The sequence below is a fragment of the Neofelis nebulosa genome, chromosome 8, assembly GCF_028018385.1.
Source record: "Neofelis nebulosa isolate mNeoNeb1 chromosome 8, mNeoNeb1.pri, whole genome shotgun sequence".
Classification (NCBI taxonomy): Eukaryota; Metazoa; Chordata; class Mammalia; order Carnivora; family Felidae; genus Neofelis; species Neofelis nebulosa.
In genome coordinates, this window is record NC_080789.1 from 19,548,585 (window position 1) to 19,792,377 (window position 243,793).

Here is a 243,793-nt window from a genome sequence, read left to right on the forward strand (position 1 = left end):
GAAGAAAATGTTAACAACAACAACAACAAAAAAAAAAATGCACACACATAAAGAAGTCAGTAGTTTGCTGGAAAAAGGAAGTGTGGAGCTGAGCAAGGTTGAGTACAAGGTAGTGGACATTGTGAAGAGGGAAACCAGAAGTTGAGAAAGGGCTGAAGAAATAAAGCTGGCACAGACTGAGTGGGTGGAAAAATAAATCAGAACAAAAGAAAAGGTCAGTCCTGTCTCTCCCAAACTACAACAATGTAAAGTTGTGATTCTGGTCATGCTTCAAACTCTGAGAAATGAGGGGAATATGAGGGTGTCATTATCAGAGTTAGTCAAACTGCAAAGTCTCAGGGCACAGTCTCTCAGACTTCACTCATGTCTGACACTAAATGCAAGTTCAGGGATTCCCACCACCTCAGTTTTGATCACTCACTAGAAAGATTCACAGAACTCACTGAAGTTATTATATACACAGTCATAATTTGTTACAGAGATTAAAAAAAACTATATAGGGTAGAGTTTAGGAGGGTTCCAAGTGCAAAGCTTGTGTCATCCTCAGGACACATTACCCTCCCAGCATCAATGTGCAACCATACAGACATGTTATTGCCAACTTGGGAAACCCAGCTTCAGTGTCCAGAGTTTTTACTGGAGTTTTATTGCATAGGTATAATGGATGGAAGGATGGATGGGTGGATGGATGGATGGATTACCCACATTGTTGAACTTGGTCTCCAGTAGCACTTCCACTTCCCCAGAGGCTGGGCTAGAAGAGGCCTGAGGGTGACAGGATGCTTGGTCTTTGCCAAACTTGAAATGGGAGTTAATGCTTGAAGAACTAAAACTGGACTTTCTGTGGAGCTGTGTGACCCCCATCTACAATACATAGTCAGGTCATCAATCCAAGAACAGCTTTGCTGAAAGTCTGGAATAAAAGTAAAGGTATTCAAATGTGTGTGTGTGTGTGTGTGTGTGTGTGTGTGTATCATGATTCACCTAAATTTCAGTAAAACCCTTAATTAGTAATCAATCAAGAAATCTATCAATCAATCAATTGCTTTTTGTTGAAAGAGTACTTGCAATATGCCCAGCACTATCCCATATGTTAAGCCACTATTTGGAGAAACACTATAGAAACATGAGATACAGTCAAGGATCCCAGAAGTTACAAGTTGAGAAAGATAATTGAGACAAATTAAATCAGCAGAGGCTTTCAAATAGAATGCAATTGGGGCATGTCAAATTCTCCACTATTGATGATTACTGAGAGAGATGTTGCTGATGAGAAAGTGGGAAATGGTAACTACCTAGAGAAAGAAAAGAGTTTGAATCCCCCAATGAAATAGAATGCCTAATAGTATGTAAGCAAGGGCTTCAATGTGAGGTAGAAACTATATATGTAAAATGAGCTCAAAGGAAAAAGAAATGAGGCATGGAAAAGCGGCAGACATTTCTGGACCAATCTTGAAGAAGCAGGATAGTGTAGACAGAACAAATGGAAAAATAAGGCCACCTTGACTGCCCTGATGGGCCAGTAAAGAGTTAACTCCATACTATATTTCACTAAAGCCAACCCTCTGAGTAGCAGTGTGGACGTTCTGATAATGAAAGCAAAAGCTTCAGATAGCTTCAAAAGCTGATATGCAGAAGCAAACGGGGACATTAATCAGGATGCTGGGTGATAACAAAGATATAAGGCCCTTTCCCACCATCTTTATGAAACAGCTGCTCAATAATCAAGATATATCACCTAGAGAAGAAAATGTTAAAAAAAAATGCACACACACACACAGAAGTCAGTAGTTTTCTGGAAAAAGGAATTGAGGATGCTCAGAAGGGAGATTTGGAGGTGGTTTGGGAAGAATAGAGATAAACTTAAAAGCATTTTCAGAGTAGAATAAGCCTTAGTAGAATTCTGAATGGCTAAAGAGCTTGGAAGATAGCAAAGGACTCTGAGAAATTTCAAAAAGTCCCTAAAACATCTTTTATGTTATGCTTATTAAACTATCTGAACTTTGAGAGATACAAACATCTCATCTGATTCCCAAGTCTTTCCATGGTCTGGTAAATACATTTTATTTATGGCATTAATTAATCAACTAATTAATTAAATCATTTATTCAATGAATATTTGAACACCTCCACTATTCTAGGCCCTATGGATATAACAATAAACAAAATGACTCTGTCCCCATGGAGATTATATTCCACTGGAGAGGAACAGATAATAAACATATATATGCCTATTATCTAATATGCAATATAGTCATTAGTTCTGTAATGGGAACTAAAGCATGGTTAAGGAGGTAGAGAGAGAAAATGGGACAGTACAATTCATATAGTGTGGCCAAGGAAGGCTTCACTGATGAGGGGCATTTGAGCAGAGATCCAAATAAAGTGAGAAATGAGACCATTTGGATATCTAGAAGGAGGGCATTCCAGGTTGGAGGAACAGGTAGTACAGATCCTTGAGGTTAGAATGAACCTCCCTGGTAAGCTTTAACATGGCAGACAATGGGTGAAATGAAATGAAGTAAGAGGGATGCCCATCTCACATGGGCTTTCTTTGGCTTTTATTCTTGTTGCAAAAGAAAACCTTTGGAGGGTTTCCTTTATGTTCCTGAAAATGCAGATTGTCTCCTATTCTTTTCATGTGTACTCTCAAACTATGATTCCCCTGGTAAGGAGACCATAGCAAATATTTATTATTTCAACCCTCCACTATTCATCCCTTTACTTTCTTTTCAGATGGCCAGTGTTCCTACTGTGAAGTGACTCAAAACTTTGTTCCTGAAGGATCTGAGCTCTCAGTGGTTCCTGCTTAGACAGAATTGAAATAGCTTCCCTTAATTTATGACTGAACAGGGAAGTCCTGGGAGTTTCACCTGGATTTCATTCATATTCTTCTCTGATCCCACTGTATAGCAGAATGTATATCAGAAAACTTTGATAACCAGGATCACTCACATCAGGCACCCCAGCCAATACTATGGCCTATATTTTCCTGGTCCAGTGGTAAAAGGAGCCTGGAAAGGCAGAATGGCAGTCTCTGTTGTTTCTTCTGGTGGATGCATGTCTTCTCCAAGTACTAAAGCTTTTATACAATTGTTGCATAGAGTCACAGTATAATGACCATAATATTAAATATAATTGTGAGAAGCAGCACTTACATTTCTTCACCTTGGTCCTTGGATCCATGTTTTCTGCAAGGACCTACAGTATATATCAAACACAAGTTGTTGATCTCACCTCTAAGATGGCACCCCAACATTTCAAGATGTTGACTTTATGTTGGCATAACAACTGAGTCTTCTTTCAGTCATTCTACTGTAAAAAGCCAGGTGCTTCTAAGACAGAATTTATGATAAGACTATGAATTTCCATGGGCACCAGCCCATTGGCTTCCTTTCCTAAACTATGAGTTTCTTTGTGAGAAACAACACTGGGTGAGATACTGTGATAGTGAACAAGGTGTTCAGAGTATCTGCAGATGATGGCTTTGGCAGAAGCATGGAAAGAAGGGAAGTAAATCCAAATAGTGTGTATTTTAGCAAGGACATACTACTTCTCCCTCCACAAAATAAGTCAAATACGATGAACCTTCCACCATTTGAATGACAGGAATGGTATCAGTCATTCAGGTTAAGGTTGGTCACTAGAGCTGGCAAGTTGGTGATTCTGGGAAATCTTTAGTGAAGGGAATTCCACATAAATAAACTAGTAGGTTAGTTCCTGCTGCCATGGCCACTTAACTAATGAGCCCAATGGGCACCATTGGCATAGCTGAGGTCAAAGACCTACTGGCATTCAAAGGACAGATCATGTTAATCATCTAATTATCACAGGCACTTTTAGTGAAATATTTATATGGAACTCAGATATTATGGATCTAATCTGAAAGCACATAAGATTAGAGGGCACCTGGGCACACCTGAACGTATGGTTCTTATGGATCAGAAAATACTGTGCATGTTTCCAATTTCTGTATCTATTATTAATTTATAAATATCAGAAACAAATTTTGTATGATTTACCAAAAAAACGATATAGAGTAGCTCACCAGATCTCTAGGAAAGTCGGAAAGCCAGACTCAGATGCTACACATTCAAGGATCAAATTCAAAATCATGCTACAGAATCTGGCTGGTGAAGACACCATTGCCACTACCACTACCGCTACCACTACCGCTACCACTGGATGTCCCATACCCCTATCACGGTACACTGCTGATAGCCCTGTGGCCATTGCTCTCCCTGGAAATCAGATGTAGCTGCTGATCATTTTAATGGATCTGTGTGGTCTTCAATGCTCTGCATCCCTGGCTTGCTTTTGCCTTTGTGCTTATTTGTTTTATTTAAAGGTTTATCTCCAGCTGCAAAGTCCAGAGAAATAACAAAGAGTGTATATCATAAACCAAAGAAAAAGGGAAAATGGGTGTTGAACTAAGAGCAGTTTATTTACCTCAAAAGAAATTAATGTAACCAATAGGAAGGAGCACAAGGACAATCTCAAAAAGCTTAACTAGTGTTTATAGAAAGTAGGTCACTAAGAAACGACAAACACCCTGTCTCCCTCACAGGGTCATGAAAGGGTACATGAAACCCACAGTATGTTCAGGGAAACCTAACTGTTGAAAGGAAACATTGCCTATATTCCAGTGCATGGCCCAGGAGACTACAAACCTCGCCTGAGAGCCTTAGGTCCACCATGATGATAAAATAGCACTGACTCAAGGAGGTATAGCAGTTCAGTGTCTAGTGAGGAACACAGACCTGCCAGAAGCATTTCAAACAGGAACAATGGAACTGGTTCAAACAAGGAACTGGTTACACAGGTGATGGAAGAGTGTGGCTGAGAAGCCAAGGAAGGATGGTTAGGCAACTAATATATTAGCAAGAACAGAAAGCCACCACTACATCTAGGGTCGAAGGGACACAGGGAAGATGTGGCATTACCACAGCCAGGAACTGAAGCCAGTGGGTGAGATTTAGAACTGTGATAGGGAACACTCCACAGTAGCTGGGAACACAGAGGATGGGATTGACCAGTAAGAGCTGAAACTGCATAAATAAACAAGCAAACAAAAGCAGCTAGTGCTGGAGGCCTCATCTGAAGCAAAATGGAGGAGAAATACTCTGGTACATCCTGCCTTCCAGTCTTCCACCGGTACCTCGCACTGGCCAAACTTACCTGAAAACCAATTGGCGAGGGACCCTGGTATATGTCGCTCCCTGCATGAACATGGTATGAACTCTTTGAGGCACACCAAAAGGTATGGGGCTCCACACTATGCACACTGCTGACTTGAATCACATCACCCTGCACAAATACTGGAGGCATGGGGAGGTCACAGCAAGGCTGGAAGTACTCAGTCCCTTCCAGGCCTCGGCCTAAAAGATAGTCATCATTAAGGTCACATTTGTGTGACATCTAATAAATTATTTTATAGCCTGTGGCTAAGACAGGAATGCAATGCCAGTGTAACCATGAGGTCACCACACTGGGCTCTGGGGTGTCCTGGATAAAGGTTGAAGAAGTACCTAAATGGATCCCCTGTTAGGATCTGCGGGTTCCTGAAAAGCCACACTCAGCAAATGCCCCTATTTGATATCATCCCCAGTCTTGCTAAAACCTATTTCCTTTAAGTTTACCCTAGGAAAGTATAACTCACATAAAACATACATGTATGGGTGCCCATTTTCACCAATTCTATCCCCAGTTCTCCATTGTACTCCTGGTGAGGAGGAAGGGGTTAGTGGCTGACCGCTTCAGGCAGCCAGAGCTCTAAGAAGAAGTCTACTACTGGGGTTGAAAGCAACAATGAGACTGTCCATTACTTATGCCTGTTCAGCTATTAGGACAAAGCTTGTGTCTTTGGAGCAATCTTTGAGAACATCACACAATGCTGGCTTGCTTTTTTCTGGGGCAAAATCCCCCAGGCTACTGGGGCAAAGGTGACATGCTACATGTCTGGCCTTCTGAGAGAAGAAGGGGCATAGTTACTGAAGAAGGACTTCTGTGTGCCACATGCCTTGGCACTTTTCAAATACATCATGTAATCAGTTCACAGAATTTCCTTATATGGTAGTAGTGGTGAACTATTTTATAGACAAGAAAACTGAAGTTCAGAGAAGTAAGGTACTCTCCTAAGGATATAACTAATATGTAGAAAACCAGAGTTCGAGGAACAGCACCCAAAGCTATCCCCCCAGAAAATGTTTGAGAAGGCCCCTCAGAGGGAAAGATGCAAGTCAAGGATCTAGTTATCCAAACTGGGGCGATTGAAGTCCCTTAAGATTAAATTAGATCTGATTCAACCTGGATCCATAAACAATGCAAAGGAAGAATAGCTAAGGATTCGTGACATTGAATTGACAGAGGATTCTGGAAATTCATCTAGTACTGGTTGTTTTCCAAACTGCTCCTGTATTTGCTTTGGATTTTCAGCGACTCCCTCCCCCCAATACAGCCTAGATGGTGGAAATGTTACATCAAATTACAAAATGCCATCATGTGAAAGTAACCCGACTGTGATGATTTCCCAGTCTGAGTTCCCCATTACCTACCCAATCTGAGAGCTGGGGGAGAGAAAAGAGGGAATTGTCATAATGCACTTGCTTTCCAACACGGGGTGCTTCTTCTCCTCTTTCTTTCCACCCCCAGTTAACATCTGACTCAGCTTCTGGGGTCCTCTCCCTCACACAGTATCGGTTGGGCAACAACTCCAGACAAAAAACTTTCCCACCTGTGAGGTAATTTTACAGTCTCAGCTTCTAGAGTTGAAATAGAACGCCATGTTTCTAGTAAGCTCAGCTCAAGTTCAATGCTTCCCACTCCACATACTCACTTATTCAATAAAGGAATGCTTTCAAAGTATGAGACAAGCCCTTCCTGGCCTGAGACTGCAGTCTCCATTAGTATGGTGGCCTTTCTGCCAGGCTTTCCCTGACAGTCTCCTGGCTTCAGGGATCAGGTTCTCTCTCCTGTCAGACTGTTTGTTCCATTTCTACCTTCTAGACTCAAGTTAAGCTATTGTCTTATGAGAAAGGTTAGGGCAGGAATAAAGGGAGGGTGGGATGGTGGGACAGGCTTTGCTCTTTGGGTCCCTAGAGAAGCTGGGTTCTTTCCTGTTATCTATCTTCTCCCTCCAGCCCTTAACCTAGGTCCCTTTAGAGGATGTCCTTTTTCCTGTCTCTGGACTAAACAAACTGGGATTCTCTCTGGCTTTTGGTCCTGAGGGCTTTGTCTGCTGCCCTGCCTTTATTCTGCATCCTCTCTGATCTCCCTCTTCCTGCCCAGTATTTCTCACCACCCCCATCCCCAGGGTCACTTTTCCTGCCCTCTACTCTTTCCACTTCCCTGAGCTCTCAGGCTATTGTCCCAGGAACTCAACCATTCTCCTCCCTCATCACCTTTTCTGCAAATAACGTTGGCATTACCCACTCACATCTGACACAGGTCCTGCCCTTTTCCTTCTTCCTTGTGCAATCCTGTTCACAGCTTCACAATCCACATCGGCATTTCAAAGCAACAGTCACTGATACCAACCACACTAATGAGATACTTAAGACTGAACTTTTTAATTTTAACAAAACATTTTTAGCCAATGATGACTACGTTTTCAGGGGACAATGCACTCTTTCCCAAAGAGAGCACTGGCAAATACACACAGCAAATCAGAAATAATTCTACAAGTATGTGCATATGAAATGTTTCGGTATAATATTAAAGTTACTATGTGTCTAACAACAAGAGTTTCTCCTCTCCCCTCTGCAGTCTCTAGATCTTAGTACACTTACCATCTAAAACCTCCATAATCTCTTGGGGAAATTTCCTTGACATAGTCCTGGTCTTATTTACTATAGGCATGAGCAAGTCTATTAAAAGGAAAATTTATGTTGTCCAGTGTCAAAGGCCAAAAATAAAAATATATTTCAGAATGAGAAACAATCAAGCACTACAAAGTCAAGTAGAATTCTGGAACAACTTTAAGAAATGATGGAGTGGACAACCAGGAGAAATTTGAAGCAGAATAAATTGATTTTTTGGTAGATGATTTCTTGCTAAGCCAAAGAAACTCTGCTGGCATCTGTTCCTTCATGTACCACAAAACTCAAACCATAGCGAAAGCCACTCTAAGGAAAGTTAGGGACCAGAAAGCAAGGTATTTCATGGAAGCGTAGAATTTTAGAGCTGGAAGCAACTTTAAGGATCAGTTACCCAAAAAAATCCTGTAAGAAGACAGGATCCATAAAGCCAGTCTCAAATGGTACCAGATAACAGAATGATAGCTAACGTTTATTTTTAATTATTGTAGAAGGAACACTTAAAGTGAGATTCACTCTCAACAAATGCTTGAGTGTGTGATATGTGATTATTAACTTTAGATACAATGCTGTACAGCAGATCCTAGAGCTAACTTACCTTGCTTGACAGAAACTTCATGTCCATTTTTAGTAACTCCCCATTTCCCTTTTTCCCCAAGACTTTAAAAGGGTTATCCTCCAAGCTAAGTGTTTCTAATATATTATTTTACCTCACTTCACAATAGCCTTGTATGGTAGGAACTTTAATTGTCCTAATTTTCCAAATATGGAAATTGAGATTCAGAGATTAAGTGACTCATTCAAGTCTTTACAGGTAGAAAATAGCAGGGCTACTACTCAAACGGAGGCAGCCTGAGTGCGCAGACCTCTTAACTTCTAGATTATCCAATCATCACAAGGGGCTGGTCTGTTCAAACCTCTGCTTAAACCACTCATATAAGGAAAGCAGATACATTTAGGAAGGGCTTTTGGGGGTTTCTACTTTCTGGATGGATGGAGCCTACATTATTAGGTAGAATGATCTAGGTTGTGGTTCAATAACAAACAATACCCAAATCTCAATGTCTTAGAATGAGTTTATTTCTCACTCATGTAATATTGGGTCAGTAGTGAACTTGGCTTCGTGTTATCCTCTCTCGGGATTTGGCCGGCAGAGCCTCTCCCTCTGGAATGCTGTTGGTCATGATGGCTAAAGGATAAAAAGACAATTTGTACACTGGCTTTAAATGCTTCTACTTAAAGGTGATACTCATCAATCCGCTCATATTTCATTGGCCAAAGTAAGTTACATGGCCACATCTAATTTTAAGGATGTGGGAAAATAGAGTCTGACTCTGAGTATTACTTAGTAACATGTTATATGGCACAGGGTATTGCTGAAGGGGGATGTCTGGAAATATTGATGAATGGTCTCAATAAGTACCAGAGTACCAAATTCTGGGAATTACCCTGATTGTTGTGTTGACTGATCCTAAGTCTGTAATTTAAATGTATGTGTGCATTTTGAATTTATATACTTCATGAACAGGTCTAATTCTGAATTATTTACTACCACCACTGCTCTTTTAGAGTATCAAATTCACTTTCCCTCAAGTACAAAATGACATAGGTAACATTTCAGACAAAATTAATAAAAACAAGACTTAAATAAAACCAAATAAAATCTATATTCTAACTAATATGCACAAAAATAATTGAAACTTTATGACATAACACATGCAGAAATTCCTAGCATATCGCCTGGCACAAAGTAAGTACCCGATAATTGTTAGCTTCCTTAAACATATCACACTCCAGTTAGTCTTTCTCCAAGAGACACATCTATCTCAATATCTGCCAAAGACTGTTGAAGGCTAGCAACACTTCTGGCTCTATACTCAGTACTGGACACATGGCATACTAAAAAATTAAAAGACAACAATGAATGACCTTGAGAGATGTTGTCCCAAAGCTCTTCCCCCGGGAGAAAATACACAAGTTAGTTGTCTGGGCCACAGTTACTTTCACGTGAACTAAACCTCCACCACCACATCTCTTCTCCTTAATGAACCACAACAGTTTGGTGACGTGTGCCGATCCCCATCACCGCCTCCCTGACAAGCAATTACACATTAGTACAGAATACAGGAGGTAAAGGCAGGTGGAGGACAACAGAAGTTGTTTTCTCAGGGGAAAAAGAAAAAAAAAAGCAAAACCACAATTGGCACAATGGAATTTTCCTACTAACTGCTGGAATAAAGATAGATATGGGTGTCCAAAGGCAAAATGCAGAAAACTCCACACAAAAGTGAACCATAGTAATCAGAACTGCAGATCTTGAGGGAAACCCATGGTATGAGAGCAATTCTCTTTGAGAATTTAGAAAACAAACAAAGGCCGTGCCAATTGCATAATTCTGCTCATCCCTTTTCTGATTAAACCGGGGTCAAAGGAATGCCAGTCTGCTAGAAAAAATAATGTTGTTTTTTTTTTTACTGGTTTCACCCATGATTGAAGACATTTTGATGATAGAAGATCTCCCCGATTTTACTCTACCTTACTTGACCCCAAATATGAATACCTCCAACTGAAACCTTGCTTCTTCATTTTGTAATATGAAGAAATGCTTGCTGGGGGAGCTTTCTAGCCGGATACCCTTGAATGCACTTCCTGATGAAGTGGGAGATGCGCCAGCTGCCACTACAGATGCTGAAAGAACTAGGAACAAGTGAAGCTGATTGTAATAATATGCTGCACAAGGCTGAAGGAGCAATGGTAGTGGAGAGCCCCAGTTCAGTGGGTAGGCACCTTCCAGCTAAACAAAGGCCAAGGCAAAATTTGGTCCATTGCTCTAACAAAACTATGAGGATTGCTTGCTGACATTATTATATAGTCCTGGAGGCTACTGAATATCTCTTAAAAAGAAAAAGAAATAGTGGCACCAAGGGGAAACTGAAAGTTTCTTATTCCTAGAGATTATGATTGCCAATTTAAGTGAGCTGTATAGGCTGTGATTTCAGAGACATGGAGAAGGCTCTCAGCCAAGAAATACATCATTTTACTCCTTGCAAATGCTTTACCTTCCATCATTATAGATGTATTACTTTGATCTAAGTCTTTTTCTGTTAAAATAAAAATTCAGGCCATAGTAACCCAACATCAAATAATTTACACCTTACTATGAACTAATTAATAAATTAGAATCCCAGAAATTTCTCAACATCCTGTAGTAACAAAATGGGGAGAAAGAAAGATAATAGGGTGTTCCATGTCTGAGGGAGATCTTATAGGAACAGATTATTTTAAACTTAAAAATCAGAGGTTGAGAGTTAGGTTTCTGGAAATATAACAGGAAGAGGAAAACAGATGGGGAAGGCAAAGATAAAGTTAAATTTTATTCCTTCATGTAAGTGTTTTTGTTTCAGGAAATTGATTAATGGAGCGATTTGCAGAAATGAGGTTTTTGAAGGCTAAGATATACTAATCTTTTAGGCCAAAAATGAAGTCCTGAAAATTAGCATTGTCTTATTCTTTTTATTGCTTATAACTGCCTTTTCACTGCTTAGAAAACCACCTGGCATGTGGCAGATAACACATTTTTTTTATGAATGAATAAGTGAATGAATGACTAAAATTGAAGCTTCAAACACAAATAAACGGAATTTGCTTCAAATTAGCACATGGAAGGTGATACTTATCCCAATCACTCCTTTATTGCTCAAAACATATCCAGATGCTCTTCTGAGACTCTCCAAAGCAAGTGACAAATTCATTTTAAAATCATCCATGACGCAACTCATCTCTCTATGGTGAAATATTTGGTTTTATGAAACAACAACAACAACAAAATTTTGTTACAAAATTTTCAATCCAGTTCTACTTTTTAAATAAAAATGAGATAAAGTTTTATGAGAAAGTTAGGCTGACTTTCTCATGTCTCATAAGCAAATCTAAAAAGTGAGTCCCAATCATTCCAAGAAAGTTCTAAGCAAGGGAAGCATTGTTAGGCCAATTGACTGCCCTACAAAGTGGCTCCTTTGAAGGATAAGATTTATTTGAATATCTAAATTTTGCTCTGTTTGCCATTAAACACACAAATAAACAGATAAATTGCATTAAAGTCATACTCTGTTACTTCCTATTATTCATTACCTGCATCATAAAAAAGCATAACATAACGTATACACTTGTTGAATCTTTATGTCGCACACCCAAAGCTAATATAACATTGTGTGTCAACTATACTAAAGAAAAAAAAAAAAGAAGAGAAAAGATAAAATTAAAAAAAAACACCCTCATTTAGGATAGGGCAATGATGTATATATTTCCTTTGCTGATTCACCTCATTTCCCCACTCACCCTAGATCCAGCTTAAGTAATAAATACCATATATAAAGACTAAGAACATCCACATATATGTCTCCCACTTGGACCTACCTCTTGAGCTCCAGACTGATATTAGATTCCTCACTTGGATGTGTAACACCTATCTCAAACTCAAATGTCTAAAAAAAAGTCTTATATTCTTTAGTCTTTCCCATCTCAATTCTTGCTCATAAGTCTAATCTCCTCAGCCAGAGTGATCTTTCAAAAATGTAAATCAGGTAATATAAACCCTCTAAGACCTACCATCACTTTAAAGTCCAATCTTATAGCTGTGGGGCACAGCCCTCTGACCTGGTCCCTGTTTCTGTGCCAGCCCAGTATTTCTCCCCTTTACTCATTCTGCTCCAGCCCGTCTACTCTGCCTGCTGTTCCCAGAGCCACTAAGCTCAAAATAGGTTCAGCCCCTTACACTTTCTCTTCCTTCTGCTGAGAATTCCCTTTTCCCTAAATTTCACATGTTCAATTCCTTCTCATCCTCAGGACTCTGTTCAGATGTTATCTTCTTTAAAAGATATTTCCTAATCTATGTAAAATTGCCCCATTCTAGGAACTTTCTATTCTCTAATCCTGATTTATTTTACTTATAAGACTAATAATATCTGAAGTCATTATTTTGTTGTTTGTTTACTGTCAGCTCCCCTACATCTGGAATGTCCCCTACATCAGTGTCATGAGGGTAGGAATTTTGCTTAACATGTTTACTGTTAGAGTTTAGAATAGCATTTGACACATAGTATGCATACTACTGTAAATGAATGAATGAATAAATAAATATTCAATAAGCCATATAGAAAGATCTATGATCAGATGCACTCTTCTGAAAATAAAGAACTGCTTATGAAGACAGCAACCATCAGTTATGTAAACAAAACATTGGATTTAGAACTAATGCATCTACATGAGCTTATGTAAGTTGCTAGATATATAGACTGTATTAAATATTAGCTGGCAAACAGGTTATGCATCATTTCACACTATCTTCAGAATCTTCAAGCACTAGATAAAATGCTACCTTGGGCAGGTGGAAGATAACCTGGAAGAAATGAATAATCGTCCCCTGGCCAGCCCTGACAAGGTGCAGACAAATGCTGGCATCAACTATTTTTCTTTGTTCTCTCTTATTTTAGAGTGTGGAGCCCATTGGAAAAGAAGCATCAGATGAATTCAAAGTATTATCTTATCAAATCCCCATAATTATTTTAACTATGTGGCATAATCTGTGCACAGCCAATGATTAAGCTGTGCCACAATTAAAACAGTATCATGAAACTAATTACATGAGCTAGACAGACTGTGCTATCTCTCTGCTTAGTGTCCGAATGCTACATTACAGAAGAATATAATTCTCCTCTGCAGACACTATTAAAATCTTCCAACATATTTTTAAATCCCTGGCTGTCTGAGGGATGAGTGGGGTCAGGGAAGGATGGGTGATGACAATGAATGGGGAAGAATCCTGAATGAAGTTTGGGCTTTTAGATAAGCCTTTCATCATGAAAGGGGAAAATAACTAAAAATGATTCTTGGGGAAACATTTTTTCCTCTTTATAAAAAATGCTTAATCAGAAAGCCAGATAGTTTGGCTGGACTACAGGAACTATCTAGAAGACAGAAAGACCTGGCTGATATTTCCCCATTTAGACTGAAGCTACAATTATTTTCCTAGTCAGAGCAGATGAGGGAAAGAAGTACGAAATCCAAGAGCTAATGTTAAATTCATCGTTTCAGGTAGTTATTCACACAAGGCCAATGGCGTAAGTAAAACACTTAACATGTATACATGTCTTTGTTAACAGTAGGCTTATGTGTTGTTTTCATTGATATTATCATTGTTTTTATCTCCAACTAAATGGCAGGAGAGGCAGCTCATAAGTACATAGGCTAAATGGCAAAAGGAAAACATCTGACATTAAAAAAAAAAAAAACAAACAAACTTGCCCTAGATCACTAAGAAATGGCTACAAAATAATTCAAACTGATTTTCTTTTACCCCAGGCCAAGACTACCCTGACAAAACCATAAAAATAGAATCACCCTATGGGTTATAAAGAGAATGGCAGAACAAGACTTGGTAGAAGGTAAGTATTGAGCTTACCTCAGATCAGCTGGTCTGCCTGCCTGCACTGTGTCAGTGTCACCTGCACTGCCTGGGACCTTTTCAGAAATACAACTGCTGGAATCCTAACCCAGAACCACTGAATGAGGAATCCTGGAGGTGGCACCCAGCAATCTGTGTCTTAATAAGGCCTCCTGGTGATTCTGATGCTTGCCCAAGCCTGAGAGCCACTGTCTTTTAGTTCTTATTGTTGAACTCTTTTTTCCCAGTTTCACTGTGACGTAATTGACATATGTAAATTGACATCATACAAATGGAAGGTGTACAAATGATATCTCTCCATGATTTTTCCTAGAGAACTGTAAGAATCCAGACATGCCATCCCATGGGTGTTCTAGGCCTCCCTTCCTGCTCTAATCCTGACCTTCTCATATGCTAGATGGATGAATAGCAACACAAATAAACTGCCAGTTAAACTTCCCCCTACAACTGAGGAGAGGAATGTCGGCAGACCCACCTATAAAACCAAATCAGAGAAGGAGAGCTAGAATTTCATGTCTTTTTTCTGGAGAGAGTTATGCTATTGGAAAAAAGTAATTTATGATAACATTATACACTGGATATTAGAACAAAAGATTAATATATTATAAACTCTTTGATTTCTAGTTACCTTGAATTTTCTTCAGTAGCTGGCACAAGTGCTTTAGCTATGTTGGCAATCTATACATATTTGTTCAAATTGATGAAGTAATATTTTTAATAGACTTCAGTTATCCTACCTATGGGAGGCAGCTGTTCTCAGTTCTGTTTTTTTTTTTTCCACTGTCTTCCAAAACACTGCCTCACCTAGCCAAGCATATCATCTTGAAAACAGAAAGAAATGGTCATTTACCAGACTCCCTGACTTCAAAGTCAGACCTTACTGGAAAGGCATGAACTTAATTTATTCATACTTCTGTTCATTCAACAAATGTTAACTATACATCTGTCACATGTCAGACGCTGGGCTAGAAACTAGAGGAACAAAATCAGATATGACATCACCCTACACCTGGGAGGACACAGCGTTGTAGACAGCAACATATGTGAATAATTAAGCACAAAAGAGCTGATAGTTGTTATGATGGAAGTGAGCACAGGAGATGATACAAGGTAAGAGGATACATTCGAGTCTACCTCTAAGAGTGTGGCAAGATGTCTGGTAGTATTATGTCTGAACATACTCTATACATACTTCTAACCCAGCAACTCAAACTAAGTCAACTCTGGGGATAAAAACACATCCTACAATCTAAGAGTGGTAAGGACTAGTATTAGTCAGTTTAGAATTGGCCAAGGACATGAGGATTTGAAAAAATAAAACCTTTCCTTAGACGGAATTGTCTGAATACTCTTACTGCGAACTACTTCTCCTGGACTGTATACTGAATCTGCGTGTCGGTTCATTTGTGCCTCCTTGACGACTGAAGTCAGGGCCTAATGCTTGGCGAAAATAATTTCAGCAGCATGCCACCCACTCCCCTCTCTGCTGCCACAGTGATTCTAGACTTTGTGCAAATCTACCCTAAGCAACTAGGGGCTATAACTAGGGAAATGGATTTCCTTAAAAAGCAAAGGGAATGGAGTTGCCAAAAGAGTTTCTAGGAGGATATGCCTGGAATTTGGGATTTTTGATTTGTGTTTCTACAAAGCCTGGGCAAGCTGCCCTACTAAAATTACCACTAAGTTGAATTTATGACCAAGTAATGGTACATTTCTCTCATTAAAGACAGATCTTCTCTATCTGTCTGGGCTTGAGGGTGACCTGTGTGGGAAAACAATAAATCACTAGCCCTGCATTGCTTTTTTGTGCGCCTTGGGAGTAGAGGGGGATGCCAAAGTGGTTAAGGTCAGCTTTGTGATTTGTGTCCCAGGAGGGCAGAAAAATCAGTTTGAGGATTTGCTAAAGGATCAACAAAATAATTGATAACCAGTGCACTGGCATGATTTTGCCGTTGGAATGCCTTTGAAACCATTCCCAAATGGCACCAGGGATTAGGGAAGATTCTTGAACGGAGAATGAGTTATGCGACCTGGGGCATACTTTAACTCCGCCTTCAACCTGGGTGTCTGCTGTGAAGAACACTTAACCTCAGGGACCTCCTCATCTGTCAAGTATGTAAAATAATGGCTGCAACCCAGATGGAGCCCACAAGCATCGAAGGACACCCTCAAAAAACGGTCAGTTATTTCTGGGGACTTCCTCAAGTTTTTTAAATTAAAACCAAAGAAACAAAAACAGATGAAAATAAAACCTGATCTCAATCCTCAATCACAAATTATGGGACTGATAGCTGATGTTCTTTGCTTGAATTTTCCAGTGCTTCTTCACTTTCAGATTTCTGCCTAGAAGAAACAATAATGATAATTGTAATATTTAATATTTATTGAGTGTTGGAAACCTTGGGCCAGGTACTGTACCAAGTCCTATACCTGCATTCCATGTCATCTTCACCATTATCCCATGAGGTGGGGTTTCTAGTTCCATTTTGCAGATGAGAAACCTAGAGTTTGGAAAAAAACAAAAACAAAAACAAAAACCCAGCGATCACACTGTAACCTAAACACAGTTTGGGCTGTTTCTAAAGTTACGTTGTTAAGCACTAAAAAGCTCTAACAGAGGAAATAAAATTCCTTCCTTCAGACCTACCTGTTCTTAAATTTCTAGATCAAATATTTCAAATGTTAGATAAAATTTTAATTTCATGAGTCTTAATAACTGGTTGCGTGGGAATATCCCTTTTCAATTACTGCCAGAAATCCATTCAGTAACTATTAGTTTCTTCCCTTCCAATTAACTGTATCTTTCTATTCTGTACTTAGAATATTTAAAGTGGAAGAATTTTCAAGATAAACTCTACCTTAACTTCATTCAGCTTTCTGACTCCATTCTCCTGTAAGTCTTACATTTTCATAGCCTCAGATTCTTTCATTACATAAATTCTTTTATATTATCAAGGATTTAATTATGTGCTTTTCAAAACTTTATTCCTTTTAAGAAGTTATAATTTATTTCAACCATTTCTGAAATAAATTATTATAAGTTTTTGATGACTCAAGGTGCTCTGGAGAATTCATGCTTATAAGGCTTTCTGTAACTATATAAAATAAATCCAGACTTCTGTGCATTGTAGTTGTTGGATCTGTATTTTATCTCTCTCTCCTCCCACCATTGTAAACTGTTATTCCACATGCTGTCAGTATGGCCTCACTGGTTATAATCTATCTTACTTTATAAATAATTGTCTGGATAAAGGCCTGAGAGAAGATCCATGTTTTCACTATGGACTAAAGTACATGGTTTTTGTGACACGTACTATATTATCATTTAGTTTACTTCTGAGTTCATAACAGTGTTCCCAATGGTTATGTCTGACCAAAGACATGAGCAGAATGTGAATGCAAGTTAGATTTTTTTTTTGCAAGTCATACACACATATATAGAAATAAAAATAGTTACAGATGCAGATGACGACATAGGTGTAGAAATACAGATAGCATGCATGGGGTTTTAGCATAGACTATTCACAGATCAGACATAATACAGTGACAACCAAGAGAATAGGTCTTCTCTAAACTGGAGACTGTTTTCAAAAGTTTTCTTTGGGCCCAGAATTCAAGTTTAAACATTACTTACCAAAATGCTTATTTATATTACAATGGTTTATAAAGAAAAGTAGGGGCGCCTCGGTGGCTCAGTCAGTTAAGCGTCCAACTTCGGCTCAGGTCATTATGTCGCGGTCTGTGAGTCCGAGCCCTGCATCAGGCTCTGTGCTGACAGCTCAGAGCCTGGAGCCTGCTTCAGATTCTGTGTCTCCCTCTCTCTCTGTCCCTTCCCCGTTCATGCTCTATCTCTCTCTGTCTCAATAATAAATAAACATTAAAAAAAATTAAAAACAATGGTTTATAAAGAAAAGTCACTTAACAAATGCTAACTAAAGAAAACCATACAAAAAGACACTCAATACCAAACCACTGAATTGTTTGCTATTACTTTTGTCATCCCAGATCCATCTATGCTCCTCTTTGAGCATAAAACAGTTTGTAAAATAAGTCACCTGTGTTAAAACTCTCTCTTTAAGAACATACTAAACATTAAGAGAATGAAAATATAAGCCACAGACTGAGAAAAAAATATTTAAAATTATATATCCAATGAAGAAATTTTAACAAGTATATTAAAAAAAACCTTCATAAAACTCAACAATAAAAAAAAATGGACAAGAAATTTGGACAGATATTCACCAAAGAAAATATACAGATGGCTGATCAGCACATGAAAAGATTTTCAACACCATTAGTTATTAGAAAAACACAAATTTAAACCACAAAAAGATACAACTACATACTTCTTAGAATGGCTAAAAATTTTTTAAATAACCATTCAAAATGTTGGTAAGGATTTAGAGGAACTGGAACTCTCCCAGACTATAGGTGGGAATGTAAAATGGTACAAGCACTTTGGAAAAGCTTCTTGAAGTGTTAAACATATAACTACCATTTGATTCAGTCATTCCATCCTTGATGTTTATTCAAGAAAAAAGAAATCATATGTTCCTACAAGGATTCATATGTGAACGTTCATAGCAGATTTATTTATAACAGCCACAAACTAAAAACAATCTAAATGTCCATCAATAAGTGAATGGATAAACATAACTATAGAATGGTATACTCTTTAGCAACTAAAAGAAATGAACTATTAATACATGCAACAACATAGCTGTATCTCAACATAATTATGCTGAGTGAAAGAAGCCAGAAAAAAAAATACATACTCTATGATCCCATTTAAATAAAATCCTGGAAAATGCACACTAATCAGTAGTAACAGAAAATAGCTAGCTCAGTAGTTGTCTGGTGACTGGGGTGGATAAGGGTGAAAGGGAAGGCTTCCCAAAGACAACAGGAGATTTATAGCAAAGATGGACATGTTTACTATTTGGATTATGGCAATGGTTTCATGGGTGTATAAGTGTGTCAAAAATTCTCAAATGGTACATTTTAAATTTGTGCAGTTTATTTTTTGTCAATTATACTCCAATAAAGTTATAGCAAAGGGCAAAGCAAATAGCAATAAAATGAAAGGAAATAAAAGCACTTTCAGGATCAAATATTTAGATCTGAAAATATTTAACAGATCAACTCATCTACTTATTCATCTTACAGATGAGACAATTGAGAGTTAGAAGATTGTTGCCCAATTAGCTAGACTAATAAGTGGTACCAAAAGAACAACAACGACAAAAAAAAAAATAGCAAATTTGACAGGCGGTAATTCAAAAAAAAAGCATCAAGTGGTCATCTTGGGGAAAATCAGAAGTTTTTTGTATTTGCTTACAGTTAGATCTGGGATCAAGGGGCCATGATATACTCAATGCCTAGTGCTTCTAAATGTCTTAGTCCTCCATGGACCCAGAAACGTTAAATGACTTGACCAAGTTCATAATCACTGGCCAAGCAACAACTCACATCTTTAAATTCTCATCCCAGGGTGCTATCCCTTAGAAGAAATTCACAGAGCTGTAAGATAAGTCCACACCTGAAGAATTAGCAGAGGACTGATGATACCTTACCAAAAAGAAAAAGGAATTATGCAATTTAACATATTTGAAAAGTACCCATGCAGAAACTACAGATCTGACAGATTGTGCAAACTTCCACTGGTGCAAAAGGTATTCATACCCAATCCCTGCCTCAGCTTGAGTTTTGTATGATGCAGATTCCCATCAGAAAGGGCCAGGCAGAAGACAAGGAAACTTTCCAGAAGGGAGAAAACACAAGAGAAATCTATGTACTACCTCCACGTGAACTATTCACCAGGTAACAGTAAAGAGAGATGGCTAGGTGCTGAGAAAAATCTATTAGCTTCTTCTCACAGCTGCAGAAATTTCCAGGTGTTTCAGATTTCTATTGCCACATAACAAGTCACCCCAAAACTTAGTGGCTTAAACAACAAGCATTTATTTGGCATATGAATCTACATTTTGAGGGTGGCACTTGGGTGGCTCAGTTGGTTGAGCATCTGACTCTTCATTTTGGCTCAGGTCATGATCCCAGGATCCCAGGTCCATGGGATCAAGCCCTGTGTTGGGCTCAGTGCTGACAGTGAAGCCTGCTTAAGATACTCTCTCTCTCTCTTTCTCTCTCTCCCTATTCCCCTCTCCCCAACTTGTATTCTCTCTCTCTCTCTCTCTCTCTCTCTCTCTCTCTCTCTCTCTCCCCCTCTCAAATAAAAATTAAAACAAAAATTGGGGCCAGTTTTAGCGGGGGCAGCTCTTCTCTGTTCCCTGTTGCCTGAAGCTGAGTGATCCACCTCCCAAAAGTCTCATTTAGATGACTGGTAGGTTGGTGTTACCTAATGGTTCCTCTCTATGCAGTCCTCTTCAAGAGGTGGTTCAAGCTTCTTTGTAGCACGGAGACTGGTTCCTAAGAGCAAGCATCCCAAGAGATAGGAGTGAAAGCAGTCAATTTCTTAAAATCTGGTTGTGGACTTACCAGAGTTCCCAAATTCATATTTTAAGAAACTGACACAGCAATACTTCTGTCATGTTGTATTGATCAGGCAATCATAACCCATAATGATTCAAGGAAAATGGACATAGACCTCCCACATCTAGAGGAAGGAGAGTCAGAAATTTGGAAGCCATATTTTAAACCCATTACACCAAGGTGCCACACAATCAGTACTGTTAAATATTACCTGCACACTTTAAGATCTTGTTATCTGATAAGAGAGTGAAGGGATTTGTATATTTATCTTGACTACAACACCAGTATTATGAATAAACCATTTTCTGCTGGTATGTGTGATCTTGGCATCCAGATTGTTTTCACTCTTTACAAATACAAATGGTAACACTGCATTTTGAAATCACTCATGGTACAATCAACCTAAAAGTTCTGTGTAGACAGAGACTTTATTGTGCTACAATGCCCCAAGCATAGTATGCATTTAGTGATATTGAAAATTGATATATGCCAAGTTGTCCCTACACAATTGTCACATTCTTTTGGTAAATATTGATTGCCTCCACATTTGGTAATATAAGATAAGTAGAAGCTATGACTTCTTCCCCATGACCTCACCACTAGGTGATAAGTGTAGTGAAAGTAAACATCTGACCAAATTCTGCCTCATAGGAATATTTATTAGCAGGCAAGCTTCAAAATAGTCATACAAGCTATTCCCATGGGCTTGAGGAAGTCCCTGCTCTCTACCTTTTAGGCACACCAACAAGCTTTATAATAATAGTTGAATAAAAAATTTAGCAAAACTTCTCATTAAATCAGACAGAGTCTTGAGTAAATAGGGAGACACAGGACCAAAATTCTAGACTGAGAACATACTCTAAAGATGTTAGTCTTCTGGGTTTTGTTGGATCCTTCATTTTGTTCCTTCAAGGACAGAGATGCCTGTGTAATCTTTTAGCCAGGTATATCCCTTGCACACTATCATTTGCTTACTCTCCAGAAATTATGTCAACATCCCTTGCACTTATCACCAAACCTTCTGGTGAAGACTTAAATAGCAACATTTGAAGTGTTCTGGATCTGGATCCCTAAGTAAAGAACTGTAAGGTCACAGTGTTGTGCTAGAGCTGGCTTGTACTGGCTATGGGTCAACTGTGCACATCTCTTCCCAACGCTGCACTCCATGACCTCACACTGGTAACTTGAAACTGGCCTGGTGAGTGGGAATAGTTACACAATGGAAATCAGCAAATACTACAAATCAGGACTCTGCCCCTCTGAGAGCTGGTTGCTAAACATTTGCCAGCACATTATTCTAACTGACCACCCCTATGGTATGAATTAAATTTAATTGACATCATACTTATACAGGAATATTTGAAAGTAGCTTACTAATAACATAATAAGCAAATATTAATTGCTTAAATTAATTACTGCATATAGTTCTTATATTTAATTAAATGCCTACGAGTGTGTGTGTGTGTGTGTGTGTGTGTGTGTGTGTTTTGAGTGAGTTGTTTGTCCAATCTCACAAGCTCATCAAATTCCAGAAGTTTTCAGTGACATCATATTTAATAGAATATAAAAATTAAGTAGAATAGAAATTGATCAGCAGGGGTAAATTAAATGACAATATAAGGGCTTTTGTAAGATTATCTACTCATAAATTTAAGACTGATGTAAAATATAATGACACATATTTATTGAATTTTAATTTTATTTTCATTGACAATTTTGATCTCCTAATCTGAGGTATGGCCCATTTATGTGCAGTATGATGGAAAAGACCAGAGTTCAAGTCTCTACTTTAACATATACCAGTTGTATGAACTTGACAAGCTATTTCTGAGATTCAGTTTCCTCATCTGTAAAATGGGAACAAAGATGTGAAAGCATTTTCGACCTGTACAATGCTACAAAACATTGGTTATTATTACTAAAGTGCCTCATAAAGAGCTAGCTGTTAATAAGTTAAGATTAGGTCTGGAACATACTGTTATTTCCTTAATGAGAAATAATAAATAAAGCAGTGAAATATTTAAAAAAAAAAACTTTTCTCTCAAAACTAAAGACTACTAATAAGATTAAGCTTTCCAGGTTCTCTGAGGTCGCAAACAGAGACTGATTATAAAACTGTCATCAGACACACACCCTTGGACACAGTGAATGTCATTCTTTTGGGTGCATACAAGATGCACTAGCTGAAGCTCACTGCCTTCAGAAAACCTGCTCAGGCCACACAGTTCATTGTCTGTCACAGTTCATTGTAGTGCTCCCTAGATCTTCACATTTTTCTTCCCTTCTGCTTCTTTATTATAATTGTTTAAATGTTTATTCATTATTTTTGAGAGAAAGAGAGAGACAGAGCGTGAGCAAGGGAGGGGCAGGGAGAGAGGAAGACACAGAATTCCAAGCAGGCTCCAGGCTTTGAGCTGTCAGCACAGAGCCCAATGCGGGGCTTGAATTCACGGACCATGAGATCATGAGCTGAGCTGAAGTTGGGCGCTTAGCCGACTGAGCCACCCAGGCACCCCTCTGCTTCTTTATTATAAAACATCCTCCCTGGCCCATCCCCCCAACAGACACATTGAGAGAGTGAGAGAGAAAAAGAGACCCGTTAGTATCTGTGCTTAAATCCAACCTCCAATTTCACTAAACATACCTCTACTCTACCATACCTAATAGGTGCTGGGATTTCATACATTATCCCATTTAGCCCTCTTCAAAATATACCCTTTTTAGAGACTAAAAATAAAACCAAAAAAAAAAAAAAAAAAAAGCAAAAACCTAATTGAGCTTCAGAAAGGTTAGGGACTTGTCCAAGACTCACAAAGCTCAAAGGTGGTATAGTCAGACTGCTAATCCAAGTTTGTCTGGATTTGAAGACTATTCTCATTTGTCTTTTTAAATAACCCCTCTAGAAGGCTTTCAGGTTTTTAGACTCCAAGAAATCAGTCAATATTTTTAAACGTCTTCTAGGCCATATAAGAGTTTAAAAGTTGAATTCCCCATTTTCCATTAGAATAATTAGCACTTGATTTAAAGCTGTATGTCTGACACCAAACAAGGGCCCTTGTTATGAGTATGAATTTCCACCTTTGAACTCCTAGTGAGTACCCCAGTGCCTGGCAAAGAAGGTGTTTTAATAAATATTTGTTCTTGAATGAAAGAATGGTTCCAAATGGTTGTGCACCTATGCCCAACTAAATAAACACTTCCAGTGACAGGGAAGTCACCATTGCCAGAGGAAACCATTGCCTTCAAGATCTCCTCATGTCAAACTACTTACATGATGTAATTTAAAAAAAAAAGGAAAAAATAAAACATAAAGAAGGAGAGGTTCCCCAGGAATTGATTTAACTACTTGAAGCAGACTACTTCCAAATAAGATGCGATGGCTAGAAAACTGAGCGAAGACAGACGTCCTGCCTTCTTCATGTCTACCCTGAGAAAACCTCATTGCACTCTATACCAAAGGGACATTCTATCAACAAGGGTTAAAAGAGATTCATAAGGATCCACTGTCATCAGTAAATGCAGTGCTTTGAGTCAATGGTCTGCTTGCAAAAATAAACCAAAGTTAACTATGAAAAACATGAGTCAGTTTTGAAAGAGATGAAAATAGTGCATATATGCCCCAAAATAAGCAAAGCTGGAATAAATAAAGATGATTTAAAGTTTAGAATTCTTTTTTGAATAATATTTTATATTTTAAAGTTTACAGAGTTCAAGGGTATGTTCATGGGATGCTGTACTTCTTCAAACACGCATAAGTTGGGAATGCCTCTCAACAGGTGTTCCTATAAAGTATTGTATAGATAAAATCTTTATAATAAAGTATTTTAAACACATTTAATGACATAAGTTATTTATAGTATCTTGTTATAAATCATTTTAAAAACCAGGTACCCCATGATACATCTACTTTTCTTTTATGGTCTTTTGTAAACTATGGTAAGAACCATTTCTCTCTCCTCTAGCAAAATTACCAAGCCAATAATTTAGACATAAATTCCAGGTAATGTATTATTATTTTATTAAACTCACTTTGCATTAAGATAAATTTCTAAACACTACTTTGTATTCTGATACTTCATTGTGTGATTATATTTAATCTGTTTAATTTCCGGCCTCCTTTAGTAGATTTAAATATATTATTGTGCAAATGAAATAACAGAATTCCGGAGAAGGCTAGTGGCTTTTGCAGCATCTCACAGCTGGACCACCATGGAGTCAAGGGTAGCGGGGACTTCTTCAGGTTACACTGATTCTCTCCTGACTTAACAGACGGAACTCTGCTTTTCATCATTTAAATGTCACACATTTAAATTCTTAGTCCACAAATATAAATTTGAGAAAGGGCACTTTTGTCTTTGATATATGTCAAAATGAAGAGAAACTGATGTGGAAAAGAACCTTATTCTATTTCCTTTCCTAGCTTCCCCTAAAATTCTGAAGAAACATTTCAACTTAATCTTTTCAGTTAGGGCAGATGGCCTCTTTGTGCCTTTTGTACAAGACAATATGTGTCCTGAGAATGTATAAGAGGCACTGAGTGAGGCAACAGCTCAACTGTGAACCCCTAAGACCAAAAGCACCAAGAGCAGGGGCCAAAGAAAACTTTTTTGAATGTAGCACAAAAACCTTCTGGGACTGCTTCTGTCTAAAGAAAAACAACAACAACAACCACCCACTCTTCTTCCTTCCTCATGTCCTTTATTTATGCTATTCTTTTTCTAAGACTGTTTTTCCCTAGCCCTTTTCACTTGTTTCTTCCCACCAGGTCTTGGAAAATACCTCAGACATCACTTCCTAGGGGCAATTTAAAGTCAATTTCTCCTGTTTGTGATCCCTCCATAGCTCCAATCACAACTATAGTTAAATTGTTGATTTTGTGACTGTTAATATCTGTTTCCTTCACTAAGTATTGACCTATAGAAGATTAAGAACTACTCTCGCTTGTTTGCTACTGTATTCCCATCACTTAGCCTAAGACTTGACATATAGATGGTGCTAAATTAGTTCATCTGTTTAACAAATTTTATTGATTACTGACTATGTTCTAGCTATTATGTTGAACACTGGAGATACAGTACTAAATTAACTCTCATGAAGCTCACATACTAATAAGGGAGAAACTAAAAAAACAAACTAAAAAAAAACCCTCAAATAAACAAACATCTATTTAGGGAATGCTATGAAAGAAACACATAGGATGCCAATAAAGGAAATCTGAGGGCTTGAGGAGGTGGAGATAAAGCTATCTTGGACATGGCATCATGAGACCATAAAAGGCACATGTAGAGACAATATTAAAGCTGAGATCTGCAATGATAAGAAGTCAGTATTGTAAAGTTCTAAAAATGAGTCTCCAGGCAAAGGGAACAGCAAGGAAAAAGATCATGTGGAAGATAACTTGATGTATTCAAGAAACAGAAAGAGTGAGTAAGGAAGAAAATGGCCCAACATGAAGTTGCAGAAGTAAGCAAGGCTGGATCATCCAGAGCCTTGCAAGCCACAGTAAGGAATTAGGATTTTATTCTGAGGGCAATGTGAAGACATTGAATGATTATAAGCAGAGATGTGGCATGTTCTGATTTAACTTCTGCTTTTAGAATGTGATTAGACTTAGATTTTGACTTTGGTACCTGGGTGGATAATGTAGTCTAAAGGGACAAAAGTAAAACCTGTAAGACCAGTTTGCTAGTTTTCAAATAAATTCAGCAAGAGACAATGACAGCCTGGATTACATTAGTGATAACCATAATGGAAATAAGTGAATGTATTTTATATCTATTTTAGAGATAGAATCAGTTATCACAGTGATTACTGTTGGATTGAATGTGTGGTGTGAAAGAAAGAAAATAAGGATAACTCTTGGGTTTCTGGCTTGACCAACTAGGTGGACAGTAGTATAATTTATCAAAATAGATTTAGGATGGAACAGGAAGAAGTTGGGGAAACTCAAAAGTTTCATTATGTATACATTCAAGTTCGAGACATCAATTAGTCTATTCAGGTGTACATTTGTTGATATAAATATTTGTTAAATCAATACATGCAGTTCTCCTTTCACTTTGGATGTAGAAGCTACAAAAGAACATCACTATCACCCAAACAGATAAAGTTGATAATCTGTACTTTTTGTTTTTCAATCCAAATACCTATAGTGTTTGAATTCCAGGTACTGATAGGCTAATAGGAAAAGATTTCTTGGACAGAGTATGACCTGAACAATTCTAGCCTTCATGAGTCTAAGAGTTCTTTTCCTATTAAATTTTTATTTGAAGTTAATGTGATTTTCAAAAGGGACACATTCTACTTTCTTAAATTTGTTTTAAAAAAATCAGTGAGTGAGTGTGTGTGTGTGTGTGTGTGTGTGTGTGTGTGTGTGTGTAAACTTATATCATTATCATTGCTTTATTTAACAAAATCTTTACTGAGGACTTACTACGTGCTGTTCCCCTCAGTCAAAGCTACCGTCATTCTCCATAGGAGTAGACCATAGGAGTAGTTTCTCTGCTTACATAGTTTCATACCTTCTTAATTCATTCTCCTCACATATGCTAGGTAATCTTTTTAAATTCTAAGATTACCAAGATTTTAATTCAAATCTCAGATACCATCACTTTGCATCTATATATTTTATTATGTATTTCTAAAAATGCATTTTAACATAATTATAATATTATTATCTCTCATACACAATTAGCAATAATTCCATGGTATCACCTAGTTAACTAGTCCATATTCAAAATTTCCCAATTAAGAAATATCTCATCACCGTTTGTTTGAAACAAGAGACAAACGCAGTCTACAAATTACCTTGTATTGTTATATTTCTTAGGTTTCTAACTATTGAGTACTTTCTCCTTTTATTTATTTTTCCATACCATTGACTTGTTGTAGAAGCTGGGTCAGTTGTCTTACAGAATGTCCTGAAACAATGTGGTTTTCTGGATTTGTCTGTTTGCTTTCAATAATCCATACTCTTAAGTAATCCACACTGCCTTAGAGAAGAGCAAATAATCTACAGAATAATCATTCTTGATTTCATCAGTGAGATGAGGTTCAGTGTAATCGGGTGAACTAAATTCCAAAGGGTAAAAGGCTGCGCAAAAGAAACATGGGACACCCAATGATTTACCCTGTAGGGAACATAGGAGAAAAGAAGATATGAGCGGCTAAGAAGAACACAAGCGAATTTTTGTCACATTCTTAAAGGACAAGTGTGGACTAGTGTGAAAGTGTAGAACCCCTACAGGTCACAAACACAAGGGTGTCTGCACCCACACACAAGTTACTCTCAATAGGCCTCCACTGCATATTCACATGAAAGAATGGGTACAGGTTGGAAACTGGAAAGCTCCTCTTGGTAGCAGAGATGTGCAGGGCCTGCTAAGGTTTGAAAGTAGAACAAGAATATCTACAGAATTTCCTCTCACATTGGGCTCTGCATGAGTATAGGATGTTGAGATGCTGCTACTGCCCACAGCTCAGAATCTCCTTGATAAGAAGCAAAATTTGTCTTCTCTTGGTGGTAGTGGAAAGAACCTGCTCATATCCCAAATATCACCATGTTTTTACATGAAATAAAATGCATCTGGTATAGTGAGAGACCAGGAAACCCTGTCATATCTCTATTCCCAGGCAAAAGTTGGCTGCTTCTGAGGAAGAAGTGCCTAAGAACTTGCTTGCACCCAAGATCCTATCCTCCTAACAAAGCAGAAGACTGTTACTGCTCAAGGAGGAGCAGTAAACTCATTAAAAGGCAGAGGAGAGAGGAAAGTGCAGGGAACCTACTTGCACTGAGAGGAAGGCAAAGATAGCTTGTCTGGCAGAGAGTTAGGAATGATCAAACAGCCTGACAAGTGAGGCTCAGGGGCATAAGGTCTGCCAAAGACTGAAGCCAAAGCAGGAGAAGTGAAAACCCTTAGCCTAATCATGAGCCCTGCACAGAGTAACAAGCAATAGAAGTCTAAGGCTAGAGGAAAAACAAGAAGGTAGAGAGAAATCCTCTTTGTGGCAAAGGCACTTAGGGAATGCTAAAAGTTGAGGATGGAGGAGGAACATTTAGAAAATTTCTCTAGTATTCCAGGCCTCACACCAACAACAAGGTAGTAGCAGTCCACCCCTGGAGAAATTTGAAGCCGAGAGTTCACTACAGCCTAGATTTCACACATCAACAATGACAGCAAATCCAAACTCAGATCATCTACTGTGTAGCCTCAGTTGCTCAAAGATTAATGACCTAACAGAAAAAGAGGCAGATCCAGTTTCTGGGCTCTAGTCTCTAATGTTATTTTATATATATTATCTGCTATGTGAAAAAAAAATTGTAATGAACATAAAAATCAAGAACAAAATGACCTGCTGTCAAGAGATAAAACACACGCAAGATTTGGCTCAGATACTGAAACTAACAGACAGGAACCTTAAAATCACTATAATGCATGTTAAAGGTCCTAGTGGAGAAAGTATAATACATGAATGAATAGATGGGGAAATTAAACAAAGAGATGTACTCATTTCCTAGTGGTGCTGTAAAAAATTACCACACATTGGGTGATTCAAAATAAGAGAAAATTATTCTTTCACAGTTCCAGAGGCTTAAAATCTGAAGTGAAGGTATCAGTAGGGCAATACTACCTTTGGAAGCTCTAGAAGATAATTCTTCCTTGCTTCTTTTTCTAGCTTCTGGGAGCCATCAACATTCTTTCGCTTCCTTCACTTGCAGCCACATCACTCCAATCTCTGTCTCCATCTCCACATTGTCTTCTTCTCTGTGTATGTGTGTCTTCTTCTGTCTCTTATAAAGATACTTAACATTGGATTTAAGAACCACTGATGTAGTCTAGGATAATCTCATCTCAAGAACCTCAATTTAACTACATCCCAAATAGGATAATATTCACAGGTTCCAGGGATTTGGACATGGGCATGTCATTTGGGGACCACCATTCAACCCACTAAATATAAAAACCATTAAAAAAATGCCCTGGTTAGCAGAATAATGACAATAATATTCACAGTTTCCAGGGATTTGGACATGGGCATGTCATTTGGGGACCACCATTTAACCCACTAAATATAAAAACCATTAAAAAAAATGCTCTGGTTAGCAAAATAATGACGCCTCTCCAAAGATGTCTACATCCTCATCCCCTAAACCTGTGAATATGTTACCTTACATGCCCAAGGGGCTTTACAGATGTGATTAAGTTAAGGGTCATGAGATGGGGTTATTATCCTGGATTACCTAGAGATGTCCAATGTAATGACAAGAGTTCTAAGTGAAAGAGGGGGTCAGGGAATTTAGAGATTTGAAGATGCTATGCTGCTAACTCTGAAGATGGAGGAAGATGCCATGAGTCAAGGAATACAAACAATTTCTAGAATCTGGAAAAGGCAAAGAAAAACACTCTCCTCTAGAGACTCTACAAGGAAAACAGCCTACTGACACCTCGATTTTAGCCAAGTGAGACCCATTTCAGGCTTCTGACTTTCAGAGCTTTAATATAATAAAGTTGTATAGTTCTAAGCCATAGTGTTAATTTGTTACAGCAGAAATAGGAAACTAATGCAGGTGGAAATATTAAACACTATTTTTTTTTCCTTTGCAAGTTTATCTGCAGACTGGACACAGCAAGGAAATAATCAATGAACTTGATAGATAGATAGAAAGATAGATAGATGATAGATAGAAACTATCCAAAATGAAAAGCAAGGGGGAAAGTGGGAGAAAAAAAAAGAATAGATTATCTAAATTTTGGAAGAAAACCACAGTCTAACATGTAATTCCATACATAATTCCCAGAATAAGAAGAGAGAAAAAAAAAAAACAGATTAAATAGAGGTAATGGTTGAGAATTTTCTGAAATTAAGGCAAAAAAAAACAAAATAAAAACAAAAACAAAAACAAAAAAAGAAACAAAATCAAAGAATCCCAGAAAACTTCAACAAGATAAATACAAATAAAAAACTACAGCTATGAAAACAGTAGTCAAACTACTGAAATTCAGGGGGCACCTGGCTGGCTCAGTCAGAAGAGTGTGTGACTCTTGATCTCAGGGTCATGAATGCGAGCCCCACATTGAGTGTACGGATTACTTAAATAAATAAAAACTTTTTTAAAAAAAGAAAGATAACCAAACTGCTGAAATTCAAATATAAAGAGAAAAATATTGAATTAGAGAAAGAGAAAAGAAACGTTTCTTATAAAAGAAGAAGAGATTATAGCAGACTTTTCATCAAGCTATACAATCCAGGAGATGATGGGACATCTTTAAAATAATGAAAGAAACAAAACAGTTAACAGGATTATATACTCAGCAAAAATATATTTCAAAATAAAGAAGAAATCATAGGTGAGGACAGTTCCCAAGGAGGGACTCACTCAGCTATGAGCAGTCAACAGCCAATATTCCCAGCATCTAGCAAAATGAATGACTTGATCCCAAAGGGGAGCTGGATCTCTGGATGGTACCACACAAGCATTCTCTATAAGATATAACAAACTAATGGGGACATTGACATGTAGTAGTTAGACTCTGAAGAATAATGAGATTAAGGCTTTAATAGCAGCAACAGAGAGTGTATTGTAGGAGTCTGAGAACTCATAGCCTGGTTCCAGCCAGGGGCAATGGGATCTAATGATGTGTCATTGGGACAACTTTATTATTATATATTATTATATAAATTATCACATACACTGGTATTGGGGGCTTGGAAGAAACCTAAGGGCTGATCTCTTACAGAATTTGTCATCAGGGCTCCCTTGTCCTCTGGCTGCCATCGATTTGGCCATTTTCAAAGGGTAGAGGAAGCTGAATTTGAGGTATTCATTCCCTGCTCCCTCCTTGCCTCTCAATCATTTTGACGGAAGCTGTGTTTCTCCACAGCAACTGGTCTTGAATCCCTGTGTCTCCTCCTTCATGGCTTTAGCTTTCACTGGGCTGCAATAACACCATTTCCTCCCCTTGCCCTTTCAGGCCCCAAAGTAGTAACAGCTTCCTGCTGTTGCTAGTCACTATCTACTATCTCACTATCTTTTGTTGGTTCCCTGAACTTGGACCTGAAATAGTCCCCTTATAAGTCTGTTCAACTCTTCCAAGTATGCCAGGTTTTTTGTCAGGACTCCCTAACTCCTACTTTTGCCCATTTGTGTTCTAATTTAAAGTCTGTTTCTCCTTTCTCATCCCTCTTCTTTAACTTTTGGGACCTATCAGCCAATTAATTTGAAGATCTCTCTGATGGGGCACCTGGGCGGCTCAGTCAGTTAAGCATCCCACTCCTGATTTCAGCTTAGGTCATGATCTCGCAGTTCATGGGTTGGAGCCCTGCATGGCGCTCTGTGCTGACAGCATGGAGTCTGCTTGAGATTCTCTCTCTCTCCCTTTCTCTCTGCCCCTACCCTGCTCACTTTCTCCCCTCCCTCTCTCTCCCTCAAAAGTAAATAAACATTTTTTAGAACACTTTTTTGAAATGAACATTTTTTAGAAATGAAGATGGCTTGGATGATATTTCTGCCTCATTTAGAATCGGTTTATTTATCCTACAGGAATTAAAAGAAGTGAGGGCTAGGGTATTTAATAATCTAACTTCCATCATTCTCCTCCAACCCATACCCATGGGCCCATACTCTTCCCTTTGCCTTCAGAACTTGCCTGCCCCTACTCATCCTACAAGACCTACTATAGGGTTAGCTCTTCTACAGAGACTTCTGTGACCTGTCCCTCCAAACATCAGCAGATTTAAATGCTTTCTCCTCTTTGCTAACATAGCTCACTATAAATTCCTTTACATAACACTTATCACATTGCTCTATAACTATTTACACACACTTCTCTCCATTAGACTATTAATTCCCACAAGATGGTATCCTGTTAATTTTTCTATCCCTATCATTTAACACACAGCTGGTACACAGAAGTTGCTCAATAATTATGACGAATGAGTGAGAGAAAGAAGCTACATTTTTCTATAACAGTTCTAAGTATAATCCTGTAGATTTAAGGCCACCATTAGTCAACAAATCCATGGCTAGTAGGGGTCAGAAACCAGGAAGAGTAGTCACTAATCCCACGTGGAAACATGCATTTCCAGTTTTCCAGTTTCATTGGCTCATTCACACTCCTTAATGTTAGCTTCTATGTTGGGCCACAGAAACTCAAGTTTACAGAGCTGAAGTCCAAGAATCTCCTATACACACATGGTCATGGTCATAGCCCCTAGCCAAGGCAGAATTACAGCAAATCAAAGGAAGGCATTCTTTTTTCTAGATTCTCCAAAGTGGAAACTTCAGCAAAGGCAATGAAATTGCATACCTTGTAGCATTTATCCTCTCTCAATCTTTTTCCATAAACTAACTTTGGAATCTTAAGGTTTCAAGATAGATCTTGAAAATTAGACACCTCTATGAGGATGCTATTTAAAAGTTTTCCAAGGTTATCCTCCGGGAGGCTTAAGTTTATATACTCTCTGTTTCTACTAAAACCTCAGTCAATCTGCTGTTTTCTACTCCATATGGTCTGGCAAGTAATTCCTCTCTTTTCCACTGCAGGGAGTTAACCCCACAGCAGAAACAGTGAGTCACAAGGACAAGAACCAAATTATGTAGACGACCCCATCACAACCACTCAAGCTGGTGTAAACATTCTAATATGGCATGGAGATTAGACATAGTACAGTGCTTCTTCTTCCCAGACTTGAGTCATCTTCCTGTATGGATCAAATGTAACAGCAGTCAGTTTTAAATTAAATTCCTTAGAGCAGTGGCATATATTTTGCTTATTGTTTACACCGAAATTTATGTCATGGAAGATGTTAATTTAACTACAAAAAGAAAAGAATGCTTTCTTATCTCCAACTACTCCCTTTTAGCTTGCTATGCTCTAGCCACCCTACACTAGTTAGTGATGAATTGTTTATTCAAACCTCTTAAATGTGACATTGGTATCCTTTCACATACAGATGGCTTATGCCAAGAAAATTCTCCTAAACCAGAAAATGACTAGAAACTGGTCTAAAGAAACGTAATAATAGTAGAATTAAAATGATCTATAAGAGGGAGTAAGAGATTTCTTTATGGTATAATGGCACTGGAATTAAGCTGAACTCAAGGACCTGAGTGAAGAGGGATGATACAGTGTGAGAAACCCAACTTAGTACCTTCCTTTTAGTTTTCTATCTCATTTAAGCCTTATAGCATCCATGGCTGTTCAGTATGATTAACTCCATTTTACAAATAAGGAAACTGATTCAAATTTAGAAGGGTAAGGAACCAGACTTTACTCTACTTCAACTCAATGAACCCTTCAATTAATAGGATTAGTGGTGGGGGTGGGATGGTTTCTGCTCCAAACGAATTGGCCTGTTCATTCAATGCTGCCCTGACCCACTCAAACATGTATTATACTTTTTCATCTCAATGTCTTTTTTTCTTCCCTCCCTGAAAACTTTCTCCCCACTGTCCATTCCACTAATCCAGACTTCAAATCTCAACTCTAATTCCATTTCTTCCAAGAAGCTTCCTCAGATCATGCTGTGCATAGGGACTATATACCCTTACTGAACTCCTATAGCCTTTTCTTTCTGCTTGACTCTCATAGCATTTGTCATATTTTGCCAGGTATTGGTAACTATTTTCCCAACTGCATGTCTTCTTTCCTTCTAGTTTATAAGCAAGTTCAGGCACTTGATCTTAACGTTCCCTAGCCTTTGTAAAAATAACCCAATTGAAGGGCACCTGGGTGGATCAGTCGGTTAAGCGTCCGACTTCAGCTCAGGTCATGATCTCACAGTTTGGGAGTTCAAGCCCCGCATCAGGCTCTGTGCTGACAGCTCAGGACCTAGAGACTGCTTCAGATTCTGTGTCTCATTCTCTCTGCCCACCACCACTTGTTCTCTGTCTCTCAAAAATAAATAAATGTGAAAAAAAAAATTTTAATAATCAATTAAATACCAATATATAAGAAGCATTTAGGAATAAAGAAATTAATAGTTTATGGAAGAGACATCTAAAAATTGTATTGTGTATGTCCTATCACTCTTTATTGCCTACGGTTTACATATTTACATTGCAACACAAGCATAATTATCATTTGCCATAGAAAACACCAATCTATTTACTAAAGTAGGAAAATAACTAAATTCTTCTATAAGAGCTTTCAACAGCAACAGTTGAAACAAACAAACAACAAAGCATGAATCACCATGACTTGAGTTAACTGGGTTGGCCTACATTGTACACAGGCTATCCTTATATAATGTCATTTTCCCTTGTTAGAGAATTTACCTTTCTAAAAAGGAGTCGAGAGGCAAAAGGCACTTGTTGGAGGTCACACAAGCCCCCTTGGATATCCCTGTATTCAGAGCACAAGCTCTAGAAAGAGTGACAGGTTGAGGAAGGAAGTCAAAAATACTCAAGGTATCAACTGAACCCCAAAGTTAGGAGAACAATAAACTCAGAGAAAACCCAGACCAAACAAACAGCTTCCATGAACAATCTACCCCTTCAAAGGAACTGCCCACTCTTGGGAATTGTGAATCTTTTCTGTCTTTCTTTTGTCATGGTACATGATTAAGTCCGCTAGTTAATGAGAAAAACATTTAACTTACTTATGTTCAATAAATTCCCATGAAAAAGATGGAAATTGGAAACAATTTCCAAGCTGAGAAACATTAAAAAAATTTTCAAAAGCATCCATCAAGCCACCCTGCAACAAATGGAGGTATTTAGCACTATCCTGGCAACCTGAGCCATAAACCCTTCCTTTCCACTCAGCAAGAAGCATCTAGAAAACCACAGGAAGCTCATCTTAGGCTCCTCCAGCAACATTCCTCCTTCTCAGACTGGGTCCAACCCAGGCTGGAATGGAGCCTTAAAACCAGCAGATGTCCCAGATGCAGAATTCAGAATGTTACCCACATATTTTCTTTGGTCATTAAATTATTTTTACTATTAAAGCATTCTTTAAAAAGACCAGGGTGCCTGGGTAGCCCAATAGGTTAAGGGTCCGACTCTTGATCTTGGCTCAGGTCATGATCTCATGGTTCCTGAGATCAAGCCCCATGTCAGGCTCTGTGCTGACAGTGTGGAGACTGCTTAGGATTCTCTCTCCCCCTCTCTTTCTTCCTCTCCCCCACCAAAATAAATAAACTTAAAAAAAAATTCTCCAGACTAAAAAAAAAGGATAAAAAAATAACTACCCATAATTGTACCTTCTTCAGCCAAAATGTATTAACAGAACTCTTGGCTTTCTCTCTCAAATCCTTACGTATCTCTCAGCCACGCTCATTTCATTGAATGGTATTACCATCCACCAACTGGCTAGATATGCCACAACTCCAGCAATCAGCCTTTATTTCTCTCTATATCCAATTAATCAGCATTTTTTCTAAAAATTTTCATATTTATATTTATAAAATTTCAGCCTTGTTCAAATTTAGTGGAGTTGCTATTTTGCAAATATTAAACCAGTGTTCTTTTTTGTTGTTTTTCTATTACTCTTGTTGCTTGACAGTCATTTAACTATTATATGCCCAGAGAATTCCACCCTCCCCCTCACTGCATCAAGGAGATTATTGTGACTCAAAGGAAGTACCAACAAGACAGGAAAACATAGAAAGCCTACTCCTCCACCCCTAATGGATTGTGAAGGAGGGGGGACAGAGGCCAGGGAAAGCATTTTGTATAAGAAAAAAAATATATCTTTGAGGTTGTAAGTCATCAAGATTTGGTAGTGCTTTGTTACAGCAACATTACCCAGCCTATCCTGACTGATATACTAAGTTATACCAAACCCACAAAGCTCTGATAAGCACACTCATGCTATCTCTAGAGTCACCCAGAACCACTCAGAGCTAAAAACTCTCTGCCTTTTCTCTTCTTTGTACAGAGGTAGCACAATACTTAGACTATTCATGAGAATTTATAGAATAGGTATGGCTCCATGCTCCAATATCCAGAGCATATTTCTCAAGGCTCATGTGGATGGATGTTAGATAATAACTCCAGGTCCAAGTCTTACCACTGCCTAGATATATTCTATATACTCTATTCCCCATGGGTTTGCATTTTGCTGTCTCCGATCCCTTCTCAACTACAACTAATCATTGGTAGGAGATGTACTCATGTAAATCAAGTATAAAAAGAAATAACTTCTTTTTATCTGTCCTCATTTCCTCTCCTTTTTTTTTTCTTTTTTCCCATTAAAAACCTAAATTTAGGGGCACCTGGCTCAGTTGATTAAGTGTCTAACTTTGGCTCAGGTCATGATCTCAAGGTTCATGAGTTCAGCCCCGTGTGGGACTTTGCATTGCTTGGGATTCTCTCTTCCTCTCTCTCTTTGTCCTCCCCCTACTCATGCTCTTTCTTTCTCTCAAAATAAATAAAAATAAAAATAAAAACTTAAAAAAAAACCCTAAATGTAGTAATTGTCACTTCGTGTTTCTTCTATTACCACACTATTTTAGAAAACCTGAATCTAGTAATTGCCTTCTATGTATGACCAGAAAACATACTATGGCCTCCAGAATATCAGCTTAACATCCCTTTTCCTGAAAGTTACTCTTTCAAAGGCAGGACATGGCATCTAAAATTTAAGCTTCCAATGTAAACAGGTACTTTTTGATTGAGATAGATTAGCCCCTTCCACTACTGCATATAAACTGCAAAAGACAGACTCCTAGCTCACCATCATTAAGTTTTAATAGTCTACCTCCTAATAGTTATGACTGGATGAGCCATATAATAGCGGGACAGATGTTGCAGCAATACCTTGAAGACCAGGTCACTTGACAGACAAGGTACCTAAGTCCAAGAGTAAGAAAAGGGGATAGATTATCCTCTTAAGGTTCTTTCTGGATTACACAGGTGCTAATTGGCAAAGCCAGGATTCAACCAGAAATCTGGTTCCAGAGTCTGTGCTCTTAGTCACTAAGCTATGATGCCACTCAAGTAGGAGACACTGAATATCAACTATAGGTTGACTAGAGACTTCTGGAAACCTTCTAAGAATCTTAGAGTCCGGAGGGATTTTGAGGGCCACCTCCTGATAATATTTCATCAGCAAGTCATCCAATCTGTGCCAGAACACCTCCACCAGTGGGAAACTCACTATTTCTCAAGGCAACTCATTGGATAAATATAATTATTAGAAAATTCTTGGTTGTATTAAGACAAAACCTATTTCTTAATATTATCCACCTATTAATTTTAATTCTATGCTTTGAAGTATGTAGTATGAAGTTCACATTCTCATGCCTTCCTTTCAAGTATATGGACATGTCCCAATAGATCATTTTTTTCTCTTCTTCCATTGTGCTCTTCTTGGTTCTTTATTCAATTATCACACATGTGGCAGAGTTAAGAATCATCACCAGCCTCATCACTGTTCACTGGAGACACTCTAATTCATCTATATCGCTCTTAAAATGTGATGCATAGAATTGAACAACATACTAAAGAATCTGATGATCAGGACTAGATAAAGCAATAGCCTCAATTTTGTCAATTCCAAACTTCTCATAATACCATGTACAAGAACAACTAACTTTTTTGAGTAAATCATATCAATTCATATTAAACTCACTGTCACTTTTATTTTGTGGTTAAAATATAGCATAGTTCCAAAAGAGTGGAGAAAACATATGTAAAAATTTAAAAACTAGAATGAAAATGAGCATCCATGTATCCGCCACTCAACTTTAGAAATATGGAATTAAAAGTGGTATACAAGCCTTCATACACATCTAACTGCAGCCCTCTTGCCACTTACCCAAAGTAACCACTAGTTTATATTTTGTGTTCATCATTTCCGTGTTTTTCTCATCATTCTTTTACCAACCATGTATCACTAAACGATATATTGTCCAATTTTGTTTCAAAAAATATTTTATAGGGGCGCCTGGGTGGCTCAGTCAGTTAAGCACCAGACTTCGGCTCAGGTCATGAACTTACAGTTTGTGGGTTTTAGCCCCGCATGGCTCTGTGCTGACAGCTCAGAGCCTGGAGCCTGCTTCAGTTTTTGTGTCTTCCTCCCTCTCTGCCCCTCCTCTGCTCACACTCTGTCTCTCTCTCTCTCAAAAATAAATAAGCATTAAAAGTAATAATAATAAAAATATTTTATAAATGGAACCATAATCTCTATATTCCTGTTTCATTCAATATTATGCTATTGAGAGTCATCCATTCAAGTTCTTTTTTTTTTCATTGAATTCATTTTATACCTTTCACAGATAAACTTTTTCCATAGACTTTTTAAAGATAAATGAATAAAATTTTATATTCACCTTTATTACATGGAATCTTCCATCTTCCATCTCAGAAAACATGTCTCACTGAATAAGAAAAATCCTGAATTAGTATAGGGATACTGTCTATACCATAATCCCTGGATTGACCTCTAGAATCCCTTTAAATACAGAAGCCCCAAGTTTTGAAGGAATTGCTGAGAAACAGCTATGCTTCCATCATTTAAACCACATACTGAAAAGAATGAATTTTTATTTAAAAAAAAAGGGGGCAGGTGCCTAATATATTTAAAGTTGATTATAACTAAGTTCAAAAGAAAAAAGTAATTGTATTTTATTTGCCACAGGTGTAAACTTACACATTTAATTTGTCTTAGAAAAGATATTCCTCTAGCAACATTTTCAAGTTGTCTCAAATTAGCACAGAAAGTCAATATGCCACTTGAAAATAAAGAATTTTCTGTTAATATGCAGGAAATTTTCAGTCAGTAAAGGACCACAACTCTGATGCATATACAGGCAACCCTAAATTTCTAGAATCAGAGAATTTGGATACCTTTAAAACTAACATTTAATCCATTCTCTCTCTCTCTCTCTCTCTTTCTCTCTCTCTCTCTCTCTCTCTCTCTCTCTCTCACACACACACACACACACACACAAACACATATTCCTGAAAGTCATAAATATATGAAACAACACCCTGAGGTACCCTTTAAAAATCAGAACTATTAGTCTATTAGTATATAGGAAAAGAGTTTAATTTCCTCTCTTTTCTCTTCCAGTCTTCTGGTTGAGGTGCTAAAAGCAGAATAAACACCAAAAGGTAAATGAAAAAAAAAAATGGAGAGACAAGCAAAAAGATTTTGGTTAATACCTGTGATTATCCATGCAATCTCTCATTACACACTGACTAGACATAATAGGGAGATGTCAATAAATAACCACTAGACAGTAAAGCTAAAGGAATAACTCAAACATTTTCAAGTAAAAGAATCCTATGATTTTAAGCCAAGACGCCCTTGTATACTTGGAGAATAAACTCTGATAAACATACTTACCTCACTACTATTTAACTATTTGTTAAAAAAGAAGGCTAGCATACAGCAGGGATCATGTTTAGAAACCACTATCCTGTCCCATTAAGAATAAACTGTCTGCCATCTCCATTCATTTCTTCAATTAATAAAGACATCCAACATATTTAATTTTGAATGTAAAGTCACCAGGCCATCTGGATTTTTATTTTGCCATCAACTTCTTGATGGAAACTAAGTTTTTAAATGAAGACATTTTACTCAGAAAAAGTTACTGCAGTAACACACTACCCCAAAAGTCTCATTGGCTTGTACAAAAACAAAAACACTTTATTATGACCCACACTACATGAAAGGGAGCTCCCATCACTTGGGTCAAAGGGGCCTTTGTTCCAGGAATCCATTATATAATGGAGACTCTATCATATGGCCTTCTTGCTCAACAGGGAAAAGATAAGCGAGTTGGAGATTTTCACGAGGCCTCTTCTGACATTCATTTCTCAGAAGTGACACATGTCATTTCTACCCATAATTAGCCACATGACTCAACCCAACTATAAGACTCCTGAGGGGCACCTGGGTGGCTCAGTCAGTTAAGTATCCCACTTCAGCTCAGGTCATGATCTCATGGTCCGTGAGTTCGAGCCCCACGTCAGGCTCTGTGCTGACAGCTCAGAGCCAGGAGCCTGCTTCAGATTCTGTCTCCCCCTCTCTCTGTCCCTCCCCTGCTCACTCTCTCTGTCTCTCTCTGTCTCTCTCTCTCTCTGTCTCTGTCTCTCTCTCTCTCTCTCTCTCTCTCCCTCTCTCAAACATAAATAAACAGTAAAAACTTAACAAAAAATACTCCTGAGAATTTGGGGGGAATATTATCATCTCTGCCTTAAAAGAGTAACCAAATATAGACTGTATAGTCATTATGGTAGAAAACTAGCAATCTCTAATTTTTTTCACACCCTTCCCCTACCATAGACACACTAATGGAAATCCAATGAGGAATGCAAAATTTCAATAGCCCTAGAAACAAGCACTATTCATCTCTGATCTGAATTGTATGAAAAATTCTACCAACCAAATGGCAAGTAAAATCTATAAACAATTACGGAAGCATGTGAACAAAAATATACTAAAACAAACCCATCTACCCAGCCAGGTTTTTACCCTCTGAAGCTCAAGTTGGAGAGTCTTGGTTGACTCAGAGTTGCTTTCCAAGGCGACCTGGCATGTTTTACTCCCTCCCCAATTAGTACTGCTACCGTTTTCTGCAGTGTTATTCAATAGGGACTAGGGATAGATGGGAAGAGCTCTATGGGATGGCAGTTCTGAACTCCACATCTTTTAATGAGACAACCTAATAGGACAAGGAATTTCATTTTAACACAATCAGAATCCGCATGAAATAAAAGATAGGAATAAACTAGAAAATAGGTAAGGAGATACGCATATCAGCCAGTCTTCCAGCTTAAGATACAAGGGTGCTAGTAGTAAGCAGGTAGGAAATTATGAAAATCAAGAGGATAGAGCAACCTTTTACAACTGGCATTGCCCTTCCAAGTTTGGGATGTGAACAATAATCTACTTGTGATTATTAAAAGAGAGGTACCTATTGGAGGAAGAGAGTGGGATAGTCTTGGTCATCCTAGATAGAAGCTCCAGTGTAACACTAAGACACAGTTACCCAGATTAGCAGAAAGTTTAGTACCTGTCCTCTAGAGATCCCACTTCCTGAGTCTAAGAACCCCCCCCCGCCCCCAGAGAGCTTATTCACTTTATAGACCAGTCCTGCCTACTCTACCTTGATTCTGAGGCCAGAAAATAGATATGTCTCCTTGAAGATAAAAGATCTGCCACCTTTTCCAAACTCTGATTAAGAGCTGGGGTCTCCCTTCTTCTGTCCAGGCCCCATTCATGACATGGAGGTTTTTACCTCAAGACCACTGAGAATACTGGGACCCCAGTTGCCCTTTCCCTAGCTTTTAATGTGGAGGTCCCACACTAGAAGAGGAAAGTCAAGGAGACCTGGGGCTGCAGCCCCTCCCCACTAAGTGCTTAGCTCCTAAAGTGGGAGTGTCACTCAGAGAAGCGTGCCATTGTTCCTGGCCACAGGTCTAAACCTGTGTCTCTGAGATTTTGCCCAAAGGGAGAAGCAGACTATAAGACAGCAGACTCATAATCTCTCCCCAGAGGAACTGACTTCATTTTCAACAGAGGATGAAGAAGTTCAAGCCTAAAGATACTCAAAAACAATCAAAGTGTAGTGAAAGACAACTGGGATGAAATTGATATTCACTGAAGATACAGGTTAAATTATAAGCGGGATGGGTTTGCTGAAGAGAAACAGGAAAAGAGACAACTGGGAGGGTCCTTCGTGGTGTCAGGAGATATATCAAACACTGACCTCAGAAACTATTCTTTCAAAAAAGACCAAATTTTATTGGATCAGTTTGTAAGGCAATTTGTGTCCCAAGGCATTGTCAAAAGCAATAGAGCAATCAGGTAGCAATTAGTAGAGCTTAACAGCTGGCTGTGACCAGAGAAATTTACAAAGACAAAGAAAGCCCTGCCACATCTGTTGTCTTTCCAAGGAAGTGTGGGCATACCCAAGTTTCCCCCATGAGGAGCAACATCAGAGGCTTCAAACTGCAAGGGAAGAAACAGACTTCACTAAAATAATACAGTCAGTCAATAAACAAATAAGCAAATAATAATAAGCTCTAGAGGGTGGGAACTAGTACTCAGAATTGTTACAATAAATTATCTAAAATGTTCAGTTTACACACACACACACACACACACACACACACACAAATGAGATAAGCAAAGAAACAGGAATGACTCATACCCTGAAAAAAAAAAAGAACCCAAATAACCATTATAAATATTTTCAAAATGCTAATTACTATGATTACAAAGTAAAGGAAGGCATGGTAACATTGTCATAACAAAGAGAAACTATCAATAAGGAGATACAAGTTATTTTTAAATGAAAATTCTGGTCTTGAAAAGCACAATAAATAAAATAAAAATTTCATCAAAGGGGCTTAATAGAGGATTTGAATTGGAAGAAAGAATCAGTAAATGTAAAGGAAGATTAATAGTGATTTTGCAATTCAAAGAACATAGAGAGAGGATGGAAAAAACAAACACAGCCTCAGAGAAATATGGAACACCATTGAACAAACCAAAACAAATGTAACAGAAGAATCCAAAAAACAAAAGAGAAAGAAAAGCAGAAAAAAATATTGAAAAAAATAGTAGCTGAAAAAGTCCCAAGTTTATTGAAAACATTGATCTACACGTTCAAGAAGTTCAATGAACTCCAAGTGGGATAAATACAAAAAGATCCACAAACATATACATACTGGTAGAAATGCTGAAAGTCAAAAATTAAGAGAAAATTTTGAAAGCAGCAAATGAAAAATAACTCATCACTTGCAAGGGAACTACAGTAAGATTCATACCTAACTTCTCAGCAGAATCTATTGAGGCTAGAAAGCAGTGGGATAACATATTCAAAGTGCACATGGAAAACAAACTATCAACAAAGTATCATATTAAACAAAAATAAGGCAAAATAAAGACATTTCTCAATAAATAAAAACAGAATTTTGTATTTGTTATTTGCTAGCAGACCCACCTTATAAGAAGTACTAAAAGAAATGCAGGCTGTAAGCAAGTGGCTCCTGACAATTATCCCAATCTATATGAAAAAAACAAAAAGCACCAGTAAAGCTAACTCTGTAATTATAAAAGACAGCATATTTCTTCTCCATTCTTCTCTTAACTGGTTTTAAAAACAACATGTGTACAATGTATTGTTGAGCCTATAACACATGGAAATGTAATAGATTTCCCAATAACAGAACAAAGGAGATGAGTGAGAGTACAGTGGTATTTGGCTAAGGAAATGATGCCCATTGGTAACTCAGATCCATGGAAACAAATGAAGAGAACCAGAAATGATCAATAAAAAGGCTACACAAGATATATATACATATACATATATATATACATATATATATATTTATATATATATACATATATATTTATATATATACATATATATTTATATATACATATATATGTATATATATACATATTTATATATATACATATATATATCTTTTGTTATAGTAGCCTTTTTATTGATCTATAAAATTGATATGTAAAATATATTGAGATATATATATATATAAACTTTATATATATATATATATATACTACACAAAAATGTACTTGTTCTCTCTTACATGAGAGTATATATACTTGCTGTTGTTTCTTTTCTCAGCTTCTTTAAAAAACATAAAAGTATATAGAGCAATAATTATAACAATGTGTTGCTGGGTTTGTAACATTTATAGATGTAATATGCATAACAATAATGCCACATAAAAGGAAGGCAGGAAATAGAGGTATAGAGAAATAACATTTCTATATTTCACTGTAATTAAGTTAGTATAAATCTCAAGCTGATTCTGATAAATTATAACATATATAGTAATCCCTAGAGCAATCACTAAGGAAATAACTCAAAAAGTACAGTGAAAAAAATCATTAAAGAAAATAAAATGCTACATTGGAAAATATTCACTTAATACCAAAGAAAGCAGTAAAAGAGGGATAGAAGAACAAAAAAGACATGAGACATATAGAAAACAAAAAGTAAAATGGCAGACATAATTCCAACTTTATCAATGATAACATTACATTTGAATGGTTTAAATAATCTGATTAAAAGGCAGAGATTGTCAGACTAGATAAAAAATGAGATCTGATATATGCTGTCTAGAGGACATATACTTCAAACTCAAAATACGAACAAACTCAAAGTAAAAATATGGATAAAGAAATAATGCAAAAAGCAACCACAAGAAAGTTAAAGTAGCAATACAAATAGATCTTAAAATAAAAAATGTTACCAGAAATGAATGAAAACATTTTATAATAAATCAATCAATAAGGAAAAAACATCCATTATAAACATATATGTACCTAACAACAGAGCACCAAAATACATGAAACAAAAACTGACAGAAGTGAGGGCAAAAGTAGACAATTCAACAATAATAGTTGAAAACTTCAATACTCAACTTTCAATTGTGGATAGAGCAACTAGACAGAAAAGCCACAAGGATATAGGAGACTTGAACAACACTGTAAACCAGCTACATAATAGGCATATAGACCACACTACGCACCAGCAGCAAAATACACAATCTTCTCAAATGCACAAAGAACATTCTCCAGGAGGTCATATACCAGGCCATAAAACAAAACTCAGTACATTTAAGATGACAGAAATAATGCAAAATATGTTCTCTGATCACAATAAAATAAAATGAGAAATCAATAACAGTAGAAAATTTGGAAACACAAACTTCAGAAATACATGGACATTAAACACCAACCTATGGATCAAAGATGGAATCTGATAAATTACAAATGTATATAGTAATCCCCAACATTATAAAATATCTTGAGAATGAAGACACAACATACAAAAACTTATAAGAGGCAGCTAAAGCAGTGCTCAGAGGGAAGTTTGTAGTTGTTGTTTTTTTAACGTTTTATTTTATTTTTGAGGGAGAAAATTATAAATATATATCTTAAATATATATATTTATGCATTAAATATATAAATGATTAAATATAAATATATTTAAATATAAAGAAGGATCTTTAAAAAACTAAAATCAGAACATGACACTCTCCTCTTATGTCTGTTTGATGACTTACGTGATTCGATGACCTGTATTCAGAATTAAGTGACTTTGTGCACCACCCCCACCCCAAACTGTATAGTATATTTAACTAAGCCTCCTTAAGGCCTTAGAAGTGCCATGCTCTTTTTCCCTTGTGTGACTTTCTCATAATGGGTCCTCTGGATAATCTGTCCACTTGAAACTCTATTCCTCTAACCCATTCACTATCACATGGCAGCTCCTACCCATCCTTCAGCTCTCTGGCTTAGACATAATTTGGTCCAAAAAAACTTTACTGATTTTTTTAGTCTGGGTAAGGTGTCTTCCATTAAGCAACTGCAGCACCCTACACAATTCCATCATAGTAGTTTTTGTACTGTATTATGATGACCTGTGTATTACCTGAGTAATAAATATGCCTGTCTGGTTCATTGTGGTACCTACAGCATTTATAGCACAATATTGGTGTAATAGGTGCTTGATAAATTCTTGTTAAAAATAATAGCTAACACTTATTAAAAATTTACTATGTGCCAGTCACTATTTTAAGTGCTTTATGTGTGTTATTTCACTTAATGCACAAACATTTAATGTAACTCCTGTTTATAGATGAAAAAACTGAGGTATGGGAGCTTTGAGTGAATTGCAAAGGTAACAGCTGAAGGTTGCAGAACAAGATTTGAACCCAGGAAGTCTAGCTACAGAACCCAAGTTTTTAACCACTAAGCTATATTCGTAAGTATATGCAAGCATGCAAAAATGCTGTCCTAGATATTTTGAGGAACACAAAAATGAGAGGGGGAATGGAATAAAAAAGTACACAGATATATGAAATACCCAATGGAGTACTGTGTCATACAAGGCTTTCTTGCTTTTAAAATACACAAACAGTAACAAAATCTCTCTGTTTGGTGAGATGGGACTTGTTCACAAAGAAATATTTTAGTATAAAAATTCCTGAATTCAAATGTGTTTGTGACTCAATTACACACTGGCGGTTGATATTTATGTTAAAAATGAAAAAAAAAAAAAACCCGACAAGTTATTCTGGGCACTAAACCATGTTTAAAACTGCCGCATTTATGTTTTTGAAATATTTTTCTATAACTACTAACCTTTTCAACAGGACTCAGCTCTTTGACATTTCTTAAGAGTTTCCATGCAAGGCCTATGTTTTTCTGCTTTAAAAGAAACAGACATATTATGACTGTTGGGTGCTTGGGTCTGTAAATAATTAAAGGAGACTTTACTCACCATCCCCAAAATTAAATTAAAATTTAGGGAAAAAACGTAAAAGTACTTAATAACAAAAGTTGTAATCACTTAAATATTACTTTCTGTTTCATAAAGGAGTTACTTCCCCATTATAAGAATATTTAATAATGTTTTGACTAGTTCTATTATAAGACTGTTCAAGGTAGATAATCAAACACAGCAAGAATAAAAACCCACTTTGCATATTCATCTGAAAGAAATGCTGCTGTTTTATAATGTGTGATTTTCCAAATGTAGGTTAATGAGTTGTGGTGTTTTAACCACAATTAAAAAATTAAAAAATAATAAAAACTGTATTAAAACAATACTCTTTTTAGTGACCAGGAACAGCTTCCCAAAAAAAAACAAAACAAGAAAAAACAAAACAAAACAAAAAAAACCAATGGCCATTTGCTGATGATAATCCAAAATGCTGTTGGATCTTTCAAATCTATAGAAATTTTCTAACAAGTGTAAAATAATATTGCTATATGTTTATGCTAATGGAAAATATTAAAATAACAGTCTGTGTTCTTATTCATGATAAATGAAATATGAGCAAGCTTGAATTCTTCTCTGAAAATTGTGAGAGGTAAGTGGATCTAATGATGCTTGAATAATATTCATAGGACAGTAAATGTTAGAATAGTCTGCAGAGAAAATATATATAATCTCATTCTCTAAGAAGTATTTAAAATTTGTCCAACAACTGAAGGCAGGCTTACCTTTGGAACTGAATTGGATGCCCATCTTTGTAGCTATAATGAATATAGTAAATCATTAAAAACAAACTTACTAGAGTAAACTTCCAATTTGGACCTATTTAGGGAAAGGTCAGTTGGAAACAGTTAAAAGGCTAGACTTGAGAACAATTCAAAATTAAGTATTATTTTTTAAAAAAACATTAGTAATTTGAATGCATACATTTAACAAAACTTTGGTGAATTTTGAGAATTGAGATTTAATAAAGAATGAGAGCAAAGACCCATAATTTTTTTTTTCCATTTTGGAAAAGAGTTTATTCTCAGGTTTAAAATGCCCCATGTATTTTTAATAACTATTTCCTTAGGAAGCCCTTTGTTTATATGTAGCCCAAAGTCAAACTTTTATTCTATCTTATACAAATGGTTACAAATTCTTAATAGCATTTCTATGCATCATAAAATTATTGCGGGACCATTTCAACATCTATAATTGTAATATCTGCAAAGTAACAAATTACTTTGTGAATATGTGATTGGTTTCAAACAGTTCAAGAGTATTACTCTCTAAATCACAGCTGCAAATTTTCAGTAAAAATTAAAACTTTTTCCTAGGGAAAAAAGCAATGGCTAAAGCAAAAACCAAATGATCAGGAATAAAAATAAAAATTGTAAATGCTCCTGTCTATAAGTGTTACAGCTGGATAATTTATTCATTAACTTTGTTAGTTGAAGAGAAAGTAATTTTGAGTAGTTACTGTAAAAGGTCAGATGGAAAACAAATTTCCTCTGTGTCAATAGGTTAACAAAATGTTATGCTTGCTGACTCTGTATAAAGAGGGCAACTCAGAGAGCACTTGACCTGATTAGATCATCAACAGCCCATTAGGAGGTTTTTCTTGGAAAAGAAATGGGGAACCTATTTGCACCATTTTTATCACCTTCCAGATTTTTGTATGCTATTGTATAGCAGACGCTTAGCTACTAGTGGGCATTTGATATGCAATTATTGGCATATCTGAGTTCAGGTTTAAAATTTCAGGAATCCAATGGCTTCTGGGTTCCAGAGGAAACTAAAAGGGTAAAATATTTCACACAAATGTTATCTTTGTTGCCAACTTCGGTTTGTATACACAGATGCTTCATTTTCCCTGTATATCCCAAGGTATATGATATATACAAATAAATTATATATACAAGTATATAATTATCATATTATACTATTATAATTATATGTATCATTTGTATAAATCATTTTTACATCTACTGGTTGGGGAGGGGAAAAGAGAGAGAGAATATCACATTGTAAATATTTATTTAATGTTTGTACCAATCAGTCCCCAACTAGACTCTGAGCTTCTCCAGAATAGAAACTTTGCACTTGAGTTCTAAAATGGTTTTCTGAATGTATTTTTCTATTGACTGGACAAGGACTTTCAGAATAAATTTACCTTTTGTTTTGTTTTTTGAGAAAGAGAGAGAGCACACGCAAGCAGGGCAGAGGGACAGGGGGAGAGAGACAGAATCTTAAGCAGGCTCCACAACCAGCATAGAGCCTGACTCAGAGCCCAATCCTACGATCCTGGAATCATGACCTGAGCAAAAACCCAGTGTCGGACATTCAACAAATTGAACCAACCAGGCGTCCCCAGAACAAATATTTCTTACAAGTGTTGTCAACAGGTATATCCACAAGTTGTCTCAATGCTCATTTATACTCATTTCTCTACTTCTTTTAATAAATAAGAAGGAATTAGAGGAACAGAAAACATCTAAGCATTCACATTCCTAAGGTTTACCTTAGATTTTTCCACTTCTATCTTCTTTTGAAACCCAGATGATTTCTCACATTTATATATTACTAAAAATGCCTGTGTATAAATAAGACTTAAGTATCTTCTTCCTTACCTTTATGTTAAAAAAATAATTGTTTGCATGTTTAAATTTTTTGATGTTTATTTATTTGGGGGGTGGGTGGAGAGCATGAGCAGGGGAGGGGCAGAGAAAGAGGTTGAGAGAAGGAATCCCAAGCAGGTTCCATGCTGCCAACACAGAGCCTGACACCGTGCTCCATCCCAAAAACCATGAGATCATGACCTGAGCCAAGGTCAAGAGTCTGACGCTTAACCAACGGAGCCAACTACCCAGGTGCCCCTGTTTACATGATTAAATGTTACAGTTCAACTGTTTTACCTTTTATTGTATGGTAGATGCTTACATTTCATTTCCTTGGTTAACTCTTTTCAATGGAATTCACCATTTAAATGTCATTGTTATCTCAGTTTTTTAAAATGATGATAAAAACTTTTGAAAATGAATAAATAAAATCACAATAGACTGAAACAAAGATTCTTCAACAAGGAAAGATACAAATACTGTGATTAATAATCAAGATAAAACTGGGGCTCCTGGGTGACTCAGTCAGTTAAGTGTCTGACTCTTGATTTCAGCTCAGGTCATGATCTCACAGTTGTTAAGACTGAGCCCCACATAGGACTCTGGGCTGACAGTGTGGAGTCTGCTTGGGTTGCTCTCTCTCCCTCTCTTTCTACCCCTCCCCTGTTCTCTCTCCCTCTCAAAACAAATAAATAAACATAAAAAAAATAAAGATAAAACTATTTTCATAAAAGATTTATACTAGGACATAATACCCAATAAAGTTACAAAAATCATCATTTATGTAAAGAAACATGACTCAAAAATAACTAAATATTAAGGCAAAAGAAAAGTGCAAAAAAAATTTAAAGCTATAAAGAAGTAAATAATGTCATAAATATCTTATACATGACTAGAAGTAGAAATTAAAATAGTAACAACACTACAGGGAGGAAAATCACTTATGTGGTAGACAAGCTTGAGAAACTGTCCTACAATATAAAGGAACCAAAAAATGAAAATGATAGACATGAGGGACTCAGTTTCTAAAGCAATGATTGGAAGAAATGAAACAACAGTGATAAATAAAGATACAGTAAAATGAAGATTTTATTTCCCTGGGGAAAAAAAAAACCCTGAAAATCAGTAAAACAAAATGAGTTACTTTGTACCAGGAAGAATTAACTTTCAGAAGTTGTCACCTTAAAACATCCTGGTGATATTTTTAAATTTTAAGGAAAAAGAGAGAATTCTGTGAGCAATTAGGTAAATTTAAAAGATTTCCTACAACGTCCAATTTCAGAAATGGAAGGTAGTTTATTCATACCAATTCTAATTGCTAAAATCATTTTCTTAAAACCATCAAACAATTCAAAGGATAGGATGAAATGCCAAGGCAAACTCTAGAAGAAAGTAAATATCTAGAAAATAAATAGCCACAAAGCTACTTTTTCCCTCCCGAGGACATCTGCTGATCCAGATAAGATGGGCTGCAATTTAGATAACACAAAGAGGCATGGAGTACATGAGTCAAAGTCCAGACATCACCAGCTGTGAGGAACCATAGATGAGATAAGCACATTAAATAAAACTCTGAAGTAAGTAAATGCACCTTCCTAACCACAACCCACATGCAGGGAACTTGAGGAGGGTGGGATTTCATGCTGAGCAAAACAGAGGGGGGGAAAATAGAATAAGAAAAACCTGCTTCTTAAAAATGGTAACCACAAACGATCTCTTGCATAGATTTTCAGCCCTAACTTACATCAATGGGGTGGTCCAGGAAACCACAAGCTGTAAATTTAGTTTAAAGTGGTTCTGCACTGTTTATGCCTCTGGGAATCTGACAGGCATAAATGCAAATCTTAACTAGAGGAGAAAACATTACCCTATGCCCTAGGGAGTCCTCACAAATAATTTTTCAAGGACAATTGGTAGTATATAATCAAAAATAAGCAAGCCCACAAGGCAACACGATACCATGAGTGAGAACAGAAACACAAACAGCCAGCAAAAAGAGATCCACAAAAATGTCACATATTGGAATAATCAGACACAGATTATATAACAAACAAGCTTGCAAAGGTTAAAGAAATAAGGTCAAGATTAAAAATATCTGAAAGGAAGTAGAAATTATATAATGCAACCTACAAGATATGAAAAAAAATGAAATAGACTAATTTTAAAAACTGAATTAGATGTTTTTAGCAACAGACTGAACAAAGCAAAAGAGAGAATTACTAAACTGGAAAACAGACCATAATAAGTCACCCAAAAGGTAGCATAGAGAGAAAGAAAAATAGAGCAAATAAAAAAAATATGAGTGAAAAAACAAAAGAAGATAGAGAAGGTCAAAGATTAATTTGATAGGAAAAGTAGAAAAGAGTTGTGTAACAAAGACAATATTTGAAGAGATAAATGATAATTTTCCAGAGATGATGAAAGATACCAATCCACATATTCAAAAGAAACTGCAATAATCAATAGGCATGGATAAAATAGTTTGCAACCTAAATAATGTAAAATTAATAACTGGAAAAATATAAAGAATTCTAACAATCCTATAAGAATTTGAAAATTTACACTGAAAAGCAGCCCAGGGGAGCCTGGGTGGCTCAGTAGGTTAAGCATCCGACTTTGGCTCAGGTCGTGATCTCAAGTTTCTTGAGTGTGAGCCCCACATAGGGTTCTGTGCTGAAAGCCCAGAGCCTGGAGCCTGCTTTGGATTCTGTGTGTCCCTCTCTCTCTGCCCCTCTTCCACTTGCACTTTGTTTCTCTCTCTCAAAATTAAACAATAAAACATTAAAAAATTTTTAAACGATTAAAAAAAAAGAAGAAGAAGAAAGAAAAAAGACAAAAGAAATGCAGGGCAAAAGAAAAATGAGCAAAGGAGATGAACAGGTAATTCACAGAGGAAGAAACTTGAATGGTCAATGTATATATGAAAAGATAATCAACTCAGTAGTAATCAGTGAAATACAAATTAAAATAATGAGATACTAGTTCACATTCACCAAATTAGCAATAATTTTAAATGTTTGACAAAATCAAGTGTTGAAAAGATTTGGGGGCAATCAATCAGTATTCTTATACACTACTGGTAGAAGCAGGAATGAATACAGCCACTTTGGAGGATAATTTGACAGTATATTAACTCAAAATGCTCATACCTCATAACCCCAAAAATCCTATGTTAGAAATTTTTCCTTAAAAAAATCATCACTGGAACATAAGGAGACATTTACAAGCATATTAATTGCAATGTCATTCATAATAATGAAAAACTGAAAGAAAAATACATGTTCATCAATAGAGTAATGTGAATAAATATGCAATATTCCACTTGATGGAATATTGTGTAACAATGGAAAGAAACTAACAAGATCTAAATGTTTCAATGTGAATAGATCTAAAAAGTATATCACTCAATAACAAAGTAACACAACTGCAGACATAAGCACCAAACTCATAACAGTCTGAGGCTGGGATTTTTTGGAAGAGAAGAAAACAGGTAAAGGAGTCTCTACAAAAAGGATTTTAGCTTTATCTATTATATTTAAAGTTTTCAAAACTGAATGCATTCATTTTGTTGTGTAATTAAAAATTAAATTTTTTAAAGTTTAAGAATAATAAATATCAGTAAGCCTGAAAACAGGATATTATTGCAACATAGTTTTCAGCTGAGTTAAATTCAAAGTGCAATCTTTTGCGACATCATACAGCTTAAGTCTAGTATTCATATAAGTTAAAGGATATTATTCTGTGCCCAAGGTCTTTGACTCAGCCTTGGTTAGAGGAAGAGTTGTAATGATAACAATGCATTTCAACATTATTTAATGTGAAACTTTTAGTTGGGACATGAGTGCTTTTAAAAATGCGAAGCATTGGGCTAGCCATTACTCTTTGTTCTAGCTAGATAATGAAGGAGTTCACATAATATTTATATATCAGTTACCATAAAATTTAAATTAAAACTATACTTATTCTGTATCATGTTATCTTAAAGTCAAATTTCTACCTAAGTTTACAGAATAAGACAGTTTTCCTATAATATTCAAAGGTTTGTCTTAATAATTTCAAGGACTGTTGACTTAGAATGTTGAGAATATAAATTCTTGTTTTAGAATGTTGGCCCTGGAGAATTGTCTTTGTTCACATCAAACTGTAAACCAGGTTTGTCATGGTTTGAATTTGCTCTCTAAGTTTACAATAGTTAGACACTCCCCCTGACCTTCTCTCCACTCCAATCTTGTTACAATTAATTCACCCAGAGTGGATGGCTTTTTTAGGAGTCTTGAAAAGTATATTGAAGACTTTTTTTCTTGCAGAACTTATTTTTGCAAGTAAATTAAACAAGCAATTTAAACATGATTTTGAAGGTACAAAGTAGAATCTTATTCCATTCACATGAGTCATCAGGAACTTAATTTAAAGTCAAAGTTATAAATGGAATCTCATAAACACGGCAATTAACATTCTGGTTTTTTCCCTTTACAATAAGTTCCTCAATGAGAAAGATTTAAACAGAAAAAGAAAAAAAGAAAAAGGTACTGAAAGAAAGCATGAGGTTTAAAAAGAAAATCTCTTGAGTGGGAAGAGTCTGACTAAAACCATAAAAGATTGATGAATTAAACTATATATGAATAAAAAGTCTAAATCAACTAAAGAAATAAACAAAATCAAAGTACAAACAATAAACTGGAAGAAAACATTCACAAAACATATTATAAAGGGCTAACTTCATAAGATGTATAATGTATTTTATGAACACATAAAACATAAAAATCAACAAGAAAAGTGAGCAAAGGGCTTGAGCAGATAAAAGAAAAAGAGTACAGAAGAAAATACAAATTAATTTTTAAAATAAAATAATAAAATAATAAACTACAATGAGATACTAATTTTCACTTGTCAAGCGAGAAAAAAAATTTAAGTTTGATAAAAGGAGAGACAGGCACTTATATATTAGGTGGGATTTCATGGGATTACCATGGGACTTCACACGGTATAATTCCAATGAGAACCACCAAACAGTGTCTAACAAAATTTTTATTTTATTTTATTTTATTTTATTTTGTTTATTGTCTGTTAAAATTTTAAATGCACATATTGTCATTCCTATGTCCTACTTCTAGTATTCAAATAAGATGCAAAGAAGTATGTACAAACAAATGCCTCATACCACTATTCTTAACAGCAAAAATCTGGAAACAACCTAAATTCCCACCAATTGCTCAGATAAATCATGATGCATCTCTAGAATGGAATGCCAAATACAACTGTGGAATAATATCCAAGACATCTTGTTACATGGAAAAGGCAAGGTACAGAGCAGTGTGTAAAATATGATTGTGGCCTGTTTTTAGACTGTATAAACATATGATAACAGGTGACAATAACACATGACATCCTAAGAAACATGAAAAACTGACAGCAGTGGTAGGACTGAGGAGTAAGGGTAGGAGGGAGACTTACGTCCCATTGTACACTAGCTGATACCTTTTGAATTTTTTACCAAGTACACATATCACCTGCTTTGAAGTTAATTAAAATTTGGGGGAGGGAAGAATATGTAAGTACATGTAAGTGCTTGATAAATTGGGCAATTTGAGTAAAATATAATTTTAGAGGATCAGCTAAAGAATTAGCCACAAAAACAAAACAAAGGAAAACGTTAGAGACTAAGCAGTATAGTATCTGGGGATCTTAAAGTACGAACCCGGATAAATACAAGCACATAAATGTTATTGGGATAGCAATTGAATTTTATTAGTCTGGAACTGCAGCTACTTTTCTCTTCTGTGGAGTTGTGTCTAAGTTCTGGGGAGCTGATGTTGATTGTGAGGGAGGGAATAGAGCAGATCTAGGGCTGAGATCGCCTCTTTACACAGATGTCCACTGAGACATCCACTATCCCAATAGCTCTTCAGTCATCAGTCCACAGAGCTTAACGAGAAGCTGTCCTCTTTCCTGTCTAAATGGCTGCTTCAGAATCTACAGTTCTCTTTGCTTCTTCCATACCATGCTGAGAATAGAACAGGATTCTTTTTCTTCCTGTTTCCATGCCATGTTAAGGAATATGACCCTCTGTGAGGCTGGCACGGCTTTATCTTCTTGGATATGAAGGACATGGTATCTAAGTCAGCTCCCATCCCATCCCCAACTTCACTAAGGTCTGGCACCTCCCCAGATGTCCAGGGAGCAGGAACCCTTTCTCTGGAACCCCTAAGCCCCCTGCTTTCATCAATACCTCTCCATAGAACCTCTCTCCTGTCAGCCCTGAGGAATCCTTTCCTTGTCTGGTAAAACAAGAAGCATCCACATTCTTTCTCATATTGTTTCTCAGAAACATTTTGTCTATATTCTGAATCTTCTTAACTTTACCTAAGTCTTAGGCTTTTAGAACACATGCCTTTTTCTACCATGTTACATCACTTACCTGGGGAAAGGATCTCAGGACCAACTCTCTTCTTAACAGCAGCAATTCTAAGAGGAAAAAAAAGCATAAGTTACTAGTTTAACACTGAATATTAACCCACACTAAAAACAATGGGAGACATCTAAATTGGTAGGACAGGGATTGGAACCAAGCACTCTGGCTGCAAGCCACATGCTCTTTACACTAGGTTTGTTTTTGTTTTGTTTTGTTTTAAGTGATAACAGACTGAAATATCCAGTGCCTTTAGTATTCTTATTGATCTGGGGAAATCCAAATATGTAACACTGCTCTAACTTAATCTGCTCTCATAACCATTCTGGTTTCTGCCCTTTCTTTCTGCAGGGAGCCAGCAAGACAGTGGTTATGCTATGGACCCTGAAATCAAATACCTAGGTTCAAATTCTGACCTCCTGCCTATTGGCTATGTGTCTATGGGCAAGTCACTAAACCTGTCTGTGTTATCAGTCTCCTCATTAGTAAGATGGAAATAATAACAGCAACCTATCTCATAGGGTTGTTGTAAAGACCTGGTAAGTTCCTTAGTGAGTGCCTACTGTATAGTATGTGTTTAATGCTAGCCACTATTGTTATCAGTTATAAGAGTAGTATTGTTATATATAATCATTATTCTTACATTCTTCACATGTCTACTCACAAAACACCTCTGATTGTCCATTGCACAACAGAATGCATTAGAGCAAATTTTCACCTCCAAATGAACTTTGAAAATACTATTTGAGAGAGAGAGAGATTACAGGGAGTTCAAGATAAAAAGAGCTAATGCCTTGGGTGGTTTTGGAAAAGATATAAAGACAGAATACACAAGATACTCTTTTACTCACTTTTACCCCCCTGGTCAGTGAAAGCTCCCTGTCTCCAAGGTAGAGGACATCATGGAAATGGGTAGACGTATTCCAGCATTTACCAGCTCAATCCCAGTTTCCTTCCTCAGAGCCTTTCCACAATTTGATTATTAGAAATTCCTTCTGGTATAGGCCAAATCTTTGGCTGATAAGCCAGGGTGTTAGTATTACCTTAACTTCTTATTTCTTCAAGTGTCTTCATTAATTAATATTTAAAAGGGGAATTGGGAAATGAGTGCCCCTCTACCCAGTTAGGTGGATGTATAGGGCAATGATATTTATAACCTGAAATTCTTCACTGAAGAACTAGCCACCTATAAAATTTGTTACCACTCAACATCCCTTCCCATGTAATAAATACACTAACATCTACCCTCATGGAAATTCAGACTCCTTAACATTTGACAGCACAAAGCAAATATATCAAAAAGGGAAATTCAGGTCTTGCAAAATGAAAAAACAAAGTAGGTTCCTAAAAGAGAATAATTTGAATATAAAAGTAAGAAATAAAGTTGTTGGGAAAAGTAGGGAAGCTCTTGAAAATTTTTGCAAAAAAAAAAAAAAAGACTATGTGATTACACTAAAAAAAATAGAAGATAAAAATGTCATATCCTACTATCATGCCATTTTTCAGAAAATGCATGCCAAATTACAACATTTGATTCATTTCTTATTTTAAATCAATGCATAGACAAAAGCTAAATAAAATAAATTTGTTTTAGGGACTATATTTCTTTTTCAAACTAATGCTCTTCTAAAGCTTTTTCACTACTTATCTTAAATTTTTTGCCACCGTTTAAAATGATTCCTCTTAAAAGCAGTCTTTTTTCTAGTACCCATTTTGCACTGTCTATGAGGACTTATCTGTGTAACAAAAGTGGAACTGGAGAACTTTCAAACTCAAACCTTAAATCCCTATTCCCTGTTCTCCATTGAGAATCCGACACAAAATAAGAGTCGTTGTTATTTTTCCAAACCCCAGGAAGAGTGCACATAGAGAATTAGGTACAATGTGTTCACTTGTGGACAATGTGCTCAATTTTATAATTTTAAATTAGAAGAATGGCTTCAAAGCCATAGTATCTGGGAGAAATACTAGATCTAACATAGTAAAACTATTTTCCATTAACATGGTTGATACTATACATAGCTCAAATATACATACCTTAAATTTATACATTTGGAAAACTCAGTATAGGTTACAGGATTAGGGTTCACTACAGCTTTCTGACTGGATCTAAACCTAGAGCAGAAATAAAGATTCTTTTTCCCCATACACACTATCTCTATTAATACACACACACACACACACACACACACACACACACACACACGTAAACAAATCCAGACTCATTGCTTTGATTAAAACCATAAATTCAGGCTATGCTTTGCAAGATAGCTCTGTTGGTTTAACTATACCTCTGGGGGCCAGACATCACACCACATGTCTCTGATTCAGATCTCTTCCTGTGGTTGACAAAGAAAAAGGTTCAACATGAAAACAAAAATGGGCTCAACCTTTCTCAAGTCCTAAAGAAAAGCAGGGCAAGTTTGTTCTTAGAGCAAGTCATTTTTTAGATCTGAAAACAAACAGGCTCCATGGTTTGTGGCCTAGTTCACTCTTCTCAGATTTCACCATCTAGAATCAAACACTTTTGCCAAAAACACCTTCAAGATTCAATACCAATTAAACTAAAGCACTATGGCAGAGAAAGAATGAAGATCGGCTCCAATGTTACTGTCTAAAAATCCATGACTAATATAGTTTAGGGTCATGAGTGAGACTAGGATAAAGAATCTAAGGCAAACATGCTTAACCTTGGATTCAAGGGTAGAATTTGAGAGTTTCATGACCATGGGTGGGTGAAAAAATTATATCTTTTCTTCCTCACTAGACTCTGACTTGGCTTTTCCCTTGAGTATAAATATAGGCAACAAATCACAGCAGTATCAGCAGCATCTATAGCCTTGTCACCAAAACAAATCACAAACATTTTTATATATCATTATAGTTACTACAGATACCTAAAAACAGCGTTTACGTGTATCACTACTTCAAAATTATGGTGATAGCTAACTTGTTGCCATCTTCCTGCCTAAGTAATACTCAGGATGCAACATGGATAACCACCTATTGAATAACTATTGTGCATACCATAGTCACTTGTCCACTGTATCCTCAAATGTTCCCACTTGAAAGGTGCGTGTTCTCGGGGCGCCTGCGTGGCTCAGTCGGTTGAGCGACCGACTTCGGCTCAGGTCATGATCTCAGTTTGGGAGTTCGAGCCCCACATCAGGTTCTGTGCTGACAGCTCAGAGCCTGGAGCCTGCTTCTGATTCTGTGTCTCCCTCTCTCTCTGCCCCTCCCCCACTCATGCTCTGACTCTCTCTGTCTCAGAAATAAATAAACATTAAAAAAATAAATAAATAAAGGTGCATGTTCTCACATAGGGGACACAGACCCATATTGCTTTCCAGGACTCCCTACCTATAATTATCGGTTGATCATTGAAAGAGGTAAGTCAGAGTCTGCCCTAGAACTTAATGTTCTCATATAAGTTAAGCAGCAAACTCTTTATAATGTCTTTAATAAATAAAACTAACTTAGCTATATTTTAAATGACTTGTTTTATAATTTAATGTATTAATAAAGAAGTACATATATGACTATTCTATAAATTTAATATTTTGATAACTGTACAGAATGTTATCTTTATAATTCAATGTATCTTATTATAATCTTTATCAGATGGCCAAAAGGGCCCATGGAACTAAAAAGGTCAAGAGATGCTAACAGACCAAGGCAAAAACTACAGAGTTAAGGCAAAACACACTTTTCTTAGGCAAATTTGGGTCTATCAATATAGTCAATACATATGACTTAGACAAAAAATACTGTTTCTGTGAAACTGGATACATAATTATCCTCTCCTATACATCAAATATAAGCACTATAAAAGAATTTGACAGTCAGAGGAGGAATACAAGACAAAACTTTTAAATCTGGTAGGTAATTGTTAATAAGCTTTATTATTATTATTATTATTATTATTATCATGGTAAGCACTATGAGCCAAGGTAGAAATCCTAGAGAAACTCCCTTCCCTGACCACCGCCCAACATATTACATAAAACAGTCACTAAATTCTTTTTTTTTTTTTTTTTTTTTTTTTAGAGTATCTGACAGTTGTATTTTTATTAATAAATTGCTTTCTAGTATTTTTTTTTTAATTTTATTTTTTAATATATGAAATTTACTGTCAAATTGGTTTCCATACAACACCCAGTGCTCATCCCAAAAGGTGCCCTCCTCAATACCCATCACCCACCCTGCCCTCCCTCCCACCCCCCATCAACCCTCAGTTTGTTCTCAGTTTTTAACAGTCTCTTATGCTTTGGCTCTCTCCCACTCTAACCTCTTTTTTTTTTTTTTTCCCTTCCCCTCCCCCATGGGTTTCTGTTACGTTTCTCAGGATCCACATAAGAGTGAAACCATATGGTATCTGTCTTTCTCTGTATGGCTTATTTCACTTAGCATCACACTCTCCAGTTCCATCCACGTTGCTACAAAAGGCCATATTTCATTCTTTCTCATTGCCACGTAGTATTCCATTGTGTATATAAACCACAATTTCTTTATCCATTCATCAGTTGATGGACATTTAGGCTCTTTCCATAATTTGGCGATTGTTGAGAGTGCTGCTATAAACATTGGGGTACAAGTGCCCCTATGCATCAGTACTCCTGTATCCCTTGGATAAATTCCTAGCAGTGCTATTGCTGGGTCATAGGGTAGGTCTATTTTTAATTTTTTGAGGAACCTCCACACTGCTTTCCAGAGCGGCTGCACCAATTTGCATTCCCACCAACAGTGCAAGAGGGTTCCCGACTCTCCACATCCTCTCCAGCATCTATAGTCTCCTGATTTCTTCATTTTGGCCACTCTGACTGGCGTGAGGTGGTATCTGAGTGTGGTTTTGATTTGTATTTCCCTGATGAGGAGCGACGTTGAACATCTTTTCATGTGCCTGTTGGCCATCCGGATGTCTTCTTTAGAGAAGTGTCTATTCATGTTTTCTGCCCATTTCTTCACTGGGTTATTTGTTTTTCGGGTGTGGAGTTTGATGAGCTCTTTATAGATTTTGGATACTAGCCCTTTGTCCGATGTGTCATTTGCAAATATCTTTTCCCATTCCGTTGGTTGCCTTTTAGTTTTGTTGGTTGTTTCCTTTGCTGTGCAGAAGCTTTTTATCTTCATAAGGTCCCAGTAATTCACTTTTGCTTTTAATTCCCTTGCCTTTGGGGATGTGCCGAGTAAGAGATTGCTACGGCTGAGGTCAGAGAGGTCTTTTCCTGCTTTCTCCTCTAAGGTTTTGATGGTTTCCTGTCTCACATTCAGGTCCTTTATCCATTTTGAGTTTATTTTTGTGAATGGTGTGAGAAAGTGGTCTAGTTTCAACCTTCTGCATGTTGCTGTCCAGTTCTCCCAGCACCATTTGTTAAAGAGACTGTCTTTTTTCCATTGGATGTTCTTTCCTGCTTTGTCAAAAATGAGTTGGCCATACGTTTGTGGGTCTAGTTCTGGGGTTTCTATTCGATTCCATTGGTCTATGTGTCTGTTTTTATGCCAATACCATGCTGTCTTGATGATGACAGCTTTGTAGTAGAGGCTAAAGTCTGGGATTGTGATGCCTCCTGCTTTGGTCTTCTTCTTCAAAATTACTTTGGCTATTCGGGGCCTTTTGTGGTTCCATATGAATAAATTCTTTTATCAATACAGAAACACACAAAATCCCCATCCATCCATCCTCAATTGTGCCCAATACCCAATAACTTCATTCAATGCTACCCAAACTAACAGGTCTCAGGTTAAACCATGTCCCACCCCCCCGCCCCCCGCCGTCTTAAAAGAGGCAGTAAGCAGCAGGAAGGATTTTGAGGCTCAGTTTAAAATGGAATGATTCAAAAAATTCATTGGTATTCAGTTTACAGGACTGCTTTCTCATCTAATGTCATTTACTGGTTTTTCCTCACAACACAATGCACATGTCCTTTTTACTCAGTTAATGCCTTCCACTCATTGACCACTGATAAATGCTTCTGAATCCTCTTTTTCATGCCTCTTCCTGCCCTCCCTCTCAATAAACCTTAGATTGTGACTTAGAAAGTCCTCAACTTGCTGTAACAAATTTTCCCATTTTCATGATTTTTTTTAAATTTCTTTTTTTTTTACTCTAAAAACAGTACATATTTTTTTTATTAAAACACTGGATAATATAAAAAAAAAAAAACCACCCTTATTTTTACTACCTGAAGACAACCAGTATATTTTTCTGTGTATAGGTTTTTTTTTTAACATACAACATATAAAATTTTGTATTTTGCTTTTTAATTTTTTTATGTTTTATTTATTTTTGAGAGAGAGAGAGAGAGCACTCACAAGCAATCATGAGTGGGTAAGGGGCAGAGAGAGAGGGAGACACTGAATCTGAAGCAGGCTCCAGGCTCTGAGCTGTCAGCACAGAGCCTGACAAGGGGCTCCAACTCATGAACTGTGAGATCACGACCTGAGCCAAAGTCAGACACTTAACCAACTGAGCCACCCAGGCGCCCCTGTATTTTGCTTTTTAAACTTAACACTCTATCACATAACTTTTTGTGTGAATTCTTCTAAATTTTCTTTTATTGTAACAAAGATAATCACCAAAAGAATATATTATGGTGTTCTTAACATTCCCTCATTGATGTTCACCATTTCTTATCATGATAAGCAAGGCTGTAATGAACATTTCTATGCAACGCTAGATCTCTGGATCTTGGTTTATATTATAGCTTAGTCTAATAATTCTATATCTGAAAACCGATTTTCATTTCTTGTCTGTGCCTCTTCACCTTATCAGAAACCCCTCTAGGTCACACTGTTTCACATGCTCATTACCCTGACATATACTGACTGCATAAAATATGCCTCAAGGAATTTACAGTCAGAGGAGGAATACAAAAAAAAAAAAACTTACTTGACAAAACACTGTGATGAGTGCTATGACAGAAGATTATTCAAAGTGCTACAGAAATACAGAGAATGAAGAGATTGGCTCTGCTTGGGGAGGTCAGATCTGATTTACATAGAGGATAATCCCAGGGTTAGATCTTAAAGAAAGTGGCTACAAAAAACAAAATGCAGGAGTGCCTGGGTGGCTCAGTTAAGTATCTGACTTCGCTCAGATCATGATCTGGTGGCCCGTGAGTTTGAGCCCAGTGTCAGGTTCTGTGCTGACAGCTCAGAGCCTGGAGCCTGATTCAGATTCTGTGTCTCCCTCTCTCTCTGCCGCACCCCCCCCCCCCCATGCTCTGTCTCTCTTCTGTCTCAAACATAAATTAACACTAAAAAATAAAATAAAATAAAATAAAATAAAAGCACTACAATCAATGATATAATAAGAAAAACATTTTCTGTGCTGAAAAAGATATGCCAAGGGTTGAAAGAGCTCTGAATTAAGAGAGAGAGAAAGAGATATTAAAACAGAAATTGAGACAAAAGGGAAGAGAGTGAGGGAGGAAAAGGCAGAGAGAGAGAGAGAGAGAGGGAAAGAGAGAGAGGCTAGTCAATTTATAATTAAAGAGAGAAAATAGAAGTTAGTGTTAATATTAACTCAACCTCTCCTGAAACCTCACTAAAATAACTTAAAAGGAATTTAAGATAGGAACTCATAGGTATAAAGAAAATAGCAAAGGATATGAAAGCCACACAAATTTGGAAACAAGAAAGCAGATGCACAAGTAGAACTGACTAGCAGCCCAGAGAAAGCTGAAAGCAAATTGGCCACGAAGGAAACCCAGAACCAAAGTGATTCGAGCTGCAGCATCCAAAACAACCTCAGTAATTTGAATCCTCAGGTATCCCAGAAAGAGAGTGTATAGGTGGACTTAAATATGGGCAACTGACTGAAAAGTCCAAAGAAGCAGCAGTAGGATTCCTGGACCACCAGCTCATGCTATCAGGTGGGTGACTACTCTTCCCCAACCTTGGCAGAATGTTGAAGGCTTTCTTCTCTTGCATACTAAACCAAATCCAGGATTTGATCCTGGCTCATTGAGAATTGGGGTAAGATTCATATTTTTTAAAAAAAGAGGGGGTAATATTGGAGAGAACATACCAAATGATGATATTTGATATTGGGAGCCCCCACTTTTAACTTGCTTCTCAGAATACTGGTAGTCAGGATTTTACAACTCTTAGGTAATGGATTAAAGAACTTTGCTCTGGAGAAATTGACTCACTGAAAAAATATGTGCATGTGTGTTTAATATATGCATATATAAATGTGCATCTTTCTTCCAAAGAAATGGCCCACTTCTATCTCCCAACCATGAAGCACATCATTTAAAACCCATGGACACACAGAAACAGAGCCTCTTAACTCTTAAATAAGATGGAATCACCAAGATCAAGAGACAATTGAGGAAAGCCTATTACCCTAAACAGAAAAACAGAAGCAAACCAAAAAGCAGAAGGAGAAACTTGGAGGAAAGGACTTCCAAGGACCTTATCCATTCAAGGGCCTTATCCATGAATTGCAAATTCATGCATTCAATAGTCTACCATACTTTGCTATCTGGCTACCTAATAGAAATCTCAAATTCGACGTGTCTAGATATATAATTTTTGCTATAATGAAGTAAGTGGTATGCTTCTGCCTGGAAGCATCTTACAAATAGCAGCACAGACAGTGGATCACAAATAGGGAGCAGAAACCTTGCTGAGTAGAGAAATCAAAGTGAAATTTGTGAGGAAAGGCACCACAGTTGTATAGAATAATAGCTCCATATATCTGCATAGAGATCCCTTTTAGTCTCTGGATAAACACTAAGTTATGCATGCACAGAGCAAGATTCCAAGAGGTCTTATAGGGAACTATTCAAGGGCCATGAGACTAATGCAGATTCCAAAGCTATCACAATACTGAGAGATGTTTGTGTTTTGATAAGCCCAATGAAGAGACTTGGCTGAATACCCAAGCATTCAGGTGGGACCCTAGAAAGGACACATTTGAAAATTTTCTCAATTCATTGTATGAGACTAAGATAATCCTAATACCAAAACTAGACAAAAATCTTGCAAAAACAAGATTATAAACCCATATCCCTCATGAATACTCTCAAAATTCTTTAACAAAATATTAACATATCAAATCTGAACATATAAAAAAATTGTCAAGAGTTAGCTAAACTACCTCATGGTATTGATGCCTCAGCTTCCATTTTGTTTACTTAAACAGACACTAGTCCCCTCACTGCAAGCACATGCCCCAGATAATAGCCCACAAACAAATATAAGTTCCTCATTTGAGTTTTCCAACAGCCCTTGCAATTAATAGTCTCCTCGGCCTGTCAGGGTCTTCCTCACATGCTCCTTAGATAAGACCTTCATAGAGCTTACCCAAACCCCATTCTTTTTGGTTTGAATTGAGCAAAACAGCCTTAGCCTGGGAACCCCAAAGCATTCCTGCTATGGACCCTAATAAATGCCTGTGCCACAGGTCCTGTCTCATTCTCTGCCTATACCCTGTCTTGATGTCCCTATGTGACACCTTGAGACCTACTGTATACTTGCTTCAGGACCTATGAGTAATAATCCTCTATTTCAATTTCTCTTGTGGTCATTTGTAGAACCATAGCTCACCAACCAGCACCTGTATCCCACTTAGCAAATGTTACATTAACAAAGTCATAACAAGAATAATACCTCATGACCAAGTAGGGTATATTCCAGAAATGCAAAGTTGATTTAGCACTGAAAAATAAATCCATAGGGGTGCCAGGTGGCTCAGTCGGTTGAGCATCCGACTTAGGCTCAGGTCATGATCTCGCAGTCTGTGACTTCGAGCCCCGTGTCGGGCTCTGTGCTGACAGCTCAGAGCCTGGAGCCTGCTTCAGATTTTGTGTCTCTCTCTCTGCTCCTTGCCTGCTCATGCTCTGTCTCTCTCTCTGTCAAAAAGAAAATAAACATTGGAAAAAAAAATTTTTTTAAAAGAGAAAAATAAATCCATAAAATTCACCACATTAACAGAATAAAATGATTACTTCAATAATTACTTTGGTAGAAGCAGAAAAAAACATTTGACAAAATTAACATTTTTTTCTTGATAAAATCCCTCAGCAAAATAGTAATAGAAGGAAACTCCTTATATTTTTTCCTTATACTTGTAATAGTCTTCCTACTTTAGCCTTTGTACCCTTAGAGTCTTTTCTCAACAGAGCAACAAAGTTATCTTGTTAAAATACAATTAGATTAATTTCACTTTTTGTCCAAAACACTCTATAGCTCCAAATTTTGCTTCTGCATTTTGTTTGAATTGGAAAGATATTAACTTAGCTGTATATATATATACATATATATATGTATATATATGTGTGTGTGTGTGTATATATATATATATGTGTGTGTGTGTATATAGATATATGTGTGTGTGTATATATATATATATATATCATAACCTCTAAAGCAAGCACTAAAAAAAAAAATACAAAGATATATAGAAAACAAGCCAATAAATTAAGTGAGCTACCAAAAAAGAAAAGAAAAAGAAGATAAGAAAAGGAAATAAAGGAATAAAACCAGAGGAGACAAGCAAAAAAAGAAAAGAAAAAAAAGAGTAAAATAAAAATAGACTTACATGCAATCATCAATAGTTACATTAATGGCAAATGATCCACATATCAATTAAAAGACAGTGATCATTAGATGGAAAAATAAAAATATTTTTAATAGAGTCAACTATACATGGTCTAGAAAAAGCCACTCTAACAGTAAAACAGTAGATGTGTTCCTATTATAATCAAGAACAAGTATGCCTGCTACTTCTATTACTAATTAACATTATTCTGGAAAAATTTGTCAATGCAATTGGGTAAGAAAGCAAATTAATAAATACAAATTTCATACAAATAAAATACAAATATTGAAAAAGAAGAAGAAAAACTAATATTGTTTGTAGATGGCATCATTGTCTATGTATAAAATTCAAAAGAATAATCTGCAAAGCAACTAGGATTTATAAGAAAGATTAGTAGAGTAGTATTACAGAATAAAGCTCAATATTTTCTTATTTTAAAGCAATTACAAATTAGAAAATAAATACATTCTTAATAGCAAAACAATATAGAACACCTAAGAGTTAAACTCATGAGAAATGTGCAGACTCTCTGTGAAGAAAACCACAATATTGTTGTTGAAGGACATAAAGAAAACATGTCTAAATGGAGAACTATATCATGTTACCAACTAAGAAGACTTAATATTATCAAGATGTCAATTCTTCCCAAATAAATAAATAAATTCAGTGCAATCCCAGTGGGTTTGAGGATATATTTTTGGAAACTCAACAAATGATTCCAAAGTTCATCTGGAAGAATAATACATGAAACTAAATAAGAGATTTTGAAAATTATAGTAATGGTAGAATTTTTGACCTGTTAGAAAATAAATTATAATAGTATGTAAAATGATAATTAAAATATTACAGTACTGCCATAAAAACAAGCAACCAATGGAATAAAATTTAGAGTTTATTTTATTTATTTATTTTCTTAATGTTTATTTATGTACTTTTGAGAGAGAGAGAGAGAGAGAGAGGGAGAGAGAGAGACAGAGAGACAGAGAGAGATGGTGAACAGGAAAGCGGCAAAGATAGAGGGGGACAGAGAATCCCAAGCAGGCTATGCACTGTCAGCGCAAAGCCCGATGTGGGGCTCAAAAATCACAAACTGCGAGATCATGATCTAAGCTGAAAACAAGAGTCAGACGCTTAACCAACTGAGCCCAGGCACCCCAAAATTTAGAGCTTAGAACTATTTCTGTATGAGCATATGATTAATGTGTAAATAGTGGTATCTTACATCAGTGGGAAAAAATAATTTAATCTGCAAACAGTGAAGGAGTGCATGACTAACAATTATGGGGAAAATCAGCTAGGTTAATACTTTTGACCACATTTAAAACAAATTCCAGGCTTATTAGAGATGTAAATTAAAAAATAAAATCTATAACACTAAAGGAATATATTTCTCAATATATAATCTTAAAGTGGTAAAGAAAATGTCACCTAAGGTATATAGGAAAATATTAAACTTGCTATAAAAATATATTTTATTTGGTAAAAGATTATATTAAAAATGAAACTAAAACAGGCAAATGACTAAGAAAAAGATATGCAACATACCTTTCAGGGAAAGCTTATATCAATCCATAGAAGGTTAACAAAGTCATCAGAAGAAAACAAAAAATCACTAATAGACAATAAGGGAAAATTCTCAAAAAAAAGATAAAATTATTTGCCACCTAATAATTAAAAGTGGAATTTAAGGGGCATATCATATTAGAGTATCAAATAGACAAAGCTCTATCTACATAAGAATAGGAGGGGTGCCTGGGTGGCTCAGGCAGTTGAGTATTCGATTCTTGGTTTTGGCTCAGATCATGATCTCACAGTTGGTAGGATCAAGCCCCATGTTGCACTTCACACTGACAGCATGGAGCCTGCTTGGGACTCTCTCTCCCCCTCTCTCTGTCCCTCCCCGGCTTATGTGTTCCCTCTCTCCCTCTTTCTCTCCCTCCCTTAAAAATAAATAAATAAATAAATAAATAAATAAATAAATAAATAAATACTTTAAAAAATAGGAAAATAGAAACACTCATATGCTAATGGAGTATACAAACAAAAAATGTTTGTATAACATTTTGTTAAAGATTTTTTTTTCAGTGTTTATTTACTTTTAAGAGGGAGACACACACACACACACACACACACACACAGAGCATGAGCAGGGAGGGCAGAGAGAGATGGAGACACAGAAACCCAAGCAGGCTCCAGGCTCTGAGCTATCAGTGCAGAGCCCTATGCAAGGATCCAACTCATGAACTGCGAGATCATCACCTGAGCTCAACTGGCTAAGCCACCCAGGTGCCCCAAGATACACTTTCTTTAAAGAGAAAACCAGGGGAAAGCACGAACACAGTCCCCCACTACCACCAATTATGTAGTTGAGCTTCCCACATTTGAGGAAATTGCAAAGGTCAGCACATCCAGAGTGAAATAGATAAGCCTCACCTTGGGAAAATCACCTTCATGATCATGGTATCGCCCCTGCCAGGTAAGTATTAAGATTTTTTTTTAAGTAATCTACACCCAAAGTAGGGCTTGAACTTACAACCTGGAGATCAAGAGTCACATGCTCTACTGACTGAGCCAGCCAGTCATCCCTGTATAACTTTTCTGAAAAACATATTGGAATTCTTGTAATTTTGTTAATATACCACTTAAAGAAATTAATCCTAAAAAATAATGGATTTCCCTAAATGGACTATGCATAGACCTGCTTATAAAGTTCCAGACAAAAGATACCTCTATCCAGTTTTCTCTAAGAAATAAAATCACAGTAACAATGAAAAGAGAGAGAAAAATGATCTTTGATAAAGCTAGAAGACACATGTAACCCTGTACTGTAATATCTGAGGAAGAGCCACCTGATGCCGGGAAATGCCTAAAAAGACATATGTGGCTAAAGATCTCAAACAAATCAGACAGAGCACAGCTATTCAAAGTATGTGGCAGGACCACAAGTGTTGCTTGAAACAATGGGAACAGGATGCATGGGCCTTTAGTGGGAGCTTCCCTGGACCCCAGAGAATAGGCAAAGGAGGTCGGACTAAACAAGGAAACATGCATTTTTGAGAGAATCAATGTGTCTTGTAGAAGGGTGAAGGAAATGGATCTTGAATTATGAAAAGTCCAGAAACTGTTGATTTCTTTGAACTAGGGAGAATGGAAGGTTAAAAGAATTCACACACACACACACACACACACACACACACACACACCACTGAGTCATAAAGAGCTTTGCTGTGAACCAAAGAAACTTACTGCTTGCCTGGAACATTGCTCTAGTCTCTCCCCTGAAGGAACCTCCCACAAGTAACTGGAAGAATTCACGTCATTCACAAAAGTAATAAGCAAAAAAGAACCAGCCAAGTATGTATGCAAAGTTACTTTCAGGAAAAGGAAGAAAAATGTGGGAAAAACAAGTGGCAGGTGATGAATACACACTAGAAATATATGGCCACTGCTCAGATAAAAATCATGACCAAATATATGGTCATGAATAAAGACACCTAATGAATCAAAGAGCTCAAAGCAGAGAACTGGAGGAGATGAAACATGAGCTGGCAGACTTAAGAAATAAACAGAAGAAAAAAATAAATCCATCCAAGAAATCAAGGCCACATTGAGCAGCACAAACAGCCATCACTGAAATTACACCAAGGAACAGAAAAGGACTGAGAAAAGAAGGCAAAATGAAAGATATGAATTACAGACTACAATAATAACAAAAAAACAACACAAAAATAATTTAAAGATGTAATTTTGAAAAACCGAGACTTAAACCTATAACTTAATATAGCAGCTCATTAAAAAAAAAAACTATTTCAATAAGATTACCAAACTGAAACATACCCTAGTGATAGTACTGGACTTCAAAGATGAAAAAACAACAACAAAAGCAAAGAACTCTGGGCATCAGACAAAATGAGTAAGTCACCAACAAGTCTGAGGTAGATTCCTTGTTTCCTCTAAATTTCCTCTTTTTTCTGGCCACCCAGTAGACAATACACTTCCTAGCTTTCTTTGTAATTACTTAGTATGGACACATGAGTATGTTCTGGACAACTGGATATGCACTACAGTGAAGTGTGAGAAGTCATCTACAATTTAAAAAAATGCTGTCTCTGAATTTTGGCTCTTTTTCTCTTTTGCAAGCTAGAATGTAGATGTGCCCAGGGTCCCACCTCCAATCTTGGGGATGAAAACAATGCACTAAGGGGGTGGTAGAGCAACAAGACAGAAGAAATTGCTCCCTGGATGAATTTATGCAGCAGTTATCTGATAAACCAGACCAGCCAGACTGATATGTGAGAGAGATATAAAGTTCAATTTTATTAAAATCGTTGTATCTTATACTTTGGTACAGTATCACATTCTTTCTTGTACCTAATGCAAAGGGAAAAAAATGAGACTGGCCTCATACGTCACAACGATATTCGATGCTTAAAGACAGATATGGTCCTCACTGTCTCAATTCAGGCTCCTATAACAGAATAACATACCCTGGGTGGCTAATAAACAACAAGGATTTATTTCTCACAGTTGCAGCTCTGGATGCTAGGAAGTCCAAGATCAAGGTGCCAGTAGAGAGTCCACTTCCAGGTTCACAGACAGCCATTTTCTCACTGTGTCTTCATATGTCAGAAGAGGTGAAGGAGCTCCCTGGGGTCTCTATATATTAGGGCAATAATCCCATCCATGAAAGCTCCATCCTCATGAAATAACCACCTCTCCAAATCCCCACCTTTAAATCCAATCACACTGGGTATTAGGTTTCAACATATTAAATTTGGACCTTGAGACAAACAAGATCCAATCAAAAAGATATTACAAAGAACAATTTAATTTAATGAAATGCCTAGGTTCAAAATTAATATAAAAATAATTTCACTAACAGTTTGATAGACACGCTTGTATCAAACCAAATCTCCCTACAAAAACACAAAAACAAAACTAGAAAAGTTGGATAAAATAGAAACAAATGATTGAAAGCATTAGAAACTCTCTAGGCAGCCAGAACTTGAGAGGTAAGGCTCTCCAAGAGTCATGAAGTACTGAAATAAGCTCAACATTCTGCTCCACTTTTCTTCTGAATGCATTTGCTGGTTTGCAAGGGTCTACCATCTGAGAATTGAGTAGAAAAAGTTGCCATGAGGGTGAGAAGCTGAGCAGAAGCTGAGCTGAGTAGCCTCGCAGGACTAGAGAGAAAAACCTGGAATTCAACAAGACAGCTAAGCCTTGAGAATTTCACAGGGAATGGAAATGTATTAAGATGAACCCAACATTCAACTATGTAATTAACCTTTAGGCGTTAGCTAATTCATAAATAACATGGAGCTAAGAACATAAGAAGGTAAGCAGAAAGTTGCAGCTAGGATCCTATATCAGTTTGCTAGGGCTGCTATAACAAAGTACCTCAGATTGGGTGGTTTAAACAACAGGAACTTATTTTCTCACAATTCTGGTGGCTAGAAGTCTAGGGTCAAAGTATTGGCAGGATTGGTTTCCTCTGAAGCCTCTCTGTTTGGTTTGTAGATGTCCATCTTTTCCCTGTGTCTTACCTGGTCTGCCTTCTGTGTGTGTCTGTGTCCTAGTCTCTCTTCTTAAAGTACACTAGTCACATTGGATTAGGGCCCACCATAATGACCTCACTTTAATATAATTAACTTTTTAAAGATTTCATCTCCAAATACAGTCACATTCTGAAGTACTGCAGATTAAGACATAGGAATTTGGGAAGGACACAATTCAGCCTATAACAGACACTAAGAAGTAGAGCAAAACTTTAGGCAGTTTACTGGAGCTAGAGAGACAAACTTGTACTTCAGGTCCCATCAAGGAGGGGAAACTCTAGTAAACATGCTAAGGATTTAGTTAGTGCCCCCAAAAAGATTACTTCTTATAGCCACAGTGGAAGTGGATTAGCCTTCACGTACACTGGAATCCATCTTTGAACCAGCTCAACCCCAGACTAGACTGAAGTGAACTCCCTGTCAGAAGCAACTACAAAATCATCTCTGAAGAAAAGGACAGTATTCAGACTCAAATTCTAAAACTTTCTCATTTTTAATATTTTTCATTTGATCAAAAATTACAAAGTACAAAAAGAAATAGAAAAAAAATAGCTGAAAACCAAGAGGAAAGGATTTGGATTTACCATTTGAATATTGGAGATCCAGAGTTCTAATCTAGATGCACTGCACCAGTTTTCAAAAGGGCTTCATATGTAAGTGATGAATCACTGGGTTCTACTCCTGAAGCCATACAACACTATATGTTAACTAACTTGAATTTAAATTTAAAAAATTTTAATTTAATTTTTAAAAAAGGGCCTCAAAGATATACAATAGATTTGAAAGTAAACTAACCACCTGTTGAAACAAAGCTTAACCATCATTAAAGGAAGACCACAAAATAAAGACACTCAACAATGCAAACCACATAATGACCAGTATTTAATATAAAATTACTCAGCATGCCATAAAGCAGAAAAATGTGATTCATAAAACAAAAGAAAAAGTACTAAAAACTGCATAATCAGAAATGACAATGATGATGAAACTAGCAAACAAGAGTGTTAAAATATGTAACTGTGTAAGTATTTAAGCAAAACACACACAGTAAGAAAGAAATTGTATGAGGTCTAGAGATAATGTCAAAGATAGAAGCAAACTTATAAAAAAAACTGCTAAAAACTGATGGCAAAGAAAAAATCTTAAAAGAAATCTTTTAAAAAATTAACATGATAAACAGAACAAAAGTAAAAGTAACTGAAGACTTCTCATCATAAACTATTCAAACTAGAAGAGGATGAAACAAAATTTTAAATGACTAAAGAACAAAACAGAAAACTTGTCAATCTAGAATTCTACATTCAGTAAAGGTATCTTCCAGAATAAAGATGAAATAAACATATTTTAATTAAAGATATCTTCCAAATGTTGAATTTATCATGAGGATATCTATATTAAAAGAATATGGAATTTTTTCAGAGAGAAGAAAAATAATACCAGATGGCAAGTTGGATCTACACAAAAGAATAAAAAGCACAAAAGTGGTAAAGATGTGGGTAAATGTAAAAGCTTTACCTCATTTTTAAAATTTCTTTAAAAGATAACTGTCTGATTAAGACAAAAACTATAATAATGTATTGTGAAATTATAACATGCATAAGTAAAGGGTATGACAACAATAACATAAAGGTAGAGGTGAATGGAAGTATACTGTTCTTACATTACATGTGAAGTGATGTAACATTATTCGAAAGTAGACTGTTATAACTTAAAGATGCATGTTTCAAAACCTGGAGCAACCACTAAGAAATAAAGAGGTTTAGCTAAAACTAATAAGGGAGACATAATAGAATTCAAAAAATATTCAATCCAAAAATGTAGGAAAAGAGAAAAAAAACAAAGGGAATAGATGGAACACATCCAATACAAAAAGCAGGATAATAGATTCAAGTGCAATAATTTCAATATTACATTCAATATATATTGTCTAAACATCCCAGATAAAGACGAAAAATTCCAGATTGAAAAATACATTAACCTTACTCATAATAAAATACATACAGATTTGAACTGCAATCAGAGGTAATTTTTAAATTTTCAGACTGGCAAAAAAAGTTTGCTAACACTATTACCATGCATTTGTGAAGAAACAACCACTCTCATACATGTTAGTAGGTAAGTAAATTGGTACAATTTTATAAAGATCAATTAGCAACACTTACAAGGATTAAAGATGCACATAAAATTTGACCCAGGAATGTTAATTACAGGTATTCGTGCTACAAGTATCCTTGCTTGTGTATGAAATGATACATATACAAAAATATTAATTGCAGAACTGTTCATAATAGAAAATGATTGGAAGCAATCTAAATGGTCATCAAGGAGAATGCTAAATAGAAGTAAAATTATGACCAAACATATAAATAGAATACTATATAGTCATTAGCAAAAATGAGGCTGCTCTATTTAAGTGGCTCCACAGAATATCTCCCTAGTTAATATGTTCCTTATAAAACATCTTGGATTTTAATAACCAAGATTGTGAATCTCCCAATACAAAATTTTCTAGCCAAAGCCTATAGAAGGACATTTAATAGTTGCTTCATAAAGCCTTAATACATTTTTACCAAAATGATAAGCAGGGAAAGTCTTGATTTGTATTCCAAATACAATTAAAGATTGTCAGAGTAGGATTAGTTTAAAAATCTCAAGGTGGGTTAAAAAATGAAATGTGAATCTCTGAATATTGGTGCTAAGAGAGACATCACACGATACAAAACCATAAAAATTATCTGATATTCAGAATGTGATATTTTAATCACTTTACATCCTAACATGATAGTTTGTTACTTATACATTGGTATTTTACTAGAGGAGAGATGGTTCCAACCTGGTGGTTCTCTAAGCTCAAAATATGAGGCATTTGGTAGTTTCTATTCTTAACTGTGAGGAAACAAAAGGCTGCCAAGAGTGTCCTGTTAGTTTCAGTGTACAGGAGAAAGGAGTAGAGACGAGGGAAGCAGATCATAAGAAAAACATATGAAGATATTTTACAAAACAAAACAAAGTATAAAGCCCAAGAATGATTTTTACGATCAAGACAAACTAAGCAAAGGATTATGCTGAGGTGAAAATCTCAGTCAAGAGTAAGAGTTACAAATCAGGGATAAAGAAAAGGCATTTGATGGAGTAAGCTGCCTGAAGAGGTAGAAAAGGTAGGATAGAACACAATAGCAAAGGACAAAGTTGAACAAGAGGCAGGATATTGAAACAAAAAGGAAAATAGAACAAATGGGTACAAATGGAAAGAATGTTGTAGAAGTTAAAGATGAAAGTTATGGAATTACTTACTGGATCATTTTTTGCATAGCAGAATTTTTTAAAAACAAGGTTATGCTTTCCAAAGATTCTTAAGCTTATATGGCGTATCCATGAATGGAAGAGAGAGAGAACCCATGGATGATTCCTCAGCAGTGTTGAGAACACAGTGGGATTAGATACCACGAAGCTGTAGGGACTCTGTGTGGCTTCCTCCACAAGCACTTAACGTGCTACAGGTCAGAGGAGGACTGGAATGACTGGATATACTTTGGTACTGGCCTTTTTTAGGATCAGTAGGACAAAAGAATAGGAGGTATCACTATTGAGGATAATAGAGAGAGAGACAAACTGAAGGAGTGGATTGCAGGGTATAGGATAAATACAGGGGGGAAAAATGGTGTGGGAGCCAAAAATGAACTAACATATTGGGACGAACTTAATTGGACAGGGACTAAAAGAACTGATACAGTCAAAAGAGCATCGAGAGTTGGAGACACAGGGAACACGGCCTCCTCTAATATCTGTAGGGAATTGGCAAGCATACAAATAGATCTACTTCTAAAATTAAGGGTAATATGAATTGCCCAATATTGAAAACATTCTTAGTTCTCCATGAGCAACCATTGTGAATATTGTGCTAATTTGTGAGTATCTCCAGAACCACAAATTGGAATGTGAAAGAAAAGGTGGCATTAGCTTAGGAACCCCTCTAACATTTGGTAAAACTGTTGCTTGTGATAACTTGGAAGATGGATTGTGCATTAAATGAACTTGTAGCCCTAGGAAAAAAGATTGGAAAATGGAACGTGAGTAGCATGATTTAGTTGCCCTTGGTGTGCCTGGCAAGCATTGTGGGTTAAATTGTGTCCCGCTTCCCACCACCAAAAAAGATATATTGGAGTTCTAACCCCACTACCTCACAATGTGACTTTATATTGGAAATACAGATAATCAAGTTAAAATTAGGCCATTGGGGTGAACCTTAATACAATATAATTGCATCAAAATTAAAAAGGGATATTTGGGCACAAAGACACACAACAGGGAAAACACCATATGAAGATGAAGGCGGAGTTTAGGTGATGTATCTAAAAGCCAAGGACATCAGAGATTGCCAGCTGATCACCAGAAGCTAGGAAAGAGGAACGGAACCATCGTCCCTCACAGCCCTCAGAAGAGACCGATGCTGCTGACACCTTGATCTGGGACTTCTGACCTCCAGATGTGGGAGACAATACATTTTTGTTGTTTATTTAAGTCATCCGGCTTGTGGTAATTTGTTACATCAGCCCTAACAAACTAGTACAGCAAGGTATGGCAAGAAAAAGATGAACTCAGAAAAGAATTCACCAATGTGCAAACAGGAATCATGGGGAATAAATTCAGGAACTTGGGGACTTGATTACAGAAAGCAACTGATTTTCCATCCCAAAATAATAAAATATACAATTGAGCAATGAATGCTGATAAAAACTCAGTCTTAAGGCAAAGATCAAATCAAGGGTATGGCCATCCCATTCATTGTTAACTTTTTCTGAATAGGTTAAGATGTCCCAAAGCAAGGTCTTGATACCAGTAAATCTTTTCAGTCATATGAAATGGCTTACAAAAAATAAATTTAGAGCATGGATCTCCATCATTTGAAAAATGGAGGGAGTTCCGGAAGATGGCGGCGTAGGAGGACGCTGGGCTCACCGCGCGTCCTGCTGATCACTTAGATTCCACCTACACCTGCCTAAAGAACCCAGAAAACCGCCAGAGGATTAGCAGAACGGAGTCTCCGGAGCCAAGCGCAGACGAGAGGCCCACGGAAGAGGGTAGGAAGGGCGGCGAGGCGGTGCGCGCTCCACGGACTGGCGGGAGGGAGCCGGGGCGGAGGGGCGGCTCGCCGGCCAAGCAGAGCCCCCGAGTCGGGCTGGCAAAAGCGGAGGGGCCGGACGGACTGTGTTCCAACAGCAAGCGCGACTTAGCGTCTGGGAGGTCATAAGTTAACAGCTCTGCTCAGAAAGCGGGAAGGCTGGAGGACAAAGGGAGGGAGAGCTGCTGAGCCCCCGGACGGCAGAGCTCAGCTTGGCGGGGAACAAAGGCGCTCGCCAGCGCCATCTCCCCCGCCCATCCCCCAGCCAAAATCCCAAAGAGAACCAGTTCCTGCCAGGGAACTTGCTCGCTCCGCGCAAACACCCAACTCTGTGCTTCTGCGGAGCCAAACCTCCGGCAGCGGATCTGACTCCCTCCCGCTGCCACAGGGCCCCTCCTGAAGTGGATCACCTAAGGAGAAGCGAGCTAAGCCTGCCCCTCCCGCCCCCGTGCACCTTGCCTACCCACCCCAGCTAATACGCCAGCTCCCCAGCACCACAAGCCTGGCAGTGTGCAAGTAGACCAGACGGGCCACACCACCCCACAGTGAATCCCGCCCCTAGGAGAGGGGAAGAGAAGGCACACACCAGTCTGACTGTGGCCCCAGCGGTGGGCTGGGGGCAGACATCAGGTTGGACTGCGGCCCCGCCCACCAACTCCAGTTATACACCACAGCACGGGGGAAGTGCCCTGCGGGTCCTCACCACTCCAGGGACTGTCCAAAATGACCAAACGGAAGAATTCCCCTCAGAACAATCTCCAGGAAATAACAACAGCTAATGAACTGATCAAAAAGGATTTAAATAATATAACAGAAAGTGAATTTAGAATAATAGTCATAAAATTAATCGCTGGGCTTGAAAACAGTATACAGGACAGCAGAGAATCTCTTGCTACAGAGATCAAGGGACTAAGGAACAGTCACGAGGAGCTGAAAAACGCTTTAAACGAAATGCAAAACAAAATGGAAACCACGACGGCTCGGATTGAAGAGGCAGAGGAGAGAATAGGTGAACTAGAAGATAAAGTTATGGAGAAAGAGGAAGCTGAAAGAAAGAGAGATAAAAAAATCCAGGAGTATGAGGGGAAAATTAGAGAACTAAGTGATACACTAAAAAGAAATAATATACGCATAATTGGTATCCCAGAGGAGGAAGAGAGAGGGAAAGGTGCTGAAGGGGTACTTGAAGAAATTATAGCTGAGAACTTCCCTGAACTGGGGAAGGAAAAAGGCATTGAAATCCAAGAGGCACAGAGAACTCCCTTCAGACGTAACTTGAATCGATCTTCTGCACGACATATCATAGTGAAACTGGCAAAATACAAGGATAAAGAGAAAATTCTAAAAGCAGCAAGGGATAAACGTGCCCTCACATATAAAGGGAGACCTATAAGACTCGTGACTGATCTCTCCTTTGAAACTTGGCAGGCCAGAAAGGCTTGGCACGATATCTTCAGTGTGCTAAACAGAAAAAATATGCAGCCGAGAATCCTTTATCCAGCAAGTCTGTCATTTAGAATAGAAGGAGAGATAAAGGTCTTCCCAAACAAACAAAAACTGAAGGAATTTGTCACCACGAAACCAGCCCTACAAGAGATCCTAAGGGGGATCCTGTGAGACAAAGTACCAGAGACATCACTACAAGCATAAAACATACAGACATCACAATGACTCTAAACCCGTATCTTTCTATAATAACACTGAATGTAAATGGACTAAATGCGCCAACCAAAAGACATAGGGTATCAGAATGGATAAAAAAACAAGATCCATCTATTTGCTGTCTACAAGAGACTCATTTTAGATCTGAGGACACCTTTAGATTGAGAGTGAGGGGATGGAGAACTATTTATCATGCTACTGGAAGCCAAAAGAAAGCTGGAGTAGCCATACTTATATCAGACAAACTAGACTTTAAATTAAAGGCTGTAAAAAGAGATGAAGAAGGGCATTATATAATAATTACAGGGTCTATCCATCAGGAGGAGCTAACAATTATAAATGTCTATGCGCCAAATACCGGAGCCCCCAGATATATAAAACAGTTACTCATAAACATAAGCAACCTTATTGATAAGAATGTGGTCATTGCAGGGGACTTTAACACACCACTTACAGAAATGGATAGATCATCTAGACACACAGTCAATAAAGAAACAAGGGCCCTGAATGATACATTGGATCAGATGGACTTGACAGATATATTTAGAACTCTGCATCCCAAAGCAACAGAATATACTTTCTTCTCGAGTGCACATGGAACATTCTCCAAGATAGATCATATACTGGGTCACAAAACAGCCCTTCATAAGTTTACAAGAATTGAAATTATACCATGCATACTTTCAGACCACAATGCTATGAAGCTTGAAATCAACCACAGGAAAAAGTCTGGAAAACCTCCAAAAGCGTGGAGGTTAAAGAACACCCTACTAACGAATGAGTGGGTCAACCAGGCAATTAGAGAAGAAATTAAAAAATATATGGAAACAAACGAAAATGAAAATACAACAATCCAAACGCTTTGGGACGCAGCGAAGGCAGTCCTGAGAGGAAAATACATTGCAATCCAGGCCTATCTCAAGAAACAAGAAAAATCCCAAATACAAAATCTAACAGCACACCTAAAGGAAATAGAAGCAGAACAGCAAAGGCAGCCTAAACCCAGCAGAAGAAGAGAAATCATAAAGATCAGAGCAGAAATAAACAATATAGAATCTAAAAAAACTGTAGAGCAGATCAACGAAACCAAGAGTTGGTTTTTTGAAAAAATAAACAAAATTGACAAACCTCTAGCCAGGCTTCTCAAAAAGAAAAGGGAGATGACCCAAATAGATAAAATCATGAATGAAAATGGAATGATTACAACCAATCCCTCAGAGATACAAACAATTATCAGGGAATACTATGAAAAATTATATGCCAACAAATTGGACAACCTGGAAGAAATGGACAAATTCCTAAACACCCACAATCTTCCAAAACTCAGTCAGGAGGAAATAGAAAGCTTGAACAGACCCATAACCAGCGAAGAAATTGAATCGGTTATCAAAAATCTCCCAACAAATAAGAGTCCAGGACCAGATGGCTTCCCAGGGGAGTTCTACCAGACGTTTAAAGCAGAGATAATACCTATCCTTCTCAAGCTATTCCAAGAAATAGAAAGGGAAGGAAAACTTCCAGACTCATTCTATGAAGCCAGTATTACTTTGATTCCTAAACCAGACAGAGACCCAGTAAAAAAAGAGAACTACAGGCCAATATCCCTGATGAATATGGATGCAAAAATTCTCAATAAGATACTAGCAAATCGAATTCAACAGCATATAAAAAGAATTATTCACCATGATCAAGTGGGATTCATTCCCGGGATGCAGGGCTGGTTCAACATTCGCAAATCGATCAACGTGATACATCACATTAACAAAAAAAAAGAAAAGAACCATATGATCCTGTCAATCGATGCAGAAAAGGCCTTTGACAAAATCCAGCACCCTTTCTTAATAAAAACCCTTGAGAAAGTCGGGATAGAAGGAACATACTTAAAGATCATAAAAGCCATTTATGAAAAGCCCACAGCTAACATCATCCTCAATGGGGAAAAACTGAGAGCTTTTTCCCTGAGATCAGGAACACGACAGGGATGCCCACTCTCACCGCTGCTGTTTAATATAGTGCTGGAAGTTCTAGCATCAGCAATCAGACAACAAAAGGAAATCAAAGGCATCCAAATTGGCAAAGATGAAGTCAAGCTTTCGCTTTTTGCAGATGACATGATATTATACATGGAAAATCCGATAGACTCCACCAAAAGTCTGCTAGAACTGATACATGAATTCAGCAAAGTTGCCGGATACAAAATCAATGTACAGAAATCAGTTGCATTCTTATACACTAACAATGAAGCAACAGAAAGACAAATAAAGAAACTGATCCCATTCACAATTGCACCAAGAAGCATAAAATACCTAGGAATAAATCTAACCAAAGATGTAAAAGATCTGTATGCTGAAAACTATAGAAAGCTTATGCAGGTAATTGAAGAAGATATAAAGAAATGGAAAGACATTCCCTGCTCATGGATTGGAAGAATAAATATTGTCAAAATGTCAATACTACCCAAAGCTATCTACACATTCAATGCAATCCCAATCAAAATTGCACCAGCATTCTTCTCGAAACTAGAACAAGCAATCCTAAAATTCATATGGAACCACAAAAGGCCCCGAATAGCCAAAGTAATTTTGAAGAAGAAGACCAAAGCAGGAGGCATCACAATCCCAGACTTTAGCCTCTACTACAAAGCTGTCATCATCAAGACAGCATGGTATTGGCATAAAAACAGACACATAGACCAATGGAATCGAATAGAAACCCCAGAACTAGACCCACAAACGTATGGCCAACTCATTTTTGACAAAGCAGGAAAGAACATCCAATGGAAAAAAGACAGTCTCTTTAACAAATGGTGCTGGGAGAACTGGACAGCAACATGCAGAAGGTTGAAACTAGACCACTTTCTCACACCATTCACAAAAATAAACTCAAAATGGATAAAGGACCTGAATGTGAGACAGGAAACCATCAAAACCTTAGAGGAGAAAGCAGGAAAAGACCTCTCTGACCTCAGCCGTAGCAATCTCTTACTCGGCACATCCCCAAAGGCAAGGGAATTAAAAGCAAAAGTGAATTACTGGGACCTTATGAAGATAAAAAGCTTCTGCACAGCAAAGGAAACAACCAACAAAACTAAAAGGCAACCAACGGAATGGGAAAAGATATTTGCAAATGACACATCGGACAAAGGGCTAGTATCCAAAATCTATAAAGAGCTCATCAAACTCCACACCCGAAAAACAAATAACCCAGTGAAGAAATGGGCAGAAAACATGAATAGACACTTCTCTAAAGAAGACATCCGGATGGCCAACAGGCACATGAAAAGATGTTCAACGTCGCTCCTTATCAGGGAAATACAAATCAAAACCACACTCAGATACCACCTCACGCCAGTCAGAGTGGCCAAAATGAAGAAATCAGGAGACTATAGATGCTGGAGAGGATGTGGAGAGACGGGAACCCTCTTGCACTGTTGGTGGGAATGCAAATTGGTGCAGCCGCTCTGGAAAGCAGTGTGGAGGTTCCTCAGAAAATTAAAAATAGACCTACCCTATGACCCAGCAATAGCACTGCTAGGAATTTATCCAAGGGATACAGGAGTACTGATGCATAGGGGCACTTGTACCCCAATGTTTATAGCAGCACTCTCAACAATCGCCAAATTATGGAAAGAGCCTAAATGTCCATCAACTGATGAATGGATAAAGAAATTGTGGTTTATATACACAATGGAATACTACGTGGCAATGAGAAAGAATGAAATATGGCCTTTTGTAGCAACGTGGATGGAACTGGAGAGTGTGATGCTAAGTGAAATAAGCCATACAGAGAAAGACAGATACCATATGGTTTCACTCTTATGTGGATCCTGAGAAACGTAACAGAAACCCATGGGGGAGGGGAAGGGAAAAAAAAAAAAAAAAGAGGTTAGAGTGGGAGAGAGCCAAAGCATAAGAGACTGTTAAAAACTGAGAACAAACTGAGGGTTGATGGGGGGTGGGAGGGAGGGCAGGGTGGGTGATGGGTATTGAGGAGGGCACCTTTTGGGATGAGCACTGGGTGTTGTATGGAAACCAATTTGACAGTAAATTTCATATATTAAAAAATAAATAAATAAATAAATAAAAAAAAAAAAAAAAAATGGAGACACCGCTCAAAGAATGCTCAGCTCTCCTCATACCCATAACCTAGATTTGAAGGACAGGCAGCCAAAGCTTCAACATATGGGTAATTTGGTAAATGAGAGCAACAAGAAAGGGTAGTATTTCTATATACAGTGTAAGTTTCAAAGGAGGTATTATTATCCAAGGAATTAAAATGATTACAAAATAAATTCCATATACAGTCTGTTTTGTTCACAGTTACATTCTCAGCACCTAACCCAGAGCACCTAGACTACTAGCTGCTCAACAAATATTTGCTGATTGCAAGAATAAATAATAAAAGGGAAGCCAGAAGAATGTTGGGCTTTTCTCTGCTTGCTCTTCCTGGTCCCTGATGCTGAAAGAAGGGGAAAATGAAAAACCCACTTAAGCAGAATTCTCAAAGGGAATTGAATTTTGCTGACAGTAAGGGGATAAAGGGAACCTTTATTTAAGAAATTTGTATAAGACTGTATAGGGGTTCTTTGGCCCTAGTCACTCATAGGCAGTCTTGCCATTGATTGAACTACCTAGCTTAATACTTCCAGAACTAGTACAGATCTCTCTTGTAAATCCCACAATTTTCTATAATCCCAACTTTTATTTTTCAGCAGATGATGCTATTTCCCTTTCTTTACCCAGAGGACTGAAACCATTCAACATAAGCATTCTCATCAAATCTTGTCATCTCAGCCTCTAAGTTGTGGAGAAGATTGGGACTTTCTAGTATCCAAATCACAGATGAGGACATAGCTTCATCTTTAAGGCTGCATATCTGGGCTCCTACTTCTTTGCGAAGAGGACATTTTTGCTCCTTACATTCATATAGAATATCTGTTCTTTTCTGAATTGGAAACCAATGCCTTGGTTCTATTGCCCTATGCCTTGTGCCTCCCCAACATCTGCTCTTTCAGACCAACAACTCTTCCTGAAAATCTTGAAACAAATATTTCCAGGTGAAGAAAACTCCCATTTTTTTTTTTTTTTTGGCTCTGGATTCTAAATTAAAAGCATCAACAGTCCATGTGTACTACATTTATGTAATGCATAGGAAAAGGAACAAAGGCACTAGAACTCAGTTAAATTCATTCCATAAACTAGGCCCATGCTGGAACTACACCTCAAAGTTTTTTATCTTTCAACCTCCCTATTTGTAAACATCATTGTTCATATTCACTTTTTTGATATGCACCTTTCTTATGACACCTCTAATCACATTCTTGTTCCTCTAAGGCCATGAGAATATTTCAGAAATAGTATTTTCTACATGTTCCTTCTCTCATATATTCACCCAAATGTCCCCTGGTTACATCTATCCCATGAATAACTAGGTGAAATGGGTTTAAGCCTCCAATTCTAGTCTGTAGAAATCCTCAGTTCTCTCTAAGATTTCCTCAAATTCCCAAGACTTATGTTCTTATGATCTCTTCTGATCAGTTCTACATTATATTAATCCAGAATTAAATCCAGCCTCTTCACTGATTGCCATAAAAAAAGCCTCTATTCACACAAAATATATATTTTCCTAAATATACAGGGACCACAGGGAAGGACCACAGAGCAAACACCTTGGAACTCCGTATCAACCATTCTGCTTCTCCAGAGTCCTTTCTGGACATCTCACCACGGGAGATTCCTCTGTTGGCCTTTAACATACTCAGCACCTAACTTCATGTCTTTCCATAAACTCCCCTCTATTCTTACTCCCTGCCCTGTCCAGAAAACCCAGACCCCGGAGGTTTTCCTGTCTACCTCCAAAGTGTTTTTCCAGACAAGTACTGTTTCTTCCTTAAGAGGAATTCTGATGCAAGCTGTTAAGGTTGGGATCTATGTTAGTTTCTGGAAATAGTTTACTAATTCTAGTCTTGCTTCCTTTTGTGTTTTGAATGAGGAAACTGAGGCTCAGGGATCTTAAGTGGCTTGCTTACTGTAGCTCTTAGAACAGTGCTTACACAGACTACCTGATTCAGAATCACTGGGTGGTTGGTTTTTTATTTTTGTGTTTTTTAATGCTGAATTTGGGTCTACACTTTTGATCTACTGAACAAGACTCCCAAATAATTTTTAGCACACAAAACAACTGCCTTAGACTTATAACTTAAGGACCAAGGTGGAAAAAAAAGCCACGAAAAGTTGTTACAAATTTAATTTAAATCTAAGCTGTAAGAATGATAGCTTGGATTCATGCAGCACCCGAAAAGACTTTAGACAACTTTGACACAAAACAAAGTAAATACTAGTGTCATTTTGGTGGAAAGAACACCAGACTAGGAGTCAAGGCTAATTGTGTGACCTTGAGCAAGTTACTTAACATCTCTGTACCTCAGGTTCCTAGGGGAAAATACTGCTTTCTCTATTTAACTCCAAGGACTATGTGAAGGATAAAATGAGATCATGTATGAGAAAACATTTGTGGGAGGAGGGGAAAATAAATAGTTCTCTACAACTGCTAGGTATTATTTCAAAGTCCTGCTTGGGCCTGGAAAATATCAATCTTCTGCATGTTACCAATATGCTAGTAAGGCAGCCTGTGGAGTTTTTCAAGAAGCTAGTAGGATCCAAGTTAGGCAGCTCATTGCTCAGGCTGAGTAGCCAGAGAGGGGAATTCTTGATTCAGAGCAGCATCTGTTAGTGATTACGGTTTCAGAGGCATGTGCCTGAACTGAAGGCAATGCTACAGAACTGGCCATAGCAGCAGTCCCAGTGGTAAAACAGATTGCATCTTTAAAGTGGATATGAAAGGTAAACATGAAAGCATGATGCTACAATCGCATGGAGTAAAATGGTGCTTGTTTAACATCCCCCACAAGACACTCACAAGCACATACAAAGGAAAACAACAACAGGCAAAGGGTTATGTGAAAAAAGAGAACCCCAAGAAACAATTGCCGCCATCAAACTCAGAAGAGCTCACTTGCACTCTGTTAATTGCACAATATATTTGCAGAGTGGGCCTCTTTGGCATCCATTCCCCGACATGTTCTCCCTTCAAAACTCGAGTTTGTTCAATTTGGATCCCTGGCAGAAAAAAAATCCCTCATCCAAAAATCACTATGAAGTCTATCAGAGATCCGACTATAGTTAAAGTAAGTAAGTTTATTATAAATCAGAAGATATGATGGACTTGGAACAAAGACCAAAGATCTAGGCCCAGTGGGGAGAAAATAATCCTGGGACTTTCAGGTGGGTCAGGTGAGTTAGAAGTTCTGAGCACGACTGGGGTGGAAGAAGTCTAGAGGCAGATTGAGACCCCAGGGATTTCATTAGAGTGATTTTGTAAAAGTGTGCATTTTCTACCTATGAAAGGGGATGTACGTGTGTGCTCAGGTTGAACTTAAAAAGCCTGGAGCAGGATCTGTTTAAAATGTTAAAGAAAAAGTCAAGACTAGAAGTTTAAGGTAGGTCAGAATTTACTGATGAAGCTGTAATTTCAGTTGAAGGTACATGAAGGTACAAAAACATGATGTCCCACACCAGGGGAGAATCCTGGTTTTTATGAGGAATACCTAGAAGATACTCAGAAAATCAGCAATTCAAATGGCCTGGCTGGTTTAAGTCCATCTTTCTAGAAGTACATGAAGAGAAAGCAAGGAATGATGTGCCTTTGCCCAAAGTAAGTGACCAGTAAGAGAAAAGAGAGGCAAAAGCTGACTATATGATACATGTATCCAAGGACTATTTTAGTACAAGAAAGCTGCTCCAGTAAAGCAGAGCCCTGGGCCTGTGGGCTACATTCACTAAGGCCAGAGGAAGAACAGAGGAGACGAACTACAGCCACTTCTATTTAGTTAGAGGTTTGTTTCTTTGACGGCTTGTTATCCACATGGAAATGAATGGTCACCTCATAAACTAAATCTAGCCACAACTCACTTAAACCCATCCTACAGAAACTACTTTTTTAGGCCATGAAACAGACTAAGAAAATAAAATTGTGGGAGGCAGTAGAAAGGTCATTTAACTAGGCGTGAAGAAACCTGCCTGGGTTTTAGTCCCAGTTTTCTCAATTACTGGCCGAGGTGGCATTTCCGGGGACGCGGGGAGGGGGCGGGGGGGGGGGCATTTAGCCTTTCTGTATCTACTGGAAGCCTGCAGTGAGTGGACAGTGGAGGGTGGGGGAGATGGAAAGATGATCTTTAAGTTCCCTTCCAGTGAAAACAGTCTATGATTCCAGTTAGCATATAAAATAATTGAGGAAGTCTGAAAGGCTATATAACAAAACATTACCAGAGGAGACCTCAGGGGAATGGGATTAGGGCAGGGGTAGAGAGACAAAAGAAAACAATTGGAGAACACTTTCAGTAGGGAAAAAATGCAAAGGCAGAAGGGATTTGTAAGTGAAATATTAAACAAGAAAAGTTTCAGTTAGCATATAAAATAATAGAGAAAGTCTGGAAGGCCATATATCAAAACATTACGAGTAGTCAGAGTCTAAGCACGAAGCAGAAATAGTGAAGGGACTTGGGAGAGCCAACGGTGTGAATATTATTTGCCATCTCTCTCTCCTGACCTTGTTGGAAAAACCCATGGTAGAGCCACTAGACATCTCTCACTTCCATCTAACTGCTCTCTGACCTTGGGTCCCAGCCCTCCATGCCCAGTGACAGAAGGAAAGACATACAGGAGGGAGTTTCCTGCTCTGCAGTCTCTTGTACAAACCACCATCTGATTTTGTGGCACAATTTGAAGAAAGCTGAGCTTGTCTTTCATCTTATGCTGACAGTGCTATTTTCCCTGAAGATTTTAGCCTTGTGACTATGGCCTCTTATGTCATCCTGCTTCTTCTCTTTGCTCCCATAAGCTTCAGGGTCTACAAGTCTATCATGTAAGCTGTACAGAAGTCAAAAGGCCATGAAATCAAACTGTTTTCAGAAGTTTTCCATAGTTATGAGTGACCCCGTCACTAGGATTCCAAACCTCATCATGTGTGTGTTTCTGGTGGAAGATCTGGCTGTCTTCATGTGGCTAATGACCTATGTTGGTGTGGTTGCAATGGAACTACCCTCCTGATCTTAGCCAAACTGTAAATTTTCAGGGTTCCAATGAAATGTACGAACCCTGGATTATTATGTTGTGTCATGGGGATCAAGCCAAGTCAGTTATTGAAGGACTCAAACAAAACTCTATGGCATTCCAAAGAGAAAAGCAGAATAAGCCCATAGAAATAAATAAATAAATAAATAAATAAACAAACAAACAAACAAACAAACAAACTGCTGTGGGTGTCTGGGTGGTTCAGTCACTTAAGTGTCTGACTCTTGATTTCGGCTCATGCTATGATCTCACAGTTTGTGAGTTCAAACCCCACATCAGGCTCTGCGCTGACAGCACAGAGCCTATTTGGAATTCTCGCTCTCCCTCTCTCTCTGCCCCTCTCCCACTCATGTTTTCTTTCTCTCAAAATAAATAAACATTAAAGAAATTAAACTGTTGCTAAATCACCACCAAAGACGTTTTTAACATTATGCTTATACTACAAAGGACATGTCCAGTGTCTACTTCCAAACTTAAAATTTGATGTTTTCTTACCTATTTTTTTTTCTTTACTCTCAGTACCAAGCTCCAGAATATATTAGGTTGAAAAGTAATGGACAGCTTCAAAACTAAAAGATAAGAAAAGACTCAAGTGACTGGGTTAGCCAGAACTTCTAAAGGTGGTAGAGCTGTTTCCTGTGACTTGAAAAGGCAAAGGGTAAAGATAAACACGGGAATGAAAGAAAAAAACACACCTCTCCAGTTCTTCTAATACCCAATTATTGGTTTTCAACTAGTTTCTCACCACAGTTTTGCCCCTATTCCAGGAATTGTGATTATAAAAAAAATTATGGAGGGTAGGGATGGAATGATGTTGATATAGTTAACTTTTATGTAACCCTTGTTTTTGTTTTCTTGTGATTTCATCTCCCTATCCCACAATATGAGCAGTTTACTCCTATTATCATCTCTCTTCTTATATCTCATCAGTCAAAGTAACTTTCAGTGCTATTAATAACTTATAGGTGATACTGAAATCCCTGCATCCTCAAATACCATCTGATAATTAAGATGGGAGCAGACAGTTAGCTCACTGAGGTCACTACTCCTCCTTTCACCGCTTCCCCTTAGGAAATGAAAAGCTTCACCATGGGAAGGTGGTTTCTGTTTTATTTGCTCTGGATATGAGTTCTGAACTTTGTATGAGAAAGGTGCTTCTCACCTTCTTCCCCACCTACCTCAAGCTTAACAGATAAGGCTGTGATTTTATCATGAAATTAAATGTTTGTAATTTCTATGAAAATAGCATTAGTAATTGCCTCTGGGTAAATGGACACACAAACAGGTCACAGAAAGTTATTTCAGTGAGTATATATTAGTAAATAACTATAGTAAGATGATTCATAATTTGGAAAAAGGACTAAATATGATAATAGATAAGAATTTCTGGATGCTACATCCTTAATAAAGGAAAAATACCTACAAAGTGAGATTCATGTTCTGCTACATTTTTAAAACCACTTAAAAGTTGGTTTAAATGCTATTGCTGTGAAATTCAAGGAAAGAAGTCTTATTATATTTGGCCTAATACCTCCTGGTTACCAAAACTCACTGAACAGGGTCAATGCCTCAGTTAGTTTGCACTGTAACTGATTTTCCCAATGACACAAGTCTCTGATATTTTTATGGAATGAAAAAAATACCATGAAAATATGTACAAAAATGGAGGAGTAAGTGGAGTATGTAACAAAATAAGAAAATATCTTACTCATAGCCTCTTAGATAGGATGATGCTCTTAGGGCTCACTTAAAACTTCATTACCTTGGAAGCTCAAAGGGTGAGAATAAAAATTTTTTTTAAAAAAACATAAAATGAATTTTTCTGGGCCACACCAGTGCTGATTCTGAGTCTAATGTATCAAACGTGGTTGGTTAAAAGGAAAAGTAATTTAAAAATATTAATCCATAAGCTTATCAAGTCCAGAATAGCAATGAAATAAATGTTCTGATAACACTAAAAGGAAGAATATCATGAAGCCCATGTAGCTGAGTGCTTTGCTTATCTAACTTCGCTTTCCTTTTTACAAGGAAACTACCCACAGAGGCAGAAACTAATGGTCATCTTCTGGAGTCTAATTATTTGTTCTCAGAAACTCAAACCACTTCGTTCTACCCAAACAGCCCAGAAAGTTTGCAGGTAGAGCTGAGCCAGACTCTGGTTTGGTTACATGAGCCAAAACATGAATCGACCCATTTGAGCTGACTAGACACAGGCAAAGGAAAATACAAAACTTTATATACGTGTGTGTGTACGTGTTAGTCTGTGTCGTGTTTGTGCAAATGGTCACTGGGGCTGACAGTCATGACAGAGTATTTTCACTGGCTTGTCTTTTCCTTGGCTCATCTTTACCACTGGAGGCAAAGCAGCAGTGTTAGATCTTGGCTCACTTTAATTCACCTACCTCATCCCTTGACAAGCAGGAATAGAAAGTGCAGTGGTATTTGTTATTTCTGCAACTGATAAAATTCTTTTCAAGAGGCTCCCCACCCCCACTAAAGCATCTTTCTTCTAAACCCGAATATGCTTCCAAGATTCTGTGTAGCATTGAAGAGAGAAAGTTATTATTCATTTATTTAAAAAGTGTTTGACCTTCCACTTACATGGAACTGTGCTAGTCACTAGAAAAAATAAAATAAATTTAAAAAACAAAGCATAGGGGCGCCTGGGTGGCTTGGTCGGTTAAGCGTCTGACTTCGGCTCAGGTCATGATCTCACGGTCCGTGGGTTCGAGCCCCACGTCGGGCTCTGTGCTGACAGCTCAGAGCCTGGAGCCTGTTTCAGATTCTGTGTCTCCCTCTCTCTCTGCCCCTCCCCTGTTCATGCTCTGTCTCTCTCTGTCTCAAAAATAAATAAAAGTTAAAAAAAATTTTTTTTTAAACAAAGCATAACACAAAGTTTTAAAATCTAACGGTAGGGTAAGAAAATGTTTGTTAATAATGTAGAATTCTTTTTTTAATGTTTATTTATTTATTTTGAGACACAGAGAGAGAGAGAGGCATAGAGAGAGGGAGAGAGAGAACCCCAAGTGGAGAATCTCCACTCAGTGTGGAGCCTGATGCGGTGCTCGATCTCATGACCATGAGATCATGACCTGAGCTGAACTCAAGAGTCAGACACTTATGCCTGGGAGGCTCAGTTGGTTAAGCCTCGGCCTTCAGCTCAGGTCATGATCTCACAGTTTGTGGGTTCGAGCCCTGCATCAGGATCTGCACTGACAGCTCAGAGCCTGGAACCTGCTTCAGACTCTGTGTCTCCCATTCTCTCCCCCTGCCCCTCCCCTGCTTGTGTTCTTTCTCTCTCTCAAAAATAAAATAAATTAACATTTTTTAAAAAGAAATCATGTGGGGCGCCTGGGTGGCGCAGTCGGTTAAGCGTCCGACTTCAGCCAGGTCACGATCTCGCGGTCTGTGAGTTCGAGCCCCGCGTCAGGCTCTGGGCTGATGGCTCGGAGCCTGGAGCCTGTTTCCGATTCTGTGTCTCCCTCTCTCTCTGCCCCTCCCCCGTTCATGCTCTGTCTCTTTCTGTCCCAAAAATAAATAAAAAACGTTGAAAAAAAAATTAAAAATAAATAAATAAATAAAAAGAAATCATGATACGGGGGCACTGGGTGGCTCAGTCGATTAAGCGACCGACTTCAGCTCATTTCATGATCTAGCGTTCCATGAGTTCGAGCCCCACATTGGGCTCTGGGCTGACAGCTCAGAGCCTGGAGCCTGCTTTGGAATCTGTGACTCCCTCTCTCTCTACCCCTCCCCATTCACGCTCTGTCTCTCTCTGTCTCTCAAAAACTAAATAAGCATTTAAAAAAATTTTAAGCATGATACAAATCTCTCTTTCAATATAGATTGATCTACATGTATCATTATAGGTATACAGATAAACAGATGACAGCTATAGTAAATAAATCTCCCTGCTACATAAGCTACATAAGGATTTTCTTTCTGAATCCCATTTAGAAGTTTCTACACATGCAGATCTGGCCCTGGACAAAACAGTGAGTGGGGCCTTCACCTTCAATGCTTCCCGACATTCCTGTAGCTTTTCTCTCCTTTCAGGGTCCATTTCGCTCATGATTACTCTAGTTTCCAAGAGTCCTCTACTATGCCCCTTCACTAAACAGTCCTCTACGGTTCTTATAAATTCTTTCTCCCCAACTCCACTTTCCCAAATGTGGAGCCCTCTGAGGATGACTATTCAGATATATCAATTTTGCTAGATTGCCAGCAGGCAGCATGGTGTGCAAGTTATAAGGATTGGTCCTGGATTGAGTGAGACAATTCTGTGGAATCCTGGCTCAAATATTTACCAGTTCTGTGATCTAGAATAGCACACTTAACCTCATATCTCAGTTTCCTTTTAGGTAAGATTGGATAAAGGAGGATGGTGGCTAATAGCATATTTCATCTAATCTATGATGCCTTCTATTTTCAGTTTCACCATGATTTTACAACCCTTGGATAGAAAAGAATGTTCTAAATTATACATGTAAGATGCGGTTGGTTGTAAGACACATCCCAATTTCAGTGTTAGAATGTGTGTGTGTGTGTGGGGGGGGGAAGTACATCTTAAAAGTGATTACATACGATAGTATCCACTTGGTAGGTTTATTCTCAGTATTAACTAAGATAACTGATATAGGGTACTTAGCACAATGCCAGGCACAAATTAAGCACCTGAGTGTTAGCTAATATTACTAATGAGTTTCTCCTGCCAGATATACATTATCTTAACAAGTGTTCTTTAAATACATTGCCTTAACATACAGAGTCACTGGGGGCAGGGTATGAGGGCTTAGAGCCCAATGGAAACATACCTTATGGGTGGTTTAGACTTTTCGATGTTCTCATTCAGGTTACATATCTTGAAAGTTATTTGTAGGATTGCTCCTAGTCAAAACCTAGTGACACAAATCTGGGATCAGAACTTCTATCACAGTTTAGACAGATTTGTCCCTACATTAAACAATCAAGCCTGTCAAAGGCTTTCATAATTAGCTGAAGTTTAAAACCAACCCCACTCCCCACAAAAATCACTTTCCTGGCTTACTAGCTTTCTCATGTTCTTTAAACCTGAAAGTTTATTCAAAGCACCAAAGATCACTTATTTTTGGTGTTCTAATTTTTGTCATTTGATGTGTTAAGTTGAAAAAAATGTTCAAAGACAAAACAGGAAAGAACACCTTTTCACCACCAGAAGACAGTTATCATTAAGATGAGTGACATTATAGAACATTTTAGCAAGCACTTTGAATGACATAAATGCCTAAATTTAGGAATCTAATTCTGTCACCTTTATGTTAAATTTAACACATAAAATCGAAGGATGGCACTCATCCAGAAGTCAGATCTGATGTACATAACAAATGTAATACCCATAGAATGTACAGTAAAGCATCATTATTTTATAGGTCTTCAGTTTAGTCTGTAGCTTGATAACTTGTTTATGCTAGCATGCCTGTCTATCAAGTAGTATACTAACTCTGTTGATGTGATTTTCTAAAGATTTGACTACTAGTGTAACAGTTGACAATATGTTGCCACAATTACATAACTTCATGAAAGCTTTCACCTCAATCTTGCCAAAAACTTAGTGTCTATTTATAACCAATCAACCATTTTCAGCGAGTCAGTCCTTTTTAATCTCTTGCATGAATGCTATGCTATGATCTAAATTGGTTCATGAAATTGACTAAAACCCTTTGTATACATTTGCCAAAGATAGGTAGATCAACTTCTTTAGACCTAAGACCCGAGTGACACTAACAGCTGTCTTCTGAGGCAGAACTTTGGAACAGCAAACACCAGAAGACAGTTATTCCAGTTTGCAACCCTGAGGACAGAATTGTAGTCATCCTACACCTGTCACTTCCCTCTGCTGACTACCCTTTTCATGCACTCACATGGAGTGGCTGTTTATACTCCAGGCTCTCCTATTAAACAATATAGTTCCTTGAAGACATAAATTGGACCTTATTCATCTTAGGACATTCCTTTACCTATTCTTCTTCCTCTCTACAATGTTCCATACCTAATGGAAGCTTAAAATTTATTAAATTAAATTATATGTCTCAACCTTTGCGATTTGATTGCACTTAAAAAAATACACTTATTAGTCTACACAAGTTCTTGAAATTAAAAGTCTAGAAAGACCTGACAATGAATCTTTGTTTAAGCTTCTCCTGGTGGAGGGAACCTTGGGTAGAGAACAGACCAAGTAGAACTATAATTCATCACGACCAATTTTTATTAACCCGCATTTTTTTTCTTGATACTCAGCTATGGGAAATTTGAAAAACCCTCTACAAAGACTGTAAATATAATGGATTTTCCACGATAAGGTGGGTCTAGGAATGCTACTCAGAACCCCCTAGACCATCAGATCTCTAAAAAGAGAGTTACATCCTTAAGAAACTATGGAGCAGTATGTTCCCTGCTGGTAAGACTCAAGTCAATCAAGTAAATTAGAGAACTATCCTAGAAATTGACACTGGGATCAAGAAACTTGAAGGAACCTTAGATTCCTTCTAATGATTCTAGTCAACACCCTCATTTTACAAATGAGGAATTTAAGCCCCAGACTAAGCTATGTGACTTGACTAAGTTCAGAAACCTTATCAGAGGAAAACTCATGGGGAACCCAGGTATTGAATTTCTAAAAATATTTTTATTGGGCTGAATTTTTAATCCAGATTTGACCAGGACAGAAACTAATTGTTAAATTTATCTCCGGGACATTTTATATATGGCAAAAATAATCCACTCTGCAGAGTTTGATGTCACAGAATAATATATCAATCCAGGGTCAAAATATAGGCTGTGCACATGAATCTACTCATAATACCACAGTCCAACAGAGACATTCTCAAATGCTGCACTACTTGTGTTCATCCTACTCTAAGATACGTCTCTACCCCTTTTTCTCTCTGGTGCCACAGACTTTGTTGAGGCCTCTATCACCTTTCCTGGGTCAGAGCAACGGGCTCTGAACTGCTCTCCCTGTTCTCAGCTTCTCAAGCCTTCCCTCTGCTACAAAGTTATCCAACAAAAAGCCTGGCTCTTTACATCACCCCTTGCTTTAAAACCTTAATAAAATCCAAGCACAAAAAGGTTTGCACAATCTGGCTTCAATAGCTACTTCTCACCCCTTGGCATCTGAGAATAGCCACTCTGAATTTATCACACTTTTATGATCACCTGACTTCCTGCCTTGGCACATGACACTTCCTAAACTGGAACGATCTGCCACCCTCACCCCCTTGTCCACTCTAACACTATTGTTCACCTGCAAACTCTTATGATCCGTTCATATGCCAACTTCTTAGTGAAGCTTTCCTTAATTCCTCCATATGGTTACTCCATTCTAACAAACTTGCTTGGCTTAAAGAAAACAAGAGGCCATGGAAACATGTTAAACAAGAGGATGATAGTGATCAGATTTGCAAATTTAAAGGATCATTCTGGCTGTTATGGGAGCAAGAGCAGATACAGAGAAACCACTTGGAAAAGTGGTCCAGGTGGTGATACCAGAGGTGATAGTGGCCTCAACTAGGGTGGATAATGGATATGGAGAGAAGTATGTCCATAAGATCTGGTGATGGATTAGATGGGATGAATGAAGAGGAATAACATAAATGATCCCAAAGTTTCTAGCATGTGCAAATGAGCAGTATGCCATGTCATTTATTAAAATAAGGATCTGATTGTTTATTTTACTTGTATTTTGGTTTGTTTTTGTAGTTGGTGAAGGTGGGGTAGATCATGAGTCTAGTTTTAGATGTTTAAGTGAAATGCTTATTTAATACCCAAGTAGAGTTATTGATATATGAGAGTTAGGGACCAGGCTTAAATTTGAGATATAATTCTGGAAGCTACTGACATATAAATGGCAATTCTACATGGGACAGACTGAATCTGCTTGGGGAGAGTACATCGAGTGAGAAAAGGAGAGGGCCTGGGACTTGTCTTGTTTTTTCTCCTTTCTTCCCGAGTCAAATTATTTAGAGGGGTTATATAAACATACTGACTCTGTTTTTTTAATTTTTTAATTTAAGTATAGTTGACACACAATGTTACATTAGTTTCAGGAGTACAACATAGTGATTTACCATCTCTACACATTCTTCTATGCTCACCATAAGCATAGCTACCATCTGTCACCATGCAACACTATTATAATATCACTGACTATATTCCCTATGCTGTGTCTTTTATTCCTGAAAACTATTCATTCCATAACTGGAAGCCTTTATCTCCAACTCCCCCTCACCAATTTTGTCCATCCACCCCACCCCTGCCTTTTCTTTAATACTACAAGTCCCTCTTTATTACTCATACATTTTGGCTCTGTTCTTCTTGCTCTATGATTATTATTCTTAATTGGCTCCAAAGTCTCCCAGTTGTCAAAATCAATGGATTTTTCCATTCTCTGTTCTACAGAACCTCTTTGAGGCATGAGATACTGTCAATCACTACCATTTTTTTTTAATCTTCTAGTTGTGATTCAAAAATTTTTAATTCCAGTATAGTTAAAACACAGCGTTATATTAGTTTCAAGTGTACAATATAGTGATTCAACAATTCTACACATTACTCAGTGCTCATCATGGTAGGTATACTCTTTAATCCCCATCACTTTTTCATCCATCCTTCCTCCCACTTCCCCTCTGGTAAGCATCAGTTTATTCTCTATAGTTATGGGTCTGCTTTTTGGTTTGTCTCTCCTTTTCATTTTGTTTGGTTTCTCAAATTCCACATATGAATGAAGTCTTACGGTATTTGCCTTTCTCTGACTTATTTCACTTAGTATTATACCTCTGGATCCATCTATGTTGTTCCAAATGGCAAGATTTCATTCTTTTTTTATGACTGGGTAATATTCCACTAGATAGATGATAGATAGATGATTGATAGATAGATAGATAGATAGATAGATAGATAGATAGATAGATAGATAGACAGACAACACATCTTCTTTATTCATCTATAGATGGACACTTGGGCTGCTTCCATAATTTGGCTATTGCAAATAATGCTGTAATCAACATAGGTGTGCAAGTATCTTTTCAAATTAGTGTTTTTGTATTCTTTAGGTAAATACCCAGTAGTGGCATTACTGGATAATACAGGAATTCTATTTTTAATTTTTTGAAGAACTTTCACACTGTTTTCCACAGCAGCAGCACCAGTTTGGATTCCCACCAGCAGTGTACAAGGGTTCCTTTTTCTCTATATCTTTGCCAACACTTGTTGATTCTTGTGTTTTTTATTTTAGCCATTCTGACAGGTGTGAAGTGACATCTCATTGTGGTTTTGATTTGTATTTCGCTGATGATGAGTGATGTTGAGCATCTTCTCATGTGTCTGTTGACCACCTGTATGTCTTCTTTGGAGAAATATTTGTTCATGTCTTCTGTCCATTTTTTAATTGTATTACTGGTTTTTTTGTGTGTTGAGTTGTATAAGTTCTTTATATATTTTGACTACTAACCCTTTATTAGATGTGTCATTTGCAAATACCTTTTCCCTTTCAGTAGGTTGACTTTCACTTCTGTTTATTGTTTCCTTTGCTGTGCAAAGCTTTTTATTTTGATGTAGTCTCAATAGTTTATTTTTGCTTTTGTTTCCCTTGCCTCAGACCTATCTAGAAAAATGTCATTATGGCTGATGTTAGAGAAATTACTGTCTGTGATCTCTTCTAGGATTTTTGATTTCAGGTCTTATATTTAGGTTTTTAATCCATTTTGAGTTTATTTTTGTGTATGGTGTGAGAAAGTGGTCCAGTTTCATTCTTTTGCATGTAGCTGTCCAATTTTCTCAACACCATTTATGAGGAGACTTTCACCCATTGCATTTTCTTGACTCTTTTGTCAATGATTAATTGACCATATAATCATGGGTTTATTTATGGGCTCTCTACTCTGTTCCATTGAGCTCTGGGTCTATTTTTGTGCCAGGACCATACTGTTTTGATTACTACAGCTTTGTAGTATATCTTGACATCTGGGATTGATACCTCCAGGTTTTATTCTTCTTTTTCAAGATTGCTTTGGCTATTTGGGGTCTTTTGTGGTTCCATACAAATTTTAAGATTATTTGTTTTAGTTCTGTGAAAAATACTGTTTTTATTTTGATAGATCTGTTCATCGCTTTGGGTAGTATGGACATTTTAACAATATTTGTTCTTCCAATCCATGAACATGGAATATATCTCCATATGTCTGTGTCATCTTCAATTTCTTTCATCAGTGTTTTATAGTTTTTATAGTACAGGTCTTTCACCTCCTTGGTTAAGTTTATTCCCAGGTGTTTTATTACTTTGGGTGGAGTTGCAAATAGGACTCTTCTTAATTTCTTTCTGCTACTTATGATTGGATAGAAATGCAATAGATTTCTGTATATTGATTTTGTATCCTGTGAGCTTACTGAATTCATTTATTAGTTCTAGTAGTTTTTTGATGGAGTCTTTAGGGTTTTCTATATATACTATCATGTCATCTGCAAATAGTGAAAAGTTTTACTTCTTCCTTACCAATTTAGATGCCTTTTATTTTTTCTTGTCTGATTGCTGTGGCTAGGACTGCCAGTGCTATGTTAAATAAAAGTGGTGAGAGTGGACATCTTATCTTGTGCCTGACCTTAGGGGAAAAGCTCTCCGTTTTTCACCACTGGTTTGGATATTAGCTGCGGTTTTGTCATATATGGCCTTTATTATGTTGAGGTGTGTTCCTAAACCTACTTTGTTGAGGAATTTTACCATGAATGGCTGCTATACTTTGTCAAAAGCTTTATCTGCATATTTTGAAATTATCATATGGTTTTATCCTTTCTTTTGTTGAGGTGATGTATCACAGTGATTTATTTGAATATACTGAACCACCCCTGCATTCTCGGAATAAATGATTGCAGTGAATGGTTTTTTAAAATATATTGTTGGATTCTGTTTGCTAATACTTTGTTGAGGATTTTTGCATCTATGATCATCAGACATACTGGTCTGAAGTTCCTTTTTTTGTTGCAGCTTTGTCTGGTTTTATTATCAGGGTACTAACCATTACCATTCTTAAAAGTCTTTCCTTTTTTTTTTTTTTTTTTGACTTGTCATTCTACCATATTCTGATTCTCTTTGCCTTATGTCTCCTCCACTGTCTTCTCTCCAACTTTCATCACCTAAGTATGGATGTATCCTACAGCTCGTATACCAAGATAGTTGTTCTTCTATTCCTAAGCCCTTTGGTGATCTTTCAGGGATGAGAGAAGCAAAAAAAACCTTCCATGCTGCTCCACCATCTTGGCCCCTCCCTAGCCCTTTGGTGATCTTATCTACTTTCCCAAGATCAATTCTTCAACAATTACTAACATAGATAATGCCCAAATCATTATTACTAGTCTTGCCTTTTACTTTCTCTAATAAAATTGAGTCCTGCATTTCCAACTGCTTTTAAAGGACATGTTATCACCTCAAGAGCAATTCACCTACAAGCAACCCTATATTCTCCCCTAATTCCAAGCTAATTAATTATATAGATTTTTCATTTATAATAATGCTCTGCAACCATTCTCCCTGATACACAGGTCCCAAATCATACATTAAACCAAAAGATGCTTCAAGTTGTTCCTCACTTCCCACATCTAACAACCTCAAAGTATATTGATTCTCCATTCTCTTCCTACTTATTTTCTTTCCATTACTGTAGCCACTACTCTACACTAGACTTATTATTTTTTAGGTTAGTGAAAAAGTTTTCTAATTGGTTGTTCTGTTGTCAAACACTCCCCTTTCCATCTGTCTATCCTACCAGTTACTACCAGTGTTATCATCCTAAACTATCACTTGACCACTTCATTCCTCATCTCAGAAACTTAGAACAGCTATTTATAACTATAGGATAAAGCTCAGACCCCTTGGCTCAGTCTTCCAAAATGTGGTTTGATCCTACCTTTCAACTCTAATTCCCACTACTCTCCTACATTAACTCTCCATCCCCCACACAATTTGTGCATTTACCAGTCTGATGCATTGATCTCTCACATCTCAAACAACTTGCTTATTCTTCTTCAAATCCATATACCCTTCAATGGTGAACACAAATATCACATCTTCCATGAATCCTCTGACCATCTCTATCTGGAAATTATTATTTTCTTGTTTGGAACTGACTGTCCCTGCCACTTAGTAGACATTTAACACTCAAGTTTATTTCATTTCCTCAACCATTAGTTCACTCCCTAAATACAGGACTTTACAAAGATTATTAATTGGTTGTCCACTAATAGCTTTGATAAATATTCCAAGAATCGAATTTTAAATTCCAAGTTATTGAAGAATGTTATACTCCTATATTTCCACTGTTAACTATAATCATTATGACATGAGTATTAGTTCAGAAAATAGTTCTAAGAGTCTCCAAATTTTGGAAAGTTAACTATATATATTTACATTCTAAGAAACAAACTTGCTTCCTGTAGTTCTAAAGTACAAAGATAAAGAAGGAAAGGAGTTAGATATTGATGTCACCAAGACATAATATTAAACAATATTTTAATAGAAATGCAAAAAAAAATCTCAGGTTGCAACAAACATCATTAAACAGTTCATTGGCTTGTGATTCATTTGAGATTTCATGTGAATTCGTTCAGATTTCATAGCAACATGATTCCATGTAATAGCAGAAATAATCACTTAAAAGAATGGTGAACGTTTACTATAATCCAACTTAAATCACTAACTTCATATATTCTCAAGTAAGAAAAGCAGCCAGTTTGATAAAAATATGGATTCTCTGGGGGAATACTTATGCTTTTTGCTCACCAGAACCTTGTCAGTTAATCACTTCTATTATATCTCTACCTAAATAAGAAAATGCGTACTTTATTAAATTCTCAGTATCTCTGAGGCCCCAAATCTTTCCCAAATCCTTTGAGACTGTGTGTTTCAGAACTTCAGCAAGCCTCTATGACTCTTTGCCCCTTCAGGCTGTCTACCACATCTGCAGAGCCTGAGGCTTGACCTCATTTTGCTCTGCAGTATTTGATAAGTGAACAATTGTAAATTAGGTGAGATAATCTATTGGGTATGTTTAGAAATCAACTCAAGTTTTTTCTTAATTATTTCACAATGAATCCTTTTTGTATTTGTTTGGTTCTAATATGTTTCCATTGTTGATCATAGACTGGTCCGTAAGATCTTTGAGGAAAAAAAATTTTTTTTCTATGTTGTATACCCCTGCCTGGAATATATTCTCCTGTGCCAGATAAAATGAAGCCCATGAAGCCACTCAAGAAATAGTCATTAAATGGAATTCTTATCCCTGGAACAAATAAATAGTATCCAAGGAGGATAGGGTCTAAATTATTGGGCTCTCTTTGAAGTGGAAAATTTGTTTCAGAAGTCAACTAGGTAAAGAACTACAGTGGTTCTCCTGGGATGACTTTTGAAATGAAAGCTGACCATGAGGGAGATCACTATGACAGGCCTTAACCCTGTTGGATTTAATCACCTATGAAAGATCTTTCCCTGTTGTGCACATCAGGAGGCTTATAAATTGGATGCAGACAACTCAATTGCTTTCAAAAGTCAGCTCTCTCTGAAGGAATTGGAAAGAACAGTTTCATAATTCCTATAGTAAGAGGAGTTGCCACAGTAAAATAGCAGCAATTGGGGTTAGGTAGGCCCCCTTTCCCATGCAGATTCCCCAGTAAGTGTTTTTGTTTCTTGGTTTTGTTAAAATAAGATCCAAGTTATGGTTTCATAATTTCCCCGTCACTAGCCCTGAAATGAAGTTACTACAGCCCTTAAGCTGGAATGGCTCCACTAGCTGCATAGCAAACTTTTGTCCAAGATTCAAACCAAACTGAATGTTTGAGGGTTTGGGTTGTTTTGAGTTTTCTAAACTTCAAGCTTAAATTTTCATGAACCTTATTGCACTTCCTGATCTTTTCTGGGAGAGAGAGTGGAAAAACTGAACTCTTTGGTGCCAGTGTTAGAAGCAGCCCTCCAACTGTTGTAACTAACTGCATGGAGAAAAGATAGGCCTGGATAGGAATATTGTAAGATGGTCAACTCTGGAACTATTTTCTTCTTAATTCTCTCTGAAAACTTCTCTTAAATTCCATTCTCCTAATACCTACCATTTAATTAAAACATTCAGTGGCAAAACTGGAGTGCAATGTCCCTAAAAACCATAGCACAATGATAAAAGCAAGCCAGCAATTTTAGTTCAGAAGTGAAATAAAATAGAAATTACATATTATAACAATAATAACTAAGTATTAAACAAACATACAACATACTACCTCAATGCCATCTTAGAAAAGGAACTGATTGGAAGAAAAAGGAATGTCCAGATATAAGTCTTTAGGCTTGGAAGATTCATTGAATCCTACAGACCCATGGGAACAGAGTAGAATTGTAGGAGGAAAAGAATTTCAAGAAATAAAGGAACTAAGAGAAACAAACCTTCATAGCAGAGCTATTTGGTGCAGTAAGACAATGTAAGCCATGGATCAGACTTAAAATCAAGAACTGTGTCGTTCTCAATTAGTGTACTGCAGTCTATTCCTGGCTTAGGTGGATGCCAGTTCAGAAAACAACTCCATAAATGAGAGCTTCAGAGTTCCATATTGATGGTCCATGTCAAAGAACCCTGATCTTCAAAATCAAGGATGAAAAGGGCAACTATAACCACTGCATCACCAGCACTGTCTCATTTTTTCATCACTGTGAGGGATAATTTGCTCATACAGAAATCCACAGTGGCTAAATATGAAGTGGCATCTGAAGTTGTTTGGCATGAACTTCTGCTTAATAAACAAACACCATATTGACCCAGCCGGAGCTTCTCTCTTAAGAAACATAAAGGGAATCATTTGTAAGCAAGCCAAATTCTGAATGAAATTCTTTACAAGCCCTGCTAAACATCCTTCTTGGAAGTACTAGGACATAGGCCTCCTCACTTCTGATAGAACCCCATAACCAAACATATTTGGACATTTCCCTAAAGAGCTTAACTAAGGCAAGGTTGGTATATACATTTCAGATTCTTAATCTCTCTCTCACCACCAATTTCTAGAGATAAAAAACACTTTTATTCAAATATTTATAAATATTATCCTCAGTATTCACAACTATCCATAAATAGTCTCTGAAAGAAAGCATGTTCAAACAAAACTGACCACAGGGCAATCATCAGGTGTGGGGAGTTCTAGGGTCATGACAAAGGGAAACTGCTTGCTAGTCACAGACAAAACAGGAATGTTAAAAAATCAAGGAAGTAGATCAAATTATGCATCGGTACAGGGTGGGGTGGGGGGATGGTCTCAATCTGGAGCTATGAAATCAATAAGAATTAGTAACAGGATGGCCAGAAAAAAATTTAACTATGTGAGTTGCAAACCTTTTCTTTTAAAGCTACTCCTCCATCAAAATATATTCCCCATATGAATCCTGATATAATTAAAGCAGGTAGGGTGATTTGTTTTGTTTTTAGTTCACTATTTTTCCATAACAAAGTTTAATATGGAAAATTCAGAACACAGATAAACACAAAAGTGAATATGTGTATTTTTAACTACCTATAATCCTCCTACCCAGAAATAACTATTGATACTTCAGTGTATAATCTTTCACACACACACACACACACACACACACACACACACACACACACAGTATTTTTAAAAGGTAACTAAAAATAGCTGTATAACCTTTCAAAAATAATATATTAATAACATCTTTGCATATACACAAACACATACCTACATCATCATTCTTAGTGACTACATAGTATAGCTGTATTGTAATTTGTTTAGCCAATTCCCTATTTACGGTCACTTAAACAGTTTCTAATTTTTTTAAAAATATTTTTGCATATACTTCTGGGCATTTCCTGATTATTCCCTTAAAAGGACTTCTAGATGTGGAATTGCTTGGTAAAAGATACATATTTTGACATAGATTTCCAAATTACCACCCAGAAATATTGTATCAATATATTCTTTTACCAGCAGCATATGAGAGTCTTCATTTATGTATCTCTTCACCAATCCAATCTTTTATCATTACTCTAAATCATTGCTAATCTAATAGGAAAACTGTAGGAACTTATTGGAGTTTAACTTGCATTTCTTTATTAGTGGAATGACTTGTGCTTGTTTTTGTTTTGTTTTTGTAGTTTTGCTGGTTTACCATACAGAAATCAGATTTAAATATTTACAAAGTTTAGATATATTCTCTAACAGTATACCTTTGGAATTACATACAGGCCTTTTCCTACCATAATATTATCTAACCATTCTCTTATGTTTTCTTCTAGTCCTTTTACAGTTCGGTTTTTCACAATTTAAATATATACTTACACCTGAAATGTGTTTTTCTTTAAGGACTATTAGAGTTCCAACTTTAGTTTTCTCCAAATGGTTAGCCCATTTTCTCAACACGACTCTTTGAGTAAACAACTTTTCCTCATTGATTTGAAGGCAGTCTTTATTCTAAATTCTAATAAATATTTGGGTATATTTGTTTCCATTAAATTAATTTACCTATCTATTCCTGGTTTTGTATATACCACACTATTTAGTTAATTCTTATAACTTAAAAAAATTAATTTTTTTTATGTTTATTTAAAGAGAGAGAGCACTAGCGGCGGCGGGGGGGGGGGGGGAGGGGCAGGAGAGGGCAGAGTGGGAGAGAGAATCCCAAGGAGGCTCCATGCTGTCAGCACAGAGCCAGTGCAGGGCTCAATCCCATGAACAGAGATCATGACCTGAGCCTAAATCAAGAGTTGGACACTTAACAATCAACCATCCAGGCGCCCTTTGAAAATAAATTTTATTATCTGAAGGTAAGGCCCTATTCAGAATTCTTTTCCTCAAAATGTACAGGCTATTTTCTTAGGTGATCATGTTTTTTAAAAACTTATGATTTTAATTAGAACTATGTTAAAATTTTTAATAATCTAGGGAAAGTTGATATTTTTATAAGCCCTCTCTCTCCATTTGTTCAAGTCTTTCCTTGAATTTCACAGTGAAATTTATCTTTTGTTTAAGTCTTTTCAAAATTGATTAGTCTTTACTTTTAAGCCTTCTTAAAGTTTGAGTATTCTATAGGTAAAGTATATATTCTAAATATTCTATTTTATTACTCTGATAAATAGGGTCTTATTTTTTATAAAGATATTCACAGTATATAGATGTGTCAAGGGTCCCCAAGACCACCCTCAAGCCCCTTTATTTACTTTAGGACTCCTACATAGGACTCAGAAGTTGTTACACTCATGGTTATGGTTTATTACAGTAAAATAATAAAAAGGAGTAAAAGGAAAAACATAGAGGGCACAACCCAGAGGAAACCCAACTCAAGATTTCAATGTTCCCTCCCAGAGGAATCACATGGGACATACTTAACTCCTCTAGTGGCAATGTGTGACAACATATGCAAAGTGTTGCCAGCCTGGTAAGTTCTCCCAAGCTTGAATGCCCTGGGTTTTTTAATTTGGGTGGGGGGGGGGGGGTCCATTCATATAGATATATAGCACTTGCACGATAAACATCAGTTACCCAAGCTCCAGATCCAAGAAACAAACCTTAAATCACATTGTTAGCATAAACTATTTGGACAAACTGGTACAGCATGGCTCAAGGCCTCAGGCATGAAAAAAAAAAAAAAAAAAAAAAAAAAAAAAGAACACTCTTAATAGAAAGAACATTCCAAGAGCTCAGCTCCCAGGGGCCAGCCAAAGGCCGGCAGTCTTCAAAATGGGCATTTCTTGGGAATGTGCAGGGTTTGAACAACCCAAGCCTGCTGAGTTAATCCTTTCCTGCATAATAGGAGAGCTAATGATTTTGTTTATGGACATTGACTCTAGCTATCATAGTGAATATATTTGTTTCCAATTCTGTTTTGTTGATTTTTGTAGTCTTTGTAGCTAGATGCTCATATCATCTGTGAACAAAGGCAATTTTGTCTCCTCTACTCTGGTAAATACCAGAATATATTCTGTTTCTTGTTATTAATGCATTTGCTGGAATTTCCAGAACAATGATGAATAACAATGATAACAGTGAGCATTAGCTTTTGTTCCTGACAATAGTGGAAATGTTTTAAGGCTAATTATTTTATTGGTGTTAGTAAGTGACATATATTCTTTTTTATGTTATTTCTGATTTATTAAGAATTTTTTTTTTTCATGAACAGCTGTGGAATTGAATCAATGTTTTTGGGCATTAGTCAAAGCAACCATATCTAAGATACTCAAGAAAACAAATTGTGAGCTAAAAATTTTATATCCAGCAAAATGTTCTTCACTGAGAAAGGGTACAAATGATTTCACAACATGCAAAACCTCAGGAAATATTGTTCCTATGAGGCCTACTAAGGGGCATACCAGAGAATTAGCTTCATACAACCAAAATGACTATAGACATCAACCTAAGTCTAGTAATGAGCATTAAATATAAATGTATATTCATAAAATTAATACTAAAGGAGTGTTAAAAAAACAGAAAACAGTATGTAATACTTATATGCTCATACAATGGTAAACTGTTGCACAACTTCAAAAATGGAGCGGACACATGCAAAAACCAAAAAAAAAAAAACAAAACAAAACCCACCTTTTTAAAAACTTTCTTCAAGATATTGGTAGTGGAAGTATTAACAGATTAATATTTTGAGATTATTTAATTTAGGACAAAATACATGAGTAATTATGAGATATTCTAATATCCTCTGTGTCCTTGAGAACTAGGATTTTCAGTGGGAGAGAAAAAGCAGATACAAATACAACACAAAGAGACTGAGTTACAAATTATTATAGTTGAATTTGAACTGGAAGCATTAATATGAGTTCATCAAACTATTTAACATAATGTGTTTATTTGCTCTATCCACTGGAGAGGCTTAGAAAAAAATGACGAACCCAATAGCAATGAGAGCTCTGTTACCCAGATTGTAGCACTGAAATTCCAACCCTCACTTCAAGACTTTTGAAGAAATGACAAATTCAGGTCTAGCAAAAGAAATGTATAAGATGAACCGGGAACAATGGACCATACTAGATGGCAAGAAAGCTATCACAGACTCAGGAGCCCATGTAAAGAGGCTCCCCCTGGCCAAAGATGGCACAATTTGAGCTCTAAGTCGTGTAATAATCTCAGTGAATGAAACACAAAAAGTATGTTTAAATTCATGAGTTCATATTAATACTTAGAAAAACAAAAGATCACCTTTTGAGAATGAGAGGGATGCCAATTCATTATCGTGAACACTGAAAATAAGGGGGAAAAACCAAGCATTTATCCTTCATTTCTTATATACAGTGTACCACCAAGAAACAAAATATTAGACAAGAGGAAACATCTCTTATAAAAGTATTTCAAATAATAAATGAAAAAAATGATAAATTAGAATTTCACCACTTTTAAACCCCCAATTGAGCATCAATACTTGATAATAACATGAATAATTATGTGCTTCTTGATTAAACAAAACAAAAACCTCACTTATACCCTTACTGAAGGGTCAAACGTGAGTTTTATTAAGTCTCTGGATCCTACTACCAACTTGCATGAAATAAGGAGGTCAAATAAGTAGGTTGAACTTCACCATAAGTACATAATTAGTAAAATCCTGACTGTAGGAAATTCTACAGGTCAAATATCTTGGGCTAATCAACAGATAAATTGTGTAAAAAAGAAAAAGATGGAGGGGAAACCTATTTTCAAAAACAGACTTCTAAGACAAGTTTTGGGGTTTTTTTTAATGAGTAAGACTAAATTATGGTGTCTAGGTATGCACACTTGAGTATTCAAAGTACACAGAAATCCAAAGAATCCATTACTATAAAAATAATAATAATAATGGTTATTTTTGAGGTGTTAACTAGGAGGTTGAAAGATTGGGCACACAGAGGTTTGTGGAGTGTACAGAAAAGTTTCATTTCTTGAGTGGTTATTTTCTCTTGTAATAACCTATTAAGCTATACATTTGTGTGAAGTTTCCTTCTGTATTTTTGTGTGATTTTATAACAAAATGGCAAAAAATTCCACTAAATATTTGTTAAATGGTCAAATAGCCTTATTAAAATAAGTCCTTAGCAAATGTTGCTGCTGTATTTATTTAAGTTCTAGTTATTTATGTAAATTCTAGTGAGTTAACATATAGTGTAATATTGGTTTCAGGAGTAGAATTTAGTGATTCGTCATTTACATATAATACCCAGTGCTTACCACAAGTGCCCTCTATAACACCCAACACTTATTCCCCCACCCACCCCCCCTCCAGCAACTTTCTCTGTAGTTGAGTCTCTTACAGTTTGCCTCCCTCTTTTTCTCCCCCTACTCCTATGTACATCTGTTTTGTTTCTTAAATTCCTACATGAGTGAAATAATATGGTATTTGTCTTTCTCTGACTTACTTCACTTAGCATAATACCCTCTAGCTCCATCCACATCATTGCAAGTGGCAAGATTTCATTCTTTTTCATGGCTGAATAATATTCCATTGTGTATATACACCACATCTTTATCCACTCATCAGTCAATGGACATTTGGGCTTTCTCCATAGTTGGGCTATTGTTGATAATGCCGCTACCTACATTCAGGGGCATGTGCCTCTTTGAATCTGTATTTTTGTATCCTTTAGGTAAATACCTAATAGTGCAATTGCTGACTTTTTAAGGAACTTCTGCACTGTTTTCCAGAGTGGCTGCACCAGTTTGTATTCCCACCAACAGTGTAAGAGGTTTCCCCTTTCTCCATATCCTCACCAACATCTGTTGTTTTCTGTGTTAATTTTAGCCATTCCGACAGGTGTGAGGTTGTATCTCATCGTGGTTTCTATTTTTATTTCCCTGATGATGAGTGATGTTGATCATCTTTGCAAATGTCTGTTAGCCATCTGGATGTCATCTTTGGAAAAATGTCTATTCATGTCTTCTGCCCATTTCTTAACTGGATTATTTGTTTTTGGGTGTTGAGCTTGATAAGTTCTTTATAAATTTTGGATACTAACCCTTTATCAGATACATCATTTGCAAATATCTTCTCCCATTCCATAGGTTGCCTTTGATTTTTGTGGATTGTTTTCTTTGTTGTGCAGGTTTTTATCTTAACAAAATCCCAATAGTCATGTTTGCTTTTGTTTCCCTTGTCTCCAGCAACTTGTCTAGTAAGAAGTTGCTACGGCCAAGGTCAAAGAGGTTGCTGCCTATGTTCTTCTCTAGGATTTTGATGGTTTCCTGTATCACATTTAGGTCTTTCATCCATTTTGAATTTATTTTTGTGTTGGTGTAAGAAAGTGGCCCAGTTTCATTCTGCATGTCACTGCCCAGTTTTCCCAACACCATTTGTTGAAAAGGCTATTTTCCATTGGATATTCTTTCCTGCTTTGTTGAAGATTAGTTGACCATATAGGTGTGGGTCCATTTCTGGGTTTTCTATTCTGTTCCATTGATCTATGTGTCTGTTATTGTGCCAGTAACATACTGTCTTAATGACTACAGCTTTGTAATATATCTTTAAGTCCAGAATTGTGATGCCTCCAGCTTTGCTTTGCTTTTTCAAGATTGCTCTGGCTATTCAGAGTCTTTTGTGGTTCCATACAAATTTTAGGATTGTTTGTTCCAGCTCTGTGAAAAATGCTGGTAGAATTTTGATAGGGATTGCACTAAATCTGTAGATTGCTTTGAGTAGTATAAATATTTTAACAATATTTGTTCTTCCAATCCATGAGCATGGAATATTTTTCCATTTCTTTGTGTCATCTTCCATTTCTTTCATAAGTGTTCTTTAGTTTTCAGAGTACAGATCTTTTACCTCTTTGGTTAGCTTTATTCCTAGGCATCATGGTTTTTGGTATTGCTGTCATATTCTAAAATGAGAAAACTGAACAAATGAAATAATTCGAGTTTTCATGATGTCATCCTTCATCAAGTGGCATTAATCATTCATGCTAGTGTAACATTACCCTGTATTAATAAGGAAACCACATAATGAACTTCTACCAAAGATAGATAAATGTGATTAATTCCAGTAAGATTTATTGGGTGCCTACTATGTGCTTGATTTTTCTTTCCTGAGTGAACAATACTTCAGGTCATGGGAAATACTTGACTAGCCAGGGTCAAACAAAATGTACCAAAAATATTTCATTACCTCAACCAGTTTTTCCTTTATAAAAGTAGAAAGTGTATTTTTCTTGCTTTCCATATAGCTACATTTAAGTCATATTCATAAAAGTGGACTCATGAGCAATTTCACACTCTTAATAACAGTAGTTTTTCCACCTGCCCACAGTTTACCAACAATATGTGTTAGACAGTGAGCAAGACTGTAAGCTATCAACATCATATCTATACTCTTAATTTTCTTTACTTTTAATACTATTTGGGGTGCCAACTAGATCTACCTAAAAATTACTTCCTGGCTTCCCTTGCAATAAGGAATGATTTTGTGAGAGGTAGATAGACATACCTTGTGTGGCTTCAACTGATGTGTGCTATATTTTGCCTTCCCCCCCCCCCCACCTCTTTTCAGCCAGAAATACAGATATGATGACTAGAGTTGCAACAACTACCATAGTGATGTTGGAGATGGAAGCCAGTACTAAGTATGGCCAAGAACAAAGAGAGAACCTAGTTTCTGGTGACATCGTGGAGCCACCACACTGGCTGTGCTCTGATTATTCCCAAACTCCTCTTTGCATAGGAAAACTAATCTCCCAATTTATTTGCCTCTATTGTGAATCTGTTACTCCACTAATTATTAACCAATGCAATAATTCCTTTGATTATTATGGGTACTGGCAGTGTCAGTGTCTAACAATAAAAAGCACACACAGACATACCACCTAGAGAAGTCTAAAGGAGGTTACAAAACTCAACAACAAAAAGAAAATTCTCAGAGGTGTGAATTACACTTCATACCCCCTTCCATATTAAAGGAGAATTTCTATGACTTAACAGCACAAGCAAGACTTGCTGATTTGAAGGGAAAAATGAAATTAAAATAATAAACAATGATAAAGTGCCAGTCTCCATGGCACTTCTAGAACTTTCTATGGAATGTTATTGGCAACAGCAGCGGCGGCAGCAGTATTGAACACATTTATGAGGCATCTGTATAACTGCAAATCACACAGAGGTAAGCAGTGTTTGAATCAATTTGACTGCTTCCTAAGGAACAGTCATATATGTACATCACAAAGTATGAAGAGCTTCGAAGACACAATGATTGCCATTAACAAGAAAAATATACTTCTTGGCAACTACCAGGACACATCATTTCTTTCCATCATTGGCAAGATCTTGGCTGGAATTCTTTTGGATCAGCTACTGTTCAATGATGGCAACTGTGTACTCTCAGAATAACTGTGGCTTTAAACCACAGGGCAACTGACATAATCTTTGCTCTATGTCCGAAATAAAAAAAATACAAAAGGCAGTCTGCATATTACTAAATTTATTAGCTGCACAGAAACTTTTGACACTACATGTATACCTGAAGTATAGGTATACATACTTGGGGATATAGTAACTATACATTACTATGTAACTTTTTGTGCCTATTTTTTTTTTTTAATTTTTTTTTAACGTTTATTTATTTTTGAGACAGAGACAGAGCATGAATGGGGGAGGGTCAGAGAGAGGGAGACACAGAATCCGAAACAGGCTCCAGGCTCTGAGCTGTCAGCACAGAGCCCGACGCGGGGCTCGAACTCACGGACCGTGAGATCATGACCCGAGCCGAAGTCGGCCGCTTAACCGACTAAGCCACCCAGGCGCCCCTGTGCCTATTTTATAAGGATCTAAGAAGTTGGTGAGACTGTACATATTTGTTAATTAACCAGTGGTTGTTTAAACAGCTACTTTATATCCAGCATTATGTAGATTATAGCTATTTGTATGATTGACTATTTAATGAGTATCTCTCCCATTAGAATATAAGCTTCATACGGAAGGGCCTGAGGCTATCCTGCCAACTACTGAATTCCTAATGGCTAGCACAGTGCCTGGCATGTATTATCAGATACACAGTAACCATCTGTTGAATGAATAAAAGCACAAGAGAACTACAAAACACAATCCTTATACTTTCCCTGGGGAGACAAAACATAAAATAACTGTTACCTTATTATCTAGATCAATCTTCACAGTCCCCACTGTGTAGGGCAGTGCTGTCCAGTAGAATTGTTTGCAATGATGAAACGTTCTATAACTGCACTGTTCAAAATGATAGTGACTAGCCATGTGTGACAACTAAGCACTTAAAATGTGGCTAGTGCAACTACACTATAGTACCCTTTATTCATCTTATGCTACATAGCCTCATTTGCTTTTTATCAAAATTTCAGTTAAGAATTTTTTTGGAGTTTTAGGGTCACCCGGGTGGCTCAGTGGGTTGAGCATCCGACTCTTGATTTCGGATCAGGTCACGATCTCAGGGTCATGGGATTGAGCTCCATATCAGGCTACATGCCGAGTGTGGAGCCTGCTTAAGATCCTCTCTCTCTCCTTCTGCTCCTCTCCCCCACTCACATGCTCTCTCTAAAACTAAAAGTTAAAACATATATATATTTTTTTAATTTGAAAAAAGAACTTATTGGAGTTTTAAGTAGAGAATGGGGAATCCTAACTTATGGTTTTCCATTAAAGTGTCTCTTTGCCACCACTATCACTGCCCCCAAAATATACACAACTAAAAGAAATCTAACAAGACGTTTAACAGGTTGTTTACCTGGGAATTCCACTCCACAAAGTTGTAAAGAAAGGGATTAGAGAGTTTAGCCATTTTTGACTACATGGAGAATTAACAGCATTTCAAGTACACAGTACTAAATACTAAAATCAATCAGTCTAAACCAAGCATTTAGAATACAGAAAAATCCACAGAAATATTATCTCCACATAGTGTTAGATAGGCAGACCATATCTCAGCAATCTGGGTGGCTCACTGGACTGTCACATTGCAGAACATTCATTGAATTATTCAATATACATTTATTGAGTGCTTACTATGTGCCAAACACTATTTAAAGCCTTGGGGATATAGCAATGAACAAACTGATAATATCCCTGTCCTCATGGAATTTACATTTTGCTGGACAGAGAAAGCCAGTCAGCAAAGAAATAAGTAAAATACTAAGTTCTAGGAGAAAATGAAAGTGAGGAAGAGGGGCAGGGCATAACAGGAAAGGGTTGTGTAGGGAAGACCTTACTAAAAAGATGACCTCTGAGACCGAACTTAGAGGGTAAAGGGGCAAGCTGGCAGATACCTGGGGAAAGAGAGTTTCAGGCATGGAAACCACAAGTTTAAGAGACAGCAAATAGGCCAATGTGCCTGGAGCTGAGAGAGCAAGTTTAGAAGCACAAAAGAGGACATCAGAAAATCAGAGAGACCATCAGATCAAGGAGAGGTTTGGACACCACTATGCAGCCTGAAGTTTTTGGACGTTTTTGAATTGACAAGTGAAGTGATTTGACTTGCATTTTCAAAGGTTTTGAAAAGACTGCTGGTGGGGGCAGGGGGAAAAATGAAACAAAACAAATTCCCCTGTCCTCAGTTAGCTTACATTCTAATGACCAGAAGCAGGTATTTCTCAATCGCAGAAATAACTTTTCTTAACTCAGTTATTTATATAACTGAATTTTGGAAGAAGAGGAAATAGCACAGTGAGCTTACATAACATGGTCACGTGTATGTAATACCTTATTTGGAAAAAAGGGTCTGTGCAGATGTGACTAAATTCAGGATCCTGAGATGAATAGATATTCCTATATTATCCAGGTGGGCCCCAAATGCCATCACATGAACCCTTAGAGGTAAGGAGCAGAGGGATATTATGGACAGATACACAGAGGAAAGACACAGAGAAGACCTTATGAAGACAGAGACAGATGCAGCCAGCCAAAATGGCAACAGCCACCAGAAGCTAGAAGAGGCAATGAAAGATCTTCCCTAGAGCCTCTGGAGGGACTGTGGCCCTACATACAGCTTGATTTCAGATATCTGGCCTCCAGAACTGTGAGAAATAAATTTCTGTAGTTTCAAACCATCAAATTTATGGTAATTTGTTACAGCAGCCCGAGGAACCTATCATACTTTGTATTGTCTGTCATCTTGATTAACAAAAATGTATTCATACATTTACCTCTTATTTAATGAAAGTCTACTATATGCCAGATTCTGTTCTTAATACCAGGGTTAAGAAGGTAAATAAAACAAAGTCCTTACCCTCCTGGACACTGGGGAAAATGGGCAATAAACATATACACAAATAAGATAATTTTAGAAAAAACAAGCACAGTAAAGAAAATGAAAAGATGAGATAGAATACAGAATGACTTAGAAGAGGGCTCGTTCAGGCAATGGAATCAAGGAAGCATTCTCAGAAATCATGCCACGTGAGCTGAGCCTCAGGATGATGAGGGATAAATGCCCATACAAATAATAGGAGGAAGATGCTCCTGACAGAGGGAACAGAGTAGGGCAAAGATCTAGAGCCAAAAATGTTATCTTGGCATATCAGAGGAACAGAAAGAAGGCCAATATGGCTACACAGTCATCAAAGACTGAGGGAGAGAATAGTAAAAAAACTTAGCAAGCAAGACAAAGGCCAGGCGACACAGAACATTTGTATCAATTATCTACTGCTATAATAATGCTGTGTAACAAACACACACAAAACTTTATGTTTATATAGCTTGTGCTTCTAGAATCAGCTGAAAGTCTGTTAGGCAGCTCTACTGACCTCAACTGAACTTGCTTTAACGTCTGATGTTTGAATGGGTATCTGCTGATCTAGGAAGGCCTCAGCTGTAGCAAGGCTCTGTTCCATGTGGAACTCTCTCCAGTGGGCTAGCAGAGGAATGTTCTCCCGGTGATGGCAGAGGTTCAACAGAGAATCCTCAATGTGCAAGACTAGTTAAAGTCTCTTCTTGTGTAATATCTGCTAACTTCTCATTAGTTAAAGCAAGTCACCTGACTGAGGTCAAAGTCAAGGAGTGGGCAGGTCACCCTGCCCACAGTGGGAAGACAAAGTTACATGGTAGGGACACAGGGAATGATAAACAATTGAAGTCATCAAGACAAGTTTCTGCAGATACATAAGGCCTTGGTAAACTAATGAATGTAAGAAACAATTATTTTCTAAATAATAATGTAATACAAATGTTGTAGGAGTTCAGAAAAAGGTATTTGACTATAATACTCAGAGAAAGCTACAAAAGAAGAGTCTTGAAAGGTATTTTAGTTTTAGATGGGCAAAGGGACAAGATGAGGGAATTTTAAGAGCAGAGAATAACATGAACAAAGTCATGATGGTAGAAAAGAGCACTGTATTTACACAGAATGAAGACTAGCATGCATACCAATATCAAGATGTTTCCATCTGATCCCATCTCTATCACAAACAGAAGAAAATGAAGTAGAACAAACGAATCTCATATGCATCCTACATAATAGAAACCAAAATGTTTTGAGAGTCTAGAGTTCTCAATGTGATAATCAAGAATGTCTGAGGGCTGAAGACAGCCATGAGAGTACAAACATAAGATTCCAAACATGTGCAACAATGAAGTCTCAATGCAGTATTTACCATAATGGTGAAGAAACCTGAAATTATGAATCAATGTATACAATACAACAATCCTTTTTGGTAACCCAATGTTGAAAGCTATCATCACATTGTTATTTTGGAAGCATGCTATCAGATGACTCCAAAATTGCCAAGAATCAAAACAATATCCAAGAATTTTCTTTGCAAGGCAACTGAAAAATTTGGCCACAAACATAATCTCAAGCATGTTCATGTAACTCTTGATGTTACTTATATCTTGATTCACGGCATTAAGGTTTTAAGGCAATTCTCAAGAATTTTCTAAGCTCTAAAAACTGGTAATGTGTAATTCACTAGAACAGGCTCTTCATTTGACTCTTTAAACAATTTTATTAATTCTGCTTATATGACACTAATAGCAACATCATCATCCAGTAATGAGATCCTGGGAAACAGCCAGTCCACCAGTGTTCATAGACAGAGATGAATTAAAATCTTCATACATAAATAAAAAAGAGGAAACCTTATGCAAGGCAGCCCCATAATTCAAATACATATTATAGAGATATAAATATTTAAGTCAATTAGCAGCCATGACAGAACAAAGCTTGAGGATACCAATGTTTCTACTCACTTGGTCTCATATTCACTGGGCTAATTTCAGTAGAGCATCACCAACTCTCCCATCTTCCACCTACCATCCCACAAATCCATTACATTGAGCATGGTGACAAGATACCCTACCCACCCACACTGTATCTGCAAAACTGAAAAGCTTTATAGCCTCTACAACCCTCAGCTGGGCCCCATATCATGAAGAATCTCTAGGCCTGAGAATCTCTATGAGCCTGAGCCTGTGTGCTGGGAGCCTTGTATCTCTCCCAAACCCTCAAATTACAGACAGACTTAAGTTGATTCTTGAAAAGCTTTATAGCCTTCACAGCCCTCAGCTGGGCCCCATATCATGAAGATCTCTAAGCCTAAGAATCTCTATGAGCCTGAGCCTGTGTGCTGGGAGCCTTGCATCTCTCCCAAGCCTTCAAATTACAGACTCAAGTTTATTCTTCACAGAAAAACTAGAATCAACTCATCAACTAAATTCAAACTCTTAGAGGTATAACCTCTCAATTCCACTGCTGCATTCTGAGTGGCCTAAATGCCCACCAGGAGCTACCCTTTCCTGTCTACTACGTAAACACCACACACAGAAACACCATCCTCTTCTAAGAAGTGCTAGGACTAAATCTCTTGCCAGCCAAATCCACCTTGCCATATACCCTGCTGTCCTTGTTCTGCACCCAAATGTGAGCCCTCCAGTCATCCATCTTTCCCACACTGTCATCTCCAAACAGCTCTGTGCTTTCTCTTCTCTCCCCCTCCAATTTGTACTACACTTTCTGGGTAATAACATACCTATACCCTCCTCCATTTCACTGATATTTTAACACCATACATACTTAAGGGTTGGAAGGGGAATGAATGTCCTTTTTATTTCACACTGTCAATAACATGTGAAACCTTCTGTTATTTGAGTCCCACAGATTCAGCAATGACACTTCTTTCTCTTCATTATCATCATGATATAATATCTTCCACCTTTAAATAGAAATATTCCCCTGGTGCCACATCCTCTTCTATCCACAGCCCAATTTTTCTGCATTCCTCAGCATAAATTGTTGGCATTTTGTTTATATTTAACATCTCCACTTACTCTCTTCCAGTTCTTTCTTAAATCCTCTCCTACCGGGGTTTGGTCTCTACCAGCATCATTGAAACTTCACGTAGGTCACCAAGGACTATCCACACGGCCAAATCAAAGATGAATTCTCAGTTCTTATCTTACTCACCCAGTTGCATTTGGCACAGCTGATCACTGTGCTTGTCTGCATTTATTGAGATGATCATGTTTTTACTCCTTTATTAATTTAATGTGGTAAATCTGATTTATTTTTGAAAGTTAAACCAGTCTACTTTCCTGAAGTAAACCTCATCTGGTCAAGAATTATGATTCTTTCCACATAACTAGTTTCTACTAGATAATATTTTGTTTAGAATTTTTACATTAAAAAAAAAATTTTTTTTTTACATTTATTTATTTTTGAGAAACAGAGTGAGACAAAGCATGAGCGGGGGGGGGGGGGGGGGGGCAGAGAGAGAAGGAGACATAGATTCCAAAGCAGGCTCCAGGCTCTGAACTGTCAGCACAGAGCCCGACGCGGGGCTCGAACCCACGAACCGTGAGATCATGACCTGAACTGAAGTCGAACACTCAACCGACTGAGCCACCCAGGCACCCTTAGAATTTTTACATTTTTGTTTATGAGAAGGATTGGCCTACAATTTTTCTTATTGTAATATCTTTGTCAGGTTTTAGTGCCAAGTTTATGCTAGACTCAAAGTAAGAGCTGGGGAAATAGCAGGATTCAGAGAAACAGAACCAAACATGTATACATACATACATACATATACACACACATATATAGGATTTGTTATAGGGATTTGGTCTCCTGCAATTGTGGAATCTAACTGGGCATTCTCCATAAGAGTGTAGCATCCAATACTGGAGTCCCCAGGGCAGACAGTTGGGAGGGAAGATAGATGTAAGGAAGAACAGGAGAAGCTGGAACCCATACGCATGAGTTGAAAACAGTGAAACAGACTGAAACTCATATCTGATCTTGCTGCATCTGATATGTCCTGTAGGAAAGCTAGTGCCCTTTATCACAGAACTACACACACACACACACACACACACACACACACGCGCGCGCACACGCTGCCTAAGCCAACCAGATGAGCCAGCAGGTAAGCAGCATAATGTGTAAGCTAAATGAATGCTGATTCACACTTCTGTCCTCTAAATCTCTTACAAAATGTCTCTTGTGGCCAACTCCAACTAGAAACATACAGATAAAGGGAAGGAAATTTTGGAAAATATAGTTCAGCCTAGGTAAGGTGATAGATTACAAAGCTACCACAGAAACTGTTTCCTCTTTTTCTATTGTCTGATAGAATTTTTGTAAGATTGCTATTATTGCTTGGAAGAATATACCAATGAAGCCATTTGGGCCTGGAGTTTTCTTTGAGACAAAGGGTTTTAATTTATGGATTCAATTTATTTAGTAGATACAGAAATGTTTAGATTTCCTATTTCTTGTGGCAGTCTTAACGTCTTTTTTTCGTACAGCATTTGTCTGTCTCAGGAGTCAGCAAACTATGTCCCTCAGGCTATCTGTATTTGTACATAAAGTTTTATTGGGACACAGCCATACCCAGTTTTGAATGATTATGCACAGCTGCTTTCATGCTGCAAAGGCAGAGCTGAATAGATGTGACTATACAGTCCCCAAAGCCTAAACTATTTACTATCTGGCCTTTTGCAGAAGGAGTTTGCCAATCCCTCATTCATCTCACCTAAATTTATTGGCAAAAAGTTGTTTATAATATTCACTTATTATCTTTTGTAATATCTGTAAGATCTATAGCAATGTTCTCTTTTTACATTCCTGGTATTAGTAACTTGTGTTTTTTGTCTTTCTTAAATGGTCTTGCCAACAAGTCATTAGTTATTATTCTTTTAACTTTGTAAAATTTTTCTATTCTATGACTGCCTTCTATTTTATTGATCCCTATTTTATATTTAGTAACATCTCCCTTTTATTTTCTTTGAGTCTACTTTGCTGTTCTTTTATTAATTCCTTAAGACATAAGCTTAGATAATTAATTTTTCAATTATTTTTATTTTCTAAAATACGCATTTACAGCTATATATTTTCTATAAGCACTACATAACTAAACCCCATCTTTTGCCATATTTTCGTTATCCTCAGTTCAAAGTATCTTCTAACTTCTATTGCATTTGCCTTCTTGAACCATACATTATTCAAAAGTGTGTTGCATAATATGTAAATATCTGTAGATAGCCTTAACTATTTTTCTATTAATAACTTCTGGTTTAATTCCAGAGCGATAAAAGAATGTACACTACAATTTTATAATTATAAACATGAAATAAAATATCCAAAGCAGTTTTGAAAGTGAACCAATTTGCGCCACTTATACTCTTGACTCCAATATTACTATAAAGCTATAGTAATCAAGATAATATGGTACTGCAAAAAGAATAAACAATTGGATCAATGAACAAATTAGAGGATCCCAAGATAGGTATGTACTTTTGGTCACTTAGTTTTTAAAAACAGCACCAAAGCATCACAATGAGGGTAAGAAAATCTTTTCAACAAATGGTACCTAAACAGCTGTATATCCATATATAAAAAGGAAAATAAAACCCTACTTCATACTCACATCACACACAAAAACTAATTTGAGGTGGACCATAGACCTAAATGTAAAAGCTAAAACCATAAAGTTTTTAGAGGAAGTATAGGGGAATATCTTTGTGTCTTGAGGTAAGCAAAGGTTTCTTAGGACACAGAAAGTAATGATAAAGGAAAGAACTGATAAATTTTATCAAAATTAGAAACTTCTGTTCATCTAAACACCCAACTAAGAAAATGAATAGTCAAGAGAGAAAAAAAATACATACACACACACACACACACACACACACACACACACACACACACAAACACAGAGCAAAAGATTCGAATTTAGGATATTTAAAAACTTGTTACAACTCAACAATTAAAAAAAAATCCCGGGGCGCCTGGGTGGCTCAGTCAGTTGAGTGTCCGACTTCGGCTCAGGTCACGATCTGGCGGTTCGTGAGTTCGAGCCCCGCGTCGGGCTCTGGGCTGATGGCTCAGAGCCTGGAGCCTGCTTCCGATTCTGTGTCTCCCTCTCTCTCTGCCCCTCCCCTGTTCATGCTCGGTCTCTCTCTGTCCCAAAAATAAATAAACGTTAAAAAAAAAAATTAAAAAAAAAATCCCTCTCACAAAAAAAGAGCAAAAGATTTAAACAGACACCTCACAAAACAAGTATGTGAATAGCTAATAAGCACATGAAAAGTGCTCAGCATCATTAACAGAGAAATGCACATTAAAACCACAATGAGATATCATGTTCATCTATTGAAATGACTAGAATTAAGAAGACTGACAACATCAAATGTTGGTGAGGATGTGGAGCAATTGAAGCTCTAATAAATTCTTGGTTGAAGTGTAATATGGTAGAATTACTTTAAAAAAACAATCTGATAATTTCTTATAATATCAAATATACATACCCTATGACCCAGCAATTCCATTCCTAGGTATTTACACAAGAAAATAAAAACATGTCCACAAATAGACTTGTACAAAAATGTTCATAGAAGCCTTATTTATAACAGCAAAAACTAAAAACCAAACAACTCAAAAGTCTATCAAAAGGAGAATGGATAAACCAGCTGTGATTTATTCAAACAATGGTAATAAAATGGAAGGAACGATTAATTCACACATCATAGATGAATGTCAAACATGCTAAGTGAAAGAGGACTTACACAAAAGACTACATACTGTGTGATTCCAGAACAGGCAAAACTGATTCACAGTGCAAAAAATCAGAACAAAGATGGCCTCAGAGCACAGAATTGGGGTAAGGCATGGAGATGGGAGAGTGGTGGCAGTTAATGATGAAGAGGCAAGAGATAACTTTCCAGGGTAATGGCAATATCTTACCTTGAAAGGAGTTTGGGTTATATAGATATATAGATTTGTCAAAACTTACCAAATGCACAAATTGTACATTTTTTGTAAAATTTTACCTTAAAAATTTGTAAACAAATATTAAATTGTACTTAATGATATGCATACTGAAGTATTTAGTAGAAAATATATTGATACATGTATTTTGAAATGCATTAGAAGAATAAGATGATTAGAGTGCCTAGATGGCTCAGTCAGGTTAAGCATTTAACTCTTGATTTCCACTCAGGTCATGATCTCAAGGTTTATGAGTTGAAGCCACACTAGCATCATGGAGCCTGCTTAGGATTCTCTCTGTCTCTCTCTCTCTCTCTGTCTCTCTCTCTCTCTGTCTCTCTGCCCCTCACCTGCTCATGCTCACTTGCTCACTCTCTCACTTTCTCTCAAAAATAAATAAATAAACCTAAAAAAAAAAAAAAGAATAAGATGATTAATGGAGAGATAGAAAGATGGGTAGATAATAAAACAGGTATAGTAAAATATTAGTGGTAGAATCTAGGTAGAGGTATATGGGTTATTCACTGTATAAATTTGAGGAGGAATTTAAGTTTTCTTATATCTTTTGGTAATTGAGCAATCTTGGCTGTTAGACTCATAAAATTAGCCATTAAATTCAGGGTTCTCAATAAAACAATAACCAATCCCTTCGATTTGCACTGCACTTAACTGGCATCGTATGGGAAAGATCTTAACTGGAGAAAAGAAAAATTTGATAAAGCAACTTACAAATACATGGTGTTAGTAGTTCTTCAGAAAATGAAGATCACATTTGATATAAACCCTTTGCCTTTCCAAGGTTTACTGAACCACCCAAGTCCCTCTGGCAAGAGTTTTTCTTCTTCAAAGTTCCTTTCTACCACTTGGGGATACTTCATTTTCAGCATCAATGGAAAAGAAATCTACTATGCTCCACTGCACATCAGAGTAACCAATGTTTCAAAAAAAAGTTATCATTTAAGAAAATTGGAAACTATCTCCATAATTAAATGATTGTGGGAAAACCCCATACTGTTCAGAGTCTAAGACAATTTAAACAAAATAAAGGAAAACATTAACTAACTTTTCTAAACTGTTAAAATGGTTTGAATTTGGTCCCAATTTTGGGTGAAGATCAGCCAAACCAATTCATGCAGTGAAAATTTAACACAAAATACATAATTATAAATATTTATTATACTTCTAGAATAGCAGCTAAAAAAAAAAAATTACCATTAACAAGGACTTTTGTAGATTAAATAGCACCTCCAAAGCAGGTTCAAACCCTGGGGAAAATCAAGGCATGACTAACATTAAAAAGATAAAGAAAGCTCTAAGAAAAAAGTCAGAGGAGTTCAGAGTCTTTTATTATAAATGCTCTCAGAAAACATATCCCTAATAAGATTTAAGTAGTCCCCAAAAGAATTAGCAGCTCTTTCCGTCTCTAACAAAACATACTTACAGAAATCAGAATATTAAACAGTACCATTGAAGAACGTGAAATATAGCCCTATAACACAAAAGTTAAAAAGGATATAATTTAGCATGCATTATATATACATTTTGCACAAAGATTCCCTTGCAGAGAGAATTTTATACTAAAGTATGAAGTGATATGTCCAACTCCAGTGATATGGCAGACTACTTATGTAGAGACCACCTCTCAGTAAAAAACATCTTGACAAAATGCTTGACAAAAACATCTTTTATAAAGTATGGCTGGACGGGTGGTAAAATAAAGGAAACCATACGAAGCTAGAAAAGAAAAAAAATTCCACAGGACTTAACAAGGGTTACAGACAACATTTGCTCTGAGAGATTCTGTGAATTCCTGGTGGCCTAGCACCTGGTTTTAATGACCCACATATGCTGGGACAGAAGACAAACCTTAGGACCCAAGTAAAATGAGAGCTCAGATCAGAAAATCCCACATAAAGCTGGGAACCCCATAAGGAAGTAAACGACAAAAAAAAATCCAGCCTGTAGAAGGAAACAAGTCTACGTTGGGAAAGGCTCTAAGAAAACAAGGGAGGGAGATGGGGCGGGTGGAGAAAAAATATATACTGTCCTGAGAATTCCTAATGACAAAGGCATACTGACTTAGTTTGGTATTTGTACTGATGCTGTGGCCTGAAAAGCCTCAAGCAGAAATTTTAAAGTGGCCCTGGGTTGCTAGTGCTCCAGGGGCCTGGCAGAAGCCAACACAGGAATTTCAAGAACTCCTTTGGATACAGTTCAATGAATATATACAAAAAATGAAAATTCACTAAACACATGAAGAAGACACCATGAACTAGGGATAAGCGGAAATAAGAAACTATAGAATCAAACAGACAAAGATAGCAGATACTAGAATAATTAGATACAAATATAAAATCAATGTTTAAGAATAGATTTAAAGCAATAAAAGATTTCAAATTTTTAAAAATGGAAAGCCATTTTTAAACTGACCAGGCAGATATGAAAAGGAACCAAAAAGAATTTTTAAAAATAAAAAATATAAGAAATTAAATTAAAAGTTCAATACACAGATTAAACAGCAGATTAGATATAAGTGAAAATGCACTGGTAAGCTGGAATATAACTCTGAATAATTATTTAAAATGCACAGAGGCAGAAAGAAAAACTAGGAAAGAGAGGGTTACAAGAAATAGAGGACAGAGTAAGCACAGAAGCCCAATATTATATTGGGAATTCCAGAAAAGGGAAAGGCAATATTCAAAGGAATAATAACTAATAATTTTCCAGAATTCATAAGAAACACTCAACCTCAGATTCAAGAATCTAAGCATAAATTAAAGGAAATCCAAACCCAGACACATCATGTGAAACTGCAGAACATCAAAGCCAAAGAGAAGATTTTAAAAGCAGACAGACAGAAAATAGAGATTACCTATAAAGACATCATGATTAAAACCAACAGCATTGATAGCTCACTAGTAACAATGAAAACCAGAAACTGAAATAATAATGTACTAAGAGAAAATGATAGTCAAATAAATGACTGTATAGACACTGACACCATTTTTTAAGAACAGCAAAATACATTTAACTAAAACAAAACAAAACTTAGTTCGTAACTAACAGACCCTCAGTAAGTTAGCATCTAACTCAGTATACTTCAGAAACTTGTATTTCAGAAGGAAGACAATTACCAAAGATCTCAGATGTAAAAAGGAATGGTGAGGAAAAAAAAGTAAGCTTGCAGGTAAATCTAAACAAGAGTTAACTGTATAAAACAACAGAATAGTCTCTATTTCATTAAAAAAAATCAAGACAGAACTTAAATCTTAGAAAATAATAGCATTGGGGGGACTGGGTGGCTCAGATAGTTAAGCATCTGACTTCAGCCCAGGACATGATCTCACAGTTGGTGAGTTCGAGCCCCACATCAGACTCTCTGTGCTAACAGGTCAGAGCCTCAAGCCTACTTCAGATTCTGTGTGTCTCTCTCTGCCCCCTCCTCCATGCTACTCTGTCTCTCCCTCAAAAATAAATAAACATTAAAAAAATACCATAATAGCATATAAATTAGGAATAATGGTAACTGGAGCTAAGGATTTGAAGGTGTTTACCTTATTTGGGAGAAACGCAGAAATACACATTAACTAAAACATAAATAACTAAAGATGATATTAAAATCTCTAGGGTTGCCTCTAAACGAACAAAAAATAGATTAAATTTAACCAGAAGGCAAGAAAGGGAGGGTGGGGTGAGGGAAACATATTAGAACAAATAAAAATCACAAAATAAGACAGTGGTAATGAATCTCAGTAATTCAGTAAACAGAATAAATATAAAGACTAAAGTCTCTAAGTAAAAGACAAAATTGTCAGACTAAAAATTCCAAACTTAGCTACATGGTATTTACAATAGGTATATCTAAAACATAAAGATACAGGAAAAATAACAGTAATAGACACATTATTAATGCTGCAGAGGGTCATGATACATGATTTGGCTTATAAGCAAGATGAAACAATTTCTAATTTGAGTGTCCTAATAACATAAGCTCAAAATAAATAAAGCAAAAATTGCAAACTACAGAAAGAATTAAGTAAGTCCATTGTAGTGATTTGTGAATATCTCTTTCTATAATAGTTCATGTGGACAAAAAATGAATAAAACATCTAAGATTTAAACAACATATTATCATGTTTCATCTTATGGACACTTATAGAACCCTGATCTCAACAATAATGTATACATAGTCTTTTCAAGAATAGACAGAACTTTTATGTAAAGTGAAGATATTATAGGCCATAAGGCAAGTTTCTCTATGTTGAACTATATGAAATTTGTATTTGTATGCCAAAAACAGTTGAAAATCATTACATATTGTTGAATCTAGATTTCAAATACTCTATAATTTATAGACCAAGACTTCTGACACAACTTTGTTGAAAATTGGTAGCCCCTGCCCCCAAATTTCAATTCCCATATATTTGGAATGTTAAAAGTACCTAAGTAACTGAGGGGTCAAAGAAGAAATAATGAAAATAATAAAAACTTAGAATTAAACACTGAATATTCACTTATCAAAATTGTAGGAATTAGCAAAAATGATACATAAAAGGAAACCTATAGCTTATTTTCTTAAAGTCTAAATATTAATGATTTATTCTTCTAATGTAAGAAGTTATAAAAATTAAAAAATATCCCCCCAAAATAATAAACAGCAGAAATTAATAAAATAGAAAAATATAATAAAGAGCAACAAACCAAAAGTTTGTTTTTAAAAAGGCTAACAAAACTGATAAACTTCTAGGAAGCCTGATCAAAACAGAGGGATGAAAGAGAGACAGGCAGAGACTGTAAGACTACAAGTAAACATAATTAGAATAAAATATAACTACAGATGAAGCAAGAATTAAAATATTTAGAAGAAAATATTATTAATAACTTTATACTAGCAAATTTGAAAACTTTAGTGAAATGGACAAATTCTATAATAATACACATTCCTGAAACAAACTAAAAAAGAAACAGAGAAGCTGAATACTCCTACAGTCACTGAACAAAGTGAACTCATCGTTATAAAAAAAAAAAAATCCCAGCAAGAAAACACCATACTCAAATAGTTTTTACAGGAGAGAAAAGAAATGCAATAAACATATTCCCCAGTTCATTTTATGAAGCTAGCATAACCTTAAAGCCAGACAAAGGCAACATAAGAAAGAGAAAGTACGTATCAATCTCACTCATGATAATAAACGTAAAATGTACCAAATCAAATACTACCATATTGACTCCAATTATATTTTTAAAAGGTTTGTTTCATGTACACATGGTTGATTTAACATGAGAAAAATCTGTTCATTTCATTTACTAAAGATCGAAGGAGAAAAATGATATGATCATCAGCAAAACATTAAAAGCATTCTCTCTAAAATCAGTCATACTGCAAAGATGTCTGTTATCTCTATTCCCAACATTTACTGGAGGTTTTGGTCAATATTAGTGTGCATGCTTACACAGACAGACACACAGAAGAAAGACACACACACACATACAAATATAGAAGGGCTTGGAAGGAGGTAATAAAATGCCATTCTTTTATTTTTTACATCAATTGTCTTCATGGAGAACCCCAAAGAATTAATACATTTATAAACTATTTGGAATTAAAAAGAATTTAGAAAGTATTTTGTTTATAAGAGCACTACACAAAAGCCAACTGCATGTCTATAACCAACAATAACATTAGAAAAGGTAAATCTCTTAAAAATACCATTTATAATAACTAAAATAGTTTAAGTATAATTATAAAGAATTATAATCCTTTCGACAAAAACATGTAAGAACTTTATGAAGAAAATAGTAAATGTTATTAAAAGATTAAAGAAGATCTAAATAAATATGGAAAAGTACCATGTCCATGGATAAGAAAATGAATTATCCTAAAAGTGTCAATTACCCTCTAAAATTAATCCACAGAACTAATACTATTCCCTTCAAAATCCTACCAGTTTCTCACAGAACTTGAAAAGATGATGTTAAGATTTATATGAAAAAGAAATGGACAATAGCCAAGGAACTGCTGTAGAAGAAAAACTGGTGGGTGAGCAGGCAGCTAGGAAACTTGACCTACCAGATATCAAAAATTATTTTAGAATTATAATAATTAAGATTGTTGATTTGGCAGTGAAAGAAGAGTTCAGAAAGAGACACACATGTATACAGAAAGTTGATATACTGCAGAGACAGCAGTACAGATTAGTAGACACAGGACAAATTATTCAAGAAATAAGTAAAAACATTTGGAAAAAGTAAAATTTATCTCTATTCTAAATCATACACAAAATTTCAGATGAATTAAGAATCTAAATGTCAATGTCAAAACATTTCAGCTTTAGAATGTATAGAAATATGATAATGATCTCAGGGTTGGGAAAGATTTCTAAATAAAAACATGTTGAAAGTACTAATCATATTATGAGGGAAAAATTTTTAAACAATAAAATTTAGCAGTTTGGTGCACCAAAAGAACCATAAAGGGGTTGAGAAGACAGGTCACAAAATGGAGAAAAAATATATAAAACACATGTAACTAACAATAACATCTAGGATATAAAGAACTCCCATAAATCAATATGAAAAAGACAACCCAAAGAAAAATGGACAAAGATTTTTTTTAAGGGGCATTTTACATAAGAGGAATGACAAATGGCTCATAAATATATGAAAAGACATTCAACTTCTTTGGTAATTAGAGAAATACAAATTAAAAGGACAATAAGATACCCAAGTATTGGTTAGGACATGGAGCAATGGGAATTGTCAAACCCCTGCTGGTGGGCAGGTAATTGGCTACCACTATTCTGTAAACATTTTGGCATTAGTAAAGCTGAACACGTGTATTCCATGACTAATTCCACACCTAGGAATATACCCTAGAAAATTTTTGCACATATGTACCAAAAGACAAATAGGAGAATGTATTCTCCTACTTGGAGGGGTCAAAATGAGAACTTAATTGCAAAATGTTTAATTAACCATTATACAACATATTCACCCAAAATTAATATTTATAGAACACATAAATACTCTTTTCACGGACTTCTTATTCACTGTCAAATTCATAATTAATATCCTCTTGTAAATGCAGAGATAAAACACAATGACAAGCCAATTTTTGATAAGGCATGAATGACTTTTTGTTCACACTGACAGGCATATATACTTTAATTACCAAAAACTAAACTGAGCATTTATGAAAGAAAATCCTTTTGGAAGGCTACTTCAATTTAATCAGGATTAAAAGTAAATAAAACCTTTATCATCCTTAAATAAAATAACTTTAGCTTTAATACCATGCCTAATCAGAAAATATAGAGAAGAAAACAGTAAGAGTATGGAGAGCCTGGTGTCCCATGGTCTTCCTTAATAACAATCCACTTTCAAGAGACTGTAATCTATTCAACAGAAAGCATTCTACCAAGGATCTTAATCAGATTCTGAGAAAATACACACTCAAAATAAACAATATGCCACTAAAACCGAAACAATGTAGGTATTAGCAGCTATACAAGAGGTTAGCCTCTATCTGATGAGTCATTTCTAGAATGATGACAGTCTACGTCTTTGAAGTGCTTTCTATTCAAACTGGAAAATATATAAAGGTAGGAATCACCTTCAAAGCAGGTTGACTTGAGAAATTTTCCTTCACTTTACATACTTTTATTTGACTCTATGCAAACATCAAACTAAGAATGGCAAAAATGAGTCTCTCTTCCTACATATTAATACTAACTTTTTCTCTGTTTTCTCAAGGCATTTTACTTTCAGCATCCAAGTCCATAAGAAATTTAGAAGATGACATGGTATTTAATACATTCAGGCTGGGGAAAGCTTTTCAGAAGGATGATACTCCTCAAAAATCAGTCGTCGTTCCTTCTCTGGAACAATATAAAAATGATGAGAGCAGTTTCATGAACGATGAGGAAAACAAAAATTCAAAGGTAAGTGGCAATGGGACTTATCCTTTTTTCAGTAGAAATCTGAATGATGTTTACAATGCTTTTGAAAGTAAAATTTTATAAAAATATATGCAAGCAGTCACATTACGCTTTAGGACAACTGACGAAATTTCGTACATAGCAGGTGGTTTTTCCATTCTGGACAACACCTCCTATCCAAAAGGTTTTTCCCAAAAACCTATATCTAATGTATTTTTAAAGACTCAAAACAGTACACAGCCATCTTTGAAATGATCAGTGAGAATACTATACAACTATATTATAGTTCTATTCCCAATAAGACAACTAAAACACAAATCAACCTTTTCTTTACAGAACACAGGCTCCAAACATAATTTCTTAAATCATGGTCTGCCACTGAATCTGGCTATAAAACCTTATCTGGCACTAAAAGGATCTGTAGCTTTTCCAGCTGAGAATGGAGTTCAAAATACTGAATCAACACAAGAAAAGAGAGAAATTGGGGATGAAGAAAACTCAGCTAAATTTCCTATAGGAAGGAGAGATTTTGACAGTGAGTAGTCTTTTTAAAATTCAATTCTTACATCTTAATACTATAAAAGAGAATTCTGACTTTAAGTGGATCTGGATCCAATCTTAACAAAATCAAGTAAGACCATGGTTCAATTACACTTGACATTAAGTGCTCCCTGCCACAGATGTGGGATTAAAAAGAATTTAAGAGTTATTGTAATTCTGACTTACTCAGAATTAGCTGTATAAGATCCATTCTCTTATTTCTAATAAATTTTGTGTGATAATAATAGTCCTTTAGACAATTTAAACTATTTTATTCCTTCAGTGCTCAGGTGCATGCTGGGAAGAGTCTATCGACCTTGTTGGCAAGTCTGAAACCTGCTGGACCACATCTTTCCTGAAGAAAACAAAATCACTTAATTGTCTGTCCAGGAAAAAGCCCTTAATGTTACTATGACTTGTATTATTTAAAATGTCTGTTTTAAAATAAAGTAAATAAATCTGTAACTTAAATGATATCCTTTATCTGTGCATTAAACTTTGTGAATATTCTGCATAATTATGATTTATGAGTATTTTTTAAAGCTTAACATACTAACCTTATATACACTTCAGACCAATATAATAAAGAATCATAACTTATACCTTGATCTCTTTTTTAATTTTTTTTTAAGGTTTATTTATTTTTGAGAGAGAGAGAGACAGAGACAGAGCATGAGTGGTGGAGGATAGAAAGAAAGGGAGACACAGAATCCGAAGCAGGCTCCAGGCTCTGAGCTGTCAGCACAGAGCCCGTTGTGGGGCTCAAACCCATGGACCACGAGATCATGACCTGAGCTGAAGTCGGACACTTAACCGACTGTGCCACCCACACGCCCCTATATCTTGATCTCTTAAAAATTAAGTAGATGCCTTTGGTGAATGGTTTAATATATTCAGAAATCTAAAGCAAATAAAAAACAAATTCATAGTCTAAAAAATTGAGTTAACTTTGTCTGGCCAGTAATCAATTTGTCCTTGCCTGTACAGTTGTTGCTTTTTGCTACTCTAGCTATTTTGCCACACAATTTATTCTGGAAATTGTTTGATGTCTTAGGTATTTTAAAATTTTTATGTTGAGATGGTTCATTTCCACTATCACAAAGATTATTTTCATCATCTAAATCCACCTGTTTCCTCTTTGAGCTTTTATTTCCTGCCTGACTACTTGATTTCCTTGCAACTTTTTCACTTTTACTTCTGTCCAGATGAACATTTCCAGAACTCGTTCCAACTGTTGGTCTTCTAACAGATGAATTTACACCTTCTGTTATGCAAGATGAAAAGAGGAAAGAGATTACATAATATTTAGTATTATTACCTATGAAAATTTTACAATAAAGTTTAAAATTCACTAAAGAATATTCAAAAATTTGATTTGCAATCACATAACACCATAAATTACATGATTAGCAAATACAGCCATATTACTATCACATTAATTTTCATTTTCCCCATATCACTTTTTACCTCTACAAACAAATATTTGCTTTGTTTGAATGCATGACACTTAACCCTTAAATACTACAAGTGATTTCTTAAATACATTTAGTTGAATCAAACTGTGTCCTATTCCTCCTAGATTTGTACATAGATATAACTTTTTAAATAAACTCAGGTCTTATAAATATAAACCTTTACATTTCACATTTCATACTTTGCAAAACAAAATCTAGTTTTATTTAAGTTAAAACTAATTAATACACTAGAATTAAATTGTTATTTAATTACTCAAATAAGGTCAATTACCAGAAAGGTCATTTTCCATGTGAAGTACATACAAAGGCTCTGATGCTGAATTAACATCATTCCATTTATCCTTGCTTATTATCCAGTCCTCTTTATAAGTACAAGCAAACTGGGATCTAATTAAGGTTTGCTTCATCTAGTAACAGAAAGAAGAAAGTGTACAATTTATTTTGATTTATTTTTTCATCTAAATAGAAATATACTCTATATTAATCAAGAGATCATAAAAATTTCCCTTGGGGCACCTGAGTGGCTCAGTCAGTTGAGTGTCCTACTCCTGATTTTGGATCAGGTCATGATCCCAGAGTTGTGAGTTCGAGCCCCATGTCAGGCTCCGTGCTGAGTGCAGAGACTGCTTAAGATTCACTCTCTCCCTCTGCCCCTCTCCCCTGCTCACTCTCTTGCTAAAATATTTTTTTAGTTGCCCTTAAAAATTCCATTATTCACTGGGAACTTTTAACGCTTGATGTTTCATAATCTGCAAACTCATTCTTTGCTACAACTGGCATTTTTGTTCTTTTCAGTAATACCACCTTTATGCACATTTAAAAAATTTTTGTAACAGTTTAGAAAAATCAATTTGAGACTCCAGAATATGCGAATACTTAAATATTTAGGAAAATAAGAAAGATGATTCAAATATATCATTCTAGGAAGATGTGACCAAGAGATTTAATGGTCCAATATTCAAAATAAACGCTCACATTTATCTTCAAAGATCATAAGTAGGAGAAAATCAGAAAGCGAAATTTAATTCTCAACCACTAAAAAGGACGTCAAGGAAGTAGTTTTGGAAATGTACTCTGCAAACATAAAACCAGTGGCTGTTTTAGGGAAAGAAATTAATTTCAGAACAAAGTAATCTATATGGACAATGCAAATTTCAGTAATTACGGTTGATATATAATGACATTTAGTTATAACTTGCAGATATCTCCAAATTGAGATGTCAAATCCCTTTCAGAAAAAGGTGTTTACATTTAAGATAAATGAAGGGCACTTGGGTGGCTCAGTCAGTTAAGCGGCCAACTTTAGCTCAGGTCATGATCTCACGGTTTGTGGGTTCGAGCCCCACATCAGGCTCTGTTTTGACAGCTCAGAGCCTGGAGCCTGCTTCGGATTCTATGTCTCACTTTTTTCTGTCCCTCCCTTCCTTGTGCTCTGTCTCTCTCTCTCTCTCTCTCTCTCAAAAATAAACATTAAAAAAAAATTTTAAGAAATTTCAGATGAGTAAATATTAAAGAGGACTTCAACAATTCAAAAATTTAATACTTCAAAAACTACATTATGTGGAACATTACTTACAAAATATTGATTGATACAGTTCATAGTCTAAAACAGCACAACTTTTTATTTCATATTCAGCAATTAAGTATTATGTTATACATTCAGAGAGATCACTGCATTAACTCAGTTAGATGTTTGCAAAGATAATGGCAGTGAAATACAGACTATGATTTAAAAGGAATTAGATTAATCCAGTTGCTTCATAAAAGCAAGTGTTCCTGTCGTAGACTCTAAGTCTGAAGTTCTTTCTTGGCCAGCAAGAAAGCGGGATGCAGGATTAAAAGCGAGAGATGGCTAATGTCCGGGAAAAGACAAGAGCCCCAAATAAGGGTCCTTGCTCCGTATTTATTAAAATCAGACGGCTTACAAATGTGATGGGCATGCACAAAGACACAATGAATCTGTGAACATTAACTCACGGGCATGAGAGAAAAGGGGGTATTGAAGATATATGGTATTTGGGGTTTGGGTCAATATAAAACAAAATCCTGGCGCCTGGTAGATGGGCAGATGGTTAGATGGTTAGATGGTTGTTAACGGCAGGACAGGAGGCATCATGTCTGTTTATCTTAGCTAGCCTAAGAGATGAGACAGATGGGGCAAATAACTTCAGGGTTAACAAGGCACCTTTTCTTTTGCTAATCAGCTCTGCTCTGGGTAGCTTCAGCCCTGGAATCTATAGCCCTATATACCTATTTACCTAATTTGGTCCTTCCTTCCTGTGAAAGCAGCTCTCTGCTATACTACTAAGTTGGGGGATGTTTTCACCCTAAATGCCTAATCTTGATTACCTCATATACCTTTATATTGGGGGCCTTTGCCCCCCTCTCTATTCTGGGGCCTTTGCCCCTCCCTCTGTATCCTGGGGGCCTTGGCCCCTCCCAACTTTAATCTGGGGTCCTTTGCCCCTCCCTACTCTATTCTAGGGTTCTTATTCAGTTTACCCAAGCTTGGGTGAGAGCAACCTAAGGCTTTGTAATTGGTGTAAGCCCAGGGAATTTCTAAGCTTATTCCCCACATGTTCCCAGAGTGACATGTTTATGTCCTTCTAATGGTGTCTATGAGAGCTCCAGTTCCCATACCACTAAAAATTATGTTTAATTTGTTTAAAAAATTAAACAACTGGAGTTTGATATCTTCCATTTTAAGCATAAAAACTCACAAAATTGAAAAAGAAATGTGAAAATGTAAAAGATCAAACACTATTTGAAATAGTGTAAGAAAGTGGCTCTTGATTATGGATGATGGAACTATAATCCACTATCCTCCTGAATCCACATTAATACAACTACTATTATACATTTTCCATCATGAGATCCACTAAAATATAACTAGCCCTTTCTGGACTTTATTAATTCTATACATATAGAATTAAAGCAAATGATAAAGCCATTAAAATACATTTTGTTAATAAAATGAACTTCGTAAAGTTTATATTGCACCACATCATTACTCTAGTAACATTATCAAAAACTTTTATTTCTATCTGCAAAACCAGTACTAACAATTGACATTATCTCTTTATACAACATTTCTTTCATTTCACCAGAGTTATTGCTTATAAAGAATTAAAAACTAATTGCCCATAATGAGTTGTAAAGAGTACAGCAAGACCATGAAGGCAAATGAATGCTAAGTGGCTGGCTAGGATCATTTCCATGGTACCCAGATAGTGATAGCCCCTGTGGGTGGCTTAGACCACTTTAGCGTCCCACACTCTGAAAAAATATACAATAATTATTTACTACAGACAACTGATGTTTTCTCAGTCTCACATTTAGCAAAAATAAACATTTCTTTAGAAAGCAGTGTCATTTTTAAAAATATTTATTTATTTTTGAGAGATAGAGTCAGAGCTTGAGCAGGAGAGGGGCAGAGAGAGAGGGAGACACAGAATCTGAAGCAGGCTCCAGGCTCCGAGCTGTCAGCACAGAGACCAACACAGGGCTCAAACTCACAAACTGCAAGATCATGACCTGAGCCAAAGTTGGACGCTTAACCAACTGAGCCACCCAGGGGCCCCAGAAAGCAGCGTCATTTTTATTGTTGACATACAACTAAGTAAAAACCTTTCCTTGTTATGTAAATACAGTTACAGAATAAGTGTCATAGCCCTTGTCACAACTACATTTCCTTTCTTTAGGCCCCCTATAGAGAAATTCTTGAGGCTTAGTGACAGTAGGGTAATTTCAGAAGCCAGAATTATAAGGCAATGGATTCCTAAAATACTGAGAATAGATTCAGATGTGAAAGGAAATAGTTAACCACTTTATTCACCATAAAAAATATTATTTATAAAAATATAAAAACATGAGAACCACAACTGTTCTACAGTAATCTTGGAATACTTATGTCCAAAAGAAATAACTGAGTAGTTACAATGAAGGTATTTTTTTTTCTTTCTGTAAAAGATTACACGTGGGTTTTCTTTCCCCACCCTGTACAAAAATCTCTTTTTTTAAATCAATTATGACTTATTAAGTTCCAACTATGTAATAAACAGGCACACAGAATACTAAAGGGATTACTTAGATGGCTTCTATAATCACAAAGGTATTCTACTTATAAAACCTGCTGTTGACACACAGCTGGAAGAAATAATAAATAAATTGGATATCAGACTCAAGATTGAAAAGATGTCAGAACACTAGAAGCATAAATAGAAAATAATAAGATGAAAATGAATGAGGATAAACAAAGTCCTGTATTTAAGTTCAAAATATCAGTTACAGATGAGGATGACGAAAACCTGACTTAAATGCAATATATGAAAAAGACCTGGAGATTTTCATTGATCGTGAACTTGACTAGAGCCAACAATGTGATGTCCAGCTAAAAAAAAAAAAAAAAAAAGCAAAACCAGCACAAAAAGACAGTGATGTGATTGGAAAGGCTCCAGATTTGCAGTTAAAAGACGTGCCTTCTAAAACTGGCCCTATCACTTATAAACTGGATATTTTGGGTAAACCTCTGAACCTCTCACTTATCCACACATAAATGGGAATAATATTAATCTTACAGAACTGTCAGAATTACGTAAAGTTAAAAATAGGAAAGGACCATATAAGCTCTAGAGATCCATGTAGATGCCATGCAATTAATTAACGTAGTAACATATATGAAGACAGTTTCCTATACAGTAAGAAATCAGTTAGAGTTCTCACGACCAGGACAACTCTAAAATTATTCTAGGAATGCAACTCAAAAACTGAACTTACAATCAACATCTTCATTTCAGTTATCAAAACAATACAAGCTGCATTGGCTTGTATTTGTAACTTAAAAGAGATTGCTTTTGTTCATAAAAGTTGAATTTTTCTGCACAAGATTAGTGGCTACATAGAACTGAGATTACTTCCTGTTGCAAATCTTCCAAATCTCTCTGTGTATTTGATTTGGAATCACAAACAAGCAAAACAATTCCCTCTTGAAACTGCTTTTGAAATACTAAACAACTAAGAATAATGTCCAGATTCATACATGGCTGTTAAAATCATTTTATGTTCAAGTCACATGAGAGAAAAGGATTGAACATTTTCCTTTGTAGAGTGATTTCCCCCCTTTGGAAAGATTTCTATCCACAGTAAAATTGCAATGAACTTCAAACTTGCCAAGAATTGGAAAAGTCCTTTTGCCACAAGCTCTTTTTAAATTGGAATTATTAGTAAGTTCCCAGTTTGAGGAAAATAGTACTTCACATAGGAAAGCCTGACTCTAGCTAAATTAAGACAAATGAGTCAAAATACTGTAAAGTTGCAGTCACTCTCTGAGTTAGGTGTATTAATAAGATAATGAAAGCGCTAAGCCCCATTATGTTGATAAATAAATCAACAAGTTTGAAAGAGGAATTTATTCTCAACATACTCATTAAATATGCAACTGAAAATAAATATCCTAAATTTATCTTTTCATTCTTACATTACTGCCTTTTCAAAAAGACCAGATTTGTTATCGTTAATGGCATATGAATGTAAAATACATCAAATAATTCATTGCTTCATCAGTGAAATTCAATTTATTTCATTAAATAGCAGAAAGATATTTTTGACCTAAGTAGTAGCATTACTTTTTTTTATGACTCTTGACTATAATTACTATGCCTTTATCTACTCTTTGGAAAGAGCATAAAGTCTTTGAAGTCTTATACCTGACTACAAACCCTTACTCTGTTACTTACTAACTGTAAGGTCTAGAAAATGATGTCTTCTAGAATTGAACAAGGATTAACTGGGATGAAAGATATAAAATGTCTAATATAACACTTGACACTTAGTAGGTATGCAATAAATCCCAACCTCATTACTTCAGCCCAACGAATTCAACTTTAGTTCAGTCTAATACAAACATCCCATTTTCATTCTAATGAAAAATGCTGCTCTCTCTCTTAAATAAAGTCTGCTTAATGTCACCTTCTCAAAGAGATTTCTACTGGTCATCCTATTTAAAATCAAAACACACACAAAGGAACACACTCTCCTTATTCCCCTCCCTAGCTTTATTTCACTCCAGAGCACTAATAAACTTCTAATGTTCCACATAATTCACTTGTTTTGTTGTTTGCCTCTTCCAACTAAAATGTAAGCTCTGTGAACAAAACCCTTAATTTGGCAACTGGTGGCCAAACCCTTAGTTTGGTTCTGGCCTTCCTGTGGCCTCCCCAACCCCACAGGGTGAGGAGTCTATAGGGCCCACTTGGAGACTATCACTCCCTTTTTGATCCTATTCCAAGTACCTGGGACCCCAGAATTCCCTGCTCAAACTATCTTAGGTACTGGGCTGGTGCTGGCCTCTTTCTCTAGGTTCAAGGGCAGACTGTTTATGGCAAGGGTGATGGGGAGGAGAGTGCGTACACCTCTTGAAGGAATGTCCCTAAGAGTACAGAACAGAACAAAGATTGAAAGGGGCTCTGGAGGTGGGCCATGTATGGGCTTCCATTTATATTCTTGTACTCCAGCCCCACAAATATTTGGGGAAGACCTGTCCATGAGGGCAGGGGCTTTTGTCTGTTTTGTTCACTGAGGTATCTCCAGTGCCTAGGACATAGCCTGGTACCCAGGAGGCATATAAAACATGTTTGTTGAACGAATCAAGTAAGTAAAATTATAAGACTATAATAACAGATATATGCAAGAGGAAGGTATGAGGGAACAGAAACATGAGTAAGAAAAGGCTTGGAGGTAGAAAAAAGATCTACAGAATGGATTCTACTCTTTAATACAGACAAAGGAAACCATGTGATACAGAAATGAGAGAAGTAGACTGGCAAAGAACAGCTAAATCACCGTAAGAACACAAGCTTTGAGATAGAAACACGTAAGACAAAGTAAGCCCCACTCTGTTCGGCAGAGTAATGAAACCGTTCGATAAAGAAACAAGAGAAAGGTATACATGCAGAGAAAACCTAAGTCAACATTTAAATACTGAAAACCATGCAGCTGAGTCCTTAAGCCCCATTATATCCACTGTTCCTTTAAAGTTCTTAAATAGTCCACCTTTTTCAGGCTCTCATGCACATATCCTCACAGTAAGCCCTACAAAAAATAACCATTCCTTGAAACCACAAAAGCCACACACACTTTCCTTAACCTTGCCCTACACTATTTACTCACTTATTTTGTACAGCTACCCAGTACACAGTCTATACTAGTGAGATAATCTCATACTTTCATCAGGTTATTTGCTCAGCTTAGAAGTCTCTCTTGCATTCTCTCTGCCTTTTTAAATCTTACTCTCATTTCTCAAGGTCAGGGCACCATTTTCTCTACTTATTGGTCTCTAGTTCTTCCTTTTGTGGGTATCTCTAATCCATCAGAACTACAACTCCTCTAATATGCTAGCCACATGTAGCTAATTAATGAAAACTAAATAAAACCAAAAATCCAGCGCCTCAGTTGCAGTGGCCACATTCCAAGCGCTTGACAGCAACATGTGTTAGCATAGTTACAGAACATTTCCACAGAAAGTTCCACTGGAGAGCATTGTTCCAGAGCAACGCGTTATCATCTACACCCTGTAGCACTTTCATGTGCTGCAAATGGATTCTCAAAGGAGTCTGGGACATGTTTTGTTTGCTGGGTGCATAATATTGAAACCCATATGCAACTTTATATTACTAAAGGAGAACTCGCATCTGTTCCCCACGTCTTCTAACTACTACCTGATGTAAAAGGATCAATTAAGCTTTGGAAAAAAATTGTAATCATTTTGTCTTCTAAAAATACTATTTCTTTCCTATTTTCTCCACTCATTCTGGGACTCATTAGGCACATGTTAGATTTTTCTCTGTGTCCTGCGCTTTTCTATAGATTTTTAAATTCTTTACTCTCTCTTTGCTTTAGTTTGGATATTTTTCTAATGACCTATCTCCAAGTCTACTTTTGCCACCTAATGCTATGTCTGGTCTACTATTAAACTCATCTAATGAGTTCTTAATTTCAGATGATGTTTTTACAGTCCTGGAATGCCTCTTTGGTTCTGTTTTATAGATTTTAATTCTCTGCTGGAATTCCCCAATCATCATCCATTTTGCCCATCTTTTCCTATAATTACTTTTACATGTTGAAAAAATTTTAATTCCTTGTCAGTTAATTCTAGTATCTGGATTACTTGTAAATCTGCCACTGATGTTAGTTTTCTCTCTTAATTAAAGGAAAAATCTGCCTACCTCTTTTCTTTTTTTTTTAATACGAAATTTATTGTCAAATTGGTTTCCATACAACACCCAGTGCTCATCCCAAAAGGTGCCCTCCTCAATACCCATCACCACCCTTCCCTCCCTCCCACCCCCCATCAACCCTCAGTTTGTTCTCAGTTTTTAAGAGTCTCTTATGCTTTTGCCTACCTCTTTTCATGTCCAGAATTATTTTATTTCATGTTGGATGTTGTGTATAAAGACTGTAGACACTCCAGATGAAGTTTCCCCTATCTAGAAGGGTTTCCCTTGTCTCTGTTAAGCAGACACAGCAAAGGGCTGATAACCTACATGCAGTCAGGGACTAAGCTGATTAAGAGCTAGGTTCTACTTATCATAACTTACATTCGTCTTCTGGTTCTCATCTCTTCCTCAGGAATGTCCCTCTCAGGCTTTCAATCGAGAGCTTTGTGGATCTCTATTGTCACTGATCTGAAAGTCTGGGGGATTCAATCTGTCTTTCAGAGGTTTTTCCACTGTGCTCTTAGGCCTCCTATCTTACTTACTCCATTTCCAAATATGACAAATAAGTTGAAAAGGAGACAGCCGTGGGTTGAAGGCAGTTCCCACTCCTCAAGCAGGGCCTTGTCTTCTAGCTACCTCAAGAGCATAGGTGATTTTAGTCTACTGAATTTTTTTTGAATTTTTTTAATGTTTATTTATTTTTGAGACAGAGAGAGACAGAGCATGAACGGGGGAGGGTCAGAGAGAGAGGGAGACACAGAATCTGAAGCAGGCTCCAGGCTCTGAGCTGTCAGCACAGAGCCCGAGCAGGGCTCGAACTCACGGACCGTGAGATCATGACCTGAGCCAAAGTCAGACGCTTAACCAACTGAGCCACCCAGGCGCCCCTGGTCTACTGAATTTTAGCCACCCACTTGGCTTCAAAATTGAGCATATGTTGGCATGCCCGGGTGGCTTGGATGGTTGAGCATCCAACTCTTGATTTCAGCTCACATCATGATCCCAGGGTTGTGGGATTGAGCCCCACGGCAGGCTCCACACTGAGAACAGGGACTGCTTGGGATTCTCTCTCTCCCTCTGCCCTTCTCCCCTGCTGGCACTCTCTTCATCTCTCTCCCTCTCTCTAAAAACAAACAAACAAACAAACAAACAAACAAAAAATCTAGCATATGTGCACTAGGTAAAAATAATCATGCATTCAGGGCTCCTAAAGTTTTCAAATTTTTGCCAACCCCCCAAGACACCCAGTCTTTGTTAGTTACTCCTTCCCTCAGAAGAGTTCCTTTATGTGGGCCAACGTCAATCCTTGGCTCACATCTAAAACTGGCAAATAATCTCAGGGAACAAAACAGCTGATAATAAGCTGCTCACCTCACAAGGACTTTACTCTCCCCAGACTTTTAGTTTACTTAAATAGCTGTGCTTACATACCTTTCCTATGTCTTTAAAATATATCCTTCTCCATTTATCTGCTTTTTATTTTGTTATTGTAGCAGAAATGGTATTCTGTCATGGCCTACTATATCCTAGTTTGAAACAGAAGCAACCAAGTATGTGAGTGATTTCTTGATTCTGTTCGCTCCTTTTTTGAGAGCCTTTTATTTTCTCCTCAGTGACATTTTGAAGGCTGCATATTTTCTGTTTTTCCTCATTTTTCACTAGCCTAAGGAATGATAGAGGCAGAAGTAGTGTTCAGCCGAGGAGACAGTTTGAAAACATTTCTGGGTTCTACACTCTCTCCTAAGAGTTTATTATACATTGTATGTATTATAAGAAGATTCACTGCCTCTACTTAGACTATATCTCATTCAAATGGAGAGGGATCATTTAGATAATTTCCCCAGTTCACTATGTAGCACTAGAGGCTTCATTTGTGTGTGTATAAGTTCCAGGGTTATTTTTTACATTTTAACCAGATTACTATCTACTTGCCACTTCTACTATTCCTCTGAAAAGGAGGAAAAAAAATATTTTCCAGTTTGAGAAATATTAGTGATAATTCTCAGGATCTGTCAACTGACTAGTATGATATCTGGGGACTGGGGCTATATTAAGTTGCTAAGTCATGCCGTGCATCTTCACTCTGAAATCTTCAGTTTCTTTCCTTGGCCATCGTTTTTTAAGTTATTGTATCTAATTGCATTATTCTTTGTTGTTTGCTCTTGGTGAAGGTTTTTGCTAGTTGGTACTATTTTACAGTCATTTTGAGGGGAGAGAAATTCTATGAGTTAGACTCAATCTACCATTTTAATTTGGATATACTCAGAGGTTTGTTAACACTCTAAAGTTTGAAGTTAGAGGTCTAATTAAGAATTTTCTAACACCATGAGCACTGGACTGCCTGGCTACTTATGAAGATACCAGAGTTACAGCCAGTCTATTTTTCACACTACCTGAGCCCTAATTTTCACTGCCCTGGCTACTCTATGTTTTAAAGATCCAACATTTTCCTGATCAGCTCACATAAGTTATGAAATCAGTTAATGCTAATGATTATGTATGCATTATTTTACATCTGTGTGACATACATTCAATATGGACACAAACATTAGACTCAGAATAAGGAAAAGACATGTACATGTGACTTTTCAGTTGTGCCTGATGTGCAAAATACTGCTAAACCACACTGAAAGGAATAAAACTAATTAATATACAAGGATAGAAGGAGGAAAATCTTTTAAGAAAGAGGTATGAGGATATGTGTATAAACTGCTTGGAATTGGGGGGTAACAATGAGGAGTGAACATTCTCAATAGCTTCCTATCAAAACCATCTAGGTTCGGAAGAAGATTCTGATTTCTACTGCAGGGGAACTTATTTGACCATCATGGACAAGTTTCCTAATAAGCAGTGTAGGAAAAACAACTCGAGGACTTAAAACGAATATGGTTTCACAAGATTTTGTGATCAGAGGGATGTCTATTTTTATTTATAAATGAGAAAACTAAAATCTAAGAAAAGTTAATTTGCCCCATATAATAATGACATAGATATTTCAATTAATTATCATCTATGACATCAAAATTCTAAGTTCCCTAATATTTTCTACTTTTGAAGTGCTCTTCCCAAGACACTGTTTCAAGTGTAGATCATATATTCTTTCCATGACTAAAAAAAGAACTTTACGCCAAAAGAGCAAAAGTAACAGGATAGTAGGTAATAAGCTGTTAAACTACTTTTCCATAGTTACCTGGTAGTAAATATTTGTAACATTTTTTGCTATTCCAACAAAATACTGTACCTGGCTATGGTACAGCTGTGTATACCTGGCTAAACCAATTATTTTCACACTTTGCTTTTTTACAGTATATTTATCACAAACAATTCCTTCTCCTCTCCACTGCCATCTGGTTTCAGAGCTATGTAGACTAAGCCAGCTGCACTATTAAGTAACAGAAACAATGTGATTCTAATCTCAATAGCATTTAACCATGGCTTTGCGCACTGGTATAAAAGATTTCATAGTAGTTATGAGATCTTAGATAAGTTATTTTCTCAGGATTTTGGTCTCCACATTTATAAATGAGACTGGATTAGAAAATCTCTCCTCTACTTCCCAAAACTTTCTAAATTTGTTTATAAATTTTATAGTAATTAGCTGACTCTTACCAATTTCTAAACAAAATAAAATAAAACACAACAAAAAAAAAGACCTCTCATTCTTCAGATAGACTTCCTCATTTTGATTTACTTAGTTCTAACAAAATATCCCAATGACCTTTAAATGAAAATATTAGTTTGTCAGTATCCATAACAGGTAAAAAATTAAAGAATTTATACAGTACATTTCTGTTTCTAATCAAGTCCAAAGAATGGATTTTTTTTGTTTGTTTAAAATCTTCTGCCTTGACTACAAGTACTTATGTAATACAACAAGAGGTTGACAAGTTTTATTCACAGAAAAATCATATAAAACTCTCTGATGTATCCTACAGGTATTAAGTACTAACAACTAATAACAACCAAAAGAAAGACAAGACTTATTAATATAAACTAAATGGGTTTTGAGTATGTAGATGAAACTGATGATAAATAAAAGTTTTGTGAACTGGGACTAACTTTCCAAATGGGAATATAAACAGCATACAAATCACAGTTCCTAAAATTGTATCAAGATGAATAACTGATAATTTAAGGGTAAATGTAAATTTGACATGAAAATTTTGTTGAACAAATGAATGAATTCCCAACCACAGAAGAGCGTCTAGCACATAGTAGATACTCAACAAATGTATGCTAAATGAGTTAAGACCGGTTTCTTTTTGAAAAATAAGACCTGGGTGCCTGGGTGGCTCAGTCAGTTAAGCGTCTGACTTCGGCTCAGGTCATAATCTCATGGTTCATGGGTTCAAGCCCCGCATCGGGCTCTGTGCTGACAGCTCACAGCCTGGAGCCTGCTTCAGAATCTGTGTCTCCCTCTCTCTCTGCCCCTGCCCTGCTCACACTCTGTCTCTGTCTCTCAAAAAGTGAATAAACGTGAAAAAAAAAGTATTAAAAAAAAAAAAGGAAGAAAGAAAAAGAAGACCAAGAAAATTTTAAACACTTAAAAAACACATTATTGGCTACTTACTGGCACAAACACTTGAAATGAAGACAGGAAAACTTATTTCAAACCAAATAAAGATATAAAGAATAGCTCTAGTCAAGAAACAATGTAAAATATTCTCCATGTCTTAACCTACAATTAATTATAGTCTGCCATAATATCTTCAGAGAGGAACAAAATGGAATTTATATAGTCTCTCAAGATTTAGTTTAAAATGTGAGTAATGAAGGGTGCCTGGGTGGCTCAGTTGGTTGAGCATCCGACTCTTGATTTTCGCTCAGGTTGTGATCTCACAGTTCATGAGATTGAGCCCCATGTTGGGCTCTACACAGAGCCTGCTTAGGATTCTCTTTTTCCTTCTCTCTCTGCCCTCTCCTGCCTTGTTCTCTCTCTCAAAATAAATAAATAAACATTAAGAAAAATAAAAAATACAATGTGAGTAATGTAGATGAGAAAACCATGTCTTCTTCATTTTCCCCTTCATTCACTGAAAAGACATTTATTGAACACTTACAAAAGCAAGTGCTTATTCCTTCCCTTCTTTTAGGTCCAGCATATAGGCTAAGCCAAAGAACAATGAGCCTAGGTTGTATAAAAGGAAAGTTTCAGTATGTCAATGTCATAACTCATTTTCCATTCAATTCCTATTGTTCCATGTATGATATATATTTATAACATCCAGATCAACTTTCTATATTTATCTTTTACAAATAAAAAAAACATTTTTATCATTTTTATGACAGTACATTAAACTGTACCTTAGTTTTTTTCTCGTGCATTGACTTATGGATGCGTTCTCTTAGGGGTTTCATTGATGAATTATTCACTTGTGTGGGAGAGCTATGTCCAAAGAAAAGCAAAAATCTATAAACAAAAGTAGCTTTTTAACTTGTTTTTGCCCCTCCCCTACCCCAAAGCAGTAATGAAATAAAAAGACAACTAAATCTTGTTGTTTATAATACTATATAAAAGTGTCAGTATTATTATTTAAAGTTCTAAATATTAATAATTTGCTATGTTAATTAATACAGTCACTACATATTTGAATTTCTGATATATGTAAGGTACTGTGTAAGATATTATGAAGGACAGAAAGTAGATTCATTCATTGCCCTGAATTCAGGCATCCTGAAGCCTAAAGTACAGGAAATAAGATACCCACACAACTAAAATTTAAAATAAAAAAGGACAAGAGCCATAGCAGGGGAATTCAAGAGAAAAATATAGTTTAGAAATAGGACGGTCAAAGAAGGCACAACGGAGAAAGAAACACTGGAGCTTTGGAGCCAGACAAACCTGGATTCCTCAATAAATTCCTTTCTGGCTTAATAGAGCCAGAGTCATAACCTCTTTAACTCAAAAGACTGTTATATAAGAATAAAGAATAGTCTATTCTAAGAAACACTCGTTTATAACCTTACATTGACTTATATTCATACACCACATTGCCCTTAATTTTATCATTTCAATGCAGATCACTAAAAATTCACTTTACCATGAATTGGTACTTGTCTGCACAATGACAATTGTAAACACTAAGGTAGCTATAAACAATTGAAATATGTTTGGCCACATGATTGAGAAAAATACTTCTTTAAAATGGATGTAGGGATTAATTTTGTTTAAAAAGAATTCCATAAACACAAAATAACTTTCTCTACGAAAATGGTAGAATTGAATCTGAGAAAAAAATTAATCATTTATGATGTTACCTAAAAAACAAACTGTGCTGAACAGAAGTAAGGTAAAAGAACACAAAATAAAGGTTCAGTTCCTTTATACTTTTTTCATAAGCCAGTGATAAATTTTCATTGCTAGGAAAATATTTGGACAATTTTGAGGTAGAATATGGAAGAATTATATCATGCCCAGATATAAAAGAATAATCACTGAAAGCTGGTGAAAAGGGTTTAAATAAATTGGAGGACAACACTGAATGACAGACCATTGCAAAGTTTCTCTTTAAAGGGAAGAGAAAAATAGAAAAGATCAAACAAGTAGGATGACTTTGTAAAGTTTCTCCACAATGTACTAAATACAATTTGAAATCGTTGTTCTAAAGTTTTACACGTTTCTATAAATGAATGCTCATTAATGAAAAATATCACCAACCTACACAATGTCTGACCTAGTGGTTGTTAAAAGTGGGGCATATCAATGTCTTGCATAGAATACTAACACTAATTTAGTAAGTGTTTGTCTTCATAATGTGAGGAAGAACCAAGAGATATCAATTCCAATTTAAGTTTGGTGTATATGCTCTCTCTGGTTCTCACGCAGAACAGCACAATCCTTGGAGGAGAGACCTTAGGTTTTGGAGCAAGACACTTTGGCTACTTGCTTAACTGTGCTCTCTTAGGCAAATTACTTCATCTTTCTCTTTCTCAAGTGTCTAGTTCTTCACTTATAAAGTGGGGATATTATTGAAAGAGGTTGCTATGAGAGCTAATATAAGTGAGAGCAGTTAGCAAAGTTCTTGACATACACGACAAAGAAAATGAATATTTCCAAAGCAAAAAACAAGCACAAAAAAAATAAAAACAAAACCAAAAATACCTGTCATACTCTCAGAAGATACTACGCTTTTATATATAACTTTCTCACATCCAAATGTTCAATCTCCCTTTAACTTTTGTCTTCTCTCTTCACACTTTTCTGTAGTCTCCAAGTTTCTTACCATAGCATGTATTTCCTTTTACTTAATGAGGTATTTTTTCAACATTCCCTTTATAGACTAGAGTTAACATTCACATACATATAACTTCCACAATACTTACCTAAAAAGTGTAAGAATAGAAATCCCATTATGATGAATTGTGTTTTCATCATCATATAAAAGCTCTGCTTTGTTTTTGGTAGGCAAACTGGCTGCTTCCTCATCCAAAAGAACTAGTAAAATTTTCACAGTATCTCTGCCACAGTATGCAGTACCATGGTTTATAGCATAAGATTTTGGCTAGAACAAAAAATAATATTAAGTAAATGTAATAATCACCTAAGTTGGGTCAATCAGTCATTCTTTTCCATTTCTTGTGCCACCATTCTCCTCCTCTTATAGTTTAAGTAATAAAAAAAAATCAGCCATGGGAAATGGCTTTAAGGCATGTAATATTTCTCCCTCAAGTCATACCAAGGTCAATCTTATCACCTTCCAAAAGCACAAAAAATATAGAAAATAGTATCATCAGGGAAGACATTGGTTCTGATCAAAATAACATCCCAGGCTTGAAGTCAGAAAATTTAGTAACTATCTAGCTATGTGACCCCAGCCTCATGACTTAATCTCCTTGTATATTTTTTTTCTTTTTTATACCAAAGAGAGATGGTCTGAATACCAACCCCACAGATGGCCATAAAGATCTATTCAAATGCAAAAATTAAAAATGAGTTCACATTCATTTACTCAGTAATCCATTCATAACCACACACCAAGTCCCAAGCACAGTGTTTGAAGCTAAGGCTACAAAGGTAAAAACCGCTGCCTCAAGGAACCCATAGTCTCCTAAATAAAATAAGAAAGTAACTAACAAGTGCATTACAAAGTACTAAGGGCTATTTATTTTTTAATATTTATCTATTTTTGAAAGGGAAGGAGAGAGAGGAGAGAAAGGAGGAGAAAGAGAGATAAAGTGCATACATGCAAGCAGGTGAAGGGCAGAGAGGGAGACAGAGAAACCCAAGCAGGCTCTGCAGCTGTCAGCACAGAGCCCACCACGGGGCTCATGGGAGCTTGATCTCAGGAACCGTGAGATCATGACCTGAGCTGAAATCAAGAGTCAGATGATGTTTAACCAACTGAGCCACCCATGCACCCCCTTAAGTGCTATTTCTAACAGAAGATATACATGGCATAATAGGAGCACACAAAAGGTAGTGAACAATTTACTCAGGAATCAACGATGTCTTCATAGAGGAGGAGACACATAGGGGTAGGAGAGACCGTGGTACTTTGAAGGATGAGGTAACATGATATAACTAAAGAACAAAGTAACAGAGAGAGTTACGCAGGATGAACATGGGAAAAGCTTTGTATATCTGGCAAAGAAATTGTAAGTCAGTCTGTTACAGAGTTAAAATCTTTTGCTTTATTAAGCAAGGACATTAATGATTCTATTTAGATTTTTAGAAAAATGATGGCAATGTGTAAAATATATTCTAGGGTAAGAATGTTACTAAGTCTTGAGACAGGAACACAAATTAAGAGACTGTAATAGTCCAGCTTGGAAAAGGAGAAGGTAGTAGCAGTGAACTAAGATAGTAGCAGTGGAGATAAAGAAAAAAGCAGATTAGGGGCGCCTGGGTGGCTCAGGTCGGTTGAGCGTCCGACTTCGGCTCAGGTCGTGATCTCGCGGTTTGTGGGTTCGAGCCCCGTGTCGGGCTCTGTGCTGACAGCTCAGAGCCTGGAGCCTGTTTCGGATTCTGTCCCTCTCTCTTTCTCTTTCTCTTTCTCTTTCTCTCTCTCTCTCTCTCTCTCTCTCTTTCTTTCTCTCTCTCTCTCTCTCTCTCTCTCTCCCCCCCTCCTCCACTCACACTCTGTCTCTCTCTCTCCTTCGGAAATAAATAAGCATTAAAAAAAATTTTTTTTAAGAAAAAAAGCAGATTAAAAGAGGAGAGCTAGAAAAACTTAGTGACTACACAGAATAAGGGAAAATATATGATAATATAATATTATACACGGACACACGTAAGCACAAACCCTGAAGATATCTCTAGCTGGGTTTGATACCAACTTACTAGTAGCAGGTGCTTTATAACTCTGGGAAAGTTCCTTAACCTCACTGTGCTTCAGTTAAATCGCTGGTAAAATAGGGGTAGGTAAAATAGGGGTAAAATAGGTAAAATGCCTAACCCATACAGCATGGTGGACATTGTGCCTAAATATCAGAGTCACCCTTTCTGAGACATCTGTTGTAGCTGCACCACTTCCCTCAGCTTCCATCAACTTGGTCTTGGCCTCCTTTCTCTACTTGGCTTGACCAAACTAACCTGTATAGCTGCACTGGAATTTTAACAAACTGCTTAGCACAATAATGATTACTAATCACATTGTATGCACTTATCACAATAATAATGACTTATCACAATATATGTGCTTAACATAGATTTTTCATTAGTACCAGAGAGAGAAGTCCACATTGTTTAACATTAACTTATTGAGAATTATTGGATAGTATTTTTCAAAGATTTCTGATTTGACTGAACACATAAAATCAAGAACCAGGTTGGATCTTTACTTGTTGTGACAGGAAATGGGAGAGACTGGTGCTCTTAATTACCTGAGTTGTGACAATTCCTGACTTAGACTAATAGTAATAACGTGGTTCTCATTTGAGCCAAGCTAGTCACAGGAAGTGTTAGCACACATGAGACAACCACATGGGGCACACAAGGGGCAACAACCCAGAATCTCCCCTATCTCCCCTATGTCCCACCTTCAAGTTAATGTGAAAACATGCACTGTTACAGAAAAATAACTAAAAATGGTTCTGTGAATAAACAGATGAATAATAAAAAATTAGCAAAAGTCTTTCTTCATGCTCTGATTATTACAATCATACCTAATGAAAAAGAGCTTTTGTTGCTTGAGTAACTAAACTGCAATAAATGGATTATAACACATTCCCCAAAATTCTTTTCTAGAGCTGAAAACATGGCAGACAATTTCTCCTATAATACTAGTTTATTGTACCATAGAGTTTGATTCCCTATGTTAAAAACAAACAAACAAACAAACAAACAAACAAGAAACAGGTAAATATTCTGGGAATATATAGTTAAAAGATTTCTAAGTATAAGAGAAATTCCTAATGTTTGCAGTAGGCTGGTAAGAGAGGTAGAAAAGAACACATCATAAAGATTTTAAAAATTCTACTGAAGAAAAATAAACTGAATAGAAACCATTTCTCTTGCTGTTCCAGAGTACCTAGTACAGGGATCAGAACCAGAGAAACCTGGTTCTTATTTTATATTTGAGTAAATGGGAAAATAATGGTTTCATAAGAGTAATTATTGAAAAACATTACAAAACACCGTAATATCCATTAAGAATTATAAACTTCTAGTGCTACAAGGGATAGTGAAGATTATCCAATGCCTTCTTTAACAAATACACACAATTGGCCCAAAGATGTTATGATTTACTCAAGTCGAACATAATCCTATATAATCCTATTGAGAAACTTAAATTTTCAACATCTTAAACGCAGGAAACACATGCTTATGACTTAAGTAGCAATAGTAAACCATTTCTATAACAAGTAGAAGCGATAATGTTTTGTATGGAAGAATAATGAAACATAAAAAGCTCATTACCCTTGCAGGACTGATATCAGTGGTACCAAGAATTACATCCCCTTGTTGAGAATTGACAATATTTTTAATCCTCAAATCCAAATCCTGAGCTACTTCCTCTACTGCTTTACAAAAAGGATCCCTGCTGTTCTGGCCTTTAATCAGCTGCATCTTTATCACTGAGAGTATCCGACCCCCTGCAATGCTGAAAATAGAAACAAGATCACCCTTACAATAGTATTAGAAATGACAATATGCTTATAAGCTTGAAAATATACTTCTCAGAGTGAATCAACACTTTTCAAAAAATAGGACATTGGTCTTATAAATCAAACTAACACATTTAAGAAAAGGATGAGAACCATGAGAAACAAAATTTTAAAGTTTTTCTGAAAGCAAGTCATTTCAATAAAGGTAAGTTATTTCTTCCTTGATTTGAAAGCTGAAGGGAAATATTTTAGTTATATATGATACATAATAACAGTTTCAGGTGCAGTTATATACACATAATATACTTAAAAATATGTATCTTTAAATACAAGGTAATAGAAACACTACCTCTCAATTTATACCTAGAATCTTGCATTACTTTAATCTTAAAATCCATTCACTATTATTATCCTTAAATCACAGATGAGAAAATCGAGTCTCAAAAAGGTTAAATAGCTTGTCCAAGAACACAGAGTGCCTGAGCTAGGAAAGAGGTAGTGAGGACTGACCTGAAGCATGATATTACATTCTAATATGAGAATTGTTATTACGTGGAAGCAGAAATTAAGCTAGTTAATACTGATCTAAAGCAAACCAGAGACTGGACCAACTAACTATGTCCAAAAGACAAGTGTTTTAAAAAACCTGAAATCAATTACTTTATACTAAGCCTGAGCCTGAATGAATTTAGGTTGCAGTTCCTGCTCTAGAAGGCTGACCTAAAAAAATGTGAGAAATATATAGGAAAAAGGAGTTTGATCTATTACAAGGAAGAAATTAGAGGTGTCCAACAATAGAAGAGGGCTCTTTTTTTAAGTCGGGAGATCTCCATTCCTAGAGCTATCCCTGGAAAGGTTGTGCAGTGCTGATTGAGAAGGTGGTATGGCCTGGCTATAAAGTCAGATTACCTGAGCACAAAATAACACCTGTCCCACCCCCTTCTACCTTGGGTATGCTGTTTAACTTTTCTGTGACTTTTTTTTTAAATGTTTATTTATTTATTTTGAGAGAGAAAGAGAGAGTGTGTGCCCATGCACATGCAAGGGCAGAGAGAGAAAAAGAGAGAGGGAAAGAGAGAGAAACCTAAGCAGGCTCCATACTGTCAGTGCAGAGCCCACACAGGGCTTGATCCCAAGAACTGTAAGATCATGACCTGAGCTGAAATCAAGAGTTGGAAGCTTAACCCACTGAGCCACTCAGGTGCCTCAAACTTTTCTGTGACTTTTATAGTGGCATAAAGGAAATTATGAATTAAAGTTTTAATCCATGCTGTCTTATTGCCAGGTTTTACGTTTTAGGGAAGAAGCCAGGTTTCCTAAGAAACACTGGAAATATGATTGTTTACAATCAAATAGCTGGTCCAAATAGAGATGGAAAGTTAGAAGAAAATTGCAGAGACACTTAATGTATGATTAGACCAGTGTCTTCCAAATTTGCCTAATTATCAGAATCATATTCAGCATTTGTTTAAAATATTAACTCCAGATCCCACCTTGTTGAATCACAAACTGCAGAAAAGAGTACTGAATAGCTGCATTGTTTTAAAAGTACCACAGGTGATTCTAACAACCACATAAGCTTGGGAAACATTTCATTTAAAAGAAAAAAAAGGAAGAAAAAGCTTCTTGAGAAAGGAAGAATGCTAATTTTTACACTACCAGTTTATACTTGGCACACAGAAGAAATGATTGATATGACCACTATCACATGCGACAATCTAAAATTTTTTACAATAAGACAAAAGATACATATTTTATGATTATTCATATCGTTTGCAATACAAAAGTACTTAGGAGCTTTCCACCTTCCACTTACACTATGGTAGACTAAATACCCTGGGGGAATATCTCACTGAGTTTGGCAGGAATAGGGGGAAATCTCTAAATACCACTTAATTTCTCCCCCAAAAAAGGAACAGACAAGAGCTGGAGTAGAAAGTTGGGAGGGCACCTTTTGGGATGAGCACTGGGTGTTGTATGGAAACCAATTTGACAGTAAATTTCATATATTAAAAAATAAATAAATAAATAAATAAATAAAAAAAAAAAAAAAAAAAAAAAAAAAAAAAAAAGAAAGTTGGGAGCTACAAATGGGAGGTGAGCAGAATGAATGGGTTTTCCTGAAGGCAAAAATCTCTAGCGGTACTTTGATCAGGACACAAAGCCCTGGGTGGGAGAAGGCAACCAGAGAATTTCACATTGAGTCTGAACCTTCTGAGGGAGAAGGAACTAGTAAGGGTTGTATTAGATTTATTTTATGTATTTTATCTTTTTGAAGCTCTTTTTTAAAAATTGTTTTCCTATTTGGTGATGACATAGAAAAACAATTGCTTATTGTTTACTGACCTTGTGTCCAGCAACATTGTTAAACACTACTATTAATATGAATAATTTGCCTTTAGATTTCTGGAGTTTTCTACATATACAATCATATTATCATCAAACAGAATTTTATTTCTTCCTTTTCAATTGTTACATCTATTTCTTTATCTTGCCTTACTACACTGAATTGAACATACAATATTGTGCTAAAAAGAAATGATAAGAGTAGGAACTCTTACTTTATCTTAAACCTTAAATAGAATGCTAAAACATTTTACCAGTAAGGAGGTCTGTATAGAAACCCTTTATCAGGTTAAAGCCTTTATTCTCAGTTCATTTGACACAGAGTGGGTAGCCCTGTGAGTGTGGATGTCCCAACAGACTCCTCATCTTAGACAGTCCCTAGGCTTTGTCCCTGCTCCCTCAGAGTTTACCAGCATAAGAACAGACTTTCCAAATCACCAAATACTCTCAAAATAAAAGCTGGCTTCCCTTCTTGACTTCCCTCTTTGACTTTCTTCCTTCCTCTAGTTTTTGGCCAGTATTTTCATTATAAATGCCTATTCATCAACGCATTCAAAAAGTATTTAAAAGATATGTATCCAGCATTATTAACTATTTTCAAGGGAAGGTTCAATCAGCAGACCTAACCTGCCATATACCTGTCATCAGAAGTCTGAGTAAACTCTAAGAATTCTTTTATATATACAATCACTATCTTTTTCAGTGGTTTTTCCTTGATTTTCAATCAAAAGCACAGAAAGTAATTGGATGAAATGAAGCCGAAATGAAAGCACAACACTATGTGCCTCTTCTGGCAAATAATCTAATGGAAGAGTTTTGTAAGATTCAAAAGGATAATAAAACATGAAAGAGTGTTGTAATGTCAACTACAATAACAAAAAAATGCTTTTAATGATATTAGGTAAAAGTCACCTTTGCCTCCTTTTCTCAATTCCTTCCTTCTAAAGATGATATAATTCCCTGACTGAATTAAATCAGGAAAAAGTGTGTAAGATTTGTGTTTCAGATCCTTGCCAAGTTCAACATTTTGACCTTGGTAAAAAATACCTCAAACACTAGTGCTGTGACTAGTCTATTGCTTGCTATACATTCTCTATTAGAGCCCAATATTAGCTCTTCAAAAATCTGCTCAGCAACATGGTAGTATAATCCAGACTCTTGCTTCTAGAGCCTGTAATCTCTGAAGTTTTAACTCAAATGACACCAGGATATTTGTGCTAGGCAATGGGGATACAATGAATAAAATATTTCTCTTTAAGAGGTCACAATTAACCACATGAGAAAGTAAGATACTAAAGGTATAAAGGGAGTTCAAGTGGGGAGGTAAGGGAAGAAAGAGTATTTCACGAAGGCATCCCAGAAGATACATTATGAGTACTCTGGAAAAACATCAATAGAAGAATTTAGGGGTGCGTGGGTAGCTTGGTTGGTTAAGCATCCAACTTCAGCCCAGATCATGATCTCATGGTTCGTGAGTTCAAATCCCACATTGGACTCTGGACTGATGATGTGGAGCCTGTTTGGGATTCTCTCTCTCTCTCCCTGTTTGTCCCACCTCATTCACACTTTCTGTCTCTCCCTCTCTCTCTCTCTCTCTCTAAGATAAATAAACTTAAAAAAAAAAAAAAAAGGAAGAATTTAGGCGAAAAAGAGGTAAACTGTACCTACTGACTACCAAATGTATCAAATTAAAGCCCTGGGGCAGAAAGAGAAAAATAAAGCTAGTGAGGGAAAACAATTAAATCGCCAAGCTTGTAACAAAATATTGTGAATGAAGGAGAACAATAAGCAGTAAAACACAAATGGATGGTTATACTTTAGTGTATTTATTGAATATTCTTACTTTACTGTATGGATTGGCTTTCCTCTACTATCTCCAAGAATTAGAAAGCTATTTGCTAAAACACATTTTTAAAATTTAAATATGATTAAAAGTGCTACATAAGATATATCAAAAGTGCTTCTAGAATATTTTTAAATGATAAAAATGTAACATTAGAATTTTGGACCAGAAAATTTCAACTAGATTTAACATTCTATAAATGAATAATAGTTAGTCCAATAAGTATAACTCAAGTATACATTTAAAAGTTGTGTCGGGGCGCCTGGGTGGCGCAGTCGGTTAAGCGTCCGACTTCAGCCAGGTCACGATCTCGCGGTCAGTGAGTTAGAGCCCCGCGTCAGGCTCTGGGCCGATGGCTCGGAGCCTGGAGCCTGTTTCCGATTCTGTGTCTCCCTCTCTCTCTGCCCCTCCCCCGTTCATGCTCTGTCTCTCTCTGTCCCAAAGGGAAAAAAAAAAAAAAAAAAAAAACGTTGAAAAAAAAATAAATAAATAAAAGTTGTGTCATAAATTTGAAATACATATTGGAATTTGCTTCCATTAAACAAATTGGAATTTGTTTCCATTAAATATTGGAACAATAGAGAACAAATTTATGTAACCTGAAACCCCTAATTTAAGATATTTTTCAGGAAAGTATATGCATTTTATGGTGGCACCTACTGGCAAAATGTAGAAATACAACCAAATTATAGCTAAGATGGCCTGATGAAAAGTTGGCAATGGGGAGGGAAGGGTAGGAATTGATTCTTTCATTTCTTCCCTGTCTGTTTGCCATCCTCCCTTTGATTCAAAGATTACTGTGTTTCCCTACTACCTCCACCCTATTCTACTCAGTTACAAGAGTTAAGCACATTTTTATCTCTAAGTTTTAAGGTTGAGAGACAGGCTAGAGAAAGATGCAGGCAGGAGTTAGAGCATTTAGAATTTGTATATCATACTGAGGTTTCTGGAGTCTTATCCTGTACCTAATATGAATCATTGAAGAATTTTAATCATGGGAGTAACATTAGTTGTTTCAGAAAGACCACTGGCAGTAGTGAGGGCAGCAGAATGGGGCAACTCAAAACTGGAGGAAAAAGAACTCAGAGAGAAGTGAAGAAGTTCAGGCAAGAAAGGATAAAAGTCTGAAAACAGACTTTCCATACAAAATGGAAATATAAGATAGTAGCTACAGGAATAGAGATGAGAAGAAAGAATATCAAAAACGTTAAGTAAGAAAAATTGATGGATCTTGGTGGCAGAAGGGATAGAGAAAGGAGAAAAAAGGAGTTTAAGATATGTTCCAGATTTCTGCTTAGGTAGCTTGAGAAAGAGAGGCTTCAAAAAGCTGGGGCACTTTAGAAAGAGAAAAAGGTTTGCAGGAAAGATGAAGACTTAGTTTGGGACATGTTAAGTTTTAGTTGCCTTTGAGGTCACAACCTATAGACAAAGATGTATTTTTGAAACTCAGGAAAGAGGTTTGGATCCCACTGAAATATAGATTTAGAATTTATAGATATAGAATTTATAGGAGTAGATGGAAAATAAGAGAATGAAATCTCAGAAGTATGGGGAAAAGGGTTCTAACAGAGAAAATGATCAAATTTAAGGACGTTTGGAGTCCAAAAAAGACCATACCAATCTGATCACAAGTGACCTTTGGCAGAATAGCTTCAATAGAGTGGAACAGTGAATGATTGTGAGTCAGTTAAGTACAGACAAGTAAATAGATATTGAGTGTCTACTCTGTGCCAGAAACCATGTTAACTCTAAGGGATATTAGTGAAGAAAATCAACAAAACCCTCACAGAGTTTACAGTCTGGTGAGAAATACATATTAAATAATTAGAATTGGGAAATGGAATAAAGGACAGCATTTTTTTTTTCAAGAATCTCAGTTATAAAAGGAAGGAGAGGGGCGTCTGGGTGGCTCAGTCAGTTAAGCATCCGACTTCGGTGCAGGTCATGATCTTGCAGTTTGTGAGTTCAAGCCCTGCTTCGGGCTCTGTGGTGATAGCTAGGAGCCTGGAGCCTGTTTCAGATTCTGTTTCTCCCTCTCTCTCTCTGCCCCTCCCCCACTTGCGCTCTGTCTCCCTCTGTCTCAAAAATAAACATTAGAAAAAATTGATTTAAAAAAAAACAAGAAAATAAAAGGAAGGAGAAGGAATTGACAAAAACAGAGAAGATCGTTTGTTGTTTTTTCTTATAATCTTTATGGACTGTGGCAAAAGTACTAGTAGAAGTTGAAATTATAAGACAAAATGAATAACCAATGAAACAATGTCCCAATAGGCTAGTCATATTATCCCCACTGTAGAAAATATCCTCCCTTCTCCCCATCTGGGCTTCATATCACACCCATTCTCCATGTCCGTCTAACTCCTTCAAGTCCATACTTTCAGATTAAGCTGAACTATAACAGCCACCCAGGTAAGTATTCCTGACCCTTTATCCCTGCCTCCCACAAATAAGGCAATTGTCCTTTCCTCTGTACATCCTCCTATTGCATAAATAGGATATATGGTTTTAGCTTTTAATAATTCTTTACAATTATGAAATGAATATATACTTAGTATACACAAATGTCACCATAAAGAAGAAATAAAGATCGCTTAGGGCACTATTTAGACACCCACATGAATATACCCACTACTTGGACACCTACTTCTTCAGTGTCTTCACAAGAACACAGAGTGAATTACTCACTGTGACAAGACAGGATATCCACAATAACTCACTGATAAGTTAAAGAATTTAAGATGCCTCATCCTAGATGCCTCTAAAATGTACTTCTATCCTATAGATAATTTATCCAAACCAGACATTCCTCCAAAGGGAATGCAATTATAACAAACTACAGTGGACTGAATGTACACATTTATATCTGCTCCCTCCTAAAGCTGCAGAGAAATGACAGAAATGCAAGTGTTTTAAATCCACGAAGAAAAAGAATGGAAGAGGAGACAATAGCGGATGACAGCAGAGACATACAATGAAAGGATGGAAAGATGAAAAGCAGACGGACATGTGGTAGCTGACTACTCAGAACAAAGAAAGCTAAAACATATGTAACTGCTAAAAGAGATTCCAATAAGAAGCAACTCCAGAAATTCTCAGATATTGAATTCAATACTGAAGGCTATGATAAAGGGGCTGCAAATAAGAACTAGTTGACAGTCTACATCAGAACACTTGACGCCTCAATCTCTTCTCCTATTCTGAGCAGTCAGGCCAGTGCACTTCCCTCCCCTCAGCATGGAAAGCAAGATTACTCTGAAGAAAGTAAGCCAGATGAGCTCTAGACCGCAAGGCAATGGGAACTGAAAACAGAGAGACTGAGTAAAAGTCTACAGACTGAACTGGGAGACTGAGCATCAGCTCCTATGCGACTTCAAATCCCAGAATATTACTAGACTAGCTAGACTTACAGCTTTCTGAAGGAGACTAAAGAATGCCACTGTGTAAATTCTGGGGTAAGTTCCAAAGAAAAGACCTATAGTTACCGACATTGGGAGAATCCCCAACAAAGGAACTAACTGGATGCCAGGCTATAATGAAATCCACTGTACAGAACTACTAATCAGCTTTACAGAGTCTCATTCTGAAATATGATGGAAGGGCTGTTCAGAATCACCATACATTTTAGGAATACCTCTAACATGAAAGATTGCAAAACTAACAAAAAAGAAAACATTCAACTTAGATAACAACAAAGACAATCCAGGAAGCAGATAAAAATAATCTTAAAAATATAATACTTTTAGATAAATAAAACATGATATAAGATCACATTCAATCAAATGGGAGAATACAATAAAAATATTTGTCTCCTGTTTTTCTCAGAAAGCCATGTACACCAATAAGGGGTATACCAATTAAAAATAAAGTCATGGGGCGCCTGGGTGGCTCAATCGGTTGAGCTTACGACTTCGTCTCAGGTCGTGATCTCGCGGTTTGTGAGTTCGCCCCGTGTCGGCCTCTGCGCTGACAGCTTGGAGCCTGAAGCCTACTTCGGATTCTGTGTCTCCTTCTCTCTCTGCCCCTCCCCCACTTGTGCTCTGTCTCTATCAAAAATAAATAAATGTAAAAAAAAATTTTTTTAATAAATAAAGTCATGAGATTCAGAAAACAAGGCAGAGGCAAAGAAAATTCATAAGGTAATGAAACTTCACAGTTACCACTGTGAAACAGGCCTGACAAGCAAAAGTACAAACTGAATGAAGAAGATAGTGCATTCTCCAAAAGGAATGTCTTCAAGGGCAAAACCCAGAACTTATAGATAACCTTATTATTAGGTCTAATAAGAAGAAATTGTATAGTTTTATTGGAAAGCTTGATAAAGAATCTATAATAAAATAGGAAGTCAAGCAAAAGAAAAAAGTAGATAATTATCAACTGTAGAAAAAAAAAAACGGGCGCCTGGGTGGCTCAGTCGGTTGAGCGGCCAACTTCGGCTCAGGTCATGATCTCGCGGTCCATGAGTTCGAGCCCCGCGTCGGGCTCTATGCTGACAGCTCAGAGCCTAGAACCTGTTTCAGATTCTGTGTCTCCCTCTCTCTCTCTGACCCTTCCCCGTTCATGCTCTGTCTCTCTGTCTCAAAAATAAATAAACGTTAAAAAAAAAAAAAGAAAGAAAAAAAACAAAAAAATCTATACAAGAAAGGAAGTATAATCACAGCATATCACATAGCTTAGGTGTAGGCAGTATTTACAGAGTCATAATAAAAAAATTCTAAAACATAACTTAAGCTGAAATTGTAGTATAACTAGATATGAAGGATGAATGAAGTCTGTGTGTATCTGTGTGCCTAACAGGAGGGAGAAGACAGAAATGGGGAGCTGGGACATTGGCATAGGAAGTTAATATTGTCTAAAACTGAAAAAAATCAACAAATAGCTGAATAAAAATTTCATTTAAATGAGGTAAATCTAAAAACAAAAAAACTTAAAGTCAATTCATCTGTAGAGGACTATTTTACTGTAAGTCCATAATGCCACTTGACTTTAACAAAATATACCTATATTTGCTTTGCTAAAAATAAAATATTTTTTTAAATTATCTGTGATCTCAGAAGAAACAGCCAGCCAATATATTTGAAAGTTCAGAAGATGTCACTATTATTGACTATAAGTCATATTCAAAAAACCTCTTCCAAATTTACTTCCTTGGAATGGATATCCACAAAGAAGACAGAAGGATATAATTCAAAATAAAATCCTAAGAAAAAAATCCTTGGAATCTTACAATGAAAAGAAGTTTCATGAAATAAGATATAGTGATTAAAAGAATGGGTTCCAGGTTCAGAACTGAGTTCAGATCCCAGCTCTGCTACTTAAATAACAATGTGACTGAGTTAAATTACTTAGTCCCAGTGCTTCAGTTTCTTCCTCTCTAAACTGGGTGTGTATACAGTACCCATAATGTAAGGCTGCTGTAATGATCAAATGATAACCCCCACAAAGAGCTTAATATAATGCCTGACACATAAAAAGTGTTGAGTAAATACCAGCTCTTTTTATTAGTACAATGCTAAAGCATACCAACCAAATTGACAGTGATCTACCATGATTGCTAACATATACAATACACTTCTGTTCCCCACCAAATTACTCTCAAAATTCTTATCATCCAAGATGCATATATTATAAATAGGAGTCTATCAGATACGAAGATCTTACTTCCAATATAATATAAAAACAAATTCCAGATAAACTAAAGATTTACACCCAAGAAAAGGAAAAAATAGTAGCAGGAAGTAGAATATAGATTTCATCATATCTCTATCAATTTCCTTACTCATTCCGGGCATAAGTTTCCTTTATTGCTAAATAAAAACTTTAAAGAAATGATCTGTTCAGTCATGTCCAGTCCTCAAAAATCTATTTATTCCAGAAAAAGACAAACAGAAATCCCTCTTCTATAGTCAAATTTAATTGAACATGCCATTTGACTTTGGCAAAAATTTTAGAATCAAAGATAGGCAGAAACTAGAGGGATAGGTCATGAGGTTATAATTTATTCATCTAGATATTTTGTTTCTTCTCCCTACTGTTTGGTTTGATCTTTGGTCATTTCAATAGCTCCTATATTCAAATCTACCTCTGATTCTATAAGTTTTAAAGCTAGATTAGTAAAAAACATTTGTAATTTATGAAAAGTCGTTACCTTGGATTTGGTATTTCTCCAAGAATCTCATCTAATTTGTCAATGAAGTTAATAAAATTAGACAATCCTTTTACATGTGCCCTTAAAGGATCAGATGGTGATGGTGCATATCCTTTCCCTCCAAGCTCTAGTGTCCTAATAAATGATGTAGCCACCTATGAATTAAAACAAATGATTTAGTTATGTTTAATGATTTAGTAAGTTAAAAATAAAACTTTATGAAGCTGGGTGCATTTATATTATTTCTGGGTATAGAGGTAAAGTAAGCACTTTTTACAATTCATGCCACTTTGATTCAGAAGCAAATAATTAAAGAAACAGATGCCATGCAAAATTCATGCCAGCAGGGGTGATGGCAATGCAAGTGGAGACTGGGGAGCCAAGTTAGAAAACTAAGAGAGTAAGAATATATTCATAAGAGAATATCACTGACTATAAAATATTAGTGTAGAAATATATTCTTGTAGAGATTAAACTGGAGTTTTTATATGGATCAAAGGGTTTTTAAGTATCAACTGTGTTGATTTATTCAAGGGTGGGCAATTAATTCAATTCTTCCAAGCCTTATCTTACTTTAAACACTTAGACTAAATAATCACTATGTCCTATCTAGCTTTCACATTTTAGGATTATTTCATCATGTGTAGTTCAAGAGGCCTTACCTCTACAATGATAAAATTATGTATATGATGGCTATACTTAAGAGCATCTCCATCAAAGATGAAATGTTCTAAAGCTGTATTTTCCAAAGTGTATCCTAAGACAAATTCTATGAAATTTCAGTAATTTGGAAGAAAGTTCCAAGGTTAAATAACTTAGAAAACAACAGATTAAATAACATGGTTAATTTAAGCATATTTCTTAATGGTAGGACCTCTCAGAGCTTTTGATATATAAACATCCAATAAAGGTATATACTATTTCCAAACTTTTTGCCCTTGGACACATTTATTCAAGGAGCATTTAACAGGGACTTCTTCCTTTGGACGTATTTACTCAAGGAGAATTTAACAGGGCTACCACTCTATAGAACACACGTAGGAAAACACTGTTTTAGAGATATTCTCCCTTGTCAAATTTGAAGAATATGGTAATAATACCACAGATTTTCAAATACCAAGGAAGAACATATATTCACAGTTTAAAACCTGTTTTATCATAAGAAGTCTATATTACGGTACAGGTATCCACTGTTCATAACAGCCTTTTAAAACATCTTGAAAATGTAATATGTCCATACCAAAAAGATAGACATCTTTTTCTCTTGAGCAGCATGTTTCAAATCAGTGAAGGCTTCTCGTCCAAGTCCTCTATCAGGAATATTAAGAATATGAGCCAGAGCCAGGTCATTCTTTGAATTCACTAGCAGGCTTAAATATGAGTAGATAACTTTCCTTGCTAGTAACTGCACCTGTACAATAAAATATTATTTTCTTTATTGAGGTTGTTCTAAATCAATAATCTTTTCTTATATGCAGTAAAAATACTTATGACCATTCAATAACAATCTCACTCAACTCTTTGGGAAAAAAAGAGAACTACCATAAAACAAAAGTTTGAATGGGACAATTAACATATTCTTGATCGTGAAACCAACTTGCCACCAGTGAGCATCTATGAGCAAATAACAACTATCATAATTGTTGAAAATGTCTCTTAAAAAAATGATATAAAAAGATAAAGTCCGAAGTCTGCATTTCTGATAAGGCTGGATCTCTTTCCCCTGCACACATTTGTCACTAAATAACAAGGAGTGGGGCGCCTGGGTGGCGCAGTCGGTTAAGCGTCCGACTTCAGCCAGGTCACGATCTCGCGGTCCGTGAGTTCGAGCCCCGCGTCAGGCTCTGGGCTGATGGCTCGGAGCCTGGGGCCTGTTTCCGATTCTGTGTCTCCCTCTCTCTCTGCCCCTCCCCCGTTCATGCTCTGTCTCTCTCTGTCCCAAAAATAAATAAAAAAATGTTGAAAAAAAAAAAATTAAAATTAAATAACAAGGAGTAATGATGCCCCCCGAAGCTTAGGGAATGAGCCAACTGGCACTATTTGGTCCTTTACCCATACAGGACTAGATATAGGCTGAAGTTAAAAGGTTAAATTTTGGAGGAAATTATTAGATATTGGTTTTGACAATACCAAATAACCAAGTAAGTATTGCAATGAAGAGATAGAAGCAAATGTAAAAAAAATAACAAGTAGTTGATGTTGACATTAACTGGCCTAAAACAGAGCTATGACTGTTTAAGCACAAGATAAATAATATCTGCTATAATTTCATATGGATATTGGTTCTTTCATATATACTGTATTTGTCTTTTATAGTCAAACAACAAACCAGGGTATTCAATGATCTTATTCTTAAAATTAGCTATTTATAGCTATTTAAGGCCTTGCAACTTCTATCTAGTATGGGGGAAGTGATAGTGTGAACTCCCACAAATTAGTATAACTTATTAGGTAAATTTTCAAAAACATAAATACATAAAGACACCGGAGGGACGCCTGGGTGGCTCAGTCGGTTAAGTGTCCAACTTTGGCTCAGGCATGATCTCATGGTTTGTGAGTTCAAGCCCTGCGTCAGACTCTGTGCGGACAGCTCACAGCCTGCAGCCAGCTTCAGATTCTGTCTCCCCCCACCCCCCCTGCCCTCCCCCGCTCTTGCTCTGTCTCTCTCAAGAATAACATTTAAAAAAATTTTGTTAATAAAAATAAATAAATAAAAGACCCTAGAAAGGATCCAAAAAGCAGACACAAGCTGGAGGAGAACTTGATTTTAAAAGAACTGCAACAAGAAGGGTAAGAATAGCAAGCCTGTGGTTGTTCAAGGCCCTCAACTTCCTGTAGTACTGAAGTGAGTGATCATGTGAACCTCACAGATAACAAACATAAAATGGGAAGAAATTTTAAATACTATTTAAAGACACTGAGAAGTGTCCAGAGGGTAGACAGAAGCTGGAAGAATATTTAATTTTAATGGAACTGCAATAAGAAGGGTATGAATTAAGTTCGTGGATTACTGGCCCAAATTTCATGACTATGGCGGCTGCAGAAGGTAGAAGTGACTATAAAGGTGTCCTTAGAATCCAGAGCTGGGAAAGCAGCTAGAAATTTAAAGGGGAAAATCTTGGAAAAATTGAGAGCATAAAGAGTCAAAATCCCTAGCTGACTGGGAAACCACACAAGCATGGGGGAGACTCCAGGAGGCCCATCAAAAATGCAAGTCAAAATGAGAAAGAAACATATTCAAAAAATATATTCAAGAAAGACTGAGCTATGAGGAACCAGAGCTATGCGTTGGAAGGTTTGCTAAACTGAGTGCATTCCTCAACTGTGTATAGCTTAAGTGGCAGAAAGCTGAAGGTGTACAGGCTTGAAGTGTTAAATGTACACAGCCAAAGCTTATCAGAACTGGAAAATTCAGGAAAAACCCTAGGAAAAGGAATCTATGGAGAGAATAAGCTCCATACTTCCCCCAAACTGTGCCTGACTGCCAAATTTGGCAGGCAGAAGAAAGATCTACAAAAGCCAACCCAAAAAAACAGCAAAGGGAAGCCATAATAATAGATATCCAAAAAGGTGCATACTGAGGAAACAAAATATGAAGTTGAAATCCAGGCAAGTAAATTGCCTACTAGAACAAAAACTCAACTGTCCTCAGAAGAACATGATATAACCCAGAGTCAATATAGAATATTATCTGTAATGTCCAGTTTTCATTCACAAATTACTAGACAGTTTTAAAAAAAGGGGGGGGGGCGCCTGGGTGGCTCAGTTGGTTAAGCATCCGACTTCGGCTCAGATCATGATCTCACGGTTTTTGAGTTCAAGTGCCCCATTGGGCTCTGTGGTGACAGCTTGGAGCCTGCAGCCTGACTTCGAATTCTGTGTCTCCCTCTCTCTCTGCTCTTCCCCTGCTCGTGCTCTGTTTCTCTCTGTCTCTCAAAAATAAATAAATACATTTTAAAAAATTAATTAATTAATTAAATTAAAAAATTTTAAAAAGAAAAGGAGAAAGTGTTACCCCTTCTTAGTATAAAAAGCAATCAATAGAAATTATCACCAAGTAGACCTAGATGTTAGATTTAGCAGACAAAACATCAAGGTGTTTGTTATAAATACATTCAAAGAATTCAAATGAAATATGTTCAATGAATTTAAAAAATGTTATCAATGAATTAACAGAGGAAATGACAACAGAAAAGTGGACACTATAAAAAAAGTAAATTCTAGAAATGAAAAGTACAATAACAAAAACAAAATTTGCCAAGTGGGCTCAATAACAACTTGGAGAAAGTGGAAGAAAGTATCAGTGAACTTACAAATATATAAATAGAAATTACCAAATCTGAAAAACAAAGGAAGAAAAAAAAAGAAAAAAGAACCAACGAACACTGTGGGATAATTTAATTAAATCAATATATAAATACTTAGAATCCCTACAGAAAAGTGAAAGAAGCAGGAAAAAAAATACTTGAAATTATGGCCAAAAGCACGCCAAATCTGGTACAAAACATTAATTTATAGATGTAAGTGGCTACTCAAGTAGGAAAAACAAAAAATCACTCCCATATTATAATCAAACTTTGACAGCCAAAGATGAGAAAAAAAATCTCAAAAGTAACCAGGGCAAAATGACACATTATGTACTAGGGAATGATGACAAGATTAATAGACCATCAAAAAATAAGCCAAAGACACTGGAACAACATATTAAATATGCTGAGAAATTATCTTAAATATTGCTATACAATTACAATAAGCAAGATAACATAGTATTTGTGAATGAAACAGAACCACGTCCACAAATAGACCTAACATACATATGGCCATTTGATTTTTGACATAGGTGCAAAAGAAATCATAGAGAAAGGACAGTCTTTTCAATAACTGGTGTAGAAGCAATTGATCATTCATATGCAAAACAAATGAACCCCACCTAAACCTCACACCTTTTGTAAAAATTAACTCAAAGCAGATCACAGGTATAAATGTACAATATAAAACTGTAAAAGTTTTAGAAGAAAACATAAAAGAAAATCTTTGTAACTTGGATTAGGCAGTTATTAGACATGACACCAAAAGCATAATCTATAATAGAAAAAAAAAACGATAAATTGGATTTCATCAAAATTAAATTAGTTTTATGGAATTCTTATCACCCTCTCAACTGCTTCCACCCTATCTTCTTGCTCTGGAATCTTGTTTGTAACTAATTCTTAAATGTTGCTCCCACACTATTTACCTGAAATCTTCTCCTTGCCTATACCCTTAGAAAAATGGACTCCACGAATTCTAAACTCAATTCCCTCTCAAAACATGAAATTCATTAAACCCTTCAGAGACTGACAACATAGCTAAAGATCCCATAATTTATCATCTGTAACTAAGAAAATACTTTCTGAATTAAATCTTTTTGTTTTTAATGTTTATTTTTGAGAGAGACAGACAGACAGACACACAGACAGACAGCATGAGTGGGAGAGGGGCAGAGATAGAGGGAGACACAGAATCCGAAGCAGGCTCCAGGCTCTGAGCTGTCAGCACACAGCACAACACGGGACTTGAACTCACGAACCATGAAATCATGACCTGAGCCAAAGTCGGATCCCTAACTAACTGAGCCACCCAGATGCCCCAATACTTTCTGAATTAAAATTAAAATTTCTCCATATTCTGTTTAATCATATTTTAAATTAGGAAGCATAAAAGAAAGCTTTAAAAGGTAGGAATAAAAATTACAAATCAATAAGAAGTGTCATAGACAATTACTAAGAGAGTCTCTCAAGTTCATATACATATTAAAAACACTTTTAAAGGTAACATGCTTTTGGATTATTTAAATATCATATGAAAAACAATTTTTGAAACATGGTAGGCAGTCAGGGTCAATTTAAAAAAACTTTGAGGGTGCCTGACTGGTTCAGTCAGTTAAGCAACTGACTCTTCATTTCAGCTCAGGTCATGATCTCACAGTGGGTCAGCACAGAGCCTGCTTGGGATTCTCTCTCTCCCTCTCTTTCTGCCCCTCCCCTGCTCACTCTCTTTCTCTCAAATTAAATAAATAAACTTTAAAAAATACTTTAAAAAAACTTTATTGGACAGGAAAAAATTACCTTAAATATGGACTCAAAATTTAAGCAAAATTGATTTTTTAAATAAAGTTTGAATATTAACACTATGAAACTCTTTTCTTAAATATTAAAAATATTAGACAAATGTTACCTTTGCAGAGAGGCTCCCTGATTTCCCATATAAACAGCAATTCATGTACTCCCTTTCTTACCACCCTGTAATATTTCTGCATATCAGCCAATTATAATTCCCTGATAGACCTTAACGTTTTCTGACATTGTGTGTTTTCTTAATCTTTCTACTACTTCATAAGTTCCAGGAGAGCAAATGATATATCCTTAGGGCCTTAAAGAATGACTGGCATTATAGCAGGTAATCAGTCCATTTTATTAATAGGTTCTCAATTAGTTTTTGTTCAATGATAAATGGAAAAAAAAAACTTAATACATGCATGTGGCCCTTTTAGATATTACAAAATGAAAACTACTGATAAAATCTTACTTGAGATCGAATAAGCACTCATGTATTTTTATTACATTGCCTTAAAAAGAAAATCACTCTAAGGTACAACTCTAAGATAAAATCATCTTTCAGATCCATCCTAAAATTTTATAACATAAGGCACAACATGGTTTTCTGCTTATATTTCAAGTGTCCTTTTATTTTTATTTTCAGTGTAAATCATAACACTTCATGTGACTCTATAATACAAAAGTTTCCATTTTAATTTCACAGTGGAATAGTCTGTCTAAAACATATGAATCTCCTCTATCTTATCTCTTCACATTTCAAAAGACTAACACATTTGTCAAAAATTAAAGCAGAGAGAAAGTGACATTCACACTGTAATCAGAAACTGTTTTACTCTTTCTAGATTTAATTTCATTCAATCCCTGTCTCACTGTGCCTCTACTGTTCAAAAATAATGAGGATATAACAATATGTATAGATTTGATCCTTATTGGGTACAAACCACATCTACAACTTGCTCTTTAAGGCTAGCAAATTCTGCCCTGCTGATCTGTGATGCTAGGCAAACATCAGGGAAAAACATTTTGGAGTCCTCACAGTTAGAGTGTTTCTTTTAACTCATGGCTACAATTGGAAATCTATCCCTATCATTATGGTCATATAACATGGCAGTTATGGTTTCCCTGCTCTTGTATTTGCAAGTGTGTTTTAAAGAGGCTCTCTGGAAAAGCATTCCACATAAATACAGTTATGATGTCCAGAAGCAAGGGCCTAAATTGAAAAAATCCACAAGATTGAAGCTTTTACCAAGATACCAAAAATAAAGATAATGTTCTGTTTATTTGTTTAATAAACCGATTCAATCCATACCACAAAGTATTTGCAATGTTTGTTTAGAAGTTGAACAATCTTACTTAAGCTTTCTGGCAAGTCCAAGCTTCTTTTCCTATCCCTTAATTATTACTGAAACGCAGATATTCAACCTCAATTTGGAAGTTACTTTTGCTAGATTGAGATTAACAATTTATACAGGTATTTTTTACTTTCTTTGCCAATACATAAATTCTTACATATAACAACAACAACAAAAAGTTGAACTAGAACTAATATACTGGTAGAATTTTTTATTTAACTGAGGGTTTTCTTTTTGGGCCTTTATTCCATTTTTCCCTTCCTTGCTTCAGAATTTCTAGTGCAGTTTAGTACCTTAGGAAAAATGAAATAAAATAAAATAAGGAAACAAAAATATTTTTTCTCAAATTCATGCCATTCATCTACTTAATGACTCTGGCGTGGCATTAGTTAAGGTACATTTTGTGATCAAAATATATCTTTGCAAGACTTCAGCCCAAAAAAGTCACATTAGAATTTTAATAGAAATATATTGCCTTCCAAAAATACTTTGCAAAAAGAAAAATTAGAAGTCTGCAAGTAAAATGCAAAATGGCTAAGAGGATGGCTGTGACTTTAATAGTCCTCATAAAATCTAATCTATCAGCTAACTACTAGACAGAATACTCTCGGAAAACAATCCAAGGAGGCAAAAGATAAAAGTAGAGGATTAACCCAATGAAACTATCGTTGTATTTTTAATTTTTTTTTAATGTTTATTTATTTTTGAGAGAGAGAGACAGAGTGCAAGTAAGGAAGGGGCAGAGAGAGACAGAGGGAGACACAGAATCCAAAGCAGGCTCCAGGCTCTGAGCTATCAGCACAGGGCTTGAACTCATGGACTGCGAGATCATGACATGAACCGAAGTCGGATGCTCAACTGACTGAGCCACCCAGGCGCCACTATCATGGTATTTTTAAATGAGAAAACTATATGCTTGCAGTGAAGACTCATCAGTTTCTATGTACTATGATCTTTTTTCATGAATATCCCTTTAAGATATAACATTTTATATATGTAAGCCAAAATTATAAACACGTAGGTGTTTTACACAAACTAGTTCATTTCTATTCATTAAAAGGCACAATAACAATTACTGTTTTTTCCCTGTAGAGCCTGTAACATAAATTAAAGAGATCTGTAAGTGATCTAGTCTCTTGATATATATGAATGTACTCTTTAAGAACCAATGAGAAAAGACCAGGTATTTGGTAAACATTTTATCAATATTTGGGACAGGAGGGAAAAACAATGCAAGTGAAAAATTAATTTCAAGCAAGAGAAAATAGTTACAAATCACTAAATAAAATCATGTCTGGGAAGAAAACATTCAAAGATGGGCTTGGAATATTTTCTTGTACCAGAAAAAAAAAAAAGTAAGTGCTCAGAAGTCAAATAGGGCATGTAAACAAAAAAAAAGACACAGAAGCCAGCATGAAGGGAATCTACCATTTTAGAATCAAGGATTAATGACTGTAATTGATTTTAAAACTCTGAATAAATAAAAAGTCATGAGTATATAGGTAATAAATACATAAAAAAGGAGAAAGATAAATAGAAAAAATCAAATTTGCATCTTAAATAACTATTATCCCAACTCCTAAGCTGGTAATGAAATAGAAAGAATTAAGTAGTGACCCTGTCTTTTTTAGGGAACTATATACTTCATCTCAATTGATAAGATAAGTTCTTCTTTACTGAAAAATGGCAGCTAATCAAGGTAAAGACATGACAGGGTTAGAGATTTGCCACTCCGCAAACACTAAAGAAATAACAGAGTCAGACAAGGATCATCAATGCATGTGCAAAAGATTGTTGGGAAACAGGTTATTTACATAGTGTTACCCCATAGATCTCTGCTGATAGCAAAGGAAAAACTACATCTTTTTTCTAGACAGATCTGGCAATTTGGGACAACTTGAAACTGTGTCTCCTGATGTGATACTTACCATCAGTTAAGAAGCATGTACTATGAAATGTTAAACCTTAATCTAAGCAAGCTTTTAGCTGAAACCTCCAGTTTACTGGCAATAGAAGAACAAGATAAGTAATACCAGGAGAAATTTATCAGATAAACAAAAAAACAAAAACAAAAACAAAACAAAACATAAAAACGGAGGGGAATTCTAGATTAAAAGAGCTATAAAACCGTTTGGGGGACAAATGGAGAAATCGGAATTGGGAAGACAGTAAGTGATAATAGGGAATACTTAAGTTTTCTTACAGATGATAATGATATTATAGTTATGCCTTTATTTTCAGGAAATAATATGCTAAAGAATTTTAGGTATTAAGGGTCATGATGCCAGAAACAACTTTCAAATAAGCCAGAAAAAATATTAAATGCAAATATAAAGAACCTTAGTAAATCTAGGAAGTAGGTATACAGGTATTTACTTGAGGGCAGTGATAAACATATTTCTTTTTTTTTTTTTTAATGTTTTATTTATTTATTTATTTTTGACAGGGCGGTCAGAGAGAGAGGGAGACAGAGGATCTGAAGCAATCTCTGCACTGACAGCAGAGAGCCTGATGCAGGGCTTGAACTTACCACAAGATCATGACCTAAGTCGAAGTTGGACACTCAATTGACTGAGCCACCCAGGTGCCCCAGTCAATATATTTCTTAAAGGCTATCTGTATCGCATGGGACTTATGGGAGAATCTGCTTTAGCAATGTTTCCTAAAAAACGGAGAAGGTGATTCATCAAATATATTAACTTGAAGAAGATGGATTTAGATATGTTGAATGTAATTTTACTGCTTTTTCCAATACTTCTAAATTTTTATCTTGTCAATGGTGATTTTATTTACCATAGGTACTTTCATAAACATAACTCCCATGGTTGGTAAGGAGATACTATATTCAATTAGGTACCTAGCATAGTATTTAGCTAAAGGTAAATTATATTAGACCAAACATGTGGTTTCTTCACTGTGGTTTGTTTGTACAACAAACTCTATTATCACGATTTGTGATGCATCAGTTATTCTGCAAAAGGGACAGATTTTTCCATTGTATATCCTCCCAAGAATCACTCATTTAAAACCATAATTGTGAAATTTACCAAATACAAAGATTCAAAGAACTCTGGCAACCTAGATCTTCCAACTACTTTTCAGATACTTAGAATGATAACCTATTTTTGCACAGTGCCTGTGATCCTGGCCGGAAACCAGGAAGAAACTGACTGCTATGCTCTTGCCAGTCTCTAACGTATTACTCTTTGCAAATACAGCTTTATTTAAGCAAATTAAAGAACATTTTTGATTAAAAAAATAACATACAATCACATTCATAGTGATTTGAAGAGGATCATATCCTGCTTTTTAATTTACTCACAATTTATCAGTACCTTTTCATTATCCTGGTTGTGTTTCCTCATTGGTGATGTCGGTACATAAAGATCAGTTTCATCAGCTACTGCACACTGTCTCCCAAGCAGAAAATCCCGTAGTTGACTCTGTAGAAACACAGGAGGTTGCTAATAATAAACTGCTTTTCCAACTATAAAAAATACTTCACATTGAGCTCTACGTAGTGTCACTAATATCCCAGCATACAGTATTATTACCTGATCTTTGTTGGCAGTAAGTATACATGGAATTAAACTCTCTAACAAAATGCTTGTTTCCAATGGCTGTACTCATAGAGTTCACAAGTTTAGAGTTAAAAGATAACCTTGGAAATTTAATCTGAGCCTTTAATTTTTATAGAAGAAAATTAAAGACAAAATGCTTACCTAAGGCACACAATAACTGCTTCATTTTGGGATTATACAAAAGTAAACCTAGTGTCCTAACAGCATATTTCAAAGTAAGAATTTCAATGAAAAAAAATATGGTTATTTGCTTTCACTGTGCCATGGTACTCAACATCTCCCTATTATTTGTTCTAAGCGATCCAAGATTATGTAGGTATTCACACACCTCATTCCTGATGAGTAAACTTGGAGGGAAGGTATAAACTGAATTAACAAAGCCTAAAGAGATTGCAAACCACTTTCCTCTCAGCCATTGCAAAATTATAACTAAAATAACTCCCCAATACATACTTCTTAAAAGGCAAAGTGGGATTTTGTTGTTCATAACTTGAATTTCAAAATTCAAGCTCACTAAAAAAAAAAATTTATTTATTTTTTTTTTAAGTTTTGACTTTTACTCCTTTGCTACAAAGGGCAACTTAGATACCTATTTTCTTTCTTTTTCTTTCTTTCTTTCTTTTTTTTTTTTTTTTTTTTTTTTTGAGACAGAACACCAGCTGGGGAGTGGCAGAGAGAAAGGGAGACACAGAATCTGAAGCAGGCTACAGGCTCCAAGCCATCAGCACAGAGCCCGACATGGGGCTCCAACTCAGACTGGGAGAAAATGACCTGAGCTGACGTTGGACACTCAACTGACTGAGCCACCCAGGTAGCCCTGGATACCCATTTTCTAAATATTAGCTAGCCAGAAACTTTTAATGACCAGTGACAACATACAGTGCAACTTTTCAATATTTAAAAAATTAATCTTATGAAATAATTCAGGTTCATTGTCTTTAAACAGAAAAATTGTTTGGGGAGAATTTGACGATTACTTTTTTTTTTTTCATTTTTATTGTAATTCCAGTGTAGTTAACATACAGTGTTATATTAGTTTCAGGTGTACAATATAGTGATTCAACACTTCCATTCATCACCCGATGTGCATCTCGCCTGCACTCCTTATTCTCTATCACTTATTTCACCCATCTCCCACCCACCTCCCCTCTGGTAAGCATCAGTTTGTCTCCCACAGTTAAGTTTGTTTCTTGGTTTGTCTTTTTAAAAAGAATTTACTATTTAAAAAATCTTGAATAGGGGTAGTCCTCACACTTGTGGTTCTTATGTTTTCAGGAGAGATGTTAAAAGCAAAGGTTTATTCTTCCATAAATACAATGTTATTTTCTTGAATCGGATAATATTACCCTCTGGTTTAAACTATGTTCATGTTGGGGTGCCTAGGTGGCTCAGCCGGTTGTGTCTGACTCTTGATTTCAGCACAAGTCATGATCTCACAGGTTCATGAGTTCAAGCCCCACATTGGGCTCCTCGCACTGACAGTGCAGAGCCTGCTTGGAATTCTCTGTCTCTGTCTCTCTGTCTCTCTCTCTCTGGCCTTCTGCACATGCTCTCGCTCTCAAAAGAAATGAACTTTAAAAAATAAAGCCATGTTCATGTTTAATGACATGTAAAGTACAATATTCTAGATCAGTTCAGTGAGGAGGGTCCATGGACTCCTGAGGTCCTTAAGACCCACTCAGGAGACCCAGGAAGTTCACCCTTTTTCAACTATGTATCAGTGTGAATCTGAATTTTCTTGATATACTTCAATCAAAACAACATACCAGACAGAAGTAGACATGAGAAACAGCTATTTTCTATCATACATGACATTAAGGATATTTATTAAAAATGTAAAGAGTAATAAATACAAAATAGGTAAAGCATTCTCACAATGTTTTATTCCTAAAAAATTTATTCATAACACTATTCACATAAACAGGTAATAGGTTTATTATCAACATCTTAATTACTGATACTTTGAACATATCTGAATTTTAATCTTTGATAAATATTAACAGATAAAACTCATATAAACAAAATCTCCTTGTAGTCTTAATTATTTTTTAATTTTATTATTATTTTTTTAATGTTTATTCATTTTTGAGAGACAGGCAGAGGACGAGCAGGGAACGGGCAGAGAGAGAGGAAGACCCAGAATCTGAAGCAGACTCCAGGCTCTGAGCCATCAGCACAGAGATCAAACCAACTGAGCCACCCAGGCACCCCCTAATTAATTTTTCAGCGTGCAAAAGGGTTCCTAAACTTGAAACTTTGACAAGGACTCTAGATAATATGGCATAAAGCTTTCTGAAGTAAGCAGAAAAATCACAATGTATTTTCTGTGATACACTATTAATTGTATTGATTTATACCTTTACTTTGTAGGTAAGTTGTTATTCATTCTACTTTTATCCTCTTATCAACCATATTTTTCCATTCCATTAATGATTACCTTCACTTTCTGGTACTCAAATCAGACCCGTTTCTCTACTGTCATTTAAAAGTGGTAATGCCTGCTTATTCCCAACAAACTACAACATTTAGCCATCTTAATTCTAAACTAATATCAGAATCTCCCTTAGCATCAGCCTTCCATTTCAGCACACATATCCCCAGTCCATCCTTATCATACACACGCCAAGTTTTGTTGCTCACTACCATCTTCCTCTAGATACGTATCTGCTCCGATTCATCTGTTTAATTGTTACGGTCTTTGAAAAGGCAAAGTCTTCACTTGAAGTATGAAGACAACATTCTTTAAATTTTTCCATAGCCTCACAAGTCCTTCCTTTGTCTTAGCTAGTAAGGGATACCTTGTTGAGGATCAAGACATGTTATTTAATTTTTGTTCTTTTGAAATAACTTGTTCTCTCCACTAGGAAACTTATAATATTTATCTTTACCCTTAAAGAGTCCAGGAATTTTACCAGGACATGTGTAAGTATGTGTCTTTTCTCTTGATTACAGGCTGGAACCTCAGAAACACCCTTAACTAGCAGAATCAAAGAAATATTTATTATAATAGATGTAGTTTCAAGAAATATTTTACTTAATCATGGCCTCTTCTGCATCTGTTCTTTTATCTCCTTCTGGAACTCCTATCATTTGTATGTTAAATCCTCTCGATCTAACCTCCAAGTTTCTTAACTTTTCCTTCACGATTTCTTGAACTTCAGATTTTTCTCTCTGCACTTTAAATATTTATTTCAGGACAATAATTTGTGTCTGAGTTCATCTGTTGCATTGGGAAAACTTTCTTCTTTTTTTTTCATCTACAAAGTCTCACGTTTAGGTTTATCCTTGAATTTCCTTGAGTACTTACTATTTTTATGGATTCAAGTTGTCACTCTCCACTAGCAGTTCTATTCTGTTGAGCATGTGTGTTCTCAGATAACTCATCTTTCTGTAACTGCTAGGACTCCTTAGGTGGCTATTGCTTTTCTCATTGGCTTTTTGGGGCTCAGCCTTGAATGCTGAGGTACTTCAAGTGTTGATAATTTTACAAGTAACGGAAGTTGAAATAGTCTCTACTCTTCATGAAGCAGCAGTGGAGAAATAAACAGGATGCCAGGCACCTGCTGAGGCCAAGGGAGAGTCTTCTTGTGGTCTCTCAAGGATCACCAACAGTACACCCATCCATTCAGCTACGTTTTGGCTTCCTCAGAGACAGAGAATCCTGGCACACTCACAGAGAGCGTTTGTTAACCTTCCCCAGAAGGTCCCCAGATTTCTGAGGGCTGCTAAGCTCTTCTCAAGAGCTACCATTTCTTCTCTTCAGCCCAGGGCTCTGATTTCCCCCAGATAATTGCTTAATTCATGAGAAAGCAAACTCTGTACCAATTGTCTCTTCTTAAAGTCTAGTTAGAATCCAAGGCCTTGTATGCTCCAGATATCCACAGGCCCTGCATCCATGTTCCCCAGGAGAGGAATTATAATGTACGAAATACAGAGGAAAGGGGCATTGTTCAAGTTATAAGGTTCCCAGAACTTCCCTGTCTTACCTTTATCTAAGTTCCTCATAATTACTGCCTTCTTTAGGTTACAATAAACAAAAAACAAAGAAGACACATAAGCATATGTATCTTTAAAGGCACTTTTAGCATAAATTAGGGTTATATTTAGTGCATTTTTGAGGAACCAATCTAGGGATATGTTTGCCTGCTCACTTTTTCCTCTTTGGAAATTTTCCTAAACAAGTATCAGAGATCAAATCTTTCATTTTAAATGCAGAAAATTTTCAACTTCACATACTATCATCTTAGCAGCTTGCACTCCACTCCTGATGTTCTGCAGAAGAACATGTTGATATCTGGAGACACAGAACTCCCTCCAATATAGACTTATACATCTCAAACTATAGGTGATTCACTTAAATGAAGAGGCTTATTAGAAGATTTAAACAGGGGCATAGGATAAGATGAAAACAATGTGCCCAAAAACCTCAGGCAGATTATATTCTCATTGGCTTATCAGAAGATTTTCTTTGTTGTTCCAATACTATGTTTGATCAGCCTCTAAATTAACTATGTGAAAAGTAGTCAAAAATCATCTCTACAAGCAAATAAAATACAGGTGAGGAGGAAAAAACAAAAACAAAACTATCTTCCCTCACAATATCTTCACCATAGTAAGGGTGTGATGTGTGGGTGTGCATGTACACATATGCATGTGCATCTTAGAAAGTTACAACAGGACAAAGGGTTCCATTATAGCCCAGGGAGGCCAAGACAGCAAACTGCCTGCCAATGTCCACTCTCCCCTTCTTTCTCAGTAACAGAGAGTTTGTTTTTATTCTGGCATGTTATGCAGGAAAAAAAGACTACATTTTCCCTAACATCTTGGTGTGGTCATGTGACTAGGCTCTGCACAAGGACACGGAAGCAAAAGAGCTATGTCTCTTTAAAAGGAAAGGAGAATACTGTGCTCCCTTACCACTTCTTGATGCAAGGAATGCCAGTACGGGATCTGGAGCTCTAACAGCTGTCACAAAGGACCTTGAAGGCAGAGGGTAGGAACTAAGATGGAAGAGCAGAATGACAGAAAAGTCCTAGGTATCTGATAATCACAGAGCTATCACATCAGTCCCAGATTCTTACCTTTAGATACCTTTTATAAAAGAGTGAAATACACTTCCATTTTGTTAAACCACTGCTATTGCAGAGGTTTCTATTAAAGCAGCCAAAACACCATTCCCAAGTATCAGACAGAAATATTTATAAAATATTTTAACAGCTTAGAAAATATACTAAATCTACAATTATTTAGTTATTACCACTATTTAATTACTACTTTATTGGTACCCAGTAAATGTTAAGATAAAGAAATATATTTCAACATTTTAAAACAAACCAGATACCAATTCTAATGTAGATAAAACCAAACTGCAAAGGATAACATTCCATTAATTTTAAAATTTATATTCAATAAAAAAATAAAGCAATGAATATGTGTATATGTTTAAAAAAAAAGGAATAGTGTATTACTTCATGTTTATTGCATTATACTATCCTCACAAAATGATATCCCATCTAATTAAAATAATATTATTAATCCATAGAAAGAGTCATAGCATTTATACAACATATGCCAAAATGAACAGATGCACATTAAACCAAGTAAGTAAATAGAAAAGCAATCCTTGAAATGAATTCAAAAAGAAATCACACATTTGGGACTGATAACTTTGTTAAAATTTTTTGATCTAGTAAAAAGCTGTTCTTATATTTCAACCAAATAACAACAGAATCTCAGCAAAATTTACCACCAAAATATTTCTTTCCAGTAATAACTAGCTTTCAGGTAGCTAAATTTTCCATTTTCTAACATGATCTGAAAAGCAAAAGCATTATCAAGTTACCATAAATGCTGATAACATAATTTAAAATAAAAATAAATCTAGCCAAATTTTCATTTAAGACAGATTTTAAAAAATACTTACAGGGGATATGTTGGCATTATTTTCACACTTAGAAATCAAAACACTACATTTTTTATAAACATCAATCAGATCTAACATATTACTATTCTTTAAGAAATCATCGTAAGTCCTCCTAATGTCCTCATAATGGTCAATCACTTCCATATTTTCAACTGGTAAGTTCAACTTCTCATGTAGGAAGAATTTCCAGGTCAATAAGACATCACTGAGAGGAACTGTAAATTCTCCATTGTGCTGAAAGAGACAATGCCAAAAATAAAAAAATAAAGTTGGGTGCCAGAATATTCATTAAGTTATAATTGAGGTAGGAAGCACAAATTGAATTTTGTTATGTAAGTCTACACTGAATTGTTGTGGATTTGAAGAGAATATCCAAATTAACTATGGAATAATTTTAAAACCAGATATGAAAGAAAAAGATTTTGATGGTTTTATAAAAATATAAACTACTATGGCAAGTTTGTGCATGACACAATTGGCAAATATACAGTTATTCTTCACTGAATTTCTCCTACCCAAAGTCGGGGGATGGGTGGGCAGAGATCTGTACTTAAGTACTACCGACTGGGAAAACATTTCATTCCATTAATACTTAGTTTCTTTCAGCTCTTTCAGCTAATGTATTTTTAATCTCTTATTCAAAACTGTCAATGCCATGGTGAATTACCACATACCGCACTATTCCAACTGTTAGTCTTAAAACATGATCATAAAAACTAAATTTTTAAAAATCATGGTTTGGTTTGGTTTTTTCATTACTATTCCAGGGAAGACAAAATATCAGTGCTAAAAAACCTTGGGTCAGAGAATTTTGATTCTTCCCTGCTCATGGACACACTAAACCATAAACAAACAAGTTCTAAAAAGCCAAGGTTTCTTTCTATAAGTTGTTGGATGCTCCTAATCAGGCAAAATTGTCCTTTTTCTCTTCTTCAATATCAACATGATATATTATGCCAGTAGCTGAAGGTTTGTTTTTTTTTTAATTGATTGCATTCTGCTCCCACTTAATATTAATCTCAGATATTAGTAATGGTGCCCTCCAAAATATGCCAGCCCTAATTCAGTAAAAAATTCTAACTACTCCTTTCCAAAGCAACATGAATAACAAATATTTTTAAATATCCATACGTGATTTTGTGAAATGTATTGCGTTGCTCCTTTCACAGTTAAGTACCCTTAATAGGTTAGTAGTTTCTGATAACACCAAGATCTTTCCATTAATTGTACTGAAAGATGTGTGGATATACAAATAAAACTGTAATTCACTGGAACTAAAATTGTAACATCATCTTTAGCCTAAGAAGAAGACTAATGAGAATCAAATAGACCCAAATAATAAAGTACTTTCTATTAAATCTATATTTCTTTCAAATCTATATTTCTTTTATAGAAATGAGCCACATTGTCTAGTTACTATCCAAATTTAAGACAATATGTCCAAACTGCCTTAAAATAATTAACTTTTTACTCATCTGTATGGAAACAACTAAGGAAATTACCCTTACTATCCTTGGAGGGACCTGTTATACCAAAATTATAAAAATTAATTATATTTCATGAAATTAATTCAATGAAAAACCAAAAAAAAAAAAAAGTAACTCTCAAACCTTGAATCCATAACCCAAATGTAAGTCAGATTTGTAATTTCTCAGCATTGAATCTAAAATTGTACACCTCACTTCCCAATCCCGTAAAAATTACACAATAAAATTTCCAAATGTATCTAAGTTAAATAAATCCAGTTATTTAGAGTTTCAAAACTAAATTGTTTTATCTCAAAAATTCCAAAACTATTTTGGTATGGCATTCCTCACATTAAAAATAAATTAAACGTATGCCTAATGTAAATGTACAATTTACTCTCATTCTGTGGACTATGCCTAGTTCAAGTATGCAAACTCTTGATCTTGTGAGAAAAGGTTTTGACTAGATTAACAGTGTTTATACTGGGATTGTAAAAACATTTTAAATCCAAATAAAAATGTACTCCAGATATCAGTTTTCGTGATCAGGTGCCCACCATGACAGCATATTCTATTATTCAAACCAGTAACAACTGATTCAGAGAGCTTGTGGTCAAATCAGAAAATGTTTTGCTAGGAAAACATGCCAGCTGGCTAATATCTGAAGGAAGTTCAAGATGGTCAATGCTTTAATTCTCTAATGGACATAAGAAAGATTGTATTTCCTAAGAATAAAATAAGAAAAAAATGAGTTACATTTTTCCAGAGCACTGCACTTTGTATATTTTACTGAACTTATTTTTATAATTATTCAAAAATTTAAATAAACTTTACAATTTCTAACTACATGGAATTTTTGTTGTTATCAAAAGAGAAAAAATAGTAGGTCTACTTAACAGCTATTAATTGGCTGTGTGACCTTGGGTAAAATACTGAAATCCCTGTGAGTACATTTCCTTGGTTATAAAATGAGATTATACAGATTAAATAACACCTGATAAATGGTAGGGGATAAAAAATGTCAGTCTGCTTTCTCTTTTCTTACTCAAAGTAAAATAATTATCTGTTGGGGGGAGTATTAGATAAATGTAACACAATTGTAAAAACTGTCACTTCTTATTTGTTATGTCAATGTTAGGTCATTTTCAAATCTGACAGTTAACCACAGGCTGTGAGTCTCCATGAAGTTATAAAATTAATATCTTTGTTTCATCCACTGGAACATTTGTAACACTCTTAAGGCTATTTAATGTGAAAAATAGCATGTATAATACAATTGCCAGACAGATTCAAATAATGAAGCCAATTCTAAAGAAAGGAAAAGCTAAAACACTATTTGCAATCTAAAAAGTCACATATATTTGCCATATAGTCCTCAATGAATCTATAATAAATTAAAACCTTAGCAGTATAAAACCCCTAGAGGTCAGATGATTTAAGCTAAAAAAGACTTCCCCTCAGAAAACATTCCCAAAACCTAAAACTCAAAGATTATTTTAATGTACCTTTTCTTTATCCCAATTAAAGCAACTAAGAAAACAAACATGCCGGTACACAAGCAACTCTACTAGGTATTCGCAAGTTTTACTAAAGTCAAATTCAATTCAAAGGATCACATACTTTTAGAGACTCATGTTCTCAAACTTCAGATAATTGAAAACCTAAACAGAGCTCAAACAGAGAGTGAAAAATACAGGTGAAGCATGTATACAATCAATTCTACTTTTTTATTACTATTACCTATGAATGCACCTGCAGGCATATGTGTATGTTTTTCATATTGCTGAGTGACTTGGAAGTCTCAGCACAGTTGGGGATGCCTGAGCTAACGCTACATGGGGAGTGAGAGTCGAACGGAATTGCAACCCACCATCTCCACTGCACATGTACATACACAAACTGCGAAAAGCTCAGTTGCAATTCACCTCTCCTCTTCTTTCCCACCCAGAGTCTGAACTTTCACAGTGAATTAAGTGAATTAGCAAGTAGAAAATTAATAAGTAGAAAGAGATCCTGAGTGAGTGCTACACAGACAAGTCCTGAAGAAAAAATGACTTGACCTGAGTATCTCAATATATCAAAATTTTTACAATGAAAACTAAATTTTCTTCACAGTACATTTAGCATTTTGACATATTTATGTTTCAAAAATTATTCATAAACAAACAACAAAAGGTGAGTTGAACGTAGTCCGTTTAATTCCAAAACAATAGTACTCAATTACTATACAATAATGATTCTTAATAATTGCCTCAATTTCTCTCTCTCCTTATTTTCCAGTGTATGGTTACCAAAGTTTAACCTTTGGTTAGCTTATTCCATTTTTACAATATCCTCAGAATCTATTACTTACCTTAGTACCATTTCTTCTGGTTATTAAAGGAGAGTTGTTTTTTTTTTGTTTTTTTTTTTTTTTAACAATCAGGCAGTAAATTGGAAAGACTTGAATGTGGATTGCAATGGAGAACAAAGGAAAGAGACTTTAAAATGACCCTTGGGTGTCTAGTTTCACAGACTGAGTGAACAATGGTATGTATAATTGAGACTCAGAATATGAACAAGAAGGTAAATTGACAGAGGAAACAATATGGTCTACTTTTAAAAACACTGATGCAGAGACAGTACTAGACATCAAGGTAAAATGTCCAATAAGTACCTGATCATACCAAGACTCAGTAGAGAAGTCTAGCATATAAATTCTGGTGAAACAATGTAAGGCAAGTATATCTAGTGGAAAGTAAAATGGAGCATATTGGAAGATATTAACAATGTGTATTACAAAGAGAGTATCTAAAGAACATGTAGAACTCTTTTAAAGAGTAAAAGAGATAAAAACAACTCGACAGTAAAATAAGCAAAAGAATATGCATGAACTGACAATAAAAAGAGGATACCTAAATAGTCAAATAAGCATTTAAATTGAACGCTTTAGTTAATGGAAAAATTAAAATGAAATGCCACTTTCTCTCTTTTCCAAGAGGCTCCATGCTGGCAGTGTGGAGCCTGCTTAGGATTTTCCCCCACTCTCTCTCTCTCTCTCTCTCCTTCTCCCTCTCCATCTCCCCCCATCTCTCTACCCCCTCCCCAGATCTCTCTCTCTCAAAGTAAATAAACTTTAAAAATATAAAATAAAACAAATGTAAATTCTAATAACCAAGTGGAAGAGCAATGTGGTAGCATCAAATCAAAGATGTATCTATCATATGACCTGCTGTGTAGGGAGCCTAGAGAAAATCTTGTTCCATGCACAGACATCTCATTTCAATGCAGAATTGTTTATGATACCAAAAAAACTTCAAACAACCCAAAGGTCCATCAATGAGTAAAATGTATCAGTCACACAAAGGATGATTGTTACAATGAATAAATTAGATCAACTTTTCTATCATACCTAAAGAGGTCTTGAAAACAATACTGGATGATCAAAACAAGAGGCAGAAAGAATGTATACCATCTGTTATAACTTTAAAATAGACACATTAACAGGGAAATCTGCCTGGCTGGATATGTAGAAAAACCCCTCCTATTGGTATAAAACACCTAAAACTAAAAGAGAAAATAGAGATCACTGGAAGATGGCGGCGAAGGAGGACGCTGGGCTCACCGCGCGTCCTGCTGATCACTTAGATTCCATCTACACCTGCCTAAATAACCCAGAAAACCACCATAAGACTAGCAGAACGGAGTCTCCAGAGCTAAGTGCAGACGAGAGGCCCACGGAAGAGGGTAGGAAGGGCGGAGAGATGGTGCACGCTCCACGGACTGGCGGGAGGGAGCCGGGGCGGAGGGGCGGCACGCCAGCCAAGCCCCCAAGTCTGGCTTGCAAAAGCGGAGGGGCCAGACGGAGTGTGTTCCGACAGCAAGCGGGACTTAGCATCTGGGAGGTTATAAGTTAACAGCTCTGCTCAGAGAACAGAAGGCTGGAGGACAACGGGAGGGAGAGTTGTTGAACCCTGGACGACAGAGCTCAGCTTGGCGGGGAACAAAGGCGTTTGCCAGCGCCATCTCCCTCACCCATCCCCCCGCCAAAATCCCAAAGGGAACCAGTTCCTGCCAGGGAACTTGCTGGCACCGCGCAAACACCCAAAGCTGTGCTTCTGCGGATCCATCCCTCCAGCGGGTCTGACTCCCTCCCGGTGCCACAGGGCCCCTCCCGAAGTGGATCTCCGAAAGGAAAAGGGAGCTGAGCCTGCCCCTCCCGCCCCTGTGCACCTTGCCGATCCACCCCAGCTAATATGCCAGATCCCCAGCACCACAAGCCTGGCAGTGTGCAAGTAGCCCAGACGGGCCACGCCACCCCACAGTGAATCCCGCCCCTAGGAGAGGGGAGGAGAAGGCACACACCAGTCTGACTGTGGCCCCAGCGGTGGGCTGGGGGCAGACATCAGGTCTGACTGCGGCCCTGCCCATCAACGCAAGTTATTCAAGACAGCACAGGGGAAGTGCCCCTCAGTCCCGCACCACTCCAGGGACTATCCAAAATGACGAAACGGAAGAATTCCCCTCAGAAAAATGTCCAGGAAATAACAACAGCTAATGAACTGATCAAAAAGGATTTAAACAATATAACATAAAGTGAATTTAGAATAATAGTCATACAATTAATCGCTGGGCTTGAAAACAGTATAAAGGACAGCAGAGAATCTCTTGCTACAGAGATCAAGGGACTAAGGGACAACCAGGAGGAGCTAAAAAATGCTATCAACGAGTTGCAAAATAAAATGGAGACAACTACGGCTCGGATTGAAGAGGCAGAGGAGAGAATAGGTGAACTAGAAGATAAAATTATGGAAAAAGAAGAAGCTGAGGAAAAGAGATAAAAAAATCCAGGAGTATGAGGGGAAAATTAGAGAACTAAGTGATGCACTCAAGAGAAATAATATACGCATAATTGGTATTCCAGAGGAGGAAGAGAGAGGGAAAGGTGCTGAAGGTGTACTTGAAGAAATAATAGTTGAGAACTTCCCTGATCTGGGGAAGGAAAAAGGCATTGAAATCCAAGAGGCACAGAGAACTCCCTTCAGACGTACTTGAATCGATCTTCTGCACGACATATCATAGTGAAACTGGCAAAGTACAAGGATAAAGAGAAAATTCTGAAAGCAGCTAGAGATAAACGTGCTCTAACATATAAAGGGAGACCTATAAGACTCATGACTGATCTCTCTACTGAAACTTGGCAGGCCAGAAAGGAATGGCAGGAGATCTTCAATGTGATGAACAGAAAAAATATGCAGCCGAGAATCGTTTATCCAGCAAGTCTGTCATTTAGAATAGAAGGAGAGATAAAGGTCTTCCCAAACAAACAAAAACTGAAGGAATTCGTCACCACTAAATCAGCCCTACAAGAGATCCTAAGGGGGATCCTGTGAGACAAAGTACCAATAATTTTATCACTGTACATGAGAAAAAATTTAAATAATCACAAGGACTTCTGGGAAATTTCAAAATTAAGATATTATCAAAAATGAAAAAGTAAATAAAGTTAATCAGTTTTTAGAGCGGCTTATTTTTACTGTGTCCTTACCAGGAACTAATAAAGAGGAATCAAATGGAAAAAAATAAAAAATAAAAATAAATAAATAAAAGAGAAAATAGAAAATATTTTTTCATGACTGAATTGTCCATAAAGGAAATTACAAAAAGTCAAAAATAATCAACTATTGGGACTTCATTAAGATAAAAAGCTTCTGTACAGCAAAGGAAATAATCAATAACACTAAAAGGCAGCCTATTAAATGGGAGAAGATATTTGCAAATGACATATCTGATAAAGAGAATCCAAAATCTATAAAGAAGTTATCAAACTTAACACCCAAAAATCAAATAACCCAATTAAGAAATGAGGGACGACATGAATAGACACTTTTCCAAAGACATCCAGATGGCTAACAGACACATGAAAAGATGCTCAACTGGGCCACCAGTTTGGTTAAGCATCTGACTCTAGATCTCAGCTCAGGTCATGATCTCAAGTTGGGGAGATGGAGCCTCACATCGGACTCTATGCTGACAATGAGGAGCCTGCCTGAGATTCTCTGACCTCTCTCTGCCCTTCCCCCAGTCACCTCAAAAATAAATAAATACATAAACATTCAAAAAAAAAAAAAGATGCTCAGTATCACTCAGCATCAGGGAAATACAAATCAAAACCAGATGAGATACCACCTCACACCTGTCAGAATGGCTAAAATTAACAACACAAGAAACAAGGGGTTGCCAAGAATACGGAGAAAGGGGAACCCACTTGCACTGTTGGTGGGAATGCAAACTGGTAGACACTCTGGAAAACAAAACAACTACAATAGAACTACCCTACAATCCAGCAATTGCACTATTAGGTATTTACCCAAAGGATACAAAAATACAGATTCAAAGAGGTACATGCATCTTGATGTTTACAGCAGCATTATCAACAATAGCCAAACTATGGAAAGAGCCCAAATGTCCATCAACTGATGAATGGATAAAGAAGATGTGGTATATATATATACGATGGAATATTACTCAGTCATCAAAAGAATGACATCTTGGGGCGCGTAGGTGGCTCAGTCAGTTAAGCATCCGACCTCAGCTCAGGTAATGATCTGGCAGTTCACGAGTTTGAGACCTGTGTCTGGCTCTGTTGCTGACAGCTCTGAGCCTGGAGCCTGTCTTTGGATTCTGTGTGTCCCTCTCTCTGCCCCTTCCCTGCTCACACTCTGCACACTCTCTCTCTCTCAAAAATAAATATTAAAAAAAAAAAAAATGAAATCTTGCCATTTGCAATGACATGGATAGAGCTAGAGTGTATTAAGTCAATCAGAGAAAGACAAACACCATATGATTTCACTCATATGTGGAATTTAAGAATCAAAACAAACATATGGGAAGGGGCGGGGGGGGAGGAGAGACGGAAAGAAACCACAAGAGACTCTTAATGATAGAGAATAAACTGAGGGTTGATGGAGGGAGGTGGGTGGGAGATGGGCTAGATGGGTGAGAGTTATTAAGGAGGGCACTTGTTGTGATGAGCACTGGGTGTTGTATGTAAGGGATGAATCACTGAATTCTACTCCTAAAACAAATATTGGACTGTACATTAACTAAAATTTAATTAAAAAAAAAATGAAAATAAAAACCCAAAAGCTCAAAAACAATGAGAAAGTGCCAATACAGATGGGTAAGCAAATGATGGAGCCTATATTTCCCTGGTAACTACCATTCCCTGACACTAAAGAAGCTGGTTTTTATGAACGCTGAGCACAAATTTTAGGAGACAAAGCTAAGCATAAGAAAGGTGGAAAGTTGCATCAGAGACCCTCCCTGCCCACCCTGCCAGATAAAGTCAAAGCCTCTAAACGTCAACGCTTTTTATGGGTCAGGGCACCTGGGTGGCTTATTCAGCCAAGCTTCAGACTCTTGATTTTGGCTCAGGTCATGATGTCTAGTCGTGACATGATAGAGTCATGAGAGATCGAGCCCTGCATTTGGTTGGGCTCAGCGATGGGCACGGAGCTTGCTCAAGATTCTCTCTCTCCCTCTCCCTGATCCTGCCCTCCTCGTGCATGCTCTTTCTCTTTCTCTCACTCTCTTTCTCAGAAGCAAATAAATATATAAATTAATACATAAATACATAAATGATCTAAAGGTCAACACTCTTACTATGTCCACTAGAAGAAAATCTGCCCAGCAAAAGGTGATAATGAAGATACTTGCCAGGGAAGAGATTTCTTTTTTTAAACGTTTATTTTTAAGAGAGAGAAAGAGAAAGAGACAGAGAGGAGAGGGGGTTAAGGGGAGACAAAGGGAGAATCCCAAGCAGGTTTCACGCTGTCAGCACAGAGCCCAGTGCGGGGCTCAATCTCACAAACTGTGAGATCATGACCTGAGCCGAAACCAAGAGTTCGATGCCACCCAGGCACCCCCAGTGAAGAGATTTCTGAAGTAGCCTCAGTACTGTGCTTACCTCTCTGGATAATCTTCTTTTAGACTTTGTCTAATAATTAATTTCTGCTGAGAAAGGGGAGAACAGTCATCTACTTTGGCAGAAAATTGGCGGTTTATTCCCTGGAGAGCGTAAAACAGTCTCTGGACTGAAGGGTTCAATTGAAAACAAGAGTACCCAAATGGAAACAATAAGAATCACATGACCATTTATATTCTAAATGCTGATACTTCTTTCAAGCACCCAACACTTGGCAGCTCAACTTTACACTATTCGTGCAGGGGCAAAGAGGATTCTTCTGATTCTTCTGTTCTAAAAGGGATATCCTAAAGAGATAGGCATCAAAGCTTCCCCAGCCAAATAGCCCAGTTAGGTCGGACTGACAAACTCTAATACTCCATGAAGAGTTTCCAGTAAGCATTTTAGTGCTCCACTTAAATGTAAGTGGATGGTCAAGGATCATCATGAAGAAAGTCTCTAGTAGGAAGAAAGAAAACTCTTCCCAAACAAGACAAATAAAACAAGGAACTTAGAGGAAATATTACACAAGAAGAAAACCTCAAAAAAAAATTTATTAATAGTCTCAAAGGAGAAATACTATATGCTTGCAGAACAGAACAATATTTCAAAAAGAGAGAAAAAAAAGAGCTCTTGGAAATTAAGAGGATGATAACAGAGGCTGACTCAGCTGGTAGAGCACGTGACTCTTGATCTCAGGGTTGTCTGGGCCCCACATTGGGTGTAGGGAGTACTCAAAAATAAAATATTAAAAAAAAAAAGAGGGTAACAGCAAACCCAATAATTATTAAACTAAAGAACCTATTAAATATTGAATATCTCATTGAATATTGGTTGGAAGGAAAGTAAAAGATGAATGGATAAACTGATAGATTCATATAGTGGATAACTATTCACTGCTGAAAAGAAATGAGCTATTAAGCCATGAAAAGACATGGAGGGACCATAAATGCATCTGAAAGAAAGTAGAAGAAGCCAATCTGAAAAGGCTATATATACTTCACAATTCCAACTACATGACATTCTGAAAAAGGCAAATCTATGCTGACAATTAAAAGATCAGTGGTTGCCAGGGGTTGGGGAGAGGGAAGGATAAATAGGTGGAGCAGAGAGGAATTTTAGGGCAGGGAGACAATTCTGTACAATACTATAAAGGTGGATACATGTCTTATATATTTGTCAAACTCCACAGAATGTACAACACCAAGAGTGTCTAGGGATAAAAATTCAGGGTGTCTGCTACTTACCATCAAATGGTTCATATAGAATAATATGAATAATATGTATGTATGTGTGCAATATATATCTGTGTGTATTTATCTATTTCTATGATATACACGTCCAAAAATATTAAAAGAATGATACAAAGGTAGCAAAATATTAACTGGTGAATCTAAGTGAAGGGCATAAAGGAGTTCAGTGTACTATTCTTGTGACTTTTCTGAAAGTTTAACTTTTTTTTAAACACAAACTCTAAAAAGTGCTACTTCCATTTTTTTTCCCGCATACCTACATAGAGTTGATTTTTAACAATGACTATGATTAAAAATAAAAAAGCAGACAAATGGGTCATGTAACCGCCACCACTTCAGCTACCCTGGTTCTTTTGCATTTTCACAAACCCTACCTACTGTCTCCTGCCCAAGGCCTCTGCATATGCTGTTCCTTCATCCTCATCATCTTGCCCCAACTCTTTGCCTAGTTAACTGCTCTCCTTGCTTTACAGTTCAACTTCATCTCTCCAACCAGGTCAACTCCCTGGTCTCACAGCCTCATACACCTCTTCTCACAGCCATAGTTTTACATTTATTTGTATTTTTCTCTACTAAATGTCTACCTCACCCACTAGGTAATAAGTTAGGCAGGAGCCATGTCTGGTTTTGTTCATCATTTTAACCTCAACACTTATCACAATGCTTGGCACACAGAAGCTAAAAAATAAATAAATAAATAAATAAATAAATAAATAAATAAATAAATAAGAAAAAAAATCGGGGGAAGGGAAAATGAAAGGGAAGAAATTAACAATTAACATTTATATAAACAGCTGTGTTGGCCTCTTTGCTGTTCCTTGAACATGCCAGGCACATTCCCACTTCAGAGCCCTTCCATTTTGCCTGGCAGTCCCTTCCCACAAAAATTTCCATGCCTAGTTCCTTCTTTTCCTTTTCGAATCTTTGCTTAAATGGCAACTTGCAGATGAGGCCTTCCTTGACCATCCCTTTTCAAATTGCAAGAAATCTTTTACCCCAAACTCTATATATTCCTTAACCGCAAATCTGTGTTTTTTCTCTACAGTACTTGACCTAAAATACTAAATATCTTATTTATTATCTCTGTCTCTCCCCACTAGAAGATTAATGTCATAAGAGCAATAGTTTCCTTCAGAATGTTTAAAGTTTCTTTATTTATTTTTGAGAGAGAGAGCATGCACACATGCAAATGGGGGAGGGGCAAGGAGAAAGAGGGAGGGGGAGAGGGAGGGAGAGAAGGAGGGAGAGGGAGGGAGGGAGGGAGGGAGGGAGGGAGAGAGAGAGAGAGAGAGAGAGAGAGAATGAATCTGAAGCAGGCTCCACACCGCCAGCCCAGAGCCCAATATGGGGCTCGATCTCACAAAATGTGAAATCATGACCTGAGCCGAAGTCAGATGCTTAACCAACTGAGCTACCCAGGTGCCCCGCTCAGAATGTTTAGAATAAGGTCTAGCACAGGGGTGCCTGGGTGGCTTAGTCCATTAAGCATCCGACTTCAGCTCAGGTCATGATCTCATGGTCCGTGAGTTCGAGCCCCACGTCGGGCTCTGTGCTGACAGCTCAGAGCCTGGAGCCTGTTTCGGATTCTGTGTCTCCCTCTTTCTCTCTCCTCCCCTGCTCATGCTCTGTCTCTCTCTTCTCAAAAATAAATAAATATTAAAAAAAAAATTTAGAAAAAGGTCTAGCACATAGTAAACACTCAAATATTTGTTAAAAGAATGACTATGTCAGAATTTTATCAAAATCTTCCTATGTCAAAGTTTATCTTAATATATATGCAAAAATATACACACATGTTGTAAACACACAAAACTTCCAACTATCATGTATAACAAAGACTATGTCTTGTTTTAAGATTATACAATTCCTAATTTTTAGGTGTTAAAATATTCTTCCTTTTCCAAAATTATGGTTCCAAGTAACTAGTTTTTCTCAATGGTCTTATTTGCCAATGTGACAAATGTTCAAATCTGTCAATGTCTAATAGTTCTTTGGAACTTTTATTGGTATATGAAATCTAAAAATCTGGAACCTACTGACATAACAGATTAAAATAACTCATCAGAATGTCATTTCACTCACTATCTTGCCCAACAGGCCCACTGAAACTATTCCACCCTTCATATTAGGAGACATTCTCCTTGTTATATTCAAACCATCAAGACTTTGACCCTCTGGATGCTTCTTAACTGACTTTCCCTTCCTTCATCCCTTCTTTAAAACCTTGCCATCCAAAGACTCCCCCTTGCTTTAAGTACATCACCTAAAATCTAAAATTTTTAAATCATTTTCTTACCACTTCAGCTTATATTCATCCTTCTCTCATCTGAACACCTTTAGGTACAGCTCATTCCAAACACTAGTTTGGTCCAAGCCAACTACATAAGAATCAGATTAAGAAAAGATTTTAAAAAGACAATTTCCAGAGTCTCAGTGCAGATTACAAGAATCAGAATTTCCAAGACTGGAAATTCCAAGATTTGTTTAAAAACCTTCCCAAGTGATTCTGATTCATAACATGGCTTAGAATAATCAATCTATAGCACTGAGTCTGAAATTAGTCATAAAATAGTTCAATTATATTAAAATAAACATAATTTATGTATGCCTTCTAGAACTTTTTAAAGAAGTCATAAATAAAAACATTTTTAACCATAATACTAGTTGCATATTTATCTCAAGATTTCAAATTAAACATTGAATATGCATGTCCTACGTTAAATTATACATATGAAGGCCTTAATTTTGAAGCAAATCATTTCAAATCCAATTGTAATATTTTGACGTAGATATACACAGAGGCATTTTTGAAAATACTATATTGATATTATCATAGGAGGACATATACTGCAAAGAAATTGATATAATTAAAATGAGCAGCTACCAAAATTCACTTTAAAAAAATAAGTAAACCCAAATATAGTCTACTAACCTGTTTGTTGTTGTCTGCCATGGAAAGCTGCAATGCCAAGAGCATGGAGTCTGCACCACATACAGTAGTTCTCTCAGAGTCACAAAGAATGTGCCAATTCCTTCTGAACTCTTTAATCATATCCAAGATAGACTTTTGATTAAGCACAGCCATTCTCTGAAAGTAGAACAAAATGCAATGTTAAAAAGCTTTATTTTAATTGGAAACTAATATTTAACATGTGTAAGAAAGCAGAGTTAGGGAAAAATAAGTAGTGAATGAAAGGTCATTTCATATTTACTAAGATTGCTTTTAATTAAATTTAGGAAAACAGAACAACAAAACTTCTGCACAATCATATTTTCCTCTCCTTTAGTTTTCTTAAGCCAAATCTTTTGAAATAACAAAATCCAACCTTCAGACTGAAAATTCATATAAAACAGATATGTAAATTCTACAAACTTAGTAATTATAGACACAGACATAGCTAATTAAAGGAGTTTCAAAATATTTGTTATACTTGTTTTGAGATAGGTGGTAATATGTGTGGTAAATTAAAAAAAAAAAAGAAAAAGACCAATTTCCTCCCATCCCTACATTATCCCAAAATAACTGGTCTACTTTTTTACCCTTTTAAATATGGGTCAGTCTAGTGACTTGATTTACCAAGTGAACATGGCAAGAATGACGTCATGGGAGTTCCAAGCCTGGCTCGCAAAGGCCCATGTTGAAAAGAGTTACTACTACAGGGGCGCCTGGATGGCTTAGTTGGTTAAGCGTCCAACTTCGGCTCAGGTCACGATCTCATGGTCTGTGAGTTCGAGCCCCGCGTCAGGCTCTGTGCTGACAGCTCGGAGCCTGGATCCTGTTTCGGATTCTGTGTCTCCCTCTCTCTCTGACCCTCCCCCATTCATGCTCTGTCTCAAAAAAATAAACGCTAAAAATAAATTTTTTTTAATAAAAAAAAAAGACAAGAGTTACTACAGCGTGCCTGATATCTATCTTTTGAAAGTCCTGCCTACAAGGTTGGCCCTTGGCTGCACCTGGGAACTCAGAATTCAGGAGGGTTCCCAGTAAGAGTGGCTCACTGTGGCTAAACTGTTTATACAAATAATATAGTTTATGCTGAACACAATGCTTTCTTTCTGAGTCTGGAATTTTAGAACACAGACAGAGGATACCTACATCAGTACCCTGGGCACTGCATCTCTAAAGAGTTTTCCTGATAGACACTATTTCATATGGGTTGTCAAGACTTTTTGCTGGAGGACTTAAGCATGTCGTATGTGACTCCACTAAGAACAGACTTCTATAAGCTTATGCCTGATCACCCCAGGACTTTGCTTCATGCACTGCCTCCCCATGTAGCTTCGCTCTTTGTTGATTTTGTTTAGCATCTTGTTGCTGTAATAAATTAGAGGTATGGGCACAACTAGATGCTAAGTCCTCTGAGCCTTAGCAGACATCCAACCTATAGGTGGTCTTAGGGGCCTCCTGATACAAGGCTTTGCAGCTTTAGTTCTTACTCTCTTTCTTACTCTAGACTGCCATATGAAAAAGTCCAAGCTCACCTCTCAAGAGGCCATAGAAAAGAGAACCAATGCACTCCAGTTGACAACCAACACCAACTCAAAGACATGTGAGGCTATATTAGACTTTCCAGCCCCCATCAACCTGCCAGAGAAACTGCAGCCACATTAGTGATCCCAGGCAAGACTACCAGAACCACTTAGCTGAGTCCAGCCATTGCTGGTCCACAGTATCATAAGCAAATAAAGTGGTTGCTGTTTTAAATCCACTAAGTTTTGGATGGTTTGTTACACAGCAATAGATAACCAATACAATATCTAATATTCAGCAGTTTCTTGGTGCCAGAAACTTTTCAAAAGCTTAATATTTATTACCTTATTCAATCTTTGCAAGAGTCCTATGAGGAAGGTCTATTATTATCTTCATTTTACCTTTGAAGAATGTGATGCCCCATGTCACTCAGCTAGCAAATGGCAAAATAGACTTAAACCCAAGATGCTTAACTCCATAAGCTGTGCTCTTAAATCACTGTATTACATAACTTCTCTTGACAGACAAAAGTCTTTCAAAATAACTGGATGTAGTTCCAATGTCTTATAAGCCCAAGTGTAAACAAGGAAGTGGTTTCTTTCTCTGAGTTTACAGTTATGCCTGCTAAAAGTTGTTTTTTCCTACCTCCTCTTAAGTATGCTCATTTCTAACATATTCATATGACATTATCTTATTTTGGGTATATTCTACTGTACATATCCCATTTATTAGCTTCCTGTTATCTTTTTCTTTCTTTACGTGGCATAAATAGAATTCCAGATATTTACTAGGTATTTTGGGTTTATATGATCAAGAAAATGGGTACATAACATTTACAAAGCAATAATTCATAGTTGCATCAGTGATGCAATTTAAAGATACAAATAAAAAACTTTACAATATCTACATCTATACAAATACTAGTAAGTTGCTAAAAGTTATATTTCTCTTCAAAATATCACCTTCATTTCTTTTTTTTTAAAGGCTTATTTGAGAGAGAGGGAGAAAGATCGAGCGCACATGCCAGAGAGGGGCAGAAAGAGAGGGGACAGAGGATCCAAAGCAGACTCTGCCCTGATGGCAGAGAGCCCAATGCAGGGCTCAACTCACAAACCACGAGATCATGACCTGAGCTGAAGTCAGATGCTCAACTGAGTCACCCAGGTGCCCATCACCCTCACTTCTTAAAAAAAAAAACAAAAACAAAAACAAAAAAACGAAGGTGAAAAAGTAAATTTTCAGTGATATGATCAGTTTACCCAACAAATCTTTAGCACTAAATAATTTAGGGTATTATTTAAAAGTAATATGAGTTCAGATTGCTAAGAATGAAAACTAGTCAAGAATTAACTTAATAGCTATGAGATCTATGCCAAGTTATGTCACCGCCCCTGACTCAGCCTCCTTGTACTGAAAATGAAAATAATAGTTCCTATCTCACAGGATTTTGTGAAAAGTAAATGACATAAATACAAGTTTAGCTTTTAGCAGTGTCTGGCACATATAAAAGCCAACAGTCTCATCCAGGGGTCAGAACACATTTTGGAAAGGACCAAAATAGTAAATATTTAAGGAGTGCAAGGCATATGGTCTAGATGTCACAACTATTCTACTTGATCTTGCTGTACGAAAATAGCCACAGACAATACATAAACAAATGAGCATAGCTGTGCTTCAACAAAACTTTATGGAAATTAAAATTAAGTTTCACAAAATATTATTCTCTTGTTTTTGTTTCAACTATTGAAACATGTAAAATCTATTCTTAGCTCAGGAACTGACTGCAAAAAAACAAAAGCAAGTAGTGCCCTAGTTTGCCAACACTGGTGTAGTCTCAGCTTGTCAGCAGCTAGCTGTCTGTATAAGCCTAGGCAGTCAGTTTTATAACTGACTGCCTAGGTAAAAGTATCATCACATAGAAAACAGGACTAATACCTTCCAGCCAGTTATGAGAAGTCAATGAGACAATGAATATGCAAGCACTCTGAATGTTAGGCTGCACTATACAAAAACAGTAGAAGGTGGCATCGATAATAAATACTTGTTTTAAAAAACTGGATTCCAAACTGCACTGTAGCAAAAATTATGAGACAGGAAATTATCACTGTAGAGACAGTGTGAGATGGTAAAAGCATTTTTGAGTCAGATATTCCAGGGCCCACATCAGGTTCCCCAATTTAAGAGATGTATGGCCTTCAGTATTTAAAATCTCTGATAAATATTAATTTCCTTAAATGTAAAACCAGTTAAGAGATCTCCTACCTCATAAAACTATGAGACACAAGTAAATAACCCAACTAGTGCCTGCACACTTATTAGGTGCCCAACTGAAAAAAAAAAAAAAAATGGCAGTCGTTGGTGCTATTATTGTCAGAATGCTGATCCTAAATATTCCTTAGAAGAATGTAACAGGGAGAGGGCGAAGTCTCAGAATTGGAGTCTGCGCACGTTTTGGGACTAGGACCTGGTTTCCTGCCAACCTAATGAACCTAAATAGGCCTCTACGGGGCTCAGTCTTCCAGTCTGCAGATGATCCCTCAGGACCTTTTAGCTCTATTCATCACTAGGTACCGTGAACTCTGTTCAACACCCCGGGACCCAACCAGGCTCGAGAGCAAAGCCACTGAAAAAATAATACCCTAGACGGTTACTTAGCTGTCACCGAAAACCCCTCCCCAGCAGCCGCCTGAGTCAAAAATTAAAGTACGACAGCAGGGTAAGGAAGACATGAGACTCACCTGGCTCAAAGTAGACCCGCCAGGTGCAGACCCAACAGAAGCAAACTCCGGCCGAGCTGCAGTCTCCAAGTTGTCCATTTTAATTTTAAATCTCGCGGGAAGGCTCGGGAGCCAATCGCTGCTTCCGCCCTCTGACCCGGAAACTAACTCCGAGCGCGCCGCAGCAGCCCCCAGCGGAGACCAGATTCCTTCTGACCACTTCCCGACGCCCATGGTGCGTATCACACGGGAACCCAGGGGGCCGCGCCGCTCTGCTCCTGGCCGCCCGCGCTCGCATCCTTTTCGTGCGAGTTCCTTCTCTCCCCAACCGTGTTCCACCTCTCTTCCTTCTGACCTGGGGCTTCGGGAGGTGGTAGCGGGGTCTCGCGGGACTTGCCTGCCTGGGGAGAGGTGTTGGGGTTCTTTGAGAGGACTTCAGTTGTTCCTTCCGTCTTTTCCCCTCCAGTTGTAGAGGACAAGTCCAGCCCGCCTTGTACAGTAAAACCCTGAGAATGTAGTGAGATTGGGCACTAGTTTAACGAGGAATAGGGAACCAAGTTTCCTGACCTCGAATATTTTCCACTTCTGACACGGCGCTGCCTCTGAGGGCATCCACCTGCTGGTCACCTTTAACTATTGCTCAGTCCCGGATCCCCTCTCCTATGGTTACTATTTTATAGGCTCCCTGAGGTGGGATTCCTCTGATTCTCAATAAATACTTATCAGGTTCTTGATGTGTTTGTTACTGAGCCCAACTGTTCTCAGGACAACTCCTGCATCCAGTTAAGAGAAAAAAGACCTCTTTAGATCCCTAAATCGTCTGGGAATGCTGCTTCCACAGTGCACACCAGGCCATGACAGGCTGGTTGAAATTTTGTGCCTAGTTTTATGAATATTATCTTTATGTCACACATTTCGGCACTCCTTCCTCCAGATCCTCTATTTTGGATCTGCTTATTTTATTGCTCTTTTCACACTGAATCATGACCATTACCGGATATTGTAATCTTCAAGGTGGAGGGCTGTGTTTTACTTCTCTAGCACTGGTGTCCAACACATAGTAAAGTATTTTAAATGCTGTCTCGTCTTAGGAGCTTGGCAGCTAACCTATTAAAGTCTCCATTTCTTTCTCTGTAAAATGGGAACTGTAAGTAGTACCTTCCTCTTAAGTTTGCAAATATAGGTGTCCTGATGTCAGTTAAATCCTCAACATGGAACTTACAAGTGGTGCTTCGTAAATGTTAAGTATCATTAATTTTTATGAATATATTTACTACAGTGGTTACATCTTCAAGTACTTACTATATCTTTTAGGTCATCTGAACAGGATATTATGATATACTCTGCAGGTATCACTCATAAAGTATTTAAAGAAGTACTTGAAATTGTTTAGCTGTCTCTGGCATCTGAAACACCATGTCCTTATTTTATTTGCTGAAAGTGACTAACACTTTGATGGTTTCTGTCTTAACTGTGTCTGTGCTATCATCCACAGTTTCGTGACCTTGTCCAGTAGAAGGCTATTTTATTTTTACAACTGTTCAAGTATTGACATACAAGATGAAGCAAGATGCCACAAGAAATGCTGCCTACACTGTGGATTGTGAAGATTATGTGCATGTGGTAGAATTTAATCCCTTTGAGAGTGGGGATTCAGGAAACCTAATTGCATATGGTGGCAGTAATTATGTGGTCATTGGCACGTGTACATTTCAGGTTAGTGTACAAACTCAGTGAATGACTGCAGCTATTTCAGAGCTTAAAAAATTTTTTTGGTAAACTTTGGCTAAATTTGGAAAGCATATTGAGTTTGAATGTAAGAAAAAAAATGATATGAAGAACTACAGAGGAAGATATTCCAGTAATATATGCCTGAGACTTGTGGAAACATTAAATAAGTAGTGAAAAAAAAGACTGTAAGGCTTCTCTTTTGCCTCATGTTTAGAAATGCAATATCCTAGTAATTGAAGGTTGTGATTAACTGAACATTTGGTATATACAGGGAAACAATTGAATTCTAAGTAATTAATCTAATTTTTCTGCATTCCACTTTGACTTAGGAAACAAGTCTTAAAAATTGTACTCCAGGAGATTTTCCAGCTGTCAGGATATTCAGCTTTTCTATTCATATGCTCTCTTGCTTCTCATACATCTAAAACATACATCCAGAGTATACAAAGTATGAGACCATATTAATTGAACAGACAATTTAGCACAGTCATTAAGACAATGAGCTCTGGCACCAAAATGCTTAGATTTTTACTCCTACCTGGCTTTACCTCTTAATAGCTATATGACCTTGAGCAGGTACTTAACCTCTGTTCTATAAAAATGATGAAAATAATACTTAATGGGGTGTTATGAGAATGTAGTGAGTTAGTACATGAGAAGTTCCTGGAAGGCATCTGGCACATTTAATGCATACACACACACACACACACACACACACACACACACACACACATGTTTTAACTGCCATTGATTTGGTCAGCATTGCCCCCTAGCACAGGCCCATATTTAATCACCAAAGCAAGATTGTTTCTGATGAGCACACACCATGTTTTCTCACAGGAAATAGTTCCACATGTGGAAGAGTCTAAACAATGAGAGTTCAACTCTCAGAAATCTTGGCTAATCCTTAACTTACCGGAATATTATTCATAGAACAGTATTTCTCAAGTTAAGATTAATCAATGAGGTAATTTGGCAGTGATCAGTTTTCAAAGATTTAAAGTAACTTTACCACTCCCATACTGTTTATAAACATTATTTTCTCTTTTACTTGGGAAGCAGTTCAGTATCTTACAATGTTTTGGCATCATAAATGCAATTTAGCATTTTGCAATGCAATAAATATATAAAGTTATACAAAATTAGACTGCATGAGTATTTATCCTAAGGAGAAAGTATGAATTAAAGGCTTCAGTTTTTTGGTGTCTGAGTAGAATACAGGAGGTCTTACGTTGTCCCACGTTGTCTCTTAAGGTTGGGATAGGAAGTGCTCGCTTTCACACTAAGTGACCCTCGGTCTGACTAGCTGGACTACTTGGTTAGGATCAAAAAAAGTCCACATTATTAAGAGAAATAACACACTCTTGAAAAAGACTGAGGGAAAAACCATCTTTCCAGTGTAGGCTACTAACCTACGAAAGAATAGAGCAGCTCCTTACAGGTAAAACTTTTACTTCATTACTTTTAAAATTAATAGCTGTAAACATAGAATTGTGTTTAAAAAAATACTGAAAAAGTATACCTTAATCTCTTGTTTATGTCCAGCTAGGAAATGAGAAAGTCAAGAAGGGAGAAAAAAATTAAGAAGAAAGGCAGAGGTGATGAGTGGCAGAGAGAAAATGAAAGCAAAAGACGAGAAGAGAACTAACAAAAACATTTGTATTGCTCTGTCATGTCTTGCACATTGTCCTTGTTCATCTTCAGACCTGTCAGATTGGCAATCTAGGTCTTACAGCCAAGTTACCTAAAGAAAGAATTGGATTTTATTAATTTGGCAAGTAACGAACACAAATATTCTGTGCCAAGTATCGGAGATATAATTAAACAACTGTCCCTGACCTCATAGAGTTTCCATTTTACTTCAAAGAAATTCAGGGATTTGTAAATGACTGGTAAATAAAAAAACAAGATCTAGACCTTTGTTCTAAACCCCTGTTCTTTTCCCTCTGTGCTGTTCAGACAGGTTGCAGCCATATTTCAAATAGTTCTGCAAGAGAATTGAATCCCAATAATCTGTGTTTCAGGATTCAGAATAAATTATTGCTTCCCTTTTAAGTTTTTTTTTTATCTAATTAAACACTATTAAACATTGTGTTTTCTCATGTTAGAATCTTCAAGTTTCATAGCATCCAATTTCTGCCTCCCTCTTGTCTGAGACAACATGAAGTAAAGGTAAATTGAATTGAAAGCTTTCCACTCTCCTGTTGGAAAGGCAATCCTCATTCTAAGACTCTTAGGAAACAGTGCACTAGGTTTAAATTTCAACAAAGCATTTTTCAGAATCTTATGGTGTTCTTTTGAATATGGAAATTTGAGCTGAATGATGGTACTGTTAATTGATGTCATGTATTTGTCAAGTATTAAGTGCAAATCAGGTGCTGGGAACTGGTAACACATGTTAAAAAAGCAAGGACTCTGACCTCAAGATGTTTAAACGTAAAACAATGCAGTAAGAAAACTGCTCTAAAAAGTCCTATGTGCAAAGGGTGGAGGAAACATGAAAGTTTCTAGTCTATTCAAAGGGTCACCAGTAATGCATCGGGACCCTTCCTGGGATTTGAATGAGAACATTTGATTTAAACAAGCTCATTGAATTTATATAGAACATGAAGCTGACAAGGATACCTAATGCTTTGATGATAAACTGCATTTAACAAGTATTTATTAAGCACCTATTGTTTGCCAGACACTGTACTTAGAATTGAACTATTCTTTGATAGATCGGATTAATGGACCAAGTTGAACAAGCTAAAAATTAATAAAGTCTTGAAATGATAGACTGCTAAAGCTAGAAGAGACAATTGTGACTTATAGTTTTTAGTCACCTGGATGTTCACCATGAGTCAGTGCAATGATTAACTGCCAAATTCAATGCTGTCCTGTAGAAATACAATGTGAGCCACAAGTATATAAATTTAAGTGTTATAGCAAACGCATTAAAAGTAAAAACCAGGTGAAATTAATTTTAATGTTTTTTTTAACCCATTGTATCCAAAATATTTCATGTGTGACCAATATGAGAAATTAATGAGGGGCTCCTGGGTGGCTCAGTCAGCTAAGCATCTGGTTTCAGCTCAGGGCATGATCTCGCAGTTTGTGAGTTCAAGCCCTTCATCAGGCTCTGTGCTGACAGCTCAGAACCTGGAGCCTGCTTCACACTCTGTGTCTCCCTCTCTCTCTGCCCTCCCTGGCTCACGCTCTGCCTCTCTCTCTCAAAAGTAAACATTAAAAAAAATTTTTTTAATTTATGAGATATTTTGTATTGGTGTGGATTTTGCACTTTATAAAATATACACGGTTTTGAACTAGCTGTATTTCAGGTGCTTAATCACCCCATGTGACTGGTGGCTACCATGCTGGACAGTATAGCTCTATATTCTCCTGTATAAATTCACAGGTTGTTTCATGTTTACTTCAGTTCTCAGCAGTGTATATTATGATGCAAAGCAGATGATGTATTCGAAGACAGATTTCAGAATGCTATTAAAATGTTTGAAACCATCATGTGAAAGAGGGATTAGCCTCAGAATGGTAGATGTATTTTGTGTAACTTGTCAATTCTGAGTTGAGTTGTGGCTTAATAGCGCTTTAAGACCGATGCTGAATCTGCTCTTTGAGTGCATTCACCTAAGGAGAGATCAGCTGTGGCCAGACACTTGCCGTCACTGAAGTAGACTTAATCCATATGGTTCCAGAAGGCAGGAGCACTGAATAGAATTTACATGGGAACAGAGTTAGGTTTAACGTTAAAGAGAACTCTTCTAATCAGAACTACCCCTGAGTTGAATAAGCTCCCCCCAAGAAGTAGCTAATTTCCTGTCACCGAATGTGCAGAGAAGGGTTGTGCAAACTGTCTTCAGATGTTCTATAAATTCAAGTGTGAGATGAAAGAAGTGGACTAGGTAAACTTTTACAGCCTCATCTGACTAAAATTCTGTGTTTGGCCTTAAATGGGTGTGGTGGGAAGGCCTACCAATTTCAAACCCTTAGAATAGCCCTTTCAGTCAACCTGGCTTTGTCCCAACCTCAAATACGCCAGAGCCTTATATAATGATTTGTACTGTAGCAAGTTTTCCAAAGTGTCTTAATTTCCTTCCTATACAATACTGCCTACACCCCAAACTAAACCTAAAATAACATTCGTCTCTGCCTATACCACACACACACCCTAGCCTTTTAGCTGGCTCCATGGCAGACATTGCTGCCAGGAAAAAAGGTTTCACTGGTAATACATAAAGCTCAGGGTATACAGTCCCTGGGTTTCTTTATCTCCACCGGCCACCCAATAACTCCATATATACTATGGGTAACAAATTATAGAACCCAATTGTCAACACTGTTGTTACAGTCGCAAAGTAAAGTGTGTTTTGATGGTGAAACTTCATTTTTAGAAGATTGATTTGTCCAGTGTGGAAAAATAGATGTAACCCAAACTATGAAGTCAGCTATGATTAGGCTCTTAACCTTATTTTAAAATTGCTTAGTGGTTGCTGCCTTGGCATATCTGGCTGTTAGCTATACAGTTATTATACACACAGATTATGAAGTAATAAAAGTTGACAGTGTTTTTCTTTCCTTGATAAGTACATTTCTATCTCCTTTTTTTCATTTATGGAAAAACTTTTTGTTGTTAACTCTAAGTTCATCTGAAATTTAAAGTTATTTTCAAGGGGCATCTGAATTATTTAGAGAAAACCCTGTGTAATGTATCTGTGAAATGGCTTTGCTAAGAATCCCAAAGGCTATCCTGGAAAAAATCTACACATCCAATAGGATTCACTTTAAGTACACACTCTAAAACTTTGCATTTATTTTTTTTTTTTATGTTTATTTATTTTTGAGACAGAGACAGAGCATGAATGGGGGAGGGTCAGAGAGAGGGAGACACAGAATCTGAAGCAGGCTCCAGGCTCTGAGCTGTCAGCACAGAGCCTGATGCGGGGCTTGAACTCATGGACTGTGAGATCATGACCTGGGCCGAAGTCGGATGCTTAACTGACTGAGCCACCCAGGCGTCCCTGAAACTTTGCATTTAGATTCAGGATGAATGGAGTTCTTAGAACAGGCCTTTAGGTAATATTCCTATCTATGTAGACATATGTATTCATTAAATAACAAGTTTCACCTGCTCTGGATTTTTTTGCCTTGATGATGTTAGAATTTTATAAAATTATAAAAGAATTATAAAGGATAACTTACAAAAGGTAACTACAGCCATTTAATACAGAGGATTCCTTGGGCAAATTTGTCACGAAAAATTTTGCTGGAGTCTCTAGACCAGTTAGGGTATTGATTTAAATAACAAGACAAGGATTTACTTATTTTTAAATCACAATATTTTAAGCCTATAAAAAGTATTTTAAAATATGTATTATCTATAAAAAGTATAAAGAATAATAAAATAGGGGCACCTGGATGACTCAGTCACTTGAGCATCCAGCACTTGATTTCAGCTCAGGTCATGATCTCATGGTGAGGCTGGGCCCCGCATAGGGGCTATCAGTGCAAAGCCTGCATGGGATTCTCTCTCCCTCTCTCTCTGCCCCTCACCCCTTCTCAAAATAAACAAATATTTTAAAAAAGAAGAAGAAGAAAATATGTTCCTGTATACCCACAACCTGGCTTAAGCAATGGAACATTAGCAATTCCCTCAAAGCCCTCTGGGTGTTCTCCCCTTACGGCCTTTCCTTCTCACCCCCAAGAGTCTGAAATTTTATGTTGGGGATTCTTTGTTTTCTTTATAGAATTACCATATATGTAGGTGTTACAAATCAGTATATTGTATTTCATGTTTTAACCTTTGTTTTAATGAAATTATTCTGTATTCTGTTCTTCTATAGTATGTTGCTCTTACCATTGTATTTGTTAGATTCCTCCATGTCAAAGTTCATTTATTTCCATTCTTATATGATACACAAATATACCATGATTAATCTATTCTTCTGTTGGCTATTTGGGTTACTTTTTGTTTTTTACTCTTGAAAACCTTGCCAATACGCATATTCTTATGTCTTCTGCTTGTGTTTTGTTACCTCCTTTCATTGTTTTCTTCCCTGTTAATTTGGAGGTTGTACATGCTGTTTCTTTTAATGGTTACCAAAGACACTTTAACATACACACTTAATTAGACAAAGTCAGAATTAATATCTTTAACTTCTTCATGAACAAAATAAGGATCTTTGACTCTGAACTATTACCACACCCTCCAGACTTCTATTACTGTCATATTTTAGTTCTGTCATTTTTCTTTTCACTTTAACACACGAATTTAAGTGTTTTATGTGGCTAATATTTGTTTAGATCAACCCACCTGCTTGCCTTTGATTTTTTACTCACTTTTTCTTACATCTCAGGCCTTCTAGGATCATTTTTCTTCACCTGAAAACACATTCTTTACTATAAGAAAAACTTTACTACTAAATTTTTACTGCTAAATTATTTACTACTAAATAATTTCTAATATTTTACATTTTTCCAGCCACTTAAGGTGTCTGTTGCAAATTACTCATAGTTATTTACAACTCCTTAAAAATCTAAAAATGATTTTCATCTCATGGGCCTTACAAAAACAAGCCAGAGGTCAGATTTTGCACAACCTTGGTTGCCACCATCTGCTTCAGATCTTTCAGTGAGAGTTTATTGATGCTAAGTCTTGGTTTTTGTTTTTCTGAAAATATCTTTAGTACAGCTTCATTCTTGAAGTGTTTAGTTCTAGAGTTTTTTTCAGTCATCATTTTGGAGCTCTTATTCTACTATCTTCATGCATTTGTTGTTTCTGCTGAGAAGTCCATGGTTGTCCTTTTATAGGAAATCTCTTGTGTAGGGAACCTGTCTTTTCTTCTGGCTGCTGTTCCTGACACCTCCCCCTACCCACCCCCCCACCCCCACACACACACCTGGCCTTCTCCCTCCCCACCACTCTCTCCCTCAATGTGTATATACATATACACACAAATTTATATCATGAGAGTTTGTGTGTATATTCTGAAGCTTCACTATGTTGTATCTGCCTGCAGATTTTTTATTTAAGCCAACTGGGATGTATTTTTCTTTCTAAATGTGCATATTGATGCCTGTCATCAAGTATGGAGAGGATCCTTTGTCATTATCTCTTCAAATATTGCCTCTTCCCTCATTCCCTCTATTCACTCCTTTATAGCCCCAATTAGATACGTGGTAGACCTTTTCATGGAATCCCTTTTCTCTTGTTGTCTTCACTTTGCTCCATTCTGAGTAATTTTTTTCAAATCTGTCTTACAGCTGCTCTAAGCATTGATTTTTTTTTTTTCCATTATGGTATTTTCATCTAAATTTTTTGTTTGGTTCTTTTTAAAATCTGCCTAATCATTTTTGGTAATCTCTTGTTGCTTACTCATATTTGTGTTTGTGATATTTTTTTTCCACGTATATGAGTGCATGCATGTAAGATCATGTTTGATTGAACTATATCTGTGGGAACTTTTTGAGACCTGGGTAGAGGTAGTTCATCCAAAGAGAATTTGCTTTTGTCTGTCAAGTGCTTGGGGCCACTACCAACATATGGCCATTTTAAAATGTTATTTTCTGAAGCACATAGTTAGTGTGAATTCAGGCCCCAAACTCATGTGAGGACCAGTTTATGGGTGAGATTTTCTTGTAAGTGGCATTTCTCTTTCTTAGCCTTCACCCATGGTAGACATTTTGCATAGTAGTTTCGGTTTTTTGGTTTTATTCCTACTTCCCCTTTAGAAGTCCTGGATCTATGCAGAAGTCTCTAGTCATCCTTCTTTGTGCAGGCACTAAGCTTTGTCTTTTTGCCTCGCAAACAAGCAGTTAGTTATTAGATGTGGGCAGAAGTACTTAAGATAGCTGCATGCCTAAGTGCTCAGTTGCTTCCCTGGACTTGGATTTTTGCATTATTTTTATAATGGGAAAGCTTTTCAGGTGAACGTCCATATTGCCAGACCTAGATGACTTGGCTTTTCAAAATTCATTTTTTCTTCCTCCTCTTCCCATGAAGATAAACAGAAATCATTTTACTAGTACTGAGCGGGTAAATAAGCTGACTTTAATTAAACATCTAACCTAGAATCCAAAAGACTAACCAGATTGTATCAACATATTCACTATTCATAGACTGTAATAGTATTAGATGAACAATTTGTAACATCTTATACATGTATAGTGCCACATATAATACTATGTGAAAATTATTGATATTCATTGTAATGACTGAGGCATTACCTTGTACATAACCAGAACTTTATGTTCGGTATGTATTTTTTTAATATTGTCAGTTCGATTATGTATGGTAACTCATTTACCTAGAATATTTTGATTTTTAGAGGATTCAATTTTCATTGCATTTGGTGTGAAATATGTTTACTATCAGGAATAAAATGTCTTCTAAGTAAGATAAAGTATAACATGTTCACTGTTTATTTTTAGTGGCCCTAGAGAGTTATTCTTTGAGGCTTAGAAAGTTTTATCGATTTTTGTCATCGTTGTTCAGTAAACCACTTAAATCTCAGTATCTAATTTGTTTTTGAACTTACAAAAGAATATATATGGCCTCCTGATAAATTCTTCATTATAACGAAATGGGGTGTTATAGTGTTTGTTCTCATAACTTATTAAAGCATTTACTATGTATGTTTAGGAAGAAGAAGCAGACGTGGACGGAATTCAGTATAAAACACTACGAACATTTCAGCATGGAGTCAGGGTTGATGGCATAGCTTGGAGCCCAGAAACTAGACTTGATTCATTGCCTCCAATAATCAAGTAAGTTTAAAACTATTAAATGCAGTATTTATTAATGTCCTTTGTTGTAAGTGATCTGAAGCCTTTGGTCATAAGGACATTTCTCCTCCATTTCCTTTTTCCCCACTTTTAGATATTAGCTTTTTTTTTAAATATTTTATTTCTTTTTGAGACAGAGACAGAGCATGAACAGGGAGGGGCAGAGAGAGAGAGAGACAGAGAATCCAAAGCAGGCTCCAGGCTCTGAGCTGTCAGCACAGAGCCCCATGCGGAGTTCAAACCCACAAACCACGAGATCATGACCTGAGCCAAAGTCAGACGCTCGACTGACTGAGCCACCCAGGCGCCCCTAGACATTAGCAATTTTAACATTGGCCATTATTTTGTAATTTAGGCTTATTATCTGAATATGTGATTTAAATATGCAACATGGTAGTGGTACTTTGAGAATATGTTTGGGCCTGACTACATAAATTTTTACTTGAGTTTCACCTAAATCATTTGAGGTCTTCACAGATTCTTCACTGAGTCCACTACTTCCTGAAAGTACAACTCTGTTGAAATAAGTAAATGTGGTTGAGTCATTAATCAAACTTACTGCTGCACACATAGGCCAATGTCACATGTACATGTTTAACAGTATATAAAGCAGCAGTTCTAATACTTGAGCTTCAGTTTTTATGAAAACATTAGAAAAGAACAATTGCTTTTTGAGAAACATCTTGACACTACCTGCTGAGGCCTTCTCCACAAAGGCAATAATAATATGTCAGGTTATTTAGTGCTTGTTGCAAAACACTAACCTTGCTTCCACAGATGTCAAATCTAAAAGATATGTCTTCTTTTAGTAAACAGCTTAGCAGCCATAAGTTAGCTCTTACTGAGCTAACCTAATTTTTTTTAATTAAGGGATAATTTGAAAACCGTGAAATTCTCAGTTTCTGGGAGTACCATTTGATCAGTGTTGACATGCATATACTTGCATAACACATATGCTGGCAATACATAGCATTTCCATCACTTCAAAAGGTTCTTTATGCTTCTTCCCAGTCAATCCATGTACCCCATCCTCTGCCAAAGCAACCATTGATCTAATTTTCAGAAATGAGTGTTGCCTATTCTAGAACTTCATGTAAATAGAATCATATAGAATGTATTTTTTGTGTCTAGTGTGATGTTTTTGAGATTTATCCGTGTTAAAAGTACCAGTGGTTTTCTTTTTCTTTTCATTTATTTTGTTACTTTGTAATGCATTCCAGTACATTGTATAAATACCACTATTTGTTTGTAACATTCTCCTGTAAATAAACACTAGGGCAGTATCCAGTTTTTAGCTATTATGACTAAAGTTGGTTGAGCGTCCCTATATACAGCTTTTAGTAGATACATGGTTTTATTTCTCTTAGGAGTAGAATTGCTCCTACTCTTAAGAGAATCAGAGTAGAATCAGAGGATAGATGTATGTTAACATTTTTTAAAAAGTACCAGTCTCCATAGTGCTTCTACCATTTTATGAGCCCACCAATAATCTAAAGATGTTCCACTTCCTCTACCAACTCTAAAACGTTTAATTGTTGTCAGTCTTTAATTTGGTTAGTACCACAATGACATTTCCCTGATGACTCATGATGTTGAGCACTTTTTCATATGCATTCTATTTCCTAACTACAGAATGGTTGCCTGCAACAAAGATTGTGAAGATGTGCTGTTTTCTTCTAGAAGCTTTACAGGTTTTAGCTAACTGAATTTTAAATAATCCACACGACAGTGCTTGTTAACATACATAAGTCATTGTCAGCAGCCAGTTTGCTGTTCATTTCCTTTTATATTAAAAGGAAGTGTTCACAGAATCTGAAGCTAAACAAGAGTCAGGCAGTCTCTTTGCATTCGCTAGCAGATTTTTAAAGCTGTAGAAACTGTTCTTCCCATGGTTCTGCTTGGTGCCTGTTTTCCTGTCCTCCTTTTAATGGATATGCTATACTGTTTCATCTTTTTTGTCGTTGCTTTTTGATAAGCAGCCTCAAATTTTGGGGAGAACTCTACAAATATGTATAATAAACTTGGCACATTAACCAGCCATTAATTTTAAAGACAGTATTTTTAGAGCAAGCTGGCAGCACAATTTTGTTTTTAAATAAATTATTTATTTTTATTTTAAAAATAATACACATTGGGGCGCCTGGGTGGCGCAGTCGGTTAAGCGTCCGACTTCAGCCAGGTCACGATCTCACGGTCCGTGAGTTCGAGCCCCGCGTCGGGCTCTGGGCTGACAGCTTGGAGCCTGGAGCCTGTTTCCGATTCTGTGTCTCCCTCTCTCTCTGCCCCTCCCCCGTTCATGCTCTGTCTCTCTCTGTCCCAAAAATAAATAAATAAATAAATAAATAAATAAATAAATAAATAAATAAAAATAAAAATAATACACATTTACTGTATCAAATTTGGAATATACAGAAACATTTTTAAAGGCCATCTACACACCCAGTACTCTATTTTTTTCATAAATAGTTTTACACAGTTGTGATTAAACTGTATTTTTTATATTTCTTACTTTACTTTTTTATATTTATAATCCAAAGTAGATACTATTTTTTTCATGACTGAAGAGTGGTCTATCAAGATGACTGAGGTATATAACTTTCTGTCTGTCTTACCATCGTTAACTTATAGTTAGAAAGAACCCATTCCTAGTGTTTTATCTTTAGCATTTAATTACCGTCAGTTCTTTCTCTCTCTCCGCCTCTCTCTCTCTCTGTTCATCCCCACTGCTTTTCTTTCACATTTGCTGGAGAGTAACTCTTCACCTTACCTCTGTTCTCTGAGTCTTTATGGTTTATTAAAGGATGATGTAAATATACTTACCATGTATAAAGTTAAGCAGCAAAGTTTGGAGAAAAGTAGAACACCACAAGATTTTCCATAAAGTTTTGTATGTGTGTTTTATCTTTTAATTTTATTTATTAATTTTTAAAAATTAGGTTTTTTTAGAGAGCATGCACACAAGTCAAGGAGAGGGGCAGAGGGAGAGGGAGAGGGAGAGGGGGAGAGAGAGAGAGAAAGAGAGAGAGAGAATGAGAGTCTCAAGCAGGCTCCATACTCTGCATGGAGCCTGCTGCCAGGCTCACTTCCGCAGCCCTGGGGTCATGACTTGAACTGAAATCAGGAGTCAGATGCTCAACTGACCAAGCCACCCAGGCACCCCTCTTTTAATCTTAATGAGATTCTTTCATTAATTCTTTTTTAAGTAAATAATCTTTGTCCCTGTAAGGCCTGTAGTCTTTGATGTTTTTACTGAACTTGGCATTATTCTTATACTAATACCTTCTTTATAAACCCTTTTGCTTGAGATATTTATTTTAAAAACCTTCTAAAATAGCCTTTTTCTATTTTAGAAACGATATTTTGGTGAGAGATTTTTAAATGATTTCTTATGACATCACTATGGGGAAATCTACTTTAGAAGACCCTCACATTAGTAATGTTGTAGCAAGTCTGTTCTAGAGTTTCCTCTGAGTGGGAAAGTATGAATACCCAAAACAATAATGGGACAAATTCAAAGAATTAGGTACTATAAGCTTTGGGTTTTTTTTTTTATTTTTTTCTTACCTTTAATTTGTATGTTACGAAATATAGCATATGTGCCCAAAGGTACAAAAGGAAAAAAAAGTACATGTGCAGTTTAACATGATTATTGTAAAACAAACACCCATGTAATGACCACCCATGGAAGGCAATAGAAAACATTGCCAGTACCTAAGGTCTCCCCCTGCCCCTTCCTAATTAACCTCCCTTCTCCTTAAAGGTAATTATTCTCATGATTATTGTGGCAATCATTTATCTTCTTGAGGGTTTTTTTTGTAGTTTTATCAGCTATTTTATCAACTATTGTTTCCTACCTAAGAACTTTCATACAAATGGAATAATAATATCCTTTTTTTTTGCCCTGCTTTGTTCACTTGACATTATATATATGAGATTTGTCCTTGTTTCTTCTACTTGTAGCTCTAATTACTGATTTGTGTTGGATCTTGTTTTTTTACTTCTAGATTTTGTACTTCAGCTGCTGATATGAAAATAAGGTTGTTTACTTCAGACCTTCAAGATAAAAATGAATACAAGGTAAGTTGACAAGTATACTTATAACTCTCTATTTTACAACATGTATTACTTTTGCTTTTTTAATTGAATTTATCTCAATTTAAAATGACATTTAATGTCATCTTTACTTGACTCTGTTTTAGGCTATAGTAAGGACTATAGGTTATAAATCTGGTAGCATTTATTAAAATATTACATAGGCACAGCACATGAATGAAAATTAGAAATTCACATTTCAGTACAGTAGTAGAGTAATAGACATGAACACACATAGAGTTGAGTCAGACTTGAAGGGAACCAACAGCTAGCACAGCATAGGGCAAGGTGGGATTAAAAGGGCTTCAGATCACAGACACAGGAGCCAGACTACCAGGGTTTGAAGCCCAGTTCTACCACTTTAGTAACAGTGTGACTGGTCAAGTTCCCAATTTCTTTGTGCTCAGTTTCTTATCTGTAAAATGGGGATAATCATAGTATCTGCCTCAAGGACCATAAGCATTGACTGAGCTAATTCATTTAAAACATTTCGAACAATGCTTTGTGTATAGTAAGCCCTATATATATGTTTTCTATTAGTATAATAAATAACCCTGTAAAATAAGACAAAGACAAATACCGTATGATCTCAATTATACGTGGAATTTTAAAAAGGCAAATTCATAGAAACAGAGTATACTGGTGGTTGCTGGGGGATGGGGGAAATGGGGAGATGTTGGTCAAAGGGTATAAACTTCCAGTTATAAGATGAATAAGTTCTCGAAAAACAAAAACAAAACAAAACAAAAAAAGATGAATAAGTTCTGGGAATCTAATGTACAGCATAATGAGTATAATGAACAGTATGTGTTACATACTTGTAAGTTGCTAAGAGTAGATCTTAGGGGCACCTGGGTGGCTCAGTCAGTTAAGCATGAGACTTCGGCTCAGGTCATGATCTTCTCATGGCTCATGAGTTCAAGCCCCACATGAGGCTCTGTGCGGACAGCTCAGAGCCTAGAGACTACTTCAGATTCTGTGTCTCCCACTCTCTTTGCCCTCCCCTGCTCATGCTCCATTTCTCTCTCTCTCTCTCTCTCAAAAAATAGACAAACATTTAAAAAAAATTTTTTTTTTAAAAACGAGCTTTGAGCTTAAATGTTCTTGCCACAAAACAAAACTGGATTTTTGGGTTGTTGTGATTATGGGCTTCTACTAACTGTCCCCGGTGATGGCAGTCACATTGAGGAAGTGAATAAAGACCTTAGAAGGTGAAATCCATATGTGTTTATTAGATAAAGAGTGTGCAGAGCAGTAGATGTGAGTTAAAAAGTTGAGGGGGACTCTATCTCAGTACCCCTAGAAAGTTCTTCTAGCTTTAATTTTTGCTTAAGCTTTATGTAATAAGAGGAGGTGATAGGAGGACAGGTACAGTAAAAAAAGTGTGTGTGTGTGTGTGTGTGTGTGTGTGTGTGTGTGTGTGTGTGTTTGTAAGAAATGCATACTAGAAAAGAAAGATCAAGCTAATAGCTGTGTGTTGAATGATCAGCTTCTTTCCAAGATAAACCTTCCAGAAAAGTGGGTGTATAAATCATGCTTTAAAAATAGCAAATTGCTTAAGAAATATTTATAGAAAAGGGAAGCATGCAGTGAAAGCTTTTAAGTCAGTGAAGTAAAAATATTAGGTAGGAATATTGTAGGTTATTTTCCGGTGTACTTATTAACTTCTCTCCTTTTATCAGATTTTAGAGGGCCATTCAGATTTCATTAATGGTTTGGTGTTTGAGCCCAAAGAGGGCCAAGAACTTGCAAGTGTGAGTGATGATCATACCTGCAGGTATGTTGCTTATGTTAAAGCCACATTTTTCAATTTTCATCTTATTTTAATGAGAATTACATTAGAAAAATTAGAGAAAATTTAATTTGTATATATACTCCATAAAATGTTATAAAAGAAGTATACTTGGTTTAAATTGTAAGCATGACACAAACATGAGTTTCACAACTGGTAAGTTGAGTTCTCATCCCAGTTAATGGAAACGTCCCTTGCTGACTCATAGGTGCCTCTCTGCCTCTTATTTTAGATGTGTACATTTATGAAATTTAAATATATAATGGGTCAAATTCTCCACTATCGGGTAAGATCAGTAGGATACTAAAAGGCAATTGCCATACTGTGAAGTTATTTCACAGATCCTGTCTGAAAGTTGTTTAATAATGAATTGCAAATCTCATTTGCTAAACTAAGACTCATGGGAAATTTCCTATTCTGACAAATTTGGAAGTCTCTATATTAAAGGTTTTCTGTAGGGGCGCCCGGGTGGCTCAGTCGGTTAAGCAACCGACTTCAGCTCAGGTCATGATCCCGCAGTTCGTGAGTTCAAGCCCTGAGTCAGACTCTGTGCTGACAGCTCAAAGCCTGGAGCCTGCTTCAGATTCTGTGTCTCTCTCTGCCCCTCCCCTCCTTGTGTGCGCTCTCTCTCTCTCTCTCTCTCTTTCTCTCTCTTTTCTCTCTCTCAAAAATAAACATTAAAAAAAATTTTTTTGAGATAAAAAATAAAGGTTTCCTGTAGATGTAGTGCGTTTAAATATCATATTCTTCCACCTCACCCCAAGTTTGGAATGGATGAGGTAGCTATAACATTTTTTAATAGTGCCTAAAGCTGGAGAATATCACAAGTAAAGAATAAGACGAAGAGTAGGAGGTGGAAATAAGCTGAGGAGTCAGGAGTGAAATGAGGGAATTCTATAGGAGTGCCAATCATTTCATTTGCTTTAACAGTACTGTGAGGAAAAATACCCCACAGCTCTGTTATTTTACATAGTTTTAATGTTTGATGAGGCGATGACAAAATCATTAGTGTTCATAAACACTTGTATATATATAAAACCATTAAATATGTGTCTTTTCACATTGGAAGTAAAGCCACGAGGAACTTGTTAAATTTTAATCATAACAGCTCATCCTTTTAAAGTTACAGAGTCATAGGCCATTATTCTTTATGTACTGCCTGTTAAAATTTTCATGTCAAGGACATGAAAGATTTACATGCCATTAAGATTTTAGGGCCTCACATGTTACAAAACCAAGTTTGTATAGAGAGCTGAAGAGTAAATGGGACCATTTTTAAGGTAAAAGTTAGACTAGATCACTAGATATAAATAATGACATTTTAGTTCTGTAACACATGGACTTTCCTAATCACAAGCATTTGGAATAATGAAACCTGAGAAGGGAGAAAATGAGCGTCTTTGCAAGCCAAGGAACAGCCTCTGAATAGTGAACAATAGCCAAAGACCTGGGATTACATTCAGTGGTCTATTATTACTTTTTTTCTTGTTGTAGAATTGGGGATTTTTGTAGACTAGTAAAATGGTCCTAAAATTTTGGGGACTGAAAAAGAGTTGCCAACTTTTTATTTTGTCAAGTAGTAAGAATTTTAAAAGGTCTACTGCCTTTTATTATTACCATCATTTTCTGAAAGTAAGAACATTATTGTTCTAAAAAGGAGAAAGACTTAACTTCAAAGTAAGTCCTTTAAATAAATTTAACTTTAAAAAAAAAACTTTGTTGCACCTAATTGCCTTATTTTGCTACACTGCGATCGATGATGTTATTGTTCAGCAAATGAATACTCTCCCTCCCCTCTTCCCATGGAAGGAGGAGATTTTCCCACTCCATTGGGCTTAGCTATGTGGCTTGTTTAGGCCAACAAAATGTTAGCTGGTATGATACAAGCAGACACTTTATCTGATTTACCTGGTTTGTCTTGACCTATTGTCCTCTGTCTTCTGTAAGATGAGAGTGGCCTAGATAGCTACTGGTCCCAGAATGAGAAACACATAGAACAAATATGGACCCATGTGGCATTATGAAATAGAGCTTCCTACAGATTCATGAGCAAGAAATGTATGCTTATTTTTCTTAGCCACTGAGATTGGGGGTTGATAACATCATTTTAGCAGTAGCTAAGGAGCTAAATTTAGAATTCGTCAGCTTTGGGGCGCCTGGGTGGCGCAGTCGGTTAAGCGTCCGACTTCAGCCAGGTCACGATCTCGCGGTCCGTGAGTTCGAGCCCCGCGTCAGGCTCTGGGCTGATGGCTCGGAGCCTGGAGCCTGTTTCCGATTCTGTGTCTCCCTCTCTCTCTGCCCCTCCCCCATTCATGCTCTGTCTCTCTCTGTCCCAAAAATAAATAAAAAATAAAAATAAATAAAAAAAAAAAAAAAAAGAATTCGTCAGCTTAGTTCACCAATCAGAAGTAAAGGATAATTCCAATTGGCTATTAAAGTCAAATGTCTTGGTCCAAAAGCTTCGCAATATAGATTAAAACTTTTAAAAGAAACAGCATAAATCAAGAAGTTTAAAGTAAGGAAGAGTAGTAGGTATCCTACACTTTCATAGTAACAAAGGAAAGAAGGAATTCTGAGAAGACTACAATAGAAAAACATTTCAGGAGTGCCTGGGTGGCTCAGGTGTTTAAGCATCTGACTCTTGATCTTGGCTCGGGTCATGATCTCATGGTTCACAAGTTCAAGTCCCACATCCAGCTCTGTACTGACAGCTCAGAGCCTGGAGCCTACTTCAGATTCTGTGTCCCCCTGTCTCTCTGCCCCTCCCCTGCTCATATTCTGTCTCTCTCTCAAAAATAAAGAAATATTAAAAAAAAAAAAAAACTCAAATCATTAACCTAAGTTTATATCTTAAAGGAACTAGAAAAAGAACAAAGGAAACGCAAAGATAGCAGAAGGAAGAAAGTAAAGATTATAGCAGAGATAAGCAGAGAATAGAAAACCACAGAGAATCAAAGACATTGTAAGTTGGTTCTTGGAAAAGATTTAGCAAAATTGACAAACCTTTGTCTAGACCAAGAGAATACTCCAATTAGAAAAATCAGAAAAAGTGGGACATTACTACCAACCTTACAGAAATAAAAAGGATTTTAAGAGAATGCTATGAACAGTTACACACCAACAAATTAACCTAGATAAAATTCTGGTAAATTCCCAGAAACACAAAATTCGCAAAACTCAAGAAAAGAGAGAAAATCTGAATAGACCTATAACAAACAAAAAGAGATTGAATCAGTAATTAAAAGCATCCCAAAAAAGAAAACCTAGGACAGGATGCTTTACTGGTGAATTCTGTTAAACATTTAATGAAGAATCAACACCAGTGTCTCAAATGCTTATAGATAATAGAAGAGAAGGGAACATTTTATAACTATTCTATGATGCCCATATTATCCTGATACCACAGGCATTATAAGAGAACTGCAAACCAATATCCCTTACAAATATTGATGCAAAAGTCTTCAGCAATATCTAGCTAAAACTAGAAAATGCTTAGAAGATAACATTTTGTACTATAAAGGGTAGAATGAATATTTCTCTCTGACTCCATGCCAACTTAAATAATTTTTAAAATAAATATTTTGATCTATGCATATTTTCTGATGTTTGACTTTGTCATTTCCAAGAGAGACACAGTATTATAATTAGCTAGATTTATGGCCTTAGGGACATCATTTCAAAACGGTATATCCCCTGAACAGATTCATAAAGTTTATGTATTTTATTGAAAATTGCCAAATTCTGAATCAGACAAAATGAAGATAGTTCTTACTTGTACTAGCATGTCAATCTATCTGTTAACAAATCGTCACTTGTAGAAAGGACAAACAAATGTATTGAGACTCAATTAATATATAGACTAGTCCATTCAGTTGACAAGTATCAAATGTCTAGTATGTGCCAGGCACCATGCTAGCTAGGTACTTGGTAAGCACTGACTTTTTTTTTCCCCCCCTTTAGGGGTTGACAGGGAGGTAGAAAGGCAGTGAACAGTAATCATTGACTTATTTTTAAACCTGTGAATAATCATTTCAGAGGAAGGCATTTCAGGCTTCTCCAAGAATGATGAAGGTATTTTGTTTTCTATAAGTGAATTACAATATTAATAAGCAAAAACATTACTAAATATTTTATTGAGTGCTTTACTGTATATTAACCACCACTTACCTATGTAAATTTAATTAATTTTTACAACAACTCTGAGATAAGTACTATTTTTATGCTCATTTACATGATGGGGATATAAGATAAAGAGAGGCTAAGTAATTTGTGGAAAGGGACAGAGCTGTTAAGTAGAGGAACAGGAGTATCAGGCAGTCTGACCCTAGTACCTGCACTCTTACTCACCTGGCATGAGAAGACATATTTGTATCTAAACTATTTCAGCTCTTTCTTACTTCTCTACATTCTGTGATATAACTTCATTAATTTAAACAATGAACCACAGGGCTACTCATAATCTGAAATGTTATTATAGAAGATGAGAGATTAAATTGTAATCTAAAATTTCATCTAGTTTTATATTCTGTGATCTATGTAGGTTTATAAGAAAATTGAATTCTCATTTAAGTCAGCAGTTCTTATCAGTCCCAATATCCCCTTTTTAAAATAAATATTTTATAATGCCCATATACAGTCATAAATGAAACTCATAGAAAATATAAGCTATCAAAATATTCACAAAAAATTATTTTAGTGCCTTAATTGTACTATACATTTCTGTAAAAAAGAAAACTAATTGTTACAGAATAAAAGTGTGGTGTGTATATACTCAGGTAGTCTTTGTCTCTCTTTACAATGAATAAAGTTGAATATCAGAAAAACAAGATGATAGGAAAATATAAGGCAGAGACAAGGCTGCCAAATTTCAGGATTCCAGGGATATGGTTTGTATCAAGTACAATGTAAATAGTGCCATCTGGAGTTCTGCAGTGTCATAACTCAGTGTGTCTGAGTGAAACTACGGTTATTTGACTAAAACTCATGTCCATCTTAATAGAAAAAAGTGAAAGAGGGAAATAATGTTTTCAAAGTAAAAATAACACAGACGTATTATAGGATGTCAAGTTGAAAAACTAAGGAAGGATAATATTCATGGAAATCAATCAGTTTTTATATTGATAGTATCAAAATAAATCACTGTTATTCCTTGGGATGGAATACTAACAAAGATTGCAAAAACTTTATCTTGTATCTTGAAATGCTCCCGCCTTTAGTGGGATTTCTAAATTTCATTCTCATTTGATGGATTAATTCATTTAATCCTCAAAACCCTTATGTGGTAGGTTTTCCCCCTTTTACAGAGGGGAATCCCAGGCAGTCTTGCTCACTACATTATGCTGTTTCCAGTTTAACAGTTTTTAAGTTTTCATCTTTTTATATTACTGAAAAAGTAAGTATTCAGATAACCTGTGTGTTCTGTTCAAAATTAAGCATTCTGTAGGGCTTAATAAAATTGACACAATTGTGGTTAGAGTCACGTCTGCAGAAGTGTTATCTTCCGCTTATGTAGAGTTTATAATGTTTGAAAGATACCTTTGCTGAAACATTTTATACCAGTTCTTGAAAAGATGTCATGTTCCTTCTTCCTACTTCATTAGTGCAGTTTACAGATGAGGAAGAAGAGTAAAGAGAAACAGACTTTTCTAGAGGATAAGGAAAATTATTCTAGAGGAGATTGCTATGGCCTTTGCACTAATAAAGTATTTTTCAGGGTCAGCTTTGCTTTACTACCTTAGAGTCAGTCATCATAGCATCTGAGTGCCCTTGTGGCAGTACTCAGTGAGTGAGTAGGAGAAGGAATGAATACAACTCTGTACCTGTCACGTCTTGCCACCACCAAACAAAGCATCTGACAGGAGATGTGTTTAAGAAAAGAAATTCCCAAGTAAACAATGGCATTGCTAGCCATTCAGCCTCATGTTCGGTACCATCTCCTTTATGGCCCTCATCATGTCCACCATATGTAAATATTTACATATATATATATATATATATATATACACACACATACATGCGTATATGTATGTATATGCTTATGCACAGGAAAATGTCACTACTGGTGTTCAGACTTATGACCCAGCATTATCAAAAGAAGGTTAAAGTTATTATTATATTTGAGAAGTAAATAAGTACATATTCATTTAGAAAGACTTATTATCCCATACCTCCAAAGGAAGGTAAAAATGGTGTTTTAAGTATTTAATGGGTTAAGCTTATTATTTTAAAAACTCACTAATACAGAACATCTCATTCCCAGTCAGTGCCAAATAACAGATGTTCTTGTATATTAAAAACAGTACCGTTCTGTAAGAACAAGTCAGATCAACAAGTATTTATTAAACACGTTTAGTATAGCCAACATTTAGTACTTTGGGGGATACAAAAGAAATAGAAGACCCAGTACTCACTGTAACTACAAAGGATGTCAGAAGTAAATCTCTTTCCTCCTCCACCCCCCCCCGACAATCTTTTTAAATATTAGATAAAATTTATGGTGAAGGAAAATTGGCTTCTAGAAACCAAGGGATTCTTAGTTTAAGACTAAAATAATAGAAGCATGTAATGTGCCATAAAACACAATTGTCTATAAAACATGGGATATTAGTAGTTGTCATGTTCTAGCTGTCATCATTTTTAAAAAGAATGGGAAAAGGGGTAGCATATAAAAAATAAAAAATAAGATTTTTTTAGGAATGTAACCAAATCATTGGATAAAGGAATACTAAATTACCTAAGATATTCACTAAGCCAATTGTATTGTTTTTTGAAAAGTTATACAAGAGGAAAAAAAATGTTTATCAGATGTCTTCTGTGAACCCCATGCCAGCCAAGTTCTTTCCATATTACCTCTGTTTATGTACGTTCGAGAGTCTTCAGAATCCATAGTTAAGATGGTGTTCTGACCCACCCCACCCTACCCCTCCCTGACCCCAACTGGGATCACAGAATATGCAGTCTATTTAAAAATAGTCCTTGCAGGAAACAGAAAGAAGGGGACTGAGAGCCTTCAGTGAATTCCTATTCAGGAGCAAATAAACTTTGCCTAAGTAATTCCAGGTACAAAGTGAAATCGGGAGAATTTATATTATTGATTATAATGTTATGGTTAAATAAATCCAGAAATAAAGTTCTCTGCTTGCCTTCCAAAATTCCATGTAATTTTTTGTAACATTTTAAATCAAGATCAATTATTGCACAGTTATAACAAGAGCTTTAAGAATAGGATAAACAGTTTGTGTTAGGTTTGGTAATAGTTTACCTCCCTTGTGTGGAACATAAGGATCTGTTTCTTTATAAGAACTATCCAAAAGTTATACTAAAACCTGTTGATCACATTTGCAGACCTTTTTCAATTCAGTGCAGTTAAATAGTATGCAAGATTATAGTAGAGTAAAAGTTAGAAAGTGATACAAGACTTTTCTAAACTTTTATATGATCAGGTACTGGTCACACCTCTCTCTAATATTCAACTCTTTGTTCTCTCTTATGTGCTCCTGTAGATGAAATCCAAAACCATTACCACATAAATTGTATTACCATATCAGTGATTGCAGTAATTTAAGCTGGTTTTATGTGGCCCTCGTGTGGTTGCAGGAAGTGAATTGTATAATGAGAATCAGATCCATAAACATTTTTAAGGTTTGTTTTGAAAGTCCATTTATGTCACTAACAAGGAGTCCTTTCCCTCATTTATAACATATAGTCAAATTTTAGGTTCTAAAGTTTATCAACATTTTTCTTGGAAATAATAAAATGCTAATATTTCCTGGATAGTATTACTGGTGTTTATGTTAGTTAAAGGAAAAGTTCTTTTACTTTGAATTCCTTGAAGATGAAATCATTCTGTATGATCTGTTTGAAAACTACCATATGGTATTTCTTTGCAGTTGAGAGTTTAATTTTGAATTTATTTTTAAATGTGACAAAATTTCTCAGAATTCCTATCCTTCAAAAATCTGTCTATGTAAGTTAAGTAAGATGTTAATTCTCCCCTGGGGCAGCCTCACCTAGTTTCTCACCTCTGTGATGATAAACTTGTAGTTTCTGCTGAATTTGTTTGGAATTTCAAGAAAACAAAATGAAGCAAAAACATATGAGCTTGTAATATTTTTTTTAACTCTTCCAAAGCTTTGTAAAGATTTACAAAGGTAGATTATTTTATGTATGGTATAGTTGGTTTATTAGTGTTATGTTTGAAACAGGCTACCTTTGTCTCCCCTCCAAAACACACATAGTCTTTGATTATTGATTCTTTTTTTGACTCATTATTTTTTGTTATTGGAGGATAAAATAATAAGCATATGCAATTATCTCTCATTTGCAATTATCTCTCATTTTCGCCCTTATTATTCACCCTCACTATTCAATAAAATTTGTGGTGGTCCATTTCGTTTATCGTTAATACTTACTAGTACATTAATACTACTTGCATAGTAGTCTCTAACATTAAAAAAAAAAAAAGCTGAATTAGTCTAATCTTATTTCTGAATATATTTGAAACACAGACACATACTGAAAGTACCCTGTACAAAATTCTTATTTTATACTCTCATGCCTTTTTGTTGCCTCCACTGTTAAAGGCTTTTGCCCAGATGACAAAGTTTATTTATTCACCACTCTAACCTACCATACCCACTATGGAGATTGGCCCATCTTAACCCAAGATTTGTGCTTTTAGTTAATATGGTTTCCCACCTCTGAACTCCTTTTGCACCTAAAACCAGACATTTTAGCAGTAAGTTACTTTGTAATTTGTTTCACTTCTTCCTAATTCTGCATTCACTTACTAAGGAAATATACTATGTCTTTCCCTTTTTTGAATTATCCATAGTGTGATGTGTGACTTAGTGATTATTTGGAAATGGTAGGGGAAAATCTTCATTTTGTTATCACAAAACTCAATGAAAGAAGTGTTTGTTGTCTAAGAGTATTGGAAATCCCTTTCTTGCACCCAGTAACATTGTAAAGTACCTTCTCCTCCTTATTACTACATCTCAGCATTACTTTTTTTTGCTTGCTTTCATATTTAATTAATCAGTACAGCAATTCATGTGATCCAGTCAAGTCTTTTAGAAAGATTGCGGTTAGTATTTTTTGCTTTACTAGTTAGAGAAGGCCAGATGGATACAGATGTGTCATTTAATGTCATCCATTCCTTCTTTTGTGTTGTCAGAAACATTTGGTAGCAGAAATTTCCTTCTACAATGAACTCCTTACCAGACAATGAGCTGCCAATTAAAAATGGAGAACAAACAAATAAAAGAACAGAGTATTACCCAGGAAATTTCCTTTCAAAATCTCAGAGGGAACATCTCCCTCTATTAATTGTAATTTAAAAGACCCTTGAGAATATCTAGGATAGCTGCAATATGCCAACACCCAATTTATGGAATCTTTTTATTAACTAAATAAGGATACTTAATGTTCGGCTAAAAAGCACTCAACCTGAAATAAGGCAATAATTTTAAGAGTAAACTACCGAAAGTAAAGTAAGTATAATTCATACCTTAGATCTGGACAGCTGTCCATCTGTACATGTTACAGCTAAAATCTAAGAGTTCCACTGAGGACCACAGAGTTGGGATGGGTAGAGGTATTTGTTATAATTATAGTCAAGTTGGTTCAAAACTGTCATTTATTTTATTTTACTTGAAGAGTGATGCTATCTGTACTCCAGTGCCCTTTGATTTAATCCATAGTATTGGCTTCTCAATATGTCAGTAAATTAATTACACTTTAAAAGCTTTTTCTTTGAAATTTCCCATGCAGACATTTAAATAGGTATACAATATATTTCATATAGCTCCTGATTTTTGTTCGTTTAACTTGATAATGTTATATTTTTATGCTTTTATAAATAGTCCATTACCTTTCCATATGCTTGATTATGTGTATTAAGAACTCTATGAGGGGCACCTAGGTGGCTCAGTCAGTTAAGCATCTGACTTGATTTCAGCTCAGGTCATGATCTCACAGTCATGACATTGGGCTCCATACTGAGCGTGCAGCCTGCTTACGGTTCTCTCTCTCCCTCTTCCTCTCCCCCTGTTTGCACCTTCTCCCTCTCAAAAACAATTAATTAATTAATTTAAAAACTGAAAAGCCTATGAACTCTTACAGCTTTTATTGTGATGCCTCACTTTCCTGAAAAGTATGTATCTGTGGTTATAATTAACTTTAACTTTATTCATTATAAACAGATTTATTAGCAATAAATTTGGAAATATTAATATGAACTTTCAGTTCTATGAATTTTTCCCTGTTACAATAGAAACTCCCTTATCTGACATGGTCTAAACCTGTAATTCGTTAAACAATAAAAAAGTCAGTAAACTAATCCAACAAAATTAAAAGACAACCTACTGAGTGGGAAAAGATATTTGCAAGTGATATATCTGATGAAGGGTTACTATCCAAAATATATAAAGAACTTTTACAACTCAACACTCCCCCATCAAAAAAATTCCAATTAAAAAATGGGCAGAAGATATGAAGAGACATTTCTCCAAAGAAGACATACAGGTGACCAACAGACACATGAAAAGATGTTCAGTGTCACTCATCATCAAGGAAATGCAAATCAGAACCACAATGAGATATCACCTTACACCTATCAGAATGGCTAAAATCAATAACTTAAGAAACAACAAATGTTGGTGAGGATGTGGGGGAAAAGGAACCCTCATGCACTGTGGGTAGCAATGCAAACTGGTGCAGCCACTGTGGAAGACAGTATGGAGGTTCCTCAAAAAATGAAAAATAGAACTACCTTACAATTCATGAATCACATTACTGGATATTTATCCAAAAAATACAAAAACACTAGTTTGGAAAGATATATGCACCCCTGTGTTTATCACAGCATTATTTACGATAGCCAAACTACAGAAGCAGCCCAAGTGTTCATCAACAGATGAATGGATAAAGAAAATTAATATTACTTAGCCATAGAAAGAATGAATTCTTGCCATTTGCAACATGGATGGAGCTAGAGAATATAATGCTAAACAAAATAAGTCAGTCAAAGAAAAATACCATATGATTTCACTTATATGTGGAATTTTAGAGACAAATGAACAAGGGAAAAAAAGTGAGAGAAAGGAGAGAGAGAAACCAAGAAATCAACTCTTAAATATAGAGAACAAACTGATAGTTACCAGAGGGGAGGTGGGTGGGGGGTGGGTGAAACAGGTGATAGGGATTAAAAGTATACTTCTTGTAATGAGCACTGAGTAATATATGGAAGTGTTGAATCACTGTATTATACACCTGAAACTAATGTAATAGTGTATGTTAACTACATTGGAATTTAAATTTAATTAATTGATTAAACTAGTCTCAAAAAGTGAGTAAGCTCAGGAAATCATTTTAAGAGACTATCTACTTACCTTGTTTTATGAAATTTATGAAAATTTGCAGTTTGCTAATTGCCAGTTTTTTTTATATTAGGCCAAAACCTTTTTTCCCCCCCTTACTTTATGAGTCTGTTGATTAGCACTGGACCTCTTTTTTGCATGAACCATACCCATAATACAGAGTCTACAATGAAAACATTTGCTAGGCATTCTTAATTCAAAATTATCTAGGCTTTTTACTTTTATTGCTTAATCTTTTGTTACTTACACACCTGCCTAATTTAAGAGCATTTTTTTAAGTTAGAAATTTACCTTTAGTTGGTGGCCTTCAACTTCGTTTCATTGAAACAGCTCTTTCAGATGCTCAACATCACTCTTCGTCAGGGAAATACAAATCAAAACCACACTCAGATATCACCTCACGCCAGTCAGAGTGGCCAAAATGAACAAATCAGGAGACTATAGATGCTGGAGAGGATGTGAAGAAACGGGAACCCTCTTGCACTGTTGGTGGGAATGCAAATTGGTGCAGCCACTCTGGAAAACAGTGTGGAGGTTCCTCAAAAAATTAAAAATAGACCTACCCTATGACCCAGCAATAGCACTGCTAGGAATTTACCCAAGGGATACAGGAGTACTGATGCATAGGGGCACTTGTACCCCAATGTTTATAGCAGCACTCTCAACAATAGCCAAATTATGGAAAGAGCCCAAATGTCCATCAAATGATGAATGGATAAAGAAATTGTGGTTTATGTACACAATGGAGTACTACGTGGCAATGAGAAAGAATGAAATATGACCCTTTTGTAGCAACATGGATGGAACTGGAGAGTGTGATGCTAAGTGAAATAAGCCATACAGAGAAAGACAGATACCATATGGTTTCACTCTTATGTGGATCCTGAGAAACTTAACAGAAACCCATGGGGGAGGGGAAGGGGAAAAAAAAAAAGAGGTTAGAGTGAAGGAGAGCCAAAGCATAAGAGACTCTTAAAAACTGAGAACAAACTGAGGATTGATGGGGGGTGGGAGGGAGGAGAGAGTGGGTGATGGGTATTGAGGAGGGCATCTTTTGGGATGAGCACTGGGTGTTGTATGGAAACCAATTTCACAATAAACTTCATATATTGAAAAAAAAAAGAAACAGCTCTTTCACATTCATATTTTATCAGCTTACATAATACTAATTATGTAATTATACTAATAATTAAGCATGGGTTTACACCACCTACAAACAGTGGTTTGCTAAGGAAAAAAATCCATATTCCCTCTTGGTTAAGTCTATAACAAATGCACGTATAAGCTTATTAGAAAATAGCCTTCTTGTTCCTGTCAGTTGTAGAAGAGTCTGTCAAAGGAGGTCAGTTAAGACCTTTTCCTAGCCACTGTATTCACTACATTTTAAAACTGATGTAAGTTTTTCCATACATAGGTACATGAAAATAACATGCAAGAAAAAAGGATGATTTGAAAAATCTGTCTTACAAATAAGACCAACTGCAAACTACCTTTTGCCAGTCAAATGATTGCTGTTAAGATTGTTTTCGTCAGAAAATTTGTCAGAGACAGTATAGGTTTTTTTCAGTTGGTAATTTAAAAAGATGTGGGAAGAAAAAAGAAAAGGTACAAGCAATCTGGAAAGCCATTTGACAAAAACTGCTAGAGTTCAACTATTTATAAGCTATAATCCGTCAATTCCATACCCAGGTATATACTCGCGGGGGGCGGGGAGGGGGTGCATGTGGATGTCTGTATTCACTAAAAAATATGCAAGAAGATTTATAGCAACATTATTACTAATGACTAAAACTGGAAACAGCCTAAGTGTCAGCAGTACAATGAATAAATACATTACAGCGTACTTAATTCGTGGAATACTATCTACAACAATGAGAGTGGACAAAGTACAACATGCAATAATGTTGGTAAATCTCACAAAATCTAACCATAAGTGAAAAGTGCCAGACCAAAAAAATACATAATATATGATTGCATTTGTATGATGTTCAGACCTGGCAAAAGTAGGCTATGGTGTGCTTTTTGTGAGAGAGCAAGGAAGTGTAACTAGAAGGAAGCACAAGATGACTTTTGGAGCTGTGGAAATACTCTCTCTTAACTTGGGTGCTATTCTCTTTGAGCTGTATGCTTAAGATATATGTGTTTTTATTATGTATGGTGAACTGCAAAAAAAGAAAAGAATGTGATTTTATCTGATGGAACTAATATTAACTACATGAAGTAATAACAGAAAAATAAGTTGAATTCTACAAAGGGATTTGTGAAGAGCTTAATTATGGAATCTATCAAAAAGGGAAATAAGAGTTAACAACTTGAAGTGTACCATATGTAGCTTATTTAGTTATAACTCATTTCAAGCCAATTTGTTGTATTTTGCATGCTTAGTGCTTGGATTATGCAACCACTGAGAATTATTTAATAAGCATATAAATATAAACAATAAATTACTTTATCCTAGTCCTGTAAAGTAATCTGGATTGCCCTCCTCATTTTTTTTAAGTGTTAGGATCTGTTCAGGATAAAACACTATTTAAAAATTAGACTGAAATTTGGTTCATTGGCCAAAAATACACTTCATTAACTGACCTCTTTTTGTAGAATATCTTTATTGATAATTTTTACCTCTGGTTTTCCTCATTTCAAAGGAAAAAAATCATGAAAATATTCTGGTACGCATTTATTCAATTTATATAATGACAAACAAAAATCAAATACATATTAGAATAAGATCAAAAGAAGCCTTAAACCATTCTCTCTCTCATGAGACTCACTGAATTTGCAAGACATTCATATTATTTCAGTAGTGGTACAAATATATGCTAGCCCAGCACTTTATTATGCAAGAGGCAATAGAGAAGAAAGAAATATTCAGTTGCCATAATGAATAATCTTATTCATTGTGGGGAGTGAAACACAATTGCATAAACCATTAATAAATGTGATTCCCCTCTTCAATTAAATTGTAGTTGTTTCCCGTGTGTAGTAAATACAGATGAAAAGTGTTGATTTGGCAAGAGAAAAGAGTATGCTTCTAAAGTATTTAATCAAGTAGATAATCATTTTGAAAAACATTTATGTTAGTTTATATGTTAACTATAACATTCCATGATTGGAGACCCTATAATTTCTACAAAGAAGAAAAAATATTTGAAATCATGTGATTTGACACAGAATAGCAGCATTGTCCAATAACTATGTCTACTTTTTTTGGAAGTAAATCTTTGCCTAGACTTTAAACATATATTCCTTAAGTTTGTTAAAATTATTTTATGGTCCTCAATGAGATATGAACCATACCCCTAGAAGAAAAGGTCTAAGGCATTCTAATGAGTGAGTTCAATTCTTAAAGACCAGAATTCTGTGAATACTTTGCCAACCACTCACCACTTTTGCCTTCTGTCATGCTAACTCCCCCCACATTCTGTACCAGTGAGATACAGCCTTGGTTGAGTGTGAGGGATGAGCTGGGCAACTAACAGTGTGGGTGGGGGAGTAGCACCTCTCACAACAGAGTGCCATTACTGAGATTTCTAAGGCTTGATCTCTACTATGGGGAAAGTAAAGAAATTGAAGTAGAAAGCCATCTCACAGAGTAGCTTTGTTACTATAGATTTCTAAGTACTAAAAAGAGAAAGAGTGGAAGGAGCCAGGTATCTGTTCCTTCAACCAACCTTTAATCTGGTAACTTTCAATCAAAGCCACCTTTGACACCAAGAATTGGGGAAGTGAGCCAGATCAGAAAAGATATAAGATAGGAAGTAGCGCCTGGCATGGAAGGCCAAAAGCAGAAGGGATAAGCAACTATAGAAAATTACTATCTCCCTAAATTCACATCACCTCATATTAGCTTCTTTATATGTTATTTTGAAAAATGGGAGTATTGGGTGTGTCGGGGTATGTGTTAAGCACCCCTGGTTGAAATTATTGTTATTGAAATGACTACTGAACTAAGAATGCAACCTGTTTAGTGAACTGGAAACTTGAAGATTCTAGCCACAAAATAAAGAGTGTATGAATAATTTGGTTACTGTGTTACAGTGTTGCTGTGTTAAATTTTTCTGTGATTGAGTATGGTAAAACTCAAATCCTTCATACTATTTTCACATTTTTCTAAAACAATTACCATTATGTTATGGCTTAAAAAAAACATACTTTAGGTGTAAATGTCAACCTTGCAATCTGTAGTTAATAGCTTTGAATTCATGGAGGTTTCATTTTTTTAGTAGTGATATAGCAAAAATATTTAACATTGTACTCCTATTCTTTTATTAGGATTTGGAACTTGGAAGGAATGCAGACAGCTCATTTTGTTCTTCATTCCCCGGGAATGAGTGTGTGCTGGCATCCTGAGGAAACTTTTAAGGTTGTTATTTACAACTTAGCTTTCTTTTATCAAGCTGAAAAGACATATACATGTGTAATACATGCATACATAGAGGAGAAAAAGCAATTACTTTTTCCACCTCAGGGACTCTAATTGTCATAAGTGCATTTAGACTAGTCCAGAATTCTGTAACTTAAAAACTCTATAATTAAGTTTTTATTTTGCAGCCATCATCCATAAATGGAATTTTTTCAGAGTACATTTTTCCTACCCTCTGGTAGATTTCAATTAAAAAAAAGAAAAAAGAAAACTGATGCCTAGACTATCTAGTAGCATTATTCATTAGGGGAAAAAAAAAAATGTTAAAATCCACTCTTGCAAGCCATAACATGTAAACAGAAAGCATCAGTGGCATAAGGCAAATTTGACCTAGCTGCAGTGGTATTCAATTCCTATTATTCAAAGTAGAGCTTTCTAAAATTCTAAAAATATATTGCAAGTTTTTATCAATTGACCTTAATTCTTATTTCATTGAGAAGATCAGCTATATTCAATAGGAATTCTCTTATTTGCCAGTATCTTCTCTTGGGCATCACTCTTTTTTATCTTTCCCTAGAACCTAAGAAGTTCCCATGTTCATCTTCTTAAACTTAATTCTTTAGCTGTATAGAGTTCATGCCAGTTCCTTAGGCATCTTGATTTTATAGCTCTCTAATGTCTTTCATGCTTCTCCATTGACTCCTTCTGTCCTCATACTTGCAGAGAAATATAAGCCTGTTTAATTATAACAAATACTTACATATACTTATATGTACTTGGCCCATTATCAGCATTTCATGTTAGCTCACTTAATCCTCATGGCATCCTTATGAGATAGCAAGCAACTATGATGATCCTCACTTTACAGACAAGGAGACCACTTCTATCTTGAAACCCTGCTCACTTAATCTTTTTTTTTTTTTAACGTTTATTTATTTTTTTTTGAGACCGAGAGAGACAGAGCATGAACAGGGGAGGGTCAGAGAGAGAGGGAGACACAGAATCTGAAACAGGCTCCAGGCTCTGAGCTGTCAGCACAGAGCCCGATGCGGGGCTCGAACTCACGACTGCGAGATCATGACCTGAGCCGAAGTCAGTCGCCCAACCGACTGAGCCACCCAGGCGCCCCTAACTTAATCTTTAAAGCTGCATTATTCTAGTCCTCTTGAGCATCTCTGCATGTTATCTTCCCTTTTTCTTTCTCCTCTGTCAGCTTCTTTCACCATGTATTTGTGAATTGTTGCAAGAGGTAATTCTCACCTACACTGTGCCCTTTATTGTAAGAGAGGATAGAAGAATGAATAAAGCCCTTGCCCTTAAGTTACACATGACTGACATGTAAGGAAGAAAAACATGTAATTAAATACAATAACACAGATTTTAAGTGTTGGAATAAAGAAATCTAATAAGTAGAATGATGACATAAAAGAAGGATTAAACAGATCTGCTCATAGCCTTCACAGAAGAGGTCATCCTGAGCTGAAATATCCCAGACCATATAACTGTATTCTCTGAACCTTGGGATGCCATGAAAACTTGTTTCAGGCCTGTTGGATCTTTCTTCAGTAGAACTATATACCCTGTATATGTGCATGAGTAAAATTTTCCCATTTATTCATATTGCATATGTAGGGATTGTTCCATGTAGAAGTATTATGAAGCCAGGCCCTGTATTTTATTTTATGCCAGATTTCTCCCCTGTAGTAGTGAGTCTACTTGAAGTATAATTAGGGATCCTACCTAAATGTTAATATCACCATGCATAAATACAATAGGTTACTTTTTAAAATCTGTGACCTGGGGCACCTGGGTAGCTCAGGCATTTGAGCATCCAACTTCCACTCAGGTCATGATCTCACGATTTGAGTTCGAGCGCCACATTGGGCTCACTGCTGTCAGCCTGTCAGCACAGAGCCTGCTTCAGATCCTCTGTCCCCCTTTCTCTGCCTCTCCCCCACTTGCACTCTCCCAAAAAATAAAAATTTAAAAAATTAAATCTGTGACCTAGATGAGAAATGAGAACTTTTCTTACAACCTCTGTCCCAAAACTTGTATCTTAATGCTTATGATTCAGATCCCTTTCCTCCATGTGCTTTAAGTTAATTTCTGTTTTTCTTCTGTATATCATTAAAACTCCACCCCACCTCCTCTCCTTTTTTTTTATTGCTTCCATGACTTCAGAATGTTTAGAAATCCCTGCTGTAAATTACATAAACTCAAAATCTGAAATCACCTTTGATGTCTTCCTTCCCTGTATGCAGAATTTTCGAGGTTTTTAATTTTTCCTTCCCTGTTACTAGAACACATTCCTCCATCATTAAGGTATATTCTTCACCTTTCTGTTCTCATAAGTAACTCTTGCCAAGGCTTAGCTTTTGACTCTCCACTCTTTGATTTTCTTACCTACTTTAAGTTAGACTAATCTTAAAATATCAGTTTCATCATATCACCCCTAAATTCAAAATACATAAAGGCAACACAGAAGTGATTAAGAGTATGGACTTTCGAGATAACTGCCCAGAGTCAAACCCCAGTTCCACCACTTACTGGCTGTGTGATCTCTGGTAAGTTACAAAAGCTCTCTCAACTGCCTTTACTTCCTCCTCTTGTAAAATGGAAGCTCATAAAGACTAAATGAGTGAATCCTTATAAGGTCCTTAAAAGAGAACCTGGCACATAATAAGCACTCAGTCAATTTTAGCTGCTTGTCATTATTGACACTTACCATTACTACTAAAGCTAGTGGTTCGCTGTGGTCCACCATATCCATTCAAGCCCAGAATTTTTGTTCGGATATGCTTAGCCTGGGTGAAAAGGAGGCAGCCAGACAAGAGAAAGAGATGGGTCCATGATTACCTGTCTCATAGAATTCTTAGGAAAATCATATGAGGTGTGAACTTTGCAAAAAGAGCCATTCTAGGGCGCCTGGGCGGCTCAGTGGGTTAAGTGTCCGACTTCAGCTCAGGTCATGATCTCACGGTTCGTGGGTTCTAGCCCCACGTCAGGCTCTGTGCTGACAGCTCAGAGCCTGGAGCGTGCTTTGGATTCTGTGTCTCCCTCTGTCTGCTCCTCCCCCTGCTCACACTCTGTCTCTGTCTCTCCAAGATGAATAAACGTTAAAAAAAAAAAAAAAAATTTTTTTTTTAAAGAGCCATGTAATCTGGAAGGCACAAAGCAAATGCTAGTGTTTAATAGTTAGTAAAAGATACAAACGTCAAAAGATCTTGAGAAATTAAGGTCTTAAATCCAATTAACCACAATTGGAACTAGATTTTATTAGGTAGTAATAACAGAACCAAGAGTTTAGGATGTCAGACGATCAGAGAATTGGGACCAAGGACATCTCAGTCTCTGAGAGAATAGACAACTGCTAAATGAAATGAGGTGTAACAACTGACATTTGTTGAATGCTGAGTGCCAGGAATTGTGCTGAGCATTTTACATATGTTTTCATGTAATTCTCACAGAACACTCTGAAGTTGGTAACGTTATTCTATCCATTTTGTAGATAAGAAAACTGAAGCACCAAAAGGTTAATAACTAATTTTTCCAAGGCCACACAGGCACAGATTTGACCTCAGTCTGGTTCAAGTACTAATGTTCTGTGCTGCAAAAGATATTTCCCCTGTGAAAATTCAGTGCATATTCTGTTTATGGTTCTGAGAAATGGTAAAGGAAAAATTCCCCTGTAAACTTTTCAGCTCCAGCAGTTCCAAACTTATTTAACTTTTTTACTCTATCTGCTTTCAAACAAAAAAAAACCCCAAAAACTATCATCACAATTGAGCACAGTTTAAAAAGGATAAATAAGGGGTGCCTGGGTGGCTCTCAGTTGGTAAGCATCCTACTTTGGTTCAGGTCATGATCTCACCGTTCCTGAGTTCAAGCCCCACATTGGGCTCTGGGCTGAAAGCTCAGAGCCTGGAGCCTGCTTTAGATTCTGTGTCTCCCTTTCTCTCTGCCCTTCCCCTGCTCTTGTTCTGTCTGTCTCTCAAAAATAAATAAACATTTTTGGGGCGCCTGGGTGGCGCAGTCGGTTAAGCGTCCGACTTCAGCCAGGTCACGATCTCGCGGTCCGTGAGTTCGAGCCCCGCGTCAGGCTCTGGGCTGATGGCTCGGAGCCTGGAGCCTGTTTCCGATTCTGTGTCTCCCTCTCTCTCTGCCCCTCCCCCATTCATGCTCTGTCTCTCTCTGTCCCAAAAATAAAAAAATAAAAATAAAAAAAAAAATAAATAAAAATAAATAAATAAATAAACATTTTTTAAAAAAATTTTAAAGGATAAATAACTGAGAACTGAGTTTTCAATCTGACTTCAACCTATAATAATACCTAATGTTTTCTGAGTGCCTTTTCTGTGCTAAGACAGTTCTGAGTGCTTTACATGTGTTAACTCATACCATCCTTCTATTATAAGTAAGTACTGTTATTATCTCCACTTTTACTGATAAGGACCTGATGTATAGAGAGGTCTTTTGCTTAAGATCATAGAGCAGAGCTAGGACCCACCCAGGTAGGTCCCATTTTAAACCCAACTGCTTTATTGCCCCTCCTAATTTAGGACCTAGACTCAGACAGACTTTGCCCTTCCACAGTCCATAATTTATACCTGAAATCCTTAAGATTTTTAGAGTCAGGCTCAAAATTCCAAATATTTTTATTAGGTGCTGTTAAGGCTTCCTTGGTCTCCTCTCATTTCCACTGCTTCTTCCCAACCCTCAACTATATATAGCACACCATGCCATTCACCAGTCTTCAGTCTAGCTCATAGTAAGAAATACATGTGCTGTGTAGTCAGATGGACCTGGGTTCAAGACCAGAGTTCAAATGCAGGCTTTGCCACAGGCAAGCAGTGAGACTTCAACAAGTTACTTTTGTCACTCTGCGCCTCGGTCTCCTTTCTGAAAAATGGGATTAATGATAGTAATTTCTTCATACAGGGGTTAACAGAATTCAATAAGCAGGGCATATAAAGCTCAGTGTTGCATTTGGTTTTGTTGTATATGTCATTGACCTCATGTTATTGTTAGTAATATTAGTATTATTTAAACATTCTAGCTATTAAAGAATAGTTTTAAATTCCACCTTTTCTATTAAGAATCCAATAGTTGCAAAGACTACCAATATTCTACCTATATTCTATGTTCTGTTTTTTTCATAATTCTCTTCTTTAGATGGAAAGTTTCTTGATATCAAGGATCATGTCTTTTACCTTTGATCTCTTTAGAAATTAGCATAGTATTTTGCACACACGTGTATATAGTTAATCTTCATTATTCACAGGTTCCATATTTGCAAGTTTGTCTACTCATCAAAATGTATTTATAACCCCAAAGTCAATACTCAGTGGCATTTCAGTCACAGACCTGCTCAGGGCAGCAAGAAATTTGAGTCAGCTAATATGCGTATTTCCACCTAAGGCTGAATGAGGCCAGTGATCTGCCTTCTTGTTTTAGCTCTCATACTCTAAACAAGTGTCCTACTTGTGGTCTATTTAGTGACACATTTTTGTGCTTTTTGTTCATGATTTCACCATGTAAAATGGCCTCCCAAGCATAAGTGCTAACGTGCTGTCTAGGGTTCCTAAGTGTCAGAAGACTGTGATGTGCTTTATGGAAAAAATACATGTCTTAGGTAAGCTTTGTAGACATAAGTTATAGCGCTGTTGGCTGAGTTCTATGTTAGTGAAGCATATATATGAAGTAAGGTATCTCTAAATATACCTAAGGCAAGATTATGTATTGATCAGTTGACACAAATGTTATGCCCAGAGACTCACAAGAACCCAACGCTTTATTTTCTCTCTAGAATCAATGTTCAGAATTTACTAATTCTTTGTTCACAGCAACTTTATAGACTCTAAGTACCATGAATAATGAAACTCAACTATGTGTCAGCAGCAGGTGGGCTGGGGTAGATGCTTGGTAAAGGTCTCTTAGATGAATAAATAGAATGACTGCCAATAGTCCTGACCATGTGTGTCTTACTAGACATGATGTTCTTATTAGAAATAGTAACAATACTTTTATAGTGTTTTATGGGTTTAAGGAAGTACTTGTATATACAATACCACATTTTAGCTATATGGTAACCTTTGGAGTCTGATGTAATTATCCCACATTTCACAGACAAGAAAAGAGCAAACTCCAGGTCACTCACCAGTTTAGTAGAACCCAGGATTATTGACACTAAGTCTCCCATTCTTCCCAGGCTACCACTGCTACTCCACATCTTCAGGAATGTTTTCACCTTAACATAACTAGAATTATAAGAACATTTTATAAAAGTAAGAACTTTACAGAAAATATAGAGAGTTTTTAAACCATTTTGTTTGGGCAACAACTACTCATGCACTTAATATGTTCATAGCAGTCACTTTACCTTAATTCCCACAAATGGGTGTCCAAATGCCCTTACTTCTTTGAGTCTAAGAAACAAATTTTTTTCACATTTTAATATTTTGTAAAATTGAAATTTGTCTTATAACTATTTTTACATTGCTAAAGTATTTCTTAGGAAGGAGGGATAGGGGAAGCAAGCGCCTCATTAGCCAACATCTTTAAATCAGTACTATTTTAGAATTAAAGGAAATATTGAAGTAAGAGTAACTGCGATTTATTGAGTGAGTGGCTACAAGGTGTCAAGCACTGTACTGGGTGCTCTAGAGCTATTACTCATTTAATCAACACGCGATGCTGTAACTATTCTTATCCTCACGTGATGCATTCTGGAAACGAGAAAAGTGCCAATCAAAGACTTGTAACTTGGCCAGTCATTCAGCTTTTAGGTGGAGGAAGCAGTCTTGTCCCCAGGCCTATCTGTGCGCTTCACACCATGCTGCCTTCCATTCTGGAAACAAACTCACATCACATAAGAATATGTAACACACATTATGTATCTCTATTGAGAAATACACACTTAGCTACCCTTTCTAGACAATATAACTTAAAGGTATAACTTTTCCCAGAATGATTCTTTGGGCTTATTTTTTCCTGATAACCATACCTCATCATTTAAAATTGTACCCAATGTTCCTGAGTCTTTCTTTTGCCAGTATTCTGTAAGCTTTTTTTATTTTTGATAGAGATTCTTACATAGGCTTCTCCTGTTTCATTTGCATTTGATGTCCCATTTTTAATATATGCAAATATTTGCATATTACTATATAATATTGAATTTCTGCCTCAGATTTGACTAGTGAATTAGGTGAATTTTTTTTTTCTATCTTACAGCTGATGGTTGCAGAGAAGAATGGAACAATCCGGTTTTATGATCTTTTGGCTCAACAGGCTATTTTATCTCTTGAATCAGAACAGATGCCATTAATGTCAGCTCACTGGTGCTTAAAAAACACCTTCAAAGTTGGAGCTGTTGCAGGAAATGATTGGTTAATTTGGGATATTACTCGATCCAGGTACTTCCTTAGTATATTCATCTGTTGCTTACTCAAAAAGTCACTATTGCTAAATGATCCATTGAGCCATTCTTGTATACCTGAGCCTCACTATAGAGCAAAAATAAGTCTCTTGTAGAGGGACCAGTGCTACAGCTTTTCACATAACAGAGATAGATGCCCATGCTTTGCAGATTTACTTTGAGAGTAACCCAGAAAGAACAATGCAAAGGAAGAAATCTTAGACCTGAGCAGTATTTACTTATGTTTAAAAAAGAAGAAAAAAAAAACTGATCCTGTTGAATTATGGTGTTCTGTAACAGCTCTAAATTATGTCTATGTTTCTATCATATTTCATTTATGTTAATCCAGTGCTTATTTAGAATTTTATCACAGTTTAAGTACATTGGGTATTGTATCCTCTAAAGAGAAAATACCTTTTAAATCTTAAGTTCCTCTACTTGAGACCAGCATATGAATCCATAAAATGCAAAATGTTACCTTTTAGTTATCCTCAAGATAAGAGACCTGTCCACATGGATCAAGCCTGCTTATTCAGGTAATGTATGATTTTTGTTGGAGCTGTATTTGGTTTTTTTGAGTTCGGTTACTTTGTTGCATGCTGTGCCCCCAACCTGGAATACTTTGCCAGTCCTCTCCTTCGTACTGAGTTGTTTTGGGGTGTTTTGGGTTTTATTTGCTGACTATTTTATAAATGGTTATTTTGCTTTCCTAACTAAGTCTTTGCTTTTGTCTTTTTGTCTGGGTGAGGGAGTGATTTGTTTTCCAATATTTTCTTTGAAAATTTTTATAAAATACAAAACACATTACCACTCCACTAATACCATTACAACGATTTGGAGTATATACATCCTTATTGTTTGTTCTGATAAAGATATAAACTTCATTGTTGTGCTTCAGGTGAGAACACACTATATTATATATCTGTGACTTTTTCTCTACTTATATTAATATACATGTCTCCCTTGTTCTTACTGATTTTTGCATAATATTCCATTGTATATTTATTATGTTTATGTATATTTATGTGTTTTATGTATATTACCGTAATATTTAATATTAATAAAATGAATAAATTAGCAAATTAATGTATTTATTAAATAATATTAATATGCTAGTATTACTATAAGATACCATTGTATAGTATATTATTGTTATTGTTTATTATGTATATATATTCCTTTGCATAATTCCATTAGGGTGATTTTAGCTTCTAGTAACATGAATACTAACAGAATAAAACCAGTGGAACATTTATTATATGCTATATTTCATAAAATCTAAATTACCCCCAATAAAATCCTAGAACTTAGGGACACCATCATTTTTTGTACACCTTAGAAAAAACTACATTCGATTAAGTGTAAGAATGCTATAGATTGTGAGATACATTCTGATTTCAGAAATGTGAGCATATCACAAGAGATGTGATGCTTCGGACAGAGGCAGTCTCGAGATTGGCTTAGTAGCTCATCAGCGCCAACAAGTTCAGACCTTTCCCTCTGCCATCTGCAGTGGCAGGGCTTTGGGCTTGTTGCTTCAACATCACAAGACGACTGCCAGGGTTCCATGCATCAGGGCCTCATACAAGCTTGTCCAAAGAGGAGAGGAAGGAACACTGAGGAATTGCTGCCGTTGCCTTCACTCGGTCGTGTCTCATCCCTTGGGATCAAACACACTGCCAGACGTAGTTGGGGTTCAATTAGCATGGAAAGGGGCAGAAAGGCTGTTGGGCAAGCAACTAGTAATGTCTGCCCATATAAAAATACTAACTAGACTTAGGCTTTTGGATTTTTTGCTGTCGTTGTTTATCAATGAATTCTTTCTTTTTTCTTATATCTTCCCCATGCCCTTATGGTAGTGCTGAGCATGTTGCTGGAACACTTGTTGATTCATTAATTCATTGTATTTCAGTGTCTAGGATATCTTGAAACTTAAGCTTAAATATCTAACTATTCTAGGTGTTTGTATCATCCCAAGGAATTTAAATGCATGAATTTATTGCTAATTGTACAACAAATGTCAGTAAGAACAATGTGGGTTTTTTTTTTTCAATGTATTGCACTGTGAAATATTTTCTGTCTGTCTGATACCTTGTTTGTATCTCCTACCTCACTGTCGGCCCTTTGGTTATAAGAAAGGAACTGCTAACTTTGTGTAACGTTAGAACTTAACCAACTAGCACATGGTAAGCATTTAATAAATATTTAGAAAATGAGAAAATATTTATAGCTAACTTCCCTGGAATTTCCAGTCTAACTGTGAAGCTGTATTGACAAATTTAGACTTCAAAATTATTGGTTTTATGCAAAAAGAAATAACTTGTTTTAGAAAAGCTTGTAGTTATCTGTAGAATACTATACTTATTTTTTTCTTTTCTTAGGTGGTCTACAGTTAATGAGAACTTGTTTGCAACCACTGGTTATCCTGGCAAAATGGCAAGCCAGTTTCAAATTCATCATTTAGGACACCCTCAGGTAATGTAGAGTTGTTTTGTGGCATATATGTTTCTACATTTGTGTTTTTTACTTTTCTACTTATAGCCCCCAAATTTGTAATATGTAACTAAAGACATTTGTGAATGTCTTATCTGCTCAAATTGGTTGGAAAGAGAAAGCATTTTTTAATGTTTAAACCACCAGTGGTAACAGACACTTTGCCAGTATTCACGTAAGAAGAAATTTATTTCTTCTGTTTTATTTCCCTCTTCACTTAAATATAATAATTTTGCTTGTTTGCTTGGTTTAGGCTACAAAAATGTTTGAATCTAAGCTACTCCAGTTACTCGTAGATTATTTGTATCCTTCATTCTAGCCAGCTGCAAAAAATAATGTGTATTTCACTTATGAGGGAGCATATTTTTAATTCTGTTTCTGCTACATTAAACAAAGACAAGTTAGCAATGCATTTCTTATTTTTGAAGGGTAGTTTTTACTTATTAACTTTGGTGATCTATTGAGTTTCTCTAATTCTTTACGTATATTGTAGCCTGTCCTCACTGGTTCTGTAGCCGTCGGATCTGGCCTTTCCTGGCATAGAACTCTTCCACTGTGTGCAATTGGAGGAGACCACAAGCTGTTGTTTTGGGTAACTGAAATGTAAAACAAATTTTCTTTGTACCTTAGATGCATAAACTTTGTATTTTTAATACATATTTTGGAGAACTCCCTATTTTTATATCAAATATACTGTAAGCTCTAGTAATGTCCCAGTTGTTGCTTTTGTTAAATAAACTGTTAATGGTTTGAAAAATCATTTTCTTGCTCTGTGCTGTATATGTGCATGTATGTGTTTAAAAACATACATTTTTTAAAATCATCTTTCAAGACTATAATTGACTGAGCAGCTCCAGAAAAGAGATGATTTTATCACAGATTATCCAAAGTGTATCCTGTCCTCTATACTTTGAATATATGCTGTTTTCCTAATTCTCAGAGATGCAAACATTTACAAAAGGAAGAAAATGTCTTTCCTTTCAGTGTTACTCTGGAAGTGATCGAATGTATATGTGTGGGTATATGCATCTTTGTTAGTAGTTTATATGTGTAAGGGTCTTACAACTTCCTCAGTAATTATAAAAGATTATCATTTAATTTAATACAAAGAATGATTTTCACTTTCTTAAAAATGTGACTGATTGACTCAGTCCTGTTGACTTTATGCAAATTTCTTTTGACTAGACATCTCAACATTCTTAGAACATCTGGTGTATGGGATAAAGCTTACCTTGAAAAATGAATTATAATTAATATCTTTAACAGCCTCTGCCTGTTATGAATCTTCACCATTTTTATCAAGAAACTGCGACGTTTCTGAGATGGCACCTAGTGGCAGTAAAACAGCGCTGATAGCACAGGGCCTGCTTGGGATTCTCTCTCTCTCTGACGCTCCCCCATGCTCGCTTGTTCTCTCTCTCTCTCTCTCTCAGAATAAACTTAAAAAAAAAAAAAGAAAAGAAAATTAGCTTTACGAGACAAGGAAATGTTGCAACTAATTTTTTTAATGCAATGAAATGTTTTAATCATGTAGATATTTAAACTATTATGTGCTTTACTGATGAAAAAATGCATAGTATACCAATTTCTAAGTCACTTATTTGATACAATAAATTGTTACTAAATAATAGCAGTGGTTTCCTTTACCCCTTCATAAGCGGATTGTAACTTAAAAAGGCAAAGGTCAGGGAATTGGGACATGTTTCCTTTTAACAGTCTCTGTGATGGGACAGAGAACCCTGAAAGCATTAGGGTAGATCAAAGAATTTGTAAGAATTTTTCATTTCAGGATGTGTCCCAGATATAAGGAATACATATTGAGATGTCAGATTGAGCCAGTGCATTTGAAAATTGTCTAAGGACGTTGACTTAGGAATTGAGTGGGTTGTTATTAAGGGTGGAGATTGAGGGGAGCCTGGGTGGCACAGTCAGTTAAGCGACTCTTGGTTTTAGCTCAGGTCATGATCTCACAGTTTTGTGAGTTAGAGTTCCACATCAGGCTCTGCGGTGGCAGCACAGAGACTGCTTGGGATTTCTCTTCTCTCTCTCCGTCTCTCTCTCTGCTCCTCCCACACTCACACTGTTTCTGTCTCTCTCTCAAAATAAATAAATAAACTTAAAAAAAAAAAAGGATGGAGATTGAAAAGTATGTTGGCCTTGGATTTTTGGGTGTCTAAGAAATGGGTTCTTTGGAATAAGGGCTTACCCAAATATGAGTTATCTGATGAAATTACCCAGTAGCACTACTGCCTGTTAGGGGAACCTGTCTTGGGAAAAGATAACCCATGGTGGTCACATAAATACTTAATTTATGCAATTTATGCCGAGAAGCAGGAAGTGTTAACCCTTAAAGAAAGCAAATGGTTGTTTCATTTATAAATTAATATAGTGACTATAAGACTCAAGTCTCAAGAAATGAGAGGGATTTCTTTATCCCTTAGCTTCAGGAGTGGTATTCATGTTATCCTGAGTAAGCATTGTTAAACTTTACTATGTTCAATTACTTTAAATGGCATAATGATATTCTTTTTCCATAGTAAATTTTGTTCTTAGTAAACTATGTTTAAATTAGACTAACACAGGAGGCAGTGTTCAATGGAGAATTAGTTATTGGTCATCACTTCTAATTTCTGATAAATAACATGAGTTCTGATTTTGTGTGTGTGTATGTGTCCCAGTTAGTTTTAGTTTTTCCATGTTTGTTTATTCTAAGAGGGTTTTTCTTCTGCTGAAAATAAGTTTTCCTGAGGATTGCTTCACTTACAAATATTGTGGAAAGGAAAAAAAAGTTGTACTTGTGTTCTAAAATTCTTATTATTTAGAGATGTTGAAGCAAAAGTCAGGATATCACAAATCTGCAAGATGTCAGAATTAAATCCTACTCTTTCAAAATGATGGAATCATAAGTCCCATTTTATTTTTATGATTTGGCTTGTACGTTGTGAGTATTTCAATGTCTCTCCCATGCCAAAACACAAAATCGTACACCCATGCACTCCAATTTGTTTCTTTGGTAATTTGTGACTACATATTGACACTGACCTAGAAATGTTCCTGTTGCTGTTTTAAATCTCATGTCAGTGGAGAAGAAATTGAAATCTGGTTTGCACATTTGTGTCTGGTTTTTTGTAATTGTCCAAAATCTGACATTGTCCCAGAAATGCTGATTGGTAAGTTACGAGACAGTATTATACCCAAGACTGATTTCTTAGGAGAGAACATGTATTTGCTCCAGATTATTCCTCATGTTTCTGTAGCTCAAAAAGTTAAACTCAACCCAACTTTATGTGATACCAGTAATAGCCTTAGATTTGAGCCCAAATAAAATGTGCAAAGTAAAAATCATTATGATGGTCCATTTCCACATATTCCTCATGAGAGCATGGTCCAGCCTCAGAAGCAGCATTCTGTTCCAATATATCTTTATCAAGCTGTCGGTGTGCTTAATAACAAGGACAGGAGAGAACACTCTGTTTCTTTAATCTAACACCTTGCTGATTCAAAAACATTTATTTTAACAGGCATTGAAAAGGAATTTCAAAACAGCTAACATTCGTTTCTAATTATACATTTAAAGAAATATGCCTTTTAAAACATAGGTAGAAGTTTCCTTTTGTTGTTATTAACATGACTTTAATTTATAGCAACCATCTGTTAACTAAGCACAGAAACACAACAAAATAATTAGGATATCAGCTTTGAAGATCTCCTTTCAGAAAAGGAAAAACAAATACACATTTGATGACATATCCATTACTCAAACTCGACATAACCAATTTCTTTTGCATGCATGGACACAGACTTCATGAGAAATTGAAAGCACTGAATCTCCTTTCTGACCTTTTCAGCTGTTCTTTGAACTACCTTAGTAAAAACAATTGTTGCCCGTATGTTGGATCAAGTTACATTTGCCTGGAAATTTCTTTGGATCAGCTTATTTCTGTTTAACTGATGTGTTTGTTATATTGCTATTTGCCTTCTCAACTAATTTTTAACAGAATACTCTACCTTGGGACTTTTACACTTACATAAGTTTTTAAAATCCATAAGAACAAGGGTAAGTAAAAGGAGAGGCCACCAAGTTTCTCCGCCTTTGCAAAAACAATTTGAGTAACCCAATAGATTTAAAGATGTATGAAATAAAGCATTTCTACCAACTGCATGTTTAGTGCTATATTGAGTTGAGTGCCTGTGTCTTTATAGTAAAAGACAATAAATGCTGCTGGTATGTTTGCTTCTTAAACACAAAACTTGGGTCTTTCTTATAAGCACAGCTGTTGTTCTATTATTGAGCCAAATCCAGACAAGATTAGACTCTGGCCAAAATTAAGGTTAATCTCTGCAACCATCTCAAGTAAGAGCTTTCCAGTGCTGTTTTAGGAAATCTTTATTTTTGGGACAGTGTATAAAGGAAATAAGCCCAGACAACTAACCTCTCAAGAAAGCCAGAGGCAACTAGTCATAAATTATGCCACAGTGATAAAGAAGTTGGAGGCTGTCTAAACAAATTAGTTCATTTTGGTTCATTTTTACTTAGACTATAGCTGTAAGAAATGATTCTCTTAGTTGACATTAGTTTAAACCAGACCAATAGAAGTTATTATTATTAATTTTTTTTTTAAGTTTATTTCTTTGAGAAAGAGTACGAGTAGGGTAGGGGCAGAGAAAGAATCCCTAGCAGGCTCCACGCTGTCAGCACAGAGCCCGGTGCAGGGCTCGAACTCACAAACCATGAGATCATGACCTGAGCCGAGATCAAGAGTTGGATGGATGACTGAGCCACTCAGGTGCCCCTAGAAGTTATTTTTTACTTTTTTTTTTATTTTTTAATGCTTATTTATTTTAGAGAGAGAGAGAGATTGAGAGACAGAGCGTGAGTGGGGAAGGGGCAGAGAAAGGGAGACACAGAATCTGAAGCAGGCTCCCGGCTCTGAGCTGTCAGCACAGAGCCCAACACGGGGCTTGATCTCACAGTTTGTGAGATCATGACCTGAGGCAAAGTCTGGTGCTTAACAGACTGAGCCACCCAGGCGCCCCAACTAGAAGTTAAAGAACTTTTTTCTACCATCTTTTCTTAATTAGTGTTTCTTTGGTTAATTGCTAGTTCTTTCTTCCACTAGTATTAACTAAATCTAGGTATTTATTATGGATAAAATAACTCAGGTATATTTTATAGTAATTATTGTATAAGAACTCACTTTAGTTTTCGACTACAATTTTTTTTTCATTAAGGTTTAGACTCTGGAATTTAAAATACTTTGCCAAATGTTATGTAGGGCTGATTCTCATGTGAGTGGGACACTAGTGCCTCAGGCTGTGTTGTGAACAGCTAATGAGGCACTTCTCTCCCAGTTGCCTGTACCAAGGAGAAATCTGTGGAAATATCTATCCCTCACTTGCAATCTATAGAACTCTAGTAAGATTTCCCTGGCACTTTATTTTGAGCAAGTACAAAACCTGGTCATATATGTAGCTGCTTCAGAGGTCTCACCCCCTCCTGGACTTACCCACAAATACATTAGATCCCATGGAGCAATTCTAGATTCTGTCAGTGTTTTTGACCTAGTCTCTTCCCCATCATTCCATCTACCTGCCACAATAAGTTATGTTCTCATGTATATATAATCTTTACAAAACCCTGGGTCATTGCTTCCCAACCTGTTAATGGCAAATGGAAGAGTATGGAATTATTGTAAGGCTTCTCAGTATTCATATTCCCACTATTAAAATCCTTTTATACCTTTGAAACCATGACTTCCTGGGGTCCTGAAATACTATAAACAGCTCCAAAAATCAAACTTGCCCACATAATCCTAACAGACATTGATTTCAAGTGTTTTACTAATAGCCTCTTCCTCCACCAAAATGCTGTTAACAGGTAGGAGGAATACGCCTCCAATGAACCCTTCTCTCCAATTCAGTGAGATGGCTTTGAAGATCTCATTCAGAAATCTTGAGAGGGTTAAAAAGTTCCCAGATACATCAAGGTGTGCCTGTCATCTCGATATCTATTATGTGACCCCCAGGTTTGGCTCAAGTTCAAATGAGAGCCAGAATACTTCAACAATTCCTGCAACAACAGATGTTGGCAGGGATGCGGAGAAGGAGGATCTCCTTTGCACTGATGGTGGGAATGAAAACTGGTGCAGCCACTCTGGAAAATAGTATGGAGGTTCCTCAA

The 243,793-nt window shown here is 36.4% G+C and overlaps 3 protein-coding genes, 3 long non-coding RNA genes and 1 other non-coding gene across 15 annotated transcripts; 3 read left to right on the forward strand and 4 right to left on the reverse strand.

Moving 5' to 3' along the window:
* Positions 1–19,755: 19,755 nt before the first annotated feature.
* On the reverse strand, positions 19,756–21,867 carry LOC131483941 (uncharacterized). Its single transcript, XR_009247950.1, has 3 exons — positions 21,625–21,867; positions 20,633–20,703; positions 19,756–19,845 (listed from the first exon to the last, which is right to left on the reverse strand). It is a non-coding gene; the product is annotated as an uncharacterized LOC131483941 (long non-coding RNA).
* Positions 21,868–68,865: 46,998 nt separating this feature from the next.
* Positions 68,866–69,029, reverse strand: LOC131484214 (U1 spliceosomal RNA). The gene has a single exon (XR_009248114.1). It is a non-coding gene; the product is annotated as a U1 spliceosomal RNA (small nuclear RNA).
* A 19,476-nt stretch (positions 69,030–88,505) lies between these two features.
* Positions 88,506–113,090, reverse strand: LOC131519001 (uncharacterized). Its single transcript, XR_009265400.1, has 3 exons — positions 112,142–113,090; positions 92,833–92,916; positions 88,506–88,587 (listed from the first exon to the last, which is right to left on the reverse strand). It is a non-coding gene; the product is annotated as an uncharacterized LOC131519001 (long non-coding RNA).
* A 6,452-nt stretch (positions 113,091–119,542) lies between these two features.
* PMCH (pro-melanin concentrating hormone) lies at positions 119,543–130,211 on the forward strand. Of its 2 annotated transcripts, XM_058741607.1 has the most exons (4): positions 119,543–119,736; positions 128,970–129,157; positions 129,491–129,689; positions 129,978–130,211. In XM_058741607.1, exons 1-4 carry the CDS (start codon positions 119,709–119,711, stop codon positions 130,025–130,027), a joined length of 465 nt encoding a protein of 154 aa, XP_058597590.1. In that variant the 5' UTR covers positions 119,543–119,708; the 3' UTR covers positions 130,028–130,211. The 2 variants fall into 2 exon arrangements, with proteins under 2 accessions (XP_058597590.1, XP_058597589.1); XM_058741606.1 differs by lacking the exon at positions 119,543–119,736 and having other exon boundaries at positions 128,861–129,157.
* PARPBP (PARP1 binding protein) lies at positions 122,546–195,704 on the reverse strand. Of its 7 annotated transcripts, none has more exons than XR_009265401.1 (12): positions 195,590–195,704; positions 191,313–191,468; positions 177,717–177,950; positions 171,548–171,655; positions 162,003–162,173; positions 160,763–160,917; positions 150,241–150,424; positions 146,706–146,884; positions 144,687–144,768; positions 131,441–131,576; positions 128,950–130,958; positions 122,546–122,706 (listed from the first exon to the last, which is right to left on the reverse strand). XR_009265401.1 is itself a non-coding variant. In XM_058741600.1 (12 exons), the coding sequence occupies exons 1-12, from the start codon at positions 195,665–195,667 to the stop codon at positions 129,077–129,079; spliced, it is 1,638 nt and encodes a 545-aa protein (XP_058597583.1). In that variant the 5' UTR covers positions 195,668–195,704; the 3' UTR covers positions 127,809–129,076. The 7 variants fall into 7 exon arrangements, 4 of the variants coding, with proteins under 4 accessions (XP_058597583.1, XP_058597582.1, XP_058597584.1 ...); XM_058741600.1 differs by lacking the exon at positions 122,546–122,706 and having other exon boundaries at positions 127,809–129,094; positions 130,822–130,958; XM_058741599.1 differs by lacking the exon at positions 122,546–122,706 and having other exon boundaries at positions 127,809–130,958.
* Positions 195,705–238,372, forward strand: NUP37 (nucleoporin 37). 2 transcript variants are annotated; one of them, XM_058741603.1, is made up of 10 exons: positions 195,705–195,803; positions 197,064–197,284; positions 205,938–206,062; positions 210,085–210,157; positions 211,855–211,949; positions 227,615–227,705; positions 234,936–235,117; positions 235,605–235,655; positions 237,501–237,594; positions 238,106–238,372. In XM_058741603.1, exons 2-10 carry the CDS (start codon positions 197,129–197,131, stop codon positions 238,217–238,219), a joined length of 981 nt encoding a protein of 326 aa, XP_058597586.1. In that variant the 5' UTR covers positions 195,705–195,803; positions 197,064–197,128; the 3' UTR covers positions 238,220–238,372. The 2 variants fall into 2 exon arrangements, with proteins under 2 accessions (XP_058597586.1, XP_058597588.1); XM_058741605.1 differs by lacking the exon at positions 195,705–195,803 and adding an exon at positions 195,877–196,808.
* Positions 197,291–203,236, forward strand: LOC131519005 (uncharacterized). Its single transcript, XR_009265404.1, has 2 exons — positions 197,291–198,740; positions 198,845–203,236. It is a non-coding gene; the product is annotated as an uncharacterized LOC131519005 (long non-coding RNA).
* Positions 238,373–243,793: the final 5,421 nt, after the last annotated feature.

Bases quoted from the DNA above. Each gene is read 5' to 3' on its own strand.
- PMCH (XM_058741606.1), top strand. From the start codon at position 128,909: ATGGCAAAAATGAGTCTCTCTTCCTACATATTAATACTAACTTTTTCT. The intron at 129,158-129,490 runs GTAAGTGGCAAT...TTTTCTTTACAG, and splicing joins AGGAAAACAAAAATTCAAAG to AACACAGGCTCCAAACATAA. The intron at 129,690-129,977 runs GTGAGTAGTCTT...TTATTCCTTCAG, and splicing joins AGGAAGGAGAGATTTTGACA to TGCTCAGGTGCATGCTGGGA.
- PARPBP (XM_058741599.1), bottom strand. From the start codon at position 195,667: ATGGACAACTTGGAGACTGCAGCTCGGCCGGAGTTTGCTTCTGTTGGG. The intron at 162,174-171,547 runs GTACTGATAAAT...TTTATTGTACAG, and splicing joins ACAACCAGGATAATGAAAAG to GTGCAGTTACTAGCAAGGAA. The intron at 146,885-150,240 runs GTAATGAGCTTT...TTTTTGTTCTAG, and splicing joins CTGATATCAGTCCTGCAAGG to CCAAAATCTTATGCTATAAA.
- NUP37 (XM_058741603.1), top strand. From the start codon at position 197,129: ATGAAGCAAGATGCCACAAGAAATGCTGCCTACACTGTGGATTGTGAA. The intron at 210,158-211,854 runs GTAAGTTGACAA...TCCTTTTATCAG, and splicing joins AAGATAAAAATGAATACAAG to ATTTTAGAGGGCCATTCAGA. The intron at 227,706-234,935 runs GTTGTTATTTAC...TCTATCTTACAG, and splicing joins ATCCTGAGGAAACTTTTAAG to CTGATGGTTGCAGAGAAGAA.